A 288,358-nucleotide genomic window follows, 5' to 3' on the forward strand; every position below is an offset into this window, starting at 1 on the left:
CCTAAGGGAGTCACAAGGTTATGACCCCCCGTTTGAGAACCCCTGAATTAGCAGGTGGTCAGGGTTAGCTAAACACAGCAAGGGAAGGAACTGTAATAATTATTTAAGTACAAATGATGTCCTTGCTGCTGGACAACTTGCTTTGTTATAACGTTCCACAACTTTGTTAGAAGAGTCCATACATTTATTCTTTATAATAATATACAGAATAGAGCTACACTCAAACATTATTGGTCTTCTGTAAAAAAAAATTCAATTTTCACTTTTCATCCATAACAATCCCAAGGTGTAAGCACCTCTCAAATGCAAACAATCCTAGTGCGGGAGAACTGCAGTTGCAGATGATACACACCAAAGAGGGAAGAAACATTTTTGCCTAAGCCAAAAGAGAAAAGGCTTACTCTTTAAACTGGCAAGGGGATTTTAATGTTCATGTAGTGCAGACTCTACCTCAGTTTGCAAGATCTTGTCTGCAAAGTAGTGTAATTATTTTGCATTCACATCTGACATCATTATGCACAGGGTATGCTGACTGGATCACTAAGATTTCCTTGATTTGAAATCTATTACAATGTAAGTTTGGAGTAGTAAATGCAAAATGCACACAAAAATTATAGTGTTTGTGACAGTACCCCAATATGTGACTAGAAGGATCAGGAACAAGCTGTGGATGGTTGGAGAGAAAAGTCAGGGGAAGGGGGGGCAGCACTCAGGGCTAAAGAAGTCCTGAGCCAACACCAAAGCTGAGGTAGGAAAGAACTTGTGAGAGAGCACCATGGCCACCTGAGACAAACCAGAAGGTTAGGAGGAGAGTATCCTACTTACGCATGGTCGTTCTGTTAGTCTCAACTTTTAGTAAACCGTGTGACGGTTGTCTTAGGCTTTGTCTTCACTACCCGCCGATCCGGCGGGTAGCAATCGGTTTATCGGGGATCGGCTTACCGCGTCTAGTGAAGACGCGGTAAAATCGATCCCTGATCGCTCTGCCGTCGACTCCGGAAATCCACCTCGGCAGGAGGCGGCAGCGGAGTCGGCGGCAGCGCGGCAGCGGTCGACTTTCCCGCGTCCTCACCGCTAGGTAAGCCGACCTAAAATACGCAACTTCAGCTACGGTATTCACGTAGCTGAAGTTGCGTATCTTAGGTCGGACCCCCGCTGTAGTGTAGACCTAGCCTTTGACAAGAATTTGTTATTGTTAGCAGAGACGGGTAAGAGGTGAATATTAGCTGCTAGTGTGGAAATAGGTGTTAAAGGAATAACTATTTACACCTTACAGCTTTAAAGTGGAGTAATTTCTCTAGTCTTTATGCAGTCATTTCCTTCTATCTTTTTCAATACAGTGTACTTCCAATTATCTGAATAGCATGAGGAACACAGATTTGGTTCAGATAATCAGGAGGCCATTCAGCAGCAGGGTGGCCTCCTCCACAGCCAGGGGCTTGTCATCCTCTTCACAGTCCTGGCCAGGGGTCTCTGCTCTGCCCCACTCACTCGCTGCTGTGACAGCAAGGTTGCAGAGGGCTCCCTGTGCAGCCACAGGACAAGTGACACCCAATTCCCTGCAGGCGCAAGGAAGGCTGTGGTCCTAGCAGGGCAGAGTCCTTGCCGAGGTCTCTGCTCTGCCCTACCAGGACCACAGCCTTCCCACTGCACCTTGTGCCTGCAGGGATGGAGTGTCACCAGCACTGCGGCAGCACAGGGAGCCTTCTGCATCTCTGCTGTCTTAGCCCCATTCACTCCCATGACAGCGGTGCTGCAGAGGGCCCATTCAGCAGCAGGATGGTCTTCTCTGCAGCCGGGGGCTCATCCTCCTTGCAGTCCTGGCTAGTAGTGTCTGCTCTATTACCCAAACCTCCACATTATCTGAATCCCTTCCTTATCCTCCAGCATAAAATACATGCTGCAGAGGGCATATATCTCACGCTGGGGGACAAGGAAGGGATTTGGATAATCGGATTTTGGATAAATAGGAGTATACTGTATATAATCTACCTGAAAGACTAGAAGGTTGATTTTGCTTTTTGCTCACATGCTCATCTCTGGCTAAAGGTTCCACATCACTCCATCCTTCTAGCCTCATCAGTGCTGCTACAGGATTAGGAAGTACAGTGTGAACTACTCCTTCCCACAAAGGCAAATAAGCTGCCCCTGCTATCAGCGGTTAAGAAGTTTACTAATCCGTCCAAACTTGAGGACAAAACTATTCCCCCCCACATCAGGCAAAAATACAGATGCTGGGTATACAACCAATCACCTTTCACTCTAATTAGTGCAATAGTTGATCAAAGCAAACAGCACAGAACTGAGATTGGAGAAGTAGAGTCTGCAGACCAATGGTTGGTAACAGTTTCAACAAAGAGAATTTTTACAACTTAAACAACCTTGTAAACTGAACTTCAACAGCTGTCTGCAATGGCAGCACCAGAATTTAACTCAAACATTCTCTTCTCATTGCCCTAGGGCAAGAATATAGAGCATTAGAAATATTCACAAAGGGTTGTTAAATTATCTTAGTACTATGATATACATCCAATTTGCTCAATATTTTAGTCTGGATGATAAATATCAAGTTCATATAGACAAATTTCTTTAAAAGGTGTCATTCCAAATGCCTGTGTCTCCCCGTAGGTGTTCATGAGCCTTTGAGCCATTCAGAACACTTGGCTTTGCAGTCACCACGTTATGAATGATGTGTTCAGCACTTGTATTTTCAGCTGAAATATTTAATTGTAAAATATCAGTTATTTCTTAACTTTTCTTAATAAAAGCTGCAATTCACATGATTTTACTTAGTCACAATAAGTCATAGGATACTGTTGAGTTACAAAAACCATGAGGAGTCCGGTGGCACCTTAAAGACTAACAGATTTATTTGGTCATAAGCTTTCGTGGTTAAAAACCCACTTCTTCAGATGCATGGAGTGAAAATTACAGATACAGGCATAAATATATATTGGCACATGAAGAGAAGGGAGTTACCTTACAAGTGGGGAACCAATGTTGAAGGCCAGTTCAGTCAGAGTGGATGTGGTCCACTCCCAATAATTGATGAGGAGGTGTCAATACCAAGAAAGGGAAAATTGCTTTTGTAGTGAGCCAACCCCTCCCTTAACACCATCAATTTGGGCTTGAATAGGGACTGGGAGTGGCTGGCTCACTACAAAAGCAATTTTCCCTCTCTTGGTATTGACACCTCCTCATCAATTGGGAGTGGACCACATCCACCCTGACTGAATTGGCCTTCAATATTGGTTCTCCATTTGTAAAGTAACTCCCTTTTCTTCATGTGCCAATATACATTTATGCCTGTATCTGTAATTTTCACTCCATGCATCTGAAGAAGTGAATTTTTTAACCACGAAAGCTTATGCCCAAATAAATCTGTTAGTCTTCAAGGTGCCATCGGACTCCTTGTGTTTTTGTGGATACAGACTAACACAGCTACCCCTCTGATGTTAAGTTACAATAAGTCATCCAATGCAAACTGTGATTTTTGCTCTTTAATATACAATTCAAATTCTCCTCTATATGGCTACACAAGTTATCCAGTCAGTGAACAGAAATCCTGTGTAATTTATGTAACTAATAGTTTAAACTGGATATTAATTAGCAAAATCTATAATCTGCATACATTCCAACACAAAAAATTTTTCCCTGAAAAAAGTTACTCATTTCACATAATGAAAATGAAAGTTTCTCATACAGAAAAGAACTAAAAAATGCAAATATATCACTTGCTCAGTTCTAGTTATTAGGTTACAGCCTAATATTTCACTGAGATGCCAATCTCTGAACACACAGGCTACAAAGAGGTGCACCTTAGGAAGCTAAATGCCCAAGGGGCATCATGAGGGACTTAGGGAATTAACTAAAGGACTGGAATTTGACATGATAAGAGGGGAACAAGCACTGAGAAGAATGAGGCATCTTGGTTGCTGGGAGGCAGGGTGAGACTGGAACTTGCCTGGAATAAATCCAGACTGCTTCTTCACAGCCAGGACCCACCCCCCTGCTGTTGCTCTCTTCTTCACACCAGGAAGTAGCATGGGACAAGTGGTGCATATCTGCAGTGGAGGCCAGTGAAGGGGAGAAACTGACCAGCAAAAAGTGGAATGAGGTATGAAGCAGGAGACTTTACACACACCAAAGGAGAACAGTTCACATACTCATGGGAGCAGATTTTATCGTTGGTGTACGGTTGGGAGAAATGAGATGAAAATATTAGTCTCGAATGCTGTGAACATTAACACTTAGCATGGGGAGGAAGAATCAGAGACTGAAGCTCAAAGTATACCAAAATAGAAGTGGAAGCAGCCACAGTCCCATTGTAAAGGCTGACACCAATAAAAACCTACATATATTTTTAAACAAGGTCTCACAGTCAAGGGTCTGTTCAGTCAAAATCACATGCAGTATGCTTTACGGTAGTGCTTGACCCCCTCCGATAGAAGATTATTTGTTTATCCTGATCTTAACAATATTTTTAATTTAAAAAGAGAAAGCTGAGTATTCACATTCTAAATAGATAAGAATGAGAAAGTAGAACTACACAAAGAACTTACCTGAGTTTCTTTCATACACAATACCATGTTGAGTTAATAAATCTTGAAGCCTTCTTATTTCTTTAGAAAGTTTCTTGTACTCCTAGAATAAAAAATATTTATAAAATGGACAATATGTTTTGCCCAAATACATATGTCTACTGAAAAATTCAGTTTGCATCAAGTATAAAATGTCCAAGCATAGTTATAAGGGAAGCCACTGGGAAAAAAAAAAACATGTTTGGAATGTTGTTTACCAGATGACTGGAGGATATGACACTAATTTTTAAAAAAATTTCCAGAAGCAATCCTGGCAACTACAGGGCAGTAAGCCTAATTTCAGTATCATGCAAACTGGTTGAAACCATAGTTTAGAACAGAATTATCACACACATAGATGAACACGATTTGTTGGGGAAGAGTCAACATGGCTTTTGTAATGGGAAATCATTCCTCACCAATCTATGAGAATTTTTTGATGGGGTCAACAAACATGTGGACAAGGGTGATTCAGTGGATATAGTGTACTTTCACTTTCAGAAAGACTTGACAAGGTCCCTCACCAAAGGCTCTTAAGCAAAATAAGCAGTCACAGGATAAGAAGAAAGGTCCTCTCATTGATCAGTAATTGCTTAAAAGACAGGAAACAAAGAGTAGGAATAAATGTTGTTTTCAGAAAAGAGAGAGGTAAATAATGGTGTCCCCCCAGGGATCTGAACAGCACTGGTCCCAGTACAACATATTCATAAATGATTTGGACAAGAAGGTAAAACAGTTAGGTGGCAAAATTTGCAGACAATACAAAATTACTCAAGATAGTTAAGTCCAAAACTGACAGAAAGAGTTACAAAGGGATATCACAAAACTGGATAACTGAGCAACAAAAGGGCAAATGAAATTCCATGTTGATACATGCAAAGTAATGTACATTGGAAAACATAATATCAACTATACAAATAAAATGATGGTGTCTAAATTAGCTGTTACCACTCAAGAAAGAGATATTGGAGTCATTGTAGATAGTTCTCTGAAAATATTTGCTCAATGTGCAGAGGCATTCAAAAAAGCTAACAGACTGTTAGGAACCATTGGGAAAAGGATGGGTAATAGGACAGAAAATATCACAATGTCACTATATAAATCCATAGTATGCCCACAACCTGAATACTGCATGCAGTTTTGGTTCCCCCATCTCAAAAAAAGATATATTAAAATTGGAAAAGGTACAACAAAGAAGGGCAACAAAAAATATTAGGGGGGTATGGAATAGCTTTCATATGGGGAGAGATTAAAAAGACTGGGACTACGCAGCTTAGAAAAGAGATGATGAAGGGAAGATATGATATAGGTCTATAAAACCATGAATGGCGTGAAGAAAGTGAATACAGATTGTATTATTTACCCTTTCACAGAACACAAGAATCAGGGGTCACCCAATGAAATTCATAGGCAGCGGGTTTAAAACAAACAAAAGGAAGTACTACTACACACAACGCACAGTCACCCTGTGGAACTTGTTGCCAGGGGATGTTGTGAAGACAAAAAGTATAACTGGGTTAAAAAAAAATTAGACAAGTTCCTGAAGGATAGGTCCATTAACAGCTATTAGTCAAGATGGTCAGGAATGCAACCTCATGCTCTGGGTTGTCCCTAAGCCTTGGACTACTGGATGTTGGACTGGACGGCAGGGGATAGATCACTTGATAATTGCCCTGCTCTGTTCATTCTCTCTGAAGCATCTGGCATTGGACATTGGTTGAAGACAGGATACTAGGTTAGATGGACCATTGGCTGCACTGAGTCAGACCATTCTTATGGTGTAAGAGTTCCAAAGACAGGCTGTTTAACTTGTGCACAAGGTTCATCAAAGAGATGGACAAACAAAAGGAAGTATTTCTTCACACAACGCAGTCTGTGAAACTCTTTGCCAGAGGATGTTGTGAAGGCCAAGACTATAACAGGATTAAAAAAAGAACTAGATAAATTCATGGAGGATAGGTCCATCAATGGCTATTAGCCAGGATAGGCAGGGATGGTGTCCTTAGCCTGTTTGCCAGAAGCTGAGAATGGGCAACAGGGGATGGATCACTTGGTGACTACCAGTTCTGTTCATTCCCTCTGGGGCACCTGGCATTGGCCACTGTCGTAAGATAGGATACTGGTCTAGATGGACCTTTGGGCAGTTCTTATGGACAAAGTATCAGCAATACAAAAAGACAGCCTGTGTTTCTGATAGATATTACCCATAGCATCTGGTTCCAACTGTTCCTCTACTGAAGTCTGGGACTATGAATCAGGCACTTAGCCCAGGAACTCCTTCCCTATAAACACCTCAGGTCTGCCCTCTGACTAGATTTTTATAGCACTACAACTGTTAACTCTCTCCCAAACACTGTTCCAGGGTTAGTCTCTGTCTCAAAGTTGCTGCCTGACAACCCGGCAGCAAATGTTTTACTTCTGAAGACCTGTGGCTACTCCATAACTACAGAAGCTTTAATGAACAGCTAATTAAACTATAAGGCAGTGGTCACCAACCGGTCGATCGCGATCAACTGTTCGATCCTAGAGGATCTCCCAGTCGATCGCGATCTCCGGCGGCAGCGCAGTGTGGCTGCCTAAGGCTACCCCACCCCCACACCGCTCCTGGAAGTGGCCACTGCAGCCCCATGCGCGCTGCTCCTGCCTGCAAGCACCGCCCCCACAGCTCCCATTGGCCAGGAGAGCTGCAGGGGCAGTGCTTGCAGAGAGGGGCAGTGTGCGGAGCCACATGCTTCCTGCCCTCCCCACCCCAGGGGCTGCAGGGTCGCATTGGCCCCTTCCAGGAGCGGTGTGGGGGCAGGGTAAGCAGGGAGCCTGCCTTAGCCTCGCTGCACCCACCGCCAAGCCACCGAAGGTAAGTGCTGCCCAGCTGGAGGCCGCAACCAAACCCCCATCCCTGAGCCCCCTCCTGGAGCCAGCACACCATAACCCCTTCTGCACCCCAAGCCCCACCCTGAGCCCCCTCCCAGAGCCAGCACCCCAACCCCCTGCCCCAGGCTCATCCCAGAGCCCCCTCTCACACTGCAAACCCCTCGGCTCCAGCCCAGAGCCCGCACCCCCTCCCGAACCCCAACCCCCTGCCCCAGCCTGGTGAAAGTGAGTGAAGGTGGGGGAGAGCGAGCAATGGAGGGAGGGGGATTGAGTGAGCGGGGCAGGGCCTCAGGGAAGGGGCAGGGTAGATCCTGAGTTGCCCTTAGATTCAAAAAGTGATCTTGGGCATAAAAAGGTTGGAGACCACTGCTATAAGGAAAGGCTGGAATCCCATAATATTCATCACCAGCTAGATAAATTAAAATTGAAAATAAGGTTCAAATTTTTAATAGAACTGGACATGGGCAGAAGGTGGAGCCCCCCTTTGGGGAAGCTAGCCCCTGGCTCCACCCCTTCCGCCCATGCCCTCCCCACAGCCAGAGCCCCAAGACGCCCTGCCCCCCCTCCCCCCCCCCCGAGCGTCCCCACCATGGGAGACCTGGGCTGGTCAAAGCCCTGAGCGCTCCCTGCCTCGGCTAGAGGTGCTCCGGGTTGGCCGCAGCCCAGAGCGCCCCCCCCGCCTGGAGAAGCCTTGAGGAGCCCCAGGCTGGCTAAAGCCACGCTGTACCTCCCCTCCCCAGACCCAACCCACACAGAGGAAAAGCGTCTGTTAAGATGCTTTTGGTATGCCTCATGCAAATTCCAGGGTGGCGGAGGAGGCGGTATGTGCCTCCTCAGCCGTTCCGGAACCTGCATGGGGCATAATAAAACAAAACCCTTCACCGCCAAACCCTACAACAGGAGGTGGGAGGGGGTGTCTGGCTGCCACGGCAGCGCCGGGGGAGGCAGAGCCTCCCCTGGCCTATTATACCCACCGTCCATGAAACTGGACCAAACCAAGAAGATATGTGGTGAATTCTCCATTCCTTTAAATGACCACATATATCTTTCTAAGAGAGATGATTTAATTAAACCACAAGTTATTAGGCCTGATGCAGGAATTAATGGGTGAAATTCTATAGCCTTTGCTATGCACGAGGTCAGACTAGATGACCACAGTGGTCTCCTTCTTGCTTTGCAATCTATGACTACCCTTCCAGCCCAGTCAATGAATCTCAGCACATCAATGACAGGGTACAACCATAGCACATGAACTTTTAGGCTGAATGTATTCTCTCCAGACATATTATGCACTTCAATTTTAGTGCTCAGTGCTTGCCTTTAATTCATACTAACATGCCCTGTAAATTCTGCTGCAGCGCATATGCGTATATACATATATAGTTGTAGATACAGGCACACATACAGAGAATTTAAAGGATACATGATATGAACCACTGGGCCTTTTGTTTGTAAAATGGCCTGAATGTTTCAGCATAATAAGACTTAGTGTGTATATTATATGATTACCAAGTACCTATCCGCCACAAGGCTCTGGTCCACCTTCCACTTGCACTAACTCCCTTCTGCTTCTTAATCCCATTCTAACCCCAGTTTATGAAAGTATGTCTAAAATGCACATCACCTAGGTATCCAAACTACTTCCCATATACCACCCCCTAACATCTCCTGGAAAGGCATTCAGTAATGCCAGTTTGTTTCCAATTTTCAGTATTAAAATAAGTTTTGCCATTTCTATTTATTTTTAAATATACTGTTATTTAGGCAACAGAAGATAACCAAGGGAGTAGATTTTATCTGAATCCTAACAACAGATAGGCAGCTTGGCTGAGAACTCAGTGGCTCAATCACACAGAAGAAGGATGGTGATTAACTCCATGTTGGTAAAATTCCTTGGACAAGCATTGAGAATTACTTTCTATACCTTATTGCATTTCTCCACTGTTTCAAATTCCAGACTTTTTAACTTTTTATTTTTTTTCTCAATCTCCTTTTCTTCTGTTGCTCTTAAAAGTCCTGCTTCCTCAAAAATCTCCTTCAACAATTTTTTGTATCCCTGGAAAAACAAAGACATTACATAAAGCCATTCTATTTCTGTTTGTAATTTACATTGGCTATTTTACAAGGTTTTGTGATTACCAGTAAACTGTAGCTAGATGCAGTGCACTAACAGTTTTTGCCAATAGTAGGATAAAAGCATCTATCCTAAAAAAGAGCTGGAACTGCAGAAAACAGACCAGTACTACAGTAATTTGAAAGTGACAGTCCTTTAACAAGAACTCAGAATGGATCAGCAAACCTGTTCAGTTATTAGCTCATCATAAAGAGACTGCTCTGCTTCATCCCACTTCCTTCGTAGGACTTCAGTCAGCATTGGATAAACTGAAAAAAGGAAAGTAACGCTGTCATAAATACTAACAGCTACATTTTCCTTAATTAACTATTTGAATGTAACCCTAATGCTGCTATGTGTGTGTTTTAACAGCTTAATGCTTCAATTCAACATGCATCACTGAGACCGCAAACTGCTACATTCACTTGCCGGGACCTGTTCCTCAATCCTATTTAAATCAATAGGAATTTTCTCAATCACTTCAAATGGGAACAGGAGCAGGCCCTAGAGGTCTAATGCTCCCAGACAGCAGCAGTGACCAAAGGTCTCTTCTTCCAGCTCCAGCTGTCCAGAAGGCTGCACCCATCACTGCTGGATGAGATCCTGATTGCACCCTCCTCACTTATAGACTATTGAAACACATCCTATCTAAGAATGACCATTAAGGCCAAATGGAGGCATATTCCAAGGGCTAGCTGGAGTGCACAGCATACTGTGGCAGTATGAATCCAATTCAAGGTGCTGGACTTCAATTACAAAACCCCAAAAGGGCTGGGGCCTGACTATCTCTGTAACCCCCTCTTAGGGCTGAGCCTCACTCTTACTATCTTCAGGGAATATTTCATTAAATATCTCTTCATGCAGACATTTTTCCAAACTGATGAATGCATCCACTGACTTATTAACTGGAGACTGGGATGGAAGTGGTGAGAATTAGAGAACTACGCTATTGTACACAAATAAATTTACCAAGGTGTTGTTTGTAGATTATGTAGGCTGAATTTATCGCAATGCTCTTTGTATTCCTCCATTCCCTCTCCCACAAGCTCTCTGTATGCCCACCATCCCATCCCCTTCTTTTTCCAGGGATTCCTTGCAATTCACCCGAATCTCTTCCCTGCAAGGGTCTGTGTGTCCCCCTCCCCCCTCTCCTCCCATACCAGGTCCCTCATTCTCTCCCCATACCAGCAGCTCAGCATGCATCCTATTATCCTCTTTCCCCCAAACTCCATTCCTCATACCAGGGTCCTCCAATCAACTCCCCCCCCACACCAGGAGTTCTGTGTGCCCCCCATTCCAAATCCCCCATGCTAGGGGCTGTGTCTGATTCTCCAATTCTCAGGGGGTCCTTCATTCTGGCCCCCAAGCCAAGGGCTGTGTGCACACTTATTCCCCACCTTCCCTGGGTCCTTCCCCCAGCATGGGTTCTGTGCCCCCCAATCCTCTCTCCCCCATATCAGATCCCCCAATCTCCATCCCCCCACTAGAGATGGTGTGCTCCTTTCGTCCCTCCCTCCATATGAGGGTCCCCCGTTTTCCCCTAACATTCCAGCAGCTGTGTGCACTTCTCTCTGCTCCCCCCAGGCCCCTCCATTTCCCTTTCCCCCACCACCATTACTTTCTGTCCAGAAGAGAAGTCATTCAGCATATCAAAGTGTTACACTATTGGGAGGATAAGCTGACATGAGCATGGGTATTGTTGTGCTGGAATGTGTTCATGGAAATCATGAACTAGCTCTGTGATCTACAGATAATTGTAGAGGTGCTAGAGGCTGTGGCTAAAAAGCTGTCAGGGGCTCTTTTGTTCCCCAATCTCCCCCTTTTGGTTTTCTGCTCTTCCCCGAGATCAAATAGGGTTCTGACAGTTGATGCCTTGAACATTCCCTGAAATTCTGAAATTAACTGGAAGGAGTTTTCAAAAGTTATCCCATTACATACAGAGAAATGCTATTGAGTTGATCATAGGGACTTTGCAAGCTCAGATAAGAGTGCCCAATTATTATAGTGATGGTTACTTTAGAAATGCTTGTAATAAACAATGTTACATTTACTTCTTATTGATGTAATGATACAAACTAACAAACCAGAAATCTAAACTTAAAGGCTTGGGTAAAATGCCACCTGCCTCTCACACATGCACAGACCTTTTTATCCTACCTACCTAAAAGAGAATGAGGATGGCAAGCAAGAGGAGTCTCAAATGTTAGAGAGTAAACACAAGTACTCGGCTCAGACACATGAGCCAACTTATTGTTTTTTCCACAAATAAGAAGAACCTGAAGAGCAGAAAAAGAAGGATGAGAGGAAATAGGTTAAACACACAATACAGTCACTAGTTTCATGTTGAACAGAACCAACATACATCACTAACTTCCCATTTTACCATGAGCATAGATGCATTCCAGCAAGTACTGTAGTCAGCTCTCAGTGCTGCCATCATTTTACCCAGTGCAGAAGAAAGAGGTCACAGCCACTAGTTAAGTCTTTTTCAGATTAAGTTACCCATATATACTCGTTCATAAGTCGAATATTTTTGGTAAAAAAGTGATGCATCAAAGAGCGGGGGTCGGCTTATAAACAGGTCTACACCAAAATTTGATGATTTTAAACTCTATGGAATCATTGAATTGAAAATCTAACACATTGTCGATTTGTTTACCTGGAGCGTTCACAGGCATGGAGCCCTTCGGCTCCCTGTGGCTGCGGTTCACCGTTCCCATTGGCTGGGAACGGAACTGCTGACACTGGGAGCTGAGGGGCTCCATGTCTGTGAACGCTCCAGGTAAACAAAACGTCCAGGCCCGCTAGCGGCTTACCCTAATGGGCCAGGAGCCAAAGTTTGCCAACCCCTGAAATATAGGGTCGGCTTATGAAAGGGTCATACCGTTTTTGCTATTTTTACCGAACCATCTTGGGGGGTCGGCCTATAAACGAACGGGCTAATGAACGAGTATATACGGTATTTTAAAGCATGGAATAAACTTGTTCCTTTCCCAATGGGAAGTGATTCCTCCACCTAAGTCACCACAACTTCCAACAGACACACACTAAATTAGATGCCCTTCGGTGCATTTGCTACTGAGTGATACATGCTCCCACCTCTGAAGGACTACCAGCCTATGAACAGTGAAAAATTGCATCCAGGTCTCCTCAATAGCAGTACAAAGTAAAAAGCACTAAACACCAGGCTCTTATGTCCTTTAATTTTTCCAGAGAATATTGATTTACCCTGCATTGTAGATGCTCATTATGATCTTTACATTTTCAGCTTTAATGTTTCATGACCTTTTACAAGCAAAAGCCCAAGGAGGATTCAAATTCTTAATATTAGAAATCATGTAATACTACAAGGCCAAATATATCTTCAATGTGGCTACAGGAAGAAAGGATGCTCTTATGGCATGCATAATAGGCTCCCTTCTCCACCCCTTGGATCAACACAAACAGGCTGGATGCTTCCCAGTTTATAAGCACCATTTTTTTATTCCCCTTCACCAGTACAGCCTCATGAAGCAATATAAAGCTGAAACTTTCCCCTTAGCCCACTATCGAGGGAAGGACAGGGACAGATCTCCTCATCCTGAGATCCTGCCTCCCTTAGCCCCTACCAGCCACTCCCCTTGCACTTCCTTCTTGTCCTCTAACTTCCCAGCTGACAGGTTGGTTGCTCTCACTAGCTTGTCAGCCTCTTGCCTAATTAAACCACTGAGCACCCTCCCTCCAATTAAATCCACTCCAGGGGGGAATAGGTAGTACCTTAGTGACAGAGTACTTGGTCAGTTCTAGGCTCCCAGCACTCTGTCACAGTAAGACAGTGCACTGGAAGTCAGAAACCTTGGTTCTATTGCTGGCTCTCCAACAGGATTCTTCTGTCATCTTGGCCAAGTCACGTCACTACCCGCCTCACTTTCCCATTGATCAACCTATCTATCTTAGGATTTTACACAGCCTCTCATCACTGTAGTATCTAAGTGCTTCCACATAAAATCAATAGCAATAGCTATTGTCTTAAGCAACAGAGGGTCCTGTGGCACCTTTAAGACTAACAGAAGTATTGGGAGCATAAGCTTTCGTGGGTAAGAACCTCACTTCTTCAGATGCAAGACTTGCATCTGAAGAAGTGAGGTTCTTACCCACGAAAGCTTATGCTCCCAATACTTCTGTTAGTCTTAAAGGTGCCACAGGACCCTCTGTTGCTTTTTACAGATTCAGACTAACACGGCTACCCCTCTGATACTTGAGCTATTGTCTTGTGTCACAGAGGAATGTGAGACTTAATTTTGTAAAGCTCCTTAACCTCTGAAAAGGACCTAGAGAAGGGCAAACATTATTTTAATAAGGGGAGAAGAGAGGTCTCAGGCACGAGTTCCCAGATTTTTACATAGTATGGACCTCATATTTTCAGAGTCTTTTGGACATCTCCTTTCCATTCACAATCATGTAACATCCCTTTTCAGCAAAAGCAACTGCTCACATGTAACTGTCATGTATTTTAACTGTTTTTAATAGTTTTGTCTTTTTGACAAAAGCTAATTATACTGTCTTTATTTGCTCTTCATTTTACCTTCCACCCCTTCTGCCCACATCTGTTCTGCTCCTCTCTCACCTGCACATGCTTCTTGTGACCTGGCCCTCTACTTTTCCCATACAAGTTTCTCTGCCACTTGGTTTCCTCTCAAAGTACTGTTTAACTACCTAGTTCACTCTCCCTTGACATGTGTCATCCAGTAGTGGCTGGCAACTCCAGTCCCACAAGTAACTTCTATTTCTCTCCTCTTATGTAGCAGTGGCCCATAGCGGAAGTTACAGAGCATTTGTCCCTAGTGGTAATGGTAATACCAGAACATCCTATTTTGCATGAACAAAAAGAAAGAGTTAAAGTCTCCAGACTGGTGTGAGTGAAAACATCATCATCAGCCTTTTATCCTGGTTTTACCCTCCATTCCTAACTGTTGTCCCATATCTCATCTTGCATTTTTCTACTTCATGTCCTAAACCATGAACTCTTTGGGCAGGAAGAGATCTCAATTTGTAAAACCCCATCTAAGTTTTCAAGTCCTATGGTATATTAATGGCTTTAATAGTTTAAACTGGTACAAACATGCCAGCTGTATTAACGGCATCAGGATGATTAATTACTGTACCTTTGTCTCTCTGTTTTTGGTTTCACATGAATCCCCTTCTCTCATCCACATGCCAACAAATGTGTTGTTGTAAATTTCCCATTCATGCCAAATACTGGAAAAAGAGAACAGCTCAAAAGACATGTTTTTTAATTTTGGGGAGAAAAGTTAAAAACCTGGTAAGAAAAACAGAAATACTCTAACACTGTATTAAAATTCACTTTATCAATTTCAATTTTTTGAAGGTCCTTTAATATCTCCTTTTCTTACTGCCCAGATCTGCCCCATCACAGATCAATTACCTCATAACCACAGTGGAGTTCTTTAATTACTTATAGAGTCTCCATCACAGTAGTTTCTGAGCACTACGGTTATTCTGACGTGTCTCAAAACCATTTCCACACTTTCTTAACCAAATAAAACTGAAAAAGGGTTTTAATTTTGTCATCAATAATTTGTTTGAAAGAGGCGTTACCAAACTCCAATCTTCTCAATTGCTCAGAATACAGAGTAAGCCCAAACAACGTATGTCAGCAGATGCGTGAAACAAGAATACAAACTCAAAAACATGCTCACTCTTCAAAACTTGTCAGTGAAGAGAAGCATTTATTAACAATATATTTCTGAAAAGTGACCTATTCTAATTTAAAATGAAATATTCCCTGTTAGACCATAAAACTCATGATAGTCACAACTGTGGTCTCACAATCAACCCAGGTTGGGGGCCAGGATAGAATCCTGACTCAGAGGATAGCCTTAGGGATTGTCCACCCAAGGTTTTTTCACACTAACTTTTTTTTTTTTTTTTTTTTTAATTAAAATGCCCTGGGTCCATACAACACAATTCTTCTTTCAAATGAAGTGCCAATTATTGCAAATTAGACAATCCACTTTGAAAGTTCATTTCAGAATGAATTAGTGCAGAAAAAGGTTTTTGTGGATGCATCTGTATTTCGCACTGACTTGGCAGTCCTCCAGTTGCTCTCCCACACTGCATTGCATCACACCATATCAGGACCAAGCTGTTTGTTTACCTATGTTCACTCTACCGCTCTGGGAGGTCATTTAAGATAGATGTGACCTCCCCGTTTAAATGCTGGTGCATAGCCAGGATCACCCCCTTTGCAACTGCAAACTCCTGGAGCCCATACATCAGTATTATAACACTGTTATTATTGCAACCATGCCTTGTGCATCCGCATGAAACCATGCAGAGACCATGGACTTCCTTATCATCTGGGGAGAGAAGAAGAGCAGGCCTGCCTTTACAACAGCGACCGTAAGGTCAACAGAAAAGTCATTTCACCTCTGTTGTTCTGTTTCCCACCTGTAAAATGGGGATAATACTTACTGCTTCCCAGACGTGCCCTGACAAATAACATTTGTACAGCTCTTTGAAAATGTAAAAACATAGTAAAAAGAGGGCAACCCATAAACCTCAGCCTGCCACATTCACTCCCTTCCCTTAGATTACTGAAAAAGACATGGAAATAGAACCATAAAAAAGTTGTAGGGCTAACAAACCAACACTTTACTTCAATTTTTAATCACTTTGCTTTTCATAGCTTTCCTTTTGTGTGTATGTGTATGGTGTCTATTTAGACTAAGCTCTCTGAGGCAGGAACTTTATCATAGAAGATTAGGGTTAGAAGTGACCTCAGGAGGTCATCTAGTCCAACCCCCTGTTCAAAGCAGGACCAAACATATATGATATATTTATCTTAAAACATATACAATCTGTAAGGCGCCTATCAAACTACTGGAGGTCACAAATGCAGAAAAATAAAATATTAGTGTTACATGATAATGCAAGGTCTTGCCTTTTAGGATGTGGCACCCCATTCAGGGTGCACTGCGATCTCCAAGACACAGATTCTCTGTATCCTGGAGTTTGAAGGCATTTAGCAGAACAACTAGAGGGACTTAGATACTAAATTTTTGGAATTATCTAATTTGAGTAGCAAGAATAATCACACACTTTAAAAATACTCAGTAGCTTTCATTGTCAAATATGTAAAATCCTCATTTTTGTTTCTCAGTCCAAGAAATCCTTTAAAACATCAAGTTAGTCCATCCATTATCTTTCATGATGTATAAACATTTTAAAGTGAAACTGAAACAAGCCCAGATCTGTCTTCTTGGAACATCAGTTTTCATTTTTGCTTAACTGAAACAAAAGTCCTTGATTGTGGAAAGAACCAGGCTTTGCTAACCCCTGAAAAAAAATATCTCAAACATTTCTAAAGCACCTAGCCCCACAGAATCTAAGCAATAAAACAACAAATAAAGATAGCACTGACTACAGCATACGTAAAAAGAGGCTCCTTTCTGATGTGTGGGAAACATAGGCCTTTTTGAAAACACAGGTCTTGAACGTAGACCTGAATCATAGAAGATTAGGGTTGGCAGAGACCTCAGGAGGTCATCTAGTCCAACCCCCCTGTAGTCCAAGAATCTGATCCTGGACTAAAATGGTTCTTTAAAAATATTTCTGAAATGGATAAATACCCTTGTTCAGTAGTTCAGTGCAGTGTCTCTGCATCCTGAACACTTTCTCAGGTCAGGACCTTTCTCCAACAATTCTGTTACTCTCCCAGTTTCCAGACAAATCAAATAATTCAGTGGTTCTGGGTCTTCACAGCTTAAAGACCTATCACCGGCACAGGCTCCCTACTGCTGTCTAGAAATCCACTGCAGCTCAGCTAGCTTGTAGGATTCTCTCGGATGCTGACAAGAGTGACTACAAACCAGTCTCTGCCACTGTCTGGTCCTAAGGCCCATTATATTTCTGGGTGTAACCTCCTCGTCTCAGACTTTCTGACTAGCCTACTTGCAGGGAAGACCAGCTCTTCACTCACGTTCTACCCATCTGCACATAGGAAATATTTATAGAGGCAGACACCTTTAAATCAGTCTTTGTTTTTAAATTAAATGTATGCTAGCTCCTCTACCTGGATCTAGGCACTGACTCGACAGGCTGAATGGGCTTTTATTAAATATGTTTAAAATTATTTCTAGGCCCAGACCAAGAAGGAGTTTCATTTCAAGAGATCACACTTGAGAGCTATATGCAACTCAAAACTGAGATTTAAGGAGAAAGTGCCCATGAAAACTTGGCTAACGTAAATTGTGGCTGTATACTTATTTTGTGTTTCTTGCAGGAAATGCATGTCATGTGCAGTTGACAATGGCTTCCAGTCTGTTTTGGGGGTCAAACTGCATGTCTTTTTGTGTTATGTCACTGGAACTATAAATAGCCAAGCCATTCAACATCAGAATAGGTGGTTTAAATGGAAGACAGCTGGAGATATGGCATCTTCAGAGACTGGAATTTATTGCCCCACTGGTCCAACTTAGCCCAAATTTGTTGACCTTTAGGACACATTAAAAGTCCTATCAGCTTTCCCAGGTTTTCCAGGGGTTGTGAGATGGGGAACATTTTATTTTAGTGGAAAGGAAAATCTTTATAAAGATATAGAATACACTTAATTTTTGTGCTCTTAGAGTGTCCAATAAATAAATCTCATACTCAACTATAATGTCTCCATTTTGTAGTTATGTCAGTTCTGCCTTAAGACTTTTTATTTGGTGTTTTAAAAGACATGATCCCATATATGGGATAATTCCCATTCTTGGGCAATCTCAAGCAGTTGATGTAATGCTACACGTGATCCACAAATGGGAAAAGGATTGTTAGAAAGAATACTTACCTTTAGAGCCCTCTTTCACATTTTACTCTTGGCATATGTTAAAACCAACTAGGATTTCCAAATTCTGGATCCTCATGGCTTAGCTAACATGCAGTTTTTAAGTTTAAAGCAATAGCCACTAACATTGTATTTTCAACATTAGCTGTAAAGTAATGAGAACAGCAGGAACTAGATGACGCCTACAGTTGAAAGCTGCCAGATTGATCTATTTTACGTATTCTTAAATTAAGTCTCAAGAATAAAATGTTATAGTCAAATAAGAATTTATTAATTAATAAAATAAATGGCCAAGGAGCCTGATTTACTAAAAGTCCATGATTTGGCTATTAGAAGAGGTTTAACAAGATACATTTTGCAGCGCTTTCACACAAATTGTGCCCTCAGTTACACCCTTACAACCTCATCAGCTTCTACAGGATAGTGGCATTAGTGTAACTGAAAACAGTTTAGAGAACAGTGTTTGGATTTAATGCGAAGATTAGTTCATTTTCAAGGTAACGTAACTATAGCTAATTTAAAAAGTGCTGATTTCAAGAGCTCTACAAAGAGCGCAACTCAAAAACTAAAATAAAAAAAAAAAGAGTCTGGATTTTCTCACCCTAAAATCCCACTGTAGGCATTCCACCGAAAGGTCTGCTCATGCTGAGTGACATTATGGAAAGGACAGAACTCATATTTATACCTAAAGAAACAAAATATTTCAGATTTTAAAAAATAAAATGAAGGCCTATATCATTGCCAATTCTAAAAATACAGTCAGGCACCTAAACCAGTTACTCACGTAGATTCCACAAAACTGAAACACTTGCCAGCAAGCCTGAAGAGATGTGCAGGACCTGAAAATAAAATGAAATGGCTTGCAAAAGGGATAATGGGTTGGTTAAATTTAAACAGAGTTATCATGATAATAGAATTGTATGTGTACATGTTGCAGATTTAACATTCCACAGAGCGTAAGGCAATCAGCATCCAAGAAACCTAAACTAAGGTACTTATTTTGCCCTCATTACCATAGTATCTTTGTGCCTCAATCTTTAATGTATTTATCCTTCAAACATTCTGGTAGGGAGGTAGGGAAGCACTGTTATCCCCATTTTAGGGGCTGGGAATTGAGGCATAGAGAGACTCACACAGGAAAATTATTTTGACTAGGTTAGGTGCTATATAAGTGATAAATACTAACTGGTAGCATCTGAGATGCCAATAATTATCTGTGAAATTCAGAGAAGAAATTATTCTTCCATAAGGCTAAGAAACATTTTCATGATTGGATTAAAGAACATAGAGCATAGACTAATCATGTAGATATTATACTGTGGCAAGTGCTTCTACCAAAGTCTATCTTACTATTAAACAACTGCAATCAAAAATTACACACTCACACACAGATTCTTTTAGAGATTATAGTCACAAAAATGGTCATTTATAATAGACATTTTCACACACCTGAGGTTGGGGAAGGTGCCATCTTTGGAAGGAGCCTGTTTGTCTGAGGTAGGAATGGGTTGTTCAATCTTTTAAAAAAGAAAAAAAAGACTAATTTAAAATAATTTAGACTAATTTAAAATGATGTTTTCCATTTGCAGTGAGATTAAATTAGAATATTTTTATCTAGGTATTTAATATGTCCCCCAGCACCCTAGTATCTGAGCATCTAAAGGACTGTCAGATTGAAAACAACAGCCAAAACCATCAAACCTGGATCCTAAATCCATATTTATATACCTGAATAATAGTAGTCTGATTTTCAAAGGTCCTCAGGACCTACAGTTTTCATTGTCTTCAATGAGAGCCACATGAACCCCTGGTAGGGTCATGGTTACTTACTGTAACTGTGGTTCTTCTTCGAGTAGATGCAGCCATGCATTCCACTAAGGTGACTCACAAACAATATGCACCCCAGGAGGCCGGGCTCAGAGTCTACCTAAACAAGGTTTGCAGGACCACCCTATCAAAACTTGCATCTACTCTGGATGATAGGTAATGGCATAATGGTTCATAAATGTATAGACTGACAACCACATAGCAGCCCTGCAAATGTCCAATATTGAGATGTCACTGAGGAAGGCTATTGACATTGCTTGATCTCTCGTAGAATGAACTCGCACCCACTGAGGAGGTGTAGCCGAAGCTATTTCATATGCAGTCTTGATACAGCTTATTATCCATTTAGAGACCATCTGTGAAGAGACCAGTTGCCCCTTCATGTGATCTGTATATGATACAAGCAGATGAGGCAAGCATGACAGTTTAATCCTGTCCAGATAAAAGGCTAGACATCATCTAACATCTAACCTATGGAGATGCCGCTTCTCCAGAGTTTAATGTGCCTTAGGAAATAACACCGGTAACTATACTACCTGGTTCAAATTAAACTGAGAAACTTTACACAAAAATTTTGGGTGTGGTCATAAAGTCAATTTTTTCTTGTAGAACTGTATATAAAGGGGCTCTGACATCAGAGCCTGGAACTCACAGACTCTCCTTGTAGATTATCACTACCAGGACTGCAGTCTTCTGACACAAAAGTGGAAATGGACAAGATGCCAGGGGCTCAAATGGAGGTCCCATCAAAGTCACTAGGACCACGTTAAGGTCCCACAGAGAAACCGGCTCTCGGACCAGATGATGGAGATGAAGAAGCCTTTTTAAGAATCTTGCTACCATGGCATTGGAGAAGACTGATCTTCCCTGAATGGGGGGGATGAAATGCTGACATCACTACCAGATTCACTCTCAATGAGCTAAGCACAAGGCCTGATAACTGAAGGTGCAGAAGTACTCCAAGTTCTCCTGGACAGAAGCCAGCATCGGCTGAAGTCTGCAGGCCAATGACTGCACTAAAAATCACTTCCAGTTTGCCAAATATGCCATTCTAGGACCTGTTGAACAGCCACCAAAAACCACTCTTCCTCGTTCAGCCATGAACAAGTTAGGGAGAAAACTTGTTCACCTTAGCCTCTAAGGATAGAACAAGAAGCAATGGGCTTAAACTGCAGCAAGGGAGGTTTAGGTTGGACATTAGGAAAAAGTTCCTAATTGTCAGGGTGGTTAAACACTGGAATAAACTGCCTAGGGAGGTTGTGGAATCTCCATCTCTGGAGATATTTAAGAGTAGGTTAGATAAATGTCTATCAGGGATGGTCTAGACAGTATTTGGTCCTGCCATGAGGGCAGGGGACTGGACTCGATGACCTCTCAAGGTCCCTTCCAGTCCTAGAATCTATGAATCTATGAAGCAGCTGCGCTGTGAGATGTAAGGAGGTGAGAGCGGGAAGTAGGGTGTTACTGCAATCCCATGTAAGTAGGTCAGGATGGACAGATGAAGGGGTACAGGAGGCTGAACTGACAGTGCAAGAAGGTCAGAGAACAAGCACTGCCTCAGTCACACCGGGGCAATGAGAAGGAGTTTGGGGCAATGAGAATGAGTTTGGCCCAATCCTCCTTTTGCTTGAGGATGCCTGTGGGATGATCAGGATTGGGGGGGGAGAAGCGTACAGGAGACCTAACTGCCAGCTGAGATGAAAAGCATCGGACTGGGAGCCCAGACAGAGGCCCCCTTGAGAACTGAATAGACGACACTTTCTGTGTCCCTTGTAGCAAACAGGTCAATCATCAGAATGCCCAAGCTGCAAAGATGACCCAGAGGCCTTTGTCTTCAGGGACCACTGGTGACTATGGGAAAAATTCCTGCTGAGATGGTTTGCAAGATGATTCTGGACCCCGGGCAAGTGACCAGCTATGGGAGTGATACTCTCCTCGACACGGAATTACCACAACCCGATTGCTTCTTGGCAGAGCATCCTGGAGCATGCTCCCCCTTGCCTGTTCACAGAATACAACATGGTGGTATTGTTGGTAAGTATGTGAACCACTGAGCCTAATACAGTCCAGAAAAGCATGACATGCATTGTAGATGGCCCAAAGCTCCAACATATTGATATGCAATGAGGCCCCTGCTCCAACCACACATCCTGAACTTTCACTGACCCCAGATGTGCTCCCCAGACCATCAGGGAGGCACTCGTTGGTTATGGCCAGACAAAGGGAACACCCTGACAAACATTCTCCAGAAGTATCCACCATCGCAAGGAGTCCAGGACCAATGGTGGGGGATGGACCAATTTGTTCAAGAGGTGAAGAGTCAGACAGTAAACTGTCCAGAGCCATATTTGAAGGGGGTGAAGCCACAGCCTTGCAAACTATGCCACCTGCATGCAAGCGGACATGTGGCCCAAGAGCCTCAGGCATATCCAAACTGTCATGGAAGGCTGCAACTGCAGACTGAGGCAAAGGTAGCAAATTGCCTGAAAATGGTCAGTCAGCAGAGATGCTCTTAAACTCACAGTCTGCTAGGGCTTCAATAAACTCAATTTTATGAGGGGGAACCAAAGTTGACTTCCCAGTGCTTAGGATGAGATCCAAACAGTTGAGCAAGCGCAGTATAGTGTTGATGTGAGAAAGGACCGCCTCTCTGGACCTGCTTCTCAGTAATCAGTCATCCAAATACAGGAAGATGTGACCAAGACCATCCAATTGGTAAAAACCTGAGAGGCAGAAGAGAGGCCAAAAGGAAGTGTACTGAAAATGGCACTCCGCCATGATGAATCGAAGGAATTTTCTGTGGCTCAGCAAAATTAAAGGTATGTGTCCTGAAGGTCCAGAGCAGCAAACCAGTTGTTCTGAGACAATGTGGGGAGAATAGTCAATAGAGTAACCATTCAGAACACTGTGTATCTGATACATTTGGTGAGGCTGCAAAAGTCGAGAATGGAACTTATCCCTACCTTGGATTTGGGCACCAAAAAGTATCTGGCCCCGGTGTTCCATCAGAACCGCCTCCACTGCTCCCAAAGCCAGTAGAGAGCGAACCTGCTTGAGGAGCGGTATCTTGTGAAAGGGGTTCCTGAAGACGGACAGGGAAGCAGGGTGGGGGGAAGGGATGGAAAGGAATGGATGGCATAGCTGGATCCTAAGCAGTGTCAGATCAGGCTATCAGTGGTGATCGAGCCCCAAGCCTTGTGAAAGCAACCCAGCCTGTCCCCAGCAGGTGCTGCTTTAGCTGAAGATCCTTTACCACCTGAGTGGCATTTTGTGAACTATTTGGAAATTGAATCTCCTTGAAGTGGACTTTGCCTAAATATAGCGAGCATGCATGTGGGGATTGTTGTTGGGATCACTCCCCCTCAAAACAGATAATGTTTAATCCCTGGTGAGAGCATCGCCACAGAAATACTTAAATTAAAGCTAACTAACACTAAATCTAACTAGCACTATACTAAGAATACTAATTAACTATATACAATTTAAAAAGTCACTGCAAAATAGAGATTGTGAGGTTAGGAACCACACAGAGCTCTGACTCCAGCCACAGGCAGTATGAAGAAACTGAAGGGGGTCGAGGCAGTACTGCCTCAGATAGCCAGGGAAGGGGCTATGAGCACAAGACATGCTCACACCTAAGCAGAATACATGGTTGCATCTAAAAATCTTCAACCTGGACACCCAATCACACGGGGACAAATCACCAAGCAGAAGGACCAGAGCCATTTCTGTGTCAACAGACCTGAAAACAGACTGAAAGATAAAAGAAATCTAGGGACTCCAGATGATGCCAGTTACCTCACCATGACCTTTTCACCTTTCCCTAAACACAGCAAGTTGAAGACAAGGCAATACATTGGCAATGTCAGAACATGGTTTCTTACCTAAGGGCCAAACAGCCACTTCTTTGAGAGAACCTGGTCCACTGCATCCTGCCCTCCTTCAGGAAAGCTTTAGACATCTCAAGGAATGGACTCAATTTGTCTCATTACCCATTGGCACAGGGTCCATCTCACAGGTAATAGCCCCATCCTCGTTCCTAGAACGCTATGAATTACTTTCCAATCTAACCAGTGCTCAGCATTCTGGATTCAAATTTGGTTCTGATTAGATTTGGTTTAATTCTTAAAGCCAGCTGCCTGAGCAACAGCATCACCTACAGGTGTCATCTGAAATACCCCTGGTGACAGTCCCTAGATCTGAACTTGTGACCTGGAGGCAGGCAGTTCTTTGTGTGGCACTCACTTGATCACAGAGAGCAAGGCGGTGGTTAGTTCCTCACAGCAAAAAAAGAGTGTGATTTTACATCAAGATAATTACTTTAGTGTAAAATCCTTGTGGAGGCAAGGCACTGTAGTTTTAACCTTGATGTAGCTAGTCAAGATAAACCCCATATGAGAGAGCAGTTATTTCAACTTGCCACATCAAAGTAGAAACTACCTTTGCCTCATTTCCACTAGGATTTTACACTGAAAGAGCTCTTTTGATGTAAAAACACATTTTTCTTCTTTTTTTGCAGTGAAGACAAATGCCAAGTTTGCTCAGGGTGCAAACCACGGGCCAAGGAGGTTGACAGGAAGATGATGATTATCACTGCCCAACTGCATGTCTATGATATAAGTAAATGTGCCCAGCGGCCACAAAGGGCTAGCAAATTGCTGTCAGTAACAAGAGAAATTCTGCATGGGGAAGTACCAGGGCCACGCACCCAAAGGTGTTCGGCTCCTCCACGATTTTCATCTTACCAGCTGACGTAAAGAGACCTATAAGAAAGAGGGGAGAGGGCCTGGTCAGTGGGTGGGAGAGGAAGTTCACTGCGGTGGCGGAGCCAGCGGGGGAGGGGGCTTCCCTAGGGGCATGGTCAGTGAGTGGGTGTGGGGGAGAGGGGACTCGCGTGGGGTTCACGCGGGGGAGGAGGGAGATCGGGCAGCGGCAGGTGTGGGAGGAGGGCGGCAGTGGGGGGGCGCGGTCGGTGGTTAAGAAGGGGGCGCCTATGGCCCGGTTCCGCTCCCACTCCATAGAACCCAGTTCGTGGGGTCCATCCCACCCCCTTGGCGCTCACCGAACCCCGCGTTCAACAGCGCGAGCAACAGCGCCCAAGCCGCCATTGCTCCCGGAAGCGGAAACGCGCCTCTCGGGGAGCTGCAGCGCAGAGCTCCTTCCGGTCCGGTCGGTCACGTCAGGCGGCGGCCGAGGTGCGGGCGCCCGCCAGCCATGGGCAGGAAAAAGCCGTTTCGCCGCCCGGACGGACGCAGCCGGCGCGCGCCCAAGTCCCTGGAGACCTTCGCGGCAGACGCGCAGGCGGCGCTGGCAGGTGCCCGGACCCCGCGGTTTTCGCCCCAGGGGGCGAGGGGGCTGGTTGGCTTAGATGGAAACTTAACGAACCGCCCCCCTTGCCGCGCGGACCCGCCGCCCTCCACGCGCGCCCCTGTGATGGGGGAAAGGAGCCGCCGAGCCCCAGCGGGTAGAGGCTGCTGCCTAGCCCCGCCCCTTCCCCGAGGCCCCGCCCACTCCCTCCATCCCCTCCCGCCCTTGCTCCCCCTCCCCCATACCTGTTCATGAAGCTGGAGCAGGGGGTTGGGTGCAGGCTCTGGGCTGAGGCCGAGGGGTTTGGAGTATGGGAGGGGGCTCTAGGCTGAGCCTGGGGCAGGGGATTGGGGGGCAGGAGAGGATGCGGGGGACAGGCTCTGGGAGGGAGTTTAGGTGCTGGAGGTGGCTCAGGGCTGGGGCAGGGGGTTGGGATGCAGGAGGGGATGAGAGGTGTGGGCTCTGGTACCTCGGGCGGCTCCTGGTTCAGGGTGCAGTGGGGTTAAGGCAGGCTCCCTACCTGCCTTTGCTCCGCACCATTCGCGGAAGCAACCAGCAACTCCCTGCGGCCCCTGCCTGCAGCTCCCATTGGTCACAGTTCTCAGCTAGTGGGAGCCGCAGAGTCGGCGCTAGGAGCAGGGGCAGTATGTGGAGACCCCGTGGACCCCCCACGGTTGGCAAGGACCTGCTGACTGCTTCCATGAGTGGTACAGGGCCAGGACAGGCAGGGAGCTTGCCTTTGCTCTGCTGGACTTTTAGCAGCCTAAAATCTCCTGGTTTGGCTTTAGTAGCCTCTGGGAGATAGAGCCCGATTCCAGGAGACTCCTGGAAAAACAGGGAGGGTTGGCAACTCTAGCTGCTGCTGAGCCCCACCCACAGGGAAGCCACTGCCAAGCCCCGCTCCCTCTATAGCCTTTGGGCCTCCGAGGAGAAGGCTGAACTCTGCTCTGCGTGTTTGCAGCCTGCATTCAGCAGGATGGCGCTGGAGAGGGGGATTCTGCAGAGGTGAGATTCCCATGCCCTCTTGCCATGTGGGAGCTGGGACACTGTGATCCCAAGAAATGCACGGGGAGGAAATTGGCTCGCAAAGGCCTGCTCCGAAACCTGCGTCTCAATCAGAGATTCCCAGGGCTCATCCTCAGTCCTATGGCAACTCAGTATGTCTCTGCAGCTGACAAGTAGGTTCCGTGCGAATCACAGTCCTAGAGTGTTATTTCTTAGGTACAAATCCACTATCACATGTTTATTTACTTTTTGCTGTATTATGAGTTTCTAGAGAGAGAGTCCGGTGCTGGTGTATATTCTGTGCCGATGATAACAAATGTACTGTTAGCTGAGTTAAGGAAAACATTTCATTATTTGATTGTCAACTAAAATAGTGTTCACACATGGGGGTATCTTGTCTTCCCTGTTCTGTTAATATAGTTAAATTATGCATGGAAAGTAGGTTCCTTTTTCTTTAACAGGCCCAAGGATTATGCAGAGATGCTGATAGTGGGTGAGACATGAAGCTTTTGATATATTAAAAAACAAAACAAAAAAAACACAAAATATTTGATACAGTAAAGTGTGGCTAACATTCTGAGGTCCCACAACTAGTGTTTCCATATCTAAAGTGCCCAGTTCATGGTAGCTTTTTTTTTTTTAGCTGCTAATTCTGAAATCCAGGCTTCAAATTTCAGAAAGTCATAGAATCATAGGACTGGAAGGGACCTCGAGAGCTCATCTAGTCCAGGCCCCCGCATAAATTTCAAGACCAGAAGGGACCATTTTGATCATCCAATCTAACCTCCTGTATAACACAGGCCATAGAACTTCCCCAAAATAATTCCTAGAATAGAGCTTTTAGAACATCAAATCTTGATTTAAAAACTGTCAGTGAGGGAGAATCCACCACAATCCTTGGTAAACTGTTCCAATGGTTAATTACCCTCACTGTTAAAAATTTACGCCTTATTTCCAGTCTGACTTTGATTAGCTTCAGCTTTCATCTGCTGGATTGTTATACCTTTCTCAGCTAGACTGAAGAGTCCATTATTAAATATTTGTTCCCTGTGTAGGTACTTATAGTTGTAGGTGATCGTCACCCCTTAACCTTCTCTTTGTTAAACTAAATATATCAAGCTCCTTGAGTCTATTAATCATTCTTGTGGCTCCTGTCTCACTCTTCTCCAATTTATCAATATCCTTCTTGAATTATGGACATGAGAACTGCATACAGAATTTCAGCAACAGTTGCATCAGTGCCAAATAAAGAGGTGAATAAACATCTCTACTCCTACTTGAGATTCCCCTGTTTATGTATCTAAGGATTGCATTAGTCTTTTTGGCCACAGCATTGCAGTGTGAGCTCATGTTCAGCTGATTATCCTGGGAAGCAGTGACTCTGAAAAAGATTTAGGGTTGGTGGTGGATAGAGTACCCCATCCTGTAAGTATGGTTTACCGTATATACTCATTCATAAGCCGAATATTTTTGGTGGTAAAGTGACGCACCAAAGAGCGGGGGTCGGCTTATAAACGGGTCTACACCAAAATCTGATGATTTTAAACTCTATGGAATCATTGAATTAAATATGTAATACATTATTGTTTTGTTTACCTGGAGCGTCTGCAGGCATGGAGCCCCTCGGCTCCCTGTGGCCGCGGTTCGCCGTTCCCAGCCAATGGGAGCTGCGGGAAGTGGTGCGCCGCGAACAGCAAACCGCGGACACTGGGAGCTGAGGGGCTCCGTGCCTGTGAACGCTCCAGGTAAACAAAACGTCCAGGCCCGCTAGCGACTTACCCTAACTGGCCAGGAGCCAAAGTTTGCCTGAAATATAGGGTCGGCTTATGAAAGGGTCATACCGTTTTTGCTATTTTTACTTAACCATCTTGGGGGGTCAGCTTATAAATGAACAGGTTAATGAACAAGTATATATGGTACATTGTCTGTTTCTAGATGTTTACATTTACTCAGAAAAACACACTTTGCATGCACCTATTTTTCCATGCAATCCAGATTGCTCTTTATCAGTGACCTGCCCTCTTCATTATTTACAATTCCCCCAAATTTTGTATCATCTGTAAACTTCATCATTAATGATTTTGTGTTTTCTTTCAGGTCATTAATAAAAATGTTACATAGTGTAGCGCAAAAAATTGATCCCCAATGGACCCCCATAGAAATCCACCCACTCGATGACTATTCCCCATTTACAATTACCTTGAGACCTATTAGTTACCCAGTTTTAATCCATTTAATCTGTACCATGTTAATTTTGTACCTTTTTAGACTTTTAATCAATGTCATGCAGTACCAAGTTCATAGCATTCTGTAAAGCATTGTATAGTACAACACCATATTGCCTTTATCAACCAAACTTGTCAAACTAATTTTCATATCCTTTTGATGAGATTACAGGATCTATTTTTCATAAACCCATGTTGATTAGCATTAATTCTATTAACCTCTGAAATTTTAATGTAATCGAGTCCCATATCAGCTGCTCCATTATATTGCTTGGGATCTAAGTCCAATTGAAATCCTATTTACCCTTTTTAAATATTGGCACCATATTAACTCTTCCAGTCTTCTGAAACTTCCCCAGTGTTCTAAGATGGATTGAAAATCAATATGAGTGGTCCAGAGAGCTCCTTATTAGCTGAGTGCTGATTTTAAAATATCTAACTTTAATAGCTGCTGTTTCATATCTTCCTGAGATACTAGTGGAATGGAACGAGACTTGTCATATATTATGACTACATCTGTTTTTCCAAAATACGGAATATTTACTGAACACTTCTTCGTCTATGCATTAGTATTAATAATTCTGCCATTTTTATCTAGTAAGGGACTAGACATTGGTAAGACTTTTTTTGTTCCTAATACTTAAACGTATTGTCCTGAACTCAGCTGACCATAGATTTCTCCTCGTGTCCCTTTGCTTCACTGGTCAATTTTCTACAATTCCTACCTTCCGATTTATATTCACTGTCAACTTTCCCTTTCTTCCATTTGTTTTTTTATAGCTCCCTTCATTTTCACTCAAAACCAGGTTACTGATTAAAAAAATCACAACTTTTTTCTTTGATTGTGGCTTTTGGGGCATCTGGTAAGGTGTTCTTAAACAATTCTCAATTATCATTCAAATTTTTCTGATTAAATTCTTCTTCCCAACTGATTTGGCTCAATTGTTTTCAGCTTTGTGAAATTGGCCCTTTTAAAGCACAAGCTATATATATATATATATCTCACTGGTCTGGACTTCACTCTGCTTGCACATTGTGATTGTCATGATCACTTGTACCTAAGTTACCATTAATTTTTAGTTCTTTGATCAGTTTCTCTTTATCTGTGAAGGTGTGTTCCATGAATCAAGAAAGAAAATCAAATTCCTGCTAACTAGAGCACTTATTCTGGGGAGACTTGACACTGTAGAAGTGATGGTAGCTTGTGGAACTTGAAAAAGGTCCATTATTTCAGAATGAAAAGATGGTTTTGTGGTGAAGGCACAAGCACTAAGAAGAGCTGAACTCTGTTCCTAGCTTTGCCATATACTTGGAGTGTTTTGGCAAATCAGTTAACACATGTATAGAAAATTGCTTGTTTGCACTTTTGGGGAGCTAGTTCCTGTACACAGTACCAGCCTTAATCCAAAGAACTAAACATTTAAAATGAGATATTAGATGCGCAACTACAATAAAGTTTGTTTTTCAGACAGGTTGTAGCTCAGAATGGAGTTGCAGTCATAGATTGCTCGTGGGCCAAGTTGGAAGAAACGCCATTTAGTAAAATGAGGGGAAGCTATCTCCGACTGTTGCCTTTCTTGGTGGCAGCAAATCCTGTAAACTACGGCCGGCCATGCAAGCTGTCCTGCGTGGAAGCTTTAGCTGCTACTTTCTGTATTGTTGGTAAGGCTATAATGTGGAGCTGATGTGAAAAAAATTATTGTAGTTTTCTTTTAAGTGATTTTTGTTCAACATCTTGTTCAGTGGACAGATGTAGAGTATGTTTTGCTCAAGGTCTGTATCTGTCATATCTAAGGGTATGTCTACACTACCCGCTGGATCGGCGGGTAGCGATCGATCTATTGGGGATCGATTTATCGTGTGTAGTGTAGACGCGATAAATCGATCCCCGATCGCTCTCCCGTCGACTGCTGAACTCCAGCTCGGCGAGAGGCAGAAGCAAAGTCGACGGGGTAGTGGCGGCCGTCGATCCCGCGCCGCGAGGACGCGAAGTAAGTGATTCTAAGTCAATCTAAGATACGTCGACTTCAGCTACGCTATTCTCGTAGCTGAAGTTGCGTATCTTAGATCAATTTCCCCCCCTCCCAGTGTAGACCAGGCCGAAAAGATTTCTTGAGCATCCCACCCTGCAGTATTAAGCACTAAATAAATACAGCAAGTCCTGGAGTAGTCCATTATGGATTCTGCTCTTCACTTCTAGGTTTGACAGCTTTGTTTACCATTACTTGTATCCACACCTGTAATGCTTTGTCTTTGGTTACTTCACTTCCATTGTGCTCTGAATACAGTTACTCAGGCTCAGTCTTATCTTCTCCAGTAGGGCATTCTGCAGACCATCAGTGAGAATACCTTATCTTTAACTCTTGAAGGCTTCGCTCTTAGCTAGAGGAAGTAGAGTTGTTTCAAGGGATCATAAACAGAGCTGGTTTGAGAAAAGCTTCAGTGTTTCCTAATGAAGTTACAATAGAACCCCATTTATCCGAGCCTCCATTATCTGACTCTCCGTATTAACCAAACCAGGGCTGAAGGCCCAAGTGGCAGGGCTCAGGCTCCAGTTGAAGCCAGAGCTAAAACTCTTTGCCCATTCTCCAGATTATTCTAATTTTTGATTATCCGATTTGGTGCTGCTCCCAATTAGATTGGATAAATGGGGTTCCACTGTATTGAAAACCTTCATTGGTTGGTTCTGAAAAATTTAAACCAGCTCTTGTTGTGTTGGAATAGGGGTCTTGGCTGCAGCTGGGCCCCAACCCATTGTGGACCTTGAAGATTAAAACTAGGGCCTCAAATTGGCACTGAGTGTAGGCATGTGTGGCCCTCCCTTGCTATCAGTCTCTGAGGGGAGGAGATAGAGCTGGTGGTCATCACGTATTGTCAGCAGAGCCTGTGGTGTGTCTCAACCTCTCAAGGTGGTCAGGGAACCGTTGTCCATCGCCACTCCCTGAATCCTGTTAGAGAAGGAAGTTTGAAACCATCATAGACCTGCACTTTCCACTCTGAGGGCTTGGAAGTGGGTTAACAGTAGACTTTGGCTGATTATTGGCTGCTGCATAGAGATCTACCTTTTGTTTACACTGTACTGTACAACATCAGATTTTATATTTCCACATTCAGGAGACTGATTAACTAGAACACAGTGGATTTCTCCTGGATTCACTTGGGCGCCTCAAGTTAAGTCTCCTGTCTCCAGACCTAGATTCCAAAACATTCAAGGATGCTGACAAATGTCTCATGTATCACTGTTTTAGTGACAGATGCTATGCATTGAACTTATGCTGATTAGATATCAAGGCAGCTGTAAGTTGTTGTTGTTGTTTTTTTTGTTACGAGTCCCATGTTTGAAGAGAAGCTGGTCATATTAGTTTTCTATTTTAGGGTTCTCTGATCTAGCCACCATTCTTCTGAGAAAGTTCAAATGGGGAAAAGTGTTTCTTGAATTGAACAAAAATCTCTTGGAGAAATATGCGGCCTGCCATTGCCAGGAAGAGGTGCTGAAAGTTGAAAAGGAATTTTTAGCAAGTGCAAAAGAAAGAGAAACTGAAGATACAGGTAAAAGCCTCCCTTTGAGTGACCTTTCCATGTGGTTTCCTGACAATTCTGAATGCTCTGTTACTAAAGACGAAAAAAAATCTCAGTAGGCATTATATGGACATTAATTTACCCAACAGAGTGGCTGTCCTGATTGGTTTAGTTTTATAAAGGATGTTTTCAGGGAATTAAGGAAGAAAGAAGGTAAACAGCTCACTTGTTACATTTACAAGTGCTGAATTGGAAAGTTTGAACACTAATGAGGACTGATAAATATGAGAAGACCTAAAGAGGAGAAATATTGGCACAAATTAAAACTAAATTCATATTGCAAAATTTGAGTTGTATGGTGGCAGTGCATAAAGGTCCCAGCCAAGCCTGGGGCCCCAATTTTGTGGGCACTGTACAGACAGAATAGAAGATTGAAAGTCCCTGCCTGAAAAGCTATCTAAAAATCCAGACAGATGTAGTCAGACAAAAGTAACGTACTAAAAGTATAGTACAATTCCGTCCCAGTTTCCATGTCGCACAACTGGTGCCAGTTTTCCATGTTCTGGCTCCTTCAGTGCTTTTTCAGCCTCACCCCCACTCTTGGGAAAGCACTTCACTTCAATTCAGGAGGCACACAAAAAATATCCCAACACAAACTGCCCAAGTGTGTGTGAAGGCCATAGTTCTTATCCACCCAGAGCAGGGAGGGGAAGGGACAGTGGCTAAGTCTCATGCCCCTCCCTAGGCTAACTGTGTGCTGGCAGTTCACATGACCCAAGCCTGCAACCATGGTGTCCTGGCTTTGCCAGTAACTTCTCCCCACAAAGTGGGAGGTGCATCTCATCCACATTCTGAGGGGGAGGGCAGGCAGCCCCTGGTGTCTTGGATAAGGGGATGAAACTGAGTGAAAACTTAAGCTGAAAAACAAACATCTCCTTGTCACTGGAGTATATTAGTTTATGGAATAGAATAGTATCCTTAGGGAAGTGGAAACACAGTTACTTGAAACATTTAGAAAAAGAATCCTTAAACTTACCAGAATAGATCTTAAGGAACATACCTATTCTGGTCCTTCAGAAAGGCAGGAGGACTAGATGGCCTCTGTCATGGTTACAGGGCTAGCTGCACTTGTCTCCTTGCTGGTCCTTCTGAGTACAGCCTTGGGTGTCAGGCTTTGTGCCTTTACCACTTCTGAGATGGAATTCTGCAATTCTCCCACTCTTACACTGGGCCCTGGTCGACTCAGACTCTTAACCTTTTGGAAACTCACTGATTTCCAGATGGAGTTGTCACCTGGAATTAGCTCATTTCTGATGATGAGACTTAGGTGGATTTCTGGCCCAGTGTGAGGTGAGGCCAAGTTCAGACTCATTCACTCAATCTTCTTCCCTTCTGTCAGGAGCCCCTCTCCAATACTTTTATCAAGAGCTATTTATGATTTGTAGAGGCTGTGTGTGTATACTCACCTATAAAGCAACTGACATCTCTACTTACTACAAACAACCTTACAGCTCCCTGGGAAATGTATACTTTATTGCACTAACAACAAGGAGTCTGGTGGCACCTTAAAGACTAACAGATTTATTTGGGCATAAGCTTTCGTGGGTGAAAACCTCACTTCTTCAGATGCATAGAGTGAAAGTTACAGATGCAGGCATTATATACTGACACATGGAGAGAAGGGAGTTACTTCACAAGTGGAGAACCACTGTTGACAAGGCCAATTCAATCAGGGTGGATGTAGTCCACTCCCAATAATTTATTGCACTGTAAATGAGTCAGTTTTACTTTGAGATTTCAATTTTTCTCAAGCCAAAACTGACACATTCTACAGCTTGACTGAAGGCAATTTGTTGTGAGCTTTTCTTAAAATATCTGCTTTCACTTAGGTTATGGATACACCCATCAATGAGGTGGAGCTTAGGGCCAAAATTTTCAGAAGTGACTAGTGATTTTAAGTGCTTCAATTTTTTGGGCACTCAACAGGAGATGCCTTAAAGGGAAGGGGCCTGGTTTTCAAAGTGTCAAGATGAGCAGCGGTGCATCACTGGATTTCCTCATATAGAGCCAAATCTTGGCTAAGTCAGCAGAATCCCTTTCATTTTCCTCTCTGAATGAAGAATCTTAAACTTAACTCTTACCAGATGTAATTTTTTTTTCAGATCCATTTGATGTTGACTCTGGAAAAGAATTTTCAAATCCTAATAGACCAGCCAGCTCCATAGGGTAATTACTTTCAGTTCTCATTCTCCTTTCAGAAAGTTCTTTTGCTTTTTATACCTCTGAAAAAAACTTCTTATTTTCAGAATGGCACAATGTGATGAAGAATCTGGTGAAGAGGATGGCAGTGACAGTGATGATGACAGTACAGAAGATGACAGTACAGAAGATGACAGTGAAAAGCTTGCTGCACAAACAGCCAATAAACCAGTTATTTGGAAGGGAGTTAAAAAAAGACTAAAAGATTAAAGAGTTTATAAAAGTGAGTTTTGAAAATTTGTATAAAGAAACCATGAATATAATTGAAAGGAAAATTAAAAAATGTTGTCTAGACTTTTTCCATGAGCAGTGAAATGACTTGGGCTCCACTCCTGCAACTGGGTTTTTGTAGGGGACCACTGTGTCTACTCCATTGACTTCAGCAGGACAACAAGGAGGCACAGGAGTCTGCCTGCATGTTGCTCTCTAGTTGAAGCCTTTATGTCAAGGCTTATCTGCACATTAGTTCATGGCATGCTGGGGAATGAATCTACCCTGCAATAGTCTGCTGCATCCTAATTGTCCATGTGCATACTGCTGATGCACATTAACAATTAGTCTTTGAAAGGGGACTGAACTAAAGCTCATTAGTGAACTGCTAATGCGCATCAGCAGTGTGTACATCAACAGTTTTTACCCCCAGCAGGTCTGTTGTGCACACTGTGTAGAGTATAAGTCCAAAAGTGAATTGATAACATGGGGAGCTGGTTTCACTCTTTGGGGGTGATGGAGTAGAGGGGAGTAGTCCAAGTATCTGGTAATTAAGGACTTGGCCTAGACAGATTTTGGGAGACTTGGGACTGAAAAGGCTGTTGGGGTCACCTTGCAAGAAGTAACTAGTCTGCTGGAAGCCAGGTTGACACTACTCTAAAGTACTGACTGCATCAAAGACCTACTTTATGCCTTCAGACCACATCCTGCACTTTTCACTAGTAATGCTGCATGTACCGTCATCTCCACTGGGTCATAAAACATATATCCCCCAATCCTACAGTCTGTTCTCATTAAAGGGAAAGGATGCTGCCTTAAGCTCTGGCTGCTGTTTTCTCGGAGTTTCTAATGAAAGAAAAATTAGGACGTGCTTCACAAGAAACCCAAGGTCTGTGGAAACTGTCTGCTACAAAGGGATTGTACAGTAAGTAGACCCCCTAACAGTTTAAATTAACATACTGCTCCACTCAGTGTGATCATAACTGATTTTATTATAAGTAAAATACAAATATAAAAACATGCATGTTACACGTTATGGTGGACTGATATGTTTACATTAAACAAGTTTTTTTTAAAACAGTTTCACTGAAGTGACATACCTAATTAGCAAAAGTGTAAACTAGAGGAAATAAAATTCCATTCAAGAATCGGAGTAGAGGGGCCTGAAACCACAACTTTGGCTATCCAAACCACAACTGCTCTATACAAATTTATATTCAGCATTCTTGAATCTCTGCAATGATAATTATGCCTTAACCACGTCTGAGAGACTTTTCAATTGCTGAAAGCTCTCCTGATTTTCAGATGCCATATTGCATTAGTTAAAATACACTAAATACTTTCCTAATATCACTTTCTTGAAAGCATTTAATTTTAGGTGCCTTAGGGATCTTAGGCAATTATAGCTGGGAGGAGAGTTGGCTATTAAGATGTGGTCCACACTAAGGTTGAGAATCCCTGGCCTAAGCAAAATAAATCTACCTAAGCATAGGCCTCACTAGCTGGCTCTGCAGTGTGTTGAATATTCCATCTGAAAGTCTCACTGATGACTGTAGGAAATCAAACATCCATTGAATAAAATGCCAATCTGACATAATAGTTTTGTCTTAACTACTGAGATCATCTGTGTGGGTCACAATGTGTTGTACAAACCACCACAACTTCCTCTTCAGAAATGCAAACCAGGACATTCTCATTATGTAAAACAAACAGGATCTATATATAATAAACTATAAAAGTAGAACTATTAAGCACTGTAATAAAGGGAGAGGAAACTAAAATAAAACAGGAGTACTTGTGGCACCTTAGAGACTAACATTTATTTGAGCAAAAGCTTTCATGGGCTACAGCCCACTTCTTCAGATGCATAGAATGGAACATATAGTAAGGAGATATATATACATACAGAACATGAAAAGGTGGAAGTAGCCATATCAACTCTAAGAGGCTAATTAATTAAGATGAGCAATTATCAGCAAGAGAAAAAAAACTTTTGTAGTGATAGTCATTGTGAGGGATGTTGGTGTACAGGGAGATGACCTCTATCGGGGCAAGTGTAATGTTCAGAAGGAGGTTGTTAATGTTGCAGAGTTTCTGGAGGAAGCCAGTAGTGTCCCTTTGTGTGATGAGTAGTTTGAGTATGGTTTCTATGAATTCCAATATTCCTTCAGTAAAAGTGCCATGAACAGATATGATGGGTCTGCCTGGGTTCCCTTGTTTGCGTATCTTGGGAAGCATGTAGAAGGGCCCTGGGGTGGGTTTGTGGGGGATGAGGGTATAGAGATTCTCCTGAAGTTGTTTGGGGAAGGATTTGGTGATATTCTTAAATTCCTGGGTAAATTGTGAGTGGACTTGTATGTAGGCTCTAAAGTTTTACACTGTTTTGTTTTTGAGTGAAGTTATGTAACCAAAAAAAACTGCATTTGTAAGTTACTTTCACGATAAAGAGATTGCACTTCAGTACTTGTATGAGGTGAATTGAAAAATACAATTTCTTTTGTTTATCATTTTTACAGTGCATATATTTGTAATAAAAAATAATAAAGTGAGCACTGTGCACTTTGTATTCTGTGTTGTAATTGAAATCAATATTGAAAACTTAGAAAACATTCAAAAATATTTAATAAATTTCAATTGGTATTCTATTGTTATAAGTGCGATTAATCGTGATTAACTTTTTAAGCGTGATTAACTTTTTTGAGTTGAGTTCATCGAGTGAATTACTGCGATGGGCAGCCCTAATAAAAATGCATAAAGTAAGTAAGTTAATATACTAAAGAAATAACTCAAGTATCTGTTTTTGACCCTGTAAATTTGTAACTTTTTTGAAAGCTGTCCAAATAGTTTGGGAATACCTGCATGAAACAGCTACTAGACAGATTTAATTTGTATCAAACAAATCAAGTTCATTGTGAAGATTTCTGGGGCCAAGTTGTTTTCAAGATAGAAGTGCCTCAGATTGTGAATGTTTTAACAACTGCAGTGTGAGGGATAAGTCTCCATTCACCTAATATGACTGAATAGTCTCAATTTCCCTCTTGTTAAGTGTGCACAGATCTGACACCACAGGCTCAGGAGATACTTCACTTTGTTTGCTGATTTATGCTTTTATCAAAACTGTTTCAGCAGAGCCGAGTTTAATTTTTAAAAGGCAAGAACGAAATTTAATTCAGAAACAAATTAAAAACCAAACAAACCACTAGAAACAAATCCTTAAACTGCCTGTGAAAGATGTCAGCTTGACAGGCCTGGAATTGCTCACAACTGTCCCATGGCATGCCTAGGAAGCATCATCTTCTGCAAGTGGATAATCTCAATTGTCTGTTATGATGCAGGGGTGGGTTTTGTTTTGAAGTCAGTGCAGAGAAACAGTAGTAAACAATTAAAAGTTTCTAGCAAAGATGGAACCCAAGGCTGATCAGTTTAATTGAAGAGGTGCTAAGCACCTCAGGACCCATGAATGTGAACTAAGGCCTTACCTACACTGCAGAGTTTTGTCGCCAAAAGGCAGCTTTTGGCAACGAAAGAGTGGAGATGTACACGCTGCAATTCCACTTTTGGTAAAAAAAAAACCACTGCCGTTTCGGCGACAAAATAAAACCACCTTGACAAGAGACTAACCCTAACCCTAAGTGCAAAAGTTTTGTCAGCAAAGTGCCAATGCAGACACTGCACTTGATTGCATTGCTTTAATTGGCTTCCAGAAGGTGTCTCACAATGCCCATCCTGACTGCTCAGGTCAGCTGTTCCAACTCCACTGCCCTGCAGTCAGGTAAGCCACAGGCCGCTCCTTCCCCTTTAAAGTCCTGGCAATTTTTGAAATTCCACTTCCTGGTTGCTCGGCCTTGAGAGTTCACATCGCATCTTTCCAGGTGACAATGGCGGCTCCATGTGACAAAAGCTGTCCCGCTTGGAACAATGTGGATCTGCTCAGTATTTGGAGAGAGGAGGCTATGCAGTCCCAGCTGCGCTTCTGCCATAAGAATTTCAATACCTACAGGCAGATTTCTCAAAACCTGTGCAAAAAGGGCTATGACTGGGACACGTTGCAGTGCAGAGTAAAACTCAAGGCGCTGCAGCATGCGTACCAGAAGACAAGGGAGGCAAACCGTTGCTCTGGTGCTGCACCACAGACCTGCCATTTTTATATGGAGTTGGACGCTACTCTCAGTGGTGACCCCACTTCCACTGCCAAGAACCCCATGGATACTTCAGCAGGGCTGGAGCTGGCAGAAAATGGACCTAACCCAGAGGACGAAGTTATCAATCAAGAAGTAGAATTAGACAACCGTGTGGAGCCCACAGCAGGGTCGCAGTGTGGTGTCTCTAGTCAGGAGCTGTTCTACACTCCAGAGGTGTCTAGCCAGTCTCAGCAGTCACACTCCAACAAGCAGGAGAGGAGATCCCTGGTAAGTGGTTTTGCTTTGTGAAGTGCAGAGATGGGTTGAGGGCATAGAAATGTACAAGGTGGGCTGTGTTTCTGTGTGCTAGACATATCCCTGTACAGCTAAGCAGTATGGCGGAACAGGGGCTTGATGCACACCAAGATTTCACAGGAATCCTCCAGAGAGATCTCTAGGAAACTTTTCTGGAGGTACTTGGCAATCCTCTGCCGAAGCTTCCTTGGCAGATCTGTTTTGTTCCTTTGAAGAAAACTTTCCCGTACCATTCTGCAATCACCTGTGCAAGGACCAAAGCAGCACACAGGCGAGCAACATAGGGACTAGAGCGGAACCTGCAAGTATATAGTAGATGCACCCTTGCTCCTCTGCTTACTCTCAGGAGTGAGATATCTGGTACAATGACCCCCACCTATGGAAAAGTGTGTGAAATTTAAAATATTGTCCCCAGTGGACTGCACCACGACCCTTTCATATTGCTTTTCTCCCCATGTAAAATGCCCTCCGCCCCGGGATAAACTCACCATGCTTGGGGTGTTCGCTGGCATGTGTGCTTGTTAAGGGTCAGTGAAAAAGTGATTGGTGTGTTACTAGAGGTGTATTTTAATGTACTGTTTCAATGCTGTACATGTACTTAATCATGCTTCTGTGTATTGTTCCTTGTGCTTCTGCAAATGCAACCTTCAGAGGCATCCCCTACACACTGGTGGAGCGCCTCCGCTGGATAAGAAAGCCCCTAAGGCGGAGCAAGGAGGACATGTTCCAGGAGCTGCAATACTCAGATGCAGAAAAGAGGGAACGCAGGCAGTGGAGGGAAATCGAAAGGCAGAACAGAAAAGAAAATGAGGCCTTTATTAGGGACCCAACTGAGAGGATGATTAAAATTATGGAGCAGCAAACAAATGCTGAAGTCCCTCATAACGCTCCGGACTGAGCAGATTATGCATGCCCACCTTCCCCTTCAGAACTCTTTTCTATGCCTTCCCCAAACTCAACCTTGTGCATTCCTTTCTGCTTTCTGGGACTTCTTGCTTTCCCATTCACTCCACCCAACAGGCACCTTTTCAAATGATAGCTGGACTTATGCACAGCTCTAAAAGTCAGCCATCCCCTGCTACCTCCTCTCCCCTCAAGCATTTGTGTGGGTGTAGAGTATCGTTTTTTGTGCAATAAAAGCTAATTTTTTTGAATGATAAGCAATCTGTTTCCTGCAAATTGCAGATGGCAGCAACAAATAAACAGGTTAATCATTTGCTTACATGGAATCCTAGGCCACAAAAATCACAAGTACTTCCTTGCAAAACTCAGTTTCATTGAGTTGGGAATTGGCTGATGTGATTGCAGAGCCATTGGCCATTATCTTTGAAAACTCATGGTAATTGGGGGAGGTCCCAGACAATTGGAAAAAGGCAAATATAGTGCCCATCTTTAAAAAAGGGAAGGAGAACCTGAGGAACTACAGACCTGTCAGCCTCACCTCAGTCCCTGGAAAAATCATGGAGCAGGGCCTTAAGGAAACCATTTTGAAGCACCTGGAGGAGAGGAAGGTGATCAGGAATAGTCAACATGGATTCACCAAGGGCAAGTTATGCTTGACCAACCTGACTGCCTTGGGGGCTGAGGCACATGAGTTATGGGAAGAGGCTGAGGAAACTGGGCTTGTTTAGTCCGCAAAGGAGACGAGTGAGGGGGGGATTTGATAGCAGCCTTCAACTACCTGAAGAGGGGTTCCAAAGAGGATGGAGCTCGGCTGTTCTCAGTGGTAGCAGATGACAAACCAAGGAGCAATGGGCTCAAGTTGCTGTGGGGGAGGGTCTAGGTTGGATATTAGGAAACACTATTTCACTAGGAGGGTGGTGAAGCACTGGAATGGGGTACCTAGGGAGGTGGTGGAATCTCCATCTTTAGAGGTTTTTAAGGCCCGGCTTGACAAAGCCCTGACAGGGATGATTTAGTTGGTGTTGGTCCTGCTTTGAGCAGGGGGCTGGACTAGATGAGCTCCTGAGGTCTCTTCCAACCCTAATCTTCTATGAATCTAAGCATTGCAGTCCCGAGCATAATATACGTTACTGGTTCTCATCTTCCAAGTGTTTCCACAAAGCCTCGCTGATTCCAACTGCCCCCCTTTGTGCCCCGCTTATAGCCCTGGTATCTGGCTGTTCAAAAGCCGCAGCCAGGCATTCTGCACCTCAGGAGCACAGCCCTGAGCAAATTTTTCACCCTTCTCTTCACAAATATTGTGCAATGTACAACATGCAGCTATGACCATGGGAATATTATCCTCTCCAGCGTGCCTTTAATCTGCTAAATGCACATTTCACGGTCATTCTGCACCTACTCAGCCTATTGTTGAACAGCTCCTTATTGCTATCCAGGTTTCCCGTGTAAGGCTTCATGAGCTATGGCATTAAGGATACGCCAGGTCTCCCAGGATCACAATGGGGATTTCAACATTCCCTACTGTAATCTTCTGGTCTGGAAAGAAAGCCCCCGCTTGCAACTTTCTATTCAGGCCAGTGTTCCTGAAGATACATGCGTCATGCACCTTTCCGGACCACACCGCGTTGATGTCAGTGAAATGCCCATGGTGATCCACAAGCGCCTGCAACACCATGGAGCAGTACCCCTTCCTAGTGATGTACTCAGTTGCAAGATGGTCTGGTGCCAAAATTGAAATTTGCGTGCCATCTATAGCCCCTCCACAGTTAGGGAAACCCATTTCTGCAAAGCCGTCCACTATTTCACACACATTGCCAAGAGTCACAGTCCTTCGTAGCAGGATGCGATTAATGGCCCCGCACACTTGCGTTAACACTCCCAACAGTTGACTTCCTGACTCCAAACTTATTTGCGACCACCTGGTAGGAGGCTGGAGTCACCAGCTTCCACACTGTGATCGCCATGCGCTTCTCCACCGAGATGGCAGCTCTCATTTGGGTGCTCTAGCCCTGCAGGTAAGGATGAGCTCAACACACAATTCCAGGAAGGTGGCTTTCCTCATCCAAAAGTGCTGCAGCCACTGCTCATCATCCCAGACCTGCATAACAATGCAATCCCACCACTCAGTGCTAGTTTCCTGAGCTCAAAAGCGACGGTCCACCACATGCAGCTGTTCCATGAATGCCAAAAGTAATTTAATGTTGCTCTTATCCATGTCAGACAGCACATCACACAATTGTGAATCTCTGAGTTAAGAACTTCATTATTAACTACACTGCCATTCGCAATGTGCTACTGAGAGCTAGCAGTGCATTGAAGAGCAATGTGGGATCCATTCTTTCAGGCAGAAATGGCGGGCTGAGCAGAAAACAAGGGATGTTGAAAAATGCCATGAACTGAAGACGGAAGCACATGGAATGCTAGGATGCAAAGCAGTGCATCATGGGACATTGAGCCTGGACCCACGATGCGCTGTGATCTACTCCACCTTCCCACAAGACCTAGTGGCAGAAGGTGGAGAGCTGAACTGTGGGATAGCTTCCCATAGCGCATTGCTCTCAGTGTCGATGCTACTGCCCCAAGTGTGGATGTTCTCTTCTGACAGAGAAAGACAGCATGAAAATGCAATAATAATTTTCTTTTAGCACTTTTTGATAGCCAACAAAACTTTACACTGACAGTTTTTTTGGCAAGACATGGCCTAAGGTGTTGGTGACTAAGCTGTATCATATTGGCAGTGAATCTACCTTCTTGATGGAAGTTTTGAAAGAATATGCTTCTTTGAAATCATAAGTTTGCCTGGTCCTGCCATAAAGGAGAAAATGTTACCCAGAATGAAGAGGTGGAAAAAGCCACCTTTTGCAGGAGAGACCAATGTTACTAATACAGTATTCAGAGTAGCAGTCGTGTTAGTCTGTATCCGCAAAAAGAACAGGAGTACTTGTGGCACCTTAGAGACTAACAAATTTATTTGGAGCATAAGCTTTCATAGGCTACAGCCCACTTCATCGGATGCATAGAATGGAACATATAGTGAGGAGATATATATATATATATATATACACACACACATACAGAGAACATGAAAAAGGTGGGAGTTGCCCAACCAACTCTAAGAGGCTAATTAATTAAGATGAACTGTTGTCAGCAGGAGAAAAAAAAACTTTTGTAGTGATAATCAAGATAGCCCATTTAAGACAGTTTGACGAGAAGCTGTGAGGATACTTAACATGGGGGAAATAGATTCAATGTGTGTAATGGCTCAGCCATTCCCAGTCTCCATTTAAGCCTAAATTGATAGCCATCAGGAACAGTATCCCCGATAATGTCACTGCTAACCTGGTGGCTGAACTTTGCGACTTTTCCTCACCCACAACTATTTCACATTTGGGGACAATATATACCTTCAAGTCAGTGGCACTGCTATGGGTACCCGCATTGCCGCACAGTATGCCAACATTTTTATGGCTGACTTAGAACAACGCTTCCTTAGCTCTCGTCCCCTAATGCCCCTACTCTACTTGCGCTACATTGATGACATCTTCATCATCTGGACCCATGGAAAAGAAGCCCTTGAGGAATTCCACCATGATTTCAACAATTTCCATCCCACCATCAACCTCAGCCTAGACCAATCCACACAAACGGTCCATTTTCTTGACACTACTGTGCTAATAAGCGATGGTCACATAACCACCACCCTATACCGGAAACCTACTGACCGCTATACTTACCTACATGCCTCCAGCTTCCATCCAGGACACACCACACGATCCATTGTCTACAGCCAAGCTCTAAGATACAACCGCATTTGCTCCAATCCCTCAGACAGAGATAAACACCTACAAGATCTCTATCAAGCATTCTTAAAACTACAATACCCACCTGCTGAAGTGAAAAAACAGATTGACAGAGCCAGAAGAGTACCCAGAAGTCACCTACTACAAGACAGGCCCAACAAAGAAAATAACAGAACGCCACTAGCCGTTAACTTCAGCCCCCAACTAAAACCTCTCCAGCGCATCATCAAAGATCTACAACCTATCCTGAAAGATGATCCCTCACTCTCACAGATCTTGGGAGACAGACCTGTCCTCGCTTACAGACAGCCCCCCAACCTGAAGCAAATACTCACCAGCAACCACACACCACAGAACAAAAACACTAACCCAGGAACCTATCCTTGCAACAAAGCCTGATGCCAACTCTGTCCACATATCTATTCAAGTGACACCATCATAGGACCTAATCACATCAGCCACGCCATCAGGGGCTCATTCACCTGCACATCTACCAATGTGATATATGCCATCATGTGCCAGCAATGCTCCTCTGCCATGTACATTGGCCAAACCGGATAGTCTGTACGCAAAAGAATTAATGGACACAAATCTGACATCAGGAATTCTAACATTCAAAAACCAGTAGGAGAACACTTCAACCTCTCTGGCCATTCAGTAACAGATTTAAAGGTGGCAATTTTGCAACAGAAAAGCTTCAAAAACAGACTCCTACAAGAAACTGCTGAACTTGAATTGATATGCAAACTAGATACTATCAACTTAGGCTTAAATAGAGACTGGGAATGGCTGAGCCATTACACACATTGAATCTATTTCCCCCATGTTACGTATCCTCACAGCTTCTTGTCAAACTGTCTTAAATGGGCTATCTTGATTAAAACTACAAAAGTTTTTTTTCCCTCCTGCTGACAACAGTTCATCTTAATTAATTAGCCTCTTAGAGTTGGTTGGGCAACTCCTACCTTTTCATGGTGTGTGTGTGTGTGTGTGTGTGTGGGTGGGTGGGTGGGTGGGTGGGGGTGTGTCTCCTCACTATATGTTCCATTCTATGCATCCGATGAAGTGGGCTGTAGCCCACGAAAGCTTATGCTCAAATAAATTTGTTAGTATCTAAGGTGCCACAAGTACTCCTGTTCTTTTTACTAATACAGTAGTAGCAGCAGCATTTCACTAGGAAGGAGTACAGAATTTTAAGCCGGGACCCAGAAGAGTGCTCCAGGGTACTGTTCTGATGGAGATTACAGCTTTCAGAGAACAGTTAAAACTTAGGCCTTCAACACACAGTTAGAGAGCCAAACTTCCAAAGTGGTGGAATAAACCCTTTGTCATAGTTAAATTCCAGCTTGCTGAATTGCAATTCATCCTACATAATATTATTTTCAGTTTCAATTGAATGACACTTAATTTTCCTTTCTAAATTGCTGCATAATGAGTGTCAGACAGTTGTTGCCTAAGTTCAGGCATAGCTGAAACAATATCTGTATGTAAGTGTTTTGCTGTTGTATCGTACACATATACTTGATAAACTAAAATTCTGGGTTTATACCTACATAATAGAACTCCATTCAGTTTTATGAAAGGATTGCTGTCATCTCACAAGAAAGGCTCATTTATTACAGTTGGAGACAAATTATACAGGTAAGGGATATTGAAATCCTTATACAGAGCTAAAAACAAGCATTATTAATTTGAACTAAGATAAGCAGTCAGACTAGTTCTTGCATCTAGAACTTCTGCTTCATGTCCGACAACCCACTAGTTTTATTTTAAAAACGACAGCAAGGCAAACCTATCATTTTGATCCAATAACTTGTACAGGTAGAAAAGAGAATATGTAACTTGCTCCTGTAGAAAGCTTACTACAATTCGCTATTCTTCTGTGCAGCAGTTACAGGAAACCTAATTTGTGGAGACATACAAATACCATGTTTGCAAACATTAGAAATAACTCGAGTTGCATTTAACAGGCCCTTGCATGGCACATAATAAAGCTATACAAAGACCATTTCTGCTAAAATACTTAGTATTTTAAGATTTATCTACCATCATGACAGTTGGGATATATTTACTTACCATAAAACTGTCTATTTAATATCTGTGAAATTTCAGATTTGCTGAACTTGTCAGGATTCTTTTTGCACCAACTGCTTGTAATGGCTGAGGCAGAAGGTATGAAAATTGACACTCTCCCAATCGGAAGGGAGTCTTAATGCATCTCCTGGGAAAGATGGCTGTATATCACTCCTTTTCACCATATATCTACCCAACAGAGGACAAGAAGGATGCAAGAGTAAGGTACTGCATGTACAGGAGAAAATTCAACAGTATGTTATAGAACACCATTAGTCAATGGCATCCCCTCAGGCACCTATTTTCCCTAACAATTCCTTTCTACGGACTTCTCATAGGAAGAATCGTTTTTCATTTAAATTTAAACACTATATCAAATTCAGTGATCTTGTATGTATTATCTTGAATGTATTACAAGAGTCACATTTATTAATGTCAAGTATCAAGGTACAATAATTCTACCATTGCCCTTAAACTGCTACCATTGCACACAAAAATTAGTATATTGACATCTAAAAGATGCATCCATTTTCATATGGATGTTTAATCAGTACTCAACAAAATGCTAGATTTAGAGTAGTAATTGCAAAAAAGGCTTTCTGGGGAGCACCCTATAGGTATAAAATCCAGCTGAATTGTGTATCTGATTTCCTTTGTATTATAAACCCTTAAACACCCCAAAACTGAGGAATATGTTAACTATAGAATCATCCTGCTAAACAAGGCACTCTTGCCTCAGACATGATCACATAGTTTCTCATAAATTCAATACAAGATTTCAAGTATCAGTTAATTCAACTGAAAATTTAAAAGATTCAAAGTTAAATATTTTCCTAACATACATGTATTTTATTTCCTCAGTAAAGCAGCATGTGATGTGGAGGTTATTGTACACCTGGAGCATAAGTTTTTGGAAACACAAGAAACAGGTTAGTCATAGCTTTTTAAAATTTATTTATTTAACTCCCAGACTGTGTTTACATTTAACAGTTACCAGGAAAGGAAATGAATGTAGGTATTCCATTTTATATCCTAGGGAAAGGAACACTGTCAGGAAAACTCCTAATCTGTCTTATTAGTGACCACATTTAAACCACTAGTTCACTTAATAGTATGTTGGTTATTTTTTGCATTTCTTTCAGCAACGACAGTGAAATTAGACTTTTTTTTGCTTTATGCTTCTCATGCAGCAGGAGAATGCTGTTTTAGGAGTTTCCAGCACTGTAAGATGCGATAAAAACAAGCAAGGTTCCCTCCACCATGTTTTGCCATGAAAACATTTCCATTCGTTTTAGATTTTGTAGAGTAAAAAAAAAACCTCTGAAAGTCCTGCAGTAAAATTAGAGAACATATGGCTAATGATCTCTGATATATTATCATCTCATCCCCTAGCAGGGATTTTCCTCTAAATCAGCTCCCCCTCCCTTTTTGTGGTAATCTATCACTGGGTGAAATCCTGACCCCATTAAAGTTAATGGCAGTTTTGCCATTGACTTCAGTGGGTCAGGATTTCACACTGGTTTTGAAAAACTAGATTAGGGACTTCATTTTGTTGGAGGGAGTTTTTTGCTATCTGGAGGGAAGTTTCTTTCTAACTTGACATTTTCTCTTTTATCCATTGGTCCAAAGGTTGCTTTCCCAATTAGCTATCTTTAAAAAATATGGCAAGATTTAAAAAATATGGCATAGTAGCAGTGTGTGGGATCAAATGAGAGAGAAAGTGAGAAGAGGGGAGGGATGGCTCAGTGGTTTGAGCATTGGCCTGCTAAACCCAGGGTTGTGAGTTCAATCCTTGAGGGGGCCACTTAGGGATCTGGGGCAAAATCAGTACTTGGTCCTGCTAGTGAAGGCAGGGGGCTGGACTCAATGACCTTTCAAGGTCCCTTCCAGTTCTAGGAGATGGGATATCTCCATTAATTTATTTATTTTTTATATTTAGTTAGCCTCACAGATTCGAGGGAATATTTCCACACTTGGACGGCAACCACCATAATCAGATACAGCACTCAGCCTTACTTACTATACTTCTGTAAAAATGGAATCACAGGACAATTGATTATTGCTACAACAGAGAAGTTAGATTTCAAAGCAAGTCTAACTATAGCACTAATTTTATACCACAGACAGGTTGACGCTTTCTGCATTTCATCACCAGTGATACGGTTTTTTGTTTTTGAATCTAGAGAAATGCTGTTACATTTCAGAGTTGGGGGGGGGGGAGGGGAAGGGGGAGAAGGGTCATGCATATTTGAATTCCTCCCTTCATATGGGTTAACTGTGGCCTTTTGCATTTTACAGACAAGAACTTTGCCCTTTCCCTAAACATTACATACACTGGCTTTCATAAGGCACTAATTTTTTTTTTTTTTAAAAGCAAAATAATTTTAAATATTTAAATACTGCAGATCACATGCACTCCTCCTTAGATAAACAATGTAAGAAATGTTACAGTTCACCCTTCTTTGGGGTGTGGATGTCAGGCATCCTAGTATATGCCTGGGCTTCAAAAAGTTTTGATTTGTAAACCAGTCACTCTAAACTGGTTACCCTAAAATATCAGATCCCAAAGATGAAGATAATCAATTATGCTTCTTGGCACTGGCCTATTGATAAATTTGTAGTCTAGTCACAATATTGTCCAATCAGCACAACTATAATCAGCAGCTTTGGTAATGGCCAATGTGCTAGTCAGAGTTGACTTTCCTTAAAAGATCTGAGAAATTGATTTAGCTTAACCAAGTCTGAGTGACTATCATTCAGGAGTAAAGAGTTAGAGAAGGGTTACTTCTACAATGGGGGGTTCCGGGGGGAAGGCTAACAATGAAACAGGCGTACAATATTAGAAGCCTTTATAAAAAGGAAGGGTCATTGAATTTTGCTTTCTGAGACTATATTTAACTGGAAGGCTTTTCTCCTTTTAATCATTTCAATGAAGATAATGAAACAAAAACCTTTATATAAACAGTTTATTTACTCTAAACAGCAACACAGACAAAACGCCATATAAACACAAAAGGAAGTGATGCAGAATCAAGATGCTGGCTGACTTTGGATCTCTGAGGCTCTTAAGCAATAACAACCTAGTTTCTGAAAGATAGAAAAACAAATTAAGGGGAGGGAAGGGGGTGGAGGGTATGATTTTTTCATACAGCCAGCTAGAGTCTAAATATAGTTCTAAACATTTTAAAGCATGCCTGCATCAGATAGCAAAGTAACTAGAGATACTAGTGAATTTATAGAAGTATAAAAGTTTATAATTTTACAGCAGTTGAAATACTGACATCAATATTAAAATAAAAGCAAGTTTTACATAACAATCAAAAATACAAAAGACTGAAGGAAGAGACCCTGTATGAAAAAACTGGGGGCAATTCAGCGAATTCAGAACTGTATACAAGTGGCGAATATGGAAAATGGCACACATACAACCCCCTCCCCTAAGTGAATATTAATTGTACATAGCAACATTAGATTTTGCAAAAATTTTGTAAACAAGTTCTTGCCAAACCAATCCCTTCCTTTTTAAGATGCTGTATGACAGGTGTTTATGATGGTGCAAACTTCTTGGCTTGTGCTCGAACCCTCTTTTCATATTCCACTCTGTTTTGGCTGGATATAAAAAAAATAAAGGTCATTAGACGTTTCAGAAATTATGTCAAGCTGCACAATCAATACTATTTAAGTAGTTCTCATCCATATGAGACCCTCAAATTATTCCTTAAGGCAAGAGAGATTAGGCAGAGATGAAGCATCTTACGTACTCATGACAGTAGGAAAACCCATGACTGAACTGACCGACGGGTAAACAGAAAAAAAAAAAAAATCTTGGCTATACCAACAGCTCACTGTCTAAACACTGCTCATTTAATTAATGAGAGGGTCATTTGCACTGTAGGACCCATTTTGTTTGGAAAGAAGTGACTAGTCAAAACAGGTTGGTAGCCCGGGTAAGACAGAGCTCACTAACATCTGTCCAGTAGGATTTGCTGCAGGAAATAGGAAGAAGATTGTATCTTAGAAGTAAAAGCATTTTGGGGAAGGAGACAAGACATTTACAGAGTTACTCTGTTAGATTTGCCACAGAGTAGATGTCTGTGAAAATAATGAAATAATAGGAATGTCATGGTAAGTGCTCTTCATATACTAAAGTATTTAGACAGAAGGTGGGTAAGGTAGTATCATGTTACCTCATCTCAAAAAAGATATACTGGCACTAGAAAAGGTTCAGAAAAGGGCAACTAAAATGATTGGGGGTTTGGAACAGGTCCCATATGAGGAGAGATTAAAGAGGCTAGGACTCTTCAGCTTGGAAAAGAGGAGACTAAGGGGGGATATGATAGAGGTATATAAAATCATGAGTGATGTGGAGAAAGTGGATAAGGAAAAGTTATTTACTTATTCCCATAATCCAAGAACTAGGGGTCACCAAATGAAATTAATAGGCAGGTTTAAAACAAATACAAGGAAGTTCTTCTTCACGCAGCGCACAGTCAACTTGTGGAACGCCTTACTTGAGGAGGTTGTGAAGGCTAGGACTATAACAGCGTTTAAAAGAGAACTGGATAAATTCATGGTGGTTAAGTCAATTAATGGCTATTAGCCAGGATGGGTAAGGAATGGTGTCCCTAGCCTCTGTTTGTCAGAAGATGGAGATGGATGGCAGGAAAGAGATCACTTGATCACTGCCTGTTAGGTCCACTCCCTCTGGGGCACCTGGCATTGGCCACTGTCGGTAGACAGGATACTGGGCTAGATAGACCTTTGGTCTGACCCGGTATGGCCATTCTTATGTTATGTTCTTATGCTCTTGCTCCATGCTAAAAAAGCCACATTGACACTATCTGCCTCACATTCCTACATCTTTAAATTCTCTGAATGTACTGTTTACAACCATTGCCTCCAATTCCTCTCTGCCTGCTGGATCCTGGATCCATTCCAACCCTGCTTCTGTGGTCTCCACTATATTCATGCTGTTCTCAAAGTATCTAATGAGGTTTTCTTAACTAAATCCCAGGACCAATACTCCATCCTCATCCTTTCTTGGTCATTATAGTACCACTCCCATCCTCCCAATCACTCAGGTTCATAATCTGAATGTCATTTTTTGGCTCTGCCCTCTCTATGGGCCTTCATAGCCAGATTGTTTCCAAAATATGGCACTTTTTCCTTCATATAGTCTCCAAAACCTGGTCTTTTCTTTCCAGACTGCCAAAGCTCCCATTTACACTTATCTCATCTCTGGTCTTTACTACTGAGACTTTGATCCCATAAAGCCCATTCAAGACTCTGCTGCCAAAATAATTTTCCTTTAAGGTCTTGTCTCTTCCCCCACTGCCCCTTTTGAATCCTTCTTAGAACTCCACTTTTCACCAATTCATAGATTCTAAGGCCAGAAGGAACCATTGTGATCATCTAGACTGACCTCCTGTATACTACAGGCCACAGAACTTCCCCAAATCTTTTAGAAAAAAAACAAAACATCCAATCTTGATTTAAAAATGGTCACTGATGGAGAATCCACCAAGACACTTGATAAATTGTTCCAGTGGTTAATTACTCTCATTGTTAAAAATGTACACCTTATTCCTAGTCTGAATTTGTCTAGCTTCAATTCCAGCTATTGGATCATGTTGCATTATTCTCTGCTAGATTGAAGAGATTGTTATTAAATACTTGTTGAACCTTATAGGTATAGACTAATCAAGTCACCCCTTAACCTCCTCTGTTAAGCTAAATAGATCGAACTCCTTGAGTCTACCAGTAAGGCATGTTATCTAATCCTTGAATCATTTTTGTGGCTCTTCTCTGAACCCTCTCCAATTTATCAACATCCTTCCTGAATTGTGGGACCTCAGAACTGGACACTGTGCTCCAGCAGTTGCACCAGTGCCAAATACAGAGGTCAGATAACCTCTCTGTTCCTACTCGAGATTACTTTGTTTATGCATCCCAGGATCGTATTAAGCTCTTTTGGCCACATTGAGAGCTCATGTGCAGCTGATGAACTACCGTGACCCCGAAATCTTTTTCGGAGTCACTGCTTCTCAGGATATAGAATGGGGTACTCTAAGTATTGCCTAAATTCTTTGTTCCCAGATACATATGATTATATTTATCCATATTAGAACACATACTGTTTGCTTGTGCCCAATCTACCAAACAATCCAGATTGCTCTGAATCAGTGACCCATCCTCTTAGTTATCTACCATTCCCGCAATTATTGTGTTATCTGCGAACTATCAGTGATGATTTTATATCTTCTCCCAGGTCACTGATAAAGATGTTAACTAGTGCAGGACCTAGAACTGATCCCTCCGGGACCCCACTTTAAACACACCCCGCTCAATGATGATTCCCCATTTATAGTTACATTTTGGGACCTAACAGTTAGACAGTTTTTAATCCATTTAATGTGCACCATGTTAACTTTATATTATTCTAATTTTTTAATCAAAATGTTGTGCAGTATCAAATCAAACACCTTACAGAAGTTTAAGTATATTAGGACATCACTATTACCATTACCAACCAAACTGGTAATCTCATAAAAATAGATATATCAAGTTAGTTTTAGCTGTTACCTCTCAAGAGAGAGATCTTGGAGTCATTGTGGATAGTTCTCTGAAAACATCCACTCAATGTGCAGCAGCAGTCAAAAAAAGCAAACAGAATGCTGGGAATAATTAAGAAAGGGATAGATAACAGGACAGAAAATATCATGTTGCCTCTGTATAAATCCATGGTACACCCACATCTTGAATACTGTGTGTAGATGTGGTCGCCCCATCTCAAAAAAGATATATTGGAATTGGAAAAGGTTCAGAAAAGGGCAACAAAAACGATTAGGGGTATGGAACGGCTGCTGTATGAGGAGAGATTAATAAGACTGGGACTTTACAGTTTGGAAAAGAGACAGCTTAGAGGAGATATGATTGAGTTCTATAAGATCATGACTGGTGTAGAGAAAGTGTTATTTACTCCTCATAACACAAGAACTAGGGGTCCGCAAATGAAACATCCACCAGTCAATGTGCAGTGGCAGCCAAAAAAGCTAACAGAATGTAGGGAATCATTAAGAAAGGGATAGATAAGACAGAAAATATCATTGCTTCTATATAAATCCATGGTACGCCCACATCTTGAATACTGCATGCAGATGTGGTCACCCCATCTCAAAAAAGATATATTGGAATTGGAAAAGGGCAACAAAAATGATTAGGGGTATGGAACAGCTTCTTGGAAAAGAGATGACTGGGGGCGGGGGGGGGGGGAGAGATATGATAGAGGTTTATAAATCATGACTGATGTGGAGAAAGTAAATAAGGAAGTGTTATTTACTCCTCATAACACAAGAACTAGGGGTCACCAAATGAAATTAATAGGCAGCAGGTTTAAAACAAACAAAAGGAAGTATTTCTTCACACAATGCACAGTCAACCTGTGGAACTCCTTGCCAGAGGATGTTGAGAAGGCCAAGACTATAACAAGGTTCAAAAAAGAACTAGATAAATTAATGGAGGATAGGTCCACCAATGGCTATTAGCCAGGATGAGCAGGGATGGTGCCCCTAGCCTCTGTTTACCAGAAGCTGGGAATGGGCGACAGTAGATGGATCACTTGATGATTACCTGTTCTGTTCATTCCCTATGGGGCACCTGGCATTGGCCACTGTCGGAAGACAGGATACCGGGTTAGATGGACCTTTGGTCTGACCCAGTATAGCCGTTCTTACGTTGATCTATTTGCCACACTCGGGTTTATCTGCATTAATTACATTGCCCTCCTTTAGTTCTTTATTGAACGAGTTCCTGTATCAGCTGCTCCATCATCTTGCCCAGGATTGATGTCAGCCTGACAGCTCTATAGTTTCCCAAGTCAGCCCATTTACCCTTTTTAAAAATAGGCACATTAATTTTCTTCAATTTTTCTTGAACTTCCCCAAGACTTATTGAAAATGAAGATTAACAGTCCAGCAAACACCTCAGCCTTTTAAAACTATCTGATGCATGTTATCTGAACCTGCTGATTTAAAAATATCAAACTTTCTTCTGCTTATAACATCCCACAGAGATATTAGTGGAAAGGAAAGAGTTATCACCTTATGATGAGACTGCATCATGTTTTCCCACACCCCAAATACAGAACAGAAATATTTACTGAAAACTTTTATCTTTTCTGCATTATTGTGGTTAATTCTTCCATTTCCATCTAGTAATGGACCAATACCAAAACACACAAAAACAAACAAAAACAAAAAACCCACTTATTGTCCCTAACACTGCTGGCCAAAGATTTCTCCTTGTGTCTATTGACTTTCCCTATAAATGTTCTGCAATTCCCACTTCTGATTTACAGTCACTATTATCAACTTCCCCTTTATTCCATTGTTATATATTATTTTTTTCAGTTGCCTTCAATTCCCCTCTAAACCAGGTTGGTTTTTTTAAGCAGCACAGTCTTCTTCCTCAATTGTGGCTTTTTGGGCATCTAGGAAGGGGTTCTTAAACGATAACCAATTATCATTCACTTTTTTTGATTAAATTCTTCCTCGCAGCTGCTTCGGTTCATAATTGCTTTCAGCTTTGTAAAATTGGCCCTATTAAATCTCTAAGTAGATATATTACTGGTCTGGACTTTATTCTGCTTGCACATTATAAATGTGATCAAGCCACGAGCACTTGTACCAAACCTACCATTAACTTTTAATTCTGTGATCAGTTCTTTATCTGTTAGGACAAGGTTTAACATACAGCTCCTCTACATTGGCTGCAACACTTTTTGAGTTAGGAAACTCAACTATAATGTTTAGAAATTCCAAGGTTGTTTTTGTACTGGCAGCATGAGACCTCCAGCATGTCTCTCTCAAACTAAAGTCCTCCACGATCTCTCAGTTTTCCCCCCTACACATTAGATAGATAGATACATAAGGAGGCAGTTATTCTGTTCCCTAGTGTGATTTAGTGGTCTGTAGCAGGCATCAACTGGTACCCCATGTTGTGCTTTCTGTTAGAACATTGATCCATAAGCATTCAAGATAACTTTTTTTTGAGAGTCAGTGACTAACAGATTATGCCAATTTTTGGCATAGAGTGCACTCCCCTTCCCCTTTTGCCTATTTGATCCTTCCTAAATAGGTTATACCATTGATTTTAACAATTATGTGAATCGTCCCACCAGATTTCTGTAATACCACTCGTCAAATTTACGTTAATAAATGAGCAATTCCAATTCCTCTTGTTTGTTACCCAGGCTCTTAGCATTAGTGTATAGGCAACTAAAGAATTTCTTCCCCTCATGTCCTTTGGTTCCTTGATTCATTTTGTTCTCAACATCTCAATTTTCTGCCACTTAAGTGCTCGTGTCTTCCCTCTTTCCACCAAAAATAACAGGAGTACTTGTGGCACCTTAGAGACTAACAAATTTATTAGAGCATAAGCTTTCGTGGGCTACAACCCACTTCTTCGGATGCGTCTCCTTTTGCTATTAGTTTAACCCCCTCCTGACTATTCTTGCTAGCCTTTCCCCAAGGAGACTGGTCCCTCTTCTACTGAGGTGGAAGCCATCCAAGCTATACAGCCTCCTCTTCCCATAGAAGGTGGAACAATGTTCTGCAAAGACAGCCCTCCATCCTGCACCACTTACCTAGCCAGCAATTCACTTTCAGAATCTTCTGCCCTCTGTCTTTCTTTGCTTATGGGACAGGAAGGATCTCAGAGAAGATTGCTTGGACAATCAGAGATGTTCTTTCTTACCTTTAAGATTTCACAGCTTAGCCCTACACTACTTATCAGACTGATAATCTCATTGCATCCAATGCCATTTCATTCTGCCAAAGTTCCCAGCCTTCACCACCCATAAACCCACTTCTCACTAAGATCTCCATACTCTTTCCTATGCTGCCCCATATACACTGCACAAACTCCCCCAAAATAGCTGTAAACCCACTACTTTAAGACCAAAATGGCTACAGAACCTCCCAGTTCATTACAGTTAGGAATGTAATGAGGAATGATTGTGCATGTAGCTACTGTACAGGACTTGTTAACTCATCCTTCCTCTCCCTTGCTTCTACACATTAATTTCACCCAACTGTTAAGTCTTGTTAACCTAGGATTGTAAACTCTTTAGGGGCAAAGACTCTCTTTACATATCCGTACAGCACAATGGGACTTTGATTCCTCATTAGAGCCTCTATATGCTACTGTATTAAATTGCCTTATCACTGGACCTTCAGCCTTAACTTTAAAGTTAGTTGGTTGTTTTATTGAGGTTACAGCATAAAACTAAACATCTCTACATAAAGCAGACCCAGAAATTATTTTCTAGAAGCTAGTTTACCTGTCTTACCGTCAATCACTCAAATGGAGACCCAGAGTTTACAAACAGCTATAAGCCGGTCAATGTGTTTAAAAAACCCCAGAAAAACCCAACAACTAACCAGTAAATTGTGTAAGCCTCTGCTTGAGCTGGGTCTTGAATATTTGGTTCATTTAGAAGTTCTTGTATTCCTAACAAGATCTGTATAAGAAAACATGGAAAAAATAATTTATGTAAATATTACTATGAAACATATACAATTCAGAACTTCTATAAATAAAATGTAGAATTGTGCACAAGACATTCCAGAATCACACAAAAGATAGCTGACAAAGCAAGCAAAGGTGTACAGTTTTAACAGAAGAATGTTATGACCTGTTTAATTGTGATTGCTGGCCTCCAATCCTTATCCTCCTCTAAGATGGAGAGGCACACTGTGCCTGAAGGATACACATTTGGGTGGAATAACGGTGGTTCAAATTTACCTAAGGAAGAAAAGATTTCTTTATGTGCAAATCTAAGATTTTGGACCAAGTTTCATTAAATCAGAACATTTAAAAAGTCGACTTCTAGTAAAGCTGGCCATCTCCCATTGTCACAATCCCATTCAGAAAATCCATTAAGTTTTTCTGCAGTGCAGTTACCTTTAGTTCTCCCTCCTTTGTTGGGTCTACTTGTATCTCCACGTCAGATCTCAGTCACATTACTGATTAACCTGATCAATCCAGGCCAAAATATGTTCTGAATGAACAATATTACCTATTATCCATTCTAAGATAGGAGGATTTCATTAATGCTAAATGGCACTAAGTGCAGTGAAAATGTACAGGGGATCATTTATTACTTAAAAGAACTCTGTACAGAGCAGCTCACCCAAACCTTTACTGCTTCCTCCCAGAGCTCAGATCCCACCACTATGAAATACGATGGACTGAAAGTGTATCCTGGATAATATTTAACACACAACGCTCTTTATATGTTTAAACTGCTGTATGAACAGTCAGTGGATATTAGTATTAATGGGCACTGAAATTATGAGGAGCACAACAAACATCCTGCTTTGAAATACAGTTCCCAAAACAAGCACTGCCACAAGCAACAGCTCTTAAACCAGAGGACAGTTTCTCTTGCTATTTCACCAAGCTCTATTTAGAGTAGTTTTGTGATGGCCTGGGCCCAAAATGCAATACTACTTATATCAATACTCCACACTCCTTCATAAAATAATGAAGCAGATCAACTCAGATGACCACATCTATACATTTTTCACCACCTATTCCCCCCCCTTCATTGCAAGTGTTACATTAAAGAGACATTTATAATACCTTTAAAAAGTCTCCTTACCAAGAGTTTGTCTATTTTAAGTTTCCATCATTTTTTTCCCCGTGTTTCACTTTATCTTTATGTACAAGACCAATAACTGCATTCAGAACACAACAGTGAATTTTAAATTAAGCTTAAATTGCATTTAAATCAGGACATTTCTATTCCATTTAGGTTGTACAATCAATTTTGTCCCTAAAATTAAACTGTGTTTCTTTAATACCTCTGTTTCCTTTTTAAGGACTTAAATGCAAAGTGACAGATGACTGATTCTGTAGCAAGACAGTTTCAGAGATATTCCCTATCTTTAAAATGAGGAATTCCATTAATACTGGCAGAATCTTTCAAGCCAGCTGATATTTCTCCAAATGCCTGCTGTATGTTTTTACAAGTGAAAAGGTAGGCTCTCTGTTATGTCACCAGCATTAAATTGGAGATCAACTGAAGAAAGAGCCTAAACACATCAGGTAAATTTCCAAGGTCTTGAAGAAACAGGACAGAAACCTTTAGGTGGCATACTGTACTCTCTCAGGGAGCATCCCATTCAATTCATTATCCCAACTATACATATAAAATGATGGGGTCCAAATTAGCTGTTACCAGTCACAAAGGAGATCTTGGAGTCATCATGAATATTTCTCTGAAAACATCTGTTCACTGTGCAGCAGCAATCAAAAAAGCTAACAGAATGTAGGTAACCATTAGGAAAGGGATAGATAATAAGACAGAAAATATCATAATGCCTCTATACAAGTCCATAGTATGCCTAAACTTGGAATACTGCATACACTTCTGATCACCCATCTCAAAAAAAGATATTAGAATTGCAAAGAACAGAGAATGTCAACAAAAAACAATTAGGGGTATGGAACAACTTCCATATGAGGAGAGATTAAAAAGACTAGGACTGTTCATCTTAGGAAAGAGACGATTAAGGGGGGACAGGATAGAGGTTTATAAAAATCACGAATGGTATGGAAGAAGTGAATATGGACGTGTTATTTACCCTTTCACATAACACAAAAACCAGGGGTCACCCAATGAAATTAATAGGCACCAGGTTTAAAATAAACATAAGGATGTACTTCTTCATGCAACACCCAGTCAACCTGTGGAACTCATTGCCAGGGGACGTTGTGAAGGCCAAACGCATAACTGGATTCCACAAAGAATTGGACAAGTTCATGGAGGATAGGCCCATCAATGGCTATTAGTCAAGAGGGTCAGGATGCAATCTCAGGCTCTGGATGTCCCTACACCTCTGACTGCTAGAAGCTGGGATTGGGCCACTTGATAATTGCCCTGTTCTGTTAATTCCTCCTGAAGTACCTGGTACCAGCCACTATCGGAAGACAGGCTGTTGGGCTAGATGGACCACTGGTCTGACCCAGTATAGCCATTCTTATGTTCTAATTGGAAAAACTTAAATCTTGACATCAATGTGCGATGAGCATCATCTGAAGCAGGAATGTGTTAAGACATCAAAAAGCAGCAGCCTTGTTTTTAAAAAGCCCTATGTGGTAATTTAAATAATAGATTTGAAAAATAATTTGTTCAAGAAATCCAGTGGTTAGCTAGGGCAACAGAACTCCATAGATTAAAATTCATGGATTTTCTAAGACAGTTTTCCTACAAATTTCCCTAATAGATACTGGAACATTAAAATCAGTAGTAGCTATATAGCTATCATAAAGCAGAATGTATTGACTCAGCAGCCAAATACCACTATTACGAACACCAAAGATAATTATAAATACAAATGGTTTCTACAGCTTGCAGTAGGATAAAAAATTGCAAAGCAAGAATTGTTATTTATGTAATACTATGTGTCCTGTATGCATATCACATGCAAAAAAGCCAAATTTATGTTAATGTAATGTTATGATTATGTTAAAGTGAAAGCACTCCAAAAATTACTACTACAACAACGCTGCACCTCCTGTGTATCTTATAGTACATTGGAACATTTAAGGAAAAGGAACAGAAAAATACGAGGTGGACACAACTTAGCTAAGTTAAAAATTGATAGAACAATCCTAACTTTTGAAAATTTGATTTCCCATCTTTAATATTTAATTAAAAACTATATTTTTAAAAAACAGAATGAAGAAAAATCTGGAGCTAGGTAGCCTGAGAGCTCTTGCTGTTTGTCTATGCAGCTTATGGAGGTCTTTCGAAACAAGTACACCTCTACCCCGATACAACGCTGTCCTCGGGAGCCAAAAAATCTTACCGCATTATAGGTGAAAACGCGTTATATCGAACTTGCTTTGATCCGCCGGAGTGCGCAGCCTCGCCCCCCTGGAGCACTGCTTTACCGCGTTATATCCGAATTCGTGTTTTATCGGGTCGCGTTATATCGGGGTAGAGGTGTATGCACTTCACTCACTGCACACACATTCACACTGCTTCCACTTAGGTGCTATCCTCTTAACTTAAGGTACTTGTCTATCAAGAATGCACAATACACAATTTTCAATATAAAACTAAGCAGATGCAACAGTTGTCAGTGACGACTATGCCAAGTTTCAAAATTAAGCCATTTTTACTGGAACCATATTAGAAAAAAAGTGATCATTAATTAAAAAACCCAATCCCTTTCCCCCTAAAAAAAACCTCAAACCAAAAAAAACCCCCAAACAAAACAAAAAAAAACCCACAGATTTTTCTAATCTCCCTGAATTTCAGTAGCTGAACAGCTTTCTTAAACTTTCTAAAGAGGCAAGCCAGGGAAAATTTTATTTTAAAGATGTATATGTAAATGCACATGAAAATAAGGATTATAACCATTTTAGTTTTAATTATAATAGGCATTAAGCATCCAGGATAATTAATGAAGTGTTATAAGAGCTCCACCCTATCAGGTAGTTTTTCATATGGCGATACGCACTCAGATTCAACACCATTCTACTAGAAACTGGTATTCTGTCACTTTACTTACATTTTGGGGGTGAGGAGGGATAGTCATCCTTGAAAAGCATCCGTAGTTTAAATAAGCCTCCTTCCCATGGTGTCTGTCAGGAAATTTCAGCAAAGTTAGTTAGATTATGGTAACACCCAAAGTATGCCAAGCACTTTCACAATAGATGGGGAGTTTATAGTCTAAAGAGAACAGAGAGAGAAATTAAAGGTGCATGCCGGGGGGGGGAAAAACATTCAAGCACAAGTAGGGCTGTTACATGACTATCCGCTATATTATATATATTTATTTTAATATTTTGTATAGGATACTTGCCCCTCTGCCTACCTATTAGGTTTTTTAAAAAACTTTTTAATTTCCTTCTTTAAAATGTATTTTGTAGTTTTAAGACACTAAGTTAATTTCAATTAAATGTTTCCCGGATTTTGTTTAAGCTACTCTTCTTTAGAAGTCTCCCATTTCTCCCTCAGTGTTGTTACTGTACTATTATTAACATCCCAATCCTATTATCTTGACCTAGGTACTGCCTAACACTATTATTGATCACTGATAATTCTTCAGTTTCTAACTAAGAATACCCCACCCACCCATGATTTTAACGACGGTAGGAATATTGCAATCCAATCTTCACTGCATGCCCTTCCCTGAGGAAAAACAACAAAAGATGAAGCTGCTCTCGTGCTCAAGACCAGCATAGGCACACATCTGAGCAAACAGGTCTCTAAATACAGACAAGGAAAGTTCCATGAAGGTTGGTGCCGATTATATCAGTCACTGATGGAACAGTGAAGGTATCTTTACAGGCTGTCTCCTCATGGAGTCTCTCTCTAGGGTGTTGGAGTCTTTACAGGCAATCCCCCTATGAAGAAGTTGGTTGAGCTAACCGAGTCACATTGCAGTCGTAATAGGGTACTGGGCCACCGGTTTTCTATCTGCTGCCACTGCACCTGGGTCAGTGTGGCCTCTTGTCATTTAGGTAGGAAGTTACTTAGGTATATCCCTTAAGGATGATGAATTAGATACAGACTACAGTCATACCACTTCTCACTAAATTTCACAATGGGGGGATTACTAAAGGAGTACTCAGCTGCTGCAAAAAGTGGTGTCACTGCTTCAGTAGGGGTTGTCTCCCCACCATGCCAGTACTGTACCAATACCACTGTGTTGCATTAGGGAGCACCATGTAAGATTCAAGACAGTGGCCCTAAATACTTGGGTCACTTACGATCCCCCAGTAGCTTTGGCACCAATAAGGGAACTGCATCATCCTGGGTGAGTTGTAGTTTGGGTACATGTACTTTCAGGTAAGGTCAGAAACTGAAGAATACCCATCTCATTGTGCAGAGTTCTACCATTTGCTGAACAGCTGCACTATTCAATCATTATCTAGGTTTTTATAAAGATCACCCACCATGATATCTGAGCTTTGAAGTGAGAGATTTCTGTATCTATTTTATAAGAAATCCTAAAGTTTGTTTGTAGTTGGCTACTATGTACGTTACCATAAAGAAATGTAGCCAATACAGACCTCTAATCATTTGTCAGAAAGACATCTTTGTTACTCACAGTAATTTATTTAATTAATGAGTTCATATGGTGAGCTAAGATTGGGAATTTGTATTTTAAGAGTCAGCGAATTATATGAGATGTTTAAGAGTACAAGTCAGTTTTTAGCATTGCAGTAATATCTCACAGCTGCACCTGTGTACCTACTGGGTTCATGTGTATGAACAAGGCAAGTAGTGGTATACAGACACTGTCAAGAAGTTGAGAAGGCATTGACTGAAAAAGCCTAAAACTTGCTCTGCCACATAAGCATGATTTATGAACACTTCAGTTTGCCAATAAGTAAATTAAGGCATCTAGTATGAGCACATCTGAACTTCACAGGGGACATACTTTATTATTTAAATGAGGACATGCCTCTGACCACCAATAAGGTTCAAAACCTCATGATGCTATATGTCATACAAACACATAAGGCAATCCAATCCCTGTGCTCAAGAGCTTGCACTCAAATGACAAATATCTGACAGAGGGTGGAAGGAAACGGTACAAGAGCCACTACTTTGTTTCCATTGTGAAATCTGATCTAAAAAGAAGGAAAGAATATCAAGAAAGGAATTCTAGAACAAACAGTAAAAGCTAGGACAGCATTCTGATATTACTCAATCTAGTGAGGGCATAACTACGCTTGAAAAGGTGCCTTGGGCTTGTCCACACTTGAAATGCTACAGCAGCACAAGCCACTGTAGTGCTTCAGCGTAGACGTCCACTACGGCAACGGGAGGGGTTCTCCTTCTCAGCAGTTAATTCACCTCTCCGAGAGACAGTACCTAGGTCAAGAGAAAAATTCCTCCATAAACCTAGCACTGTCTACACTGAGGGTTAGGTCACCTTAACTACGTCGCTCAGGAGGTGTAGATTCTTCCCACACACTTGAGCCGCATAGCTGGGTCAACTTAACTTTTGAGTATAGACCAGACCGTTATCTATTGTTATAGGTGATTCTCTTATTTTGGATAACTGATTTATGTATTAAGTTGGCAAATCTCATTCACAGAGATTTTCCTTCTAGTTTGTATATTTTTATACAAGCACCAAGAACTAATTTGAGGTTTGCAAGTTTGGAAACCAGATGTTAATGTGATTGCAAAGTGATGTTGAGCAAGTTGTCCAAATACTCAGGTTACTCAGAGATATTTGTCATTAACTGCAGGGTGCTTCACGATTCCATACTAGATCTAAAGTTTAAATATATTTATTAATTACACCTCTACCCTGATATAACACGACCCGATATAAAACACGAATTCGGATATAACATGGTAAAGCAGTGCTCGCGGGGGGAGGGGGGGACGGCTGCACACTCCGGTGGATCAAAGCAAGTTTGATATAACGCGGTTTCACCTATGACGCAGTAAGATATTTTGGCTCCTGAGGACAGCATTATATCGGGGTAGAGGTGTACCTGAAAGAGGACAAGTAATGAGGTAGCAAAATTTGCAGGTGACAAATTTATTTTGGTTAGTTAGGATCAGAGAACTATGAAGAACTTCAGAGATACCTAAACAAGTAGGTGAATGGGCAACATAATGGCAAATGAAGTTCCATGTCAATAAATATGAAGTAATACACATTGGAGAGGAGAGACTAAATTACTCATACACCTTACAGGATTCTAAACTAATTATTAACTCAGGAAAGAGTCCTGTGCATCATTATAGATAATGAAGACCTCTGCACAATGTGCACCTATAGTCAAAAAAAGCAAAAAAGTGATACTAGGATGTGTAAGGAATGGGATGGAGAATAGTACACACAGATATTATAATGCCTTTATTATGGTGGCATGTCAGCACTATAGTTAAGGTTGTTTCCCAGCTTCTGTTTAAAGTTCAACCTAAATCCCTTAACAACAACATGCTAAGTCGCATTCCTCTGAAGTTTGGTGTGCTTCCCTGGGGGGGGGGGGGGGGGGGGGGGGGGGAAGTGACCCAAATTCGTGGTCATTTGAGGTAGGTGCTGCAGTGATATAAGACCTGGAAAAAAAACAGCCACTTTTTAAAAAGTTTCTATGTGCTTTTGTTTCGTCCAGAGCTACAGATCAAACTATTGATATACTGTAGGTCAAAATGGTCTCAACCAGTGAAGTTTTACCCAAAGTTGTGCATGGCACTCAGTGAACCTTTAGGGGACTCAAACCAGGAAAAGTAGTTAAGCAAACTAAGGGCTTGTCTACACTGGCACTTTACAGCGCTGCAACTTTCTCACTTAGGGGTGTGAAAAAACATCCCTTTGAGCGCTGCAAGTTTCAGCACTATAACATAGCAGTGTAGACAGTGCTAGAGCGCTGGGAGCTACTCCCCTCATGGAGGTGGGTTTTTTTGTTTTTTGTTTTTGTTTGTTTGTTTAACAGCGCTGGGAGAGCTCTTTCCCAGCACTGGTGCCGTGACTACACAGTCACATTAAAGTGCTGCTGTGGCAGCACTTTAACGTTGCTAGTGAAGACGTGCGCATTTTTATGTTGTGCATGCAGATACGGGGGGGGGGGGGGGGGAAGCTTGAAAGGTTTCCATTCCTACCATTTTATATGCTTTAAGTTTGACTCTTCTAGGTGCACTAAAATAGGAACAGTTACTCAGATTGCTTTGAAATTTGGTGTGCCTTATGGAGGTACAAGATAGTGATCCAAGTTTGGGGTCATTTGACCAAGGGGTTTCTTAGTTAACCCTCCAAAAAAGTTTCCTTCTGTTGCTTTGTACTGTTAAACTGACAGCTACTAATCACTAGATGAATTACAGACCTTACTGACATTGATGGCTATGGATTCACCCTTTAATTAATATAATTAAGGGTAAAATAAGCATAAGCCCCCATCTGAGAAAAACAAAAGTTTTGGACTGAGTAGCTGGAGGTTGCTACAATTTGAGTCTTGAGTGGCAATTTTGTTTTGGAGGGAATGTAATCAAAGAATTTTGTGAAGAAAAATTAAACATGTGAATGCTTCCTAGGAAGGATGAGTTATTAGGGAGCAGACAGTTGAGGTTTGGGCCTGCAGCAAGTGGAGAAGGGTGATGCGGAAGGGGATAAATGGGGATCGGTGGCAGGAAAGGGGAGAGGTGTTAGGGGCTCAGGAGAGTGGAAGTGTGGGGCACTGGGAAGTCTGCATGGGGGTGAGTGGCAAGGAAACTGGGGGGCAAACAAGGACAGGCAGCATCTGTCAGTTCCACATTCTCCCCTCTCATGTGTGCGCCCAGATCCAGGGAACTCTTGCAGCTCTAGTGAGGTCTGAGACCTCCTCCCGCCCCCCCACCACATGAGCTGGATTGTGGTGGGCCTTGTCCCTGCCCCCTCTCCCCCCACAGGGTGAGAGTCCCTTACTACCTGTCTCCTTGTGTGTGCCAGGATTTGGGGGGCCTGTGCCCATCTACAGGTGCTTCAACCCTACCCCATGTAAACTGGATTCTGGGGTGTCTGCCCTTTTGAGAGGGGCTCAGGCCCCCTCCCTGTTCCCTATGTGAGCCAGAATCTGGGGAAGTCCTGCTCCTTTGGATGAGGTGCGGAGAACAGGAATCCTTCATGCATTTCACAAGCTCTAAAGCACTCAGGAGGGGAATAGGAAGACCCACGGAGATGAATGGAACAGTTTGCAGGACTACACTTAAAATGCTGCACCAGTGCAGCTGCACCGCTTCAGTGAAGACACTACTACATGAGAGAGCTTCTCCCAACAGCACAGTTAATCCACCTCTGCAAGAGGTGGTAGCTATGCCAACGGGAGAAGTCCTCCCATTGACACAGTGCTGGCTACTCAGTATAGTGGATTTCACACCCCTGAGCAATATAGTTATACCAATGTACATTTGTAGAGTACAGCTGGCCTCAGCTATTATTTCAGGTTGTATTCATCTATATGGGGTGTTCCCATTCAGCTGGCAACATCACACTGAAATGAATGTTTCACACCTTTCAGAGCCTCCTGCACTGGAGACGATGTGTAGAGGAACCCTTTCTGTCCATCATCCCTGTATCCTTCTTGTTTAGAGGATCATGCTTTTAAATGCTCTAAAATGCACATGCTTTAATGGATTTTTCTGAAATGTTTTGTGCCTCGTGGGAGTGCTGTGCAGGGTGAATGACCCAAATTTGGGGTCATTTAAACCAGGGGTTCCAGAGACACAAGCCCTAAAAAGAAAAGAAAAAGCCAGCTGTTTTTTCTAAATGTTTCTAGATTTTTTTTTTTTGGCACAGATCTAGAGATCAGACTATTGCTGTGATGTGGATCAAAATAGTCTCAGTCAATTTTTACCCAAGGTACTGCATGGCACCCACTAAGTCTTTGGGGGACCCAAACTGTGAATAGTATTTAAGAAAAAAACATTCATTGCTTGCGTAGATATGCATTCTGGAAGGATTATGTTATGCGTGCGCTAATAAAGAAAAAAAAAAATGAGGATTTCCATGCATCCACCTTATGCTTGCCTGGGTTGTTCGAGGGACTGTGCTAACACCGTTGCCCATGGTCAATACCCTACCACTGAGGTTTCTAGTCCCACCTTTGTACATCTGTGCAATGAGTTATTAAATCTTTGTTGCTTGCTACAAGCTGTGTTACAATATAACACATTTTTATTTTATTGGGAGGTTTACAATGAACACAGCAGAATAGTGAGCAGCCAGTCAAACAGTTATATCAAGTGGGGAGGAGCCAGAGACAAAGGACTTTGGGGGGGGGAGGGAGAGGCAAGCCTTGGATTGGTTGTTTGAGAAAAAAAGTCTATTTTACTAGCCACTGGGGGGGACAGATGGCGGGGAGGTAGGGGGTGGAAGTGGCAGAAGAGCAAAGAGTGCACCATGACATGGGGATTGCTGACTATAGGTTGATTTGGGGGGAGGGATAGCTCAGTGGTTTGAGCATTGGCCTGCTAAACCCAGGGTTGTGAGTTCAATCCTTGAGGGGGCCATTTAGGGATCTGGGACAAAAATCTGTCTGGGGATTGGTCCTGCTTTGAGCAGGAGGTTGGACTAGATGACCTCCTGAGGTCCCTTCCAACCCTGGTATTCTTTAAAAAAAAAAAAAAAAAAAAATTATAAACAAATTTGCGTGGAGAGAGGTGGCCTACGATGGCATCATGTTTTGCCCACTCTGCAGCCTCTAACCATTGATTTTAGAGGTTGTGCTCTACCCAACATTGTTGTGATTCACTGGGGCCTTATTCCTGTCATACATCTCATAGAATGTACCAGAGCAGATTTAGACAACATCCGAGATTTGTGTCCAGGAGCTGTGATAGTTTACTCGGATTTGGCTGAGCATCTGAATAATTGTTACAGTGACAATATAAAAGCTACTGATAAGCATTGGAAAAAACATTAAATCAGGAAATTTGAGAGTTCATGGCTGATCAGAAAACGTATGCTGTCTGGCATAGAAACACTGCAAACTCTGACACCTCACTGTTTCTCAAGATGGGACATATCGATTGGACAGGGATCAGAGGATCTCTCTCTCAGACATAAGATTGTCAGCAGTTCGGAACAGCCACCCTATCTGTGGTTTCTCTCGCTGGCCCTGCCACAAACTCCACCCTCCAACCATTCTGAAACACTCCACTGTAACATAGTTGTCCTTCACGCCACAAACTACACAGGAATCAAGTTATAGGTGGGGAGGAAATAATAGCAACAGAAACATCTGTTTATCAGGTAACAAGGACTCCAGGGAGATGCATTCCCTGCTTATGGGCTGGGGGACCACAGTGAATGGGTCAGGGGTATGGATAGGGAGGTGTGTGTGTGTTGCAGTGGGAGGGAGAGGGCAGCTGGCTGGCTCAGTGTTATGTAAACTGCAGGACATGATATGTACAACTACTTAAATGACTTAACTCCTACCAACATATCTTTTCCTGTTAAAAAAACTAGGAAAGTCAATGGCAAAAAATGATATTATCGCAGAGTAACAGTAGTTTAGTGGTAAGTCATTCCCTTGCAGAAAGCGGAGTTGAGCAAAGGTTGCCCATGCAACCTTAACTCTGCTCTCTTTCAGCACTGGCTCGTTAGACCCTCGTTAACATACATACCTATATTCTGCCAAGCCCACAGTTGCTGAAATATACAAGCTCGTCACCTCTTTTCACAAACCAGTCACTTTCATCCACAGGGTTATCTTTTAACTATGTTAGATGAAAACGGGAGGGGAAGGGGAAGGTTGCCCATGCCACCTTTCTTTTACCCTCTTTGAACAATGCCTTAATGTGTGCATACTCAACACTGGCCATTGACACTAAGATTCCAGATCTGGTTATGTACACACACACACACACACACACACACACACCTGGGCAACTCCCTAGAAAGAATACCACTCAGGTACAATTTAAGAACCATTTCACAGCCTTTTACAACTTACTCTCAGGAAACCATCTCAACCTACACTTTCGTTTAACCATCACTAAAGCATTATAATCCTCTCATATTCCACCTCCATACTGACAATATCCTTTGTAATAAAGGCTTTATGCCCTGCTCCTGAGATACGTGACAATTCCACATAGAAATGATGCATGTTGCATCCTGAAGGTACCTATGCACTCTTCCCTTTCCTCGCACACAAGAGGGTGGAAAACAGATCGCAACTATGTCACAAACCTCAAAGTAATCCACAGTTCTCACAACCATACCTCTACCAAGCAGAGCCAATTACTGCCTCCATCTTTCAGTACAACTACACCTGACACTGACCACAGGGTATGCAAGCAGATAATAAATGCTTAACTACTCTCATATGCCGCTTGCTACTGACAATACCCTTGTAATAAACCCCATGCCTTGCTAATTATATAATGTATACAATTTTCACTAAAATTATGCAAACTGGATCCTAAAAGGTACACATGCAGCTCTTCCCTTTGCTCACACACATCTGAGGGTGCAAAACATCGATCTCACACACCTGAAAGTAACCCACACAAGTCCTCAGAACACAAACACACCTTTATCAAGTGGCCCTACTAGTGTTAGCATACATACCACCTAATACCCTGGCTACACCTGAAGCCTATCCAATGTCCTATAGGCTACCAGCCCCAAAGGAATAGAGGCAAGCTGGGGTGGGCAAGCGCTCCCCCTCCTTTTTTGTCCTTTAACAGTGTTAGATGGAATCCTGTGGGTGAGAGTGAATGGGTTGTAAACGGATGCAAAGAATTGTAAAAGGAGATGAAGCAACTGTAGGGTTGGCAGAGTAAACTATTTTTGTTAACGGGCATAATGGGACATTGCTAAAGGGAACAGAGTTAAGGTTCCATAGGCTACCTTAACAGTGCATTTCCTGGTTTTCACAAGTTTTGAATTTGCTCAACTCAGTGTTCTGCAAGGGGGTAGCATACCACCAAGCAAACTTAACTCTATATTAGCATAGTTTTTGGCCATTGAATATAAATCAATGGTGCAGTCTCACCTGGAATACTTTGTAAAGTACTAATCACTCCATTTCAAAAACGATACTGTAGAATTAAAGAAGGTTCAGAGAAGAGTGATGAGAATAATCAAGGACAAGAAAAAACTATGAAGAGAGACTGAAAAGATTGAGATTATTTACCTTAAAAAGGAGATGAATAAGAGGGATATAATAAAAACATCAAATTAAAAAACAAAAACAAAAAAAGAGAAGGCAAATAGCAAGCTTCTGCTCTCCCTCTCTCATTACACAAGTACATGGGGACACAATGAAATTAAAAAGGTGAAAAATTCAGAACTGTTAAAGGGAAACACTTTTTCATACAACATGTAAAACTGGAAGTCATGCTAGAGGATGTCACTGAGGCCAAGATTTTAGCAAGATTCAAAAAGGGTTTGGACATTTATATAGGTAAGAGGTTATAATTAATTATATAGGTCAGGGGTAGGCAACCTTTCAGAAGTGGTGTGCCGCGTCTTCACTTATTCACTTTAATTTAAGGTTTCGCGTGCCGGTAATACATTTTAACGTTTAGAAGGTCTCTCTCTATAAGTCTATATATAATATAACTAAACTACTGTTGTATGTAAAGTAAACAAGGTTTTCAAAATGTTTAAAAAGCTTCATTTAAAATTAAATTAAAATGCTGATCTTAAGCCGCCGACCTGCTCAGCCCACTGCCAGCCTGGGGTTCTGTTCACCTAGGCCGGCAGCGGGCTGAGCGGGGCCGGCGGCCGGCACCCCAGACCGGCGGCGGGCCGGGCCGGCGGCCGGCACCCCAGACCGGCGGCGGGCCGGGCCGGCCGCCGGCACCCCAGACCGGCGGCGGGCCGGGCCGGCCGCCGGCACCCCAGACCGGCGGCGGGCCGGGCCGGCCGCCGGCACCCCAGACCGGCGGCGGGCCGGGCCGGCCGCCGGCACCCCAGACCGGCGGCGGGCCGGGCGGCTCAGCCCACTGCCAGTCTGGGGTTCCGTCCGCTGGCTCCTGCCAGCCAGGGTCCCGGCTGCCGGCCCCGCTCAGCCCGCTGCCCGTCTGGGGTTCTGGCTGCCGGCCCCTTGCCAGCTGGGGTTCCAGCTGCCGGCCCCGCTCAGCCCGCTGCCAACCTGGTGCTCAGGGTGGGGATGTGGGGGGTGCAGGAGTCAGGGCAGAGGGCTGGGGGCATGTGAGGGGTGCAGGAGTCAGGGCATGGGGTGTGGAGGGGCTGGGTATGTGTGGAGGGTGCAGGAATCAGGGATGGGGTTGTGGGGGGATGCAGGGGGCTGGGGTGCAAGGGTCAGGGCAGAGGGCTGGGGGGGTAGGCTGGGATCAGGGGGGTGTTCCCAGCCCCCTGCCCAGCTCACGGCAGGGGGCTGGAGGGATACGCCCCACTCCTACCCCCCCTTCCCCCTGCCTCTTCTCCGCCTCCTTACCGGTCTGAGCAGCAAGGGCACTGGGGCTACTCTTCTCCCCTCCCTCACAAGGGCCATCGGCGGCAGGGAGGGAGAGGAGGCGGGGCTCCACGCAGCACACTGGGTGATGAGGCAGGGGGAGGGGGAAGCTTGGCTGCGGCGGAGCCTGCTGTACAGCAGCAGCCGGCAGGAGCAAGCTTGCTTCTGCCCCCTGCCCCCGCCAGAGAGAGCGGTAGGTGGGGGGGTGGAGAAGAGCGGGCTGGGTCAGGCAGGATTTTTAATGGCAGGCAGCAGTGTGCCATTAAAAATTGGCTCACATGCCATCTTTGGCACGCATGCAATAGGTTGCCGACCCCTGATATAGGTTATACTTAATGACAATATTTTGAAAGGGGTGTTAATCCTCATGCTTCAGGTCTTAAGGCAATCTAAGGCTACGTCTTCACTACAGGGGGGGGTCGATTTAAGATACGCAAATTCAGCTACGCGAATAGCGTAGCTGAATTCGACGTATCGCAGCCGACTTACCCCGCTGTAAGGACGGTGGCAAAATCGACCTCCGCAGCTTCCCGTCGACGGCGCTTACTCCCACCTCCGCTGGTGGAGTAAGAGCGTCGATTCGGGGATCGATTGTCGCGTCCCGACGAGACGCGATAATTCGATCCCCGAGAGGTCGATTTCTACCCGCGGATTCAGGCGGGTAGTGTAGACCTAGCCTAAGTATTAAAGGCTATGTTGAGACAATGCGGGAGGAAGAGGGGAAGATTATCCCATATATGATTACTGTAGAGTATTTACACCTTCCTCTGAAGCATCCGGTACTGGCCACTGTCACAGACAGGACACTGAACTAGATGGATGTTGGGTCTGATCCAATACGGCAGTTCCTATGTTCCTATTCCACGTGGCTTCCAAAGTAGCTCTGGAATTTGATTAAAACTGGACACTTATGTTAAAGTGTATTTCATAAATTACACTAAAAGTTGTTCATGGTTTATATCTGTTAAAAGTTTATGTTAACATCTATCTCCCATGCTGAAAATTGAATTGACAGTAAGTCTTACCCCTTTCTTTCCTGGAATAGCACATTCCCAATTCATGAGATTCATCGTGCCATCTGGATTTTTTGTAGGTACTGCTACAAATCCCTGAATTAAAACAGAAACCCAAAGTAAGACTTCTGAAAGTACATTTAACGCTGATGTAGCATCAAAACATATATTTGTACAATGCAGTCGCTCTCTACCTACACCAACTTGCTTGACATTCCTTTATCCATCAGAGGATGAGTTTTCAGCAGCTTGTTTATAGTTCCATTTCACATTAAAAAAGGTCACCAGAACACCACAAGTTCAGTGTGAAGTTGCAGAAGTTAACCACTTGAGAGTATTGCTGTACTTACAAATGGATGGTCTTTTCTCCAAGCTTTCCTCTCCTGTGCAAGTCTGCTGAGGGCTATCCCAGACATGTTCAAAATCCCTCTAAAACATAAACAGTTGCCAGTTAGAGCAAATTGAACCCCTCAAGTTAGTCATGCAGTGATGAATACACTTCAACCTCCTCACATTTGCTTTTTTAACATTTATTAGATTGACTGGCAAACTATCCCTTTTTAAGGCTCTACACAGCATGTAAGTTCTGTTAGAAATAGCAGAGCATCTAAGACAGGGGTTCTCAGGACAAATTTTTTGGTGGCTGCTCTCACACTTTTTCCCTAAAATGCTTAATTAGCTTTAGGAAAAACAAATAAATATGCACATATATATGTCCAAATCATTGTAATTTTTTTATTGCTAGCTAGTAAGTCTGTTGTGAAAAGTGATATTAACAAACATACAAGTATTTCTTTTCACAGCAGACTTACTCAGCCCTCTCAAGTCTCAGGACAAATTAAGCCCTGGATGGGGGGTGGCAGGGGCGAGGAGCAATGGGGGTGAGTGGAGGGGAGGCAGTAGGGAGCTGGAGCCTGAAGTCCTGTGGCCAGAGCTACCCCGCCACTCCAGGGCTGAAGCCCAACCACCCCAGGGAATGTGGGGAACTCACCGGTTGCCTGGTTCGCCAGCATTGTGCCCCAGGTGTCTCCAAGGGTGGGGGCAGGGCCAACCCCTGCTGGCGCCCCAGCAATCAACACCAAAACGGTGCATCCAGGAGCAAGGGGGAGGGGAGGCACTTGCTACTTTGCCCCACCCCCACAATAACAGCCCAGGAGGCTTGTGGCTGCAAGAAAAGCCCACGGTGGCCACATTTGAGAAATGCTGATCTAAGATCAGCTTCTCTACACAGGGATGTTTACTGGCATTACAGGCATAATCTCTACCAGTATAGGTTATGCCACTAAATTTCCCCATATCAACAAGCCTTAAGGTCCTAGACTTGGACTAAGTTCTTGAATACTAGCTCCATCTTGTGTTTCACAGTTGCATTACATTGGCAAAGGGAATTCAGTAGTAGTTTAACAACAGATATACCACACTGCCAGTAGTAAGATAAAGGTTCAGGAACAATAGGGGTTTAAATTTTGAGAGCGTGCAAATATTCTGTCTCCCTAATGAGACCAATGTGGCATTCACCTGCAGAGGAGAACATCTATGCTGCTGATCGTGCATACCAAGCTTCCCTACCAGCAATCCAGAAAGCAGCAGCAGTAGAAAGTAGCCTAGTTAGTCTGTAAGCCGCTGTCTGGCTGGGACACAAACTATTCTGCGCAGGAGCAACTAAGATGTTAATCCTATCAAGATCATATCAGTTTCACTCTGATACTGCAATAGTAATCACCAAGTAATAGTGGGCAGAAACAGGAGTACAGGTGTGAGCCTGTAGAGAAAGAGGCTGGCAGATACACAAGATAGTTGGCCCATGGTGTCATGTCAATCCACTGGACTTGAGGACCACACTTAATCCTGTCTTTCTGGAAGCAGCACAGGCTACTAGAAGCAGGGCAATGCTGTGAAATCAGGGTCACAAATGTAAAGTGTACCCAAAAAATTCAGATCTCAAGCCCAGAGAAAAGGAAAGAAAAGCAGAAATCTATTATTGCATGAGGGAGGAGTGACACACATTAAGAGAATGGAGAGAGAAGAAAGCTTCACACAAAATCCAAGAAGGGAAATATTAAATAATACTTAGTCCTGCCATGAGTGCAGGGGACTGAAGTAGATGACCTCTTGAGGTCCCTTCCAGTCCTACAATTCTATGAAACTAAAGCAGTGATAAGCACGAGGAGAGGGTGGTTTACACAATTAAATTGGTATCCAAAAGCCCAGGAGTTTATTAAATGGGCAGTAAGAAGCAGCTCATAGAGTCTCCTCACAAAAAGTTTTAATTCCCCCAGCTTCATGAACAGTTGTGGGTACTCAGCAGCTCAGAAAGTCAAGCCAACATGTTTATGTATTTACACAAATGAAATTAAACCTGCATGACAGCCAGAGGGCTCCCAACAGTTCCTCTTTCAGTGCACAGTAATAGAAGACTAATGAGATGGTAATTGCCATCTATCTAAATACATGAAGTAATCTATAAAGGGTTTATAACTACTTTCCTCCTGTTACATTAACAGTCTGGGTATTAATTTAATCAATGTGAACAATTCAAATTCTAGAGTCTAAGTTTATTATTGCAAAGCATTTTAATTCCAGTTTATAGAAATCCTCCTTTTAAACTTCACACTGGTTCATACTACTTTGCCATACCATCTGTAAATTCTAAATTTGTCACCATCAAAATTTTAATATTTTCCCTTTGAGCAACACAAAGAAGGTCCAAAGAGATCTGACACCTACTTCATACAAGTCATGGATAACAGCATCAAATTAGATTTTGAGGAAGCGCACACTCACACATTAACGCATTCAATGATATTTCACAACATACTTTCCATCCAGTCCTACTTCTGGGTTTCAGAATTAGTTTTGCTTGAATGGATATAGTCTAGAAATGCCATAAATACAACCTGAAAGCTAACAATTAAATTCATGTTTAAACAAAGCTTAATTTCATTAGAGAAGGTTAGATCTGGATAGGGTGAATACATAAAGTAATAATACTGCTTCCAGAATTCTGCAGTTGGTCTAATATTCCCTAAAATTAGAAACTAATCACTCATACACAGATTGAGTTAAATGAATATAGTAGAGATATGTATTTGGATCTTTGCTATGCCAGAACGTTTGTGGGGCTAGTTAAATAGTGTGCCCAAAAAATACTGTATGTGCCTCTAATCATTTGTTCTGCTGATGGAGGCAAAAGCAGAATTCATGGAAAGGATGCTGTCAGAATAGGATACAAGTCACTTTATGAGACCAATACTTTGTTTCAAAACATTCTCTATCATGTTACAAAAGGAATAATTTATTCAGTGTCATTAATAGATGAGCACTGATCAGCCCCAGAGCAAGAATCAGGAAATATGTGCAGTAGAAACCTGCCATCATAATATATTCAGTAGTTCATTAAAGAGAATGATGGTGAAAGTTTTGTATCAGCTGCAGAGTTTGCAGAGGACACAAAATCACTCAAGATAGTTAAGTCCTAGGTAGACTGGGAAGAATTACAAAGGGATCTCACAAAACTGGGTGACTGGGCAACAAAATGGCAGAAGAAATTCAATGCTGACAAGTGCAAAGCAATGCACATTGGAAAACGTAATCCCAACATTACATAAAAAATGAGGGGGGTCTAAATTAGCTGTTACCACTCAAGAAAGACATTGTAATCATCATGGATAGTTTTCTGAAAACACCTGGTCACTGTCCAGCAGCAGTCAAAAAAGCTAACAGAATATTAGGAACCATTACGAAAGAGAGAGATAAGACGACAGAATATATAATGCCACTACATAAATCCATGATACGGCCACACCTCGAGTATTGCATGCAATTCTGCTTGCCCCGTCTGAAAAAAAATAATATTAGAATTGGAAAAAGTACAGAGAAGGGCAACAAAAATTATTAGAAGTATGGAACAACTTCCATATGAGGACAGATTAAAAAGACTGGGACTGTTCATTTTAGAAAAGAGATGACTGAGGGGGGATATGATAGAGGTCTAGAAAATCATGAATGGTGTGAAGAAAATGAATAAGGAAGTTTTATTTACCCATTCACATGACACACAAGCTAGGGGTTACCTAACGAAATTAACTTAAAACAAACATAAGGAACTACTTCTTCACACATCTCCCAGTGTAACTCATTACCAGGGGATGTTGTGAAGGTCAAAAATATAAATGGGTTGAAAAAAAAATTAAGACAAGTTCATGGAGGATATATCCATCAATGGCTATTAGCCGCAAGGGTCAGAGGCGCAACCCTATGCTCTGGGAGTCCCTAAAACTCTGACTGCTAGAAGCTGGGATTGGACAACAGGAGATGGATCACTCGATAAACTGCCCTGTTCTGTTCTCTCCCCCTGAAGCATCTGACATTGGCCACTGTCAGAAGACAGGATATTGGGCTAGATTGGTAGTTCTCAAACTTTTGAATTGGTGATCCCTTTCACCATTTCACCATTATTTAACACCATTATAAATGCTGGATGCAAAGAGGGGCTTGGGGTGGAGGCTGACAGCTTGTGACGACCCCCCCCCCCATGTAATAACCTCACGACCCCGAGGGGTCCCGACCCCCAGTTTGAGAACTGCTGGGCTAGATGGTCCATACGTCTGACCCCGTGTGCCATTTTTAAGCTCTTAAATTTTAATTGTGCAGTCAGCCTCTCTTTCTCTGCAACCACTGAGGAACTTGTAGACTCATTACCAGACTGATACAGTAAGTAGCTGCTGATCTACATTAATACCATCACTACACAAATTGAGAAAGCTAATTGTGTTTACAACCTAATCGAGTATCCTTAGTTATCAGATGCAGAAAAGAGGTAACTGATCTACCTTTAGGAAACGTTAAGGGCCAAATTTTGCTCTCAGTTACACAAATGCAGATCCGTGAAGTTAACAGATTAGGGCCTGGTCTACACTAAAAAATTAGATCAGTTTAACTACATCAATCAGGGTTATGAAAAAATCCCACACCCCTGAGTGGCACACTTAAACCGATCAAAACCGATCTAAGTCCCCATGTAGATAGCATTAGGGCTTGTTTACACTTACATTTTATAGCGGTCCAACTTGCTGGCTCAGGGGGGTGAAAAATCACCCGTCTGAGCGCTTTAAAGCACTAGTGTGGCCCGGCTCCGAGCGCTGGGAGCTAATCCCCTCGTGGAGGTGGATTACCAGGAGCACTGGGAGAGCTCTCTCCCAGTGCTCACGCGTGACCATACTCGTACTTCAAAGCGCTGCCATGGGAGCGTTCCCGCGACAGCACTTCGAAGTTTCCAGTGTAGCCATGCCCTTAGGTCGATGGAAGAACTGTTCTGTTGACCTAGCTACTGCCTCTCAGGGAGGTGGATTACCTATGCTGGTAGGAGAAACCTTCCTGTCAGCATAGGTAGCATCTACACTGAAGCACTACAGCACTGCAGCTGTGCCCCTGTAGCGTTTTAAGTGTAGACTAGCCCTAAGTTGCATATGTATATCTGAGGAAAGATTCTGGCTTTTCAGACTGCTGTAGCCTACAGAGTACCTACAAGCTATTGCCAAAGTTATCAACAAAATTACATACAGGACCTTGAGCTTAAGGTAAAGTCTCATGTGTCTTTCTGTAGACTACCTGCCTATTCCAGAAGCAATGCACTGTGCAATGGGCTAGCAAGTGTACAGTGTAAGAAGAAACTATAGAAAGTTCTCTTCAGATTTCATTGGAACAGACATTTGACTCATCAGTTTAGCATATCAATCAAGATAAATTCAGACTGCTTTCAGAAGGTTTCTACACATTATTGTCTATATTATTGTCTAAGAGTTTATAACTCAAGATTAATTCAAACTAAGTCTTGCGAAGGGCTCTAAAATCCTTCACATGAAAAAAGTCAAATATATTTGCATAAGTATATCTACCTATCCTCCAGACTCCATGTGAGAAATGGAAATAACTCGGACCTCTCTCATAGGAGCGTGGGGAATTAAATTAATATTTGTGAAGCTCTAAATGCTAAGTATAATTACACAGAAATCAGTTTCCTTTCACATTACTATAATTTCAGATCAGTGTTGCATGGAAAAGATAAATCACAGCCCTTAAGTAGTATAGGATTCTCACCAAGCTATTTCAGTAGTTTAGTCTAGTAGCCATGCGGTAACATTTTCAAAAGCACCTAAGTGACTTAGAAGCTTAAGTCCCATTTTCAAATAGGACATAGGCACTTAGGAGTAAAAGTTCCACTGAAAGTCAATAGGATTTAGGCTCTTAAGTCACTTGTAAAAAATGCAATATGTGCTTTTGAAAATTTTACTAATGGACACAAATAGACTGAATGAGGCTAATTATTAGTTGACCTAATTATTTTACAAGAAAGCACAAAGTCCCTCATGCTGTGAATTTACTTTTAAGCTCTAGAATCCATTTCAATCCGTCCATATCACTTGGGCTAGAGAATAATCAGAGTTTGAAGACCTGAACATGGTTTTCATTGCATGTAGCAAGTTTTCTACCTTAAAATCCACTAAAAATTAGCTCAAGAAACATTACATATTTCATTCTCAAGAGAAAAATACTACAGATGGATCTACAAATACTATGATGCTATTACACACACCTAGATAGAAAACTGACCTCCTTTTACAGGTTAATGTATATGGTTTACAGATTTTTCAAAGTGATTAGTTGGAAATATGCAGAAAAAAAAAATTGAGAAGATTCTGCAGAAAAAAATTAAACTCAAGACAAAAATCTGCCAAATGTGACTTTAGACAAGTTAGTATTGCCTCTCCATCTTTAACCAGAAAAATAGTAAAGTACAACAATATTTGTTGCACAAAATCAAAGAATTGTTGTCTAGTGGTTAAGGCGCAACAATGGAGTCTTTAGATCTGAGTTTTATTCCCAGGTGTCCCACAACATGGATGACCTTGGGCAAATTACTTACTTAAAGGGACTCAATTGTTTGGCACACAATTTAAATTGATGGGGGAAAGCTTTTGTAAAATGTATGCCCAAGAGAATGATTCCATGTTGCCTCTTTAAATTCCAATAGCAAATTTTAAACATTCCTCTACAGTGTTCACAGCTCAAATATCCTAACCACCAATTCCTGGGATGTGAAAATGGCTAAATGTTTTGATACTTAATTGATTTTCATTGTTTACTTTATGTATTTCTTTCCACTTCGACAAGCACTTGTAAACACAGAAAGTAAAATTGGAGATTTTAACTCATTTCAGTAATTTAAACTATCAATAATATAGGTTAAAAATTTATAATGCAATTAAAGTTGGCCATTTCATTTCAATCTCTGCCTTTGTTTACTCTTCTGAAAAACTGGGATATGAAAGAATGTAAAATTAACTAAAAAACACACTGAAATCCACAGACAGAAAGCACCACAGATGTATAAGGGAATTGTCGCATCTAATTTTTAACCCTTTTGTTCCAGATTCACAGGCAAACCAAGAATTGTATTGAAGATCTCATTTTCCTTATTCTCCGGCAGCCTCCCTTTTGGAGCTTAGCAACTTCCCCATGAAATACTCTAGGTATTTAGAGTGCAAACATTAATAAAAAAAAAAAAAAGCAGATGAGTAAGGAAACTTGCAATTTTCTTCCTCAGGTTATTTAGAAATCTAGGAAATCATATGCTTGTTTGAGGTAGGCCTTTGGTAGCTACTATACTTTCTGGTGACTAACCACTACATGGAATACCCCAGGTTTCAATGACCCTAAAGATCAAAAACAAATCTAAAGCCTGCCATCTCTTTTACACCCACTGACTGCAATTATGGCAGAGCTAGAGGACTGTACAAGAAGAGCCACTTACTAATGCAGATCCTCTAGATTATGACTGTACAGTAGGAGAGCAAGGCGGGCGACTGTCTAACCTCCAGTTAATTTGCCTTTGTAGTGTCCCTTCAATGAAAGGGCCTACTAGCATTTATTGCTCAGATTGCATCACTGTTGGAGTTAAAGACAGAGGATTAACGGATTGACCATTTTGAAATCCACTTTAGCACCAGGAAGAGCCCCTCCAGCATCTCCTAATCCCACCTCCTCAAAAATAAATCACTCCTTTCTCCTCTGCTTCAACTGCCTTCCCTAGTAATCTGTTCCTTGTGTTTTCTTTCAGAGTAGCAGTTTTACCTGAAATGCCTGATTTTTTCCACTTATAGCTACTAGCTTTTGAAACCATTAGCAGCATAAGAAGTTTCTAGTAATTCCATCTCACATTTCTTAACATCTGGAGTCTTCTCTTTTCCCATGAGAAGCAAGTCCTGTTAAGTTTGATTTTTTTTTTCTAAACTTGGTGAGTTTACTAGTGGTGAATGGAACTGAGCTAGCAGCCATGAAGACTGAAGAGGCTTGCAAAGACCACTTGAAAACACAAGAAAGGTCAGCCTCCACTTCTCATTCAGTTCTTTGCCTCAGAGCATCAACTACGGTAATGATTTTTTGTTATGCTGGTATTTGCCCACTAGAAACTGAACAGAGATGCCCAAACTCATTTCACAAAAGACATCAAAAAGCAACAGGTGAGATCTGTCTGTTAATAACTGCTTTGGCTGAATCCAAACCCTACATTCAAAAGATGAATTGCTCAATATATCCCATTACTGATCTCCCTGGCTACCCAGCTTGTCTGGTCCAAAGACTCTGTTGCCCTGTGATGCAATGTTTCCAAAGCAGTATCTTTCCTGTGATACAGCGATTAGATCTGCATACAGTATTCCAAATGAGGGCTCACAGGTGCCTGGAATAGTTACAGGATCACCCTTTTGTTTTACATCCTGGTTACCTTTTAACAATCTTTATTTAGCCCACAGCAGAACAGTAGTATGAAAGTGTCTAACACAGCTAGTCTTACACATCTACACCTCTTGTCTGAGAAGCTACATATTAGCACACAAGGAAAATACATGTATGAATAATTTGTCCAAAGAGTGAAAAGCTTCTACTTCTGTGAAGAGTAGAGAGAGCCTAAGCGGGGGAGCCAATCAGGATAATGCTGGACTGCTAACACGATGGGAGCTGAAAAAGTGGGTGTCTGGCTTTGCCGACATACAGAAGCCACGAGGTTAGCCACAGTGGAACAGCAAAAGGCAACTCAATGATTAGCCCTAGTACCTTCTTTTGCTCCATAATTTGACTAGGTCTGTAAAACATAGTTTTCAAGGCAGTGCTCAGAAACGCCTGCCAGCGCTGCGGTACCTGCACTCAATAAGTGGTGCTGGTGTCTCCATAGGCCCTCATACTTTATGCTTCACAGCAGGGAGGGAACCAGCGTAAGTCCCTAAGTGGGGCTGAGAGGCGCCGTCTCGCTGTCAGAAATCACTGGGGAAAGAGGCTACCCTACAGCCCCGCGAGAGCGAATACCCCCGGGGAGAGCCGCTGTACAGGCCACAGGCACTTGCGGCCGAGAGCTCCTCGGGGCAGGGACTCGGCCCGTCCCAGCCCGGTTAACTGCCCAGACTCTCCCACTCCGGGCTCCGATAGTCAGAGCCCGGGCTCCGGGCCCCGCAGGTGGGGAAAGGCGGGCTCCCCAAGGCCCGCCGAGCGCAAGTGACGCCGGGGCGGGAGGGGACAGAGGCCCGTCCCCACCCAACGCTTGCAGGCCAAGGCCCGGCCCGCACCGGGCGCAGGTGGAATGGGGTCCGGCCGGGGTACGTGGGTACTCGGGGCCTGCAGCAGCTCCCCCCTCACACGGCGGGTGGGGAAGCGGCCGGGCCCAGAGGAGGCGGCTCAGGGAGCAGGAGAAACGGGAGCCCGAGCACCCCCAAGACCCACTTCCCTGCCCCAGGCTCCGTCACCATTGCAACCTCTGGCCCCGCCGCCCTCAGGCCCTCGCCCGGCTAGGCCTCACCGTGAGCGGCCGCAGCACCCGCGCGTGTCCCGGATTGAGGCGGCGGCGAATGACCCGGATGTTCCCGACTCGGCTCCCCCCCTTTGTCTCTGGTCCGGACTTTCCCTCCCTCCTTGCTCGGTGCGGAGCGCAGCGGCGTGGTATGTCCCTAAGTCCGACCCGTCCGTCCCGCTGCGCCGGCGCTATATGACCCTCAATCCGACCCGTCCGGCACGCTATACGCATCTTCCTGACACAGGGCCTTGAGGTGGCCAATACAGAGCCAGAGTGGAGGCCATTCGGGAAGTTCCCTGTGGCAGTCTCCCTACGTCACTCCAGTCGCTTTGTGCTTCACCTTCCCCCCCGAACCTGAGCGGATTTTTCCTTTAGGCACTGAGTTAGTCACCTATGCCTTTCAAAAGAAAAGGCTGGGGGCTCGATGGGCCAGACTGGAAAGTGCGGGACCATGACCCGCCCACAGGGACTCGCAAGACCCCACTCAGTCAGGACCCCTTGGCTCCCACGAGTGCCGTGTGCAGAGGAGTGGGGGGGGGAGCGCCCTCCTCGGAATCACGTGACGTCACAGTAGCCGTTTGCCCGGCCCAGCGCCGGGCGCGTGGTCCCCAGGGGGGTCTGTCGGCTGCGAGCCTGGGGTCCTTCCCAGAGCGTCTGCCGCCGGGGCGAGCCCGCGGGCCTCGGTCGCCGCGAGTTCCACACGTGGGACTGCACGCGGCTGCACGGAACGCGTGTCCGTTTGACCGCCATCACCCCGCCCCCACATCCGATCTGTCTCAGCCTCGTCCTCGCCATCACCCCCCATCTCTGTCACAGCCTCGTCCTCACCATCACCCCCCATCGGTGTGTGTGACAGCCTCGTTCTCGCCATCAGCCCCCATCTCTGTGTCACCGTCACCCCCCATCAGTGTGGGTCTCAGCCTCGTCCTCACCATCACCCCCCATCTCTGTGTGTCTCAGCCTCGTCCTCACCATCACCCCCCATCTCTGTGTCAGCATCACCCCCCATCAGTGTGTGTTACAGCATCGTTCTCGCCATCAGCCCCCATCTCTGTGTCACCGTCACCCCCCATCAGTGTGTGTCTCAGCCTCGTCCTCGCCATCACCCCCCATCAGTGTGTGTCTCAGCCTTGTCCTCGCCATCACCCCTCATCTCTGTGTCACCGTCACCCCCCATCAGTGTGTGTCTCAGCCTCGTCCTCGCCATCACCCCCATCTCTGTGTCACCGTCACCCCCCACATGCGATCTGTCTCAGCCTCGTCCTCGCCATCACCCCCCATCTCTGTGTCACCGTCACCCCCTATCCGATCTGTCACAGCCTCATCCTCGCCATCACCCCCCATCTCTGTGTCACCGTCACTCGCCATCCGATCTGTCACAGCCTCGTCCTCGTCATCACCCCCCATCAGTGTGTGTCACAGCCTCGTCCTCACCATCACCCCCATCAGTGTGTGTCACAGCCTCATCCTCGCCATCACCCCCCATCTCTGTGTGTCACCATCAACCCCCATTTGTGTGTCACTGCCTCACCCTCGCCATCACCCCCCCATCTCTGTGTCACCGTCACCCCCATCAGTGTGTGTCACCGGCTTGTTTTCACCATCACCCCCCATCAGTGTGTGTCACAGCCTTGTCCTCGCTATCACCCTCCATCTCTGTGTCACCGCCTTGTCCTCGCCATCACCCCCCCATCTTTGTGTCACCATCACCCCCCATCAGTGTGTGTCACTGCCTCAGCCTCGCCATCACCCCCCATCTCTGTGTCACCGTCACCCCCCAGTGTGTGTCACCATCACCCCCATCTGTATGTCACCGCCATCACCCCCCATCAGTGTGTGTCACAGCCTTGTCCTCGCTATCACCCTCCATCTCTGTGTCACCGTCACCCCCCATCTCTGTGTCACTGCCTTGTCCTCGCCATCACCCCCCATCTTTGTGTCACCGTCACCCCCCATCAGTGTGTGTCACTGCCTCACCCTCGCCATCACCCCCCATCTCTGTGTCACCGTCACCCCCCATCAGTGTGTGTCACTGCCTCGTCTTCACCATCACCCACCATCTGTGTGTCACCGTCACCCCCATCAGTGTGTGTCACCGCCTCGTCCTCGCCATCATACCCCATCTCTGTGTGTCACCGCCTCGTCCTCGCCATCACCCCCATCTCTGAGTCACCGTCACGCTCATCAGTGTGTCACTGCCTCGTCCTCGCCATCACCCCCCCATCTCTATGTCACCGTCACCCCCATCAGTGTGTCACCGCCTCGTCCTCACCATCACCCCCATCAGTGTGTGTCACAGCCTCGTCCCCCATCTCTGTGTCACCGTCACCCCCATCAGTGTGTGTCACTGCCTCGTCCTCGCCATCACCCCCCCATCTCTGTGTCACCGTCATCCCCCATCAGTGTGTGTCACAGCCTCGTCCTCGCCATCACCCTCCATCTCTGCATCACTGTCACCCCCCATCAGTGTGTGTCACTGCCTCGTCCTCACCATCACCCCCCATCAGTGTGTCACAGCCTCATCTTCGCCATAACCCCCCATCTCTGTGTCACCGTCACCCCCATCAGTGTGTCACTGCCTCACCCTCGCCATCACCCCCCATCAGTGTGTGTCACTGCCTCACCCTCGCCATCACCGCCCATCTGTGTGTCACCATCACCCCCATCTCTGTGTCACCGCCTCGTCCTCGCCATCACACCCCATTGATCTGTCACTGCCTCGTCCTCACCATCATACCCCATAACTGTATCACCGTCACCCCCCATCTGTGTGTCACCATCACCCCCCATCAGTGTGTGTCACTGCCTCACCCTCGCCATCACCCCCCCATCTCTGTGTCACCGCCTCGTCCTCGCCATCATACCCCATCTCTGTGTGTCACCCCCTCGTCCTCGCCATCATACCCCATCTCTATGTCACCGTCACCCCATCAGTGTGTGTCACTGCCTCGTCCTCGCCATCACCCCCCATCTGTGTCACCGTCACCCCCCATCAGTGTGTCACCGCCTCATCCTCACCATCACCCCCCATCTCTGTGTGTCACAGCTTCGTCCTCACCATCACCCCCCATCAGTGTGTGTCACAGCCTCGTCCCCCATCTCTGTCACCGCCTCGTCCTCGCCATCACCCCCCATCTCTGTGTCACCGTCACCCCCCATCAGTGTGTGTCACTGCCTCGTCCTCACCATCGCCCACCATCTGTGTGTCACCGCCTCGTTCTCGCCATCATATCCCATCTCTGTGTCACCGTCATCCCCATCAGTGTGTGTCACCGACTCGTCCTCGCCATCATACCCCATCGATCTGTCACTGCCTCGTCCTCACCATCATACCCCATCACTGTATCACCGTCACCCCCCATCTGTGTGTCACCATCACCCCCCATCAGTGTGTCACTTCCCCCCCCTCGCCATCACCCCCCCATCTCTGTGTCACCGTCACCCCATCAGTGTGTGTCACCGCCTCGTCCTCGCCATCATACCCCATCTCTGTGTGTCACCCCCTCGTCCTCGCCATCATACCCCATCTCTATGTCACCGTCACCCCATCAGTGTGTGTCACTGCCTCGTCCTCGCCATCACCCCCCATCTGTGTCACCGTCACCCCCCATCAGTGTGTCACCGCCTCATCCTCACCATCACCCCCCATCTCTGTGTGTCACAGCTTCGTCCTCACCATCACCCCCCATCAGTGTGTCACAGCCTCGTCCCCCATCTCTGTCACCGTCACCCCATCTGTGTGTCACCGCCTCGTCCTCGCCATCACCCCCCCATCTCTGTCACCGTCACCCCCCATCAGTGTGTGTCACTGCGTCCTCACCATCACCCCATCTCTGTGTCACCATCACCCCCCATCAGTGTGTCACTGCCTCGTCCTCACCATCACCCCCCATCTCTGTGTCGTCACCCCCCATCAGTGTGTGTCACTGCCTTGTCCTCACCATCACCCCCCATCTCCGTGTCACCGCCTCATCTTCGCCATCACCCCAATCAGTGTGTCACTGCCTCACCCTTGCCATCACCCTCCGTGTCACCATCACCCCCATCTGTGTGTCACCGCCTCGTCCTCGCCATCACCCCCCCATCAGTGTGTGTCACTGCCTCACCCTCGCCATCACCCCCCCATCTCTGTGTCACCGCCTCGTCCTCGCCATCATACCCCATCGATCTGTATCACCGCCTCGTCCTCACCATCATACCCCATCAATTTAGGCTTGAATAGGGATTGGGAATGGCTGAGCCATTATAAACATTGAATCTATCTCCCCTTGTAAGTATTCTCACACTTCTTATCAAACTGTCTGTACTGGGCTATCTTGATTATCACTTCAAAAAATTGTTTCTCTTACTTAATTGGCCTCTCAGAGTTGGTAAGACAACTCCCACCTTTTCATGCTCTCTGTATGTGTATATATATCTCCTCAATATATGTTCCATTCTATGCATCCAAAGAAGTGGGCTGTAGCCCACGAAAGCTTATGCGCAAATAAATTTTTTAGTCTCTAAGGTGCCACAAGTACTCCTGTTCTTTTTTTTAGAATATATACTAACTACTTATGCTAAACTATCTGTTTGCTCTTGTACCACTCCTAGTATCTTTCCCAGACTAGCTATGTAGCTTGAAAGCTTCTCTCTCTCACCAACAGAAGTTGGTCCCCACCTTCTCTCTGTAATAGGGAGATGGTCAGCCAGGCAGGTAGGGGCTGTCTGCCCAAATAGAGCAAATTATCTCCAAGCACTTAGCATTGTACAACCCAGGAAAAGACAAGTGATGAGCCATTAAAGTTAATGGGAAACCATTGAAACAACCTGAAACTGAAAAGAAAAACCCGTCTTGTAAAATTAAGAAAGGAGGGAATTTTCCCCACCATGAATCACCAGTCTGAAAGACTCCCCCCCTCCCAGCCACTCCCCACCATATCCCTGTTACAAGGAAAGGGGTTTAAGTGAATGTTGTCCAGAACTGCGGGACAGTCTCAAAGGCAAGGTGGCTGTCTATGAACACTGGAGACCCCCCACAAGGCTAGGGGGCATGCTGGGAAACTGAAGCAATAGTTAACTTGCATTCAATAATGGATTTTTATCTAACGTATGTGTAAAACCTGAGGTTGTATCTTTTGTGTTTGCTTTCCTTACCAGTTCATCTTTGAATCTGTGTTTTTTCTAGTAAATAAACCTTTTATTTTTACCCCAATCAGGTTTCCATTGTTCAAACTGTATGGAGCGTGTGCGCCAAAGTGAACTGATAACCGGAGAGCAGGTTTCATTTCTCTGAAAGGTGACAAGTCAGAGGGGAAATGGCAGAGTGTCTGGTAATAAAGAGCTCAGGGTAGATGGAATTGGGGTGACTTGGGCCCAGAGTAAGGAGCAACTAGGCTGGAGGAAGCCAGGGTGAGACCTTTATGCTCGTAGGCTGGCTACTGATGGCAAGGCTCTGAACCATAGCAACATAGCATTAAGGCACCCAAAGTTATAGGGCAGGCGGTGTGAGAACCCCTTATTAGTCTCACTGATCCCTAAAATGTCATAGGAAGTGAGAGACCCTGGGTCCAGTCTCCTTGCTCCAGTTCCTCTATCATTATTTATCTAGAATGGAACAGCTTCAACAGGAGAAATTGAGGGAGCCCACATCAGATTATTCCATAGCTCAGTGGTTAGAGCACTCTCCGGAGAGATGGGAGACCCCTGTTCAAATCCTCTCTACTCTCCCCTGTCCCCCGGAAGAGGGAAGAATTGAATCTGGGTCTCTAACATCCCGGGAAAGTGCTCTAACTACTTGCTAAAAGTTATAAGGGTGGCAGTGACAGCAGCAACACTTCCTCCTCTGAGCAAGGAAGAGTCTAATAATTCCCACAAGAAACTACTTAGGTGCAAAAAGAACAGGAGTACTTGTGGCACCTTAAAGACTAACAAATTTATTAGAGCATAAGCTTTCGTGGGCTACAGCCCACTTCTTCGGATGCATACCACGAAAGCTTATGCTCTAATAAATGTTAGTCTCTAAGGTGCCACAAGTACTCCTGTTCTTTTTGCGGATACAGACTAACATGGCTGCTACTCTGAAACCTGTCATTATACTTAGGTGCTTAAGCTGCCTGACATCAGATGTCTGGTTCCTATTTGAGGATTGCTAAACAGAGGTAGGCCCCTCCCTGCAACCTGGATTTAGGCACCTATCTCCAGGGATAGGGCTCTGCACACACCCCTCTTGTCAGTCTCTCCCATTGGCTATTTTAGGTGGTTCCTAAAATAGGCTGGCTTCAGTGGATTACAGTCTAAGGTGCTTATCTCTCCCCATTCATTGTATAGGAGCATAGGGCACCTACCTAAGCTTTGTGGATTGCAGGGTTGTTCCTGGGATTTTCTAAGCACCTAAAAGTTAGGCAGTGACACACTTGGTGCAACAGCTCCGTCCCTTTTTGGACCTTGGACTGTGTTTCACCCTCCCTCCCACCCCGCGTCTTGGTATACGGTAGAGCGCTTTCCAACAGTACATACATTACAGGAGGAGGTTATACCCACTATAGTAGTTAGCAGCAAAAGTTTTTTTAATCTGACAGTGAATAAAACATGAGTGTCTTATGTCCCCAATGACTACTAAAAGGGTATTGGTAGCCTTTAGTGACCAAGAATTTTCAAGGCGGTGTAGAAAGCGTAGAAAACTGGGTCAGTAGTATTAAACTCTGGGGTTACCAGCTATGATACACTCAAAAATGTCAGCAGTCACAGGGGTTTGGGAAAAAGATTTCAAACATCAGACAATATCTTAAAAGGGAAAAACAGGTTTATTTCATGCATTTTACAATAAACTAGTGTTACGAAAAGGAGGTTAAAAATACCCATACACGTTTTAGTTGTATATTTGTTCTAAAAATGATGGGTAAATGCATCTACCTTAAAACAAGTTGGGAAGCCCTACTAGAGGTTTATCCAGGGAACTTTCTGGATTCATCTCCATGTCAATTTCTATGCTAATCATCTTGGCTCATGCAAAAGCATTAAAGCCATGTCAGAATTCAAACTTTGCTGCAATAAGAACACTTCAGAGATAATGAACTGGCACAAAAGGAAACTGTTATTGCTAATCCACTATCCAGGAAATAAAACATTGCAAGTATGTCCTCCTGGGCCCTAACACAAACAGCTGATGCACAACTTACTGTCAGACCACCAATAAAACTGGTGAATTGGGTAAAGGAGACCTGGACAGCCCATTGGAAATGAAGATTTTCAAACCCAGGTTCAAATCGGGCTCAAGTCAGCAGTGGCTGAAAGTAGTTGCCCTCTGATATCTGTTCAGTGATTTAAAGAAAATGGTTCTGTGGTCTTGATTCAGTTCCTAGTAGTCAGGTTGGCACTATTTGGCCTATAGTGCATAGGCACTTGCTCTTTCCTGGCAAACACACATGGGCCAAGTGTACTTTAGGTTAAGTGCGCATAAGCTTTAGGGGGGGGAAAATCCGCAAATGGAGCATGAGCCAGGCACACAAATACATCAGCCACTAGATTCCAGAAAGCCAACCCTTGGAGATGAGACCATTGGTAAGGTGGGTCAAAATTTAAGCTCAGCCTTCAGTCCTTTAACTTCTGTGGGGGAGCACTGTCTCTACAAGTGTTACGGTAAAAGCGCGAAATCACCCAGAAGTAATAAGGTAGCTTTCCACACTATAATGTAGATTTCTCCCTCTCCATGGCAGTCAATGTAACTATTACTAATATCTGCAACAGCCTTACTAACTGAGTTTTACAAGAATGTATTCCTTGTTAGACTTGGCTAAAGTAAAGGGAAGCTAATTTGCAATGGAATAACCAATGACTATTTCCTGAGGAAGGAGAACCTTCCCAAAGTCTCTTTATTCCCAGTTCTATTAACAGAAGCTGTTAGGTTTCAATATTTACACAAGAAAGTGACAGCCGATTGTGCTATCTTCTGCACTTGCAGTCCTACCAAGATGGAGGCTGGAGTATAACAAAAATCAAAGAGCTGCTATTTGTGATTGGCTCGTAATGTTACTAATATGGATGTTCAGAGTTTGTAAGATGTTAGAAAAATGCAATAGCTGGTCTTTAAAAATATTTATGCACATTTAACTGGAACTTCAAATTAGCCCTCGGAGGTGTATTAGCCCTTAGCATGTCTGAATTCAAAGCGTTGACAATTCCTTCTGTCTGTGATAGTTACGTTAGGCAAACTGAACAATAAAGTGTGGAAGATTTAGCCCTTTAAAGTGTCTATTTGGCAATAAGCCTTTAAAGACAGTTGCCTTTTGCAGTCTCTGAGGTGCCACAAGGACTCCTCGTTTTTTTTTTTTTTGTAAGATACTACCAGTTACCTTCCAAGGGAGTTTGGAGAGTCTCCTGAACATTTAAGTGAATACTGATGGGATTCTCTGTTCCTGAGTCGCCTATTTTACATACACTGATCTAACTGGGATCCTGAGATGGTCCCTAAAGCAGGAAACAGATGCAATATAAAATGTACAAAAACAAACAGGGCGCAACTTCAGGACTTACATATTTCAAAATTGTTTTCTGTTAGCAATGGGACGTTTTGAGCTGCTGGCCATCAGCAGTTCTAGTCCCAGGCTTCTGAGCCAACAGGGATGCTGCTGAAGAAAAGAAACCCTCTTTCCTAAGACCTCAGATGCAAGGGCTGACTGAAGAACAGCAGTAATTTGAAAGAGCTGCATTCACATCTCCTGGGAAGGGGAAGGTTTATGATATGGAGGAAGTAAATCAAGTAGGTGCAAATGAAATTCAAAGAGATTCTCCACCCCACCCTCCTTGAATGCCACCCAAACTGCTGGCTCTTTTGTTAGGTTTCTACTCGGAGGAAAAGGCCCATCTCTTAGGCCTTGTCTACTGTCACTTTACAGAGCTGCAACTTTCTCGCTCAGGGGTGTGAAAAAACACACCCCTGAGCGCTGCAAGTTTCAACACTGTAAAGTGGCAGTGTAGACAGTGCACCAGTGCTGGGAGTTACTCCCCTCGTGGGGGTGACTTTTTTACAGCACTGGGAGAGCTCTGTCCCAGCGCTGGTGCCGCACATACACAGCCACGTTAAAGTGCTGCTGCGTGAAGACCCTTCCTAACGTTCTCTCCCCCCCTCCTCAGGAAGCTGTTCCCCCAAACACCAGACTGACTGGATTAAAGTGCACCAGCCAGGTTCTGGACTATTTACTTCAGACAGAACATGCTGTTGCTGTCCTTGCACCTCAGACTCATTGCAGGCTGGAATATAGCAGAGGTTCCCAACGAACCTGAGAGCATTCATTAGCTGGAGTAGATTCCTACAGTGCTTCCCTGCACAAACAGCACCTGCTTCCCCCCCCAAACAAGAAGCTCTGCAGTTTGAAGTGCAGCTCTCTTCTCAAAACTGGCTATGTGAAAACACCGCTATATTACCCAACAGACCTGCTCTTTAGGAGTGATCAGAGTTAGACCTGTCAACTTTAGTGTCAAAATAAATTTGTACTGTTTTTTTACTTTTAGCCGTGCAAAACCAACACAGCTACAGAAGGGGCTGGATTATATCTGACATTCATCAAGGGGCTTGTTTAGTAATTTTAAATGTTGCACCTGTGCAAACCCATTGCTTGGAAAGGTACAGCATCAGTGTCATTCAGGGAAGAATTTGAAAACAATGGAGTGGCACAGATGCAACTGCAACTTAAGTCATCCACCAGAACCTTTAATTGGTGCTGAAATGAAAGATGGAAAGAGACCCACTGGCTCTCAGAGCTCAGGGTGAATTTGCAGGAGGAGCAGACAAAGGGCTTCTTCTTACTTGTAAGTGGAATATATTTGATAGAGACTCACCAAGGATTGAGAAAAATCCCATAGGGGCTCCCAGGTTTAACAGAGGAGCAGCAATTTAGTCTTTAAGTACAATCAATTTCAATTGGTTAAAATGGTTCATGGGACTACAATTAAACTCGGATTGAAATATTGTTTGAAAAACAGCCAAAAGTGTTTGATTTACAATTAATTATTTCCCCTGAAGCCAGAAATTGGTCATTACAAAATCCAATACCAATAGTTTCACTTTTTTCCTGATTTAAGTCTACAGGGGTTTCTGTGGTAATACTTAAGTTTTACAAATTTGAACTTACTGTGTTTTTAAAAGGTTTGTAAAACTTCTGGGTCTCATTTAAAACGGTTTAAAGAATCCCAATGAAAATCAGTCTAATTCTCTACTTAAGTAATCCCTTGGGTCTGTGTATGTAGCTCCAAATGATTGATACACTTAGATGGAGAATGTTTGTACACCTGTTAGGTCAGGAAATTGGGCCTTCCATAAAACAGTAATAACTGACTCAAGAAAGAAATTGTCCCTTGTATGAAAAGCCACTTTAATTGTTTGTCTGCCTTGATCTAGTGTACCCTCATTCTCTTCTGCTATAACCTACCCATGCTCATGATTTAAAAATCTAGGGCTGTAATACTGTTTTCATCTATTGATAAAGTAGCTTACAAATTCAAAGAGTCTGACCTGACCGTCCTGTCTACCTCTTGCTAGTGTAGCTAACCTTATTCTAAGTTACCAGATTTCAATACAAAAAGAAACCAAATTTTAGTAGAGGGAAACTCCTGGGGCTTTAGGAAAAGAATTTGATAGTACAGTAGAACCTCAGAGTTACACACTGACCAGTCAACCACACTCCTCATTTGGAACCGGAAGCATGCAATCAGGCATCAGCAGAGACAAAAAACAGCAAAACAAGACAGTACAGTACTGTGTTAAATGTAAACTATTATAAAGGGAAGGTTTTAAAAAAAGATTTGATAGGTAAAGGAACTGTCTCTGTGCTTGTTTCATTTAAATTAAGATGGATAAAAGTAGCATTTTTCATCTGCATAATAAAGTTTCAAAGCTGTATTAAGTCAATGTTCAGTTGTAAACTTTTGAAAGAACCACCATTATGTTTTATTCAGAGTTATGAACATTTCAGAGTTATGAACAACCTCCATTTCCAATGTTTTCTTAACTCTGAGGTTCTAATGTACATGCACCTAAGTGAATGTCTCAGATGTTAAAGAAATATGAAATTAATAAGGGTAACAGCAAGAACAGAAGATTAGTTGACAAGGTCTCTTACAGCAGCTTGCAAAAGTATTTACCAGATATTTGCCTAATAATTTATTATTATTTTTTTTGCTGAAGTGAGAGACAATAGCTCTGTGAGGTATCAGACAGAGAAAGTGCAAAATGTTAATGATTCAAACTCTTCCCCAAAATCATTTTTGCTACTACAAGGGACAATGTAAACCAGGGTGCAGATAATCCCACCAAAAAAAATAAAAAGCAAATGTATTATACCATAAAGTATTCCAGTGAAAACGCCACTCTCTAAAAGTGGCCCCTTTTCTTATATATCCTCCAAGTTGTTTCAATTTTCTCAGTTTCTTACTCATGTTTTGCTTCTGCAATCCTTAAGGATCTCAGGTAGTTTATGAAAATCAAATCTTCTGCCTTCTTTTGTTTAACAACAGAAGACAACACACAAAAATGCAGATTTTGGAATGATATCAATATACATTTTTAATTATTAAAAGGCATTAAAAGCCATTTAATCCAATGCTGAATTTACTCTGTAGAGCACAGCAGGAAAATAGGAAGCTTTAAAGGCCACAATTCCATGAGCCATGGAACCTAAAGAACATGGGTCGTGTCAAGGTGCTTAAACCCAGTGACTTTCCAGCAGAGGAAATGCCTTTGAAGACAAATAACCGCCAGGCTTATCTTTAGATACACAAGATTATCTGTTACTATTTAGGGGAAATTTAGGCATTAACTTCAGGCTGATAAAATATGGATGCCTACACACACACAAAAAAAGTATAAAAGTATAAACATTTCCCCCTACAGAATAATTACATTTTAGTAAATTCAGTTAGGTCTTAACATCTTAAAAAAAGAAACATATTAATGTGGTATTGTGGAGGGGTCAGCAGCTTCCTGTGCAGACCGCATCCAAGTGGCAAAATGCTTTACAAACTCTTTCAAGCATTAGATGCACAACAAAACATTTAGCCCACTGCATAACCTGCTTTGTAGAAATGATTTTACAAATTGTTTACGCCAAACTTATCAATGTACAATAAGTCTTAAAAAATATAGTAGACCCAAGATGCTTGAGAAACTGGTTTTCACGTGGAGGATTACACATTTTACTCGTAGAGGATATGGTATATGTAAAAATTCTGAAGTTATTTAATGAAACAGTTTAAAATGCTTTTAGAATTCAAGACCATCTTGGACAATCCGGTTTAAACTCCCATCCACTGCTCCACCTAGAGCTACGCAAGCCAATGAAGCTGCAAGAATCGAGAGTTTTAAACAATCAATTTAGTTGAATCTGTTTCAAAAAGTCATGCTACTGGTTTTGTTTAAAACACAATGCACTAAAAAGCTCCAGTCTTGTGTGTTAACATTTACCACAGGCCTGTCCTAACGCAGCTGTGTGAAAATGTTTTCAGGCAGCATTCTTAGAAACATCATAAAGAACTGCATAGTTGAAACAATGTAGAGAGATGGACTGTAAACATTCTGAAAATTCAAAGCAATTAATTCAGATTTTTAATTGGGTGAGCTTGTGTTTGCTCTTAGGGTAACTTTAAACCCATTCACCGAGATTAGAATCTAACACTATCCAGCCATATAACTACACAAACTCCAGCTCTTAAAAATACCCAACAAAATCCAAGAGGAGCTTGACACTTGTAGGCATTTCTAAAATGTACAACATTTGGTTAGCAACAAACATTTCAAAAGAGACAAGATATTCAGTTGTGACAATAATTTAAGAAATTTTGATTTTCCTTTCAAACATTTGGCTAAGACTGGAGCTTAACTTTTGCAGGACGAAGTTATTTTGACAGCAGAAACATCAGAGATGATTCAGACAAAAGACATTTCCTCCAAGTTTAGTATTCCCTTTGACTATTAAAATAAGCCATCAACCCAGTCAGTATTTTACACCTATTCTTTATGGGAATCTTTTGTCTGGGGTGTAACTTTTTACAAGGTAGTTTCACTTGATCTCCTACACCATTCTTACCTAATAGAAAATGTGTCACTGAGCCATAAGGAATGTGCAGTATAAGATAGTAAACCGGGGCTGTCATTGATTCCAAAACCAACTATGTAGGCCCAAATATTTGCATTTATGGGCTGTAATATATATGTAGCACCAAATACAGTGTCCTTTAACTGTTTGCAATTATTAATACCAAAATAATTTCAAACTGATCAACATTGGATCATCCAGCACCAGATGTAAGTGCTACATGTCTCAGAGGAAAATATGAGTGCATGATTGTTTCTATGTGACCAATATAATTCAGCCCATGAGAGAGTACAACCATGCACTAGAACCAAGATTAACACATCTCTCACATCATCTATTCTCATTCAATAATCTTGCGATGTTTTCAGCCAGCAAATTCAGTCTATACCAGCTTATAGGCAAAAATGGTTCAATCCAGATCAATAGAAAATTATCTAAAGCAGATTTCTTCCTCTCACAGCCAAGCCTCTTCAATGTGATAATTCACTGCATCTTGGAATAAAAGAAATATTCTTCAGTGTTCAATATGGTCTTCACATCCTGGAACCTCGCTCTTGCAAAATCTGAAAGAGACAGTTAAAAATTACACACATGAAAATTTTCCAATATCAGACCTAAAGCCTGGGGGGCAGAGAGTAAAAGAAATCACTGTATTTCAATCAGGTGATAAAGCCCGAAGGGCTGGCTTAAGGACTTTCCTGAAGCTGATGCCTTAATATAGAAAAACAGAGAATAGGCTATACATCACTTATTAAATTTCATTAACACACCTGTACAAAAGATCACCATTAGTGTATTTGAGTCACACTAATAAGAGGAAAGATAGACTATTTAATATTGTAAGGGGGCTGTAAAAGTAGAGATCAATCAGACAAATGAGCGCAACTGGTCATCGATAAAGTTCACAGCACACAGACCAAACACAGAGTTCCTAAAAGTCACAAGAAGGTAAAGGAGGAGCTGCAAGGATAGTAGGTGTATGGGCTAAGCCAGTTTCTCTGATCCTAGCAGCAAGGCTGCCTAGTTTGTGCATTACCAGGGGAAATGGAGAATTGCCTTTTTCAGACTTGGGATTTTTTAAATTGTACTTGCTTTAGTAACATCTCCTGTGCTCTCCCTTGTTTTATGTATGACCTGTGTCACTTAGAGTAGCAACGAAACGTGCATAAGTAGCACAAAACGCGCCAAGGAAACCTTGGCAGGGACACGATTATAGTGTGAAAAAACAAGCAGTGTTTGAAGGTCAGGAGTATAAAAGCTTGCATGGGCTAGATCAACTCCTATACAGAGTAGGCTGATGCATTAACCCTACAGTATCTGCCCTGACCTCTTAAAGCAGTCCTCAGTATTAGTTATATGGTAAATACAAACAGCCAGATTCTTGACCCCATGAGACTATTTGTTAGGCTACTAATACGTGAAAGCTATTAGCCTGATGTATTAAGTTAATGTTTTAGATATATCTTCATGTTTGAGCAATAGTATTTAATAGATTTTCATGCAATATATTGGCTTGCACAATTTCTCTTGCATCTGTGAAGAGCCACAGTCGATATGCAAATCTTTCTTTTGGTGGGATGGGACACTTTGTGGAGTTCACTTTTCCAGGTACTCTCCTGCCCAATACTGTTATGCTTTGTGAAGCAGAAGACAGACAATTAAGAGATACGGTGTTTTTTGAAGCATATTGGTTAAATTTTATAAGGAAGTGAGTTCAATTTAGTGGATAGAGAGATGTTAAGAATCACACTTTCACAGGATTCATGTGGCCCATCCCATTGCAGTTGAGCGACCCTATGTTTGTAAGAGCAGACTACAATGAATTGGAGACCTCCTCCGCCCTTAAGACACCATTCTATAACCAGCCTATAATCCAGATAAAGTGGCCCAAACTTGTGCACCTAAATTAATATCAACTCCCTACCATTTTGTAGCACACATCTCAAGACAGAAATCCTGTTTGAAAGATTCTACTCTCCTGCAGTGAAAAGTGAGAAGAGCCTCTCCTGGTGTGGGGAGAGGGGATGTACTCATTTTGCCAAGAAAAGCCCATTTGCTACAATATGCACAGCAGAAATCACATTCTGAAAATTGGTACTTTAAAATATTTTCTGAAGAGAATTGAGTTTAAGTATTTGCCTCTGAAGTATCCAGGGTCTCTTCTTGGCATCTGCTCACCACTTTTCCTCTGCTCCCTCTGGTGGTTTTGGCTTTCCTGTCGCCACCCTCTTCACCTCAACCCCATAGTATGGGCCCTAAATTCTTGTATGATGGTATCCAAGCACCTTAGATTAGCGTCTCGGGTTACTAGCCTCAGTTTTTTCATGTAATAGGTGATTAGTAATGATGAGATCAGTTATGATGGTGATTAGCACCACAGGGAAGCCTACAAATAAACTAAGGAGGAAGTCTTGATAGTAGTCAGACAAACTAAGCAAAGCTTTAAATATGCCAGTGACAAGTACAGAGCACTGTTTGCTAGTCAGTGAAATTGGCAACACCTGACGCTTTACTCTTTTGGCCTGTGGCTGCCTTCATGGGGCTGAAAAGGCTTTCTGATCCAATCACGAGGAGAAGGTATATGACAGGCCAGGCACATTCCCCGGCAGAGGCAGCCACTGGTGTCATGCAGAAGTTCCTTCTCTAGTACTTGCAGTGGAATAGAATGTTTAAACCATGAACATCTTACACTGATACTCAGTAGTACCTTCCCTCCTAAAGAATTTCACAGGCCTTTACAATACACATACAAACACCTGTCCCTCTATACTTGCAGGGTAGAACATGGCAGCTGCTTAATAGGGCACAGAAGCTCCGTATTAATGAATATACCAAAAAACTTGACGTTTAAACTTACAGATGAATTTCATATTGCAAATAACTAACTTTTCTAGTTCAAAACCAGCCAACAATGGATAAGCCTTTCACATCAATTACAGCCAATTAGGATATAGTCTTTCCTGATGTATATAATGCTTTGGGATCTTCAAGGATTACAATTAGTGAGACCCCTCAGTTGTATGATTTCTCCTAAAAAAGGTAACTTCAGAGGCAGAGTGCTCTCTAGGACTACAGTGGAGATCTTGGTTAAGTAACGATTTAGGGTCTGTCTACGCTGCAATTAAAAACCCATATCTGGCTTGTGCCAGCTGACTCAGGCTAAGGGGCTGTTTAATTGTGATGTAGCCGTTCGGGCTATAGCCCAGGCTCTAGGACTCTGCGAGGAGCCCAAATGTCTACATCGCAATTAAACAGCCCCTTAGCCCAAGCCCACACCAGCCACAGGTATCTAAATACAGTGTAGACATACCCTTGGAGGGAAAAGTGCCATCTATTGACTCACCAACAGTACTTCCTGCAGCACCTGGATTTTACTTTCTGGTTGGAGGGTTCCTATTCACACTGTATACTGTTCCTGCTTAGGTTTGAGAGCAGATGAGATCACAGCTAGTATTACTATGAAGTTCCTTTGAAAGGTTTTCTAGATGGAGTATGAAAAGTTTCAAAGTATGTATTAAAAGCAAATGCTACATATTTCAGCGTTAAGAAAATTTACCACCTGTGCTTCTAGTTAATTAAAAGCATTCTATAAGAAACTGCATGGCAAACACAAGTGTATTCAGTGAGTAAAAGTCAGGCCTTGAAAATTTACTTGACAACTGCTAGTAAAGGGATTTACCATGGTGAAAAATACATGTGCTAGTATGCCTGCTTGCAACTTAAAGTTAGAGGAACAGTTAAGTACTGTAACTGCAATATTATCAATCAACATTTATTATATATATTGCCAACAGCACCCATGTATGGTATTTTCCAAAACACAGAAGAGGGCACTCCCTACTCTGAGCAGAATACAATCAAGTTAACTATCAAACTTTAAAAGCATGCATCTTACTACTAGGGCTGGTCAACTGGCAGGAAAAAGACATTGGCTATGTTATTCAATACATTCCACCATATGATAGTCACCAAGCAGAATGTGACCACCATGACTGAATACCACAAAGAAAACGATCAGTTGAATAAGTTATTTGATGAACCCCAGTGGGTTAGAAGTGGTGCTGAACTGATTAACTAATTGAGTTTAACATCACACATTTAGTTAAACCTGTGTATGCAGACACTCATATCAGATTCAACATGGCTCATCTCGGTTTAGCTTGCACCTGTAGAGTCCTAGAGTTCAGGCAAGAAGGGAGCACCGGATGATCTAGTCCAGGGGTCGGCAACGTTCGGCACGCGGCTCGCCAGGGTAAGCACCCTGGTGGGCCGGGCCAGTTTTATTTACCTGCTGCGGCGGCAAGTTCGGCCGATCGCGGCCCCCACTGGCCGCGGTTCGCCGTCCCGGGCCAATGGGGGCGGCGAGAAGCGGCGCGGGCGAGCGATGTGCTGGCCGCGGCTTCTCGCCGCCCCCATTGGCCCGGGACGGCGAACCGCGGCCAGTGGGGGCCGCGATCGGCCGAACCTGCCGTGTCAGCAGGTAAATAAAACTGGCCCGGGCCGCCAGGGTGCTTACCCTGGCGAGCCGCGTGCCAAACGTTGCCGACCCCTGATCTAGTCAGACCACTGACAGCACCGAGCTCCTGCACACTAAACCCAAACCCAGATGTACGTATTACATCCCACAGGAAACTAAGCTATTATGATGTGCCACGGGGAGATAATAGGAGTGAGTGAATTGCATGTCACTTGTAACTTTAGCACAACATTTAATTCTGTGTAAAGCAGATCACAATCAACAGCACACGCATACCCCCCCACCCTTTTCTTGCTTTTGGTTAGGCATTTTCCTACATGGCTTCACTTCACTTTCTCTTTCCTGTAACAGATCATGGTGATGTTTCTCAAGCCATCTTCAAAGTGTTTCCTCTATACCTTCTCTCATTCTCCATCTCCTAACCTCTCTTTCTCTTCACTATGAGCTCTACCTCCTGCCCTGTACATTTGGGTTTCTTTTCTTCCATATACCCCACAAATGTGTGTCTCTCTCACATTTTATGTGCACACACTGTACTTCTCTTTCCTAGCTTATCCCATCAATCTCCCACTCTTTCCCTATGTCATTCATTTGCCCTACCATCCCCTCACAAAAAAGGTATGGAAATTTTACAAGGTGACCATTACCCAGATAATTAATTCCACAGACCTATATGAGATAAGGGGCAGAGGGTATAGGGGGAACTGTCCAGGGCAACAACCTGGTGAGAAAGCAACTGTTTCTCCCAGCCAATCTGTTTGGCTAGAGGAAAGTGTTGGGATAAGGGTGCTGCCCCTGGACTCTGCTCAGTGGCTTTATTTTCATACTAGCCTCCTGCTAGTAGCTGCCGACACATTTGAATGCCTCTTGGTTCTTATTTTCATTGCTGCCCACAGGATTCTGAACAGGAGTAAGAACTGACAGATGCTGGTCAGTATTCACTGTGCCACTTAGGGAAACTCTGAGCTGCCTGTTTGTAGAGTCCCTGAGTTTATACTCATGTGATATATGGAAGTTTCATACTGACCATAAGGACAAATCATTTAATTAAAAAAAATGAAAAGCTTAGATTTTGCACAAGTAGGCAACCTTCCCCATGCACGCTTTTCAAACATTTTATTACCGCAAGATACATTTATCTTTTCCAACCCATATGCAAGCAGTACTGAAGTTATTTGTAAAAAGGCTGCCTTTCCAAAGGTACAGGTAAGAAAGGATTTGGAGTATGATCCTGTAAGATGCTGAATACCATCAGATTCCAGTGACTTCACCTGGGCTTTTCAGTATTGGAGTCCTGATGAGCAGCAAGTAATAGATATAAGCAACAGCAGACTTAAAATAGAAACGATTGTCAACAAAAACATTAATTATTCTCCATGCACTGCTTCAAGCATTGTAAGGTCACTCCTTGGTAATTCATCATCATAATTTGAATTTCAATAGCACTGTCCATTTAGGTTCCTCAAAGCACTTTACACTCAGTTAATTAGGACTTGGCCTCTCCCCAGTGAGGTTTTTTCCATTTTAGACCTGTGGAAACTGGAGCACAGAAGTTAAGTGACTTGTCTATATTCATACAGAGGGACTGAGGCAAAGTGGAGAAAAGAATGCAGACCTGCAGACTCCCTATATTGTGCTTTAATAGGACCATCCTTGGATAACATACTTCAGATGGACAAGCCTCTTAATATGTTGCCAAATCAGACATTTACTGAAGATTTTTATTAGCTGCCATTATTCACAAAATATAAGACAAGAGAAAAAATAGGACATGTAACAAAAACATAGAACCATTTCGGTCTAAAAATGTTTTCCCCTAGAATCTGTATAAAGCATTTCCCCTCTCTCAGAATAGCTTTAAAAGGACTGATAATGCCAGTGTTACTTATGTAAAAAGGCACAAGAGCCAGTACAGGTCTTGTCATGTCATCACCATCTGTGCAACAGATCATACTGTCTATTACCATTTCTACCACTGTGATTTTCACCTGACACTAGGAATAAAGGCAACTATGACTATAGAACAAATACACCACTAGGACTAGCCAGAGGATGGTACTGGTGAGGGGTAGGTGGTAGATGGGGCAGAGGAAAGCGTGTGGGTGAAGTCCTAGGGCAGCTAATGCTCACCATGACATTTACACTTAATCTGAGTCATTCATATCGTAATCCGTCTCTTCATCCTCGCTCTGAATGGCATGCAGCAAGTGTAAAGAAAGGGAGGGAAAAGAAAAGATTGCAAGTGAGTCAGAGCCAATGCAAAGTACAATCCACTTACACTTGAGGTACGTGAGGCTATTTTACTTTAACCCAATTCTTCATAAGGCAATAAGATACCAGACAATTTAAAAGCAGGATAATTATAAATAGCAGGAAAATTAGTTTTCCCCACTGCCCCAGGTATCAGCAGATTACTGCTAATGGTTCCATTCAGTTCAGCATTCATTTGACACAATGAAAGGGAACACTATGTAATGAGACAGCTGATGCTACATATGGTACCTGAAACTTGTGAACTCTGCAACTGGCTCCATGTGTCTGTGGACTCTTAACACTTGGAAGCTTAGCTTTAGAGGCAGACATCAGGAGGAACATCATCCCCTCCTAATCGAGCACCTCAAGAAAGTGGGCAGGGAAACCAAGTGGATTTGGGAATGGAGAGCTCAGAGAAACACAAGCTGCCCCACAAGTGCTCTGCTTAACAAACAATGCCATTGAAACAGTTTAAGTAATTGGCTCAAAGGGGTTAGTTTACTCCTCCCAGCTACATTAGAAAGTTACATGTCCATTCCAGCTATCAATAATAAGACTCAGAGAAAGGCAATGGCTGAGTGGCATTGCTTCCTCAAACCCCACAAGAGATCCAACTTTTGGGCAAGCTGGTAGATATACTGTTTAGGTTGTGCCTATGCAGTGGTGATATAGCTATGTTCATCCCAGGATACTAGAGAGACAAGATGGGTGAAGTAATATCTTTAATGGACCTACTTCTGTTGGTGAGAGAGACAAGCTTTCGAGTTTACACAGAGCTCTTCTTCAGGTTGTGACTGTTATTGTTCTACTGAACTTGGCCCATTTTAAGTTTTACTTAAAACAGAAGTTGAAGAGTTTAGTAAACTACAATTAGAATCTGCAGAAGCCAGAATGAAAATGAGCTTGAACAGAAATCCAAATCAGCAGCGAAATGGCAAAAAATGAATAAACTGTTCAGAAAGGAATCTAAATACTTTACATAACACTCATGCTCACAGTCCTTGGAAGCCTGACTAAGGTAAGGCTATTTTCCTTACTAATTCCCCATGATGTAGTCCAAGTCCTGGGTTATGTACATTCAGTGTAGGGCTTATTTTGGGAGGGTTCCTGTATGGATTTTGCAAACACAAGGGTGAGAGGTTAGTTGCATTTGAGGGGTGTTCTGAAAACAGATGGCCTTTCAGAATGCTCAGAGTTGTTTCTTCCAAAGTAGGAAATAATTAAAAAGAAGGGTACATGCTAAGTTCTCTTCATGGGAAATACCTCATAGTGTAAGATTCAAGAGTCAGTGTATATACTTATCACTGTGTAATGCTATCTCATAGAGGAGCACATTTTAAGTTATTTTACAGCTGTAATTCACATGGCAGCAAAATCTTCACTTACCAGACTTCACTGCCATTGCTTGAAGTTCACCAGTGTATTGCTCAGTATTACTAGCATGTCACTTTTGGAGAAAGTCAATAATGTAGAATACCTGTCACTGGGGAAGCTTTTAGTACCTTTGGAAAAACTACTTTCAAGTTTTAGTTGCTATTTTGTTTCTTGTTCTATCTTATTTAGGCAAATTGTGTCCTCCATGAAGAGAATACCAGATAAAAAAAACACCAGAAAAAGAAAGAAAAACTGGAAGAGCCAGATCAGCTGGGGCTGCTCCCAACATGTTTTTTTCTGGTTTGTAAACCCACCACTATTAATAAAGATTCTGGTAATCTGGTGGATAATGCAGAATTAAATACAATGGCCCTTTCATATCTGTACTGATAGTTTTCTTTAGATGTCATGACACAAGGGTTCTTGTGCTTTCCCCTTCACAGCAGCGTCGATCAGAGCCACCTAAACATTTGTCAATATGTAATTCTGGGTGACCTTCATTATCGTTTCAATGGAATAACAAGTTGTTGAAGGTTAAATCAGACACAGTTTAGCAGATTATGAATTTGAGGCTAAACTGGCTTGAAAAATCCATCTGTCAAGAGGACAGACCCCAAGAAACAGTTCTGACTCAACATTCTAGTACCTTCCAACCCAAAGAGATTTAAAAAAACAGAACAAAACAAAAAACCCCACAACCCTCCCACCCCCAAATACTCTGTTAACAGTACGTATATTAAAAGGAAACTTCAAAAAGCTCCCCTCTTGCACCTGTCCACAGTCCCTACCCCACTACTCACATCCTGTTCCCTGACATGCCCTTTAGTTTAGAACACCCTGTCCAACAGTTGCACCAACAGGAAAGTTTATGTAGTTATGATTCCAATAAATTCTCTCTCCAAACTTCTTCCTGCATTTTGATGTGAGCTCAAGTCTGGTAAAGACAACTCTCCCACCCCAACCCCCACTGGCCAATGCATAGTGAAACAAAAGTCTGCTAATTTCTGGGGGTTTTTTTCACTCACTTTCCTTTCAAAATGACTTTATTTGGTATCAGAGAGAGAGCTTCCAACTGTGTATTTTCAGCCAAGCAACAGGACTATGCTTACTCTTGGTTTTTAACTAACTCTTACTGTTCTAATCTCATGCTATTTCCCACTGTGCTCATTCTTTCGAGTACACGACTCCCTTCTGTGCATCAAGATTCCGGATGAGCATTTGAGACACAGCAGCGTTCTTCAGAGGTCCTCTACCAAGCCTGTGAATTTCACTGCAGAGAGTATAAATGCTGGCATCTCTTAAATGTCTGAATGGCCAAGAGCTGCACTGTACTTGTTCTGGACTAGTCCCTCCTCTTTAGACCCCAACACTGTTTGGTTTGGTATTCTACACATTTTCTATTAGCCTAGCATCCAGTCAAACTCTGGGTCCTTCTGAAGCATGTTGTTGCAGAAGAGTCACTGAAGTCCCTTATAAAGATATGCATTATGGTCAGTACTTCCAGTTTTTGCTTTATTATTTTTATCTTGGTGGTGCACATATCCCAGCCCTGAAGAGCTTACAAACTAAGACAACAAGCAAATGATGAACAGTGAGGGATAAGGATGCAATTAAAATACTCACACACATTGCTTAAAATACCACACACTTGTTGCTTAAATACCACACCGACATATAACTTATCAGCTTTTCCGTTTCTTTCAGGCAGCATGAGGTCAGTGGGCTTACACATGGGTTCAGGGAGTGATCCATATGTAGGATTTTACAGTTTTACATGTTCACTTTTTATTTTTGGCGATATTAACTTCTTATAGGGTTTAAAATAAGTTTATCTGAATTACGATAAAATACATTTCAGCAGAAATTAGCCATTTCACTAGCAATGAAACAAAAAAAGTTTTAAAATACTCAAAAGCTTTATGAAATAAATCTCATTACTTGTACCTTACATACCCACTGTGGGTATCCACACACAAAAATGCTGCTTTCCAAACTGCTGCTGTGCACAACCAAGAAATGAGCTGTGGACAGCATGAAAAGCAGTAGTAACCAGAAGCAGACAGTAGTTTACAATAAACAATGTGAGCAGGATACTATCTGCCATTGGAAGTTCCAGATCAGTCTTCGGGGGCTTTTTTCAGTGTTTATTTTTTAAAGCTGACTCTTGAAAAGTTGTGCTAAGTTTTACTTTGGCTGTTTTCAATTTAAACCAATAAAAATGAGAAATGAGTGGCAAACTTTTTTGTATAAAGATGACTAGTTTTACTACTAACCAATTATTAGTGTTTCCATCTCCCCATCAACCATGTTGTAAAATGTACAGTGCACATTGAGGGGAGGAACAGTGCAATTCATTTTCCATTTGGTCAGGGCCAACTATGAGTCAGTCATGTCACACACTGTCTTCCATAGTTATTTTCCCTGAAAGTCAACAGATCACACAAGCAAGATCTAATGGAACCCTGAAAGCTGCAAGCTAGCACAACACATTACAAGTAAAGGACTTCATCTAATGGGAAGACTTTTATAGCTTATTGCATATGACAATACTTTTCAGACAGAATATGTCATATTCACATTCCTGGTTGCGAAACTTCTGTATCCTGACTCAGATAAGCACAGAAAACATCCATCATCTGTACTGGTGGCAGAATCAAAGTCTATCTACTGTCTGATAACCCAAATATGCATATTCTCAAAAGGAGGCACTCACTAAGAAGTCAGATAAGAGCATGGGAGTCATGGAGAATACTAAGTAGCACATTTAAAGTTCTTGTTTTGTAATGTGTGAGAGTCATACTGACAATTAGAGTTACTTTAACTGGTACAGTTTATATTCTCATGCACAATGAAAAGGGAACCATTACCGACCTTAAGGAGAGATGGCAAGCAGATTACACACTATGCTCAACCTTCTTTTGAATAATAGCTGAGTCTAATTGCTTTGACTGACATCTTTCATTTCCTCCCTCCCATGCCCAGCATCTTACCTTTGCTTTTTCGCTGGGCTCGCTGGTTGTGCCGTAGGGGGTATTATGCAGCTCCTTTGAGACAACACACAGAAATTCAGCCTGATCTTCATTTCCATAGTTATAGGAAGAACCAATACTGACCAACTGAAAGAGGAGAGAAAGGCTTAGGGGTATTTCTGCACAAAACAATTGCTATCAGTTTCCTCAACTTTGGCTTTAACACTCCATAAGGTGTTGGCTGTATTTTGAGCATGAGCTCCCACATTAATGCAAACAGATGCCAACTTCAGATGTCAGGGTTAATGTAGCTGTTCCATTTAAAGGTCTATGAGTCTACTAGTGTAAGGGTGGTATTGCTAATAGTACCCTGAGTGCTTAGGCAAAATCTTACAGGGGCAATCAATGGGGGAAGCCGCCTGCTCCCATTGCATTTCAGACACCTGAACACTCCCCCCTTTCCTCCGAAAGTTATTTAAAAAAAAAATCTGTGTGTGGCGTGATAGTGCGGGTGGGGTTTAGACAAGCAAGGAACTGCATGCAGAGAGCACTCTGCCCTGAAGAGAGACCTGCTATTTTACTCACAGAATGACCCTATGCTTCTATTCGGAATTTACAGAGATATTTAGAGCAGGAGGCAAAAGTTAGCATTTGACTGAAAAAACAAGACAAACAGAATGGTGGGACTCGAGGACCAACTTTCAAAATTCAAATGTATTGTTACAGGGAAGTTGGTTAAGGTAGCATTACAAGTGAAAGTTATATGCTTGAAATGAAATGTTGCTTATTTATAAACTGCTAGAAGCCTTAAAACTGAACAAGGACAATTTATCTCAAAGTGCAGTCTGCTCTGATGGTGATAGTTGCATAGTGCAGAAGAAAATATCTAAGGTCAAAGGATTTACTCATCAAGCCTTAACCAGCTGCTGAATCAAACCAGATGCAGGAATTTTTTTTGCAAAGTACATTTCTAAATTACAGATAAAATGACACGTGTGGTACTGTTATGCAGCTACTGCTGACAAAAGACCAGCAAAACTGTCTGGTGCACAGACCCTCTATATCAGGGTGGGCAAACTTTTTGGCCCGAGGGCCACATCTGGGTATGGAAATTGTATGGCAGGCCATGAATACTCATGAAATTGGGGGTTAGAGTGTGGGAGGGGATGAGGGCTCCAGCTGGGGGTGTGGGCTCTGGGGTGGGGCCAGAAATGAGGAGTTCAGGGTGTGGGAGGGGACTCCGGGCTGGGGCAGGGGGTTGGGGTGCGGGCTCTGGCTGGGCATGCGGGCTCTGGGGTGGGGCTAGGGATGAGGGTGAAGGAGGGTGTTCCAGGCTGGGACCAAGGGGTTTGGAGGGCAGGAGGGGGGGGGGATCAAGGCTGGGGCAGGGGGTTGGGGCAGGTGAGGGGGTCAGGGGTGCAGGCTCTGGGCAGCGCTCACCTCAAGCAGCTCCCAGAAACAACGGCATGTCCCCCCTCCAGCTCCTACGTGGAGGCATGGCCAGGCGGCTCTGCGCACTGCCCCATCCACAGGTGCCACCCCTGCAGCTCCCATTGGCCGCAGTCCCCAGCCAATGGGAGCTGTGGGGGCCGCACTTGGGGCGGGGGCAGTGTGCAAAGCCCCCTGGCTGTCCCTATGCATAGGAGCCAGAGGGGGGAACATGCTGCTGCTTCCGGGAGCCATGCGGAGCCATGGCACGTGTGGAGCGGGGCAAACCCCCGACACCGCTCCCCAGCTGGAGCACCAGAGCAGGGCAAGCCCCGGACCCTGCTCCCTGTCAGGAGCTTGAGGGCCAGATTAAAATGTCTGAAAGGTCGGATGTGGCTCCCGGGACGTAGTTTGCCCATCCCTGCTCTAGATCCACCCTATGCAGTCATAAATTTCACCAAATCCATCAGCCAAACTGCCACAGACATGTACTAACAGCCTTCTGTCCCCAGTTTGCAGTATCTCTATTTTCAATCCCAATATGCCAAATTTAGCTATAAAGTACCATTGATTAATGTCCATTTAATTATTAAAGTGCTCCTGGTATATGTCCAGGAGCAAAGGTTCAGTTTTCCTGCTGTTCAGAGCAGCATCATTTGAAACAGCCAAAAAAATTATTGTTCTAAAAACAGTTTATTTCCATTAGCTCAGGGGAGCCACAGAGATATTAAAGGACCTGATGGATGCTCCTGCACCCAGTCTGAGATACGTAACAATGGAATCTTGGGCTAGAACATGGTCAGGGCATCAGGAATTAGGCTGTTTACCCATACAGGCAGAGGGAGGAGATAACTGAGCTGAAAGCAGCCCCAACACAGTATTAATGGTAAAAAACAAAGCTTCCTTGTACCCATGTGGAGTGGCAGAACAGAAATATCCAGGAGCTAGGATACTATAGTAAAGGGGCTGTGTAAGTACCTAGACAGACAAACATAACCAGGGCTTGCAAAATCTTTTACCTGGGACACTGTTTCAAAAGGTCAACTACATTTAAACAGCAAAGATACAGGATATGAGATTCACCACTGCCTCAAAATTAACCCTTTTATAACTAAAATAAACAGGAGTACTTGTGGCAACTCTAAGAGGCCAATTAAGTACGAGAAAAAACAAGCTTTTTCTCTTACTTAATTGGCCTCTCAGAGTTGGTAAGACAACTCCCACCGTTTCATGCTCTCTGTATGTGTATATATATCTCCTCAATATATGTTCCATTCTATGCATCCAAAGAAGTGGGCTGTAGCCCACAAAAGCTTATGCTCAAATAAATTTGTTAGTCTCTAAGGTGCCACAAGTACTCCTATTCTTTTTGCAGATACAGACTAACACGGCTGCTACTCTGAAACCTTTTATAACTGTCACTTGCCAGAAGTGCTTGTCAGTAACCATCCCGCCACCACACGCTCCTGGTGCTTTTATACATCTCAACTATGCATATGTAGTCAGAGAATATCCAGTAGACCAGAGCATGAATAAAATTAAATCTGCTAAAAATAAGGTGATACCTTTTCCACCAAAGTATTTCTAATGAAGTTACAGAAAACAAGTAATTTAAACATTCCTGGAGAATTTAATGGTGTTATTTATCTCAACATGTCCAGGCATACCAGCTTTCCCCAATGAATACTCTGCTACTTATATCAAGAATGTCTAAGTGACTGACAGGGAATCACACAGTAAAACATAAGGCACCTTGATTTTTCAGCCATATAGAATGAACTAAAAAAGTCTGCCGTACCCTGCCTTGGAAAGAGGCTGCCAAGATTAAGAGATTAAATTACACAGCCCACTCGCAAGACAATTGAACATTAAGAAGAAAGAAAGAATTCCATACACATTAGTGACCAGTTAACTCTGTTTCCAGTCAAAAGAAGACACTGCACAAATCTTTGGAATGTAAAGCAAGTTTTTGGCCCAAACCTCAAAACTGAGCAATAAGAACAGTTAAACTGATGCAAAATGATTACTGTACAACACACATAGAATAACCAGTTTCTCAAACCAGAAAGAATATTTAAAAAACCCTTTATTTTAAAATAACTTAAACAACTTTACTTTGAAAGCACAAAAGCATTAAGTGGCTTGATACACGTTAAAACAAGATTAGAGATATCCCAACTTCCCAAAGGATTTAAAAAATAAAGTCCTATAGACAGCCAATTGTCTTCTTGCAAAATGACTTCTTATTCTGGGGAGTGTGAAGGGCCAGATGTCAGATCAGCTAGGTTTACAACTGCAGCAACTATTCTGCCTGTAAAGTGAGAAATACCTCATTGCTCACTGAGGGTCAGCAAAAATAAATGTATTCTCTGAAAATAGACGTGCCAGTTATCAGAAGTGCCTCAACCACCAGGCCCCCTGGTTTAATACAGAATGGATCTGGTGACAGTGAACTCTCTAGGAGGGCTTTTAACTCAGTTTTGCTTCCCCTCATGCTTTGAAACAGCCCAAATTTGCTGACCTTCTGGGCATGCTTTTAGTGAGAAGGTGTGCTGATGGTTGGTCAGGGGGATATTAACCAGCAGGATAGTAGTTTTTATTTTGTTGATTGTGGTAAGTCTGGATGGGCTAATCATCATATTACTGATTAGTTTGTATATTTATAGAGCCTCAAGGTACATGCTGTTTGTAATGTTTATTAAACATGGATTCTTTGAAGCTGGCCTGTGTTACACCCTTGTAAAGTGCTTATACAAGCAAAGCTGTGCATATGTATGCTGCTGAGAATGTATTGTTTGTATAGCACCAAGAGTGTGCTAAAAGCTTAACTCCAGAGTGTTTACCACAAGGAGTTGTTTGGTCTTGGGAACTCATTGATTTTAAAGCCCTGTCCTTCTCAAAAGGAATTTCACTTCTGCTTGTGCCTTTTCTGGTGTAGACTTATGCACTGTGCTGCTTATGGACATGAACTTGTGTTAATGAGAGGTTTCCATCCATTGTTAGAATAGCTCACTCCTAAACCACTGCCCTCACAAGAGACCTTTTGATTAGATACTAGGTAGGTACACAAGCATCCTCAACTGAGAGCAAGAACCTCTGACTCCTATTTAAAGTTTCAAAGCAGGACTCAGATTGTATATGTGCATGCATGCAGTAGGGAAAGATGCTTCCCCCCACCAACCCTTTAATCTCTGTCAGTACTTACCATTTTAAAGTCATACTCTTTTATTGCGTGGAATAGCTGCATTCACTGCCCATATATACAACCTTTAACCCGGGGTGGGCAAACTTTTTGGCCCGAGGGCCACATCTGTGTATGGAAATTGTATGGCAGGCCACGAATGCTCACGAAATTGGGGTTGGGGTGAGGGCTCTGACTGGGGGTGTGGACGGGGATGAGGGGTTTGCGGTGCAGGAGGGGGCTCTGGGCTTGGACTGAGGGGTTCGGAGGGGGATCAGGGCAGGGGGTTGGCGCACAAGAGGTGGTCAGGGATGCTGGCTTTGGGCGGCGCTTACCTCAAGCAGCTCCCGAAAGCAGAGGTACGTCCCCCCCCTCCAGCTCCTACGTGGAGGCATGGCCAGGCCGCTCCCATTGGTCATGGTTCCCGGCCAATGGGAGCTGCAGGGGCAGCACTTGGAGAGAGGGCAGCGTGTGGAGCCCCCTGGCTGTCCCTACACACAGGAGACAGAAGGGGGACATGCTGCTGCTTCTGGGAGCTGCACAGAGCAGGGCAAGCCCCTGACCCTGCTCCCCGGCTGGAGGGCCAGAGCAGGGCAAGCCCCAGACCCCACTCCCTGGTGGGAGCTCGAGGGCTGGATTAAAACGTCTGATGGGCCACACGCGGCCTGTAGTTTGCCCACCCCTGCTTTAACCATAGGTTGCTCCCCAAACTGTCAAGGTAGCTCATGAATTGTTGTATACACCAAGATTATTTTACAGGAGAAAGTTTTCCAAGGTTTTGTCTATCAACATTTAAACAGTAAAAGTTAGGGCAGATTCAATATGCCCATGCACTGTGGCACAATTGTGATTCTGGGAAATCAGTTAAGGGGAGAGACTGATTAATGGATTTTAAGGGCAGAAAAGACTAAAATGATCATCTAGTCTGACACCTGCATTACACAGGACATATAATATTTACCAAATGGTTCCTGCATTAAGCCCATAATTTTTTGTCTGAGCTACAGAATATCCTTTAGAAAGACATCCAATCTTGATTTAAAGACTTCAAGTGACGGAGAATCCCCAGCATCCCTTGGAAAGTTGTTCAATGACAATTGTTAACATGACAACATTTGGGATTAACAAAAATGGATTTCTGGCAGTGCAAGACAAGACTTTGACACTAAAATCTTCTACGGAAAGAAGCATGAAAACAGAAAACTCATAGCTGTTGCTATCTCACAAGTGTTTGTATTGGGACTATTTAAAAAAAACAACAACATAAGAATGGCTATACTGGGTTAGAGGAATGGTCCATCTAGCTCAGTATCCTGTCTTCTGACAATGGTCAATGCCAGGTGCTTCAGAGGGAATGAACAGAACAGGTAATCAAGTGATCATCCTGTCACCCATTTCCACCTTCTGTCAAACAGAGGCTAGGGACAATTCAGAGCATGGTTTTGCATCCCTGCCCATCCTGGCTAATAGTCACTGATGGACCTATCCTCCATGAATTTATCTAGTTCTTTTTTGAACCGTCATGGTCTTGGCCTTCACAACATCCTCTGGAAAAAGAGTTCCACAGGATGATTGTGTTTGTGTGAAGAACTACTTCCTTTTGTTTGTTTTAAACCTGCTATTAATTTCATTTGGTGACCCCTAGTTCTTGTGTTATGAGAAGGAGTAAATAACACTTCTTTACTTTCTCCACACCAGACATGATTTCATAGACCTCTACAGTATCATATCACCCCATTCACTGTCTTTTTTCTAATCTGAAAAGTCCAAGTCTTACTAATTTTCATATGGAAACTGTTCCATACCGCTAATAATTTGTTGCCCTTTTCTGTACCTTTTCCAATTCCAATACAACTTTTTTGAGATGGGGCAACACAGTATTCAAGATGTGGACGTACCATGGATTTATATAGAGGCAATATGATATTTTCTGTCTTATCCTTTCCTAATGAATCCCAACATTCAGTTAGGTTTTTTGACTGTCGCTGCACATTGAGTGGATGTTTTCAGAGACCTGTCCACAATGACTTCAAATTTTGCCTCCTCATTGTTTACACCTTTTTCCAGATAATTTATGAATATGTTGAACAGCACTGGTCCCAATACAGACCCCTGGGAGAGACTACTATTTACCTCTCTCCATTCTGAAAACTGACCATTTATTCCTACCTTTTGTTTCCTATCTTTTAACCAGCTACTGATTCATGAGAGGACCTTCCCTCTTATCCCATGACAGCTTACTTTGCTTAAGAGCCTTTGGTGAGGGACCTTGTCAAAGACTTTCTGAAAATCTAAGTATGAATTCTAGTAGATTGGTGAGGCATGATTTCCCTTTATGAAAACCATGTTGATGCTTCCACAATAAAGCATGTTCATCTGTGTGTCTGATAATTCTGTTCTTTACTATAGTTTCAACCAATTTGCCTGGTACTGAAGTTAGGCTTACTGGCCTGTAATTGACGGGATCGCCTCTAGAGTCTTTTTTAAAAATTGGTGTCACATTAGCTATCCTCCAGTCATCTGGTACAGAAGTTGATTTAAATAATAGCTTACATACCACAGTTAATAGTTCTGCAAATTTCACATTTGAGTTCCTTCAGAACTCTTGGGTGAATACCATCCTATCCACAGTGTTTAATTTATCAATTTATTCCAAAACCTCCTCTAACAACACCTCAATCTGGGACAGTTCCTCAGATTTGTCACCTAAAAAGAGTGGCTTAGGTTTGGGAATCTCCTTCACATCCTTAGCCGTGAAGACCAATGCAAAGCATTAATTTAGTTTCTCCACAATGTCCTTATCGTCCTTGAATGCTCCTTTAGCATCTTGATCGTCTAGTGGCCCCACTGGTTGCTTAGCAGGCTTCCTGCTTCTGATGTGCTTAATTTTTTTGCTGTTACTTTTTGAGTCTTTGGCTAACTGTTCTTCAAATGCTTTTTTGGCCTTTCTAATTATATTTTTACACTTCACTGGCCAGAGTTTATGCTTCTTTCTGTTTTCCTCAATAGGATTTAACTTCCACTTTGTAAGGATGCCTTTTTGCCTCTATCTGCTTCTTACTTTGCTGTTCAGCCATGGTGGCGCTTTTTTGGTCCTATTACTATGTTTTTTAATTTGGGGTATACATTTAAATTGAGCCTCTATTATGGAGTCTTTAAAAATTTTCCATGCAGCTTGCAGAGATTTCACTTTTGACATGGTACCTTTTAATTTCTGTTTAACTAATGCCCTCATTTTTCTGTAGATTCCCTTTATGAAATTAAATGTTATCATGGAGGGCTGCTTTGGTGTTTTTCCCTTCACAGGGATGTTAAATTTTATTACATTATGGTTACTATTACCAAGTGATTCAGCTATATGCACTTCTTGGACCAGATCCTGTGTGCCACTTAGGACTAAATGAAGAATTGCCTTTCCTCTTGTGGGTTCCAGGACTAGCTGTTCTAAGAAGTAGTCATTTAAGGCGTCAAGAAACTTTATCTCTGCATCCCGTCCTGAGGTAACACGTACCCAGACAATATGGGAATAGTTGAAATCCCCCATTATTATTGAGTTTTTTATTTTACAGCCTCTCCAAAGGTACATTAGAAGGCCCTTTCCCACCTCGCGTGCATCCACTGAGAATTCTCAACGTATCTCCCTTCATTGTTCAAGCACCAGAGGAGCTGCAGCAATCGCAAGAACAGTGAAAGCATCAGTATAGAGCAGGTAGGAAACTGCGGCATAGACAAAACAGTCAAATATCTATGCCCTCCACCTGGTTCACTAATGAGAAATGGCTTTCCCAGTTTTCGATCTCTCCTCCTAATCCCTGCCTTTCTGCATTTCTCCCCGCTGGAAATATAAGGGAGAGAAAAGTGGCATAGGAATGAAAAACAACCCCCCAAAAATTCCAGGAAAAAAGTTAACAATTTTTATTAATTCAAAAAATTTCACTGAAAATACATAGCATTTTCCACCTAGCTCTACAGTGCACTTTCTACACTAATATAATAATTGCTGGAGTGCCCCCGATACTGGGCTACATTAGCACTACACTGAACCAGTGCAGCTATGTTTTCCAGCACCGATAAGATGCACTTGTGCAGATCACAAATCACTGCACAATTTGGAGTGTTTGCTTAAGAGAGACCCTGGAGTGGAAAAGTACAGGTCAAGATTGAGGTGCATCAGCAGTAATATGTGGAGAGCCCAAAACAGTAACAGTGGGAACCAGGTACAAGGTCAGAATTGAGATGTGATGGCAGAACATATCAAGCCGGAGCAGAAAAGTAATATTACAGCACTGCTAAAACCACTACTAGAATGCTGTGCCCAGTTCTGGTATCTACACTTAAAAAGGATGTTGAAAAATTGGAGGAGTTCAGAAAAAAGCTATAAGAACGATTTAAAGTCTGGAAAAAATTTGTTCCAATGACAAAGGAGTTCAATCTATTTAGCTTTTAAACAGAGATGACTTGATCAGGCTTCATTAAGCACCTGCTTGGAGAGAAGAGATCTAATAGAAGATGACAAACACAAGATCCACAATGGCTAGAAGCTGAAGTTAGCTAAGGTCAAAATGGAAATAATTCGCAAATGTTTAAACAGAGATGATTATTATTTACATTGCAGTAGTGTGTGGGAACCCCAGGAATCATTAAAAAGGGGATAGAGAATAAGATAGAGAATATATTATTGCCCTTATATAAATCGATGGTACGCCCACATCTCGAACACTGCGTACAGATGTGGTCTCCTCATCTCAAAAAAGATATACTGGCACTAGAAAAGGTTCAGAAAAGGGCAACTAAAATGATTAGGGGTTTGGAACGGGTCCCATATGAGGAGAGATTAAAGAGGCTAGGACTCTTCAGCTTGGAAAAGAGGAGACTAAGGGGGGATACGATAGAGGTATATAAAATCATGAGTGATGTGGAGAAAGTGGATAAGGAAAAGTTATTTACTTACTCCCATAATCCAAGACTAGGGGCCGCCAAATGAAATTAATGGGCAGCAGGTTTAAAACAAATACAAGGAAGTTCTTCTTCACGCAGCGCACAGTCAACTTGTGGAACTCCTTGCCGGAGGAGGTTGTGAAGGCTAGGACTATAACAGCGTTTAAAAGAGAACTGGATAAATTCATGGCGGTGAAGTCCATTAATGGCTATTAGCCAGGATGGGTAAGGAATGGTGTCCCTAGCCTCTGTTTGTCAGAGGATGGAGATGGATGGCAGGAGAGAGATCACTTGATCATTGCCTGTTAGGTCCACTCCCTCTGGGGCACCTGGCATTGGCCACTGTCGGCAGACAAGATACTGGGCTAGATGGACTTTTGGTCTGACCCGGTACGGCCGTTCTTATGTTCAGTCACAGAGCAGGGCTTCAGTGGCCTGGGCACTGTACAAACAAATCACAGACAGTCCATGCCTCAAGGAGCTTAACACTGAAGTATACAACAAAGGCCAACAAACAAACAGATGGGGGGGAGAACAAGCTAACAATGCAACAAAACTGTTCATCATGGAAAGCAGTAATCATAGCATACCAGATGCTTAATCATTGTCAATTTTCTTGTAGGCATCACTGTAGAGGAGAGTTAAAAAGAGAATTTAAGGATAACAATGAGATGAACATTCTCAAAGATATGGGGAGCTTTTCCCATTCCTGAAGGAGACAGGGAAAAAGTACAAAGGTGCTTGTCTGAAAATTTTAACAAATGTCTGATGAAGACCAGTACTGTTGACGGAGGAAAGGTGGAGATAGATGTCCAATAATACATAAAAGATAATAGGCAGGACCTTAAAAGCAAAGATGAATAGTTTGTTTTTGATTAACCACTGGTCGGGATGTGGGAAATTTCTCATCCCTGTGCCTTTAAATCAAGGTTGGATGTGCCTCAAAGATAAGCTGTAGCTCAACAGCAAGTTGTTAGACTTGATGCAGGAATCCTCATCAGTGGGGGAAATTTTATGGTCTGTATTATTAGGAGGTCAGACTAGATGATTATATTGCGCTTCTCTGGCCTTAAAATCTATGAATATGAATGTATGAAATTGTGTAATGGGATACCCCTAGACAGCGTTATCAGTCCTTCACTTTCATGAGCCGTATTATTTTCAAGATAAACAAATCCCCTTCCCATCTGAATGCCTAATTCAGAAGTCCAAATGGATTTTAAGAGCTAGTCTACACAGTTTTTGTACTGCTACATAATTTTAGAAACTGACATAGTAAATTTACAGCTATAACTGTATTGATAGATGTACCTTTACACTGGTATAACTAGGTCTGTCCACATTAGGGGGTTGTATTGCTTTAATTATATTGGTTTCTACACAGCTATTGTTGTAGTGTACAAAAACCATGTCCAGACAAGCCCTTAGGAAAGTAAAAGAACCAAACTGATTAGGATCTTGACCTCTGATTAACAGTGGGATAGTAAGCACATTAGTTTGAGGTTTCTGATGATGATAACATTTAAACTGTCAGAAGTCAATGTAAAGATGAACAGGAAGTTCACACCTCTCCATAAGATTATGGATGTTACCCCTTCCCTTGTTCTCTTACTATCTTGTTACTTCATTATTATATCATGTTAAATACTGATGTGTAAGTTTTTTGGAGCCATCTAGCATACCTTTGGCCTTCATTACAAATAATAAATCATGGATCCTCTCAGAGTTGTTTCAGATAGTCTGCAGACTCAGGCAGACACAACGCATTAGTTTACATTCATTTCAAATTCTGAGGGTTATCTTTGCAAACCTAAGGCCTAGATAGCTTTTTTTTTTTTTTTAAGAATAAAAAATTTAAAAATAACCTGAAATTGTGTGGCAATTTATGCAGCCATGTAATCTGATATACAGGGTTCTGGTCATAGCAAATGAAGCAGTTTGTCATTTTTAGGTAAAAATGAGTTACAATGTAGCATGATTAGCAATGAATGGTTGTGTACTAGGGTAAAGAACCAAATCCTTCTCAACTGCTTGCTTGTGAGGAAATATTGTAAAATGAAGCTACGTTCTGGAAGATGTGTTTTGCATAGAGGAAAGCAGAGAGAATTTAGAAGAGTGAAATTATTGATTATTATTCTGTATTATCTCCATCTAGAATATATATATATATACACACACACACACACACACACATACATATATTGTATATTTAATCATCAACATAAAAACAAGATGTTTCCAGCTCCTGGCACTGAATGCTTATCCACTCACTTGAAAAATAAGCAATATTTTTTCTGGTTTGTACATCAACCACCAATATGAGGTTCTGGAGTCAAAACTCAGGTGGTTATTTCGTGGATGATAAATTCAAGTTGGAAGACTAAGAACAAATCAACAGTATAAAAGCGTCCCTGAGAACACTTTAATGAAACGGTGTTCTGCTAGAGTTCATGGTGTTCAAAATTTACATGATTATTTGACCTAAATATATTTATTTGCAATTACAGGAGAGGGGCTGTTAACTTGGAGGAAGAGAAGAAAATAAAAGTGATATCTGTTCCTAAAATGTTTGCTAAGAAAATTCCCTGAATCAAAAGTCTGGACAGTTAAGTAGTGTTTACAGCTTTTTACAAGATGAACATTTATAATGTGTAATGAAGTGTCATGAGTATAGAATAAAAGCTAGTCACGACAACTACACACAGAACTACCAAGTGCTGCACACCCAGGAAGAAAGCAGAATGATCTGAAAGCAGCAGAAATGCAAGGTGGCCATGCATATTGGTGTGAGGGTGAAAGGAATGGTATGACACACCTCACTGCAGCATTTCTGGAAGTGTCTCTCCTCCCCTTTCACTTCCCGTGACACTATCAGCAGAAACTCTGACTGCTGGGCCCGGCCACAGCCATACGGGGAACCTATACTGACAAGCTGCAACAATCAATCAGAGCAAAAAAAACAAAAAAACCCACACCTTTGTAATGCTGGAGTATAACACTATCATCTGAACTGTACAAACAACAGAGGCTCCTGTGTATTCACTTGCTACTCAAACACAGTGTAATTATTTGTATTGTGCAAATATGAAAGCAACAGTTTTTTTAGTCCCCAGAATAGAATCCTAAGTAATATATTTAAAATTCTTGCAGGTGGTTACAAAGCCAGTTATGATTTGAAGGGAAATGCCAATTTCTTATCAAAGTCTGAATGCAATAAGTCAGTAAACACTTACTGGATGTGGGGATAGAAAAGTTATGGGAGAAATTCTTCTTATTACAAGGGAACAGCATTGGTAATCCAATATATATTCCCGAGGAAATATATAAAATATTTATACTCTTTTTCCTTTTAACTTATAAGGATATGAGTCAATTTTAAAAAGGTTAATTTTACAAAGCACCAAGAAGGAACTCTCTTACACAGTGGGGCCAAGCTTGCTTCCATGAAGTCACTCAAAAATACTAGGCCCATAAATAGCAAGAATTTAAAAATGCTGAAGTTCAGGATGTTTTCAGTTAAATTTTGTAGTTTCTCGTTGGATGAATTGTCTTCATAATGTTCTGCAACACCCAATCCATGCGAAAGCATATGCATGCCAGTGCACTTGACAAGGATTATGGCAGTGGTTTTCAAACTTTTGTACTGGTGACCCCTTTCACACAGCAAGCCTCTGAGTGCGACCTCCCTTATAAATTAATAACACTTTTTTATATATTTAACACCATTATAAATGCTGGATACAAAGCGGGGTTTGGGGTGGAGCCTGACAGCTCGCGACCCCCCCATGTAATAACCTCGCAATCCCCTGAGGGGTCCCAACCCCCAGTTTGAGAACCCCTGGATTATGGCTTTAGATTAAATTTAAAGAGCTAGATACAAGCTACTGTGGGATAAGCAGGTGACTATTCAAATTACATACTCATTTAAGATAATACCAATGAGAGGTGCTGGTCCAAAGCTCTGACAGAGGATGTAATTTACTTTACAGTTCATATTATGTGAATAATTTTGAGGGAAACAGTTAAATACTGACTTTGTATAGTCAATCTACTTAAGAAGGCACTATTGGACCAGATTTCAGACTGTATTTATTGCTAATTTGTATGATGGACACAGCTTAAACAGAAAGAGTATGGACAATGCAAAATTATTTATAAAGTTTCTCATTTTGCATTGGATGATAAATATTTGGTTTCTGTGTTCTTCCAGAGGTGGAAATTAAGTCATTCTTGCTAAATCATTCTCTCCACTTGTATGTTTAAAGAAACAGGAAGGTAATTCAGCAATACAAAACCACATTACTTCTGTGCTAGGGAAAGGGTTGGAAGTTAATATGTGTACTACTGATCCTTCAGTAGTACAAGTCACAAGAAAAACTCAACATTCAGAGAGATCTTTTAACCCCCAACAGACTGGGACAAATTCACATCTTGCCTAATGGATAAAAGTTTCAGCATGGAGAATGAATCTCCATCAAAAGACAGGTCACAAAGAAATGCACCAATAGACACTTCCAAGTACTTTGCTCTACTGGAAAACAATTCCTAGAGGTAGTTTGTGGAATGTGAACTAATGTAGAAATGTGGTTTGCTAACACTGCTTTCGCTCAATAGTAGTTGAGCATCTTTAGATTCACCAGTCCCTGTAACTGGCCCAGAAGTCTGACCATTCTCTCTCCCCCTTTGATTATCACCATTAGGATGGTATTTTAAGATACCTTTTCAAGCATGTTAAGTGAAGAGGAAATATCTTTGACCCATTGATCAACTATCGATCAGGTGCAGAGCTAGATGGGATCCCAACCCACAGGAAGAGTATGACCCTGGAGAAGTAGATAACTGTGCATGGTTCTTACTGTACACCACAGGGCATATTGCATATTGGGCTGGGTACCATCTCAGAGGAGAGAGAGATTGCACTGAAGGGTCAAAGGGATTTCTCAGAAAAAGGTCACACCATCACCACTGTATTCCCTCTTGGAGATAAAAAGCTCAAAGGGAGACTTAGAGAATGTTAGAATCACACTGCAACTGGAGGGTTTCTGCTAACAGCAGATCTGCAATGCAATCAACAGAGAATCCTGCCAAGGGCCAACTATGTGCTGGTGGGAAACTTGGGTAACTGGATGACAGATTGCACACCTGTTGTGTCAATCAACCTTAAACCATACATCCAAAACATCGTGGAGAAGAGAAAAAATGAATTAAAAAGCAGGGAATTTAAAACCAATGGCATTTCCCAAAGAATGCCTAATTCAGAAGGAAATATTAATTCTTTGACAATGTAACTGCAAAATGCACCAGTGTTCAAGCATGCTAGTCCCAAAGAATGGAGAGGTAAAGTGGAAGCTGTAATATCCTCTTCTCCTTCAAAGAGAAAAGACTCTTTCTGCAAGAAACCAGAAACCAACTTCCTACAAAGAAGAATGTCCAGGGAACTTTGGAGCAAGTGAAATCTAGCAGGTATATCTTCAGTATCTGGGCTGCAGAGAGGATCCTTATCACTTGAACTGGAGAACTGAATCATGAGAAGTCATCTGTGCAAGTTTACCTAGATTTTTTTCATCATGGCCACCAAACTGGGTGATCCGAACACCTTGCAAAAAGAGTGAACACAAAATGTCCTCATCTTCCTACTGCTTTTAGGGCTCATTTTGTTTTTTAAATATGACTGTTATTGAGGGAAGGTTGAGTTAAAGTAGGTTTTACATTCACTTAAATGGCACTAAGATTTGTAGTCATCTGGATCTCTTCCAGAAGTGAATTCCCAGAGCTGTAGACCAGTCACCAAGAAAGCTGTTTCTTAAGCACACAAATCTCACTCTGGGGTTGAGTTACATTGCTCCACTACTGGTAGATGTAGTGACCAGTTATGGTCCTGCAGGGTGAGGCGTTTCCTCAGAGAAAGGTCACACTGCAACCTTTAAAATGTGTTACTGACTCTAAAGTGCACTACAGAAAGTTATTTGTAGGCCGTGCAAATTAAGCTTATTTGTCCTAAGCAGAACAAGAACAGAAAACATTCATGGAGTTCACCTCCATTCTTTTGCACCACTGTTTTGATTTATTAGGTGCTAACAGTGTGCTTAGTACAAACATAGAAGCAGTTCAGATTTCAAAGCAAGGAACAGACTCATACCTTATCTGGTATTTTGATGTCCAGAACTGTTCCTACAATGTACAGTACTAATAATTTTTAGCAGATTAACTAGGTAGATTGTTTTAATGCTTATGAAAAGTGCCATATGAGAGCTCTGGTTTCCAAAGCTATCATTTTTATCCTTAGACGTTAACACGGCCAAGGCAGTTGCATTAAAAGGTTCCCCCATATTGTTCCCTCAAGTGTGTCTCAGCCCTGTTCTGGAAGGGCCATCTGTAGGGCACAAGAAACATCTAATCCCTTTCACCAGAAGATTTGTACCATGCTCATCACTAGTATAAACTCATAAGAGCTGTGTGATGCAGACATCTACATATACAAGAATTGGATTGAGATGACTGAAGAACTAGAACATTAATTTTCAGTTACAAATTGGCATGCAGATTTCAATATGAATTCCATTCCCAATCTCTTGAGCAATTCACTCCTCAATAATCATTAAATTTATTTAAGGCATGTATATAGAAAACAGTTTCTAATACATAAAACTTTAAAATTTCTCATCATGAATGTGACTCAGCAGTTTATATCAAGACAAATCAATGAAGTCCTCTGTTTATCTTGTTACCTGTTCAAATTTCCAGCCATCTGACATGGTGGAGACCATTTGGGTGAGCTCCTCCTCCTGACACTGCAGCACCCTGTACACGTGTTTGACTGGCACCTTAAGGAAGAAACATCAGACACTTAATACAGCATGGAGTATTCAACAGTGTGTACTATTGCTGGGATTTCCTCATTCCTTTAAAAAGATATTAAGCAACAAAGACATTCTGAACACCAGAGGATCAGTGGGGGCTCTAGCTAAGTCACTGGGTTTGGTACTTTTGGCATCTAATGAAGCATTTGCAATGTTCTTCCTCTCAGTTCTTAACTGGGACCAGAGTCTCCAGCCAATAGCATTCCAGTTACACGGCCCAACATAACGTACATAAAGGAACACTTTTTGGAAGTGATGCATTTTCTTTTGCTTGTTCAGATTTTGTCCATTCATTACCCTTTCAGAATAATCTTATTAAGACTTGAAACATTTCTCAAACATTTCAGGCACTAAAACTCCTGAAACTACAAAAATCAGTGGTATCCTAGAGAACGATACCCCTTTGAAAGTAACTACTTCTGGGGGAATACTGCGCCACTGTGCAATGCAGAATTTTGCAGAAATTAATGTTGTGTGTACAGAATTTCCTCCCCCGAGAAATGGGCTGCAGAGATGTTGGCTGCCAGTAGGGGCTGCTGGACCTGGCAGAGCCCAGCTCACAAGTACAGTAACTCCTCACTTAAAGTCGCCCTGCTTAATGTTGTTTCGTTGCTGATCAACTAGGGAACATACTCATTTAAAGTTGTGCTATGCTCCACTCTTACGTTGTTTGGCTGTCTGCTTCCTCCACAGCTGGCAGCCTCCCTACACCCCCCTCCCCCCAGTGCCTCCCGTCTGCTGGCAGACCCCCTGGATCAGCGCCTTCCCCCTCCTCCCCCTGCCTCCTGCCCGCGGCAATCAGTTGGCTTGCGGCGTTTTGGAGGCAGGAGGGAGGGGGGAGGAGGAGGAGCAAGGACTCGGCGCGCAGGCTCATCCTCCCTCCCCTGCCTCCTGAATGCCACAAGCCAGCTGATTGCCCCGGGCAGGAGGCGGGGGAGGGGGAGAGCCTGTGCCAAGTCCTCACTCCTCCCCCCTCCCTCCCAAATGCCGCAAGCCAGCTGATTGCCCCAGGCAGGAGGCAGGGGGCAGGAGCGAGGACTCGGCGCGCATCCCCCCTCCCTCCCCTGCCTTCCGAACGCAGCAATCAGCTGGCTTGCGGCGTTTAGAAGGGAGGGCAGGAAGGGGGGAGGAGCCAGGACGCAGCATGTGAAGTAAAGGGGGAGGAGCCGCGCTCCCAGCGCTGTAAGCTAATCCCCTCGTGGAGGTGGAGTACCTGCAGCGCTGGGAGAGCTCTCTACCGGTGCTGGCGTGCGACCACACTCGCACTTCAAAGTGCTGCCGTGGGAGCGCGGCAGCGCTTTGAAGTTTCGAGTGTAGCCATGGCCTTAGTCAGCAGAGCTGAAGCCACTATGCAGACAGCCACAGTCCCAAATCTTGTTAGGGAAATGGTGAGTGAAAAAAGCACCCACTCAACATCAGCAGGGGTGTGAATGACTGACATTAACAAGAACCAGTCTCACCTCTTATGTCAGAATTAGGAAGGTGCGTTAGGAAAGCGCCTCACCTGTGAGATTTTGCTGTCTCTCTCTCTTATTTTGTCCTTTACCAATTTTATTAGTGATGTGATGTTGTAGAATTCAGCTTCTTCCAGTACACCTGGTATGAGAAGAAACAATTATGCTTGAAAAGATAGTGTAACTAAAGACTGCAGGCCAAGGATTCCTAGCCAGTTTCTGGGAGGATCTCCTTCACTGCATGGGAAACAGTTTGCCTCATGAGCAGCTGCTTGAACAAGATGAATGGGTCTGACTTCCTTCACTCACCTGTAATTCAAGGTTTAATTCATTCTGAAGAACTGTCCTAGAACCAAACCCAGAAAAACTTTACAAGGCCATTTCAGGGAACTTATTCTAGGCTCAAAGAGCAAACATAATTAATGAAGTGTTTTTAAAGCGACACACACACTTTTAGAAATGTCCCAATAAAAAAAGTTGAGTTTCTAATAGAGTATCCCTTAAACACAGAAACACAATAAATGTCATTCCAGATCAGACCAGGGTTCATCTAAATCCAGTCTGTGAACAGTCCCAGTTGCTTCAGAGAAAGGTCCAAAAAATTCTGCAGAAGGCAGCTATGCAATAACCAGGCCACAGGGAAAGCTTCTTCCTAACTGCCATTAGTTAGAGATTGTCTTATGCCCCAAAGTTGCTCACAGAGGCCTTTTTTCTTGGCTGCTAACACCACACTGCAGTCTCATGTACAGAGCGCTGACCATTCTCACTTTCAGCATTCTCTGCTTTCTGCCTCATATTGAGCATGTGTGTTTCACAATATTTTCCCAAGTTTAAATTTGGTTATTTCCTACTCATGTTCCTAACCTCTCTAGTTTCCTTTTGTATCATCTCTCAGTCCTCCCATCTCCTCTCAATTTAGTTTCAATAACATAAGATTCAATCAATGCATGCACAAATGGTTAACCTGGATGATACCAGAAAATTCACAGGGAAGCGTAGAATTGCCCCTGTTGGTGAAGGACTTAATTTCTGGCAAGTGCAAATACTATCATCAGGTAATTAAAAGTAATGGGATGAAAAGTAGAATAGCTTTCAAAGGAGGTGATGGGAATCCCATTGCTTAGGATACTTAACACTAGACTGGGACAAATTCCTAGAAGGGAGACAGAACAATTCTGCAGTGGCCCCCTCTTGGGGATAGACAGATGATATACATTTTCTAACTTCTGTGACTATTTCTGACCAGTCCAAGACCATACAGTTCTGGTGTGCAAGACTTGGGAAAATTGACTGGAGCCTCTGTATTGATGGTACATTAGTGGCTGGGAGATCATTCATGTAACACAGTTGGGAGTGCCCCTGCCTGTGGCTGTCTGTTAATTGCAGTGCCAGTCAGAGTTGTATGGTTTGACACAGCATCACAGTGAGAGTGTGATACCCCAAGTTGGGAGGACAGAGGGCACAGCAGTGCCACAGTCCAGGTTGCACCCCATCACATGGATATGAATCGGGGCCCATGAAGGAGTGGATTCAGAAAGAGTGTCCCCTAACTGGTGTAGTCCGCATCTCAGAAGATCCCAGCCCTCACTGTTTTTTTCTTGCTTTACATCTTCAACACCTCATTTCACAGCTATCCTTAAGAATACTGGAAGGGTCTTTCTTCCAAGACCATCAGTACAGTAGGAAAGAGGTAGGGCTGTCACTGTTAAATGATACAAGGCACCTAACTACCAGGACTGAATGTGCGCCTCCTAACAGTGTTTCCAGTTCACGGTGCGAGGTCAAGAATCAAACTCAGGTCTGTGGACAGCTCTAACCAACCTTAAGCTACTCAGTTTTGTCTGAGGCAGGGTACAATGCTGTAGAGATTTGTCTGCAGTGTAACTCAAAGGATGAAAATGGAAATTGATTTAATAAAACCTTCCTTCTACAGGCAAGCCCACTTCTCTTTCGTGGTTTTCACAGCAATTACAATATTGAGAAAGAGGAAAGTAAACAAGGGATTAGGTTTAAGTCCTACCTTCCTCAGCTAGGTCCTTGTTAATAACGAGTTTTCCATGTCGGAGATAGTTCAGTACTGGCCCAAAGTAGGTCGGGTCTCTGTCTATTAAATAGGCACCTGTTTCATCCTGTTTAAAAACAAAAAAAAAAGCAGCCAAGAAAACTCAGTGGATTAAATGCCCAATAGACTGGTGTGCTCAGTTATATCTACAGTTAAGATCTACAGTTAACCAGTTAAGTTACATTAGAGCAGGGGTTCTCACAAGAAATGTTTTGGTGGCCTCAGAGTGTAGCCACCAACTAGTGCTGGTGGCTGCTGTGACAATTTTCCCTAAAATACTCAGTTACTTAAGGAAAAACAAATAAATATGCACATACATATGTCCATATCATTGTAATTTATTTATGTTGGGTTTTTTCCACAGACTCAGTAATAAAAATAATGTAGTTTTCTCTGTTCTTCACTGGACCTAAACAGAATTGAAACAAAGTGTTTTGCATGTTCTTGTCCCTTTTTGTTGTTGTTTCTTTCTTTTGCTTTTTTTTGATTGCTTATTTGTTTAAGCCTTGATAGTTAGTAAGTCTGTTTCTGTGAAAAGTGATATTTTGTTAATATCACTTTTCACAGCAGCAGACTTGCTAGCTAGCAGGGAGGCAGTGAAAAGTGATATTAACAAACATACAAATATCACTTTTCAGAACAGACTTACTCAGCCCTGGCAAGCTGGGGGACAAATTAAGCCCTGGATGGGAAGGTGGGTATGGAGGCAGCTGGGGGTCAGGAGTGATGGCGGGAGGTGAGTCTGGAGACCGAGCCCTGCAGCTGCGCAGCCAGGGACTGAGGCCGGAGGACGCAGTGGGGCCAGGGGCGATGCGTGTGTGTGGGCGGAGGGAGGGAGCCGGTAGTCACTGGGGCTGTATCACGTGGCCCCACAGCTAGAGTCTGAAACCCTGCGGCTGGGGGCCAGAGCCCAATGCAGCACGGCGGAGCCCGGGGCCAGAGGAGGCAGCAGGTGGGGTGGTGGTGAGCCTGGGGTCAGGGCTTAAAGCCTGCTGCCATACAGCTCGCACCAGCTGCCCGCCACCGCAGGGCTGAAGCCCAAGCCCCACCGCCTGCCTGCTCCTCCAGTGTTTGTGGCTCCAGAGGGGGACAGGGCCCAACCCCTGCTGGCAGCCCTGGGGGAGGGGCCACTGCTTTGCCCCCTGCCTCACCACCCAGAAGACTGTGGCCACACAAAAAGCCCCTGATGGCCACATTTGAGAAACGCTGCATTAGGGACTTGTCACGGTCAAGACAGTCCCTTTAATCTCACTGGTTCCTCCTCCACTGAGAGACAAAAAGAATTAAAATCAGAGTTAAAAGTTCACACTGACAAACATAAGATCACTGTAGGTATAAAACACTCAAACTTTTCAAAGTTAAAATAAAATATCAGTTGAGGTTAAAAAGCAATGCTTGAAAGCCAGAATGTTGCTCTAGTAGCTCAAAGAAACAGAACAACAAAGGCTAGAAATGGTACCAACACCGACATGAACTCATTTCCTTTGTTCAAACTTAACCACAGAGAGAACCCTACTAGTAGTACTCCTGGGGGAATTCTGCGCCACTGCGCAAGCGCAGAATTCATGTCTCCTGTAGACCCCCCCCAATACATTATGCTGGAGGTGCTGCAATTACAGCTTCCGCCCACTAGGAGCAGCCAATTATAGAGAGGAAGAGGGTAGAGGTCAGGTGAGGAGGCACAGGATAAAAGGACGGACAAAACAGGGCACACGCGGTTGCTGGGGGGAGGTCACATAGACTGAGGTTCAGGACTAGTGAGGGGGGGACAGACTTGGGTAGGGGCAAAGGAGCTGACAGCTTTGAGCCAGGGGCTGAACGTGAGGAAGATGCAGGGACAAAAGGGGACAGGGACAGATGTGCCTGACTGAATGGGAGAATTTTTAATTTTTTGGTAGAGAATTCCCCCCGGAGTAGTGTGGGAATGAAAAACAAACCCCTCCCCCCAGGCCTTCAACTGCATATATAATTTACAATAGAGCAGTTTAATCTTTTGTTGTAGGATGATATACCTAAAACCCCTCCTTCCAGCCTTTTTCAGGTACATGGGGTAGACTGAGGAAAGGTTGCTTGTGAACTACATTCAGGGAGCAATCTGAAAGATGTGGCCTATGATCCATGTAGTCCCATGAGGATCAGGTCACCAGCCTATAATTAATGTTTGGATTAAATGTTTACAGTATGGCCTGTAGTGTTCTGTGGGATAGCGAACAAAGCTTGAGAATTTCACTTGCAGAGACATTAGGAAACATTGACTATAACAGGGTTCAAAAAAGAACTAGATAAGTTCATGGAGGATCGGTCCATCAATGGCTATTAGCCAGGATGGGCAGTGATGGTGTCCCTAGCCTCTGTTTGCCAGAAGCTGGGAATGGGTGGCAGAAGATGCATCACTTGATGATTCCCTGTTCTGTTCATTCCCTCTGGGGCACCTGGCATTGGCCACTGTCGGAAGACAGGATACTGGGCTAGATGGACCTTTGATCTGGCCCAGTATAGCCGTTCTTATGTTCTTATTCTCAGTCAGAGGACTACGGAGGCCTGAATCAATACTTCCAGAATTTAAGTTTCCATTTTAAAAGATAGCATCCCAAATATGAATCCATGTGATCAATGTGGTGTTGCTTTCCCAAGTCAGCAGACAGCTCCAATGCTTTAAGCAGCATGGTGCGGTTAACAAAACCGGTATGCATTTAGATAAAACTTATCCATATTAATAAAATCCAAGAGAAACATCTGATGAATGAGTAACAGCAAGCTATAAACATGCCCAATAAAAATTAAATTGGCTAAAATAGGACATGATCATGGTATGTGTTATAGATGGTGTATAGACGGTAGAGCAGGTAAGTATTCACTCTCACTCAATACAAGGGGGGGCACGAAACCATCAGGGAGAAAGTTTTAAAATGATAAGAGGGAGCACTTTAAAAAAACAACAACCTACACAATGCACAGTCTTTGGAATTCATTGCCACAATACATCATCGAGACCAAGAGCTTAGTGATTAGACATACATACAGATAATAAGCACACCAACAATTATATAGAATTAAAAACCTCATGAGTTTGGAGGGCTTCAGTTTTGTGGAACATTGGTTCATCGTCTATGGGGAGAGGGGGCTGTATAGCTTCGATGGCCTCCACCTCAGTAGAAGAGGGACAAATCTCCTTGGGGACAGTTTGGCAAGAATAGTCAGGAGAGGAGTTAAACTAATAGCAAAAGTGAAGGGATTAAAATAACATGTAAAGTTCATTTTAATTCAACTAGTACAATACAGCAAAATTTACTGTTTGTAGGCCTTTCTATGTACGTCAACCGTGATTTTTATAGCATCTATAATCCCTCAGGTTTCGGATCTACAAAGTTTGTTCCAACTGCTGTCATCCTCACTCAGGATGGATCAAAAAATTTATGATTTTTTTTTTAAATTGTTGAATTTAATTTGAATACAGATTTGTTAAAAGCAAACCTATTTAAAATTAGATTGTCGATATCAAATTTATTTTAAGGCCTAACTCTATTAGGCTATTAAGTCTATTTATTTTAAGTCTATTAAAATCATTTAAATTAAATTAAAAACATTAAGAGGTGTAGCTATAAAAACGAAGAATCTGAATAAATTTAAGTTAAACTATGTAAGTGCTTAAATAAATGTGTATAAATATACTGTATCCTCCTGGTTTGCAAAAAGAAGCACCAAATTCAGCGTAAAGGCTGTATTTATTTCAAATCAGCTTGTTTTAATGGTTATGAGGCTCAACTTTTCTTTAGGAAAAATAACTAAAAGGTACAAACGCAGAACATGTTTAAAATCAGTGATTTAACAAAGGTTTTCTGCTTGCTCATTTAAATAATGATTAAAATTGATGATAGTCACTCTTCATAAACTAAAAAGCCAGAAGGGATAATTGTGATAGTCTAGTCTGTCCTCCAGTGTAACACAGGCCAGAAGTCTTCCCGGAGTTATTCCTGCCTGAATTAGAGCATATCTTTTAGGAAAATATACAGTGTTGATTTAAAAACTGTCAGTGATGGATAATCCACCATAACCCTTGATAAATTATTCCAATGGTTAATTACCCTCACTGTCAAAAATGTATGCCTCATTTCCAGTCCGAATTTGCCTAGCTTCAGCTTTCAGCCATTGGATTGTGTTCATTTCTAAATATTTGTTCCTCATGTAGATATTTTTAGACTATGATCAAGTCATCTCTTAATCTTCCCTATTTCTCCCTGTGAGTTAATACACTGCCCAGCACAATGGGGTTCTGATCCTGACTGTACTGTACTAGTGCCAAAAGATATCAATTATTAATTATAATAAAAAGCTTAATGCAACAAAGTTGTAGAGTAAAATGAAAGTCAGGAAATGCAAGAGTTAAAGATAACAGCTATAGTCATAAGGTTACTTTGCATGTGAAGATTTTCTATTAAGGGGGCTAAATGAGTGGCCTGGTTACCCAGCAGTTCCTTTCGAAGTCAATGACCTCCCTGGGAATTGCTAGCACTCAGTATTTTTGAAGTTGTACAACAGCTACCCTATATAACTGGGATCTTATCGCTCCTCAGGAAAGGAACTGTGTCCTCATGTGTGTTTGTATGGCACCTAGCACACTGGTGCTCCACAGTGGTTACCACATTACAAATAGCCACTCCCCCAAACAGCAAATGGAGTGAAAGTGGATCTTGGTTTATCCTTAGACCTAAGGATTGGATTAGGGAGAGGACTGACAACATTTGCATTTTCCCTATTCTCTCAAGTGAGCTGCACTTGATAAATGCCCTGGGCACCGTATGTGGTAGAAAAGCCAATTAGTAGAACTTTGTGCTGCTGCTGATCCTCTGATAGAGAAGCAAAGATTCTTCCTGCAGGCTGGCCTGATGGATATATGAGAGTAAAAACTGAAGTTTAGAGATACAAACCAACCCCATGGCTTTAAAAATGCAGTTACTGGGGCTAAGGTCCTCAAGCTGAACATGAACTCATGGATAAATATGCTGAGTGCTCTCAAGTCAAGAAAGGGGGTAAAAACCCTTGTCATCTCTGGGATAAAAAATAAATGGGAATCAAATCCCAACATATTAAGCAACAAAGAGTTGCCAACAGAACTCCACTGGCCATCACCTACAGTCCTCAAATAAAACCTCTCCAACACATCATCAGTGATCTACAACCCATCCTGGACAACGACCCCTCGCTTTCACAGGCCTTGGGAGGCAGGCCAGTCCTCGCCCACAGACAACCCGCCAACCTTAAGCATATTCTCACCAACAACCATACACCACACCATAGTAACTCTAACTCAGGAACCAATCCATGCAACAAACCTCGATGCCAACTCTGCCCACATATTTACACCAGCGACACCATCACAGGCCCTAACCAGATCAGCCACAACATCACCAGTTCATTCACCTGCACATCCACCAAAGTAATATATGCCATCATGTGCCAGCAATGCCCCGCTGCTATGTACATCGGCCAAACTGGACAATCCCTACATAAAAGGATTAATGGACACAAGTCAGATATTAGGAATTGCAATATACAAAAACCTGTAGGAGAACACTTCAACCTCCCTGGACACACAATAGCAGATTTAAAGGTAGCCATCCTGCAGCAAAAAAACTTCAGGACCAGATTTCAAAGAGAAACTGCTGAACTTCAGTTCATTTGCAAATTTGACACCATCAGCTCAGGATTAAACAAAGACTGTGAATGGCTAGCCAACTACAAAAGCAGTTTCTCCTCCCTTGGTTTTCACACCTCAACTGCTAGAAGAGGGCCTCATCCTCCCTGATTGAACTGACCTCGTTATCTCCAGACTGATTCTGGCCTGCATATTTATACTTGCCTCTGGAAATTTCCACCACATGCATCTGACGAAGTGGGTATTCACCCACGAAAGCTTATGCTCCAATACGTCTGTTAGTCTATAAGGTGCCACAGGGCTCTTTGTTGCTTTTTACAGATCCAGACTAACATGGCTACCCCTCTGATACTTGATCCCAACATATTGAGACCCCTATTCTATTGAACCAAAATGTAAAAGGTGTTTTCATCCTTTTGCTGTTGCTGTGAGATGGACAGGGAAGTTGATAGTTTGGGGGTATGGAGTGGTACCGTACTGGAGGAATTATCAACTCCACGTCACCTCAAAGACAAACAGTGGTCTCCAAATACGGAAGTGGGAGTTGAGAAAAACATATCCACAATAATTGGTTCAGGGATCAAGTGCACCTTTAAATATTCTGTTTGGAAAAGGAAGAGGGCCATGAGGTCATAGATGATGATCTGTGCTTCTGCCTACAGGATCTGGATGTCTGCCCACTGAAATAAGAAGGCTGAGACAACTTCTGGTATTTGAATGGTGCTTTTCTTTTGAAGGGCTGTCAATAAAGGGCCTGGGATCTCAACCTTGACTTGGAATTCTTTAATTTCTCCCGTGTCTCATCTGTGCAGACACTAAAGAAATCTAGGCCACTTCAAATGGGTTATCTTGCACCTTTTATGGACAAACCAGAACACTTTAGACAGCCAGCTCATCTGTTGGTCTGTAGTCACTACTGTCCCCAAGTGGCTGTGTGCCTGAGGCATCACAAGCAGATTTTAATGAATGCCTCTGCTTTTTATAAATCAAGTCTTCCACCCACTTCCTTAAGCTCCTCAGGACGATGGTTCAATAAAAGGGGATCTTGTCAGAATATTACAGTACAACCTCGATATGATGGACACCAGTCTTACAAACAACCAGTTATACAGATTTTCTCCATCAGGGGTTGGGGAAAATCACATAACAAAAGTGAAGATGAAGAAAAAAATTGACCTTTATTTCTCATCCAATATCTTCAATGCACTGGAAATAAATTTGCAGTAGTCTGAAAAAGAACAAAGCGACGCAGGACACCATACTGCAACTTATGCATTTAACCTCCTGTAATTTTGAAATGTTCAATTTCATGAACTCCTGTGTCTCCAATTGGTTAGTAAAATAGGGGTTCACTAGTGTCATATAGAGCCAGCAGAGGTGACAGAGGAATCTGACATCTGGTGCAGAGGATCCATCTTGCCAGGGTGGTTTTTCACTCTGATCCATCTATTACTTGGGGTCATTTTATGCAATTTTCCAACCTCCAATTTTTCATTTGTTTCAGAAAAGAAAAGCAAGCCCTTCAGGAGAGACTTAGTGTAATCCATCTGCCTTCCAACAAGCTGTCACGATTGAGACTAGTGCTACTTGTAAATCCTTGTCCAATGTCCACAAAGCCTTCATGACTGCAGCCAATCTGACCAGTAAATTCAGTTCCAAGATGCCAACTAATCTACAAGTCTTTTCTTGACAGCTGGAAGCATCAAACCGAGTGCATTCACAACTCTGGTGAGCAAGTCTGGGAAGGATTTAGCCTTTCCAGGGTGACACCAATGATATGTGTTACCACACCCTCTAGGGAAGAAGAGTTGTTTGGATTGTAGCCTATAGCCTCTTCCACAGGAACATGCTCTTAATTACCTGAGAATTTGGAATCAACTTTTAAGGGGCAGAAGTGCTTTGGTAGGCTTAGAAGCTGATCTCACTGGGGTTAGTACAATATGGTGGGGAAAGACTAAGAACTTGCCTCTGAGGCCTGGACTACACTATGACTTTAATTCGGATTTAGCAGCGTTAAATCGAATTAACCCTGCACCCGTCCACACAACGAAGCCATTTATTTTGAAATAAAGGGCTCTTAAAATCGATTTCTGTACTCCACCCCGACGAGCGGAGTAGCGCCAAAATCGATATTGTCATTTCGAATTAGGGTTAGTGTGGCCGCAATTCGATGGTATTGGCCTGGGAGCTATCCCACAGTGCACCATTGTGACCGCTCTGGACAGCAATCTGAACTCGGATGCACTGGCCAGGTAGACAGGAAAAGCCCCGCAAACATTTGAATTTTATTTCCTGTTTGCCCAGCGTGGAGAGCACAGGTGACCACAGATAGCTCATCAGCACAGGTAACCATGCAGGCCGATAATCGAAAAAGAGCACCAGCATGGACCGTACGGGAGGTACTGGATCTGATCGCTATATGGGGAGAGGATTCAGTGCTAGCAGAACTTCGTTCGAAAAGACGAAATGCCAAAACTTTTGAAAAAATCTCCAAGGGCATGATGGAGAGAGGCCACAATAGGGACTCAGATCAGTGCCACGTGAAAGTCAAGGAGCTCAGACAAGCCTATTAAAAAACAAAGGAGGCAAACGGTCGCTCCGGGTCAGAGCCGCGGACATGCCGCTTCTACGCCGAGCTGCATGCAGTTCTAGGGGGGGCCGCCACCACTACCCCACTTCTGACCGTGGATTCCGAGGCGGGGATAATCTCATCAGCTACACCTGAGGATTCTGCGGACGGGGAAGAGGAGGAGGAGGACGAGCTTGCGGAGAGCACCCAGCACTCCGTTCTCCCCAACAGCCAGGATCTTTTTCTCAGCCTGACTGAAGTACCCTCCCAACCCTCCCAAGCCAGTATCCAAGACCATGACCCCATGGAAGGGACCTCAGGTGAGTTTACCTTTTAAAATATAAAACTTGTTTTAAAAGCAAGTGTTTTTTAATGATTACTTTGCCCTGAGGACTTGGGATGCATTCACGGCCAGTACAGCTACTGGAAAAGTCTGTTAACGTGTCTGGGGATGGAGCGGAAATCCTCCAGGGACATCTCCATGAAGCTCTCCTGGAGGTACTCCAAAAGCCTTGCCACAAGGTTTCTGGGCAGTGCAGCCTTATTCCGTCCTCCATGGTAGGACACTTGACCACGCCATGCTTGCAGCAAGTAATCTGGTATCATTGCATGACAAAGCCTGGCAGCGTATGGTCCCGGTGTTTGCTGGCATTCAAGCAACATCCGTTCTTTATCTCGCTGTGTAATCCTCAGGAGAGTGATATCGCTCACGGTAACCTGGTTGAAATACGGGAATTTAATTAAGGGGACAGAGGTGGCCGTTCCTACTGGGCTGTTTGCCTGTGGCTGAAATCTTTCCCTGCAGTTAGCCAAGCGCGCGTGCGCGCGGGGGGGGGGGGGGGGGGGGGCGCGAATTGGCCCAGAGCTTTTCGCGTTTGGCTAGCAGGGTTCTTCCCTGATACCAGCCACGCGGTGGGGGAGGGGGGATAAAGCGATCATCCAGAGAATTGGATGGGGCGGGGGGGGTTAGTTTGTTTTCTGCTGCTGAAGGTTAACAGGAAAACCGCAGCACTCAACGGGCTTTGCTTGGTATGTGGGAAAGGAGGGCGCAGAAGCCGAAAGACAATGGCTTACCATGGCTGCGTGCAAGCCGAATTCTGTTGCCCGGACCTGCGTCTGTGATTTCTAGCAGCAAAGCCACAGGCACTCAATATTAAGAGGCAAAATGCGACCTTGCACAGAAATCACATGTGCTATGTAATGTGACTAGTGTTGGTCACCGTGAAAGAGTATAAGCATTGTTCTGCAAAATGTATCTTTTTAAAAAATTCTCTCCTTTTTTCCCTCCCTCCAGCAGCTGCAAATTTTTCAAGCCTCCCTCCTCCGTCCCGAAGGCTATCTCAGATAAGGCGTCGGAAAAAGAAGACGCGAGACGAGATGTTCGCAGAAATCATGGAATCCACCCGCAGTGAAAGAGCTCATCTGAATGAGTGGAAGGACATGGTTTCAAAGTATAGGAAAGAAGCCAGTGAACGTGAGGACAGGAGGGACCAACGTGAGGACAGGAGGGACGCTCGAGATGAGAGGTGGCGGCAGGAAGATCAGAGGAGGCAGGATGCAACGCTGGGGCTGCTGTGTGAGCAAACAGACATGCTCCGGCGTCTGGTGGAGCTTCAGGAACGGCAGCAGGATAACTTCCTGTATAACTCCCCTCCCCCTCACCATGTTCCATAGCCTCCTCACCCAGACGTGTAAGAACGCGGGGGGGGGGGGGGGGGGAGAGGCTCCATACACCCTCCCATTCCACCCCAGTGGACAGCCCAAGCAAAAGGCTGTCATTTTTTTTAACCTTTTTTTAGTGGCCTTTTCCTTCCTGCCGATCCTCCTCCCAAACCCCACCCGGGTTCTCTCCCTCTTTTTATAATCAATTAATAAAGAATAAATGATTTTTAAACAATAGTGACTTTATTTCCTTTGAAAGCAAGCTGGGGGAAGGGGGAGGGTGGGTTCCTTACAGAGAATGAGTCAATAAAGGGGGCGGGTTTTCATGAAGGAGAAACCAACAGAAATTTCACACTGTAGCCTGGCCAGTCATGAAACTGGTTTTCAAAGCTTCTCTGATGCACAGCGCTTCCTGGTGTGCTCTTCCAATTGCCCTGGTGTCTGGCTGCGCGTAATCAGCAGCCAGGCGATTTGCCTCAGCCTCCCACCCTGCCATAAAGGTCTCCCCCTTACTTTCACAGAGATTGTGGAGCACACAGCAAGCAGAAATAACAATGGGGATATTGGTTTGGCTGAGGTCTGAGCGAGTCAGTAACCATCGCCAGCGACCTTTTAAACGGCCAAATGCACATTCTACCACCATTCTGCACTTGCTCAGCCTGTAGTTGAACAGCTCCTGACTCCTGTCCAGGCTGCCTGTGTATGGCTTCATGAGCCATGGCATTAAGGGGTAGGCTGGGTCCCCAAGAATAACTATTGGCATTTCAACATCCCCAACGGTTATTTTCTGGTCCGGGAAGTAAGTCTCTTGCTGCAGTCGTTTAAACAGATTAGTGTTCCTGAAGATGCGGGCGTCATGAACCCTTCCCGGCCAGCCTACGTTGATGTTGGTGAAACGTCCCTTGTGATCCACAAGTGCTTGCAGCACCATTGAAAAGTACCCCTTGCGGTTTATGTACTGGGTACCCTGGTGCTCCGGTGCCAAGATAGGGATATGGGTTCCATCTATCGCCCCACCACAGTTAGGGAATCCCATTGCAGCAAAGCCATCCACTATGACCTGCACATTTCCCAGAGTCACTACCTTTCGTAGCAGCACCTCAGTGATTGCTTTGGCTACTTGCATCACAGCAGCCCCCACAGTAGATTTGCCCACTCCAAATTGATTCCCGACTGACCGGTAGCTGTCTGGCGTTGCAAGCTTCCACAGGGCTATCGCCACTCGCTTCTCAACTGTGAGGGCTGCTCTCATCTTGGTATTCTGGCGCTTCAGGGCAGGGGACAGCAAAGTCACAAAGTTCCAAGAAAGTGCCCTTACGCATGCGAAAGTTTCGCAGCCACTGGGAATCGTCCCACACCTGCAACACTATGCGGTCCCACCAGTCTGTGCTTGTTTCCTGGGCCCAGAATCGGTGTTCCACGGATAGAACCTGCCCCATTAACAACATGATCTCCAAAGCCCGCGGTTTGAGAGAATTCTGTGTCCATGTCCATGTCCTCATCACGCTTGTCGCTGCGCTGCCGTTGCTGCCTCCTCCTCGCCTCGTTTTTCTGATCCTGGCTCAGCATAAACTGCATGAGAACGCGCGAGGTGTTTACAATGTTCATGACTGCTGTCTTGAGCTGAGCGGGCGCCATGCTTGCCGTGGTATGCAGTCTGCAGTGTTCACCCAGGAAAAAAGGCGCGAAATGGTTGTCTGCCGTTGTTTTCATGGAGGGAGGGGTGAGGCTGTACCCAGAACCACCTGCGACAATGTTTTTTGCCCCATCAGGCACTGGGATCTCAACCCAGAATTCCAATGGGCGGGGGAGACTGCGGGAACTATGGGATAGCTATGGGATAGCTACCCACAGTGCAACGCTCCAGAAATCGACGCTAGCCCCGGTACATGGACGCACACCGCCGAATTAATGTGCTTAGTGTGGCCGCATACATTCGACTTTATACAATCTGTTTCCAAAATTCGAATTATATAAATTCGGATTAATCCCGTAGTGTAGACATACCCTTAGATTGCAGACTCCAGGGCTGTGTTGCCCAGGAAGGTTAGTTAGCTATAGACAGGCGCTGAAAGGACAAAGTAGATATCAATGGTTCCCATTAAGAATGCAAAGAAGGTGGAGCTTTAAACCCTGACAAAAAGGGTTATACCAAAGTAATCTGTGTTGAAGGGGAACAAAGGAAGGCATAGTTTTAGGAGTAGTAGGCTCAGAAGGGCCCTCAGGTCACAACTCTGTAGCATTTAGATGGGAATTCTTTGCTCCAAAGGGATCCTCAGCATGGGGGGGTGGGGTGGGGGGGATCGGATCATATTGGTCTTGGGTTCAGCTGACCAGGAGATGGATCCGGACACGGAGAGAGCAAAATAGAGTCCTCCTTGTCTGGAAAGGATAAGGACTGTTTACGCAGCGGTAGACCAAAAACACAACTAAATTTAATAAAATGGTAATAATGGCTGTCTTTAACTACTTGCATATCAATTGGTTAAATATCAGCCCATGTAACCAACTCTTCACTGCATAAAAACGTATTTATGTAAAATACTAACTTTAACTATCACTGTATAAAAAACTATTTGCTCTCAAAATCACTCCATTGCTAGTACAGAAAAGAAATTTCTGACCAGTTAGAAGCAGATAAATCAGAAGATGTGCTGCCTGTTGTGAAGGTACATGGGCCCATCCTCCTGACACACACTCAAACTGTTCCAAAGTAAGATGAAATCCACCCCCACCCACACAATCACAGATTCCAAGGTAAGAAGGGATCACTGTGATTATCTAGTCTGACCTCCTGTATGACACAAGCCATAGAATTTCCCCAAAATAATTCCTAGAGAAGAACTTTTACAAAATACCCAATCTTGATTTAAAAATTGCCAGTGATGGAGAATCCACTGTGACCCTTGGTAAACTGTTTCAGTAATTACTATCACCATTAAAAATTTACCTTATTTCCCATCTGAATTTGTCTAGTTTCAAGTTCCAGCTACTGGATTATCCTATACCTTTGTCTGCTAGATTGAAAAGCCCATTACTAAATATTTGTTCCCCATGTAAATACTTATAGATTTGTAGAGACTTATAGTCATTTCCCATAGATTTCTGGGCTGCGGTGCTATCTACAAGCATATCCTAAGAGCAGGATCTTCTCAAAGCTGGATTTTCACAACTACTGTAATTTCTCCCATATTTCCTGTCCTTTACTAAAAATGTTCATCCCTTATATATGTACAAAATACTCAAAATCTTTCTGATCTTTAGAAATAAATGTCATATTTGAGTGTACAATGTAATGCTAAGTACAAGATAACTAGTTGTCTATTTTACATCCATTTTACAAACTGCCCAGTCACTGTCAAATTGAAAAAGGCCTCTCAGACCTACATTCTCATCTTCAATTTCAGCCTGACTTCAACCTTCTTTAACTAGTGAGTTACTCCTGAGAGAATTCTGTGCCAAAACAATAAAAATTCTGCAACAAAAAAAAAATCTGTGCACAATATTTTCAAATTCTGCAAAATTCTGCCTATTTTATTTGTCAAAACAACACAATATAATCACACCAGTTTCAATTATTTTTGGTAATTTATTTCAAAATACCTGTCAGTAAGTATGTCTGTATTGTTACAGACAAGAAAAAAGATTCAGGAAATGTTTTTTGACAAATAGATTCCTTACTAGGCATATAAATACAGAATTCTAAGTAATAATTCATTTAAAGTAAAATACAGAACTGTATTTCCCACACCCCTCCGAAGTAATGCAAAGGCTTGGGGGAGTCAGGGGTAACGGAGGAGCTGAGGGAGAGGGAAGTAATTGCTGGGAAGGAGCCTGGGTGTGAACTTGGAGGGTGTTGGTATGGATGGGAAAAGTGTGGAACAGATTTTTTTTAGGGGGGAGAGGGTGTGTGTGTGGGGGATTGTTAGGGAGCTTCCTCCATGCAGACCCTGGCCGACCCCTAGCCTTTCCCATTCAGTCAAGCACCCCCTCTCCCGTCCCCATGTGGCCCTGGGCCTCCCTCCCCCCGTGGCCATGTGCCTCCACTCCCATTCAGCCTCTGCCCCAGTCTGTCCTCCCCCACTAGCCCTTATGAGCCCCATCTGAGCTCCCAGCAGCACCACAGTCAGTCTGTCTCCCGACCTGGCCTAACAGTCGCCGTGAAGAAGGCAGGTTCTTTCTCTTCCCTAGCTGGCCAGGAGCAGCTGCTGCTGCTGCTCTGTTCTAGCGCCATAGTGCCCCCTGGTGGGCAAAAGGCAGGACTGAAGCAACTTTCCGGCAGAAGCTTTTTTTCTACGCAAAAAAAATATGCACTGCTAATTAATTATGCATGCACAGAGTGGTGCAGAACTCCCCCAGGAGTGGTGAGTGGAACCAAAGTACACAGCAATGAGATAACACATGTGTGTTATTAGAGATTAACACACCGAGATCTGATAGCCTGTGCTCTTACATAATAGTTTGATTAGCAGCACCCTATCATCTTGTCATGAACTACACACAAATTACTAATTTGCAACATTTCAGGCAAAGAAATGGTTTAAACATCACAATAACAGATTCAAAAGCATACTCTCCACTCTATCAAAGTCTTTAATGAAAATACTGAACAGTGTGGACCCAAGAGAGACATATATCCCCGAGTTTGACAGCAAGCCATTGATATCTACTCTTTGGAAATAGGTGCATAACCGGTTCAAAGGCTATCTTATAATACACCTCTACCCCAATATAACGCTGTCCTCGGGAGCCAAAAAATCTTACCGCGTTATAGGTGAAACCGCGTTATATCGAACCTGCTTTGATCCGCCGGAGTGCGCAGCCCCCCCGGAGCACTGCTTTACTGCATTATATCCGAATACGTGTTATATCGTGTTGCGTTATATCAGGGTAGAGGTGTATTTCCATCTAAATTTCATTTCCCTAGTTTGTTTATGAAACTGTCATATGGGACAGGGTCAAATGCTTACTAAAGACTGTATATATCCCATTTACTGCTTCCTCTCTAGCAGGGCCAGCTCTAGGTTTTTTGCTGCCCCAAGCAAAAAAAAATTTTGGCTGCCCCCGCCCCACACACACACTGCACCCTCCTGCCGCCCCAGCCCTGGGTCACTGGTAACTCGCTCCCAGGGCGGGTCATTCAGCAGGAATTTTGGATGTGCACAGAACACAGACAGGATTGGTTCCCATATGGTTACAGAACTGCAGTAAAGTGGAACAATTTTCAGCTTGTGTGATTGAAGGCTATCTGGATGCATATTATAAGACTGTCCTACATAAATGAGGAAAAGTTGAGGTGCCTTTATTATTATTTTGTTCCATTCTTTGTTTCTAAGGGGAATTTCACAATGCAATATCACTGTCTTCCTTTTAAACAAATAAAACTAAAACTTAAATAATAATAATAAAAAAAAAGCAATGGCTGTTGAAAATAGCAATTCCAGTTCTAATAACCATTGGGAAGCATTTCTTGCTCAATTTATTCTACTTTTTCTACAGCAAGTTACAGTGGATCAGTATATTTGATTTGGGAGAAATGAAGTAACAGCTGCCCAAATTGAGCTTGAGCACTCCTGAATTTTGAGGGTGTTCAAATCTGGAAGGCAGGTGCTGGATTCCCTTCCTGAATATTGCTAAATCTGGAAAAGAAAAGTCAATTTCTGCTTCCATGGCTCAGAAGTGTAAATCCTCCTACGTGCCTGGTACTGTATCTAAAGCTGCCCAGTCTAGTAGAGCCTCCCCTCCCTTACTTTTCATTTTAAATTCTAGTGGGATCCACGTACCTCCCTTGCTAGGCTTCAGATAGAGAGGTGCACTGTCCATTTAGTCCACCCAATTCTTTCTTTGGGGGAGAGCCCAGAGCTGGGGCGGCAGGAGGTGCGGGGAGGGGGAAGAGCCCAGGTTGGGGCGGCAGGAGGTGCAGGTGGGGGCCAGAGCTGGGGCAGCAGGGAGTGCGGGTTCGGGGGGGGGGGGGAAGAGCCCAGGGCTGGGGTGGCAGGAGGTGTGTGTGTGGGGGGAAAAAGCCCAGGGCTGGGGTGGCAGGAGGTGCAGGTGGGGGCCAGAGCTGGGGCGGCAGGAGATGTGTGTGTGGGGGGAAAGAGCCCAGGGCTGGGGTGGCAGGAGGTGCAGGTGGGGGCCAGAGCTGGGGCGGCAGGGAGTGCGGGTGCAGGGGGGGGGAGAAGAGCCCAGGGCTGGGGTGGCAGGAGATGCGGGTGGGGGGAGAGCCCAGGGCTGGGGCAGCAGGGGGTGCGGGTGGGGGCCAGAGCTGGGGGCCAGAGCTGGGTACCAGGGGGTGTGGGTGGGGGGAGAGCCCACAGCTGGGAGCTAACCAAGGAACTACAGCTCCCAGGGCCCCCTGTTGGTTCTCAGCTCCCATGCTGGATTCTTGCGCCCCTGCAAATTTACCGCCCCAAGCACCTGCTTGCTTTGCTGGTGCCTAGAGCCGGCCCCGATCTCTAGCCACGAGTCAGTTAACTTATCAAAGAAGAAAATAAGTTTGGTTTGACATGATTTGTTCTTGATAAATCCATGTTGGCTACTACTCATCTCCTTATTATCCTTTAGGTTAGAATAAACTGATTGTTTAATAAATTGTTCCAGTATCTTTCTGGGTATCAAACTTAAGCTGACGTGTCTATAATTGCCCAGCTTTCGTTTTTTCCCTTTTTGAAGATAGCTACTATGTTTGCCCTTCTCCAGCCCTCTGGTACCTCAACCTTCCTCCATTAGCTCCCAAAGACAATTGCTAAAAGTTCAGAGATTGCGTTGGCTAGTTTCTTAAGTACTTTAAGGTGAATTTCATCCAGCTCTGTCAATTTACATACATTTAACTTATCTAAATATTCTTTAAACTTGTTCTTTCCCTATTTTGATCTGAGATCCTTCCCACATTATGAATATTAACTGTGTTAAGCATCTGGTCACAATCAACATTTTCAGTGAAGACTGAAGCCTCAAAAAAAAGCCCTCCCTATTAAGTAAACGGATCTATGCTTTCCTTTTTCTAATATATTTATAGAACCTCTTCTTATTGCCCTTTTCCCCCCTTACTCATTCAGTGCCTTAGCCTTTTGGATTTTGTCTCTAATATGCTTTTTTTTCTTTTGTATTCAATGTACTCTTTTGTACAGCAACGGCATAGCTCAGTTTCAGAACTCACAAATTGTAAACTATGGGATCAAGACAATGCAAAATTAACAGGACAGGATTTAAATAAAACATCTATGCACCATGGCAAATAAAAGCTTACTCAATAAATAAAAGTGACCCAGAAATTCAAATAGATACAGATCTTGTGCTCCTTTTAAGAGATTCACATCAATAGAAATGGTCATGGGTGTGGTACAAGAACCTAAACCAATTAACTATATGGGTAGTCTGTAGAAATTGGCCTGTTCCAACCCCCACAATCAACTATTGAACAGCTTCATAACAGTATATTCATATTACATAATCTTAAAGGATTCCTCTGATAATGGTACTGCAAACACCCCTGAATGATCTGTTAGCATAAATAAGACTACCAAAGAAAAGGAAAAAAGAAAATAAATGCATATCTGTTCCCAAGAAATGAAACCTCATACTTTCTGCTAAACTATATGAGATTCTCTTCAATCTAAAGGGGGGCATATGGAACCATTCTCTCACCTGACTGGATCGTAAGTGTCTGTCTCGCCCTGGACCCAGGATGGGGTGGTAGTGGTAAAAAGAAGAAACCTGACTCTTACCAAGCCATCACAGGGCGGGCCGGGTTCCCCCCAGAACAAGCAGGTCCCAGCCCCACAATCCCCCCTGTGGCTAGTCTAGGGAGGGGCCCGGCCTAGCCTACCCGAATGCGGTTGGACGCGGAGCTTATGTGGCGAGAAGACAGGGACCCCCACGGCCCGCGCGGGTTGGCCCAGATCACGGGGGTCCCTCTGTCGGTCTCACCTTGTCCGAGTCCAGGTCGGGGTCGGCTTGGCAGAGGCGGAAGAGGAAGGACTTGGGGTCCCTGCAGAGCGTCTGCCGGGTGGTGAGGAAGCAGGTGCCCCCCACGTTCAGCCGGACCCATTTACCTGGGACCCCACCCGGGGAGGGCCCAGAGCTACAGCGGCGGCAGGGCCCGCCTGTCCCCACTAGGCCAAGGACGCCCATGGAAGGAACCGGGAACTCGCAGTGATTCTCCGCCGCCATCCTCGCTGCAGCGCCGGAAGGGTCCAATGCGGATAACGGTCCCCCGACCCCCTCCGCGCGCACCTTCCTACCGGAAGTATCCGTTCGTAATACCGACTCCCCACTCCCTTCCAGCCGGAAGTGGTCAGGCAGATACCAATCCTCATGGCAGGTAGTTCCCAGCCCATAACTCCGTAGCTGGAAGTGCGTGTCCTGGAGACGCACCGTTCCCACGCCCCTCTCCCAGAGAGCATCGACCCCGGCCGGCCAACGCACGCGGCTGCCACCTGGCCTCCAGCTCACACACTCCCCTCCCCCCGGCTCCTCGAGACAGGAAGTGTCCGCTCGGATTTCTGTTCCCTTCGCAGGAGTTCCCCCATCCCTTACACTAACGTGACATCCGCCGGAAGTACCCGCGGACAGCGCTCATCCTTCGCCCGGCCCGGCCCCTCAGCCGGCTGCTGCGGGGGCCGTGCCAGGCCTCGCTCGGCGGACAGGAGCCGGAGGCTGCACCTACCCCCAGTTCCTAGCGGACAGGAGCCGCCCGCCGCAGCGGCTCACGGACAGGCGCGCGGCGCAGAAAAAGAGGCGGGAGCCCAGGGCCTAGGACCCTACATGCTTTTATTACAAGACTATCGAGCATAAGTGAAAATTCATCATCCAGTCACTAGCTACATCTACAGCACAGAGAGCTGTCGGGCGGAGAACAAACAGTCATTAAATTATGAGATATGATTTAAATCATCGACCAATAGAAAATTTATATAATAAAGCCAGAGAAAGGTGTAAAATAGTTTACAATAATTATTCACATTCAAGGCTGTACATCAATACATACAACACCATGGCCCCGAACATGAATTCAATCCAAATAATTCATATATTAGAATTTAAATAACACAGACTGAACTAGAGGCCAATGCGAGCCAGCAAATAACTTTATAAGAATAAAAATACAAAAATGTTTATCCTAATATCACTGCATTATTTGCTTCTGTTTTTGTTTGCTTCTTAGTTTTTGCTTTTCCTGTACATCACAGTTACAGCTACAAACCAGGTAGAGAATATTACACACATTATAACTGACTGCCACCAATCTGAAAGACAGCTAACATCTATCAAAATTGATTATAGTTCCTAGTTTGTTTGGTTTTTTTGTTAGACAGATACAGCAGTTGTGAGTTCTGCCGCAATTTAGGAGACTGCCATATCCAATCAAATTCAGTACATAAGCATTTCAAACAGCAACTATCCCCATTCACTGTCCCTCAAACAGACTGGACTTACATGCTTCAAACAGTTTAAGAAATAGTTTTCCATTTCTAAATTGTTCACTGTTTATAGCTGTGTTTCTTCCAAGACAGTGCAAACACATTATAGGGAAATGCAGTTTACCAGTTTGATTATAAATTTCCCATTTTAGCTGAAAATACACTGCTCTGGGTCAAAGAGAAATACTTACCTGCAAGCTGACTGAAGGAAGTATCTATGGATAGACATTTTCTGGGCCATGAGGTATTGCAGAAGTGATTCATAATTTAATTAATAAAATATTGGCCTAAAGACAAAATGGTTGAAGTATTCACCAAATGCTTCAAGTAGTATAAATACCACACCCATGTGTACACATCAGTTCTTTTTAAAATACTAGCCCGAGGAAGAGAGTTATGTGTAGCATCCCCAAAGCCCAGCTTTAGCAAATCATATACCTCCTTTCCCCAGCTAAGACATTATTAATGAATGTCTTAGTCTGAGTAGTTTCCTGTGGGAATAACAAAGAATCTCATCACAGATGGAAAGAATTACAGCTATGTGGTCCAGTTGGAATACTCAGCTCCCAGTCAGGATTTGGGGTGAAAGCTTAACTTCATTATTTAAGCTACTGCCTTCTTTATGGACACAAATGTTTTTGAGCCAACAGGACCTATATCTCCAAAATATGTATATGGCCCTTCACAAAAAGACTCCTTGGTCCAGCATGAAGAGTCAAAATTTGGAAGTGGGTGAGTATAATATTGCCCATCCAGCCACAGTTCTTCATAGCATTTGCATCATGTAATATCCCCCCACTTCACCCATACATACAAACACAGCTGCACACACACACACTTTCAGTGTTTGTCTTTTAGGTTGCAGGAGACATACATACATCTATTGTCTATATTATTTTAAAATTGGGGATTTTTATCACTGATAATTAAACTTGGATTTCTAAAGTCAACAAAAATGAATAGGAGAAATATTTCTCTTCAGTTTGTGCGGGCTAAGTCCACAGGATCCTTTGAAAGTGCCCAATACAGAAGGCGTCAGTGTCCAACATTACCATCCCTCATATATCACATCACAAAAGCTGAAGCATGGATATAATACTTTTACCCACCCCTCAGGAAGTTTTTGGGAGCTGTATCTAGCAGAATTGCTACACAGTTCAACAGCATTATGGGACAATAGCAATGCTGCATAGTTCTCAACATGCTTTAGAGACTCCAACTTTGTTAGTACAGCACCTCTTAAGACTGTTGTGGTACACTGCTCATGATAGATACAATAGATCATCTAAAGCAGAAAAACAATGCTTATGTGAGCTATAACTTAACTGTCCTTAAAATAAACCCTGCTCAGAAGAGGGCTTACGGCATTGCTTTATCACCATTTGCCTCAAACTCTCAGCCTAGCCAAGAAATCTTGAACATGCCCTGATATTTTTAAAGCTATACAGCAGACAAGACTGGGTCAATGTCCCACGGGAAAAAGGAAGGTGGGTTAAGTATCCTTTCTAGCACCAATCCCACTGCCTTTTCTTCAACCAGATTCCATTCAATGGAAAGCAGGCCCATCACCAGAGTTGAGTACCCTTCTGGGAGTCTGACCTCAAACGAAATGTCTCCTAATCTGAATCACAGCCACACTGACTCACAATCTTTCTGGAAAACTTGGTAATTGTAGCTGGGAAAGGAGAGTGAATGAATCAGTAGGCTCTACACTCCTTGCCCCAAATATCTTCAAGAACAATGAGGCTGCTAGTGGCCAGCTACACTCTCCCCTCTGGAGATCATATGATTACAGTATGGAGACTTCTAAATGGCCTGCTCTCAGCCCTAGAGCAGGCCGTTTAGCATTTCTCTATGCACTCTTCTCCATGCATTCTCATGAATGGCTGAGTGTGCTCCTACACAAGGCATTCAACTATTTTGTCCACGAGGACATCCCTACACTGAGATATACCTATCCAATGCAGGAACCACTCCACCATAGTACATAGCACTTCCTGATATGTCCGTAAGCAGCATGCACGTGGACTTTACCCATTCCACATGAGAGCCTTTGCCTTATCCTCCCATAGTATAAATCTTCCACTAGCATACCCCTAGTCACAGGAAAGTGACTGGGGGAAGCCTCTCCCAGAATAGTTTTGGTCCCCTCCTCCAAGTGCAATAGCAAGGAGCAGCCTTTTCTAGCCTATTCTCCTCTTCACTGGAGGGGAAACATGGGGATGAAGTAGTTTCACTTGACTTGTTCTCCTCCAATAAAGCAGAGATTAAGGACGGCAAGCCTCTGGCTCAGCTTTTGCCCCCTTCCACTGCAAAAAGAGTCCATTCCTCAGTGAAGGTTTGTGAATTACATTTTGGACTGAGTCCAAATAATCTGAGAAAAAAGTAGAATGAAAACAACATTTTTTGGAAAGCGATTTTGTTATTTGTGAGGTTTTGCCTACTATAGAAGGTAGTACTCAATATTGTAACTTGTTCTAGATAGAGAATAATAGCTAAAACTACTCAACTTTTTTCATGGGCCATAACCCTACCTGCCGAGCATGGCTTAATAACGAGGAACATGAATATGCAGAGGAGACGGAGCTTAGTGCAGGAGTCCGCCTGGAGAAGTTTCTAACTGCAATACTGTAATTTTTAAAAGAGCAAAGTACCCCACAATGCAAACACCCAACTTTGCAGGCTCTCACATTTACTATCTACACAGCAATGACTGCAATCATTCTTGCTTTCTTTCACAAGAGACCTTCTTTGGGTGAAAGTAGTGTGTGCGCAGGATCAGATGTTATAGGGACAGTTTTTAAAAAAAAAGCAGTGGGCAGAAAGAGGAAAAGATATTTCTGAATGACAAGAGAGGGGTTGCTAAACTATTTGATGTTACAGAAAATGTGTTTAGAGAAAGAATAGGATCATGCTTTCAGACTAGCATCTGATTTTAACAGGAGGAATATCCTCTACTTTTCCCTTTATGCCAGGAGCCTGTGAGGCACTGTACCCCCTCATCCTCCCCCCAGAAATATGACCATGCATGTTAGTGAATTTGTTGTAGAGTATTGGTGTGGATTCTTTACTACAGGATCTAACTGCACACTGGTACTTCTTCAAAAACAATTAGGAGGAAAGTAGCAACTTAATCAGACTCTCCCTTTAAGGATCTGAAAATACTGACATATTGAACTGTTACATAACAGGCCTCTTTAGGTGCATATGGAAAATTTAGCATTGCTTGGTTACTTCTAGGACATTCAGACTAACCACAAAAATGGAATCCACCAATGGGCTTGACACAACGGCAGGGTGATCTTCCTTTGAGAGGGACTGGGGGTGGGGGGGAGAGAAGTACTTTGTACAAAAACAATTGAAGTGGCAAAGGAGCAAAAATGAGAGATTTCTGAAAATGGATGAGTGAATAGATGTGGTATTTATACTGCTTTAGACATGAGGGAGGAATGTCTTTGTCCAGTCATGGGCATGCTCTTTCCAGGGGATCTGGTTACCCAGAAGCACAGATATATGGAAAACACTATTAGAGAAGTTACTTTTAACATGTACAAAGCAAAGTCTTTGCTGTGTCACAGGAAATGTTTGACCACAACAATTTAATTTGAAAAAGGATGAAGCAGACCGATATGAAACAAACATTTATAGATATGACTAGAGTACCATACATTTTCTCCTTTGATTCAACATTTTCATTTGAACTTCCAACTATTCAGATTAGTGTATAAGCTTATTGTATTTAAATCGTTTAAAATATTTTCAGAATTGCTAAAAGGTCTGCAAGTTGTTTGGCCAATGACCAGGACAAGAATATTTGTACATCTCATTATACAAAGAGACAAATCAAGTCATCAATTGTACATCAAAGTTTTCACTCTTCCTTCTCTACCCAAGTAAATAGGTTGGCCCCACTAAAATGCACAATACATGCATACCCTGGAAAGAAAGCTACTTGCCCTCATCTCCTGAAAAGCTGAAGAGTCTAATTACTACCTCAATAGTAACATTTTATACTAACTGGTTAATTTAATTTAGTTAGTATTAATTAAAAGCATGCTGGTAAGTTTATTGTTCCTTGATTAAACTTGTAAATGCATCAAATTAAAATTCCTTGTTTAAAACTTTATGAACTTCAAAAGCCAAAATTTCAATTTTAGAAATTTCAGTGCCACGTTCAGCATTTTACTTTCTTACAACCTGTATCATCGGTGTCTGACTGCCAGACACATACATCTGATTTACTCACATAATTATAATAAGTACCACGGAAATCCTGCAACCAGAACTATATTAGGAGTTATGCAAGGATGCAACTGACCTGACTGCAAATGCCAGATACCAGTTAGAAAAGAAAAAAAAGAAAAAAAGGGGGGGGGGAAGGGGAGAAGGAAAGTAGAGAGGAGGTGCTGGTTACACCTCAGCAGAAGCATTTAAAAGCTCCCTGATGAAATACAGTTTAATGATCATCTGAAAGTCACAGAAATAATCCCAGCCCCATAAAGTGTAGGACCGGTACATGATCTGGGGTGTATGCGTGTAGATCGGTTTTAACTGATCTTAAATGAAGCTGGTAATGCAAAGTCTATCCATTAGTTTGCAGCAGAAATAGAGCTGAAGTGCACAAAAGCAAGATCCTCACTTCAACGATATGCATGTGGAAGCCTTAACAGAAGCACAAAGAGCAAGCAAAGCGACCCTGAATTCCATTTGTGTTTGTCGTTTTTAAAAAAAACGAAATATTTCAGACATATGCTTCCCCTTGAGATGGATAATAGATGGGTTGGGAAGATTCCTCTGATCGGCTGCACATGGAGTTCTAGCAGCAAGTAGGGAGACTGGGACATTTTGGATGAGCTTTACTATTTAGCAGCATTCTGATGGTATCTGTGCCGCCAAACTTCATGTATCTTTTTGCACCATTTATGAGCATTCCCACTTGGGTCCATCAGGTAATATGTCCTGTTAGGCTACAAGTAAATAATAGTTTAATGACTATTTCAAAAACAAATAAAACAAGAAACAGAAAAAACCACAAATATTCTACAGGTAGCAAGAAAACTAATTCAGAATTAAATGATTATAAATCTGTTCAGGAACATATTAATTAATATCAGTTGTAGTAATACATCAATGTACATTATTTCTGGATAACTGTACAGTTGGTAAATGACATTTTTCCATTTAAGATATGTAGACTGATTAACTGATACAGTAAGTCATTGGCACAATTTTAGTCAGTTGCAATATGCAAGAACGCTTTGACTATTTTGAAGAGACCAATATGAAAATAAAACTCTTGAAGCATTTCTTTCTATAACAACACACAATCCATTTAAAGTTTATATTTCTTTGTTAAAAAAAATTTCAATCCTCTTTTTTCATAAAAACACACTAATACCAGCAACCTAGCATTCATGAATAACACTAAAAATCTTTGTAGTACACAGGCAATGAAAACATTTCTATCAACAAAAAGTTCCAATTTCATTTCCAATAATTTATTAAAGAAAATTGATTAAAATTTTATTAAGACTTTTGGGAAAAACCCTAAAGATAGTCACTTACTGTATGAACAAAAAAGGTCTTAAAATTCTTGGCTTCTGGTCGCAGCTCTAGTGACCATGGAATTTCTCCTTTCAGAACTTTGTTGACAGGATCCACATAATAGAGATGGGGCCCTTCAGTGAGCAATAATTGGCGCCGACGAGCAAACAATCCCTGACAAGGAGAATAGTAGCAGCAACACCAAGTGTATCAAGGCAAAGGAAGAAATGAATATTACTATTAGATCTATTCTCTCAGAGCTCTGGTGTGTGTGTTTTTCTCACTTCCCCCTGCCCAACAACCCTCTTAAAGCATGTGCTTAAGTCATAGTGATGTCAGTGGGCTTTAGCACTTGCTTACATGCTTTCCTGAATCACAGCCTTAATAAAGAGCAGGGAACAACTGCCTTCAGTATTTATTTATCTTATCAGGAATCTGTCAAATCCTTGTACGTGTACTGGCAGGCAGCACAATCACTATATAATGTATGCATTCTAGTATTTGTACTCACTGATAAAACTAATATTTTTATTATAGATGGATAAAGTAATATGGGATTCTTATTCTCTCAGGGCATCGTTATAGAAACAGAGTTAATATAGGTTGGCTAATTTCAGAGTTGGGCTTCTAGTAAGTTTCTGAATTTATTACAGTTTCAAAATGTTAGAACATAAGAATGGCCATACAGGGTCAGACTAATGATCCATCTAGCCAAATATTCTGTCTCTGACAGTGGTCAGTGCCAGTTGCTTCAGGCAGTTGGAAGTTTAGGGATACATGGAACATGGGGCTGCACCCCTGACCATCTTGGCTAATAGCTGTTGATGGACCTATCCTCCACAAATTTATCTAATTCTCTTTTGAACCAATTTATACTTTTGGCTTCACAGCCTCCCCTAACAACGAGTTACACAAGTTGACTGTGTGTTATGTGAAGTACTTCCTATGTTTCTTTTAAACCTGCTGCCTATTAATTTCATCAGGTGACCCCTAGTTCTTGTGTTATGTGATCACCCTAGCCCACGTGCATGCTGACTCTCTTTCTCTCTCTCTCTCTCAAAGAATTCTAACAGATTGGTGAGGCATGATTTCCCTTTACAAAAGCCACGTTGACTCTTCCCCAACATATCGTGTTCATGTGTGTGAGATAATTCTGTTTTTTAACTATAGTTTCAATTAATTTGCCTGATACTGAAGTTAGGCATACCAGCCTGTAATTGCCAGGGTCGCCTTTGGAGCCTTTTATAAAAAAAATCCAGCGTTACATTACTTACCCTTGTTTGTGTGTGTGTGTGTGTGTGTGTGTGTGTGTGTGTGTGTGTGTGTGTGTGTTTGTTTTGTTTTGTTTTTTTTTTAAAAAATACTACACACACCCTTTTTAAACTAATATATTTGGAAGGTAATACCGACAAGACACTTGTATGTGCATGCAACATTAGCAGTCTCAGTCCCACAAAGAAACTAAGTCCTATACAAGTTAATAAAAATAAGTTAAAAAATGACTAGACTAAAACAACATCACTAACTTTACATAAAAAGTTTGCCCCTTCCTCACCTGTTCCCCTTCTTGTCCACTCTCCACTTTGTCTTTGCCTACATCAAATGTAACTTGCATTGTAAGTAATTTGGGCAGGGATTGAGTTTGCCTGTGAAGCTCACATAGCACTGTATAAACAATTTCTGCTTCTTGACTATATTCTTGTATGCATCTCAGTGCATTTCTGCTGAAGTGTCAATATAACCAGCATTTTAAATAGTTAACCTCATGACACTGTACCCTGTATTCGTCACAGTGATATTATTAGGATATGATTATGGCATAAAATACATCATAATTATGCAAGATAAGTCATGTGAGGGGTCATTGGAAAGGTTATGATTTACTGAATATGATTATCATATTTGTATGCATGTACCATTTTTGTATCTGAAGTTAGGAATATTGACAATGTATGTATGTGTTTACACCTGTGGAACACCCACTAGACAAGATGCTTTCATTCTGAAAAGCTGTGTGGGGAAGGGCCATTACAGAAAACAATAGGCCTTAGAAAAAGCTTATCTCCCACCTGGGGGCCTTCCTGAGGACGCTGCAGACAGCCTCCGAGTCATGGCTGCTGTGACACTACAGGGACATGTGACCAGGTCACTTGGTGCTGGACTCCATCTTGGGATATCAGTATTTTTCCACTGACTGGCGTGGGACCCAAGCATTGAAACAAAGGGTTCCCGCCATATGCAAAACTATATAAGGCAGGGGAATAACATCATCTTGGTTCTTCATTGACTCCCCACCCAAAGAGACTCCTGGAAACACCCGAGGAACTGAGGAAAGTGCTTGACCCAGGCTAAAGGGATTTTTAGCTTGTGAATGGAACACCTGGGGATTCCAAGCTGCAAGCAAGTGTAGCTTGCCCCTTAATCTGCAGCCTGCTTGTATCATCACTTAGGGTGAGAATTTGCTATTCATATCCGATCTGTGTAGTATATTAAGCTTAGTTTGCATGTTTTGTTTATTTGCTAGGTAATCTGCTTTGATCTGTTTGCTATCTCTTATAATCACTTAAAATTTATCTTTTGTAGTTAAATAAACTTGTTTTTGCTTTGTCTAAAATCAGTGTGAGAGTCATAACTTGGGGGAGAAAGCTGTTGTGAATTTCTCTCCACATTTAGGGAGGGGGTGAATTTCATGAGCTTACGCTGTATTTTGAGTTTACACTCGGAGGGAGGGTGGGGGTGTGTGGAGGAGATGAGTAGCTAGGAAGTTCCCTAGCTGGAGCCTTCCCATGAAGGGCTGATCACAGCATCTGCATGTAACTGCAGCTGGGTGTGTCCCTACCTGTATGTGTGCTGGTGAAAGTGCAGACTGGTCACAGCAGTACAGTGTAAAGGGAATCCAGGCTGGTGGGTCAGGGGGGCTCAGTGGTACCTCAGTTCCAGGTGGCACCCCGGGGGGAACCCATCAGAAACCTCATCTATCAAAGTTCCAAGAGGACTTTAAAAATAAAACTGCTGGTTATATAGACAATGTCGCAGAGCAACATACTTTTCAGATATTTTTGCTCCCTGCACAGCAGTGAGCAGTCACAACAATGGACTTCTGAAGAGAAAATGCAGAGTGACATGTAAGTAGATAATGACTGGGGTGAAGACACTGCATTTGTAGGCAGCAGACCATGACAACTAACGGGCCAGTTAAGTGACAACAGCCTTATATTTAAAATATCTAAATTGATTTTAATGCCACCTCTGCCACCCTCTACAGAGTAGCCCTAAGTCAGATGTAGGATAGAGGGAAGGAAAGTGGAGTCGCTCTTAGAATGAGAGATTGTTTCATTCTACCTCAGAAGGATTAAAAACTACATTGAGGACAATAATGGCCTGTATTCTAGTTTCAGACATTAGCAGCCCAACAACACACACAGCAAACATCAATATCAAGAACAACTGAAGACTGAGTGTCATGCTGGACTAATCAGATTGATAAAGGAGGAGAGAAGACACCTCCATTCACAGTTGATTACAAATTGGAAGCACCATCAGCTAATCTGACTGCAGCTTTTGTCCAACCAAGAGTGTACCATAACATTTTTTTTAAAAAAAGGAAGGATATTAAATTTGTGAAAAGCTGTTTGCTAGGAAATGTTATGACATCTTTTATAAAAGGAACAATAGATTTGGGACAGAGCTAACAAACCTATACAAATCAGGGAACTCCAAAGACCGGTTCCTTAGCAATACATCTCTCAGAGGTGCAACTGCAAGAACAATGACATTTTACACCATGACAGACAGGATAATGAGACTTACCTTTCTTTTATCTACTGGACCCATTTTTAGTATTAAGTTGTTTTCTACAAACTGGTGCCTAACAAGAAAAAAAAAAAAAAAAAAAAAAAAGAATTATTGTCATTACAGAAGCACCCCTGCCCCTCCTCCCCACAATGTAACCACAACTACCCTAGTTATTGTTTTCTTTTTCTTTCAAATCTATCTGGGATATTTCTAAAGATCCACTGCCTTGGAATCTTTAAAAAGTTCCAATCTCTCTCTATAGGTCTCCCCTCTCTGTTCATGAGCCATGCATATAACTTTAAATACACCTCTACCCCGATATAACGTGACCCGATATAACACGAATTCGGCTATAATGCGGTAAAGCAGCGCTCCGGGGGGCGGGGGGGGGGGAAGAGAAACTGCGCACTCCAGCGGATCAAAGCAAGTTCGATACAACTTGGTTTCACCTATAATGCAGTAAGATTTTTTGGCTCCCGAGGACAGCGTTATATCGGGGTAGAGGTGTATTAGATGAATTTCAACCCTACCCCAAAATGATTTGCTAGATATCAGTAGGTTATAATTTATTTTCAACTTAATTCCTACTGTGACAAGACTGATGGATTGCACCCGTTATTGACTGTATAATCTGAAGACAATGGGGCTGTGGAGATGTGACTGAGCTTAATTTAGCTTGAAGAGCTTCTATTATTGGTGCCCATATATGAGAAGCAAAGAATCATGCTGTTTTCAGACCTCAGATTGATTTTACAAGAGTAGCAGATAAAAAAAGCCTCTCTTTATTGGTTAGCTGAGTTCATTTGATATGGAGTCAGAGAGAAAACACAACCCAGTATATGACACTGACACTGACACACACACCATTTTTCAGATTATCACTGCACATTATTCTTAAAGTGGTACTAGCAAAAATCTTTAGTCAAGAAAAGCATAATTACTAATGAAATCATTAACTAAATCAGCTACTAGGATTCTGATAAAGATGAATATGAACCAAGGCAAGAATGGATGGTTTACTGTTTTGTAGATTCCTTATTACAGCACAAAAATCACAGATCAACCACTTTAAACACCTTACCATGGATTTCCACCAGCCTGTTTTGCCAGTAGTAGTCTCTTCTCATCTTCAGAAAACTGCAAGTCCAACTCAAAGGAGTTATTGTCAAGATCGTGAATGTACTGTTCTATGTTCCCTGATGTTTGTGGGTGACTTGTCTCTGGGGCAGATAGTGAAGGGGAGGATGCCGAACCAGAAACTTGCATGCAACCAAATTGACTCAGGAGATTGTCGTACTAAAGAAGGAAAAATTATTAAAACAAATTTTAGTCACTTGTTTTTTTAATAAAAAGTGATATTCAACATTTTTATAGAAAACACTGAAAAGCTGTTTTTAACTCTAAAGTTTGACTGCTGATTTGCTACAATGATTCACTCTAAAAACTATAACCAAGAAATTACTTGGTTTGTAACAGCAAATACATCACTGTCACAAAGTTGGGTTAGAGATACCAGTATGTTAAGCAAAAGCTATAAAACAAATCAGGTAATTTATTACTTGTGTACATACATGACAGAAAGCCAGTCATGTTTCGACGACATTCAAAATGGAATTAAAAACAACTCAATAGGCTAAGTATTTGGAAGCAGTGGATCTTTAATTTTAGGAATGTCACTAGAATCGGAATCATACATTGTCTTTCCCACCTCTAGCTTTTATGGCTGTGTTCTGTTTGTCACAATCTAATACAAATAATATTATTTAACTCTTGTATAGATTTTCATCCATAGATCTCAAAGTACTTTACAAAGGAGAATAAATATGAGGTCATCCACTTCCATTTTGATTTGTCTCCAGGAATGATGCTTCCATAATCTCTAAGACTATTCCATATCCAAACACATCTTATTAGGAATTTTCATTTGCCAGTTTCATCTCACTACTCCTAGTTATTTGGTCTTATTATTTGTTAAGCAGTGTGCACCATAAGAGAGGAGCTAAGAGTACCCCATAAGAGGTATAACAACAGGTATGCTCTCTTGCATACCCTGGAACTCTGGGAGGTATAAAGGGGTAGAATCCACAACACTACTTAGGTACCTACACACAGATCTAGGTACCTAAATCCCATTTTTAGGTGCCTAGATCCCCCACTGTGATCCACAAAACTCCTACTGAATTCTGTAGGTGCCTAAACTCACTTGGCACCTAAGTTTGTGTCTCTAGGCATACACACTGCTGCCTCACTCTAGGCGTTGGACACCCATCTCCCACCTGAGCCCTAGGGGAAGACAGGCATTCAGATGCCTAACTTGCCCAATTTGATAGCCACACCTAGAGGGTGCCTGCTGGATCAGGCCCCCTTAAAAAAAAAATTGAGGAGGTGGTTGGCTGCTGCCACCACGGCCCACCTTGTAACTTTTAGCCCAATGGTTACAGCACTTGCCTGGGATGTGGGAGACCCAGGTTCAATTTGGCTCTCTGCTAGAGCAGGAAAAGATTTGAACAGGGTCTCCCCTATCTCCAGAGAGTGCTTTAACCACTGAACTATGGGATATTCTGATGTGGGGGCTCTCTCAGTTTCTCTTGTTGAAGCTTTGCCCTTGAGGATAAAGAAAGAATTATTGGAGCAGGGAGACTTGAACCAGGGTCTCCTGACCCCTGAATGAGTGCTCTGACCACTGAACTACAGAGCCCTTCCTACACACACACTCCCTCTCCCTCACCCCCCCAAACACTTTTTCTTTATCCACTGTGGACCATCTTAAACAGGAGAGATTGAGGTACTCTAACCAATGGGCTAAACGTTATAAGGTAAGCAGTTGCGCCAGCACCTGCAAAACAGCTGGTGGCAGTGGTTGCATGGAATGAGGCAGGTGCCTAAGTCATTCCCACAAGAACCTACATAGATACCTAAGCCAGGAGTCAGATTCCTGTTCATAGATCTCTAGCAAATCTAGGTGTCTTCCTGCAGTCTGGATGCAAGTGCCTGTTTCTGAGAAAGGGAAGTGGCTTAGAACAACAGCCTCTCCCACTGGATAGACCAGGCAAGGAGCTGCCTAGTGTGCTGGTTTTTGTTGATTGCATTTTAAGGTGCCTATCTCTCCCCATTCATTGGACTATAAGGTGGATAGAAAGCTGGCTAGATCGTCGGGCTCAACGGGTAGTGATCAATGGCTCCATGTCTAGTTGGCAGCCGGTATCAAGCGGAGTGCCTTAAGGGTCAGTCCTGGGGCCGGTTTTGTTCAATATCTTCATTAACTATCTGGAGGATGGCGTGGACTGCACTCTCAGCAAGTTTGCAGATGACACTAAACTGGGAGGAGTGGTAGATACGCTGGAGGGTATGGATAGGATACAGAGGAACCTAGACAAATTAGAGGATTGGGCCAAAAGAAATCTGATGAGGTTCAACAAGGACAAGTGCAGAGTCCTGCACTTAGGACAGAAGAATCCCATGCACTGTTACAGACTAGGGACCGAATGGCTAGGCAGCAGTTCTGCAGAAAAGGACCTAGGGGTTACAGTGGACGAGAAGCTGGATATGAGTCAACAGTGTGCCCTTGTTGCCAAGAAGGCTAACAGCATTTTGGGCTGTATAAGTAGGGGTACTGCCAGCAGATCGAGGAAAGTGATCGTTCCCCTTTATTCGACATTGGTGAGGCCTCATCTGGAGTACTGTGTCCAGTTTTGGGCCCCACACTACAAGAAGGATGTGGAAAAATTGGAAAGAGTCTAGTGGAGGGCAACAAAAATGATTAGGGGACTGGAACACATGACTTATGAGGAGAGGCTGAGGAAACTGGGATTGTTTCATCTGCAGAAGAGAAGAATGATGGGGGATTTGATAGCTGCTTTCAACTACATGAAGGGGGGTTCCAAAGAGGATGGATCTAGACTGTTCTCAGTGGTACCAGATGACAGAACAAGGAGTAATGGTCTCAAGTTGCAGTGGGGAAGGTTTAGGTTGGATATTAGGAAAAACTTTCACTAGGAGGGTGGTGAAGCACTGGAATGGGTTCCCTAGGGAGGTGGTGGAATCTCCTTCCTTAGAGGTTTTTAAGGTCAGGCTTGACAAAGCCCTGGCTGGGATGATTTATTTGGGGATTGGTCCTGCTTTGAGCAGGGGGTTGGACTAGATGACCTCCTGAGGTCTCTTCCAACCCTGATATTCTATGAGTCTATAGGGAAGTTAGGCACCTAACTCTACTGTGTGGATCAGAGTGTTGTTTCTGTGATTTTCTAAGAGCCCAATTGTTAGGCACCATGATGCTCATCATAGTAATACCGAATCCCTTTGTGGATTTCACCCACTGTCTTTTGATGCTCCTGCTGTGCAGTGTCCACACCACTCCTCATACAGCAGAGGGTTTAACAGCCATATCTGAGCTTGTAATTTCAATCCAATCTGCTTTCAGTAAACATCTCACACCCTGTCTACTAGTAAAAGGTCAAAAGTTCCACAAGTGGGGAGCACAATGAGAAAGCTTTGGAAGGAATTCCAATGACACAATGGAACAATCAATAACTTCTGTTTGGAGATTCAGAAGGAACAAGGAAACTATGACATCAACATTTTAGAAATAAAGGACCCACCCATTCAATGCCATAAACTTCTCAAGAGAGACAAGGTGGGTGAGGTAATATCTTTTATTGGACAAACTTCTGTTGATGAGAGAGAAAAGCTTAGCTTTCAAGCTACAGAGAGCTCCTCTTCAGGTCTGGGCTCTGTGTGCTTTTGAGCTACATCTCTCTCACCAAAAGAAGTTGGCCCAATAAAAGATACTACCTCACTCACCTTGTCTCTAATATCCTGGGACCGACAGGGCTACAGCAATACTGCATAAAACCTCTCAAGTAAGATTGATGTGCTTTTACTGATTGCTACTAACTCCTGCACACATTTCTGAGGACTCAACTGAATGCATTTGAACTGCTGTTTATAAGCAAATGCCACCAATATATGGAAATTGCATTAGTTCCTCAACTCCTAATGATTGCAGTCAAGGTTTGCACTTGTTTATCAGAAATAGGTGAGTGCATGTGAAGATTGGAGGTTACACTAATTAGAGAAACTATTAATCCTCGGAGTAGAAGGGTTAATCTTACTAACCTTTCTCCTGGTCTTAGAATAGTTTCTCAAGTAAACAGGTACCATTCTTAAAATTTTTTTTCCTGGTGAACGCTGAACACACACCTTAATTGGTAGTGAATCTTTTTAATGCTGATTTCTTGTGATCTCTTGCAAAAGGTGGTCTCTCTCCAGTGTGTTATAAACTTCAGTCTACCCTTGTGGGGAGACGAAGAGTACTGTAGCCCATAGGGCTAACTTGCTTGCTTACTTAAATATCTTTTCTTATGGGTCTGTTTGTTTTATTAGTATAGATGTATAGATTTGTACTAGAGTATTTTTGGCATCTCTGGGCTGTTGTCTCTCTTTGTCTAGAGATTACCTATATCACTTTGACACAGCATCTTCTAGTCCCTGTACAATCAGTCTCCAAAGGCACTTCCTCTTCTCTAAGGTGGACTCTGACGGAGGAGAGGGTGTCCCCGTTCCCCCCGCTCCTCACTAGTCATCTCCTGTAAGAACATGCTTGACAACCTACTGCTCTGCCACTCTGGGACCTCTCTTTTCTGTCTGCAGACTGCTTATAGCTGCTTTCCTGATAACTTCCTCTTCTGACTCTCCCTACGGCTCCTAAGTCTCAGTCTCTGACTTGCTCCTGAAGATACCATGTCAGCCTAAGCTAATTCTCTCCCCCTACTTCTAGTAATTGCCCCTGCAGGTGGGTCTATCTCCTTCGGTTCAACCATACCAATGGGGATGGGAACAGAAGCTCGGTCTCCTCTCTAACAATCTTTGTCACTATCTGCAGCTCTTTATTTTCTCTCTCTCTCTCTCTCTCTCTCAAGGAGTTCGCAGCAGTGGGCATTTCTGTAGCCCTCCTATACTTCAGCATTGTTGCTGTGTGCCAATTTGCAATCTCTCTTTCTAACACATTGCAAATCCAACAACTGACCATGGTCTGATGTATAGCTGTCCAGCATTCTTAGGCTGGCAGCCACTCACTCCTGCCAACAGCGAGTTTTCTCGCCTGCCCCCTCTGCATGAGATTGACTCCACTCTAACTTTTTCTCAAACTCCTGTCCCTTTTGGAAAAGTACTACTCGTTCCTCCGAAGCTACATGTAGCTGAGTTTTTAAACTCCTGGATAATATTTCTTCACACAACGCACAGTCAACCTGTGGAACTCTTTGCCAGAGGATGTTGTGAAGGCCAAGACTATAACAGGGCTCAAAAAAGAACTAAATTCATGGAGGATAGGTCCATCAATGGCTATTAGCTAAGATGGGCAGGGATGGTGTCCCTAGCCTCTGTCTGCCAGAAACTGGGAAATGGGTGACAGGGGATGGATCACTCAATGATTATTTGTTCTGTTCATTTCCTCTGGGGCACCCGGCATTGGCCACTGTTGGAAGACAAGATACTGGGCTAGACAGACCTTTGGTCTGACCCACTATGGCCGTTCTTATTATCTATGTTTGGGAATCCCCAGTGGCTGAATATGTGCTGTAGGGCTCTTGTGTCTAACTCCCACTTGTGGTCTTGTGAGAATCTCCTGCACAATGAGTCTGCTGTGGTGTTCTGGTGTCCAGGTAGGTATGTGGCTGAGATGACACTGTTGTGTTGGATACACCAGTTCCACAATTTTAGTGCTTCTGAGCATAGGCATTGTGACCTCACCCCCCCTTGTCTGAGGGGTGAAACATGCAGGCAATGTTGTCCGTCATTACTCTTATGGTCCTTTGTCTGATCAATGGTAGAAAGTGTTGGCACACATTGCAGACTGCACGTAGTTCTAGGAGGTTGATATGCAATGTGGATTCTGATGGGGACCATCTGCTCTGCATCGTGTGGGTCTGTAGATGTGCTCCCCAACCAATTAGGAGGCATCGGTTGGTAGTATCAAGGATGGTGTGGGTTGGAGAAAGGGGACCCCCCCCCCAATCCAGACATTTTGGGGCTGTGTACACCAGTCTAATGAGTACTTGATCTTGATTGGTATCGATAGGAGTTTGTGTAGACTGTGTCTCTGGGGTATATACGCTGTCCGTAGCATGCCTGGAGACAGTGCATGTGTAATCTGGCGTGTTTTACCACAAACATGGCTGCTGCCATATGGCCAACCAGTTGTAAGCACATTCTGGCAGAGATCTGTGGGCTGGTTCTCACAGTGAGATGAGACTATGGATGAAAATCAGTGAGCTGGGAGGAAGGCTCTGGCTTGTTTAGCATCCAGCCAGGCCCCAATAAATTCCAGATGCTATACTGGCGTCAATACTGATTTTTGTATGTTTATCTGGAGGTAGAGGTTCAAGAACAGGTCCATAATTTTTCTTATGGCTTCAACAGTGTCAATTCTGGTCAGAGCTTTGAGGAGGCAGTCATCCACGTATGGGAATATTACAATTCCTTGTGTGCACAGATGCACCGCCACCACCTCAAGGACTTTGGAAAATACTCTGGGCACCGTAAAAAGGCCAAAGGGTAGTACCTTGCATTGGTAATGGTAGGACCCCAGGACAAAATCTGAGGAATCACCTGGGGGAAGTGTTTATGGTGATATGGAAGCACACATCTTGGAGGTAGAGGGCCAAGAAACCATCCTGTTCCAGTACTAGGATAATTGTTCATAGTGTGATCATCCTGAAGTGTTGTAGTTTGACGAACTTGTTGAGGTTCCTCAACTCTGGGATCTCTCTCCACTTGCTAGATTTCTTTTGGATCAGAAAATAGTGGGAATAAAAACCTTTCCCTATAGGCTGGAAAGGGACCAGTTCTACAGATCCCAGTCACAAAAGGTGGTTTGTTTCTTCTCATAGAAGGTGTTTGTAAGAAGAGGGATGGGGCAAGGTGGATGGGAGAGGGAGGGAATGGAACAGAGTACTTTTTGTTGAAGATTTTTAAGACTCACTTGTCTGAGGTGATTTGTTGCCATGATGGGTAGGAAGGGACCAAGCGGTTGCCAAACTGATGGGCTATTAAAGATGGTTGAAGCAACTGGACCAGAGGAAGGCACCTCAGGACTTCAACCAAAGCTTCAAAATTGTTGTTTTGAGGTGGATGTGTGAGGTGTAGCTCCTTGTGCTGGTGTCTGCCTCCGCTTAGGACGCCTCTGTTGCCAGCATTGCGTGTCATAACTGCCGCTGAGGGGTGAAATGTGGAGTTCAAGACCTTGGGGTAGGCTAGTATCTACCCGGTCTTCTCTTTGGCACTGGCTTATATATGCCGAGTGAATGGAGTGTTGCTCTGGAGTCCTTTAGAGAATGTAGGGATTCGTCCATGAGCTCAGCGAAGAGTTTAGATCCTTCAAAGGGTAGATCCTTGACAGTGGTCTGTGCCTCTCTGGAGAGCCCGAATAGGTGAAGCCATGGTGCTCATCTCATCACAACCAATGTTGCAATAGAACTGGCAGCTGTGTCTGCAGAGTCCAGAGAGGCTTGCAGTGCATACAGGCCAGAAGTTGTCCTTCCGTCACCAGTGCCTGGAACTGCTCCTTTTTGTCGTCTGGGAGGTGTTGACAGAATGCCTGGAATTTGGAATAGTTTGTGATTATATTTGGCTAGAAGTGCCTCATAGTTAGTGATACTGAACTAGAGTATAGCTGAAGAATATGCTTTATAACCAAAGAGGTCTAACCTCTTCCAGTCCCTGTTGCAGGAGGTTGGTCTAGAGTGGGTGTTGTCACCCCTTCTTTTGTACCGCATTGACAACAAGGGAGTTTGGAGTAGGGTGGGGGGGAAAATTCCATGTCCTTAGTGGGGACACAGTATTTCTTGTCCACTCACTTGCAGGTGGATATTGACACTGGGGTCTGCCAGATCACTTTGGCAGGGTACACCGGGGCCTCATTGATCGGGAGTGCTATCTTTGAGAGCAACAGCACAAGTTGCTCGATAACTTCTCTTCAGATCCCTCTGAAGAGAATCTGCAATCCTGTGGAACAGTTCTTGGAACTGTTTAAAATCATTCACCTATGCTGGAGGTGGTGGCATGATGGCCTCATTGGGGGACAATGAGGAGAAGTGGATTGGTGGTGTAACCTCTTCCTCTGTTTCTTCCTTCTGCACCTCTAGCACTTCTGATTCAGAGTCAGGCGGTCTAGAGACTGATGAAGATGAAGAGTGTATTTGTCTCGGTCTCTGCTCTGTTGACGGTTAGGGAAAGTGCGACATATATGCAGCCCATAGGTTCCAATAGGGCCAATGTGAGGGAATTGGCATATGGGATTTCATCCATAGAGGTTCATACCAGAAACTTAGTTCGCTGCTAGTCTCCAGGTATTGAGGATGAGAAGATGATTCTCTGTGTGGATGCCCTTGATATGATGGTGAAGTGAGCAATGCAATGGAGTATTGCTCCTTTTCCTCCTCGCTAGAGAAGAGTGCTGCAGTCCTCAGTGGTGAAGGGGAGTAGTGTTTTGTCTCCAGGGAAGAGGCATGAGCTGCAGAAAGCTTGTTATGGAGAAGAGGCGACTCGGGTGTGAGAGATGAACAGCTCTCGTGGGTATCAAAACTCCTGTGGTAGTTGCAGGAGCATCCTCAGCATCAGTGTCTGTGTAGAAACTGGGGCATTGTCGGTGCCAAGTGCATTATCTCAAGTGGCCAGTAGATGGTGCTGAGGGTCGCATTTGTGCAGATGACTTGATTTGTGCTGAGGGCTTGCTCGGTGCCAAAGACTTGGCTGGTACCAAGGGCTTGGTCCATGCCAAAGCACTCAGAATTGTTTTAGTTGAGGTGGTCAGCACTGATTTCAAAATTCTTGCACTGTCCTTGGTTCCGAGTGACAGTGTTTCTGTTTGTGGTCCTGCCTATTTAGGGTCCTTGGACCTCTCCTTAGCACTGATACTGGAGATGCGCAGAGGGATGCGGGAGCTAAGTCTCGCCCCTGAAGATGTTGTGGCTACTGACCTCGCAGGGGATGCCTTTCTCTGAGGTAGCTCCTTAGAGGGTGAACTAGTGGCCCATTTCTTTTCTTCTGGGCAAAAAAGAGTAGATTTTCTCTTGGTGGTATGCGGCGAATGAGGGTTGGCTGATGATCGTGCTGATGGCGATCGCCACGTAGGAGAGGCATCGGGGCCAGGGTTTGAGGTTGACCAGAGAGAGCTCTCCATTAGTAAAAGTTTTAGCCTCTGGAGTTAGCCTTCAATTTGAAGCAGTGGGTACACTTTTGTGAGACGTGTCCCCCACAAAACAGCGTATGCACCGTGAGTGACTATCGCTCACGGGGATGGCCTCATGACAGAAGAGGCACCTCTGGAACCTGGAGGATCTGGGCATAACCCTGATAAGGGAGAACTTCCCAATTGGGAAGGGTGTAGAAAAGGAAACCTATGATAAGCTAAAGAGTAACAGGGAGGGAAGAGCAAAGAAATTTTTTTTTCCAGGAGAAAGAAAAAGTAAAGAAAATGGCTAATATCTACAAAGTTATAATGGAAACACTACTATTACTAAAGGCTATGGTTGTATGAAGGTCTCTGCTCAGGATTCTATCCCAGACGAAAGGCGGTTGAGAAGGAACTGAGGGTAGTTGGACCGCACAGTACTATATAGACGCCATTCACGGTACGAGACAGAGAGGACTGTATGTGCAGCCCAACAAGCAGTGATACTGAAAATCTTCAATCCCAGGCACAGGAGCGCTACCGCACTTACAGCGTCCATAGGGATGCTACTCAAAGAAGAGCTCAAGAGCTAAATGAGACCCTGTAAAGGTTCTATCAGTTTGAGTTTTCTACCTTGCTTCTGAGGAGAGAATATTGCTTCAACCAGTGGTCACCAGATTGCTTCTCAATGCCAAAGCTGCATCCTCCCCTGTGTCCAGAACTGCACTGTGAAATATGTACCTTTTTTCTGCAAAATGCTGAAAGCATGAGTGAGAAAAGTAAGTAGCAGCGGTTCTTTATGCATGCCAGTAACACTGATATCCAGTCAGGTGATGCTTATGAGGATAGCGCTCTTCTATCACAGTACTGTAGCTCTTGTTAGCAGCATTGTCTCTGCTATCTTTTCTTGGACTGTGAAAAGTTGTTCTTTTTATGAAATTTATCAGAGACATGGAGCCTTCAGGCAGAGGCGTAGCGAACGCCCTCCGTACCCTCCGACCGGAGGGGGCCCCACAAGGAAGGGGGCCCCTAAAAGTGGCAAAATAAATACCGCATTCCAGTTTCTGCATTGTAAGGGGCCCCGCCCGGACATATGTTCGGAGGGGGCCACCGTTCGGAGGGGGCCACATTCTTTGTTGCTACGGCCCTGCCTTCAGGAACCTGAAAAGAGTTGTTAAGACTGGTTCTATGTTAGAGATTACTATTGCGCTGTCTGATCCTAATGAAGACTCAGAAATATTGAGATATTGCTTCTCCTAAAGGAGAGATAAGGGAAGTAATAAAGGCTTCTGCTGGATGAACGTTTCCTCTTCAGGCAAATATTTTGGCAATAGCTGCACTGCACACCTAAATGTGAAAGACCTTTGGTATTTAAGACATGGGATGACAGTAAACAGGAGAAGACTGGCAAACACAGCATTCAGACTTCCAAAAAGTTAAACTGGCGTCTATGTTTCCAGGAAAAGCCTACATCTTTCAGACAATCTGTATTAAGTGACACAAAAACATTAGTTAGCTTTTAAAAGAAAATAGAGTCACATTTTATACTAAGGTTCCATTTATAAGCAGTTTTATAGAATAAATAAATGATCAATCAATTGTCAGAGGCTCCAACAAATCAAGAGGTTGCTTATAGCTGTGATTTATATCTATTAACACCTTGAAGAGCTGTGCTTATAACCATCTCTAACACATACTACATAGATCTACCAGTTTAACTCGAGCTGCTTGAAAAATGGGTGGTGTCACTCCCATACAGAATTTTGCTGAAAATGAAAGAATTGTTTTCATCTACATTTTAGATGGAAAATTTATTTCTGCTGAAAAACTGGAAACAAAATATTTCAATTTGGAAATGCTGCCATGGTGTCTAATGGGAGCATTCTCCTCTCTAGGCTGGGGCTCCCTGGTTGTTCAGCATTCCCATGATGCATTATGGTTCCCCTCCCGAAGAGCAGTGGCAGTGCACAATGGGAGATGTAGTCCAGCCAGCCCAGGGAGGAGAATGGGAAGATGATGTATCATGGCAACATTTCCAAATAAAAGCACTTCAGTTTTTAGCTGAATTTTTTTTTGGGGGGGGAGGGGGGAGGGGGGGGAGGGGAGTAAACAGAAAGCAGACACTTTTCACACAAAAATCTGTTTGGTGAAACCCCCAATTTTTCCTCAAAAAACAACTGCAATATACATTTTGAGACCAGCAATACCAATATTTTCTATTAATCATCTCAAGATAAAGTGTGACCACAACAGTTTTAATAAAAATATTATCTTGGCAAGAATTAATCTGCTCTATGTAAAGGTCTCAAGTTGCAATATAGCACAACTGACACTTACATTTCCATAACAATCCTCATCATCTTCAGACATAGCGGGTAAATATGCTGTGAGCTTTGGGGGTGTCTGATGATGCAGATTCTCCCATGTAATGGATTCAAAGAATGGATGAGCCTTAAGAGGTCCATACCCTCCCATTTCTTCACAGCCTAATCTCTTTGTAGCATCCAGAACCTGGATAAGTTAAAATTAAGTTTGTACTTCTTTAAAATAATGGCAAGCAGTTTCAAAACAAATTTTAACTTTATAACAGCACAATGGCAATCCCTTCTGGGTTTTAACCTGCACATTAACATGCAGAATCCTGTGACTATTAGTCTGTCCAGCTTTAACAAATATGCACTGACTAAAAAGGTAAATATTTTCTGCAGATTCATTTCACTCTTGCTCCTAATCCTCATTGATAAGACAGCACTTTTTTAATCCTCACACTATAAACATCTTACCATAATTCTATAGTAGGTATACTTACAATGGTGTGCGATATGGATTATGTTCTTTGAAATGCAATGCAAATTAACTTGAATTTTATCAATAATGAAGCTATTTCTGTCTAATAGCTATAGAGAGATGTTTTCAGACAAATAATTTATCTCTTGGCAAGTTGTATGATGCATTAAGAGTATAAAGAGTCTGTAAATTTGTGCTGTAAGTCTGAAGTGTTGTTTTGTGTGATTATCTAGAATAATTTGTTTCAACTTGACTAATAGACGTGTTCCCCATACACATCTTCGTCACAATTCAGATGAAAGTAAATTTATAATGCTGTTTAATAACCGATGCTTACTTACAAGATGACAATTTTCTCCCTATATGGGCAAGAACTTTAAAGGTTTCTTGTTAGTTTAAAGAGGGTTTGAGAGTTTATAGTAGTTTGGATACAAATGTAGGAAAACTTCATACATTCAGCACATTATGCAGTTCCTATGTAATTTATTCATCTGGCAACAATATAACGAATATTTACCAAAAGTTTTTCCACAAGGTCTTTTGCCTTGGGGAAGAATTTTTCTGGGAAGTCATATTCCAACTTAATTATCTTCTGAAATATAAGATATTCATTGCTGCAAGAAAACAAATATAATATTTAGTCATCAGATGTTACCTAGGATACTTTTATCCTGGCATTACACAAGCCAAACAAATAGTATATAGAATTTTTTAAAAAAATCAATCCATTATTTTTCAAATGTTAAGGCCCAGATTCCGGCCAGCCCCTGTGAGGATGCTCACAGACGACCAGAGGGAGAGCACAAGAAGCTTTCTCACCTTTACAGCCCTGAACAAGGGATAGACAAAATTCATAAAGGGAGAATAATTCCCTACTTTTTGTACCCATTTGGGTACTAGATGCCTGAATGGGGGGCAGGAATGCTGAAGTGAGCACAACTGACTCAGTATAGAGATGGGAGTGTGCTATATCCTCTTCATGGATGTGGTAGCCACCATGGTGATGTGAACTGCATGGGAGCCCCTGGAGAATTTTGACTAGCCCCTGGGGACTCCTGGTTGCAGCAAGAGCACAATCTAGCCCTAAATTATTAAAGTAGTAGATATATTGAACAATGGTTGAAAACTGCCATTTAGTGAAAACTGAAATAAAAAACAAAACTATAATTTACATGTAAGATATAATCTGAAGTCTCTTACCCAGCTCTAAATGGTGGCAATCCGGCTACAAGCTGGTATATTATACATCCAAGAGCCCAGAGGTCAGAACTTTAAAGAAAGGGGGAAAAGAGAGAAAAAACAACAACAACATACTAATTACTGTCCTCATACAGTAAGCCTGTATAATTTAAGTTAGACGGCGTTTCTTATTCTCAACTTCTACCAGTCAGGATATCAGTAACACATACAGCCAATGGAAGTGTCTTGAATTCAGCACGATCCACACACTCTTCTTACTACATTATTTGGCAAGAAAAGACAGCTAGCAAAGCTGGCTATAAAGAAAAGTTGTATCTATACTCTGACAAAGTAATATAGTTATGACAAAGGAAAACAGTAACCACTTCAAAGTACAGACGCTCACTGGGTTATGCAACACCCAACTTACGCAAATTCGCACTTACGGAAAAAGTTCCATAAGCCAGAAATAGGATTTTCGAGTTGCGGACATTTTTGCGTAACGTACGTGTCAGGGTTCCCTCCCCACTCTGAACTCTGGGGTACCGATGTGGGGACCCGCATGAAAGACCCCCTATGCTTATTTCTACTAGCTTAGGTTAAAAGCTCCCCCAAGGCACAAATTCTTCCTTGTCCTTGGATGGTATCGCTGCCATCACCAAGTGAGTTAGACAAAGATTCAGGATAAGGACCACTTGGAGTTCCTGTTTCCCCAAAATATCCCCCCAAGCCCCTTCACCTCCTTTCCTGGGGAGGCTTGAGAATACTATACCAACCAAATAGGTAAACAAGGTGAGCACAGACCAGACCCTTGGGTTTTTAGGACACTAAAAACCAATCAGGTTCTTAAAAGCAGAACTTTATTATAAAGAAAAAAAAAGTAAAAGAAGCACCTCTGTAAAATCAGGATGGAAGGTAATTTTACAGGGTAATAAGATTTAAAACACAGAGGATTCCCCTGTAAGCAAAACTTCAAAGTTATAAAACACAGGAATAAACCTCTCTCTTAGCATAGGGAAAATTCACAAGCTAAAACAAAAGATAAGCTAACGCATTTCCTTGCTATTACTTACAATTTTTGTAATCTTGGATGCTTATTTCAGGTAGGGTTTTAGGAGATGGTTTTTCCTGCCCTGGTCTCTGTCCCGGAGAGAACAATGAAACACACACAAAAAACCTCCCCCCACAGATTTGAAAGGATCTTCTTCCCTTATTGGTCCTTTTGGTCAGGTGCCAACCAGGTAATTTGAGCTTCTTAACCCCTTACAGGTAAAGGACGGATTTTATGCTACCCTTAGCTGTATGTTTATGACAGTACGGGTATACGTTTCCGACTTGCGTAACGCGAATTTTGTGTAAGGCTTTCCGGAACGGAACGACTGCATAAGTCGGGGGGGGGGGGCCGTCTGTACATAACCCAAGTATACATCTGAGCTTGCTTGTTCCTAAAACACTGCCAGCCAGCATACCTGACAGATCAACCAAAGGAACAGGAAAACAACTACTGTTGCAATCTAAGGCACTGATTTGGATACAGCTGTGTATGCTCCTCAAGAACTACTTCCCTCTTCCCCAGGTCTTTAGACAAAACTCCTACAATCACAAAACAAATCTTTCATTGAAGACTTTCATTTATGTCCAAAAGGCTAATGAGACTAAACAGCATTTGAGGCACTTTTTAGGAGAATCACTGTGTAGCAAGATCTTTTTGATATGCTGGCTTGAAAAGCTGCTTATTAATCACCTTACCGCAACATATATTGCACCTACTTTGGTGAAAGACTTAGCATTAACTTTTCTTTTTCAGGATAGGGCTCTCTCTCTAAAGAACCTACCAACTCAGAAAATACAAGCTCCTTGTAAAGACAGAGTGGATAATGTCACTTCTAAAAGGAGATGGCTAACCGGCTAAAAAGTCCTTCACTAGCCAAACTCTCTAAAGCAGTGAATACAAAAGGTATAATATTTAGCTACATTATTTTAAAGCTGTGATATATACCTATTTCTAATCACTAATTTTCTGTTGTGGTGAGGGAATAGCCAGATACTACAGCCTGAAACTGACTATGCAGGGAGGACAGAGACCAAGCTGCATGGGATTCCTATGTGAAAAAGATCTCAGTTTCATCCTTGAGAGACACAAAGCTAACTCCTGGACTACAGAAGAGCTCATGTGGAGCTCAGTGAAAACACACGTGGATTCAAGGACCAGACCAGTGGACTAAATAACTTCATTGCAAGGGGGTCATGACTCTCCTCCCAACTACCTATAGAAAATGTAACACATTCTGTTGAATTTACAACAGAAGTTGCTCATGTTGGAGCTGACTTATGTTCAAAATGGACTGAGAAAGGGTGGTGGGTATTTGGATGCAAGACCATGTCTAAAACTTTTTGGTTTATTACTGTATTTCCAGGACGTATATCCTTTTCACCATCAACTTTTCTTATGACAAATCCTCAGTCCTGTAGTAAGTCACTGTCTGTAGAACCCAGAACTCATGAGCAATCCAGTAAGCCAGTGCTCACACATGGAGCAACATTTGCCAATAAGGAAATGTATTTCGATTTAAAATAACCAAGAGATGCTAAAGCAACATTTTTTAAAAGTATAAGACATTTTAAATACTATTTTTTCCTCTTTGAAAATATTTAAGCTAAGTCCATAAAATTCTTTACAAACACAGAGACTACTTACCTTTTACAAGCAGATTTTTCTGTCAATAATTCCGGAGAAACGTATTGCGCTGTCCCTACAAATGAGTTTGCCCGTGCTGGGAGAAAAGGGAAAGAGATAAGTAAACCCTTAATTAGATAAACCAAAATTTTATCTATTGAACAGTACATAACACTATAGAACCCACTAAAATTCTGTGTCTACGGTAAGTACTTTTTTTTGGATAGGCAATTACAAAATTTCCCCCCTCCACTTTTATTCTTGGTAGAGGACAGGCAAATAGGCATTTTGACTCGGCTAGTACATTTTAACAGTTTTGCCAGACCGCTACAGGATATTACAGTTCAAATATGTTGGAGTTATCGCATCTCTTAAAAAGGAGCTCATTCAGCTTGTGTTGTTACTTTGTGTTTCCTGCCTCTTCCCAGTGCCTGGCACTTCATAAGCCACACTCCTGGTGCCCAGTATAGTATAAACCACACCTGCTGGGCTCCTCTGATGTTGCAAGCTTGTGCGGCAACTAATCCATTGCTTCACTTGTAGCACATGCATCACTCACCAGAAAACAAACCCGCTGGATGAACGGCAACACTGTCTGGCATCACTGGAGGGCATATACTGTGGTGGCATCAGGCCACCAAGATTTGTATTGAGGAAGAGAAAGTGCTACTGGGAGCAAGGAACCCCATTCCATTTACATTTAGCAACTCTGACAGTAATTGGAGAATCTTGGCCCTGAACACACAAGACTTGGGAATTACTCCTTTCTGCCCCTCCTCTCTCAGAGGAGTCCTAAACAAGCCATGAGCATACATTTAAATAGTTACTCAAAATTCTTCCTCAGGGCAGTGCCTTGTTATGGTTAGTACTATATTCTGTGCTCCTTTACCTAAATGAAGGCTGTATATTGCATGAAAAGACACATGATGGCTTTATGTTCACCTCATGCTATTCTTATTTTTCAGTCTATTGAAGAGCAAGGAAAATCAGCAAGTTGTTACAATGCACAGCAGTTTCAAGGCAACCTTTAAGATGGTTATTTATTAAAAACTTTTATCCAAGCCTTTTTGTTGATAAATTGTATAGTCAATTTCCTGACCACATTTTAGTTCATTATGAAATATATTCAAGAGACCAAATAACTAATGTCAGTCCGTTTTTTTGCTATGACACAATAAAAATATAATACAGTAAAAAAGTTCTATATGATACCAGTCTCCAGGAAGCAGTCTTATTCAGTGTTGTTACATTCACTTTAAATAGAAGGTGTGTTCCCAAAGTTACGCCCCTAACGCCATCTTTGTATACCCTACTTATTTACAAGTACAAGGTATTATGTACAGCATCACAAACTACATTTAACCAATCAGCTTTCTACCTTGTTTTTCTGGTAGTATGGTGTACCTCTCATCTTTCTGTTCTAAACACCTGCATCTGAAACACCAAGAGTGTGAAGGCACTTCCTAGGTTTGTACTAGCATACAACAAGTCTATATCTTATCCTCTTCCTTTGGGACATTCCAGTACTGGTCTGTGAGAGTAACTCTCTACCTGCTATGGTAAAAACAAAAAATCATAGCAAAGTTGTCAGCATCAGGACAAACAAGATATGAGGTACACCATACTACCAGAAAAACAAGGCAGAAAGCGGATTGGTTAAATGTAGTTTGTGACGATATACACGATACAGATAGGGTATAAAAAGTATAGAGTTATATAGGTATCTATATATACATATGCGTGGGTATACACACACACGCGCGCTAGCCACCATATATTGGTCAACATTTCCTTGTCTGAAATGTTTAAAAAACACACTACAATACATCACACAGATCCTGCCATTGCATGGAAGATTGTTTCTAAAAAAACTATTACAAATTAAATCCCCAAATGGTGGACATTTCCCAGTATGTTATCTGAGTATCACAGTAGTCATCAGCAAAAGCCAGCATAATGCTAATTATATAGTTTTAAAAGATACCAAAACAAGACTTCAGGAAGTTTAATACCCTGTGTTTTCAGTAATAATCTACCATCATTAATTGCACCAAAATACCTGCCTCTCTCTCACATTTTAATTTAAGTCACTGCCATGGGAGACGAATCCTAGCACATATAATCAGAAAAAACAAGAGGTTTTTCTGGATAGTCAGAAGGATACACTGTTTTCTGAAGAAAAGAAAAACACAGAAGAAATAATTAAGCTCCCTTTCCTACATTTTAAACTGGAGAGAAAATTGGCTTTATTCAAAACAAACTACCAGTTCTAAATTCACATTGTATGAGCTGATCCACCTAAGCAGAAGTTTAGAGTCAGAATTGTTTTATGACAACCAATAAAACTATATCTAGACTATAGTATAATCACATGCAGTGTTCAAAGTTGATGACAGTTTAACTTAAATTCAAGAGATTTACATTTCAGGGAACTACTTTTTGTTGAGAAGTTCACTGGGATACAGGATCAGAGATATGAACAATTGCATACCTTGTCTACTATCTGCAGATAATACTTTTGCTGTTCCAAAGTCTGTTATTTGAATGTGCATCTCTTCATTTAGCAAAATGTTCTCTGGCTTAAGGTCCCTGAAAAAGGTGGAGTCTCAAATTTAAAATTAAACACGTGAAAACCAGATATCACATTTCAATTCTGAAGCTAACAATAGCCTTAAAAATGAATTCTGCAGGTCATAGCACTGTATATACAAACCTTTGTACATATCATTAATCCATCAAGAAACCACAGGAAATCTGTAAATACTATTGTGGTAATTTTTATTTGACCTGGGGGAAATCAACATTCAGAGTGGGGACGGCAGATTTCATAAAGCCCACTAATTTTTCCAATCCTTCTAAAAGTTAAAAGGAGTTAATCACAAAATGGAGGGCAGCATGCATCTCACTTGTTCAACAAAATCCACCAAAAAGAGTAGGACAATTGTAAACCTTACATTTAAAGAACATATGACAGACTGATAGTGTAAATGTCATGTCCGTATTACCACATTTAACTATAATACAAAACATCACTAAGTCTGAAATATCAAGGGCCCAAGAATGATCATCCCACAAAACTGCATGAATGGGACAGATGAAAACTATACTAAGGCCATAATTGTGCAAAGACTTATGCACATGCTTAACTTTACACATTGACATGGTCTTGTTTTTTATCACAACTGGAGGCCTGCAGAAGTCAACCAACCAACCAACACCTAGCTGCAGCAGGATGCTGTAGTGAAACTAACTAAGTGGTTCTACTTAACAGTGAATATGAAAAATAGCATTGTAGAGTTTCACATTTCTTGTGTCATTGTTGTATCAAAATTTCCCCAGTTTACAAGTGTGCTTTTGTTTTTTTGTTTTTGTTTATTAAAAAAAAAAAACAACCACCACCTTTCTTCCAAGTGCTAGCCCTGAAAACTCAGACAGATCTGAAAGTCAAGCTGGGGTCTTTCTGGCTTGTGCTTCATCAGTAAAAACTTTGCAAGTCCAATGCTGCTTTCAGTAACCCTTGTGCGACACGATTTCCCTCAGATCATGCCAGTTATGTCTGTGCAACAAAATGATTTTTAATGGCAGATTTCAACCAAGAGCAGAATTTGAAGTCTCTTGATTTGCTCAGGTGGCAATGCAGCTGGATAATTCTGTTAACGATGCGTAAACCAGAAGGTCCTCCAGTTCCTTCTCCCACAGCCATTTCAACTCTGCAGAGCTGACAGCAATGAAAACTGATTGAATACACACAGGAAACAGAGCTGCTGAAAAGTAAGGTTACTTATGTTACAGTAAATCAAGTTCTTTGAGATGTCTTTGTCCATACAGATCCCACTGTTGGTGTGTGCCTCTCCATGCATGCAAGTCCAGAATCTTTTAGCCAGCAGTGGCCACTGCCCTGCACACCCTAATGCCTGTCTTTTCCCCACTCACAAGAGCAAAAAGGGTGGAGTAGCCCCAACTACCACTCAGTTCCTTCATTAATATTGATATCTAGGAGGATGACTGTTAGTGGGGAAGGATGGCGGTTCATGGGATCCATATGGACAAAAGCATCTTGAAGAAGTTACTCACCTTATGCAATAACGATGGTCTTCAAGATGTGTCCCCCTATGGATGCTCCACCATAGGTGTGTGTGCGTCCCTGCACTGCTGATCGGAGAACTTCAGTAGCAGTGTCCATTAGTCCCGAACATGCACTGTCTCTCCTTGTGCTGTGCCACGAGGCTTGTCAGCATGCGCGGGCTAACCCCCGTTAGTTCCTTCTCTACCGCAGAGTTATAGACAAGAATTCCAAAGTAGAGGAGAGGACGGTGAGTTGTGGAGCACCTATAGGGGCATGCATCTCGAAGAACCAACGTTACTGCATGTAAGAGGGCTCCCTTTGCTCCTGCCTCTGCTCTGTTCCAAAAACCACTCAGATCTTCTGGCTCAGCAATCACCAGTGCAGTTTATTTACAGGGTGCAATTCCCACCACCTTCTCAACACATACAGCTTAGGGGTTTCAGTCTGAAGGACTTTCCAGCCTCTGCAGCCAGGAGAGAAGAGCTACCACTCTCCTTCCACTCTCTGGCTTCCCCCTTTCTGTCTGCCCCTTGGCTTCCTTCCTCTGAGGCTTTTATGGAGCCCTGGGCTAATTAGGTTGGCAGCCGTTTCCCCTTTGTCAATCAGGTTCAGGTTTCTCTAGCCAGCTCCAATTTACCTCCCTTAATTGGAGCTCCAATTTACCTGCCCAGCACCCTGTCACACTGCACAAGGTGAGTAACTTCCTCTTCTGCGTCGAGTAGTGTCTCTATGGGTGCTCTACTGTTAGTGACTCCCAAGCAGCATCCCTCCTGAAGGGCTGGGACTTTGAAGCAGGTCAATTACAGAGGACAGTATGGTGGAGCTGAAGATGGCACTGGAGGTGGAATCCCCAGTAACTGCATAGCGTTCTGCGAAGAAGTGTGGACTGATGCCCATGTTGCCACTCTACAGATCTCAGAGATAGAGACATTCTTGAAGAAGGTGATGAAAGAAGAGATTGACTTGCTGGAGTGTGTATGAATAGTCTGGAGGGGTCATGCTGCGAACTTGGTAACACTGTCTGATGCAATTTGAGACTCACTTGGAGAGCCTTTGGGCTGATATTGCGGAGACCGCAGATCTTTCTGCAATGGAGAGGAAAAGCCTAAGGGACTTCCTGAAGGCCTATGTCCTATCCAAGTAGAAGGCCAGGGTTCTCCTGACATCTAGAGCATGTAATATAGCCTCCCTCTTGTCTTGGTGAGGCTTGAGGTAGAAGATTGGAAGGTGAATTAATTGATCCATGTGAAACAGAGAGGTTACCTTTGGGATGAATTTTGGATGTGGCCTGAGTGTAACCATGTCCAGAAAAAACACTGTGCAGGGGGGGTTGAGCCATCAGAGCTGCTCTCTGTCCTATTCTCTTGGCTGAGGTAATCACCATCAGGAAGGCCACTTTCACTGACAGGTGCATCAACAAACAGATGGCCATAGGTTCAAAGGGAGGCCTAGTCAGTTCTTTCAGCACCAGGTTTAGATCCCACGTAGGGATAGGAAGTCAAAGTTGTGGGAAGAGGTTTACTATACCTCTGAGGAACCTTTTAGTAGTTAGGTCTGACAGCACTGAGTAGCCCTCTACAGGTTGGTGGAAAGCTGTTATAGCCACTAGGTGACCCCTAAGAGAGCTTAGAGATCGTCCCGACCATTTTAGGGTCAAAGCATAGTCTAGGATATACGGAAGAGCTGTGAATGTTGGGGAGATTTATTAGGACATGCACTAAATCTGAAACCTGGACCATTTCTGCAGGTAAGTATGTCATGTCGAGGACTTCCTATTGTGTAATAGTACCTCTTGTACCTCCCTTGAACAGGAGCTTTCTAGGTGTTGGAACCAAGCAGAAGACATGCCTTGATGCAGAGAATCCCCAAGTTTGGATGTTGGGTACATCCTCCATTCTGCGAGAGGAGGTGCGGGATGGCCAGAAGAGGAATCAGCGGGCACGTCACAAGCTGTGCCAGGTAAGGGTACCAGGTCTGTCTCGGCAAAGTAGGAGTAATCAAAATGACAAGCTCTGTCCCTTTTTAATTTTCAACAGGACCTTCAACGGTAGGTGAAATGGAGAAAAGGCACAGAGAAAGTCCTTGTTCCAGGGGAGGAGGAGAGCATCGCCCAGGGAGTGCTGTCCCATCCCCGTTCTGGAGCAGTAGCATGGACATTTCTTGTTCAGGCGAGTGGCGAAAAGGTCTGTGGATGGTGTCCCCCAGCATCTGAATAGGTTATGAAGCACTGTCAGATGTATCTCCCACTCATGGTTGTGTGGGAATTTGCAACTGAGATGGTCTGCTATTGAGTTTTGTTCACCTGGGAGGTAAGCCACAGACAGTGTAATGCTTGAGGAGATTGACGTGAAGGGATATCTCTGCCAGTGACCACTTGCCTTGTGTCATGAGGCTGTTTAGATGTGCACCCCACCCTATGAGTGAATGATTCATCAGTGGTGAGGAGCAATGACAGTGATATTTGCCAGAAGGGGACCCCTTTGCAAATGTTGGCTGAGTCCTTCCACCAGTATAAGGAGTTTTTGATCCTGGTGGATGGTGACAGGGATTTGTTCAGCCTGTCCTTGTTTGGTCTGTAAACCAAGCTGAACCACATTTGGAGGCATCCGCGAAGCATGGCATGTGGTATTACCACCATGCATGCTGCAATATGCCTCAAGAGTTGGAGACCGAGCCTGGCTGGTATTCGTGGGCTGTTTTGAATGGTGTCTCAGAGTGACTAAGGATAGGAACCTGTGGTAAGGTAAGAGGGCTTTGGCCTGTAACGAATCAAGGTCGGCCCCTATGAATTTCAGATGTTGCAGTGGAGTGACGGTTGACTTTTAGGTGTTGATCTGTAGACCCAGTTCTGTAAACAAGTGTATTGTAGCTTCAGTGACTTGGTGAGCCTCTTGGAGAGATTGGCAATTGTCTAGTTAAGGGTAGATCATTATCCCTTGAGCACGTAAACAAGCAACCACTGAGAGAACATTTACAATACTTTTGGGGCTGATTATAGCCCAAAGGTTAGCACTCTATATTGGTAAGGTTGTGTCCCAGAGTCAATCTGAGAAATCATCTGAGAGCCAGTAGGATTGAGATATTAAAATAGGTGTCCTGGTGGTCAAGGGCCAAAAAATAGTCGCCCTGTTCCAACGTTGGAATGACTGTTGATAAAGTGACCATCTTGAATTTGAGAGCCTTGAAAAACTTGAGAGCCCAGAGATCTAGTATGGGTTTCCAACCTCCCTTCCTTTTGGGTATTAGGAAATAACAAGAGTAGAACTCTTTGCCTCGTAGATGTCAAGGTACTGGTTCTATGGCTCCTAACTGGAGAAGGCAATCTATGTCTAGTCGTAGTAAACTCTCATGAGAAGGGGCCCTGAAGAGGGATGTGGAAGGTGTTGTGGAGGGTGTAGGGAGGTAAAATGAATGGAAGTACCCAGTTCGAACGATCTGTAGGACCCATTGATCGGTTATGCATTCCCAGGCACTGTGGAATGTTGCCAAATCGATGCCCAAATGGTTGTGGAATGATGGTCAGCTGTGTCAATCGGGGGAGAGAGTGGTCTAAAGGCACTTGAAGTGCTTATCTGCGACAGGGATTGCCTCTTTGCAAGAGAGGCATTTCTTCCCCTACAGGGTATGCTGGGCTCACCAGGCTTCAAGGAGTCCCCAAAGAGGAAAAAAGCAGGAAAGAAACTGAAGGTTTTTTTTTTTTTTTTTAAAGCGTAAAAGAAAAGGAGAAAACAGCTAGAACTACAACTACGAACTATGAGGCTAATTAACTATAGAACTGCAGATTAAAATTATGGTCCTAACGGACTGCAAATAGCTTGATCTCTAGCCAGGGGCAGTAGAGAAGGAACTGAGGGGGGTTAGCCTGCTCGTGCTGACTAGCCTCGTGGCGCAGCACGAGGAGAGACAGTGCATGTGTGGGCCTAACGGACACGGATACCCAAGTTCTCCAATTAGCAGCACAGGGACGCAAGCACGCCTACAGTGGAGCACCCACAGGGACACTACTTGAAGAACTCCAGTTACTGTAAGTAACCTCTTTCTTTTTTCAGCATTTGTCCACATGGATCCCACTGTAGGTGACTGACTAGCAGTTACCTCTCAAGGACGTAGGTAATACAGGTCTGTCGCATCTTACGCGCATTTAACATGCGCGATTTCAGCTTTACGCGGTAGGCAAAAACAAAAAACAAAACAAAAAAACAAAAAACAAAAAAGAGAAAAACAATTTTAATACTGTACTTGTAGTGTGGGCAATTCCGCCCGCCATTCAACTCAATGTAATTTTGACTATACGTGGTTTTCGCTTTACGCGCTAACCGCGGAACGGAACCCCCGCGTAAGAAGAGACTCGCCTGTATAAGTCCTACCTAAATAATGGCTGCAAGACAGCTCTGCAAAATTGAGCATTTGACTTAAAAGCTGACACAATAGAAAAGTGTTTAGTAAATGTATGAGCTGAACACCATGTAGCTGCCCTACAAATTTCCGATACAAACTCCCCATAGATGCTACTGAGGAGCCTGAGCCCTGGTAGAAAGTGCCCTAATTGAATGCAGAAGAGGAAACTTATTTATAGTACAAGAAATCTTAACACAATCGGAAATCCATTTTGCTAGTCTCTGCAGAAATTGCCTGTCCTTTAGATTTACTGCCAAAGGCTATGAAAAGTCTGAAGGCCTTTAGGACGTCTCACATTCAGGGGCATCATGAGGCTTAGGGAAAAAAAAATACAGGTAAATATATAAAATCAGTTAAAATGATAGTCCGAAACCACTTTCAGCAGAAATGTGTGACCTGGCCCGAGTGTAGCTTTCTCCTTATGGAATAGTGTGTAAGGGGGTCCAGCCATTGAAGTCTGCAACACACTCACTATGAGCTGAAGTGACAGCCACTAAAAATGAAGTTTTTATGGAAAGAGGATACAAAGAATAGATTTATGAAGGCTCAAAAGGAAGATCCATTGGATGACCTCAAAACTACATACAAATCCCAAACCAGAAAGGGGTCGCTAACTGGTGGAAAATGTCAGACCCTTTAAAAATCTGGAAATGGATGACAAAAAAAAAAAAAGCTTATATAACCCTTTATCTGAGGTGAAATGCAGATATAGTTGTAAACGTACTTTGACAGAATTGACTGACAGTCCAGAGTGCTTCAAAGAAAACCGATAGCCCAGAATAAATGGGACAGAAGAGTCTCGTGGCTGGATAAGTCTCTAGTCAGACCATATTGAAAAAGTCTCCATTTAGTTAAGCATATGAGCCTAGTAGAGGCTCTTCTACTATGACAAGACCTCTTGAACAGCTGATGAACAATTCTTCTCAAGCAAGGTTAACCAGTGAGTGTCTATGCTGACAAGTGTAAAGCCTCGGGGTTTGGGTAGAAGACTGGACTGCAGTCTAGAACTGATGTCAGGAATGATCAGGAGCTGAGGAGTCAGCTGGAATGAAAGATGAACAACATCTGAAACCAAAACTGACAAGCCCAAGTAGGGGCTATTAGCATTTTTGAGCTTTGTCCAGACATTTTCCTGAGCACTATGGGGATTAACTGGACAGGTGGAAAAGTGTGCAACAGTTATTGATCCCACTGCTAGAGATCCTGGACTCATTCCTCTCCAGGAGCAAAATATAGGTAATTTCTTGGTGAACCTATTTGCTATAAATATCAAAAACAGAACCCCCACCGCCCCAGTCCTGAAACAGGAAGACAAAACTGAGACTTTTAGCTCCCATTTGTTGGAGATGGAGCCTTTCCAGATGAGGAAATCAGCTAAATCATTTTGAATGCCTGAAAAACGAAGAGTTGGCTGTGATGACAAATGCACCATTCTCATAAGAGGATTGCTTCCTGATAGACAGGATGATCTTGCACCCCACGGGCCTGTTTATACAATACATCACCATCATATTGTCCATCAGGATTTGGATGGTGGAGTTCTGAAGCATGGGCAGGAATATTTTGCAAACGAGATGACTGGGCCATCTACTCTAATGCATTTATATGTAAACGCAACTCCTCTTGGGACCACCAATCCCTGCTTAGATGCATCTCTTACAATAGTCTTTTGCGGGAAGGGTTGATGGAATGGGGACTCTGACAGACCTGAAGGGGGTCTTTATCCAGAGACTCCAGAATTTTCAAGGTCACATCTAGGTCACATGCATTGGCAGTTCCAGCGTGTGTCTGACTGATAAACGGATGAACCTATAGAGACATCAATCTAAAAAGGGAAGCCAACCTTTTTCTTCAAGAAAAATGGAAGTAGAACCCCTTGGCACAGGCACCATCTCGATCACACATCAGTGAAGATGACTACCTATTTCAACCAGCAGTAGTTTGTTGTGACAAGGGTCCCTGAAAAGGGAATTGGCATAGACCAAAATTAGACAAAGTACTCATGTTGAATCATGTCTAAAACTGACTAGTCAATTGCAATGTTCCCTCTAATTTTTTCCATTCATGTGTGGAATGAATTTTGTTATGTGCACAAATTATCGAGGTAATGTGCGGATGTGCGTCACCAGTAGAAACAAAAAACCTAGATATAATACACATTTTTTAAAAGTTACCAAAGGGATAATTACTTCAGCCAGGACAGGTTAGGCATTTTAGAACTCACTACTCAAAGAATTAAATTTAAGCATAAGAGAAATAAAAATTATGAAATGCACAGACAAATCAAAAAATTCAAACAGCATGTTGGAAGAATAAAATTACAGAGAATATATGTGCATTGCAGGAAATATCAAGAAGTAACACCACCACCACAAGTATGTGTTGGGAGGTGAGTGTGAAAGAGTATGTGTGTGAGACAGACACACACACACGCAGTGTGAGAGGCAGACACGTGTTGCCTTTAAGTACGTTCACAGCCTGGCAAGACTCCCAACAGGACAGCATCTGCCCTGGGGAATCCTTCAGGTAATCAATATTGCTAACTCTCATGCTAAATGGTACTTTTCCTTAAAGCCCCAGTGTGTATACACGGGCACAGAAGTATGTATAACAGCATGCCCTTGAGTTCTGGGAGAAGTGGAGTGGCTTCCTCCCATGCTGACTAGTCAGGGGACTAAAAGTATCTGTACGCCCAAAGTGTGGAGTACTGGCTAACAGCTCTGACATGGAGCTGTGCACCGATAGAGAAGTCAGGCCATTGCCCCAGTCCTGGGCAACATGGATCCAGGATGGAAGAACACATCTCCCAGACCACATTCCTCACTGAAACCCCCACTCCCTTCCCCCCCCTTATTCTACAGAGGACCCAGCCCTCTCTCTCCCCACCACAGGCAGCTCCTCTGTGGAAGTTACTGTTACTTTAGTGTTTACACATCAATTTACAGTGTTATGACTCTAATTAAAACAATCCCTGAGTTTCTGTCTTTTTCCATTGTGAATATAAAGCGCAGTATTTCAGATGATGGCAAAATGCAGCCCAAATGGTGGAGACTCACTAAAATCCTGAGCGCTACTGTTTCTTTTCAGCCCTATGATTTGCTGCTGTATGTTGCCCTTTTAAGTAGATCGGCACTCAAAGCAGACACAGCAGCAGCCGCCACCAGCAGGCTCCCTCAGTCCCACTCCTAAGCCCTGTCACTCCCCCCTCTCCTGGCTCGGCAGAGATGGGGGGAGAGGGACACCCTGACATCAGCACCCTCCTTCCCCCCCACACTGCAAAGCAAGTGGGAGGCTCCCAGGAGCAGCTCCAAGACAGAGGGCATGAGCAGCACGACAGTGGGCAGAGGCACACTTGAAGTGCGCAGCACTTGATAGCTTGTTGGGCGGCTGCCTGGCCATGCAGCTTAGAGGGAACTTAGGGTAGGGCCTCTCTCTTTCAGATAACAAGGCTCTTACAAGCATTCAAAAGGTCTCTGATAACAGTGAGGGCACCTCGGGCCTTTGTCTAGAAAAAAAAATAGTGGCTCAGACTCTGCTTCCTCTTCTGGAAAGGGCACAGAGCTCTACAGAATGGAGGGCCTCTCGAGTCCTTCAGGTATGAAGTGCCTCATCTGTCCTTAAACTGAAAAGGTCAAGACCTTCAAAAGGTAAGTCCCTGATCACAGTTTGGACTTCTTTTGGGAATCCAGCCAACTGTAACAGTGATCTGTGGATAGCTTCAGCGGTATTAACTATAGCCCTAGCTGCAGGATCAGAATAATCTAATGATGCTTGAAGAGCTGTCTTTGGCACGAAGTGCACCCTTCTATGGCCACATTACTTAGCTCTTTCTTAATATCATGCAGGAGTTTTTTGTTCAGCTGCATAACCCTGTTCTTCTGGCGAAAATTGTACTTGGCCACCAGAGCTTGATAATTGCTTATCTGCATCTGAGGGCTAGCTGAAGAATATACTTTCCTAACAAGCAGGTCCATTTTCTTGGGTTCTTTCTTCCTGGGAGTCAACTTAGGGGGGGCCACATTGTTTGGACATTTGTGGGTACTTGTAACCATAAGAGACAGTGGGATTAGATGTGCAAAGAAATATTCAAACTTTTTGGGAAGTACTTGACATTTATGATCTGTTTTCTTAGATGTTGCCACAACTGAGGCAGGGGGTTGCCAGAGTTCTTAAGCAGCAGCATTACCTTATTGAATGGCATGGCCAAGTGGCCCTGAGATTGAGAATCCTTTTGAACCATCTCAAGAGGAATTTCTAAAAAGCCTTGGCCTTCCTCTTAAGCAAGTCTTGAAAAGCACTGAAATCTATCGTAGCAGACGATGACAGAACAACTGCTTCATCCAGAGATTAAGAGGATACTGCAAGCAGAAAGGGCTGAAAGTTATATTCCTCCAAAGGCTCCCCTTCAAACGAGGACCCTGTTCAACCTCTTGCATGATAGGCTGATCTGCAGAATGTACAGTCTTGGATGGTTCCTTATGAAGGGGTTGATTCTTTCACCTTAACTTAGAAGAGTCAGGACCTGGAAATTGCTGTGGGTTCAATCCTTGCCAGTAAGGTCACAACTATGTCCCATAATGATAAGGCCTGGAATATCAAAGTAGTGGAAACAATGAAGTTTGAGTCCTGTCAGAAGCTGGGACCTCTGAAGAGAAAGTTTCCTCCTCACCTCCCTTTCCAGGATTATATTTGGAGAATGAGGATAAAACAGAGAAGTACTCCTCTCGTGACAGTAGGAGGAGTCAGAATAGTAGAACTTCTCCATAGAATCCCTGTATCTCCTAAGAGACAGCCATTGGTACCAGTGATGAAGGTCAAAGGGGATCTTCATGTCTAGTACCTTTAGTTTCTGTACTGGAACCATCTTCGAACCCATAGAAAGCAGAGAAAAGTCCATTAGAGGAGACTCCAGTTCTGGAGTGATCATTAAGTCCACTGGAGCTATAAAAAGGTCACTGAAAAATAATAGGGACTGGTACCAATGTAATCAGCACCAAGCTTGCTGGTACTGAAGTGGCTGACACAGCTGGAAGCACAGTTCCGAGGAATCAGTGATAGATGGTTCTGCAGCCAATAGTACCAATGAGATGGTAGGGACAGTAGAAGATCGCTAGTGTGATTGTGAGGTAGAGAAACAAACCCTTGAAGGGTCTGGTGGTATACTGTGCCAGTTTGATTTGAAGGAAATCAACTTGGAAGCCTCAGTGTAATATAATTTGGATTTTTTTTTCTTTGTTGGTACTGGAGACTTTGACCAACACAAGGTATCTCTGCCTTCAGCAGGTGGGATTTTTTTGACTGACCTGAGAAGGAAAAAGGATAAGCCCAGAATGTTTCAGAGCAGCATGAGGTCTTTGGAGGCTTGTCTTCACTGAAGACTTAACTTGAGCTCAACCATGAGTTTTTCCCATAGCACTCTTCAAGTGCACACAGCCATACACTTCTATCAGTGCTACACAGCATAATAGCCACCATTCCCTGAGCTACAGAGCAGACAAAGAGGTAGGTTTTAATGTGTATTGTTATCTTGATGTAACTGCAATGCAGTTGAGCAGCCACAACAGTTGGGACACAATGGTCCTCCAATCCCTTCCCATAAACCCCCAACTGGAAGTAGACTATCAATCTGCCTCTGCTCAGCATCCATCTTGCAGTTCGCCTGCTGGCAATTTCTCCAGCTTCGCACATCTCTGTTTCATACAACACAACAATGCCCATTAACAAGCCCTTGTACCAGTGTATAACCATCAGAGTGGGCAGACAAGTTGTCTTACAACATCTGTGAATGCAAACAGAGGCACAGTAAATTGTGGTGCTATAAATCTTAGGATAAGTACTCAGACAGCTTTATAGCTTGGCGCAGCCAGATACAGTACCAGTATGGATGCAGGTGAGGACAACATTGTAATGTGGTCATGCTATTCTGGGTTAGGCTATCACCAGTTAACTTACCCAGTAATTGCTTCACTGCATGCTAAGCATGGGGGTAAGGCATAGCCTTGGATGCAGAAGACCAGTTAACACCTAGAGTGGTTTCCCTGGTAGCCAGGGAACTGATAGACAATGGCTTTAATGGAATAGCATTCTCTAGAGAGGGAGCTTCAGAGTCTGATATGTTCCTTCTAGATTTCTCTGTGAAGAAAACTTTCAGACAGGCATCATAAGCTCTTTGAGTATGCTTTGAAAATGACATGCAAAGTGCATATGTGTCAGTTATGTGAGACTCCCTCAAGCAGAATAAACATTTTGCATGAGCATTGCTTGCAGGCATGGGTGAGTCACAAGCTAGGCAGATTTTAAAACCCGGGGACCAAGACTCAGCCATGTGTGAATCATGGTATCAAGGGAAAAACAAAAAAGTTATTTTTGTGTGTGTTTTGTGGGGGGGAGGGGTTCTTTTGGCCAATGGGCTCTAACAACTTGAACTTTTAGAACTACTAAGAATAATCCTAACTACCTATAAAACTACTAATATCTGTGATGTAGCGGGGAAGCAGAAGGACTCTATGTTGCTCCAACTCACTGCCTTGGCAGGGAGAAGGAAACCGAGTGGTACTTGGGGCTGTTCTGCCCTTTATACACTCAGGGTGGGGCACAGACTTCTATTGTCACTGCTGGGTTAAAAGATTCCAGACTCTCACTCAAGGGGTGCGGACACCTAGAGTGGAACCCATGTGAACAAAAGCTCAAAGAACAGAAGGTGCCATTTCTACAGTGTTACTTTTCAAAGTAGAACAACTTTAAGATGTCTGGTTATCTGCTGTCATATTTCTTAAGGTTCAAGAAAACCCCAAGAGAGTTCTAAGCATTTTAATAGAATATGGTTTCCTAAATAAAATCAACTGTACAATGATTGTGACATCAGCAGAAATTTGATCTCACCACCCAGTACTGAGCTGCCCATAACTACCTTCATAACATTCTAAACTTAAGACATCTACAAGCAATTCTCCTACAATGCCAGATTTCTAATAAAGCCCTACTAAAAGAAATACATAAATAAAAGGTAAATTTATACACATTTTAAAAACTCTTGTGATTACATAAAAGACAAAGAAAACAATACAGGAAACAGTGCCCCTCTTCCCTATAAGTAATTAAGATATTAAATAGCATTGTTTTTTGACCTTTGTGGAATCTCCCATACATTACTGGCAGGGAAACTGAACTCCTGAACTCTTTTATAGTGTTTATTCTATCCTAGTGTTTCATGGACACCTTCTCCCTGTCAGAATACATGGACCAATTTCCTCCCCCTTCCCATTCACAACTGTTTCTATGCAAAAATATTAGAAAATGTATTTTTAGTATTTTTTTTGGTTTTTTTTTTAAACATAATTGGAAACAAGAAGAGCCGGCATCACATGATCAGACATCTCTCCAGAGACCCTGAGCAAGTGTTCCAGGAACCACCATTTAGGAACCTTTGGAATAGATGACCAACTTTAGATTCTATGGTACAATCTCCACTCCCAACCGCCCCTGCCCATTTGGCTATTGTGTCAAATAGGGGTACAATCTATTTATAGTTAGCAAACCAATTTTGTACACATGACAGAATATTCACATCCAAACAACAAGATTGTAATTCTTCTCTTGGGGTTCTTTAGAGACCCAATTAAAAGCTTTTAGAAAGGTTCAACATTTTCCTATAACAAGCAAAATTAGTTTTAAAAAGGGACTCAAGATAAATATTAACTGCACCCTTAGCTGTGTTGTCATCACCATTTTAGATTATCTAAACTAGACTTTAAGGGTAAGGCTACACAGCAAAGAAAAAACAACGGCTGGCCTATGCCAGCTGACTCGGGCTGCAAGGCTGCCTCATTGCAGTGTAGACTTCTGGGCTCAAGGTGGAGCCCGGGCACTAGAACCCTGTGGGGGTGTCTCGCTCTGTGTCTGTCTCTCTCTGTCTGTGTCCCCCAAGCTCGGGCTCCAGCTCGAGCCTAGAAGTCTACACAGCAATGAAACAGCCCCACAGCCCGAACCCTGCAAACTTGAGTTGGCTGGCACAGGCCAGTCGTGGATGTCCAGTTGCTGTGTAGACATACCCTACATTGTCTTTTCACCATTTCTGCTCTTTGTCCAAGCTGAGTAGAAATGCAAAAGGTAAAACCTGGACTAAGTCAGTTTTACTTTTGTTTATATAGTCTCCTACACACTGTAATTCACAAGTAGAGCCCTGCTCAGGACTGTTTCTTAAATCCCGCTCCCGCCCTGCAATATCCACTCCCACATTGTTTCTTGCATTTGTATCCCACTCCCACCCACACAAACCTTCGATCCCACAAGACAGAGATTCCCCCCATGTGTTTTCTTTCTCTCTCTCTCTCATATATTATATAAAAAATATGGAATTCAGACAATTTTTACCACTAAAGGAATAAAACTAATCTTGCTTAAACCATGTAAAAAAATACTTTAACTCCTGTTATGGAAATCAAACCTCTTTCGATCCCTTGCTTAAATTTAAGTATTATAACCTTTATTTAAAAAAAATAAAAACTTGCTTTACATTGCTGAAATTCTATTTATGACAAACTGACAACAAATTTAGTGTTTTCCCGCAAATTACCACAATATGTTTTTTTTGCCCACCCAATCCTCCCTGCAATAAAGTACATTTTACCCACTCCTGCTATTATGGCAGCAGGTCCTGCAGGACCCACAGAATCTCAGTCCCGCTACAGGGCTCTATTCACAAGCACTAGTTTGATTTTGATTCATAATACAGCAGGGGAATACTTATACTCACAAAAAAAACAAAAAAACATTTATATTGTTTTTGTAAAAAAAAAAAAAAACAGTTTAAATATGACTAAATATGTATCACAAGTGAGCCTTTAAAAAAAAAAAAAAAAAAACGAACTACTCTTTTATTACATACCATTGCAAATGTGTTGGTCCCAATTAAGTACCTTACCTGTGAATTATTCCCTTTCCATGCAAGTACTCTAATGCTGATACAATTTCAGCAGTATAAAACCTGGTACAGGTCTCATCAAATGAGCCAATTTTGCGAATGTATTTTAGAAGCTCTCCATTTTTGGCATAGCTAAGTCCAAAATCTGAATATAAAGTTAAGGATCACCATTAGGACATTTTAAAACATCAAACTCAAACTTATTTTGAGGACTAAAATAAAAATAAGGTTGAATGAGAACTATGGAAGGAATAGAAAGCCTAATTCCAAAACTGTCTTAGTCCTAATCCAAGCCAACATTTTTTGACATTGCTCTCCATTTTTATAGCACACAATTATGGTACTTTAGATGCTTAAATCCTCTGTTTTGAGACATGGTTAATGACATGTCTAAATCATTTAAATAATTGATTAAAACTTTACCTACAGCTATTAGCTCCTGCAAAAATAGAGACCCAGTTATGGCCAGGCTGAAAATTTGCCCTAAGGGTCATACCATCTGACTGCCATTTGGAGAGTTATACAAAATGCACTGGTTTCAGTCCAGTTTGTAGTGAGCAGGTGTCCACATTACAAAAAGAGACTACTACATCCTGCCTACTGTTGGTAGCCTCAGTAAGTATATCATGAAGGATAAAATGAGCCCTGGAAGGAGACTAGATCGATCCTTTCACCCCTAGAAAGCACCACTACAGAGCAGAAAGCTCAGAGGGAAGTTTGCCATAGCCTGGTATTGTAACTATTCTATGAATAAAAAGGGGACCTCAGACTCCAGCCCTCTGAAGAGAGAATACTTACCAACATAAAATTAACTTGAAATAAACAAACCTTTAAGAATGGTTGGAGAGAGATGCCATGGGGAATAAAGACTACACGTTCCTGTTGGGACACAGAGGATCTCCTCTTCACACTGTAACCAGTGACCAGTCAGGTCTCTTGCACAGTATTTCTAAGAACTGCTACTAAAAGGCCCAAGCAGAACCTCTTCAATGCTTTAGCCCCATTATTCAGATTACTCTACAAGACATTTTAGATGAGAGAAGCTTAACAACTCTGATGATTTAATGGACACAAATTACTGAATATAAGAAAGGAACATGGCCAAGCCTTTTTTTAAAGTTCAGTTTTTGTTTTACCGCCTGTATCAAAAGTAAAATATTGTAAGAAAACAAATTTTAAATAAATCAACTTAAACACAATCTTTTCTCCTACTAATTTTGACACTGCTAATACGGTTAATACTGAGTTTTCCCTGTTCATCTCTTATAAAGTACAGATATATTCAGTTTAATTTTTTAATTTGTATTCTAGTATTAATGATGTTAGTAGAGTTCAGGATAGAGTTGCCAGGTGCCCGGTTTTCGACAGGAAAGTCAGGTTGAAAAGGAGAATGGGCAGTGTCTAGTCAGATGTACTGACCGGACACCAAAAGTCCAGTTAACGTGGGGGAGGAGTGTCATCAACTCACGCCTGCCCCTGCACAACTAGGGCTGCCTCCTACCTGCAGGCAGGCTTCACATCCGATTGCAACAGCTCCTGTCCCAGTCCTGGACCTGGTCAGGGGAGTGAGGTGGAGATGATCCAGCCAGGAGAGGGAGATTGCAGGGCCTTGGGAGAAGAGGCAGAGTAGGGGATGGGACGGGACCTTGGGGGGAGGGGGAGAAGAGGTAGAGCAGGGAGTGGGGCCTCAGAGTCCGGTTTTCAGCCAATAGGAAGTTGGCAACCCTAGGTTTGTTATTTCTGTTCTGCCTCTTGGTAGTTTTGCAGCAGAACACAATATGGTAGCTCCTATATAAAAAAAAGTGACTACAAAAATAGTTTCTTGGAAACACACTACTGGCTTAAAAATATTTTAAAATATATAGTTTCTGCCATGTGGTGGTAATTTAAAGGGACATGAAATTTTGGGTGTAGGCTATATTACTATGTCTATTTAAACTGGCATGTATAAATAGTGTTACATAAACTTGAGACCTCCTGTTTGAAAATACTTGACATATTTGTGGTTTAATATCTACTCAAGAATTCAAGTAGCTATTTCAATAATGATTAGATGCTAAAGAGTTTATCACACCAAAGAAAGTGCTGCTCAGTTTCTTTCCATGTTTTTCTTATTCCAGTAAAGATCTATAGGTTTTAATGAAATAATTCACTTGCTACTTTCAAACACTTCGTAATAAATATTTAATTCAAAAAGGATACACAGCTTTTCATCATCCTGAAATGTGAAGTAGAGTTTCACAAAGAAAGGGTGATCCAGACGGGACATTACATCTCTCTCTCTGGTCACATAGGGGACCTTATTTTCTTTTATGATATGACGTTTTTCTAGAATTTTAACTTGAAGACGAAGAAGAACAATGAAAATGCAGAGGACTTGAGCCCAAACAAGGCATGTTGTAAACTAAGTAGTTTTGCAAACTGATTGGTTAGATAACACTGACACTCTAAAAAATGCCAAAATGTCCCTGATTAATAGTTGCTCCCACTCTTCCATCATTAGAGGGGAAGGAGATAACAGAATAATTTAAAGTGAATATAGTTAAAGATACCTATTTCAATGTTATGCCTAAAACATTTAACTTGAAGGAATCATTACTTACTGGCATATTCTCTGGAAGTTGCCAATTCTCGGGCCAAGACAACCTGGTTTAGGGGGAAAAAACCCACAATGTAACTGGTTCATTAAAAAGATATACAAGGATGCCAGCTTGGTCTTCATTCCCAGTCACAGTCTGAATTTTGTATTAACCTCAATCCCTATGCCAATAGATGTTTAATGAACCCCTTGCCATAGACATTCCACATCATCAAATCAATTAAGCATGTTCTTGAGTCCCATTGAAGTCAATGTATTTAAAGTTCAGTACACGCTTAAGTCTTTTGCTGAACGAGGGCCTCTAACACTACCGGGTAATCAATAAACTAGATTTTATTCTCCTCTTCAGGAAATCATAAGGGTTACAACATAATATGCCACACTAAATCATTGAGGATCTTTCTACAAGAAGACATGCATCTCTGCTGTGTGTTTCAGGCAAATTTAGCAAAAATATTTCCTGAAGTTATTTTTATTTTTATATGCTCTAAAATAAATAAATAAATAAATAAAAAGACTGCTATTGTATGTTTCCATGTCCTGCATAGTGTCCTTGAGCACTTTAATCAATTTATCCAGAAGATTAAGAGTTAGAAGCAGCAGAAAGGCTTTCAATGTAGCCTACAATTTGACAAAATAAAACAGTTCACTGATGAAAAAGGGTGGAAGAGTTCCAAACAGCAGTGGTGAAGGGGGTGAGGGGGTTGGGCGGAGAAGAGGCTTTCAAGACAATGGTTTCAAATTTTTGAAAAGAAAAAAGTTTCAGAAGGAATGTGTTAGTGGAATGCAAGTGAATTTACAGTCTGTATGGAATAAGAAGTTTCCTAATAGGGGAGTTTTGATCAGATACACACACAAAACACAACAGCTGAATGCACAGTGTCTCCTTGTCTGAATACAAGCAAGAATGTTTCTGCTACATCAGATTATCTAGAATGTTCCAGTAACTAGTTTTCATATTAGGCTTCTAACAATGCATTAGGAAGAATATAATCTATACTTAGTTCTCACATAATCTACACCAAATTATTTTCTATCGTCATACCATGCTTGTTTATATGTCAATTTTTTTTAAATTAGAGTAGAATACTCCAACATCTTAATTTACTTCAAAAACATGCTATTAAGTATTATACTTTAAGGCTAACGGTTTTACACCCCCTGAATAGGTTTATGTAAACAGAGTTACACTGCTCCAGAAGTGGGCATTTTGTTGGAAGTTTACTTCTCAATAAAAACTGTAGGAGGATTGTTCACTTTTCTATTTTCTGAGTGTAAGAGGTCTGAAGTTGACAGAAGCAGATGAGAAGTCAGATTAGAAACAGTCAAGGTTTAAAAATTATGCATTTATAAAAAAAATTTCAAATATATAACAAAACAATCTTTAAAACATGTAGCCCTCAGGCTACAATATTTATTATCAGATGTGGTCAGAAAGAGGGGTGTTTTGTTTCTTTTTTTTGCAAAATTTCTTCCCCTTTAACTGAAATCCTTACAGTGGCATCATGTTTTGAGGTGCATTAAGTTCTTACAATGGCATAAACCTCTAACTCAGTTCAAATCCTTCAGACCAGATTAAAGTAAATCTTAAATATTTAAAAGAGCATGAGAAACTCCACCACCTTATGGCACCATAAGCGCTTAAGCCACTAAAAACACACATTGGGACATAATGTCTTCTGAAAACTTAAAATTCAAGTATTTAAGGCAGAAGGGTGCTTTTTACGTGAACTGAAGAGTGGATGCACAAAGTGGATCAGCATGCATAAACACCATATCTTGAAGTGTAAACTTAATGACCTTTTCTACTGCACACTGAAAACTGGCCCTCGTTAACACTCAACAATTATTCAACCATTGTTTTTTTCCAAACTTGGTTGAGGATAAATTTCTCAATGACTATTTATATGCCAAATTTGAAGTTTCAAAGCTCACCCAAGGAGTTTCTGTAGGAACTAAAGGGAAGTAACTTTATAAAAACCAAAAATGGACAAAGTGTTGCTTCAGTCTCACAAGAAATTATGAGCATGTGAACATCTATTGGTCTGCACTTGTGGCCTGACCAGAGTGTCGAAGGCAGTGATGGGTGCAGTATAAGAATGTAAGTAGATAGGCTGTCAAACTATTTCCATTGTAACAGCCAGTACTAGGCTTCTGCAATAATTGAGTTACTGAGCAGTATGCTTAAATACTGTCAGAAGTGATCTTTATTCAAATATAAAAGGAAAGAAAAAAAAAAAATCAAAGAACAAAATGTTACTCATCATTAATGCATAAAGAGAGTCCTGATCTAGGAATTCATACAGTAACTCCTCACTTAACGTTGTCCCGGTTAACATTGTTACGTTGCTGATCTATTAGGGAACAAGCTCGTTTAAAGATGTGCAATGCTCCCTTATAATGTCATTTGGCAGCTGCCTGCTTTGTCCACTGCTTGCAGGATTCTCTGGAAGAGCAGCCCTTACTTGTGGGGGATTAGAATCGGGGGGCAAGCAGCCCCCCCCCCCATATTAGCTCCCCTAAATTCCCTGTAAGGTATGTGCTTGGCAGCTGCCCAGCAGCAGTTCAGCTGTCCCTCCCCCCACTGCCGTGCTGCTCCTGCTCCTGCCTTGCCCTCTGCCTTGGAGCTGCTCCCAGGAGCTTCCTGGGGGAGAGGGAGAGAGAGGTGCTGATATCAGGATGTCCCCCTGCTCCTTCTCCCCCCCGGGCTCTGTACCCCCTCTCCACAAAGCGGAGGAGAGGGACAGAAAGGAGGGAGCTGGCTAGAAGTTGTTGCTTCCTGTCTGATCTCCTTAAAAGGACAACGTACTTGAAGTGGTGTCAGCATACTTAAAGGGGCAATGCATGTCTCTCTCTCTCTCTCTCTCATGCCTGCACCCCCCAGCACTTTGGAAAGTCAGCACCTGTGCAGCCGTGCATGTGCTGTCAGGAGGAGGGAGTGGTGCACTCCAGCTGGATAGCGTGGGCTCATCATCATGTTCAGTTTTTGCAGGGAAGTGTTTGCAACTACTGCCCTGCATCTATTGTGTTTTCTCCCTCCTGCCTCAGTCCATGCTGCCTTGTAGAGTGTGACAACAGCGTATTAATCCTTGAGGGCTCAGCCGAGTGCTAGTTCATCATTTAGCAGCAAGGCATTCCCTGGGAAATATTCCATCCTCTTACTCCACCACCTCAAACAAACTTCACAATCATTCATTGCTGTGTACAATATTAAACTGTTTGTTTAAAACTTATGCTGTATATGTATATAATGTCTTTTGTCTGGCACCAAAAAAAAAAAAATCCCTGGAACCTAACCCCCTCTATTTACATTAATTCTTATGGGGAAATTGGATTAGCTTAACATCGTTTCGCATAAAGTCGCATTTTTCAGGAACAGAACTACAACGTGAAGTGAAGAGTTATTGTACTAGATGTTTGACACAAAATATCTTCATTAAAAAAGTCAATTGTGAACCACTGCTTAATACAATTACTATCGACAAGGGAGAAGAGAAAACAAGCCACTAGGAAAAGAACAAGTTAAAGAATATTTAGCTAAGTTAGATGTATTCAAGTTGGCAGGATCTGACAAAATTCACTCTTGGGTACTAAAAGGAACTAGCTGAAAATCTCAGAACCATTAGTGATTATCTTTGAGAACACATGCGGTTCCAGAAGACTGAAGAAGGGCAAACATAGTACTTATCTTTAAATAGGGGATGAGAACCAGAGAATTATAGACCAGTCAGCCAAACTATTAAACATTTGGAAAGATACTGGAACAAATTATTAATCAGTTTGTAAGCACCAAGAGCATAATAGGGAGATAAGTAGTAGCCAACAATGATCTGTCAAGAACAAATCATGCCAGACCAACCTAATTTCCTCTGATAGGGTTACTGGTCTACTGCATGGGGAGGAAGCAGTAGACGTGATGTACCTTGATTTTAGTAGGGATTTTGCCACAGTTCCATATGATAGTCTGAAAAGCAAACCAGGGAAAAGTGGTCAAAATTGCTGTAACATGGGTGCAAAATTGGTCAAAAAAGTGTACTCAGGGTAGTTATCAATGGTTCACTGTCTAACTGGGAGGACATATCTAGTGGGACACCGCAGGGGCCTGTCCTGGGTCCAGTACTATTAAACATTTTTACTTATGACTTGGATAACGAAGAGGAGAGTAAGTTTATAAAATTTGTGACTGACACCAAGCAGGAAGGGGTCATAATAAGGACTTTAAAGAACCGGATTAGAATTCAAAATGATCTTGACAAACTGGAGAATTGGTCTGAAATCAACAAGATGAAACTCAGTAAAGACAAGTACAAAGTATTACACTTTAGAAGGAAAAAGTAAATGTATAAATACAAAATGGGGAATAACTGACTAACCAGTAGTACTGCAGAAGAGGATCTGAGGGTATATAGCAGAACACAAATGGAACATAAGCCAATAATGTGAATCAGTTGTGAAAAAGGCTAATATTCTGGGGTGTATTAACATGAGTTTTATATGTAAGACATGGGAAGTAACACTCATTCTGCATGGGAACGGTGAGGCCTCGGCTAGAGGAATCTGTCCAGTTTTGGATGCCACGTTTTAAGAAAGATGTGGACAAACTGGAGAGCATGCCAAGGAGAGCAACAAAAATGGTAAGAGATTTACAAAACCTGACCTTTGTGGAAAGGTTAAAACACAAACAAACAAACAAACAAAAAAAACCACTGTATGTTTGAATCTTGAGAAAAGAAGAGTTGTGAGGGACCTGATAGCAGTCTTCAAATAGGTTAAGGGTTGTTATAAAGAGAACAGTGATCAACTGTTCTCCATGTCCATGATGGTAGGACAAGAAATAAATAATCAGTGTCATCTGCAGCAAGGGACAATTAGAAAGTATTTCCCAATATCTAAACTAACTATAAGGATTGTTAAGTAGTGGAATATGTTACCAGAGTTGGTGGTAGAATCTCACTCATCATGTTTTTAAGAAGAGGTTAGACAAACACCTGTTGGGGATGGTCTAAGAATAGTTGGTCCTGCCTCAGTGTGGGGGGTGGACTAGATGACCTCTTGAGGTCCCTTCCACCCCTTTCTTTCTATGACTCTATGGTTATGTTTTTGTTGAACCAATATAGCAAGGAGCTGAAAAATAGCTGTATTACTCACTGTTGAGAAAGATCCTTCACCCAGAATTTTCCCAAATTTGAAATTCTCACGTCGTTTTTTTCGAGGCTGTGGAGGCTGTTGTCCTGAATGTTGCTGTAGGGAGTTTGAACTAGACCTTGATTCAGCTGCAGTTCCCTCCATGTTAGACCCCTTTCTGCTGCCACAGGTGGTAATGACAGATGGAGTGCTGGAATCTGTCTGGTTCCTCACCATTGATGGGGATGGGCAGGAACATATAACCACACTCGACTGGATTGGAACAGCATCATACTGAAAAGAGAGGGTTCAACATATTCATTTAGCTAAATGTATAATCGGAGGGGCTAAGCAGCATAAATGCATGACAATGTACAAAGTGTAAGTATGCCATATAGCAGAGTCCTTTCCCTGAAGAACTATAGTATAAACTTACAAGAAGGTACAATACACTGCTGTACACAACAAAAACAGATCTGCAATGCTTCACAGAACTGGTGGGTCTTCAGGAGTGTAAATATTTATCGAGAGACTATTTGAAGTGTAGAGGGCTGCACGGAAGGAAGCAGGAGCCAGGAATGAGCAAAGGACACAGTCAAAACAAACTAGTGTAGAGCATAGGAAGTGGGAGTGGTGTGTAGGAGACTGAGAATAAGTATAGGCTGGGACAGAGCTACTGGAAGTGTGGCCCAATGAATTGGTACTTTAATACAAAGATGTATATAAAAGGAATGAAGATGCAGATATTCTATCCGCACTCACTCATTTTATACAAATCATACTTTAAGGGAAGATTATTCTTCACCTCCCATCCCAATACACAGACGCAGAGCTAAGTGTGAATGGGCTGATTAAGAGAATTTAAGATCTGCCAGTGACACCAAGGCAGAGTTTGTATTTGCAAGCAAATTTCCTTCAGTTTTTCTCTTTTCCTCCCCTCCTACTTTTTCCTTTTTAAAACTCGTTTCTGATTTTGCCCAAAGTGCCAAAAACAATCTATGCAATCCTGCCCAAACAACCTTAACTAAGCCGTCAGACTCTTCAAATTTCCCACATAGTTAAGGATTCACTGAAATCTTGTGAAGACTTAAAAAATAAAAATGTAAAGGATGAATTGTCTTTTAGACCCAACTCATCATTCTTTGTGGCTGAAAGTTTGTCCTTTAGCAGAAACTAACTCTGCCCTGTAGTGATATCATGACACACTGATCTGAAAGTCTTGGAGAGTCTATATTTTTCAATTCATTTCAGAAATTAAATTTGAAAGCAAGGTTGACACATCCAGGTATTTACTTAACAAGCAACTATAAAGATGAAAAAAATCCACTGTCTTTTTATTCCAAAGAACCAACAAAACTGGACTAAAATATAACAGAATTTAAATATAACTTGGTGGCTTTTAGTTATACACTTTGTTGCATTCTTCACACAGAAGTTATGATACCAATACTTCGATAAGTAGTTTCCAACCACCACCTAGTAGTTATTGAGCTGGTATACAGGCTTTACCAGTAACTAAACCCAAAAAGCCCTGGTTACCAAGACATGAATGTTAACCTCCCATGTAAACACGTAATCTTATTGTCTTCCTCCTGTGCCTTACGACTTCTTCATTCCTTCTCTGTGCTTAAGTCCTTTGGTCCTACTCTGTAATTAGGGCCAGACCCTGCAAACACTTATGTAATTTTACTCAACTGAGCAGCTGCACTGAAGTCAATGGAACTTTAAAAAAAATAAAAACTAAATTAAAAAAAAAAAGTACCTTTTCAAGCAGTTATACTTGCGCTCTTGCATGTGTGTTTGTGTCTTTTTGCCAGAGGACAGCACTACACACACACACACACACACACACACACACACACACACACTACCACTCTGGGTGAGGGAAGTATCGGTGAAAGTTTCCCTTCAGACTTCCAAAAAGGCAACTGACAGCTCAAGCATAAAACAATAACCCTTTAAACTCATCATTGGAATCATCCAATTTTTCCTGAAATAATTAGTATGCCTACTACTCACCATTCAAAACAGTTTCATTCATTTCTTACAAGAGTTCACACATCTCCTAGCTTTGCTCTGGCCAACAGACTCAAACCATCAAGTTTAGTTTTATAATAACCTTTACTTAGTTTAAATGCTCTATTTCTTTTATATGCAATGGTGTTGTAGCCATGTTGGTCCCAGGATATTAGAGAAACATCTTGACCTGAAGAAGAGCTCTGTGTAAGCTTGTCTCTTTCACCAATAGAAGTTAGTCCAATAAAAGATACTACTTTACCCACCTTGTCTCCAATATTTATATATGTCACTTTAAATTGTCTAAGAGATGAGAGAGATTGATGACTAGAGTCCCATTTAATGCTTGCCAAATGACATTTTGGTTTATTAATTATCAGCATTTTTATTTTATCAACACACCTCTTTATCCCTCTTGCATGACACTCTCCACCACCAAACACTGGAATTCATACCTTACAGGGTTAAATTATATGAGGAAGGGGCTAGATCTCATCTTTACTGCAATTGTCTTCTCAAAGGAAAAAAATGCTAGTAATTTCTGCAAATTCCAAAAACTAACCAAGCAGTAGAGACACTAAAAGTCACATAGCCGTGATATTATACACCCATGGTTTTCTTCTGTCCAGGACGGTAAGGCACGTTTTATTTTGTTTTGAGTCTTTCTACTTCAAAGTTCCAATCAGACTTCTACAACTTACCTCAGCCTGGACCGGTCAGAGTGGGCAGGGAGAACTGGCATGTCAGAGCAGGCTCTGCATTAAACTCTAAGCCTTAGATGTTCACAAGGAAGACATCAACCAGCTTTATTTTTAAATTGTCCCTGAACTTGTTAGAGAAGTTCAGGCCAAATTTCAAATGTTTCGTTACTATACAACTCTGTACAATAGAAGAGCAAAACTGGTCCTCTGCTACTACAGGATTACAGTCTAAGATCACAAGCTAAAACAGAATTATACCGTGTGCATCAGAAAACGGGGGTGGGGAGGGTGGGCTGGCTGGCTCTGCAGAATCCTTTACAGCAGAACTAAGGGAAATCTGCCTATGTTGGTTGGAAGGCTGGCCCATGTACACAAAGCAGCATAGAATACAACCTGAAGTGAATGGAAGACACAAAGGGAACAGTAAGACGGGGAAATGGAGAGAGAGATTAAGACAGTTGCCTGAGAACTGAGCAAACTTCAGCCATTTTTGCTGAGATGTAGTGTTTTTTTTACACACTTTCTCTGTCACACACATAAGAGTCCCAGAGCTGCTGGTTTTCAAAAGACAGATACCGCTTTCAGTACGTGTGTCCTTTACAGTTATTTGCTAAATGTAGAAACTATCTAAGATACTGAATACATACTACAGTGGGACATGAGGTCACTCGGATGTGAAAAAATGGAATTATATTATTAATTATATGGAAACATCAATCATGGTTCCACTTATAATTTTTAGTTTTGCTTTGCACTTAAAGCAGAGATTCAACCTCTTATGGGAATACAATGCATCTTCCCCAAATTTAACACATTTTGAGCCTACAATGTATTTTGAGAATTATTTACAAGTAAATCCATTGGATTAGAAGTTAATTAAAAACAGGGTCCTTTAAAAAAATTAATATCCATCAGTCTTTTCTTTATCATAAATGACCTTAACAACTGCCCACCACAAACTTTTTATACTGGTAATATTCATTGAACTCTTGTGAATGGCTTTATTACACTCTAATTTCTTCAAATATAGCCTAAATTATCAATCCTTGAATCTGACCTGTTACGATTATATAGGTTGCAAACAGGGTCAGGTCAATAGCTCAGGTAACTTTACCTTTTTTAATATTGGCAGTTAATGGGATGACCTGTGTAATTATAGTCCTGTCAGCCTAACTTCGATCCCAGGCAAGATAATGGAGTGGTCGATGCGGGACTCAAAGAATTAAAAGGAGGGTAATATAATTAATGACAATCAACATGGGACTATAGCAAATAGATCCTGCCAAACAAATTTGATTTTTTTTTTTAAATGAGATCACAAGCTTGGTTGATAAAGGTAATAGTGTTGATGTAATATACTTAGATTTCTGTAAGGCATTTGACTTGGTACCGCATGACATTTTGATTAAAAAACTAGAAAGATACAAAACTAACATGGCACACATTAAATGGATTAAAAACTGGCCAACTGATAGGTCTCAAAATGTAATTGTAAGTGGGGAATTGTCATCAAATAGGTATATTTCTATTGGGGTCCTGCAGGGATCTGTTCTTGGCCCTACACAATTTAACAGTTTTATCAATGACCTGCAATAAAAGATAAAATCATCACCAATAAAGTTTGTAGATGACACAAAGATTGGGGGAGTGCTAAAAAGAGGACAGGTCATTGACAAAGAATGATCTGGACCGCTTGGTAAGATGGGCACAAGCAAATAATATGCATTTTAATATGGCTAAATATAAATATAAACATCTAGGAACAAAGAACACAGAGTATACTTACAGAATGGGGGACTCTATCTCAAAAAGATTTGGGGATTGTGGTGGATAATCAGCTGTACATGAGCTTGCAGTGTGATGCGGTGGCCAAAAGGACTAATGTGATCCCTGGATGTATAGAGAGGAAAGTCTCAAATCGGAGTAGAGAGGTTATTTTACCTCTGTATTTGACACTGGTGTAACCGCTAGTGGTACACTATGTCCAGTTCTGGGGTTCATACTTCAAGAAGTAAGTTGATAAATTGCAGAGAGTTCAGAGAACAGCCACAAGAAGGATTAGAGGATTAGAAATTCATGCCTTATAGTGATAAACTAAATAGATTGAGCTCTTTGAATCTAACAAACTGAAGGTTAAGGGGTGACTTGATCACAGATTATAAATACCTACACAGGGAACAAATATTTGATAATGGGCTCTTCAATCAAGCAGACAACGGTATAACACAATCCAATGGTTGGAAGCTGATGCTAGACAAACTGGAAGTTATGCATAAATTTTAAAAAATGAGGGTAATTAACCATTGGAACTATTTACCAAGAGTAATGGTGGATTCTCCATCACTGGCAATTTTAAAATCAAGACTGGATTTTTTTCTAAAAGATCTGTTCTAGGAATTATTTTAGGGAAGTACTATAGTCTGTGTTATATGGGAGCTCAGACTAGATGATCACAAATGGTCCCTTCTAGCCTCGCAATTTATGAGTGTGGGGGGCCACTGACAGAGGAAACAACCAATTACAAACATTTTTCATAGCTAATTAGTATGGAAAAAAAATCTACTGATTGCAATGAATCAGTGGTTTGAGGAAAATGAAAGAGACAGTGCTTGAAAGACTCCCCAACGCATTGCTGCCTTTGCTCCACTGAGTACCTAGGCACCACTGCTTGGGAAAGAGACAGGAGCATAAGGGGAACCCTTGAAGTAAAGACACATGAGCATGGGGGGCTGAGCTCTCTCCTGCCCCTCTTTTCACATCATGCTAGTCCCTCAACAATCCTCTGAACCAGTAAATCAATCCCAAATTAGAGGCCAGACCCATCAGTACACTTCAACTGCTTTTTTCTGGGTCTCTCTCTCTCACACACACACACACACACACACACACACACACACACATTCTACAGATGCAGTAGTAGGTCTATAAACCATTTCAAGGTCTCCTCTGTGACATGGAGGATATCATTCAATCACCTTTGTGCCACTGTGTTATGATATGTTCAATGGCTTGGATGTCTTCACTGCAGTCGCATGTAGGGGAGTCTTTGATTTTCCACTTGTCCGTCAAGTAGCCGCATCTTCTATGGTGTGTTCAGATGCAGCTCAGTGTGGTCCACAATCTGCGTGGCACACTGAAAACAGGAGAGCGGCTTGTTGGGTCAGTATAGTGTGCTTGTTTTAAATTGTAGAGGAGGTCCAGACACTTGGCCATTTCCTGGCCGGATTCAAAGACATGAGGTGTTCACGTGTGGTCCATAAGGGTTTTTGCAATTTCAGGTGTTGCTGGGGTATGTTATCCATAACCTGCTGGATGGGAAGTTTTGGGTAGACTTTGGTGTGTTTAAGTTCTCGTGCTGTGGCTATATCTGAACAGATAGCTGGGGGTTCGATGTTTGCTAATACAGAAAGTCATGGTAGATATGTTGATTTTAAAGTTCCTTGATTATTTGCATGCATGGATTCAGCTGCCTAGCCACAAGTGGGGTATGGCAGCTTCTTGTTTACACCAACACACAGTACACTCTGCAACTAAGTACACCAGGGCCAAGGCTGATGTTCGTCGCACCGGGGCAGTTGTTCCTGATAACTTCTGAATAACGTTGATGCGAGTCTTCGTTTTAGAGGCTACTTCTTTGAGGCAACCACGAAAGCTCAGTGTGCAGTCAAGAATGTCATTCTTGAGACTGAGATGTTGGCTTTGGGTCATAAACACAGTTTCACCACAAAACTCGACAGTGTTTTGTGTGATTCTATTGTCAAAGGTGGAAAGTAGAGACCACCGATTTGCTCAGATCTGGTCTCAGCTGCCACTTTTGGAAGTACTCCTCCATGATCTTAAGGTCAGATACAAGGTCACTTCAAGTTCTTTAAAGCTACGGGCCTGAACTGCAAGTACCAAATCATCAGCATATGCCAACTTCTGCGCTATTGTTTCAATCATATTGCTTGTGTATACATTGAAGAGTGTTAGAGCAAGGACAGAGCCTTGCAGTAGCCCATTATTCAAAGCACACGGGTTGCTAGTTTGACCTTCGAGGTATATGAACATCCTTTGGCCGCTAAGCATGGTGTTCAGCAGCCTGAGAATTGGCACACACACAGAGGATCACTTTGGCTAAGATCAGTGGCAGACCAGACTGCCATATGCTGCTGACAGACTGATGAAAGCAGCACTACTGGTCTTGAGTTTTCATTGGAATCCAGCCTCCATGTTTGTAGTGAGGGCCAGGACCTGGCTGCAACAACTTCTGTGCAGTTGAAAGCCAGCTTGATCTTTGGGTAGATTAGCATCCACAGTGGGACTGATTTGATTCAGAATCATATGCTTCATCACTTTGTAGATGGTGCTCAAGAGGGAGATTGGCCTATAACTAAGAAGGGTGATCTGCAGGTTTTCCTGGCTTTAGGAGTGCAATGACATTGGTGTCTCTCCACATGCAGGAGATTTCACTGGTCTCTGCGATGCTAGTAAAAAGCTGCATCATCCATTTCTAGGCCAGTGGGCCCAAGTTATATAGGAACTCGGGATAGATACCATCTTTTCCCGCTGCTTTTCCCAATTTCATGACTGCAATAGCTGCATCAATCTCCTTACTTGTGAATGGTCCAGACCATTGGGACAATGGAGCTCATGTGATCATCACCTGACGGAATGGATGCTGGACTTGTTTGTGATACTGTTTGTCCCCTGGCTGTTTTGATGTCCACAAAAATTTAGCAGTGATGGCACTTCCCTTCACTTGTGGCTTAGTGACATGTGTGGGATTTGCAGCCCTTAGGTCGTTCAGTTTCAGCAGGTTCCAGGCGGAACTGCTAAAGCGTGTGAAGTTTAGACCTTCTACACATTCAAGCCACCATTTCTGCCTTGTTGCATCCAATGACACCAGGAGGGCTTCTCCAATTTCTGGGTCTCTATGCTCCTCATAATTGTGAAGGCACTCTTGGGTCTTTGCAGTCCAGCAAGGAGTGTATGATGGCCTGTGTCCCCAGGGATGTTCTTTGTGGCAGAGATTAATAGCGCAATAAAACAGTCAAATGTCTTTGGCAGTGGGGGTATGCAGGAGATTATATTGTCCACAGTCATAGTGAAAGTGGCCCAGTCTGCTTTTTTTGAAGTTCCAGCGCGGTGCTGGTTTTGAGCAGAGAACTGGGAATTGAATGGCAATATGGATCAGTACTCCTCTGTACTGGCTGAAAAGTGAAACCAGACAATCACTATGCTCTCAAATGAACTCACACAGGAAAATGACAAGACAAAAAAACCCACCACCACCTGTGGGTGAACACTTTTCACAAAGCGATCACTCTATATCTGACCTCTTAGTCCTCATCCTCAAAGGAAACCCGCACAACATTTTCAAAAGACAAGCCTGGGAGCTTAAATTCATAACTTTGCTAAACACTAAAAATCATGGACTGAAGAGAGACACTGGATTTATGGCTTATTACAACAATCTTTAACCTACTAACACTCACCCTCAACTATCTCCCCCCTCCCGCCCCCCTTTCCTCCCTGTGACTGGAGGGGTGTTAATGGGCCACTTCACCTTGAATGGTCCCTTGAAATGTGTGTTAGCTATTCATGCTAAACAATCTGTTCCAACTTGTACTCAGAGTGTCACAGTTAAATACATTTCCCAGATCTGAAGAAGAGCTCTGTGTAATTTGAGCATTGAACATTTTAGTCACTTGCAATGCTGCAGCCTGACACAGAGTAAGTGAACTGCTTTGGCACTTACACCATTGTCTTCTGAGATGGACAGTTGCCACCATAATTACCTATGATAGATACACGCTTATGAACATAAAGTGTTTTATCCAGTTATTGCTTGGTGTCACTACAGGACAGAATTAAGGATTTTTGGTTGCCTTAACTGCATTTACACACATTAACACGTGTGGATTTCTGTTAAGTGTAAGTTCCTTTTAACTCTGAATTTCTGTGAATTTGTAATGCTTCGTTTTGGAATAATTTCACTATGTTTTTTATCCTTTAGCAACTGATACATACTCTCAATCTTAACAGGTTTTTTGGTGTACATGTCTAGGAATATAACTGGAACCCATTTTGCAACTTTATAACTACAGGAGGGATGTGTTTTGCTAACAGAAATCCCTCTGTCAAAACATCTATCTACTCTTCCAGAAGCTGAGACAAGTTCTAAGTTTCTCTATCAGATCAGAACTTGCTATTTAAACATCTACTCCTCTTCATGATCTACAGCTTGGATGCCACAGTGCTCAAACCTAACAGAGTAGTGATTACTCCCAAAACTCTTCTTCGGCTATCCCTCGATGTGAGGATGTCGTCTCCCAAGGGGGTTCATTGGCTGAGGAGCCCAATTCGTGCCCTGCAGATTTTCCCACAGAAGTGACAGGTGTAATCTTGGAGGAGACTAAGCCCTGGTCTACACTACAAGTTTAGGTCGAATTTAGCAGCATTAGATCGATTTAACTCTGCACCCGTCCACATGATGAAGCCATTTTTGTTGACTTAAAGGGCTCTTAAAATCTATTTCTATACTCCTCCCTGACGAGGGGATTAGCACTGAAATCGACCCTGCTGGGTTGAATTTGGGGTAGTGTGGATGCAATTCGACAGTATTGGCCTCCGGGAGCTATTCCAGAGTGCTCCATTGTGACCGCTCTGGACAGCACTCTCAACTCAGATGCACTGGCCAGGTAGACAGGAAAAGCCCTGCAAACTTTTGAATTTCATTTCCTGTTTGGCCAGCGTGGCAAGCTGATCAGCACAGGTGACCATGGAGTCCCAGAATCGCAAAAGAACTCCAGCATGGACCGAACAGGAGGTACTGCATCTGATCGCTGTATGGGGAGATTAATCCGTGCTATCCGAACTCCATTCCAAAAGACGAAATGCCGGAATATTTGAAAAAAATCTCCAAGGGCATGAAGGACAGAGGTTATAACAGGGACCCGCAGCAGTGCCGCGTGAAACTTAAGCTCAGGCAAGCCTACCAAAGAACCAGAGAGGCAAATGGCTGCTCTGGGTCAGAGCCCCAGACATGCCGCTTCTACGATGAGCTGCATGCCATTCTAGGGGGTGTCCCTACAACTACCCCACCCTTGTGCTTCCCTTCTCCCCCACCCCTCCCGGGCTACCTTGGCAGTTATCAGTATTCGTCAGTTATGACGAATTAATAAAGAATGCATGAATTTGAAACAACTACTTTATTGCCTCTGCAAGCCGAGATCAAAGGGGGGAGGGGAGGGCGGTTGGCTTACAGGGAAATAGAGTGAACCAAGGGGGCGGGTTTTCATCAAGGAGAAACAAACAGAACTTTCACACCGTAGCCTGGCCAATCATGAAACTGGTTTTCAAAGCTTCTCTGATGAACTGCGCGCCCTGCTGTGCTCTTCTAACTGCTCTGGTGTCTGGCTGCGCGTAATCAGTGGCCAGGCGATTTGCCTGAACCTCCCATCCCGCCATAATCGTCTCCCCCTTACTCTCACAGATATTGTGGAGCACACAGTAAGTAGTAATAACGATGGGAATATTGGTTTCGCTGAGGTCTAACTGAGTCAGTAAACTGCACCAGCGAGCTTTTAAACGTCCAAAGGCACATTCTACCACCATTCTGCACTTGCTCAGCATATAGTTGAACTGCTCCTTACTACTTTCCAGGCTTCATGAGCCATGGGAGCAAGGGGTAGGTTGGGGTAGGTGCGACCGCGCAGTGCTGCCGACTGGGAGAGCAGCCTGAGGCAGAAGACTCCAGCTGGCATGATATTCCAGGCAACACTGAATCTCCATTAGATGAAACTTTTTTTGTCCAGGCACCCCTGACCATCCTCACCGAGGCCGGCCAGGAGCACCCATGTCTGCCCAGGCACCCCCGACCAACCTAACCGAGGTTGGCCAGGAGCACCCACGGGACGACGACGGTTAGCAGTCATATTGCACCATCTGCAAAGTAAGGCAAGGGGGGAAAGCCTCATCAACATACCTCTCTGCCTCCCTTAGCTCCTCCAGTTCCGCCACCCTGGCCTCCAAAGTCCATACGTGGTCTCTGAGGGCCAGGAGCTCCTTGCACCAAATGCACACATACGCCACCCGCTCACAGGGCAGGTAATCATACATGCTGCACTCAGCACAATAAACTGGATAGCCCCCACTCTGCAGCTGGGCTTCTGCCTGCATTGTCTCCTAGTTAATGAAAGGGTTGTTTAAGCAAGAAGTTTTGAATGTAGTTTGATTTATAGGTTTTAAGGGGAATAAAGGGACCCCCGCTCCCTTCCCACTCCCCTTCCAAACTCCCTTGTGAAACTCCGTTAGCAGCCCGTTTGTCCTCCCAGTTTGCTGGATTGATGCCTCCCTTTTAAAGGCGTACTTTGAAGCACTTCCACTGCCTTCCGAGAACCCTTCTTCCCTAACTTAATGGATAGAAGAGTACCTGCTTTGGGAGGCAAGCGTCAGGCATACATACACAGTGGCCAGCCCAGCAGAGTTTGTGTTTTATGACCTGTGCTTCTATACTGTTGATGCTGGCTGCAGAGAGAACGCTGATGTTAGTGTGTCGGTCTTCCCAGCTGATCCCGAGAATCCTCCTGAGGCAGCTCTGTTGGAACCACTACAGTCATTTGAGATGTCGTCTATAGATTATCCAGGTGTCACATTCATAGAGAATGGTGGGGATGACAACTGCCTTGTAAACCAAGATCTTGGTGCCTGTTTGCAGATCCCTATCATTGAAGACTTATTTGAGTAGTCTTCCACAGGATGTGCTGGCACAGCGGATCCTGTATTCAGTTTCTGTGTCTATGCTGGCTGTTTGGGAGAGGTGGCTGCAAAGGTATGGAAAATGGTCCACATTTTCCAGGAGTTCTCCACTGATGGTGATTTGTGGAGTATGAAAAGCAGTTTGTGCAGGTGAGGGCTGGTATAGTATCTTAGTTTTCCCAATGTTGAGAGAGAGACCCAGGCTGTGATAGGCATCTGCAAAAAGATTTAGGGTACTTTGGAGGTCAGCCTCCATACGTGCCAGAATGACACAGTCATCTGCATACTGAAGGTCAGTGATGCCAATTATTGTGATCTTCTATTTTGTTTGGCGATGTCGGAGATTGAGGATTTGACCATCCATACGATACTCAATCCCGATTCCTTCAGGAAGGTGGTCACGGATGAGAATCAGGATCACGGCAACGTAAACCGAGAAGAGTGTTGGAGCAATAACATAGCCCTGTTTGACTCCCAAAACAGTATTAAGAGGCAAACAATTTAGTTTACATTTATTAACAGGTGCCATCCATTACATACATCTCAGAAACATTCTCATCCACTCATCCCAGTACAATGGCAATCACAAACACTAAACATTCCCAAAGAGGGCTGCCAATCTATTTTTAAAGTCTAAAGAGAAAATTACTGCATTGTCACGGACACCCAACACGGTTATTTTCCCCACAGGCTGATGACCCGACACCTCTATCCAGGCAAGTCCTCCATTTTATACCTTCTGCTATTACAAACAGCACCTATTGGTGGACCTCCAAGTGCTTTATAAACATTAATCTTCAAAAAAACTGTCCTCAATTAAGGAGATAAATTCTGCACCACAGTTTCCCTAAGTGATTTTCCCAAGCACACAAAGTGCCAAATTCTACTCTCTTATACTGATGTAGTCTGAAGTAACTCTGCTGAACTGCACTGCTCTTTTTACTCTGATCTAAATCTAGAGTAATTTTGTTGAAGACAGCAAAGAGAGCTGGGAACAGAACCAAGAATCCCAACTCCAAGTATTCTGTCCTAACCAAAGGAGCAGAATGCTTACTGCCCACTGAAGGAGTACAACTGTGCAAGCAGGAGACAATGTGAAAGCTCAGGAGAGGTTTGTAGTATGAACTGAATGAAATATTCAATTATCAAATTTGTTGATGGCAGCACAGAAGCATATGAGACAGTCAACCTAGTGATGGATGAGAAAAAGGGATTGTATTAGACATGAGAGTTATACTTATCAGCTATTTACTGCATATGCTCAGCTGCCAGCTTCCAAATTACAAAAAACATTAATAATGTAGAGTGTGTTTCCCACGTTTAAATCCTGTTTCAGTAGAGCGGAACAAATAGTCATATGAAGCCAATATGCTTCTCTATTTTCTGCACATGAACTATGCCATACAGGTAATTCGTGTTAATTAGTATGGTATTTCTTAGCTGTAAAGAGCGTAAAGTTACATTCCTACAATAATTAGATGGCAAACCAAGAGGTTATACAAAGCTCAGATCAAGTAAAATTTCTAAGACAACCCATCTAACGCCAAGGTGTTCAGAATACTGTACCTTCTCCAAACATGGCTGGAGAGAATTGCCAGAGTCAGAGGAATTACAGCAGTTTTTATTTACCATCTGAATAGGAATAGGAATCAATACAGTTAATGTAGCTTCAAATCCAAAATTTGAGAGAAAGAGAGGACTGGATTATCAAGATGATATGAAAACCGGTGGGATTATGAAGGGTTGCCTAGCATCTAAAAGGTTTTCAGTTCTGACACAGTAACACACTTTTTGACAGACAGTAGTTCTTCAAGTGAGACTGATGTGAAAACCACTTTCTCAAGCACCTTCAGGGCACGGCAAAGAAACACCCTGCCTAAAAACTGTTTGTACCTTTTTCTTCATAAAAACACTGTGTTTAAGGGACCCTCCACTTACCTGCAGGATTTTAAAATGTTTAAAACGTGAAAGCTACTCAAAAAAATTTCCTTCAAACCTGGCTGAGTGTGTAGATCACCAAAATCTAAGAAAACTATTGGACATTTGTGGAATGTATATTGCATAAAACGTTACTTTCCAGCTTGACTGGTGGTCTTCTTTTTCCTTTATGTCGCTTTTCCTGGTGAGTCATGACCGCAGCATGGCGAGTAGGGAGGACCAGACCTCCTTTTCTGCTACAACAGGTTCCAGCTCCTCCTGGGGGATTCCCCCCCGTGTTCCCAGGCCAGCCCGGAGATATAATCCCTTCAGTGTGTCATGGGTCGGCCTCGGAGTCTCCGCCCAGTGGGACATGACCAGTATAAGTTCTAATGGAAGCCTCCTGGGGGCATCCTTATCAGGTGTCTGAACCACCTCAACCAGCTCCTCTTGATCCGGAGGAGTAGCGGCTCTACTCCGAGGCCCTCCCATATAGCCAAGCTCCTCACCCTATCTTGAATAGTAAGCCCAGCCACTCTGCAGAGAAACCTCATTTGTGCCACTTGTACCCACAATCTCGTCCTTTCGGTCATTACTCAAAGTTCATGATCATAGGAGAGGATGGGACGTAAAGTTACCTGTAAACAGAGAGCTTCACCAGAGAACTCAGGTCTTGCTTCACCACCATGGATCGGTACAGCACCCGCATCACTGTTGCGCCAATCTGTCAGTTGATCTCATGTTCCCACTTGCCATCACTCGTGAACAAAATCCCTAGATACTTGAACTTGTCCACTAAGGGCAGCTGCTCCCCCATCACCTGGAGAGAGCAGTCCATTTTCTTCCGAGCAAAGACCACGACCTCTGATTTGGAAGTGCTGATTCTCGTCCCAGCCACTTCACACACTGCAGTGAAACGTTAGAGTGCATGTTGGAAATCACAGTCTGAAGAAGCAAGAAGGACATCATCATCTGCAAACAGCAGAGATTCCCCATACTGGATGCACTCCACAGCTCAGCTGTGCCTTGATATCCAGTCCATGAAAATCATGAACAGGAGTGGGGACAAGATACACCCTTGGTGGAGTCCAATGCGCACCTTGAACAAACTCGGTTTAATACCAAGAATACAAACAACTCTCACTCTGAGAATAGAGGGACCGGATAGGACACAAAAGTGGCACCGGCACCTCATACTCCCACAGCACTTCCCACAAGACATCTCGGGGAACGTGGTCATAGGCCTTCTCCAGGTCTACAAAACAAAAATAGACTGGATTAGCAAACTCCCACAACCCCTCAAGTATCTATGAGAGAGCAAATGGTCCATTGTTCAACTGCCAGGATGGAATCCGCATTGTCCCTCCTGAATCTGAGGTTCAACTAATAGGCGTAACCTCCTCTCCAGCACCTTGGCATAGGCTTTGCTGGGGAGGCTGAGGAGTGTGATCCCCCTATAGTTGGAACACATCCACCGGTCTCCTTTCTTAAAAGATTGGGACCACCACCCTGGTTTGCCAGTCCAGAGGTACTGCACCCGCCTTCCATGCAACATTGAAGATGCGCGTTAACCACCACACCCCAACATTGTCCAGTGCTTTCAACATCTCCAGGCAAATCTTGTCCACCCCTCCATTTAACACCCTATTGACCTCAGCAGCAGAAACAGATCCGGTCTCATGAAGGTTTCCGGTGCTGCCTCCTGGAAGCGGGGCGTGTCCATCAGGTTGAGGAGTTCCTCAAAGTGTTCCTTCCACCTCTCGGCAATCTCCTCAGTCGAGGTCAGCGTTTCACCACCCTTACTGAGTACAGCCCGGGCAACATCCCGCTGACCCTCCTAAGGCAACAAATGGTTTACCAGAACACATTTGAGGCTGTCTGATAGTCATTCTCCATGGTCTCTCCAAACTTCTCCCAAGCTTGGGCTTTAACTTCAACAACCGCCACAACCACAGCTCTCTTAGCCAGCAGGTACCTCTGAGCTGTATCAGGCGTCCAGTTCACGAGCATTGCTCAGAAGGCCTCCTTCACTGCCTTGACAGCTTCCCTCACCACTGGAGTCCACCAGCAGATACTAGGGTTGCCACCATGACAGGGACCAACTGCCTTCAGGCCACAGCTTTTTGTGGCTGCCTCAATGATTGAGGCCCTGAACATGGTCCACTCAGATTCAATGTCCAAGATCTCACCCAGAATGCAGGAGAAGTTCTTCCAGAGGTGAGAATTGAAGTCTTTACGCACAGGGTCCTCCACCTGATGTTCCCAGAAGACTCGCACTGATCATTTGGGCCTCCTGTCTATCCAGCTGGCGTCCCATGCATCGGATCCAACTCACCACGAATCAGGTTACCAGCTCTACCTCTCCACCTGACTTTCCAGAGCATATGGCCTTGGGTCTGACGAGACAACTATGAAGTCCATCATTGATCTTCAGCCCAAGGTGCTCTGGTACCAAGTAGATTTATGAGCAACCTTGTGTTTGAACATGGTATTAGTTATGCACAATCCATGACTAGCACAGACCAGGGAGGCCATTCCTCCCAATCAATCCCCTCCAGGTATCTCCATCATTCCCCACATGAGCGTTGAAGTCCTCCAGTAGAAACTACAAGGTCAGTTGGTGGCACTCTATTGAGCACCAATCCCACTGTCTCCAGAACAGCAGTATCCTATAGATGCTCATTTAAATTAAATTTTACAATAGACACTCACTTACCTGTGCCTGGCGATAATGCTTTGCTGTAATTCCTCTGACTCTGGGAATTCTCTCCAGCCATGTTTGGAGAAGGTACAGTATTCTGAACACCTTGGTGCTAGACAGGTGATCTTAGAAATTTTATTTGATCTGAGTTTTGTACAACCTCTTGGTTTGCAATCTAATTATTGTAGGAATGTAACTTTATGCTGCAACAACAGCTAAATCACAGAATCATGAAAGTATAGGGATGAAATGGACCTCAAGAGGTCACGTAGACCAACCCTGACAGATGTCCGTCTAACATGTTCTTAGAAACCTCCAATGACAGGGATAACTATGGGAGAACATTTTCCCTTGTAGCTAACCTAAATCTCCCTTGCTGCAAATTAAGCCAAATAATTCTTGTCCCAGACTTGGTGGGTGTGGAGAACAATTGATGACTGACATCCTGTCACCATCCTCTTTATAACAACCTTTTGCATATTTGAAGACTATGTTGTGTACCGCCCCTCACCCATGACTTCTTTTCTCTAGACTAAACATGCCCAATTCTTTCAACCTTTCCTCACAGGTCATGTTTTCTAACCCTCTTATTTTTGTTGCTCTCCTCTGGACTCTCTCCAGTTTGTCCAAATCTTTAAGTGTGGTGTCCAAAGCTGGACACCACTCCAGCTGAGGCCTAACCAGTGAGTGGAGCAATTACTGCCCATGTCTTACACAGGACATGCCCGTTAATACATCCCAAAATGACATTTGCCTTTTTCACACAACAGTGTCATTCTTTTGACTCAGTTTCAATTTGGGATCCACTATAACCCCTAGGGCTTTTATTGTAGTAACGCTGCCTAGCCAGTTATTTTGTATTTGTGCAGTTGATTTTTTCTTAAGATAGTATTTTGCACGTATCTTTATTGATTTTCATCGTACTGATTTCAGACCAATTGTCCAATTTATCAAGATCATTTTGAATTCTAATCTTGTCCTCCAAAGTGCTTGCAATCCTTCCCAGCTTGAAGTCATCTGCAAATTTTGCAAGCACACTCTACACTCCATTTTCCAAGTCATTAACAAAAATATTGACTAGTATTGGACAAAGGAAAAACCCCTTTGGAACACCGCCTGATATGTCCTTCCCAGTTTGACAGCAAACTGTTGATAACTACTTTTGAAGTATGTTTTTTCAACCAGTTGTGCTCTCATTTCATCTAGACCATATTTCTCTAGTTTGTTTATGAAAGTATCATGCAGGACAGTATCAAAAGCCTTACTAAAGTTAAGATCAATGAAGTCTATTGCTTTCCCCACCCACTAAGCCAGTTACCCTATCAATGAAGGAAATTAGATGTTTCACAATCGCATGGCTAACAAAAAAACAACAGTGTGCACACGTTTAGAAGTAATGTGCTCCACCACTATTGCCAATATGTTTTAGCACCATACCCGTGGGATCTGCCCCAATAAGTGCACAAGTATTACCATATGCTAGGTAATAAAAGTCAGGCTCAAAAGTGATTTGTGAGTCCCCCACATCTAAGTACTTACATGCCCCTGCACCATCATCACAGGATCTGATCTCCACAGAACATCACAGGGCCAGCAAATCAAATAATTGGGACAACAAAAAACAAAAAAGAACAAAACACCCCACTTCAATTACCCATCCCCAAACATCTTATTTACAATCCCCATGTCCTTAAAAATATGTAGCCTGAACTTCTAAGGCTATGTCTACACTAGAGTTCTTACAGCTGCACCGGTGTAAGATGTCACATGTAGCCACTAAAAATGGGAGAGAGCTCTTCTGTCAACATAATTAATCCACCTTCAACGATCGGCGGTTGCAGTTCTCCCACCAACATAGCACTGTGCACACTAGTGCTTATGACGGGTGTAACTTATGTCACTTAGGGGGTGAATATTCACCTGAGGCTATGTCTACACTAGCACTTTTGTCGGTCAGGGGTGTGGGAAAAAGAAACAACACATCCCTGACTGACAAAAGTTTCATCGACAAAAGACCAGTGTGGGTAGCGCTATGTCAGAGGGAGACACTCTCCCATCAACAGCTACCACCGCTCGTTGGGGGTGGTTTAATTATGCTGGCAGGAGAGCTCTCTCCTGTTGGCATAGAGTGCCTACACAGGAGACCTTACAGTGACACAGCTGCAGTGGTACAGTTGTACCAATGTAAGATCCACAGTGTAGACATAGCCTAAGACAGAGTGATTGTTTAATTAAAAAGAAACAAAAAGCTGGGAAATTGGTTTAAGGACCATTAATGTAGTCACACTCTTCACAAACAGTAATTTTACCCAGTTTAACTCTAAAGATCCCTTCTTTACGCTGCAGATCGCCAAATCAACCCTGAATTTTCCCCAAAACTTGAAACCCTTTAGCCTGCCAATGCTTGAGCACTCATTCCAGAGATAGCAGCTCTTAACTTGTCAAATGAATCATTAGCCTGACTGATACATGCCCTCAATGATATCTACAACAGCACAGACTCAGACATGTAACCAGAAGGAATTCAACTCAAGAATGCAGTCTTTTCAGGACTCTACTTTAAGAATCGCCGAATACCTGTGGATCAAAATGTTAAAGTGGTATCTCCTATGAATTAACCTGAACTTTAAGCTTACTTCAAACTACTAGAGCCTTAGAGAAATCAGTCCATCTTGTGAATGAATAGTGTTGTATACTTTAAACAAACAGTAGCCTTGTACAGCTGTGCACTAAACATAAATTGAAGCTTGTAAGTCACAGATTATTTTCTAAACTACAATGAAACATACAAGGAAAAATTAAATGAAGTGTAAAAACGGTAATGAAAATATACACATGGGACAAATTTCTACATTTGCTGGCTATGGAGTGACTATTTTATCCTTTTAAGATATTCATGGAATCCCCCACTTTTCAGTGGTTTTTTTTTTTCAAAAGGTATTTTGGGGGGTGGAGGGGGGGGGAAGAACGGGACAGGTGTCACAAAAAGATGAGAACAGCAGGACCGGAGTTGTACACTCCCATCCATGTTTGACAGGTTTTGTTTTTTAATCCAGGCCCTGCCTTGTAGTCTCTTCCCACCAGAAGGAAGGTTTCAATATTTAAATTCCAAATATGGTCACAAAGAGATATCCTAATGCCAAAACAAAGTAATAGCCAAATATAGCACTCAAAGGAACAGAGACAAGAAAAGCCTACTGAAGCCTGACTTTTGTAATCTAGATAGGAAAAATAATCAGAAAAACTGCTAGATCATTTTAGCTACTTTGATATCCAGTTCCCAAAAATCGTAACTGTGAGCACAGACTATTCTCAAGCTGGCTTTCCTGTCAGTGACATACTGCCATTAGTTTGTCATATGTTTGCTGTAGATGCTTGTGGCTGTGCAACCAAGCAGAGAATGCAGTGCAGGCAATATGAAAGTATTGCCGAACCTTTCTGAAATTAAAACCTGGCTGCACTGCATTGGGAAATTATCATTTTTCTATAAACAAACATCGCTCTGGGTTTAAACATTGTTTAAACTCAGTGGGTAGAGTTCCCCAAAGACAGTTAGCAAAACAGTGCATAACTTACTGTGAAGCAAAAGTCAGGCACAGTACACACACCTCACAAATTTGATATCACAATCTTTCCCTTTGAAGCTTAAAAATTGATTTTGCATTCTTACAGAAGCGGAGATTTTCCATTTCACAGGTTTCACTGAAAATGCCCCATTTCTACAGGGTTCAAAACAATCTTCTGGATTTAAGTAGGAAGGCTCCTTGGAAGGGAATCCAACCTGCACTCAGCCACATGTTTTGGTGTAAAAGGTTCCATTCCAAAACATAGATTTTAAAACAACAATTCACCAATTTGGTATTCTACAAAGTACAGGAATTCTCCCCTCACCTCCACCCCCTGCCCAGTTAAACAAGTTCACTTTTTGAGATAAACATTCAAACACAAAATATAACTACAGCTAGGAGACATTCTTTGTCTGTTCACTAAAGCAGTAGCATTATGGAAAGGAATGATAAACACAGATGTTTTCTAGACTACAGAGACTATACCATGTCTGTTTTTCAGGAGGTGCAGGCTGTGCATCACCCATATCCGAGGGCTTGAAGAAAGCTCTACTCATTCATGGCAATAGGTGGCATTTGTGTGAGGCCCATCAACTTCTGCAGAATACAACCTGTCTTTACTAAGTAGGTGTCTATTCATTATAGTTGTAAGCCACCTTCCAAATGTGAACCAAGAACTATAAAAAGCAAGGAAAGTTACTTAACTGTACAGTAACTAGATTTCTTCAAGATGTATTGTCTACATGCATATTTAATTTAGGGGGTGCATGCACCCCAGATGAGTCTTTTGGACCCCCGTGTCCCCCAGAGTGTGCCAACCACCACTTAGTTTCCTCCCCACCACAAAGTTTTGGTAGGACGCTGAGGTAGAGGGGGATGGAAGGCAGGTTGTGGAATGTGCATATGGACAACACATCTCAGGCATGTCTACACTAGAGAGCTTACAGCAGCACAGCTGTACTGATGCCACTCTATTCCGACAGGAGAGAGCTCTCCCATCGACACAATTAATCCACACCCAACGAGTAGCAGTAGCTACATCAGCGGGACATAGCACTGTGCACATTACCACTTATAACGGCGTAACTTATGTCGCTCAGGGGAGTGGTAGTGTAAACATGGCCTCAGAGAGGCCAGTTACTGTACAGTTAAGTAACTTTCCTCTCTTTTGAGAGACCGTCCATCTGTATATTCCATGTATGGTGACTTCCAAGCAGTGTAATGGAGGTGGGAGCTTGGAGACATTTTCAACATATCCTTCCCTGAATGCAGCATCTGATCTGGAAGCTTCATGGAAACCAAAATGCTTTGTATATGTGTGAATAGATCTCCAGGGGGCTACTTTACATATGTCTACTATGGAAACATTTCTCAGTGCTGCTGAGGCTCCCTGAGCTCTCATGGAATGAGCTCTGAGAGAAACTGGAGGTCCACTTTGGCCACTTCATAACAGGCTTTCGCACAATTCGATGTCTGTCTAGATAGTCTCTGAACTTCAACTTGCACATGAATGTGTTGAGCCTTCTTATGCACAAGGAGGTCTGCCATCCTTTATCTTCCCTCCTCCCTTCAAGTAGTATTTTCTGTAGAACCCTTTCCATTGGTATTGAGGAACTATCCTATCTCTTCAAGTGAATGAAATGACAACACTTCTTGGTGTTATAGGTTATTGTGAGATTGGTCCCTGACAAGGAAGAGGGAAGTAGGGTGGAGAGTATGGAACTGGACAGAATATTCCATCATAATAGGGTCCAAAACTGAGGACCAAGAGTAGCTCCAGAATCCTTCAATGTAAAAAGAGCATAATTTGTCTTAGAACTAAATAACACTGACCTTTTAAATGGCAAGTCCTGTACAATGGATTGAGCCTCTTGAGGAAGTCAGAGCCCTAAAGTTGAGAGAGCTTCTCATCACCCCATTGCAACCACTGATCTTGAACTTGATCTAAACTCCAAACTAGCCAATGAATACGATTTACAGCCAAATATATCCAATCATTTAGGCTCATGTTCCTTTGGTGTGGTCTTATTTTGCTGACAACTTTTCATTAGCTGCCATCACTACTAACAAAGGTGGTACAGGACGCATATACAAGAATTTAGCCTCCCTTGAGGGAACCTGGTATTTCTTGTCCACCTTCTGGGAGATAGAAGCTGCTGGGCCTGGGGTCTGCCAAATAACTTATGCTTGGATCTATAATAGCCTTGTTAACAAAACGCTATTTTGCCAGATCTGAGAGATTGTAAGATGTCAACCAGCCTGAGGGTAGGTTCCTGGATCTCTTCCAAGAAAATCTGTTAAGAGTCCAAGACTCTTAAGCAGGTCCTGATACTCCTTAAAGTTATCTAGTTGTAATAGACAGAACAATAGCCTCAAAGGATGACAAGGAAATAAATCCACAGTGAGGTGGCATTTTCTTGGGTAAGTCACCAGGTGCAGACTGGGTAATTGATGCTGTAGAGTGAGAGCCCGTATGGGGCCAAGGCCTGTCAGGAGCACTTCTGTCCAAAAGAGGCTTCTGAACCCCAATAAAACCATGTTGGCATAGTTGGGTAAGAGCCTAGTAGCCCTGGGGTAAGGAACCATGGTCTGCCCAAAGCACTAGTCTGCATAAAATCTGCCCCTGGAAGAGTCTCTGGATTCTTTGTCTAAGGCAGATAATACCAGAAGAAACATCCTTAAGGAATAAATGCATGAGTGCCCCACACTATCATCAGCAGTCATCAAAAACAATGCTATGTCAATTGGTGGGGCAGTGAATTGCTGAAGGCAGGGGGGGGGGGAGGGGGGAGGAAGGTATTCAGTAACAGGTGAGAGATAGGCCCAGTACTACTAGAGTCAGTGGTAGAGAGTGATTCTGGCTCCTGTGAGACTCTCAGATCTGTTAATACCATATATGTCATTGGTACTGTACAGTGCTGAGAGGTCAACAGTGGAGCCAGGGTGCAGGCAGCTAGAGTCAACAGTACTGATATAACCAGTGCCAAAGCACTCCATGTCAGAGGCTTGACAACACTTTAGTTATTCTAAATCTCCTTTTTAAAATTTGGTCTTGTTCAGAGTATCACATACTGATCACCACTATTACTGAATCGTTTTCCTATGTTTAAAAGGTAGGTCTTTTGAACTACTGCCCAATAGGAGAAATGGTTTGTTCATCAATACAATATACTATATGTTTGGAAGCTAATAAAGTTCAAAATAATGGAACTATTTGGGAGGCAAGGGAAGTTAGGGGGCAACATGTCAAATGTATACAACAGTGTCATTCTCATAAATCACTATTAACAGGCTTCCTTCAATTTTTCTTTTAAATCCAGTATGGAACGTGTGTTTACATGGTTCTGTTTCATCTTCCATGCACTAACCCTTAACAATTGCTGAACAGAAATAATACCTCAAATAGGAAAAGCACCACAGCTTATCTGGATGCAAATTAAAGACTCACTAGGTGTTGTCCTGTTATTCCTTTTACACCCATAGGTTATATGAACGGTTAATACCATAGCTGCTGGAATCTGACAATTCAAATAAAAGGGGAACTGGAAGAGAAAGGCCAATTCCTAGGAGAGCAAAACTAGCTAATTATGCATCGCTTTATTGGATTCTTGTCTACACTAGAGCATTCTGGCCATGCCAATACATCTGAAACCCTCAGTCACATCTGGTATGCAACACATGTTCATACACAAGTGCTAGCATTAATGCAGCCTTGTTCAAAGCAAGTCCAACTACTGTGGATGTGTCTGCATTAGCCTTTCCCTGTGCCAAATTTCCCACCAAATTTCACTGGTGAAGCTCTACAAGTGGTAACGATAGCAGGAGCAATATTGTAGGCAGGCCTTTTGGGACTGCCAGTGTTTTTACTATTGTTGTCTAACCTGGCTCATATAAGGTCTAAATGACATTGTAACAAGTGTTGGTGGCCAATGGCAACTTATCTGAACTAGAATTCAGACCTATGCTACCACCAAAGCTGTACCAGCAATTGCAAAAGTGAGAAATTTTAGAAAAAAAGACTAATGTGGACAAGTGTACAGTCATCCCCCAGCTTACAGGGCCAATGGAGACAGCAAACTATAGCCTAGCAGTTGCAATGGTGGGCAGCAGGGAGGGAAAGGGTGCCTACCATTTGTTAACAGCGTTCACAATCTGTTGCTATTACTGAGTCCCGATCTGTGTTAAACAATCATATAGCAACAATGAACATGAAGCTTTTTCCAACTCCGTCCCCATCGGACCAGGAGGAGTCTCCTTCAAAGGTGGCCTTTGCTATCATTATCAATGTCCATCATCTTAGGATTAGACTATTGCAGTAAAGTGTCCCATGGGGCTATACCAAAATGATGCAACAGCCAACATGAAATTCAATAACTATATTCCAGGATGGGAATGTAATGCCAATCAACAAGTTTTATGAGAAACAGGTCCTGTCAAATGAACTGGACATCATTTTTTGGTATTACAAATCTGGTTATTAAAGGTCTACATTTTGTCAATGCAGTTACATCTACAAGGCATTTGACTTACTACTGCACGACATTCTAATTAGAGTTAACATCAATCAATATAGCAATGACTAAATAGATAAGATGGCTAAAATCTCAAAGGGAAATCAAACGGAGATGTTAATAGCAGACTCCCACAGGGATTCATTCTCAACCAAAAGCTATAAAAGTTTTATCAGTGACTGGCAGAAAGTATCATTGTTGATAAAGATCGGTGAAATGGCTAATAACGATATGGGTAGATCACTTATATAGAGCAATCTGGATTGGTTGGTAAACTGGTGCAAATTCATGGTTTAATACAGCCAAAAGTAAAGTCCTATATCTAGGAACAGAGAATGTATGTCAATTACAAAAAATGTAGGGACTGTATCCTGCAAACCCATGTCTCTAAAAAGAATTTAGGGGTCATGGTGGAAACATGGCTGACTAAGTGGATTAGTGAGATCCCTGAATGTATGACCAGAGGATCCTCAAGTAGGAGTAGGTAAGTTTACTGCCACTCTATATAGCACTGTGGACATCACTCCTGGAATACTGGCGCTGACTTCCAAAAGGAGGTAAACTACAGAAGGTTTAGAGCAAAACCACAAGAAAGATATGAGAACTTGAAAACATATCTTACAAACAGGCATGAGATCAATCTATTGTGTTTATCAAATAGACGGTTATATACCACAATCTATGTACCTTCTCAAGAATATATTTGATAGTACAGGGCTCCAATATAACAAAGGCACAACAGGATTATGCTTTAGTGAAACCACAAATCACTGTTCTTACCCACGAAAGCTTATGCTCCCAATACTTCTGTTAGTCTTAAAGGTGCCACAGGAACCTCTGTTGCTTTTTACAGATTCAGACTAACACGGCTACCCCTCTGATGTTTGATACAGGATTTACTGATGTAATTTTATGGCCTGTGTTATGCAGGAGGTCAGAATAAAAAATGATTTGTCCTTTTTGGACACAGAATATATGAATTTGTTAAATGAACCCAGAAACATCTGTATTGGCTGCCTTTTCATTTCCAGGTGGAGTTTAAGGTGCTGTTTTGGACCTATTAAATCCTAAACGTTTTGGGATTTGCCTACTTGAGACTGCCCTTCTCCCTCTGCCATGTTTTCATCACAACACCAGCAGACGTACTTGAGCTGAAGTGTTCTCAATACAAAAAAAGAAGTTGCTGGTAGATCTTTCTCCAAAAGGGGTACTCAAACTTTGGAGATTTCCTCCTCTGCTTTGTCCAAATTAATCTGTTGACTGTCAGGGCACAATGTAGGGCCCCATCTATTTACCCGGGCACTTGGGAAGGGAGAAGTCTGATAAGGCCTACCATTTCAGGATGAGGAGGGGTATTTATTTTCGTTGGTTAGTTATTTTCTGTTTTTTATTACATAACTGAGTTTAATGCATGATAAAGGCACTTAGAGTGAGATAAAATATACCAAAATAATCCTATACTGAAAAAACAAAAACAAAAACCACATAGTCCTCCCAGTACAATCCCACAATGCTCCTGCATGCTATTTCAGTGGCAGCTGTGACAGATCAGATCATTGGTTCTGTCGTGTTAAGACACTAACCTACCAGATTATAGGCTTAGCAATAGCTAAAGTAATATTCAACTGAAATCAAATGCTCCAAAGCCCCCAAACTCCTGGGGAGGGTAGGCCTGAGAGGTACTTTTGCTGTTCTCCATTCTATCTGGTCACTTCCATCCTCCACACACTAATCCCTACACCCAATGGATGCAAATGAAGTGAAAAAATAAAACTTTATTATCATTATTTATAAGTTAAACATTCTAACTTTCATCCCACAGGTATTCACTTGCAAAATACAAAAGGTGAGAGATCTAAGGTTACAGACAAACACAGACAACTCCTTCCCAAAGCACACGGACTTCACTGGGAGTTGCCACAAAAATCCAAAAGCTTCCTCAGAATCATCTTCTACACTACTTATATCTGAAAGAGAACACAGAAAGGGATCAATTTAATAGTGGCACAGCAAGGCTACCCTCTTGGTCCCCATGACCACAATGCAAATACACATACCTCCACAAGGCGATTCAATACCTACCCATCACCACACCCTGCGCTGTGGAGCAATATAGCCCTTGGGGACCCCAATATGTTCCAGAAGAAGAAAGGACTTGTTAAGCCACTCACCAGGACTCAAGTTGGATGTCCTGCCCACGTATATGGACCCAGACCACTCCCATCTGACAGTGGGGAAATCCAAGAAAAGAAAACTTACTTTAAATACAAAACAGAAAAGAGAAACTTATGGCAATAGTAACTAAAAATAATTAAATCAAGCCATGCTCCTTACCTTCTGGAGCAGAGCCACTCAATGGTGGTGGTGCTTGTTATCAGTCCAGGCATCCAGGTCTAGAGTCTGACAGTGATTGGCAGGGACTCTAGTGACTCCCATGACAAGCCCTGCTAGTGCAGATGCCATCACTGCAGAATTAACTCTGGCTCAGCTGTGGGTTGTCCCCTTAACACATTCCATGTTCACACATTCACATGACTATCAGTGCCACATGGTGAGACAGGCAGCACACCATGAGCTATAAAGCCAAGGGTGGCCAACCTTGGCCTGAGAGAACCAGAATTTACCAATTGTACATTGCCAAAGAGCCACAGTAATACATCAGCAGCCCCCCATCAGCTCACCCACCCACCCACCGGCAGCCCCGCAGATCAGTGCCTCCCCCTCCCTCCCTGCACCTCCAGATCAGCCATTTTGTGGCATGCAGGAGGCTCTGGGTGGGAGGGGGGAGGAGCGAGGGCATGGAAGGCTCAGGGGAGGGGGCGGGAAGGGGTGGAGTGGGGCAGGGCCTGTGACAGAGCCAGGGGTTGAGCAGTGAGCACCCCCCCAGCACATTGGAAAGTTGGCACCTGTAGCTCCAGTCCTGGTGTCGGTGCCTATATAAGGAGCCGCATATTAACTTCTGAACAGCCGCATGTGGCTCTGGAGCCAAAGGTTGGCCACCCCTGTAGAAGGCAAACCCTGTGATAGCTATTAACGTGTACTGTTATCCTGAGGTAACAGCAGTGAAAACGTGCAGCCATGAACAATCACAACAGTTGAGATGCAATGGTCCTCCAATCCTTTCCCATAAGCCTCCTTGGCACCAATTCTTGTGTACTATCTGACCATCTACCTGTACTGCTTGTCATAGCCAGATAAAGAACCAGTGAGGATACAGGGAGTGACAGCACAGTACAGCATGTGTGGTCATTCTCAACGTATATTGTTTCCTCGGATCCGGCTTACCAGGTGATCCCGATTACTCTGTATCTGTGATGTGTCCTCTTCATTATTTACCACTCCCTCAATCTTTGGGTAATTTGCAAACTTTATCAGTGATGATTCTGTGTTTTCTTCCAGGTCATTGATAAAAACTGCTAAATAAATAGTGTAGGGCCAAAAACCTCTCTCTGTGGGACCCCACTAGCAACATACCCACCCAATAATAATTCCCCATTTACAATTACATTTTGAGACAGCATGCCATGTTAATGTTGTATCATTCTAGTTTATTTAATCAAAGTGTCATGCAGTACCAAGACAAATGCCTTACAGAAGGCAAAGTATATTGCATCAACACTACTGAATAGCATTTGAACATCGTTGAGCACCTTGAATAGCCAAGAACAGATGCCTGAAGGAGCCCACTAAAAACACCCCCTTTCGATGATAATTCTCCATGTACAAGGTCTTAGAGATCTATCAGTTAACCAGTTTTTTATTAATTTAATATGGGTTACACTGATATGTTGACACTAGCACTCTCATTAGGGAGTAGACTAAAACAATTCTGTCAGTCAAACTGCTACCTAAACAAGGCCCATTTCTCTATTATTATTCTACTCCATCCAATGTCATTAACAACTGCAGAACTGGAAGTCCTGAGATTATGAGTAAACCTAAACATCTCAGAAATATCACAAAACCCATGAGTGATTAGGCTAAACTGCAGCAATGCTTTATTTAGGTTTGAACGGTTACCTAAATAATCATCCATTCCAGGCCCTGGGCACTCTTGACACTCAAAATATTCAATTATACATTTGAATGGATACAACACACACTGGTAGCTGCAAAATTTTAAAACAATGTAAGCCTCTAAATTCCAGTCTCACAGACCCCTCACAGTCTCCCCATCTCTTAAAGCAGGGGTGAGTGGAAATGCCCTAAAGTTCAGCAAACTCTGGTTATTTCAGACGATTGGTGAACAAATTCCAAAGGCAAAAGGTCCTAATGAAGGACACCTTGTCAGCATTTATAGCTTTAGGAGAGGAAATAATATCTGAACAACTGATATATTGAGTAGTGCATTTTGACAAACTAGGATTTTTCTTAAAAGGGAAGGTAGACTTATACAGTAGCCATCTGTCTTTATGTATAGTAAAGGGCTCAAAAATTGATGGATAAAACATCTCGCAGGGATCCAGCTAGAAGGCAACATGAAGACATTCTTTCAAAGCAGAGTTTTTTTTTCAGATGTGAATTTGGTCTAATCGAGCAGTCAGCCAATCTTTATCTTATTACAAGGAGTCAAGTTTAAAAATGAAGGCACTACTTGATTTTCTGCCTTCAGGAATTTCTGACAAATTACATTGCTCTACAGCCAAAATGCTTCTGAAATAAATGTAGTCAAACTTTACTAATTCTGTGTCACTGAGAACGAAAATGATGCTTAAAATTGTTGATCGGCTCTAGTTTTCAAGATATGCTATTGGGTCAGTATATACGACCCTTGACTTGGGAGTGGCAGAGGATAAGTGAGTTATAAAAGGAAGGGATCTCAATTTAAACCAGAAATGACTAAAATACATCTTTGACTGGATCTATGAATAAATCTATGACTGGGTTTGGACAGTACTTGCTTTTTAGGCAAAACAATGAATGATGCAATCTGAAGCTGGTATTGCGTCATACATGATATGAATTGCATCATGTTATTCCTAGAAGTCATAGATGATGCAATCATAACGAAGCTTACATCACTCTGCTGAACAAATTGCCCTATATCAGCTCTAGAAATCATACAGTGTCATGCTCTCTTATTTGTCAGTGTTTGATTTTGCAAAGGGACACATTTCTGTTTAGCCAAAGTGAGCAGAGATGCCTCGTACTTGTGTGAGCAGTGCAGATAACTTCTGCTATGTTTGTGGTGAAGTGACTTTTGCATCACAAAAGCGCAGTATAACCACTATGGTTAAGAAAGCCTATCACCTTTACTTTGGCTGCAAAATTGGAGATCAGGACAAGAGGTGGGCCCCACACATATGCTGCAACACTTGTGCAACAAATCTTCGCCAGTGGTTGAACAGGAAAAGGAAATCTATGCCTTTTGCAGTGCCAATGATTTGGAGAGAGCCAACAGATCATACCAGCAATTGTTACTTCTGCATGGTGCCTCCAGTTGGGAAAGGTGTGTCAAAGAAGAAAAAGTGGACTGTGCATTATCCAAACATTCCATCAGCTATACGCCCAGTACCCCACGGAGAAGGACTGCCGGTTCCTGATGCACCAGAATCACTCTCACTTGAGTCAGACGAGGAAGAGGAAGAGGATGAAACTTCTGGTCCTGAACCATCAATGTCACAGGACCCACATTTTCTCCCATCCTCCTCCTCTGAACCACACCTCATAACACAAGGTGAACTGAATGACCTTGTCAGGGATTTGGAACTACCCAAGAGTAAGGCAGAGCTGTTGGGCTCCAGACTACAGCAGTGGAATCTCCTGGCAGGTGATGTTAGGGTTTCCATGTTCCGTGACTGTCAAAAGGATCTTGTCCCATTCTTCTTCATGGAAGGTGATCTTGTAGCCTGCAACAACATCGATGGGGTGATGGCAGCCCTCAACATCGTTCACGATCCAGATGAGTGGAGACTGTTCATTGATTCATCGAAGACGAGTCTTAAAGCTGTTTTACTGCATAATGGCAATGTTTTGCCATCAATTCCAGTTGGTCATGCAGTCCATATGAAGGAAACCTATGACAACATGAAACAACTTTTGAGGTGCATAAACTATGACCAACATCAGTGGCAGCTTTGTGGCGATTTGAAGGTTGTTGCTCTCTTGCTTGGTCTGCAGACCGGATACACAAAGTACTGCTGTTTTCTCTGCGAATGGGATAGTCGTGCAAGAGATTCCCACTACATCAAGAAAGATTGGCCACTCCGACAGTCATTGGAGCCTGGGAGGAAAAGTGTTCAGCATCCACCACTTGTTGAATCAAGGAAGATTTTGTTACCACCCTTACACATCAAGCTGGGTCTGATGAAGAACTTTGTCAAGGCCATTGACAAAACACAAGCAGCTTTCAAGTACCTCCGTGGAAAATTTCCAAGGTTAAGTGAAGCTAAGATAAAGGAAGGTGTCTTTGTTGGCCCTCAGATTCGTGAACTTCTTCGAGATGATGCATTTGACCATGCACTGCGTGGCAAGGAAAAGACGGCATGGAAAGCCTTCCAGTTAGTGGCAATAAATTTTCTTGGAAACAACAAGGCAGACAACTACAGGTTGTTGGTGGAAAACCTCCTCAAGGCATACAAAAGCCTTGGTTGCAACATGTCACTAAAGATACATTTTTTGCACTCTCATCTAGATTTTTTTCCACCGAACTGCGGAGCAGTGAGCGATGAGCACGGCGAGCGATTTCACCAGGACATTGCAACAATGGAGAAACGCTATCAGGGCAAATGGAACCCATCAATGCTTGCAGACTATTGCTGGACAGTGACAAGAGATGCTCCATTTAATGAATACAAGAGACAAGCCAAGAAGCGCCAAGTAGACACTGAATAGGACTAAACTATGTACATAATAGTTTTTTGCCTTTTGTTTCATAATAAATTTTATTTATATAACCCTTTTGCTGATTTTTAAAGTGTTACATAAACAGGACAGGTGAAATATCATGTAAAGCAACCATAAACACATGAAAAGACCTAGGTTTACAATTTATGATTAAAACTCTACTATCTACACAATATACATAGACATAAAATGTAAAAACTTAAATATCTTAGAAACAGTAGCCAGTTGTTTTAATTGTCATATTTGAATTCAGCACATCAAAATACATAATAAATAGCACATTTTATATCTGAAGCAGACGACTTCTCAAAAATTGTAGACCAGTGTTATTAATATAGAAAGATGACAATATAAAATTGACAAGCATTTCACAGAACAAAGCATTTTGGCTTACCAAACTCTATTAGCCTACACAATTAACTATTTGCCCTTAACTTCATCATTCTATTTCATAAGCAACATACAAGAAATGTTAATGAATTAACTGAACCTAGTTTTCAGACATAAGTTTAATGAAGGTTCAAGTTCAGTTATTTAATAGTTCCTCAAGCTGTAGTAAATACATTCAAAATCCATTCTGATATGCTTGAGATATGAACTCTGTACCAAGCATATAAAACAGTATGCAAGTGGCCTCTGGTTACAGAAAATGATATGAATGTTTGTATTTATGTAAGATAGAGTTGTGTTTGAGTGGTCTTGTCAAGTCCCACATCAGCCGATGGTACACCAATGTTTTTTTTAATTCCATATGGCAGTGATTTAAGAACTCAAGAACTTACTTCCCAACACAATGGAAGCTAACAGAAGTGTGAACAGAGCTGGTTATAACATTAATTTAGGTGAACATTTAGATTAATTTTATCTCTACCTGCAGAGATATCTGTTTCAACAAAGTTTTCATTGGGAAAGTTTTTGAAATCCAAGGGTGTCTGGTCACTTTTGATGGGAGAGAAAAAAACTTGAGCTTTTTGATCTAAAAACTGCTATTTCAACACAATTCCACTTCATGAACCTATCTCAAAAGGTTTTGGTTTTGTTCCAAGGTATTAGGAAAACAACATTTTGAAACCTTGGAAGTTGTCATAAAATGAAATGGTCATCCTTCAGCCAATCTGTAAACAAGCTACAGAGATCCTCCAAGGACCTTAATTAAATAAAATTCAAAATTTTATTTGTACAGAACGCCACAATAGGCAACTGGTAAAAATGGATTCTCACAGGCACCAGCCCAGCAAAGCACTGCAGATTATGCTTAACTTTAGTTTCAGTGAAATTGATGGGACTGCTCACATGTCTACTTACATGCTCCAAAGTTAAGCACACACAGAAGTGTTTGTGGGGTTGGGGCCCTGTGATATGTTAAAGAGCAGCTATGGATTCAGGCAGCCCCACCCTGCTGCGCCTGCCATACCAATCTTGGAGGAGGAGCCTTCAAATGGGAGAAGCTCAGCTCAGAAGGCGCAGGCTAGGGAGGCAGACAGGCCTCTTATCCTTCGCTCCCAGAAAGGAACAAAGCAGTCACCCAAGCCCCGTGAGGGGGAAGGTGGGCCAACACAGGAAGGAGCCCAAAGAAGAAGCAAGAGGTCTGACCAGAGACACCTTATCCACGTCTTCCACAGGTCTCTGAGCTGGAATCAAGGGTAGAGGGAGAGACTGGGTTCCCCTACAACCTCACCACGGAAGACTAGTGGGAAGACCCAAGATACAAGGGTCCACAAGGACTATTTTGGCCTTGGACCAGGGCTGTCAGCCTGCGTGATGTCCTGGGACTAGTGGGTGAAAACCCTGATTCACTCCAAAAGGGGTGAGACCAAAGCTGACCCAGCTGTAGGGACAAGTCACAAGGCGACAGGGATCACCAGTGGACCCGGTCACAGGACTACAAAGAAAAAACCCTGCAATGCTACACTTAGCCACAAGGCAGCACACCAGGTGGTAAATCACTTTGCCACAAGCCCACACAATCCCTATCAAAATATAGGGATAAAATAAGCATAATTTAGAGTGACCAGAGCATGTTCCACTAAGGCTATGGCTACACTAGAGAGCTTAAAATGGTGCAGTTGTATTGACACAGCTGCGCCGCTCTAAGCTGACGGGAGAGAGTTCTCCTGTCAATTTAATTAATCCACCTACAATGAGTGGAGATAGCGCTGTCCACACCAGCACTTAGGTTGGTGTAACTTATGGCTTGTTCACACCCCCGAGTGACGCAAGTTATATCAACATAAGTGGTATTCTTAGACTATGTCTACGTTAAGTTTCTAATGCACTGACGCTATTGCACTTTAATCCTGAAGATTAGAAATATCAATGAAAATAGGAAATCTGAAGCAGACACTTCCAACAGACACCGCTATTATTAAATTAACTGGGAACTTTGTAGGAAGATGGGGGAAAGCAAAGGTATTAAAAAGCACTTAAATTAAATCCATTCACCATCACAGAAATTTGAACATCACTGTTTTACTTACAAATCTGGATCTTCATTTTATTTTAGTTTTTCTATCTCTAAATCTTTCAGCATCCATATAGCTCATGGAATAGGTTTTGTATAGTATGCCCAATACTAGATTAAAAACTATGTTAATATGAAGTTAAGGCTGAATATACTTATCAGTAATATTGGATAAAATGCATCACAAGGTATAATAATTATTCCAAAAACAAGCATTATAACAGGAAATTCAGAGTTAAAGTTAAGTTTTCAGTGATGCCAGGCAATATCCATATAATTAGGATTACTGCATAGTAGCACTTGTGGTGCCAGATTAGAAGAAACTGATTTTTAAAGACTGATGTTTTGTTCCTACCAAAATTAACTTAGTTCTTTATCAAGAGAGTACAACATTTAAGTCATGAAACCCAAACCATACAGTACAACTGCATATTTCTGAACTGAACCACGTTACAGATAGCTATGCTATTTTCCAAAAAACAAGGAGGACTCCTTGTTGTTTTTGTGGATACAGACTAACATGGCTACCCCACTGATACTTAGTATGCTATTTTCTGTTAATTTCTAAGATTCCAGCTTCAAGTTAAGGTAAAGATTTACGCTAATGAGGGAACTTGTAGGAACATGTATACCAACTACTTACCCTCTAACCTCTTCCATTACTAAGCAAAGAACTTCAGTTTCCAGAACCTTCAGGGGCCAGAGCCAATGTTTAAAGGGCCTGTTTTATTATTTAAATAACCATCAAACTGATCTGAAGCAGGAAGCCACAGGAATCTCCAAACACCTGTATTCAGCCTCTAACCCAATTATCTAGATATGTAAATAAGTCACTAACATTTCTTTCACTCTGGTTCATCTAGATCTTTTATAAACTGATCCAATCCAACGCAGACCAGAAAAGAACCAAAATAACTGTGACAGATCTAAACTATTGCTGTCACATTATACCAAATTTAATAAAATCTTTTGAAAAGAATGTGATAAGCAAGTTAATCCTTGCAATTCCGTAACCATAAAGAATATATGAAAACACTGTTAAATAAGTATATTAGGCTTTTAACCATGCTGAAAGTCTCAGCCTTGCTTCAGCACTGAGTCCCCCACCAAAGCCATTTATTGCTTACAGCATCCATTGGTCAGTAAGACAAATGGGCTTTAGCACAAGCTTCAACATTTCTCTATATTATGCCCTTAGCCATTTTATCCAGTTCTTTTGCACATATCCAGTTACTGGGTCTCAACTTTTTCAGGTATGCTTACTTGCCTAAAAGATATCTAGAGGAGAATGTGAAGGTAAACAAAATTGGTTGTGCTGTTTTTGCTTTTTATGTTTAAGATAGCAAAAAGTTTCCCACCTCAAAAAGTGTTTCCTGTTTTTAAACTTTCAAAATATCAGAAATACCAAAACTTAACTTCCCTAGTTCTACTCTAGTACTTTTTGGAGGACACCTGTGAATAAGCTCCTTAACAGAGGGCTTTTCTTCTAAGTGTTTGTGTTAAACAGTCTGTATATAAAAACCAATCACTTCACATTTAAAATCAGGTGTCACTTGCATGTTTTTTCTGACGTCATAAACCTATGAGTTCTAGAGTCATTCAGAGAGTCCTTCCAAGAAAGTTCTGAGTTAAGGTGAAAAAAATAGAAATTTAAAACCTTTGATTACCTTAAGTGGGTTTAATAAAGAGGGTGCTACATTTACTTAAGCATTTAGACAGAGCTAACATCTTCCAAGTTGTACAAGCTGCAATCTCTCCCCTAATACCTAAGGACTCCATTTTTGTTACTTCCTTTGGATACTTTATCAATGTCTCGTATACAGAGTTGAGGGAGGAACAAGCACAGTGATCCAGTCACAGTTACAAAAACTATGTGAAAATGTGTTATTTCTTGTAAGACATGGGAAGTAATATCCATATCCACTCAAGAATAGTGTTTGCTTAAAAAACAACCACCCACCATGCTGCGCATGCACATTTAGTTTGAAAGCTACACCACACCCAACTGTCTGTATATCACTACTCTCTGACCAGTTATTTCTAACACATATGGGTATGTACCTAGCCATATTAAACTACTTATTTGACCTTGTAAGCATAGAATGTCGAAAACAGTGTTCATGATTTTACTCCATCTTTCAACCCTACCCTGGTTTGGGATCAGTTTTCTCTAAATCTTTTACCAATCAAGAAGTTGACAGCCTAGGTGTCAGTGATACAGACAAAGCTGTCTACTGATAAATGAAGTGCAAGGGGTTTTAAAACAGATACTATGAACTCAAAAACAAAACAAAAAAACCTCACATTTTTCTGAAAAGTTTTATATGTACCTTACAAGAGCTTAGTCTACACTAGTATAACCATACTGGCAATTTTTTTCTAATAAACACTTCTAATGTAGATGCAGATTATATAGCAGGGGCAGCCAAATTTACAGATCCTCTGAGCCACATATGATAATCTTCAGAAGCTGAGAGCCGGGAACACCTTCCAGAGCTCAGGGCTTCTACCCTGCGGCTGGGTGATAGGGCTCGGGACTTTAGCCTCGTGGTAGGCACCTGCCGGTGCTTGAGGCTTCAGCAAGAGCAGGACTGAAGTCCCAAACCCCAGCAAGTGCCTCCTGCAGGGCTGAAGCTACTAGCCCCACCAGCCCTCCACAGGGCCGAAGTCCCTAGCCACCGCCCTCTCTCCCCATCTGGTAGGAGGAGACTAGTGATGGGGGGTTCTGCGAGCCACATTTTAACTGTAAAGTGTGGCTTGTGAGCCACATGCAGCTGTTTGGCCACCCCGGTTATACAGACATAAAAGTACTTTTGCTGGTATAGCTTATACCCAAATAAAATAAACTATGCCGGCAAAAGCACTTTTATGTTAACACGAAATTAACCCAAATCAGTTTTTTCCAGTTTGTTTACATATATAATAAAAGATTCCAGGATTATCATTTTGCGTGTCACTCAGAAGCCAGTTACATCTGTAAAGTCGATGTGAAGCGATAGAAACAGCTACAAGCATGGTTGAGGGCTCACTGTTCAGAATATCACCACGTTGAATCATCAATGGGATTATTGGTCTGATTGAGAATTTAAAAATTGGCTGACATTCTGACTTTACTAATTACACCTGTGTGGTATATAGCCACGCATGTATCCCATGTCACCAGTACTAGACCACTGATCACCACCCTTACTCTACAGCTAATCCGCATGGACCAATATCATGGGTTGTTTGAGGAATACTGAACAGATGGTGGGTTACTTGGCCCAACGGCCACACCCACCATCTGCACAAATCTCCCAGCATAACCTTGTCAAAACACAAATCAACACAACTATTCACACAACAACTGGAGCACTACTCTGAAGCCTAGAATGTCTGAGTCAGTGCAAAGTGATGGAAACAGTTACAAGCATGGTTGAGAGCTGTTTGATCAGAATATTACCAGGATCAGCCACCAATGGGGTTTGCAGCCTGTTACGGTCCCATATATTTTTTTTTTTTTATAAACATGGTTTTACAAATCACACTTGTGCAACAGAACAGGCTTTCAGCTACTAATTACTGATTATTAATAGAGATCCCGTTTATTTGTCAGTAACCGCAGTTAAGGTTGTATTGAGATTGGTATTTAAAGCAGGACTAAAATATCTTTCACATTTTAATAATTGAATTCATTCTCCAACATCAGCACTAAGTCTTCAGAGGACAATTTTATTTTATTTTATTTTTAGGAGGTGGGGAAGGGGTTGTTTCCCAAACAAATTATTTCTTTTGTAGGGGAAATGCTTTAAAATAGACCTCTAAAAAAGTTATCCTGTTTTCCTCACATTTCTTTAGGTTTCTATAGCTAAACAACCACCCTTTCCACAAATGCCACATTTCTCTCACACAAACTTTGATAACATCTCACATGCAGGGCACTTTTGAACTTAAAATTAAACTGTTATTTTCCCTTATTTGGCATAATCTGAAAGTTACACGAAGGTTAGCCTGCAGAAATTTACAGATTCATTCATGACATTAGTCTTCTCTTAATGCCAATTTGATTCCCTAAGAAACAATTATAAAATAAATAAATAATTAAAAAGACATCTTTGTGGGAGGTAGAAATGTCATTTTCAGTGAAGACAGGGGAATTAGCATGGATTGGGAACAGGGATGTAAGTGAAAGTGTGGCTTCAGCTGAGAGGGGCCCAAGGAGGAGCTACACTGACAAACCATCTGTGTTCCAGAGAGGAGTTGTGCTGGGGGACCACTCTGGAGTGGAAGGGAAATGTAGAGGTGAGAAGATACCATGTGGGGACAGCATGGAGAAAAGTAAAGCTTGAGTTACTCTCCCTTCCACTTCACCCTTCCCCAAAAACCCTTCCTGGCTGAATCCCCACTTCCTCTCTCATCCCCCATCACCTCCTACTGGGCTGATTAAGTTTATAAAAGTCACTGTGTATAAAATCTAAAAGCTGAATGTAACACACAGAAGCAGGGAGACAGGAGCAGAGGATATGTTGTGAAATGGGGCTGGGCCATCACCCCTACCCTGAGGGTTCTAAGGGTGTTTTTTTCACATCTCTGAGCAACAAAAGTTGATAGTTATTAAATCTTAAAAACTGCACTATAATAAACTTTGTTTGCTACATATCCCATGCATGCAAACTATAAGCAACACTTCAGTCAGCTACTTCCCTTCTATCAATCAGTGCTCACAATCAGAATGCAAGTCAACAGCTATATCCAAAAGGCTTATTTTAGTACAATCACCTGTGAGGACCCTCTCCTTCACTACCACTGGCTATTATTTGAAGGGGGGGGGGGGGGAAAGAGGGGAGAAAGCAGGTTACACAGTAACAGGTGGTCGCTTCCAGGACAAAAGAGTTCTAATATCCTTTCAGTGGAAGATTCCATTAAAAACAACCTCAACCCCCCAAGCGTAATGAAACTAGAAGTCTACTTTCAACAGCATGATTCAATCTTTGCTCTCCAAAACACAAGCCCAAAGAAGCAGTTGTTTTCCTTTCACCGTCAGAATTATAATCATGGAGACAAGCTCAGTTTGGGGGCATATGTTGTACACTAGAGGACCCAGATGATTCATAGAAGATGGGCTTTTCATCTTCCCTGGATGAAAGTGGAAATTTTAGTTTCCTAACCTAGTGACCATCTTAATCAGGTTCACTCTGTACAATGAAAAAAAAAGGAAAAAAACAACAACACTTTAGTGTACAAAAACTGTGCAGTAATTAAGGCAATTACAAGTATTTTATACCACTATTTATCAACCAGGGGTATGCAGAGGTCTTCCGGGGGTAGGTATATTTCCATATATTATATATCTCATAGAACTGGAAGGGACCCCTGAAAGGTCATAGAGTCCAGCCCCCTGCATTCACTAGCAGGACCAAGTACTGATTTTGCCCCAGATCCCTAAGTGGCCCCCTCAAGGATTGAACTCACAACCCTGCGTTTAGCAGGCCAATGCTCAAACCACTGAGCTTTCCCTCCCCCCATCAACTTGTCTAGTTATCTGCCTAGTTTTACAACAGGGTACATAAAAAGCCCTAGCAAAGTCAGTACAAAATAAAATTTCATACAGACAATGGACTATTTATACTGCTCTATATACTATACGCTGAAATGCAAATACAATATTTATATTCCAATTGACTGATTTTATAATTATATGGTAAAAATGAGAAAGTCAGCATTTTTCAGTAATAGTGTTCTGTGACATGTTTGTATTTTTATGTCTGATTTTGTAAGCAAGTAGTTTTTAAGTGAGATGAAACTTGGGGGTACACCAGACAAATCAGACTCCTGAAAAGGGTACAGTAGTCTGGAAAGGTTGAGAGCCACTGTTTCATACCATGCACTGCCCGACTGGGAGATTCCCGCAGATCCAATCGCACCCAGACCCCCCCCCACACACCACTCCTGACCAACGGAGTTCCCACAGAGCCCAATGCACTCAATTCCTCTCTGCAGAGCCCATCGCGCCCAGAGCCCTCCACCCCTATCCTGGGGTTTGCGCAGAGCCCATCACATCCAGAGCTCCCCTTGCCCTGGCCCCGACTGTGAAAGGAGGGTCACACATAGAGCCCATCACACCCAGACCTCCCCCCACAGCTAGTCTATGAGTCTAGTCCTGACCGGGGGGGGGGGGGGGGGGAGTGTCGTCCCGCACAGCCCCACCGCGTCCCTCAGAGCCCCTCGCACTGTCCGCGTAGGGGCTGTTGTGAGGGGCGAACTGCACCGAGACTGCGGAAGAACTTCGAAGCGCCTTGCTGGGGCGCATCACGACGCGCGGAAGGGCCCCCGCACCTCGCGGCCTGGGGCCGGCCAGCCCCGCGGGCCCTGGCGTTGCGGCCTAGTCCCTCCTCCCAGAGGGCACCCGCGGGCCGCAGCAGCGGCCGAGCCCTGCGCAGGGGGACCGGCACGCCCCGTACTCACGAGGTGGCTGCTGGTGCTGGCCATGGGCCCGCCCGGCCTCCCCTCGAGTCGCCCTTTAAGAGCCCAGCTCACGGCGGCGGAGCCCGAGCCAATGGGGCACCCGCATCCTCCGCCCGTGACGTCACCCACAACAGTGCCCCCTCCTCTGGCAAGGGCGGGACTTCCGCGCTTCCACACTCCCATTGGCTCAGTCATCTGCTACTCACGGGCAGGCCCAGGTGTAGTGTCAGACTCTACTTTTTGCCGATTCCGCTCCTTGCAGCGAATAAACGGGAGCGCACGCTCTGCGCATGCTCAGTTAAAACGGCGACGCCACTGCCCTCGTCTGGCCTCAGGATCCGCTCCGCTCCTGCCCTGAGCAGCGCTGGGCTACAGCCGCCTCTCCCACCCACTTCCGGGTTGGCTCCGAGCCAGTAAAGGATCATGGGAAGCAGCCCGGCGTAGTCGCACACCTATTGGCTCTTCAGCCCAGACTCCCACCGCGCGGCTACCCATGATGCACCTGTCCTATTTCCTCAGCCCAGCCTGCTGATCGCCACCCGCCGTTCACCTGTCCCGCAGGGACCAGCTCCACCCACAATGCACCTGGTCTCCACCGTACAACGTCCCCGCGGCGCACCTTCCCCCACGCACAGCCTGTGTGCCCAGCATGCACCGGGGCTGCGCCAACCCTTGGTCTGGGGGCTCCTCGGGGCTGGACCCAGCATGCGCCGGCCAGGTGCTTTCCGGGGCTGCGCTGGGAGTTGGGCCCAGCATGCACCGGGGGTTTCTGGAGGCTGCGCCCAGCATGCACTGGGACTGTGCCAGTCCTCATGCGCCAGGGGCCACTTGGAGCTGGGCCCAGCATGCACCGGGCCTACACCAGGGGTTCGTGTAGGCTGTGCTAGCCCTCACGTGCTGGGGGCACCCCAGAGGCTTTGCCCTGCATGCTCATAGGGCTGCGCCAACCCTCGCACGCCAGGGGCTCCTCAGGGCTGCACCCAGTGCACACGGGTTGTGCCCTCGCACGCCAGGGGCTCCTCAGGGCTGCACCCAGCACACACGGGTTGTGCCCTCGCACGCCAGGGGCTCCTCAGGGCTGCACCCAGCACACACGGGTTGTGCCAAGCCTTCCTTGCCAGGGCCACCTCGGAGGCTGTGCCCAACATGCTTCAGGCTGTGCTACCCCTCGCACGCCACTGGCACCTCAGGGGCTGTGCCCACCAAGAGGCCCACTGGTTTTCTGAGCCTTGCCTCGTATGTTACAGACTCTTTGCATCTCTAACGAGGAAGAGGACTACAAAGGCAACTGATATGGCTGCTTTGTAACTCCCACAGAGCTGAGGAATCCCCAGGTACAGAACTGATGCACAGTCTCTTCACTACCTTCTTTGCAGCCCCTGCAATGGTCAGGGGAAAGATGGCATTGCTAAAACGGCTGTATACACTTGTTATTTCCAGCTGCTTCTTGGAACCATCAATACCCAGAACTAAACTAGAGCTGCCAAACAAGCCTTCAGCCAGCTCCACAATCAGCTGCAAAGATGGAATCAAGCTATCTTTACCCACCCCCATCCTTCAGTCCACTATTGAGTGCTGTCATTGAATGAGCACTTTAATATTAATAATGCAAAATTAGAGGGGATTCAGAGCAGGGCCATGAGAATGATCAAATGCCTGGAAAATCTTTCCTATGAAGAGAGACTGAAAAGATTGAGAGTGTTTTACAAACGAGATGAATAAGTAGGGACCTGATAAAAGTATATAAAATAATTAATGGTAAGGAGAAGGTATATTGGGAACTTCTGTTTTCCCTGTCTCATAAACATAAGATCAAGGTGACAGTCAATGAAATTAAAAAGTGGCAAATTCAAAACCAATAAATGGAAATACTTTCCCCCTCAGGATGCAATTACACTTATAGAAATCATTGCTACATGATATTGTTGATGTCAAATACTTAGCAAGATTCAAAAAGGATTTGGACATTTATATGAACAACAAGAATATCCAGTCATAACAGTTGCTAACATAACTTTTTGAAGAAATATTAAACTTCATGCTTCAAGTTTTAGAGATCATTTTAAGTACTAGGAATTAGGAGGGTTTTTTGCACCTTCCTATGAAGCATCTGTCTAGTCTGGCCACGGTCTGAGAGAGACAGGATACTGAGGTAGATGGAGCATGGTCTGATTCAGTATAGGTTTCAGAGTGGTAGCCGTGTTAGTCTGTATCAGCAAAAAGAACAAGGAGTACTTGTGGCACCTTAGAGACTAACAAATTTATTTGGGCATAAGCTTTCGTGGGCTAAAACCAAGTATTCCTGATTCAGTATAGTAATTCCTGTGTGTCTATTTTCACTGTCTAAATCTGGTCAGGTTTCTGGACACATGTAGACACCCTGAGTATATTGAGAGGTTTAACACTGGAATTACCATCGTTTCTCCCATAATACAAATTTGATACCTATCCTCTTGTGGCCCTGAGATCGCCACCCCTCCTTGCTGACGGCTAGATACCGTGCATTGGTGGGAATTCAGTTCCCAGATATTGCAATCAGCTATGGTTGCATTAGAGCAGGGGTTCTCAAACTGGGGATCGGAACCCCTGAGGGGGTCGCAAGGTTATTACATGGGGGGCCGCAAGCTGTCAGCCTCCACCCCAAACCCCGCTTTGCCTCCAGCATTTATAATAGTGTTAAATATATTATAAAGTGCTTTTAATTTATACGGGGAGGGGGGTGTCGCACTCAGAGGCTTGCTATGTGAAAGGGGCCACCAGTACAAAAGTTTGAGAACCATTGCATTAGAGCATAACTTAATTTCTTTACTCATGTTTGTTTTACAACTTTCAAGTGTGATTCTACTCAGCAGAAAATATTTTACTGTGAACATTTGAAAGGATGGCCCAGATTCTACAGTTCAATTTTTATGTACACACTTTTCCAACTATCAGGCCTGCACTCAATCTGAGATTTGTAAATCAGCCCGATAATGAAACCACCAAATTCTGCCCTCACCCACACCTATTTCTAGAGCCCTGCGCAGATACAAAATTTATACCTGTGGATATAAAGCGGATATCCAAGGAGCTGCAGGGCTTCACCAAGCACTGCAATGGCGAAAGTAGCAGCATGTTGGGCTGCTGTTCACAGGAGCTCCCCACCAAGGAGTCCCTTCCATGCAACAGTCTGCATTTCCTGTTCGGGAGCATGCAAGCCGCTTACATGCACTAGCGCAACCAGGAACAGCTGCCAGTGAGCCTGGTGCCCACCCTAGTGGGCGAAGCTGGGAGCAGCACAGCCACGCCAGAGAAGCTGGCCGCATGGGGTGCTGGGAGTAGTGGCCTAACATACTGCTGCTTTCACCGCTACGGTTCCCGGTAGAGACCTGCAGCTCCATGGATATCCACTTCATATTCACGGATATAAATTTTGTATCTGTGCAGGGGTCTACCTATTTCTTTCCGTATCCTTAAAGTGAGACTGACTTGGATTTAAGATCAGAAGAATGGCCATGCTGAGTCAGATCAATGGTCCATCTAGACCAGTATGTGGTCTTCCGACAGTGGCCAAAGCCAGATGTTTCACATGGAATGAACAGAACAGGGCAATTTTCAAATGATCTACCCCCCCATCATCCAGTCCCAGTTTCTGGCAGTCAGAGGTTTAGGGACACCCAGAGCATTGGGTCACATCACTCACCATCTTGGCTAATAACCTTTGATGGACCTAGCCTCCATGAACTTACCTAATTATTTTTTTAACCTTCTTTATACTTTTGGCCTTCACAACATTCCCTGGAAACAAGTTCCACGGGCTGACTGTGCATTGTGTGAAGATTTCCTCATGCTGATTTTATGCTTGCTGTCTATTAATTTCATTGAGTGGGGCATAGTTTTTGTGTTATGGGAAGGAGTAAATAGCACTTCCCTATTCATTTTTGCCTCATCATTCACGATTTTATAGACTTTACCTTTTTCCAGATCATTTATGAATATGTTGAACAGCCCTGGTCCCAGTACAGATACTTGGGGGACACTTCTATTTACCTCTTTCCAACATGAAAATTTACCATTTAATCCTGCCCTTTGTTTCCTATGTTTTCATCAGTTACTGATCCATGAGAGGACCCTTCCCTCTTATACCATGACTACCTACTTTGCTTAAGAGCCTTTGGTGAAGGACCTTGTCAAAAGCTTTCTAAGAGTCCATATACACTATATGGACTGGATCACCCTTGTCCACATGCATGTTGACCCCCTTCAAAGAATTCTAATAGGTTGGCAAGGCATGATTTCCCTTTACAAAAGTCTTGTTGACTCTTCGCCAACATATCTTCTTCATCTCTGTGTCTGGTAATTCTGTTCCTTAGTCTAGTTTCAACTTATTTGCCTGGTACTGAAGTTAGGCTTACCACTAGTAATCAGCAGGATGATCTCTGGAGCCTTTTTAAAAAATTGGTGTTATATTAGCTATCCTCCAGTCATCTGTTGCCTACGCTGATTCAAGCAATAGGTTACATACCATAGTTAGTAGTTCTGTAATTTCATATTTGAGTTCCTTCGGAACCATAGGCGCCGACTCCATGGGTGCTCTGGGGCTCAAGCATCCACAGAAAAAAAAATAGTGGGTGCTCAGCACCCAGGAGTCAGAGCTTGAGTGTGGAATGTGATAAGTTCTGTGCTGCTAACAACTTCTGCCCTTGGGACAGGGAGTTTGTTTATAAAACAGAGGAAGGGTGATTAAGATAAAAGTCTTGTAATTAAATTAAGGAGCCTTAGGTGATCCTGAAAGCATTCCCAGGTATCATAGAATCATAGAATATCAGGGTTGGAAGGGACCTCAGGAGGTCATCTAGTCCAACCCCCTGCTCAAAGCAGGACCAATTCCCAACTAAATCATCCCAGCCAGGGCTTTGTCAAGCCGAGCCTTAAAAACCTCTAAGGAAGGAGATTCCACCACCTCCCTAGGTAACGCATTCCAGTGCTTCACCACCCTCCTAGTGAAATAGTGTTTCCTAATATCCAACCTAGACCTCCCCCACTGCAACTTGAGACCATTGCTCCTTGTTCTGTCATCTGCCACCACTGAGAACAGCCGAGCTCCATCCTCTTTGGAACCCCCCCTCAGGTAGTTGAAAGCAGCTATCAAATCCCCCCTCATTCTTCTCTTCTGGAGACTAAACAATCCCAGTTCCCTCAGCCTCTCCTCATAAGTCATGTGCTTCAGACCCCTAATCATTTTTGTTGCCCTCCGCTGGACTCTTTCCAATTTTTCCACATCCTTCTTGTAGTGTGGGGCCCAAAACTGGACACAGTACTCCAGATGAGGCCTCACCAATGTCGAATAAAGGGGAACGATCACTTTCCTCGATCTGCTGGCAATACCCCTACTTATACAGCCCAAAATGCCGTTAGCCTTCTTGGCAACAAGAGCACACTGTTGACTCATATCCAGCTTCTCGTCCACTGTGACCCCTAGGTCCTTTTCTGCAGAACTGCTACCTAGCCATTCGGTCCCTAGTCTGTAGCTGTGCATGGGATTCTTCCGTCCTAAGTGCAGGACTCTGCACTTGTCCTTGTTGAACCTCATCAGGTTTTTTTTGGCCCAATCCTCTAATTTGTCTAGGTCCCTCTGTATCCGATCCCTACCCTCTAGTGTATCTACCATGCCTCCCAGTTTAGTGTCATCTGCAAACTTGCTGAGAGTGCAGTCCACACCATCCTCCAGATCATTAATAAAGACATTAAACAAAACTGGCCCCAGGACCGACCCCGGGGCACTCCGCTCGAAACCGGCTGTCAACTAGACATGGAGCCATTGATCACTACCCGTTGAGCCCGACGACGTAGCCAGCTTTCTATCCACCTTACAGTCCATTCATCCAGCCCATACTTCTTTAACTTGGCGGCAAGAATACTGTGGGAGACCGTATCAAAAAGTCAAGGAATAACACATCCACTGCTTTCCCCTCATCCACAGAGCCAGTTATCTCCTCATAGAAGGCAATTAGGTTAGTCAGGCATGACTTCCCCTTGGTGAATCCATGCTGACTGTTCCTGATCACTTTCCTCTCCTCTAAGTGTTTCATAATTGATTCCTTGAGGACCTACTCCAGTTAAAAGATAGGAAACAAAGGGTAGGAATAAATGGTCCATTTTCAGAATGGAGAGAAGTAAATAGAGGTGTCCCCGAGGGACTTGTACTGGTCTTGGATCAGTGCTGTTCAACATATTCATAAATGATCTGCCAAAAGGGGTAAACAGTGAGGTGGCAAAGTTTGCAGATGATACAAATGATTCAAGATTAAGTCCAAAACATCCCTTTGTAACACTTTGCAGTCTCCCACAAAACTGGGTGACTTGGCAACAAAATGGCAAATGAAATTCGATGTTAAATGCAAAGTAATGCACATGGCAAAATATAGTCTCAACAATACATACAAAATGATGGTGCCTAAATTAGCTGTTACCCATCAAGAAAAATATCTTGGAGTCATTTGCAGTACTCTGGAAGCACTGTTTCCAGAGTACTGCAAATTCATAAGAACCCTTCTCACTGTGCCTGTATCATTCTGAACTGTGGAATGCACATTCTCCTCCTTCAGAGGACTTAAAAATTATCTCTAGTCATCAATGGGACAGATGCAACTGAATAATTTAGCTGTCCTTTATGTGCATCAAAATAATACCAGGGAATCTAGATGTAAATAAGATTGCTGGCAGTTTCATCCAGAAAGCTACAGTGAGACAATGTCTTTAAACTGAGACATTAGTGAAGACAGTTTGTAGGTGATTGCAATGATCTTAATATACGGTAATTCATGATAATGTAATTCATAACAATTGAATTATTAAAATAGTAAAGTATCAGAGGGGTAGCCGTGTTAGTCTGGATCTGTAAAAAGCAACAGAGAGTCCTGTCCTCCGACGAAGTGGGCATTCACCCACGAAAGCTTATGCTCCAATACATCTGTTAATCTTAAAGGTGCCACAGGACTCTCTGTTGCTTTTTAAAATAGTAAAGATACCAATGGTAGACACATTCAATAACTAGAATATGAAAGAAGTGTATGAATATACTGAAAATAGCCTTCCCCGCCACACACGCATCTCTTCAAAAGCACCCACTGGCAAAAACATTTTGAAAACCATATTAATAAAATGGTCTCTCTGCTGCTCTTCTTGATTTGTTTTCTTTAAATATCAGGCTTGCGACCCCTAGGCACCTTCATAGAATAAAAAAGGAGCTGAAGTGATCTACACGAGAATTAAAAAAGGAAGCCAATTCCTGTCCTGACAATATTATAATCAACAAAAGATGTGTGAACCCAGTTCACAAAGACAGCAGCCCTGCAAATAACCTATGAATTTATGGTTAACAATAACCTGAGAAAGACTATTTTTGCACTTGTAAAGCAAACTAGACAGGATCAAAACAAAAATTTCCCAGGCATGCCCTTCCCCTTTTCACTCTCTCTGGTCATGTTCACAGAGAGATCCCATCAGGATAATCGATGCAGCATTCAAAACATATTGCTACGGTCCAAACACCAGAGTCCTGAGCATTAACCTGGGCTTAAATTTATCCAACCCTCTGATGAGAAGTATAATATTTCTATTAATGCTTGCAAAAAAGGGCATCTTACTTCTCTGCAGTGTTGGGACTATTCATATCATACAAACTTAGGTTGTTCTTATTTATACCTGGAGTAGCTTTCCCTGGAACAAATAATGTATTAACTGATGGAGGATAAGACAAAAATATTGCCTTTTATTTCCATACTAGTTTATGGATATTTTAGAACTGTATATCCCGGACCCTAATGAGTGAATGACTTCTCTCTTTAAAGATTAATTCCACCCTATTTTTTTCAGTGTGTACCAGTAGTAGATGACAAACATTTAGATACCAAGATGATAGATTAGATAGAACACAAACAATATTTTTTAACAAGAGCCTGTGTAATCTTAATGGTCTCTTCTGCACTTTAAATCTATGAAAATGGGGCTCTTCCAGCAGAGGGCAATAATGTGCCGTCAAGAAATGGAACCATCTTTTGAATGTGAATTATAGTAAGAGATAGTGGAATTGTGCAATGCAGTCTGTTTACTCAGAGCTATGCTAAATCTATGCTTCCTCTCAAGCCTCCAGGACTAATAGCTAGAAAAAAATACTACAATAGGGAGTGCAGAGGCAAAAATCAAGTGTCTGGCTATTATAGCCTGTAATAGGGGCCCTCACCCCTGGAGTACCTCTTGGCAGCCCAATGTAGCATCGCCATTGTAGCTGTGCCTTAGTTTCCATGAATACGGGTTTAATAAATCCACTGAGGCCTGTATATTGAACAGCACCCCTTCTGGGCATTAGATTATTCAGCCCAAAGGCAGAACATCACAGAAATAGGCCTCCCTACAATGTCTCTCTCTAGCTGGAGGGAGGAGGGCCTGAGTCAACCTTAGTCCATCAACACCAGTTATATCAAAAGTCCTTTACCTGTGAGGCCTTCATGACCCAGAACCCTCTTGGGGAGTCAGGGGCCTCTTGGCACTAGCTGGGGAATGGTCTCTCCTCTTGGGTCAAGGTCCCCCACAGAGGCCAAACCAAAAGGACTGTTCCTCAGGACAGCATGATTCCTTTGACCTAAGCCATCTGTTCTCACCTGGCAAAGTCTTTCATGGGAGCCAGGTTTCTCTGAGACTTAGCATTCATAGTCCCTTCTTTTTAGAAGTCCTCCCACACAGGATCATTCTTCCTGAGTTTCCTTTGCTGGTGAGCCCCCTTCACCAGCAATCCTCTGAGAAGCCATTTCTGTAAGCCCTTTCTCTTTCTGCACTCTGGGGACTGTTCCTTTCCCTAGGAGCTTGTGTTCTCCTAGCCAGGCCCTACTGCAAGTTGCTGCCTTTTTTCCTTGCCCAGGTGCTCCCCTGCCTAATTAACTGCCTCCCGGTAACACAGTGAGTTAAGTAGCCCCAGGTGAACCTGAGTTGTCTTGTTCCCCCTTGTGGAGCCTGTCACAGGTAGGCTGGGCTCAGACCCCTTCAGAGGGCTAGGTACCCTCTGACATAGCCAAAGAAAATGAAGTTTTATTACACTGATTTAAAATTCAAACAACTATGCTATGATAATGGGAAAGCCTTGGTTGTGACATGAACAGGTGGGAGTTGTCTTACCAACTCTGAGAGGCCAATTAAGTAAGAGAAAAAAAACTTTTGAAGTGATAATCAAGATAGCCCAGTACAGACAGTTTATCACTTCAAAAGTTTTTTTTCTCTTACTTAATTGGCCTCTCAGAGTTAGTAAGACAACTCCCACCTGTTCATGCTCTCTGTATGTGTGTATATATATCTCCTCAATATATGTTCCATTCTATATGCATCCGAAGAAGTGGGCTGTAGCCCACGAAAGCTTATGCTCTAATAAATTTGTTAGTCTCTAAGGTGCCACAAGTACTCCTGTTCTTTTTGCGGATACAGACTAACACGGCTGCTACTCTGAAACCTGTGGAAATGAAGAGGCCCAAGTACTTCATGAAGCTACCTGCACTTGTGAGTTCTGAGTTTAGTATTCTCCATTAAGAACTGTACTCCACATCACACCAAGGCACGGCCAGGATCACTTTTCTGTGGGAGCCTTGCATGTGCAGGTTTATTCAGTTCGAAAGGAGCATACAATGCATTTAACCAAAATTATATATTTGAACCAGGAAAAAGGAAATTGTAGGCGATTTACTTTTTTTAAATGTCTAAAAGTCTTATTTTAACAGGATCTGATGTACTCAGACTCGATGGTCACAATGGTCCCTTTTGGCCTTGGAATCTATGAACCTATAGCCTCAACTTGAGCCCAAAGAGATTTCTCACAAATAATTAATCGCATGTTTTATAGTAAGCCCAGTGCATGCTGGGACAGGCTTTGGAAGTTTCCTCAGGACCTGTGAATACCTAGGGAGGGCAAAGATGATCAGTTTAATTTTTAGTATTGCCAGAGAAGAAGATTATAATACCTATCCTGGACCCGTTCTTCATTGGTAATAAAGATGAGGTATACGTCTACCCCGATATAACGCTGTCCTCGAGAGCCAAAAAATCTTACCGCGTTATAGGTGAAACACCTCTATCCCTATATAACGCGACCCGATATAACACAAATTTGGATATAACGCGGTAAAGCAATGCTCCGGGGGGGCGGGCTGTGCACTCTGGTGGATCAAAGCAAGTTCGATATAACGTGGTTTCACCTATAACACGGTAAGATTTTTTGGCTCCCGAGGACAGCATTATATCGGGGTAGAGGTGTATTTAGGGGCTTGGAAAAACTCTCATCTAGAGAAATTCAAAGAATTTAGATTTTTAACTTAAAAAGGAGGTAAATAAGACACACCATTAAAGTATACAAATTCTTCTTCTTCTCATGTCCTTGTCACAAACTAGATGTTTTTCCAGAACCATGCACAAGCGATGGCTCTTTCCATCGCTGCAGTGAGGTCCTCCTTCATACAGGTCTCCCCAAAGAGTATACAAATGATATACATTAATGAATGGTGTAGGTAAAGTTGATTGGAAACTTCTCCCTTCCTTTCTCATAACTCAGGAATAAACAGACATTCAATTCTTTTGAAGTTGTTAAATTCAACATTTATAAAAGGAAGAGCTTTGTGTAGTTAGATTGTGGCACTTGTTGCCACAGGATGTTGTTGTGGCCAAGAACTTAGCAAAATTAAAAGAAGGATTTGATATTTATATGGATAACAATAATATCCAGTTATGATAGATAATGCTTGTCACAGTTCAGGGAAACTGCACCTGTGTTCCCACTCTGTGGTCAAGCAAGGGCACCCACTCCAAGCGCTTCATTTTAACAGAGAGGGTAATTAAACATTGGAACAATTTACCAATGAATGTGGTAGATTCGCTGTCACTTGAACCCTTTAAACTAAGACTGGATATCTTTTTAAAAAATATGCTATTGCTCAACCACATAATATGGCATGATGCAGGACTCATTGGATAACATTCTCCAGTCTGTGCTATGCAGGAGGTCAGACTAGATGATCATAATGGTCCCTTCTGGCCTTACAAATCTATGAATCTATGGCCCACCGCTCTGTGTGTCAATTCTTATGTTCTTGTGCCAACCCCAAGTATTAAACATTCATGAGTCTACCCTCCCCACCCCCCCCACCCCAAAAAAAACCCCATGAGTTTTTTAAAAAGTAACACATTCTGGGTCTTTGCCTTGGTGGGGTGTTTTTTTGTTGTTGATGGGTTTTTTTTGAGATTTTCACATAGTCACATGATTGGGTCTGGAGCTTTAGGAAAAACACCAAACTCATGAGATTCAGGAATAAAGCAACACTGCGACTAGGGCTGCTAACAGGGAGTTTTGCAAGGGCGTTCTCCAGGTGAAGGAGGAGCAAATACAGCACCCTTGGGGTAAGTGGGTGTCTGTAGTGTGTGTTTGTGTTTGGGGGTTATTTGCTGTGTGCTGAGCTTGTGTTTGTCTGACTGTTTGTTTGGTTGTTTGAAGGACCGTGTGCTATGGCTGGCAGTTGGAAGCTGTGAGCTTCAAAGTAAGGTTTGAAAGCTAGAAGCCTCTGTTAATTGGCTGAGCCTTAGTCAGTGGGTGGGGCTATCAAGAAGGCCAGGGCTTTATAAAGCAGTGAGCAAGCGACCAGGGCTGCTAACCGGGAGTTTCGCAAGGGAGTTTGGAAGGGGGCAAGGTTCACTTGCCGTTCTTTAAAACCTGTAAACTAAACTACATTCAAAACTTCTTGATTTAAACAAAACCCTTTCATTAACTTAGGTAGCTGTAGGAGAGAATGCAGGCAGAAGCCCAGCAGCAGAGTGGGGGCTATCCAGTTTATTGCGCTGAGTGCAGCATGTATGATTACCTGCCCTGTGGGCGGGTGGCATATGTGTGCATTCGGTGCAAGGAGCTCCTAGCACTCAGTGACTGCGTACGGGCTTTGGAGGCCAGGGTGGTGGAACTGGAGGAGCTAAGGGAGGCAGAGAGTTATGTTGATGATGCTTTCCGGGACACTGTAGAATTGTCCCACCTCCGGTCAGACAGCCCCTGCGCTGTTGAGGAGGATGAAAGGCCCAGGGAAGCAGAGCAGTCAACGGGAGCAGAGGGAAACCTTCCCATAGTTGGGACCCTCCTTCCAGATGGTGCTGGGGTTACCTCTCACACTGAGGTTACCTTTCTGGGGGAGGGAACTCCAGTCACTAGGAAAAGGCAGGTGTTAATAATGGGAGTTTTGATCATTAGAAACATAAATAGCTGGGTTTGTGATGACCGGGAGAACTGTATCGTGACTTGCCTGCCTGGTGCGAAGTTTGCAGATCTCTTGAGGCATCTAGATAGACTCATGTGTAGTGCTGGGGAGGAGCCGGTGGTCGTTGTACATGTAGGTACCAATGACATAGGGAAGGGTAGGAGAGATGTCCTGGAGGCCAAATTTAGGCTGATAGGGAAGAGACTGAAATCCAGGACCTCTATGGTGGCATTCTCAGAAATGCTCCCAGTTCCACGCGCAGGGCCAGGTAGGCAGGCAGAGCTTCAGAGTCTCAATGCGTGGCTGAGATGATGGTGTAAAGAGGAGGGGTTTACATTCATTACGAACTGGGGAAACTTTTGGGATAGGGGGAGCCTATACAGGAGAGATGGGTTCCACCTAAACCAAAGTGGAACCAGACTGCTGGCACTAAACATTAAAAAGGTTGCAGAGCAGTTTTTAAACTAGGAGATGGGGGAAAGCCGACTGTGCAGAGGAGCACGTGGATCGGACAGAGACTTCTCTTAGGGGAGAGTCTAATGATAGAGAATCTCCAGGTTCTAGTCAGGAGCAGAGGATGGAGGAGGATAATGTAAGAGCCAGATCAGACGAGAAACATTCACATAAAAAAGAATCGGACATATCAGAAAAGGGCAGACAAATAAACAGTGACAAGTTTTTAAAGTGCTTGTACTCAAATGCTAGAAGTCTAAATAATAAGATGGGTGAACTAGAGTGCCTTGTGATAAAGGAGGTTATTGATATAATAGGCATCACAGAAACCTGGTGGACTGAGGACAATCAATGGGACACAATCATTCCGGGGTACAAAATATATCGGAAGGACAGAACAGGTCGTGCGGGAGGGGGAATGGCACTATATGTGAAAGAAAATGTAGAATCAAATGAAGTAAAAATCTTAAGTGAATCCACATGTTCCATAGAATCTCTATTGATAGAAATTTCATGCTCTAATAAGAATATAACATTAGGGATCTATTATTGACCACCTGACCAGGACAGTGATAGGGACAATGAAATGCTAAGGGAAATTAGAGAGGCTATCAAAATTAAGAACTCAATAATAGTGGGGGATTTCAATTATCCCCATAATGACTGGGAACATGTCACCTCAGGATGAAATGCAGAGACAAAATTTCTTGATACTTTAAATGACTGCTTCTTGGAGCAGCTTGTACGGGAACCCACAAGGGGAGAGGCAACTCTCGATTTAGTCCTGAGTGGAGCGCAGGAGCTGGTCTAAGAGGTAACTATAACAGGACCTCTTGGAAATAGTGACCATAATATAATAACATTTAACATCCCTGTGGTGGGAAGAACATCTCAACAGCCCAACACTGTGGCATTTAATTTCAGAAAGGGGAACTATGCAAAAATGAAGGGGTTAGTTAAACAGAAATTAAAAGGTACAGTGACTAAAGTGAAATCCCTGCAAGCTGCATGGACGCTTTTCAAAGACACTATAATAGAGGCCCAACTTCAATGTATACCCCAAATTAAAAAACACAGTAAAAGAACTAAAAAAGAGCCACTGTGGCTTAACAGCCATGTAAAAGAAGCAGTGAGAGATAAAAAGGCATATTTTAAAAAGTGGAAGTCAGATCCTAGTGAGGTAAATAGAAAGGAGCATAAACACTGCCAAATTAAGTGTAAAAATGTAATAAGAAAAGCCAAAGAGGGGTTTGAAGAATGGCCAGCCAAAAACTCCAAAGGTAATAACAAAATGTTTTTTAAGCACATCAGAAGCAGGAAGCCTGCTAAACAACCAGTGGGGCCCCTTGATGATCGAGATACAAAAGGAGCGCTTAAAGACGATAAAGTCATTGCGGAGAAACTAAATGGATTCTTTGCTTCAGTCTTCATGGCTGAGGATGTTAGGGAGATTCCCAAACCTGAGACGGCTTTTGTAGGTGACAAATCTGAGGAATTGTCACAGACTGAAGTGTCACTAGAGGAGATTTTGGAATTAATTGATAAACTTAACAGGAACAAGTCACCGGGACCAGATGGCATTCACCCAAGAGTTCTGAAAAAAATCAAATGTGAAGTTGCGGAACTATTAACTATGGTTTGTAACCTGTCCTTTAAATCGGCTTCTGTAACCAATGACTGGAAGATATCTAATGTAACACCAATATTTAAAAAGGGCTCTAGAGGTGATCCCATCAATTACAGACCAGTAAGTCTAACGTCAGTACCGGGCAAATTAGTTGAAACAATAGTTAAGAATAAAATTGTCAGACACATAGAAGAACATAAATTGTTGGGCAAAAGTCAACATGGTTTCTGTAAAGGGAAATTGTGTCTTACTAATCTATCAGAGTTCTTTGAAGGGGTCAACAAACATGTGGACAAGGGGGATCCAGTGGACATAGTGTACTTAGATTTCCAGAAAGCCTTTGACAAGGTCCCTCACCAAAGGCTCTTACGTAAATTAAGTTGTCATGGGATAAAAGGGAAGGTCCTTTCGTGGATTGAGAACTGGTTAAAAGACAGGGAACAAAGGGTAGGAATAAATGTTAAATTCCCAGAATGAAGAGGGGTAACTAGTGGTGTTCCCCAAGGGTCAGTCCTAGGACCAATCCTACTCAACTTATTCATAAATGTTCTGGAGAAAGGGGTAAAAAGTGAGGTGGCAAAGTTTGCAGATGATACTAAACTGCTCAAGATAGTTAAGACCAAAGCAGACTGTGAAGAACTTCAAAAAGATCTCACAAAACTAAGTGATTGGGCAATAAAATGGCAAATGAAATTTAATGTGGATAAATGTAAAGTAATGCACATTGGAAAAAAATAACCCCAACTATACATACAATATGATGGGGGGCTAATTTAGCTACAACGAATCAGGAAAAAGATCTTGGCGTCATCGTGGATAGTTCTCTGAAGATGTCCACGCAGTGTGCAGCGGCAGTCAAAAAAGCAAACAGGATGTTAGGAATCATTAAAAAGGGGATAGAGAATAAGACAGAGAGTATCTTATTGCCCTTATATAAATCGATGGTACGCCCACATCTTGAATATTGCGTACAGATGTGGACTCCTCATCTCAAAAAAGATAGACTGGCATTAGAAAAGGTTCAGAGAAGGGCAACTAAAATGATTAGGGGTTTGGAACGGGTCCCATATGAGGAGAGATTAAAGAGGCTAGGACTTTTCAGCTTGGAAAAGAGGAGACTAAGGGGGGATATGATAGACATCTATAAAATCATGAGTGATGTGGAGAAAGTAGATAAGGAGAAGTTATTTACTTGTTCCCATAATACAAGAACTAGGGGCCACCAAATGAAATTAATGGGCAGCAGGTTTAAAACAAATAAAAGGAAGTTCTTCTTCACACAGTGCACAGTCAATCTGTGGAAGTCCTTGCCTGAGGAGGTTGTGAAGGCTAGGACTATAACAGCGTTTAAAAGAGAACTGGATAAATTCATGGCGGTTAAGTCCATTAATGGCTATTAGCCAGGATGGGTAAGGAATGGTGTCCCTAGCCTCTGTTTGTCAGAGGGTGGAGATGGATGGCAGGAGAGAGATCACTGTTAGGTTCACTCCCTCTGGGGCATCTGGCATTGGCCACTGTTGGTAGACAGAATACTGGGCTAGATGGACCTTTGGTCTGACCCAGTACGGCCATTCTTATGTTCTTATGAGTTCTATGGGGGTAAGTTAGGGGAATCTCAGATGCAGGGCCGGCTTTAGGCACTGCAGGGCCCGATTCGAAAGAGCTGCCGCCAAAGACAGCGGCGGGACTTCGGCGGCAGCTCAATTGGCTGCCGGTGCCTTCGGCGGCACGTCGGCGGAGGGTCCTCCTTCCGTGGCAGCGATCGAGCTGCCGCCGAAGTCCCGCCGCTGTCTTCAGTGGCAGCTCGATTGGCTGCTGGTGCCTTCGGCGGCACGTCGGCAGAGGGTCCTTAGGGACGTTGCAGGGCCCTCTTAGTGATGCGGGGCCCGATTCAGGGTAATCGGGTGAATCGCCCTAAAGCCGTCCCTACTCAGATCCCTGGCTTCTGTGTCCATTCTGCATCAGATGGCCACTTTATCTGCAGAAGACATTAGCCATGACTGAGACTGAGAGAGAATTTCTGGGCATCCCCACTGCCCCACACATTCCCCTTGCTCTCTGTCTCCCCTTCTTGTCCCTCTAGAGGTCTGTCCCTTCTTGTCCAAGTTCTCTATTTCCCGATCTCCAGGGTGGCTTCTGTATTTCATGGGTAGAGTGGCAGATTTTGTAACCAACATAGCAGATATGGCCACAGGAGCATTTGCTCTGAGGCGAGTATAAGTAACTGGGGAGGCAGCTCAAGAAGCTAGGCCTTATGGGTGTAAGGAAAGAAGAAGGTCTGCAATGCAGCAGCTAAGTGGCAGGGAAGAGAGCTGGGCCTGCACATTTCCTCTTTCAGAGTGTGGTAGGTAGTTCCAGAAAGCCAGTGGGAGGAGGTGGTGACAGAGCAGCTGCTACACTCCCTCACCCCATGTGAACTCTGGTATGTGTCGATAGTCAGCCTGTCTCTCCCTACTTTATCTTTTCATAATTCATTGGGGCGCACTGAAGCAGTATAAAGGCATTAAAACTGTGCGCCACAGCCCCTAGAGTCCTAGTGGGGAGTCCAGGGCAAGGTTTTAAAGTGCCCTAGTCCCCAGGAATTGTCTGTGTATGCCCCACCCTTGGGTTCGTCATGAGGAATCTGCCATGGGAATTATCCCTGTGTGATCAGCTCCCCTGAGCACCCTGAGGCGGAATCTAGGGGGAACTGCTAAAGCAGGAGACCCTAGAATTATCTTTCTGCAGCTTTGAGACTGGGGGCCTTGGGAATTTTCCCAGTTAACACCATTATCCTGTGTATGACCACCAACAAGAAAACAATACAAAATGCTGGGGGCTGGTGTTGCAGCTTTAACCCTGGCTGCCCTATTGTTAAGAAAGTCTGTATTCACCCTTTTTGCTAGCGGGAGGAGATCGTTTGTTAACTGCTGCTAGTATGGGAATCTGCATATCATCAGATATGGTTTGCACTTTCAGAATTAATAGCTGAGATCTCTGTATTTGATTTGTGCTTATCTCTTCAGAAATGCTGTAGAAACTCTGGCAGGAACAGATCTTTAGATTAGATTTAATTACTGAAGATTAGATTGGCTATTTTTAACCACTGGTGATTTTACTGCTTGGAACGGGGTAGTGGGGTCGAGTGGGAGGGGAGTGAGCAATGTGGAGGCCTAGAACTAGAACAGCATAGGGTACGGCAGGTCAAGTCTGAGGTACATTGCAAAAGCTGCAGAGTTGAGCAAAGTTGGAATACTGAGTGGTGGACTTCTGCAGGCCAGGATTATTTAGTTGCCTGGGCAGAATTGTAGAGACCTTGGAACATGAGTGGCAGGGGAGATGGGGGTTGGAACTGAGGCTCACTGGCAGAGTTGCATAGGAGGAGCTTGTCCAGCGCTTACCCACTTGTCTGACTGTTACCAGCATTCTCTGTCTTTAACTTTTACGCTCATCAGTTTCACCCAAAATTAAACCTTTTCTGTTTCCAGAATGACTGTCCTCCTGTGCCCTCAGCCACCAGCTAATAGCAACAACAGAGAAAACAAAATAGTCATTATTGCAGGCTGGGCTTCTGCTGCTTTGAGGTGGAGTTTGCCAAGCAATGGCTCATGTGCTCTGCAGCTCCAGCTCTGTGTTCTAGTCATGCACCCACCCTTGACACTTAAAACAAATTGTGCTTTGAGTTAATAGATAATAGATAGTAGCCATGTTGTAAAGAGAATCCAACCTCTAACTCAAAGGATTTAGTCTGGGCTGAACCCCTCTGTCCCAATGTAAGGAACAGGTTTTTATTTCTTTTAAAATTAGTTTGCATTTGTGTCACATTACTTACATTGCAGACAAATGTGCAGAGACTAATCTTCTGATCACCCTCCCCTGAAATGAATAAACGGATGACTAAACAGCACATTATTTGGTAGAGATACCAAGGCAGCTTTTCTTGCTGCTGCACAGTACTGTAGAGTGCTATTTCACAATAGCACCTGTTAAAAGTCATCTTGATCCTGTTGCCAAAGAGCTTTAACTGAAGTGACATTGTTAATAGAGATTTGGGGGATTACACTGGGCTGAAATGAGGGACAATACATGGGAAATGTTGGTAAAATCTGCTGGGATTTTTCTTCAGGTCTGTGGAGTGTGTGTGCGCACACGTGTGTGTGTGTGTGTCCATGCCCATGTCTGAGCGAGAATATTTTCCATTTTGTTTCCCAGAACCTCAGCGTTTGATGCTGGATATCACTGCAAATCACAAGAAGAATTATTCACGCATATTTTAAAAAATAGACCTTCTGTGCTGATAGTCCCACTGGTTGCCCTGGCATTTCAGCACTTTGTAGCAGACAACACTGTAAATGCCACTTTCAGGCTAATTTGTAAAAGAACCACACCAGTTTTCCATTCTGGGTTCAGCCTCTTGTTTCCCCTCAGATCCCTGAGCCAGGCCCTTGTGCAAACACATTAGTGGCCTGTCCTTGTTCCTGGCATTTTTCTTTTTCTGAGGAACTGTTGTGTGTGTGTGTGTGTGTGTGTGCGCCTTTACTCTGGATTCCATTATGCTCATCCCATTCTGTGTCACTGCTGACAGCATCACCAACCTGTCTGCCACTCAGTCCTGTAAACTGGGGGTCATCTTCAACACCTCCTTTGCTCCAAAGAGGCAGATGATGTAGAAATTCTGCTGCTGTCTGCTCCATAACTGTAGCAGGGCAGTCTGCCCCTTCAAGGGCCTGAGAAGCCCAGCAGGTATGTGTTGGAAACCAGCTAATACAGCTAAGCAGTAGCTAATGAGTGGCTCTGATTCTCAGCTGGAGAATATAAGGAAGGATTCAGCTGTATAAGCGGGGAGGCAGGAGAGACAAACAAACACTTTTCTGAGCAGTGGCAGTAGTGAAAGGCTGCAACAGGGCAGGTAGGTCCTGTGGTCCCCCTGAGGCTAAGGAAGGGCTGTGACCCTTGAGCCACTGTGGGTAGAGCACCCTGCAGTACCAGTCCAGGTTACAACTATCGTTTTTTGTTACTTGTCTATATTTCTTGCCTTTGTGTGGTAGAGGAATAAAAGAGCCTGTGCTGAAGGCTAAACCAGAGTTGGGTTTGGCTGACTGTTTTGTTACCAAGCCAGTCGACAGCCCCACCAAATTACAGACACCAGCGAGCAAAGTCTACCACTGCCTAGAAAAAGCATGGCTCCTGAAGCCATGTTGAAATGGATGGGAGAACAACAGCAGCTACAATAGCAGCGAGAGAACCACCACAACAGCAGCAACAGCAGATTCTGACCCAGCAGCAGCTCTAGTTCCAACAACAGTTCCAACAAAAGTAGCAGGAGGAATGGCAGCAGTTTATGCTTCATCTATTAACCTCAGAGAATCAGAGCCCTCGGGTAGGTGGGGGTGCTGCAGTTAACTATGCGTGATAGAGGAGTCTTCTCCAAAATGGGGCCAGAAGATGCTCTTGAGGCCTTCCTAGAGACTTTAGAGCAAGTGGCTGGGGTATACCGGTGGCTCCGGGTCGAAGGGTGCGATCTTAGTGGCCCCTATCTGCCAGGAGAGGCCCAGGCTAAGTATCGTGCCCTAGGAGTAGAGGGGGCAAAGGACTATGGGACACTCAAAACCACGTACTAGACCACCTGGGACTTAGTAAAGAGGGCTGTTGCCAGTTATTCCAATGTGAACCATTCACTCTAGAGTCCTGGCCAAGGACTGTAGCCCCCATGACTTTGAGATTTTTGTTCTCACTGGCTGAAACCAGAGGCTTGTTCTCCACTGGAAATTGTGCAATTTGTGACATCAGAATGTTAGCCAAATGGGCTCGTTTCCCCCTGGAGCTGCCCAATTACCCCAAGGAGGCACGGGAGTCTAGAAGACGGCTTCAAGTTCTTTATTGATCAGTCAGCTGAGTGGGTGTCTCCCTCGACTATTGCCAGAGGGAGGAACACACTTGCAAGCACAGAGCAAGCCTTTTTTATACACAGAAACAAACAACTTAGCGTGCATACATTCTGCTAACCTAAGGAATTTTAAGTTCCTTTCTAGGGGTAAATAGGATACATCTGTTGGACTTCCTTGATTGATTATCTTGTGCAATGTATAGGAAAGCAGCTACTTGTGGGAAAACAGGATACATCTGGGATAATAGGCAAATAGTTGACCTTTGCTCTAACAGGATTTTCCCCCCTTAAAAGCATTTTGAGAGCTTTACGGCCCCCAATCCTCAGCTTTTACCGGCTGGTATAGTGCCATTATTTGTTGGTATACAATTTGATTAGTCATTTGTCGGATCAATGCAACTATGCAGGGAGCAAAGCAAGCTAGAATTAATAGGGTTATAATAAAGAGTACAACGAGGAGAAAACCTTTTCGAAGCCATTCTAGTTGCGGTAGCCAGGATGTAAACCAGTCCATATTTCACCCTCCCCAGGTTTGAACTGGGACATGGGCTAACTTTCTTATTTCCTTCGTTAGCTGTTTTACCGCTTTTCCATTATTGTTGATTTGTAAACAGCAATTAGACTTATTTAATTTTGCACAAACCCCTCCTTCCTCCGCCAGTAAATAATTGAGGACTATATGATGCTGATAGATCGCATTCCTCATTTGGGTTGATTGATCAGCCAAAAGGTCGAGAGCCGCGGCTGTTTGGTTAGTTAAGATCTCCAATACAGCCTGTAACCTAATTATTTGATTTAGGTTATAAATAGGTTTTCTGGCCCCGGATATTAACTCATTAGGATTCCAAGTGGACGGTCCATAATGTTGTATAATCCTCTCAGGGGGCCACTCCTGAGCTCCCCATGTTTGGGAGCTTCCGGCGGCCAAGGTGGAGTTCACAAACCGCCTTTCCCTAATTAAATCGTCATACACCTTAATTTCCAATTTATTTCCCTGCACCTGGGGTAATAGAAAGAGCAAGGGTTTAATATAGCCGATGTAACATATTCCTGACCAATTTGGAGGCAGTCTTTGGTAGGCATAGGACCCACAGATCCAATAATGGCCTTTCAGGGCCCAAGTTCCACTAGCAAAGGAACCATCCCAGGTCTCAGAGTCCTCTGGTTGTTCAAAATATAAATAAGTACCTGGCCCTAAAGGTCCCCCCACAAGCCCATCACTGTAACCGTACGAGTTGCAATAATTACATTTTCACGCCCCAGCTTTTGCCTTTCAGACACAGTTGCAGCCCCATTTTGGCTGATTGGTGCTAGACCAGAACTGTTTAAAACCTTTGACCCGGGTCCCATTATGATGCTGCTATGCCCACTGATACCACCGCACCACATGGTCCTTACTAGTGGTATTGTTTTGCTGGCAACTTAAGATAGGGCATCAAAGAACCTATCCTGTCCTACTGCCTTGCAACCTTTGCCGTTAGGTTGTTGGTAGGAACATTTTACCCAACTATTATTGGTAAGTTTTACATGGGTGTGGTTCCATCGCCCTTGATATTTAGAACAGTCATACGGGCGACAGTAGAGATCCCAGCAATCAAATCCTCGGGATAGAGTCCACTCACGCCTACTTTCTCCCACATACACTTCCTCCTGTCTTGTTTGATTAAGGCAAAGAATACCCATTCCAGCAGAATAGAGTCGCCAGGGACTACCATCCTCAGTCCAAACTTCTGTTTCATTGTGGACTATACTTAAATTACTGAGCCACCATTTAGGTTGCACTGGTTGGGCTACCCAAGGCCATTCATTTAATTCCCCTGGGCCTTCACACACCCAACAGTTACTGAGATTAAAAGAGTTTGCTATTGTTTTCCCCAGTTGTAAAAACCTATTTTCCCAACCATAATAGTGATGGAAGTACATAAACAGAAATATTAACAATAACTTCATTATCTTTTCCTAAACAATCCCTTCAGTCCGTTCAGTTGTTGGTATTCCCAGGTGGAGTCTTCACCTGTGCCACCCCGGGCATCCGGAGCCGGGACGGGCAGAGGGCTGGTGTCCTCTTTCGCTGGTTCAATCTCCAGGTTTAGGGCTCAGAAACCGCTTTACCCACGTATGGTGTGTCCATTTGTCACTCCCAAGAATTTTAATTGCAGCTTGGCTAATGAGCGAAACAGTATATGGGCCTTCCCACCGTGGTGTGAGGGGGTCACGTTTCCACTTCTTGACAAGGACCTGATCACCGATCTGGAACGGGTGCACGGGCTGATCCAAGGGAAGGGCCTGAAAAGGCACCGCGTCGATGTAGCTGTAACAAGACAGATTGCAGCCCAGAGACCTGTTTCCATAAGGAGTCCTTCCCCATTTCCCAGTTTACATCCTCCCGGAACCCCGGGATAAGGATTCGGGGAGGGAACCCGAAGACCAGTTCAAAGGGTGAAAGCTTAAGACCCTTACGCGGGGCCCTCCGAATGCGGGTAAGGGCGAGCGGCAGCGCATCAAGCCACTTTAAACTAGACTCTGTGCATAGTTTAGTGAGGGTATTCTTGAGAGTTCTATTCATTCTTTCTACCTGACCCGAGCTTTGCGGCCTCCAGGGTGTATGCAACTTCCATTGTATACCGAGTGCCTGGGACACCTGTTGGACCACTTGTGAGGTAAAGTGGCTTCCCTGATCAGACTCAATCGTTTTGGGGAGATGGAATCGGGGAAGTATTTTATGCAACAGGGTCTTAGTAACAGCCCGGGCCTGATAGTGCCGCGTGGGGTAACACTCTACCCATCCGGTAAGCTGGTCCACAAATACGAGTAAGTATTTATAGCCCCTGCAAGGGGGCATTTCTGCAAAGTCAACTTGCCACTTTTGGAAAGGGAATGTGGCCCAGGGCCAGCCTCCCATTGGGGCGGGAGGGCCACACCCCTTTTGGTTGGTTCGTTGACAAACAGGGCAATTACTAACAATTCTCTGGGCTTTTATGTGCCTGCCCAGCCCCTTAAGGGATCGGGTGGCCAAATCAACCATTGCCCCCGACCCCATATGTTCTTCTTTATGCATGTGCCGAAGAATTTCCTGAAGCACTGGCCGGGGGACAAAAATCTCCCCCCCCCCCCCCCCCGGTAATTTCCACCATCCCGAGGGAACCTGCCGGGCCCCCGCAGCCTGCGCGTGACATACCTCCTCAGCTGTGTATTGGGGAGGGGGGTTTTTAGCTTCTGTATCTTGAACCAAGAGGAGCCATGAGGCCCCTTCCCGTGCGGCCTCCTTTGCGGCCTGATCAGCCAATTGGTTATATCTACGCTGTTCGGCATCCGGGGCCCTTCCATGGGCACGCACATGTATTACGGCAACCCGGAGGGGAAGCATCAAAGCCTTAAGAAGTGTTTTGATGAGACTCCCATGTGCAATTCTTTGGCCTGACGCTGTGATAAATCCCCTTTCTCTCCACAGGGTCCCGTGAGCATGTACCACCATATAGGCATAGCGACTATCAGTATACAGGTTAATAGTTTTCCCAGTCCCCAACCAGAGAGCCTCAATAAGAGCCACTAGCTCTGCCACTTGGGTGGACAAATTAGGGCTAAGTTTAAACTTGTGTACTCCTTTGTCCTTAATTACTACTGCTGCTCCGGTATACCGCTTGCCATCTATTACATAGCTGGACCCGTCAACGTACCCTTCAATTTCAGGGTCGGGCCAAGGCAAGTCCGAGAGATCAGGGCGGGGTTTGGTTTCCTGTTGCAAGACTTCAATACAGTCATGAGTGGGGCCGGTCTCATGGGAAACCCGAGGGTCGGACAATAGGGTAGCTGGGTTGAGGGAGCTAACTGTCCTAAAGGTTAGGTTAGGGGCTAGCAAGAGCCCTACTTCATATTTGGTATGTCGGCTGGGATTTAGATGCTTTTCCCCAGCGCCCGTCCCCAGTATTTGAGGCATCCCGTGGGGAACCACAACCTCAGTGTCCCCTCCCAGGGTCAATTTTTCAGCCTCCTGTACAAGGAGAGCGGTTGCTGCAATGGCCCGTAAACAGGCAGGCCACCCCTTGGCGACAGGGTCCAACACCTTTGAGTAGTAGTATCCAATGGGTCGCCAGGTTGGTCCCGACCTTTGGCACAGAACTCCAGCAGCCACCCCTCCCCTCTCATGAACGTATAGAGTGAATGGCCTCCGAGGGTCGGGGAGGGCTAGAGCAGGAGGCTGAACCAAGGCTTCTTTTAGCTCTCGAAATGCTTTTTCCATCTCTCTGGTCCACGTCCAATGGAGCAGACCTTCTTTAGTTAAGGATTCATATAATGGTTTGGCTCTTTCCCCGTAGTCAGGGATCCAGAGCCGACAAAAGCCAGTCAATCCCAGAAAAGCCCTTAATTCTCGGGGGCTCCGGGGTTGAGGGCTATTAAGTATAACCTGGATTTTTTTCTTTACCCAGACTACGACTTCCCTGGCACAAATGATACCCAAGAAAAGTGACCTGCTGCCTAACCAGTTGTGCTTTTTCCTTTGAGACCTTATACCCCTGTGCCCCAAGGTAATTAAGGAGCTTTATAGTCTGCTCTTTACAGGCTGCCTCTGTTTCAGTACTTAAGAGCAAATCATCGCAATACTGGACTATGTTACATGAGGGGTGTCTAGCCAGGAATGGGGCGAGATCCCTTCTTAACTGGCTGCCAAAAATCTCGGGTGCACAGGTAAGTCCTTGTGGGACAACGGTCCAAAGGTATTGAGCTTTGTAGTGGGTATCTGGGTCCTCCCACTCGAAGGCAAACAGTCTCTGAGACTCCAAATCAAGGGGGATGGAAAAGAAGGCATCTTTTAAATCTATTACAGAGAACCAACTGTGGCTTTTGGGAACTTGGCCCAGAATAGTATGGGGATTCGGGACAACTGGATAGGGGGCTTCTATTAACTTGTTAATTTGTCTTAGGTCCTGGACCAACCGATACTGCCCATTAGGCTTAGGCACCCCCATTATTGGAGTGTTATAAGGGGACGTGCCTTCCCTGAGCCACCCGCGCTGCAGAAACTTTTGAATCAGAGGTTTTAACCCGATTCTAGTGGTCAGCTTAAGAGAGTATTGTCGAATTCGGACCGGGCTGCTTCCTTCCTTAAGGGAAATATGCACTGGTGAAGCATTCCGGGCCCGAGCGACGCCTCCCTCCTCCGCCCAAACCTCAAGGTTAACCCCTGACAGTTGGCTCCCTTCATTCCTCCCCTGGCACTCCGGGGAGTGATTTCTAGTGCTTATCAGGGCCATCTGGTAGTTGGAGGATTGCTGTTTAGGAAGTCTAACTTCCATAGTCCCTTTGTTGAACGAGATTTCTGCCTGCAGTTTAGTAAGAATATCTCGTCCGAGCAGCGCGATGGGGCAGGAGGGGCTGCAAACAAACTGGTGGGAAATTTGACGGTCCCCTATTTTTACTAGGAGAGGCAGAGTTTTTTTCAAAGCTGTAGTTTGTCCCTCAATCCCCTGGACTATGGCACGTCCCCGAGCTCTACCTCGGGGAGCCTTATTAAGGGGGAGCAAACTAAGAGTGGCCCCAATATCAATAAGGGCTTCAATTGGGCGGCCCTCCACTTTAATTTTTACCGTGGGATCCAGGCTGGCAGCTTGTGCTGTCAGGAGGGGCCGCTGGGTCCCCCGGCTCCCCTATGGGGAAGACTCCTCCCCTGAACATCCTGTACTGTTGTAGAGGATGGGAAGGGACGGGGTTTTATCTTTACGTCCCTTTCCCATGGCCTGTTGCCGGGGGCATTTATTCTTCCAGTGCCCCCCTTCCCTACAGATAGCGCACTGATTTCGACCCAGGCGGGGGGCCCGCCCCTTCCCTGGTGGCTCTGGCCATCTCTTAACTTTGTCCCCCCTTTCTTCATATTCTTCCCTTAGGGCCATGGCTAAAACGCGGGCCCCTTTCTTTCGAGAACGGGGGATTCTGTTGTTTCCAATTATATAGATCACTAGTGGTAAAGGGAACATATACCATAGTGAGATTGCCCTCAGGGGCTACAGTTTTCCGCAGTGGACACAAATAATTCTGTTGCAGGGGCCCTTGGAGTACCGGGCCACCCTTGCTCGATGAGCTAATAAGGGTAAACCGAATATCCCCAGGGTTATAGTCAGATGACACGTTCCACTGCTCCTCGGAGCTCTGACCTATTACAGGGCCAGTCTTGCTCCTGGTGCAATTAGACACCGAGGAGCTCAGAGAAGTTGGAGGGGACTCCCGTTTGGAAGAGCCCTGGTGGCTTAGCTCACCCCTTTCAGTTGAGGCATTATCCTCAGAGGAGGGGGTGGGGATTTCAATTGAGGGTACCGGAGCCGGGAGGCCGGGATACAAAGGGGGAGGGGGCATAGGATCAGGGGCAGAGGGAATCACAGCCTGCGGACAAGATTTCTTAACAGGGGGACAGGGTTTCCTAACAGGGGCACGGGCCATTAAGGTCTTAATAGTTTGTGATCTACATTTCTGCAACCATGGGGGAGGATTGGCCACGAGGTCCTGCCAAATATCTATATAGGGATATTGGTCCCAATGCCCATCCTGGGTCACAATGCTATGTACTGCTTGTACAATCCCTGGTTTGAGCGTCCCTCCCTCGGGCCATTCCACCCCGAATGTCGTCCATTCAAGAGTACAGAATTTTACAAGATTGTCTTTACATAATACAATTCCATAATCAGCCTGGCGTCTAAACACCTTCCAGTTATCCAGCATACATCCCAGGGGTGTCCCGGAGAAGGTGCTTTGTCCGGACCCCCTTATGCTTTACCCAGAGTTTTTCGAGACAGAGGTATCAAGAGGGGGAAGGGGTAGGGATCAGATATCCGCTGGGTCACGAGGTTCGGCTGACCCCCCTTGCAATCAAGATATCCTGGTCACCGGGTTTCCCCTCGCAGGAGTCTTGGGGCGGCTGAAGTCAGCTTAAGCCTCAGACCTGTCAGCGGCACTCATTCATCTTTCACACAAATCCCTTAATCAGTTACAATCTCGGTTTCCAACACACCATTAAGAGGAGAAACAAGATTACCCCTCCTATAAACAAGAGTAATCCCTGAGGTTGCTCCAAGTCCCAATGCTTGTTAAGAACGGCCCATGGACTTGTGGAGTTAGTTACGTTACTTATTGGCCGTTATTTGCTTACCCTTTAACCAAAAACACAACAACAAGACATTTACAAAGCTACAATGTTGTTAATATACCTTCCTGTATACAGGCTGCCTAGGGGATTTCCACCATCCAACCCACACCTCGGGGGCGTTATTCCTCAAACCCAGGAGGTAAATGCACTTACCGCCCGAAGTGGCCGCGTCCGGCAGTCAGACTTCCCCTCCTTCTGAAGCCGTCTTGCTTCCGTGTCCTTCAGAGCTCTCTTCAGAGAGGACGCAGCCGCCCCGGCCGATTGTGACGATCCGAGGCCCGAGCAAACCAACAGCTCGAGGTGGCCACTCCTCGGAATCGCCCTCGGCCATCGGTCAGTGCCCTCTACAGGGAGAGAAGTCCCGGCGGAGTCGCCATTGTTAGCCAAATGGGCTCGTTTCCCCCTGGAGCTGCCCAATTACCCCAAGGAGGCACGGGAGTCTAGAAGACGGCTTCAAGTTCTTTATTGATCAGTCAGCTGAGTGGGTGTCTCCCTCGACTATTGCCAGAGGGAGGAACACACTTGCAAGCACAGAGCAAGCCTTTTTTATACACAGAAACAAACAACTTAGCGTGCATACATTCTGCTAACCTAAGGAATTTTAAGTTCCTTTCTAGGGGTAATAGGATACATCTGTTGGACTTCCTTGATTGATTATCTTGTGCAATGTATGGGAAAGCAGCTACTTGCGGGAAAACAGGATACATCTGGGATAATAGGCAAATAGTTGACCTTTGCTCTAACAAGAACAATTTTACCAAATTCTCCCAGTGAGGTCCAAGGAGTGGGTCTGCTGCCACCAAGTGTCTCACCTGGAGGAGGCAGTACACCTCATAGTGAATTTTCTGGAGGCTGAAATAGCGTGTGAGCCTCCGGGCAAACTGGGGAACTCGAATGTCCATGGCTCAGCTCCAATAGGGAAGGGGGCCCAAGCTCCAAGAGACCCCTTAGGAAGGGCTGCATTGGGCCATAGGGTGCACCCACGGTACTCCCTGGGATTGGAACCTGGACCTGGCTGTGGGCCAGCTGACGGAGTCCCAGCTGAGAAGAAAGGGAGGTCCCTAATTGGTTTTATTTGTGGGCAGGAAGGCAAATGGTACAAAGATTGCCCCAATATACAATGCAACTCTGCCCACGACTGTTGCTTAGAAACCTTGGGCTGAAGGCCTACGTAGTCCCGGTTACAATGGCGGGGACTGTGGTGCTGGACCTGATTGACTCAGGTTCAAGGTAGACATTCATACAAGAGCAATCGATAGCTCCCAAGCTCTAAAAGGGGCCAAATGGATATATGTAGTATGTATTCATGGGGACAATCTGCCCTACCCTCTGGCTAAAGTCAGATTAACAGTGGGGGTGTTGAGAAGGGGAAATGTCAATTACAGGCCTGACACCTGCTTACCCAGTTGTATTGAGCCAGGACTGGGGACTTGTAACCAGCCTTCTGAGGGTGGCCAGGAAGGCGAGGTTGGCACTCAATTTAGAGACCCAAGGAAAAGTTAGGCCGAAAGAAGTTTTCCCCTCTTCCAACTCTGAGCTAGTTGGTCCCAAAGCAAAGTCATGCCAGGAACAGTGTCGGGTCTGAAGGGAGGCACTCAAGGCCCAAAGGGTCTGTGAAAAGAGACTGGGAAAGGTACACAGAGTGCAGTGTAGTTTGGAGCCTCCTGAAGAATGGCCATATGAACAGCCTCCCCCTTGGGGCAACCCACTGGTCTTACACAGGGTCCGAACTTCATCCCAAGACAGAGGGAGGACCAGTTTTCAGGCCACTGTCTGGCTGGTTGGCTGGAGGAAATGAAGTGCTGGTTAATCCTGCCCAGAACACTCACTACTCCCATTCAGAGTGAAAAGGGATTTCTGGGTGCGAGTGGTCCAGGATAAACAAACCAGAGCCTGCCAAACCCAACTCTTGGACCCCAAGTTATATCAAAACCAGGTGTTAAAATTTACCCATGATGTGCCATGGTCTGTCACTTGGGAGTGGAGCAAATCCAAGAGAGGATAATGGCCCACAGTTTATCCTGACATCAAAGATTATTGTGAATCCTGTCTAGAATGCCGACTGATGGGCCCCCAGCTGGACCACAGGACCTCCTTAGGCCATCTTCCTTTGGTGAGCACCCCTTTTGATAGGATTGGGGAAGACCTCGTAGGGCCCCTGGAACCAAGCTCAAGCAGGTATCTATTTATTTTGACGATTGAAGATTATGCCACTCAGTACCCGAAGCCGTAGCCCTGCACTCAGCAACATTACAGACAATAACCAAATTAATGGAAGTATTCGTTAGAGTGGGCTTTCCATGGGTTATCCTGATGGATCAGGGCACAGCCTTCACATCCCAGTTAATACGAGAGGTTTGGGCTGTCCTGAAAACTCTCTTGGTAAAAATCTCTTGGCTAATGCCCACAAATAGATGATCTAGTGGAGTGGTTTCACCGCACACTAAGGCAGCTGTTGTGAAAATTCGTAACTAGGGAAGCCTGGAATTGGGACAAAATGCTACTGTATTTGTTGTTTGCAATCTGGGAGGTTCCACAATCCTCCACAGGCTTTTCACCCTATGAATTGCTGGATGACCAACAACCCCGGGGGATATTGGATCTTTTACAGGATTCTTGGCAGGAACAAGGCATCACTAGCCAGAAAGTGATCCAGTATGGTCTCAAGGTGAATAAGAGAGAGAGAGACTGGATTTGGTAGGGGGCTTTGTCAGGGAGAACCTGTGAGTAGCAGAGCACACCCAGGAAGAACAGTAGAATAGAAGTGTCCAGTAGAACCCTATCCCATTAGGGGATAGGGGTCTCCTGCTGCTCCCTGCTGCAGATAGCAAACTGCTGGCAAAGTGGCAAGGGCCTTTTGAGATGTTCACAGGAGTCAGAGAGGTGGCCCATGAGGTTTGATTGGTGGGCAAGTGACCGGGGTTAGGGTTAGATCCCCTTAGCATCTGAGTCCAAGGAGTTAACTGCATGTGCCATGCTCTCGGGTCTGTACCACTTCCGGACCCTTCCATTTAGGCTCCATGACACTCCTGTGACATTTCAGACGCTTCTGCCCCACTAAGCATATGCTGCTGCGTGCCTTGATGATGGAGCGGTCTACCCCACCTCTAAGGTGTCCAAGTGATACTCCAGTCCCTTAGGGCTGTGAGGCTCATGACCAACTGCTGACTTAGCTGCACAGAGATGAAGTACCTGGGCTATATACTGAGGAAGGGGAGGATCAAACCATTGATAAATAAGGAAAGGCCCTGGTCGAATGCCACTGCCCATCACAAAGCAGCAAATAAAATCTTTCTTCGAGTTGGCTGGGTATTACTGTTGCTTCATACACCTCTTTTTCCATGATTATGGTCTAGCAACCAGACCTATGGCACAACCAAGCACCCCAAAAGGTGTGAGAGCATGTACTGGACTAGATGATCTCTCGAGGTCCCTTCCAGTCCGACGATAGTATGATTCTCCACCCCATTATCTAAGTCATTAATTAAAATAGTGAATAGTACCAGACTCAGGACTGACCCCTGTGGAATCCCAATAGATACACCCTATATATACACCTCCTAGTTTCTCTTGTGCCTAATGAGTTTAAAGAACCCCTTCTTATTGCCTTTTATGTTCCTTGCTAGGTGTAACTCATTTGTGCCTTTGCCTTTCTGATTTTGTTCCCATGTGCGTGTGCTGTTCTTTTGTCCTCCTCCTTAGCAATTTGTTCGTGTTTTCACTTTTGTGGGATTTCCTTCTGATTTTCAGTTCATTAAAGTGCTCCTGATGGAGCCATATTGGCCTCTTACTATTCCTATTCTTCCTTCACATTGGGTAGTTAGCTATTGTGCCTTTAATATTGTCTCCTTGAGAAGCTGCCAGTACCCCTGAACTCTTTTATCCCTTAGCTTTTCTTCCCATGGGACCTTATCTACCAGTTCTGAGTTTGGAGAAATGATAAAAACAGAGCATGAGGACTGCATCAAATTCCCACCCTCTCCTTGGACGATGAACAGCTGTGAGCTGTAAAAGGCACTCCTGGGCCCCCTTGTGCTATTTAAAATTAAGATTAAAAAAATCTAACTGACAGCAGGAGGCCCATGGGCCATACTAATCTCCTAATCTGAGACAGGTTTTAGAAAGGCCCCCTGATTAGAGCATTAAAATACAGGCGCCAGTTGGCACCATCGGTGGCTGTCTCAGAAAAGGCACCAAGGAGTAAATGGGCTATGGAGTCTGGACTCCAGGGCTGCTTTTTCCTGCAAAACCAAGGTCTCCCAAAGCAGAATCCTTGTTTAGCAGCAGTGCCTGGATAATGGGATTACCTAAGAAAAGCCTGAGCCCCATTGTTTGGGGTGTGATTTCACCCTCCCCAGATGGTGAATCAGCCCAGCAGCTCATAGTGTGTTTTGAAATAAATCTTTTCAAGTCATAAGCTAGATTTAATGTAAGCTAGAAAGTTACCAGGCTCGTAAACAGCAATACACAGTATTTAAAGACATTAAAGTATGGGACCCGACCCAGGCATGCCTGTGAACTCAGGTGCAGTTTAAAATGAACAGAAAATGCAGCATCTCACTAGTGTCTATCACTGGAAGAGCATTGTTTTTCATCAAGCATCGTATGTGTTCTAAGAGTGACACTATATTTGAAATGTGTGTAAGCCTGGCGCAGGGTTTGCGGTTAGTGTCTGACTTCACCCTGATCGCAGCACAGCAGGAGCTCTGTCTGGGGTACAGAATATGAAGTCACTGGGGGGTTGATTAGTAAGAGCTGCAGTTAGGGAGGTGCTTTGGGGGCAGGGCAGCGCTGCCCTGCCCCAGGGGATATCTGGGAACCACTGGACCTCAGGGAGGCACAAAGGGAGGGTGTGCCTTCTGCTACATCCCTCCAGAGGGTGCAGGAGGAGTTCTGCTACTAGTCAGCTCCATGGCTGGTGTGGGGGAAAGGCATGGTCCAGCCTCTCTTGGGGAGCCTAGCGTATTGCTAGGTTGGCACAGACCTGGCTCACCTGGTCACAGAAACCATGATTGTGCTCAGCTCCTGCACCGAGGGGGGCAGCAAGGGAAGGGGGCTGCTTGTGCCTGCCCTCTTTGGGCCCACTGTGCAGGCACTGGACATAACTTGCTTTTAAGAAAGGATCGCCAGATCTGGCCCAAAGTTAACAGAGCCTGTAACTGCACAAGGGGTTCAGATGGGCCAGCTGGTGGATGTGGCAGACCTGGTGACTTGGACATGCAGCAGCTTTCAGTGAGAGTCTGTCATTCCCATCATTCTAATGCTTGACCTGACTGTCCGTCTCGGTGAGCTGTAGCAGTTCAGCAGGAATTGGGCCACCTGTGGAGTCACTGCCACACAAGGTGCAATAGTCATTACTACAGAAGGACAAACTTTCCAGCTCCAGAGACTCCTGTGGCATAAAGGAGTCACCCTGACCATCCCGTAAATATGGGGGATGGTTCCCACTCACATCTGGGCTGCCAAGGTTGGTTTTGCTTGTTTCAGAGAAGTCCAGGGCACCTGCATCATCAGCGTGGTTTTGTAGGAACAATGATGGCAGCCTCGCTTCCACCTCTTCCGCACTCACATACCTGCTCCAGAGGTACTGCTGGTCGGGCCTGGAGGCAGGGCCACAAAGGTCCTCCTGAGGAATCATTTCGGTCTTTGCCAGTGACTTGAAGGAGAGCTGGGAAATGATATCATGAGCACTTAGACCAGGAACTCCATCCCCAGTCACTTTGCTTGGGTTGTTAGCCTCATCTCTTCTGAGCTGGCCACATGTCTCATTAGGTCCAATCCAGTCCTGAAGCAAGGAATGGTAAATACTATTTAGTGGGGAGAAGCAGAATTTGCAAAGGAATTCTTGAACTATTGCTTTCCATAGGCTTTGGCAGTGCAGACCAGGGGCTGGATTCAGTTCTACATCAGTGCAACTCCACTGAGTGAACCTCAAGTAATGGAGTGGAGAATAAGGCCCCTGCTTTCTCTGATGGAAGTTTTGATGACCTTCAAGCTTTCACTCCTGAGCCATACCCTGAGCAGCCTCTGCTATCTTGGCTCCCTGGGGCACAGGGAGCATTGCCAGTTGGCATGTAGCAAGGGAAGCAGGGAGGGGATAAGGAAAAAGGCAACTGCACTACTGAGGCAGGCAATTCTCCCAGGCTTTGACTTTGCACTTGCCAGGCGCTGGACCCTATTGTAACTTTCGGCAGTCAGAGTAAGTGCTAATTTACCCAGAAGACCTCAAAGTAGGGGGACAAGGGACTTGACATCCTGTGGGGTGGCAACAAGGCTCAGCCAAAACCAGCCAGCCCCCAGCACAGGCAGAGATGGAGAGAGAATGGAGGAAGGAGACAAGGCTGATGCTGGCCCAGGGGAACTGATTTCAGGTAAAAGGAAAAGGATCCTGTACTTCTGAGCATAAAGGGGCAATGACCCTCCCTGCTGACGCCCCCTCAGTGCATGGGGTAGGAGCAGCTGGATTTAACAGGACAGTGTGGGTGGGCTGTCCCTGGATAGTCTGGTCTGACTGATTCTCCTGCAGTTCTTTGGCTAGGCAAGGAAGAGCCTGATAGCAGCAGTTGTGGGTGTGATCTGGAAGGTCCAGTGGGGATTGGGCAAGGGCCGATGGTGGTGGTATAAAGGAAGGGAGGCAGTGACAGGAAGATGCTCAGGATGGGAGGGCTTTGTTCCTAGGAGGAGAGGAGGTTGGTGATGGAGCAGGAGGAATATGGAGGCAGGTGTTTGAGTGGAGAATGAGGAACTTCCAGGCAGACTAAAGCCCAGTGCTGGAACGGGCCTGGTGAAGCCAGTTAGTGGAAGCAGTGATGAGAACCCACAAACCACCTTCCCACATTGAGGAGAAGGATCATGAAGAAGAAAGAGAATTTGCTGTTACCTTAAAATTCCCATTGTGCAAGGTGTAGAGAGGCTGGAAGAAAGCAGCTGGTGTGGGAACGTTCAGGCAGAAGATGTTCTTTGCCCTGTGGAGAAAGAATGACACTGCTATCAAATCTAGATAAATGTTCCACCTTCTATCTCAACCCTGCAGCACACTGCGAAAGATTAAACCAAAACACTTAACTTTCTTCTGGAAAGACTCCCGGAAAGGCCCATTTCATATAGCTCCTGCCATCTGTCTGTGCATGGCTACACAGCTATGTGGGTGCATTTAATATCAACAGTGCAGACTATCTGGAGACAACTGTAGTCCAGATGGATAAAATGTATGTTTGCAAGTCCTCAGTGCAGACTCCTTCAAGGTTTCTGAGTCTTAATATATGTTGCAGTTTAACAGTATTAGAGAATTGTCTGAACTGCTCCTCTTTGTATGAATTCAGCCGGCAGGGCATTTTACAGCAATTGTTTGATCTAAATCACCCCAGAACCTTTCCAGGAATGAAGCATCTTACAGAAGTACTAGTCTTATTAAATGTAGAGTGCATAACCCTGCACTATTCCTTTCGCCATCTGAAAAGCCTTTTTTTAAAGGACTGGGGTGTAGGAGGTCTTCCTAGCGGTCACAGCTGGGCTGAGGTCTGCCCACCCAGGATGGGAGTCATCAGGCCGGAGTTGGAGGAATCGCAAGGCCAGGCCCCGTAAAAAAGAGTCAGGACCAGAGTCAGGCAGGGGTCAAAGTTCGGAGGCAGTACCGGATTAGAATCAAGAGGCAGGAATCGGGGTCAGAGTCAGACTGGACTCAGAGACCAGAAGACGAGGCAAAGTCTGGCATTACAGCAAGCCAAAGTCTGTGTGGCTGCCCAGACAAGTTCCTGGGGGAAACCCTGGGGTTAAGTAGGGGCACTTGGCCAATCAGAGGGCAGCAGAGTACTGTCTCTCTAGGTCTCGTGGTGATACTTCCTGTGGCACCTACTCTCCACAGGGCTCCCTTGCTGTGCCTCTACAGGGCCTCCTGGTGGCACTGTGGGAATAGCAGCTGCCCCAGGTTCTTTAGACTTAGGTTCTAGTCCAGAGGTGGGCAAACTACGGCCTGTGGGCCACATCCGGCCCGCGGGACCGTCCTGTCCAGCCCCTGAGCTCCTGGCCCAGGAGGCTAGCCCCCGGCCCTTCCCCCGCTGTCCTCCCTCCCCTGCAGCCTCAGTTCTCTCCGCCGCCGGTGCAATGCTCTGGGCAGCGGGGCTGTGAGCTCCTGGGGCAGCGCAGCTGCAGAGCCCGGCCTGACCCGGTCTCTGTGCTGCGTAGCGGCAGCGTGGCCCGGCTCCAGCTGGGCGGTGCGGCTTTAGCGCCGCCAGCCACCGGTGATCCAGGTGGTGCAGTAAGGGAGCAGGGGGGGGATGGATAGAGGGCAGGGGAGTTCAGGGTGGTGGTCAGGGGGCGGGGGTGTGGATAGGGGTTGGGGGGGAACAGGGGGTTGAATGGGGGCAGGGCGGGGTCCCGGGGGGGGCAGTCAGGAAGGAGGGGGGTTGGATGGGGCAGCAGGGGGCAGTCAGGGGACAGGAAGAAGGGGTGGTTGGATGGGGCAGGGGTCCCGGGGGGGCCATCAGGAATAAGAGGAGGGGTTAGATGGGGCGGCTGGGATCCGGGGGCAGTCAGGGAGACAGGGAACGGGGGGGTTGGATGGGGCAGGGGGGGGTAGATAGGAGGTGGGGGCTGGGCCACAACCTCCTCCCCTAACCAGCCCTCCATACAATTTACAAAACCCGATGCGGCTCTCAGGCCAAAAAGTTTGCCCGCCCCTGTTCTAGTGCCTGGGTCCTTACACCTTTCCCCATTGCTACTAACCCAGGCCAGATTCTACCCCACATTCATGCAACTTTGGAAATTGCCCAGGTAGATCCCCTGTCCCTGCATAGAGGTGCAGTCCATCTCAGAGCTCCCATGTGTTGGGGCATGACAGCTGCAGGTTTGAGCCATTTTTTCCCCTTTTACCCCCTGGTCCTTTGCTCTGCTCAGAACTTAAGAAACACAGAAACTTGGTCAGCTAGCTTAGTCACACTGGCACTTCACACACTGTTAGTGTAGTTCCCATTGGCAGGAGTCCAGCCAGGGAAGATCTAAATGTTGATGGCAGATTGATCATCAATAGCCAATGCTCCATACCAGTCACCCTTATTTTATGTCTAGGCAAATTGGCACAAAGTTTTAAAAAATTCTTTTAACCGTAAGATACCCTGTGTCGTCTCAGCTGTGCTCCTTGATTGAGTGTAGGATCCCTGCAGTGCACCCTGTGCCTTCTACTCTGAGTATTGGTTCACTAACTATTGCAAGCACATGGAGATAGCATGTTCGAGAATGTTTGCAGAGCACATTCCACTGAGGCTATGACATTCAAAGATCTGACTCTGGTGCAGAGCCAAGAAGCAGCCCCGATGTGTGGACACATGATATACACACTCATTAAACTTTAAAACTAGAAACTACATTAAACTAGAAAAGGCAGCCATGGCTTGTGCAAAGGACTATAATGTACCTTGAGGAAAGCTTGAAGTTCAAAATTATGTAGAGTATGACACCAAGACATAGAGGAATGAATAAAATCTGTATCATGCTTCTGTGAAAGAACTTTTTGGGCACCTGTAAAAAAACTACAAAAAGAATTATTCCATTAACAAAATCAATTCACAAATGACCATATAAAGAGTGGAATTCTATCCAGATTCTTAAACAAACGAGCAATGCAAATGAACCAAGCAGAAGCTATTAAAACCTTGAAAGAAAGTGACTTGACTATAAAAGGCTGGAAGACATGGTTCTTGATCCATGAACCTGCTGCTGACAGCCCCTCCATTTCCCAGCGTGTCTCTTTCTCTCTCTGTTTTATAAAGTGAAACAAAATGGGACAAAACAACGTTTTTTGCACCTGGGGGGGCTGCTCTTTGAAATTCAGTTGTCTGGCTCCACTCACTCCACTGACTTTTATAACCATCCTCTACTTGGGAAGTTTTGCAGCGAACTCTCGCAGTATAAGTGATGCCTGCTTCAAACTCCATGGCCTCGATTTCTACCTTTGTCATTGCATTGAACAGCTGTTTGTGATGTGCCTGCTGAAAATTATTAAGAAATAACTCTTATTAGCAACACATAATAAAGGGCTGGTACTCTGAACAATTTGACAGCTCCCCAATCCTGACTCTGCATTCTTAGGTGCTAATCCAAGGGTGGGCAAACTATGAGCTGGGGGGCCGCATCCAGCCCTTCAGACATTTTAATCTGGCCCTCGAGCTCCCGCTGGGGAGCGGGGTCAGAGGCTTGCCCCGCTTCGTGTGTGCCGTGGCTCCTGGAAGCAGCGGCATGTCCCCACTCCAGCTCCTACGCATAGGAGCAGCCAGGGGGCTCCGCATGCTGCCCCACCCCAAGCACCACCGCCATAGCTCCCATTGGCTGGGAACTGCAGCCAATGGGAACTGCAGGGGTGGTGCCTGCAGACAGGGCAACACGCAGAGCCACCTGGCTGCGCCTCTGTGTAGGAGCCGGAGACAGTGGCGTAGCCAGGTTCTAAGTGCAGGGGGAGCAAACATAAAAAAGGCGCCCCCCCTTGGCTCCTCCTCCGGCCGCTCCGCACCCCCCCTTGGCTCCTCCGGCCGCGCCACGTTCCCCCCCCCCTTGGCTCCTCGGCCACGCTGCGGCCATGCTGCGCCCCCCCTCGGAGGGGCTCGGTCCGGAGGGAGGGGGCCGGGCAAGGTGCGGCCCGGCCGAGGAACTTTTTAGGGTGCGGTCGGGGGAGGGGGGGGGGAGAAGAGGCAAGAAAGTTTCACCTGCCCCCGGGCGGGACTCACCAGCTGCCGAGCGACCTCGGAGGAAGCCATGACACCGCGCCGGGTGGCCGCCGCGGGAGGGGGAGGGGAGAGGCGCGCGGGAAGCTCCAGGCGGCAGCAGCGCCTCCTCCCGTTCCTCACTTTCTTCTCCCGCGCTCCAAGCTGGGCGCCCCGCTGCAGCCCCTCCACGCCACGAAGTCGCCGGCGCTCTGCCTAGTGCCGGAATGTCTTGAGCTGCCGCCACAGCAGCTTCCCCCCTCCCGCCGCCGAGCCGCGCCGAGCCGCGCAGGGACCCAGAGCTCCGGCAGCCGCTTTTGAAAAATGTGCTGAGGGGAAGCGGCTGCTTCCCCTGCACCCCACTAGCTACGCTACTGGCCGGAGAGGGGACATGCTGCTGCTTCCGAGAGCTGCTTGAGGTAAGCGCCACCCAGAGCCTGCACACCTGACACCCTCCTGTGCCCCAATCCCCTGCCCTGATCCCCCTCCCATCCTCTGAACCCCTCGGTCCCAGCCCAGAGCATCCTCCTGAACCCCAAACCCCTCATCCCTAGCCACATCCCAGAACCCACATCTCCAACCGGAGCCCTCACCCCCCCCTGCACCCCAATCCCCTGCCCCAGCCCAGAGCCCCCTCCCGCACCCTGAACTCCTCATTTCTGGCCCCACCCCAGAGCCTGCACCCCCACTGGAGCCCTCACCCTCTCCTGCATCCCAGCCTCCAATTTTGTCAGCATTCATGGCCTGCCATACAATTTCAATACCCAGATGTGACCCTCGGGCCAAAAAGTTTGCCCACCCTTGTGCTAATCTGAGGTTAGTGAATACTCCCCATCTGAGCTCTGCATTCAGAAGCCCTCTTATATGCATCCAGGATCATGAGGTCACATGATCCTGGATGCAGGATTCAGGTGGGGAGGACTCACAAACCTCAAATATCAATGCCTTGGAAGGGATGCATCGACTTCAACCAGGGGTGCCAAAGAGGCCAGCCAGTCCCAAACCAAGATGCTGGGGAGACCTGGATCCCAGGTGACAGAGATGCCAAAGCCAAATGTGACACACATGGGAATTTTCTGCAATATCCTTGAAGAAAACCTTATTGAATTAAGTTTAAGTATCTTTGGAGTCCATTGAATTAATCGCAAAGTTTATGTATTATTGTGGGCTGGGATTGTATATAACCTTTCCGGAGGGAGATGTCATGTGAACTGTGGGAAGTGTTATGAACTTCAGAAAACTTTACTAAACCTGCCAGACAAGAATGGACTTTGGGGACAGACAGTGTCAAGTGATTTGCCTTGGGAATCTCTAGGGGGAGTTGTATGCAAATTTCTCGCCTCTGGCTGCACCCTAAGAAGGGACCATTGTTTGCTGATCACCTGTTCCTGAAGTTTCAGGATCAATGGCCCAAGCTGTATAAATGAAGGACAGACCCATTCATGGGGAGGCTAGTTCTACACTAAAGCTCTTGTGACCTTGTAACCACAGAAAAACACCTTGGTGGGGCTGGAAGGACAGGCTCTTATCAGAGCCTTTGTTGAGTTGGGGGCGGGGCGGTGATCTCTGGTAAGCATTTTAGCATGCATATAGGGTCTTTGATTGTTTTATTATGTTTTCTCTGTAATGCTTTTACCTGAAGAATAAATGTGCTTGCTTCGTAAGGGCTGTGGGCAATTACAGCTGTTCATAGCCTCTGGAGAAAAAGCAAAGTGCAGATGCTGGCTTGTTTAGGCAGAGTGGCTTACTGGGAGTATCACAGTGCTAGCAGGGAACAATGCAGACTCATTGGGAAACCCCTGGTCAGTAGGGAGAGAGACACAGGTCTCTGCCCAAGAGAGGCGATGGCTAAGGAGCTGGCAGCCTACACTGGGTGCCCTTGGTGGACCACGGAGGGGGAACACAGGTGCAGTTGCTCTGAATTGTGGCAGCAGGCATCTGTGCATGGCTCATCCAGGCTGAGAGCAGGTAAAGTTACCTCCCAGGATGTGTTGTGTTCCTTATACTCCAATTCATACTGAAGAATGGGCTCTAGAGGCCCTGGCACACTCCACCGGAGCTGGCACTTACTGGCACTGATGTTGCTCTGCAGGTTGAAGGGGGGATCACACTTAACTGGAAACAGAGAGAGGAACTGTTACAAACGCTTGGCTTTGAGAGACCTGCAGAACACAGAGCACAGCCCTAGGCTGCTCACAGCTGGGGGACATAAATATGGTTCTATGGATCCTGTGATCCTGGGGTCAGCAGGAGACCAAATAAGCCCCCAGTGCAAGTTAAAGCAGCCACAGGGCTTCTGTAACGTAACACCAGCTGTAACGGTCCCCAAGGGACTGATATGCCAGCGAGGGATCACAGAGCAGGTTATGCTCTAGCCCTCCCTACCATGAAGACACACGGACATGCTCTGTGCTGGGGACAGAGACCAGAGGGGCTGCTGCAAAACGGGCTTCCTTCCCACTGGGAAAATCCTCATTATCCCCTTTAGGGAGCTTTCAGACCCCTCCGTGACACTGTGCATTGTGAAGTGGTCTTAGTGGGGCTGAGAATCAGGCCCATTGTTCACATTTCCCGAGGCTCCACAGTCCTTCCTCTAGCTCAGCAAACGGTGCTGCTGTTGGCAGGGGGAGCCCCCAGGGCTCAAACTGCAGTGATGGCTTGATGGATGTTGCCCAAGGCAGATAGCAAAGCAAGGGAGGATGGTGGGAGAATGACCCCTAAGGATGGGCTGGGGTGTGTGTGGAAGAATGAGAGACCCAGAGAGAGTCCTGAGGGGATGATGGGCTGCCCCCATATATAACAAGTACAGGCCATGCTGCCCAAGGTGGGGGCTCTGCATCCCCATCAGTCTCACTTGCTGCCACTGAAGTCTCACTCTTCAATGGACTTCACAGGCCAAACACTCTCATTCCAAAGGGACCAGCTGGCCCCCGTCCCATAGCTGCCATGGGTGGTACTCACTGTTCAGACTGGGTTCATAGTCCTGGAAAGCAACGTATGTGCGATTCCTCCCAAAGAAACCACCTTGTAGCAAGATGCTGTAACTGTCGTGCTGCGTGAACCTCTCCATCATGTTAATTGTGCAGTGATGCTGGCTGTGCAGCTTGTCTCTGGCAGTCAGTGTGCAGGTGTAATTCTCATCCGAGCTAGAATAACCAAGCGGCTGAAAGTTTGTCTTATGCTGGAGCGTAATGGGTTTAGTTACTTTAAGAGTTCAGCCTTAGTTATTTGTGGGAGTGCCAGTCACCACACGGGGGAATCACTTTGCACTGGGCCCATAGAACTGGGATCTTCCCAGTGTGTAAATGCAAAGGAATGCAGTCCTGGGCTCCAGCAAGTGCCTTACGTGTCTGGCCTGAAAAGGGACGGCAGGTGAACGCCAAGCCAGCAAGTGAGGAGGTGGAGGACCACTAGGATTTGGCTGTTGGGGAGAGTTCAGGGCCAAGGAATCCAGAGAGCCCTGCCTGCCCTGTTACTCTGCTTGCCCTCCTGCCTGGCCCAGGGCCCCAGTGTGCCAGACAGGGAGTATGCATTGAGCTTACTTTGTGAAATGCACGTGAAAGGGTCCATCCCCCACTCTCCCATCTGTCTCCCACGTACAGTCTACTCGGTAGAGGTAGTTATTCAGGCAGATCAGGTTCCCAGGAAATTCTGCTGAGGAAGGAGATCCGAGATTTTCAGAAATTAAATCCATTTGTTATTTAATGCCAACTTTGGGCTCCAAACCCCTGATACATCAGCGATGCTGTGCACTAGCCTTGCCACTTATTACTGGGACAGATCTATCCTCCCCCGCACCACACTGTTTAGCTGGCCCTTTATTGTATGAAATGAGGCTATAAACTCTCGGGGGCAGGGTGCATGTGTGCAGTTTATTTGCTCTCTTAGCTGCCCAGCATATCGTTGGGGATGGGAAATAATAATAACTACCTGATCCTTGGGCCCCATATTGCCCTCTGACTTGTCCAGTTCCTGGTGTGGGGAGTGGGGAAGGTGGGGGGAGGGAGGGAGAGAGAGAGAGAGAGAGTGTGTGTGTGTGTGTGTGAGAGAGAGAGAGAGAGAGAGAGAAACAGCATGAATGCCCCCAATCTCCTCTCCCCCTTACCTCTTCCTTCCCCTCTTCTGGAGAACACAATGGCAATAAAGCAGAGTTGGAGGCACACTCCCCAGATGTCCTTTCCCATTGTAAATGTGTCTGAAATACAAAGTATGTCAGGAGTAGAAAGAGCTTTGGGGGTCTCTATGGCAACATGCAGAGTGTATCAATCACCTTTCCATGCTGGAGCTGGGACTGGTCCAACCCGGCCCCTGCAGGGCCTGGCATAGCCCCGGAACTGCTCTCCTCCCTGCAGCTAACATCCTGTAGCCAAAGGAATTGAGGGCACAGGCTGCACTGCAGGGATTGCATGGCCTACAACATCTTCTCCAGCTCTAATTTCTATGATACGTTTCATTCCTTCCTCCCCCCATCCTTCCTGGTCCTCCCTCCATGTACAGTGATACCTGTAAAGAACCACGCGCATTGTAGGCACTGGTCTGTCTTTAATGGTGGCTCTTCTTCTCTTGAGTGCCTAACAGCTGTTCTCCCTCTTCTCATTTCTGCCTGTAACCGCCACAGGCTCTGTTGCTGCGAACGTACTCACCTGAACCCACCTTTGGCATCTTTAATGCCTCTTTCCTACTTGTCCCTTCTCTTAGCCATCTGAACCCCCTATTCATCTCATTGGCCTGAGTTAATGTTTGCAGGGCCTTGTCCTTCAGCTCAGTTGGTATTGGCCTGATCTGTGGTTACAGGTCTGAAGTCAGCAGTTAGTGGTGTCCTGTGAGATACCTCCAGCTCTCACAGGGTGGGCGTCACCCTGGTTTTGGAAACAAGCCCACTGTCTAGTGTAGCCCATGTGCTGCTCTAGGGGGTAGAGAACCAGTCTGAAGACCAGAAGGTGTGCAGTAACCAGAGTGTTGGGGGAAAGGAGCACAAGGTGCAAACTCAGCCAAACCCAATTAATTAAAAAATTCAAATAGCTATTAAAGGACCTGTCATCAAGCAAGCAGCTGAAGAGAGCTCAGCACCTGCCAGTGTACCTAATAATCTCGCTTTCCTACACCTTTGCCTGCCTGAAGCTTCCCTTATCTTTAATGAAACACTGAAAATAAAACAACAGGCAGGTGCTAAGAAGCAGATCAGGCTTCATCCCCTGGGCAGGGAGGGGATGTCTCGCTACCACCCTATATATTGCTGCAGATTTTATTCTGATCTGGGGCTGAGAAGAGGAAATTCACAATTAACTGACATCAGCCGAGGGCGGTTAAGTAGGATTAAGTATCTCTTCCTTATCATTCTAATCAGGGCGCTGACTGTCTGTGATAAATGCTGTAAGATTGACTAAATATGAAATACAGAAAGCTGCATGAATGCACGCACACTCTGGCATGTACATGTGCATACCTGAGCGCACACACCAACTAGCAAACACAGATCAGAATAATTAAAAGACACCTATTTCTAGGTTCCTGTCAGAAAACTTCTCAAGTCAGTTCTATAATGTATTATCTGTATCAGATATCACAGGGTAAGTGGGGCTCACTTAAAAACCATGAGTTTTACTATAGCTAAATGCAAGGTCACACATCTAGGAATCAAGAATGTAGGTCACACATAGGGTGGTGGGGCCTCTGTTTTGGAAGGCAGAGATTCAGAAATGGACTTGTGGGAATGGCAAGTAACCAACTGACCATGAGCTCACAGTGCAATGCTGTAGCTAAGATGACTAAGGTAAACCTTGGATGTATAATGTGAGGAATATTGAGCAGAAGTGGGGGGGTGTTATAACCACTGCATATGGCATTAGTGGAATACTGTGTCCAGTTCTGGTGTCCACATTTCAAAAAGATTGTTAAAACATTGGAAAAGGTTCAGAAAAAGCTACAAGAATATATGAGTACAAGAACGTACAAGAATGCAGTGAGAGACTAACGAAGCTCAATCTATTTAGCTCATCCCAGAGAAGGCTGTGACCCAGGGATCGCTTGGTGCCAACTGGCAGTGGGGTGCGTAGGGTTGAGGGGGCGGGTCTGATATCTAAATACTAGTTCACCAAAGAGTGTCATGCAAGGTCTCTACTGAAAGCCTGGTCCGCATCATCATTGTGAGATGTATGTATGGATAGTATGGAAAGAGTTATGTACATACACTGCACGTTAGGTTCTTCAGGTCTGTGACTGAAGGCTGGTCACCAAAAGGTGTTCAACAAGATTATTTCAGGCAAAAGCTGTTTATCTGTCTGGCTACATGTAAACTGAGTATTGTACAGGTCACACTGGCCACCCAGTTACAGTCTGAGCTGATTGCTAACAAGGGATTGTGAAATTTTCCAGGGAGGGAATTTATAGGAAGAAATAAACCAGCAGGAGGACATCCTTTTTGCGAGTGAAGACAATGGATCTTTGGACCTATAGCTGGGGGAGGGGTTAGTGCAGGGTACACCCAGTTACACTTCACCAAACAGATAAACTGCTGGGTGGCTTGTCTCATCAACAGAAGATCACAGCTAGTTGGGTCGTTTGATGCTGAGAAAGAAACTTGGGGCAAGGTAACCTTTATGAGACAGCGGAATGTCTTGTTAGTTAAGTTTAAGCGCTAGAAAGCGTGTTATGATTTTATGTGTCATCATTTGTTTCCCTCAATTCTATTTGCTTCTTCTCAATCTTTGTTCTTTGTTAAATAAATGTCTTGTTTTCTCTCTAACCCCAGCTAAATGCTGTGCAGTGAGTGGAGCGGTGCGCCTGCAGTGTAACTGGTAAGTTGGTGTGTGCTATTCCTTGGGAGTAGCGGATCTGTGAATTCTGGGTGTCCAGTGGCAAAGATGCTCGGCATGGTCAGGGGCTGGTGTGTGCCTATTACTCACCTGCCCAGAGAGCTGGGCCTGCGGAGGCCTGGCCATGCTGGTGCTTCCAGAGGCTGGTGGAGTTGGGGAGCACATGAGGTGCAGATTTTTTACAGTGAGGGGAATTAGCCACTGGAACAGCTCACGTAGGGCTGTGGGAGATTCTCCAGCACTCTAAGTTTGTCAGTCAAGACTGGATGAGGGACTTGGGGGAGGGTCTGCGTTCTGTGCTATGCAGGCGGTCCGACTAGGATGACCAGATGTCCTGATATTTGGGGCTCTGTCTTGTATAGGACTCAATTACGCACCCCACGCTCTGTCCCGATAGGTCACCCTAGATCAGACTAGATTATCACCAGGTCTGGCCTTTAGACCTGCAGTATCCACCCCCACAAACTTAAAGCCCAAAATGCCTTCCAAGCTCCACTGCTTACCTGGGTGGCCTCTTGGCTTCTCAGCTATTGCCCAGGACTCCCTGTTTGAGAGGAAGGCGAATCGCTGCTTTCTCCTTACTGCCTGAGAGAACATTTGGCTACAGACATATGGCCATCATAATGGAGGTCAGTGGATTAGTACCTGCTTATCCCAGTGGTGAATTTGGCCCATCCTGGGGTAGCTTTCTACTTCCCTGGTATGTTAGGCCCAGAGTCTGAAAGTCTTTTCAATCCCCCAAATGTTCCTGCGAGAGCTGCTGTCTTCATGCCTGACTGGATCCGGCCAGTCTGTCTGTTACGAAGTGGTCCAGCCTGAAGGGGATTGGTGTGTGGTGAGCTGTGTGCTCCCAGGTTCTCTGCGGGGTAACCCTGTAGGTCTTACTACACCACCAAGTAGTGCTGACCTCTCTGTTCATTGTGAGCGCAGCACTGGGGCCTTGCTGCTGGTCTCTGCAGCGGTCTCTGGGGCAGACTGGCACCCGAAACGCAAACTGACGCCCAGCAGAGCTTTTCCTACCTCACTCGTATTCTGTTTTTGTGGGGGCTGCTCGGTCCCAGCAGGAGAACTTGCCAAGCTACCATAACAGGTTATTTTGGTGATGTTTTCAGCCTGACTGCAGGCGAGACGTCCTCGCCATCCCAGGGGAAGGCTCCTGGTCTGATAAACTTCCCCGCCCATTCTGCAGAACCAGACAGCATGGGAGTTACCCACACCCCTCCACTCCAGCTAGCTCCTCTGGGAATCTCAGAGGGAGCCATCAAGAGGGGCCCTGGTGAGGAAGTGTGAAGGCAACATGACCCCCTGCAACTGTCCAGCAACCTCAGTCAGCAAGGACAGGGGCATCTAAAAATCACAGGCTAAGCTTCCAGCATTCCCGTCACTGCCTGCCACCAGGGACGTGCTCTTAGTGGCACTGGCAGTTTGACCCAGAGCAGCAGGAAAACAAGAGGCAAGCAGCAGCCAATCAGAAACCAAGGACAGCCACTCAAAATGCATCAACACAGCAACTGGGCAGCGAGCAGTGGGCAGAAGCATAAACGCCACTGTGACATCCAGCTCTGTGCAAGAGCCCTGAGCGATAAGGGCAGAGCCTGGCTGGGGGACAGGGCAGCTGGGACACATGGCCACTGCGTGACAAGGCAGCTCAGCTGATTTTCAGTATGGCAAAGGCCACTTCTGCAATGGCACCAAACTCCAGGTGACTGGCAAGAAACCCCCATGGGAGTTGCCTGTTGTCAGGGGCGAGGGGAGAAATCACACCCTAAGGGGGACAACGCTGTGGTGATGAGAGCCGCAGGCTTCCTGCCAGGCACTGGACATTGCTAAAGAGCAGAAGGATGATGGTACTTTGCAATGTTTGGGTGAGGATCTTAGAAGTGCTAACGGCCCCTTTGCTGCACACAGAGATATTCTGTGCAGAGTCTAGGAACTCACAGACTGGTAATATCAAATATCTGTTTAGGGGAGAGTACTGGGAGCCAGGACTCCTGGGTTCTAGTCCCAGCTAGGGCACTGAGGGTATGTCTGCACAGCCTGTGGAATGCGCCTCCCAGCCTAGGTCGACAGATTCAGGTTAGGAGGGCTCACGCTAGCGCTCTAAAAGGAGCAGTGTAGACGGCGCTTTGAAGTTGTGGCTTGGGCTGGAGCTTGGGCTCTGTAGCCTAGAGAGTGGGGCCGAGATGCTGGAAGTAGGCATATTGGGGGGGCTGCCGCACCCCCGAGCTTGAAGTGGGTTCCATTATATCCAGGGTTACCAATGGCTCTCAGCCTTCCCACTGTACTTATTGGTCCAGCACCTCTGGAGCTGGGTGGGCTTCAAGGCCCGAGCTCCTGCCCCAGCCACACTTCAAAGCACGGTCTATGCAGCTGTTTTTAGAGCACTAGTGCGAGCCGCAGTAGCCTCAGTCTGCCAGCCTGCTGGGAGGCTTCTTCCGCGGGCTGTGTGGCCATGCTCAGTGTTATTTCTCCCCATTATAGTTCACACACATGGGCCATTGTGTTCCTCTCTAACTTGGGGGAGTCGCATCTGCAAAGCGAGGCCACTGGAGCCGCTGCGCTATTCTCAGGGCGATGCTCTGTACTCGTGCCATGAGTGGAATCCAGTGAGAGCAGGCGGTGGGGACTCACCAGTTCATTGAACGCTCTGATTCCTTTAACACCCAGCTGTAAATGGGTCACTCCTCCCTGTGCAGAACCTTCTGTTCCTCTCTAAGCTTCTTCAAGATGCACCAGCAACAGGCATTTCAGTGCTGAACAGCAGCGGAAGGGAGAGGAACATTGATCCGTAGGCATAGCAGAGCTGGCACTCAGCTATAATCAAGGGCTGGGGCCAACTCACTCTTGGCATTTCCCTCATTCAGGAAAATACATGTCACAATCAGTTGACAAGCAGAAGTATATAAATAATACACACACACACATAAAGAGTGAGAATGTGCAGAGGGGGAGGATAAAGGGAAAAGTAATAGAGATTTCTCATTTCCACAGAATAACAAACCCTCCAAAGTGATCAGTCTGTTCCTCCCATTATCCTCAGAGGGATATTTTCCCAGAACTTGATGCATGTGACAGCTGCCTGCAGTAAATCTGCCAGCCCTAAACCCTGGAGGCTGTGAAAAGCCTTTTTTCACTGGTGAAAAGCATAGTGCAATAGTAACACATAGCAATTACACACCATGTTCTGCAGATGGGTATCTATACAGAATCCAGCACACTGATAGCTGTAGCTAGTCATTCATTAATCCGCCTTAATTTTCCTCAGCTGGTTTCCCCTAGAAACGTGCTGTTAGGGGTGAGGTCTCCTTCCAGCATAGCCCCCTCCTTGGGTGTAGCACAAGCATAAACCCTTCCTCACTGGGCAGTTTGCACTCTCTATTGGCAACAATGTGCTGCAAACTACAGCGTTGTGCTCTGGGAACTAGTGGAACAAAATTGCAGAGATGATCTGGATCATTACAGGTTTATAGTACAAGAAACACTATAAAGCTGCACACCTAGTATTATTTATTATTGGTTAACATCTTAGTTCAGTAATTTCTCCTAGCACTATCCAGCAAAATACAAAGCACAGCAATAGCTTGTCTCCTTACCAGCACAAATTAAACTTCAATTTTCATGCCTCCTCTGTTTCTTGATAGTTTAGAGTGTGTGGTTTGTTCATCAAGCAGCAGCAGTTCTGGTACAATAAAGCAGAGTTCACCGTGCCTTGTTTTAAAGCTAGTCTCAATAACCAATGACAAGTTTCTTTGAGATTATCAGACTGATATGAAGTAGCCACATTTGCAATTACTCATTAGTGATGGAGCAGTTGCTGAATTTACATTAAGGGGTCAACTTTACTGAGACTGAACTATTTGCTGAATGACTTAAAATACCTTCTTAGAGTTTTTAAAAAAAATGAGCACAAGAGTTTTTTATAAGTGACCTAAAAACACTTCCTAGCCCTGCCTGAGTGTGAGCGGCGAGGCTGCTGTCATCCTCATGCCCCAGGCTCAGCTACATTTGCATGCCTGTGCTCTGTAAGGTACCAAGCAAAGTCTGGGCACTGCATAAAGAATAAGTATCCAGCCCAACATTGAGCTCTGGCTTATTCAGGGATTCCCTTGTCTGAGACCTAGAAAAGCAGTCAAGAACTTGACCATGGCCTGGTAGGAGTAGCTTTACTGTTAGCTTGCTACCTGCACGGTCATTTACACAGTGGTATCTGAGATGCATCACAACAGTCAGAGGAGAGCCAGAGAGAGAGATTAAAGCCAGCGAAGCAAGGCTTGGCATGACAATAATCTGTTTGGGTGGCGTTAACTTCAGAAGGGCGAGGCAGGCAGGGAGTGTGTGTGTGTGAAGTTGGGAATATTAGAGATGGGAGCCCTGCATGTAGCAGTGGGCGCCTCAGTGTTGCTCTGTGGGTACACCCTACATGTAGCTGTAGGGTGGGATTTCCCAACATGCTCAGCACTGGCCTAGCTCTGCTCCCATTGATGTCACTTGTAAAACTCTCATTGCTGCTAATGGGGGAGTGAGGCCACCATCACGTGCCTTGGGAAATGCCACCCTCGTGCTCATTGTGTAGGTTTGCTTCCTAAACATGAATCCTCCAAACCAGACAATGAAAAACCAGAGCGCCTCTGAAATGGGAGCTATTTCTTAAAGGTCACCCTGAGATAAATGTAGCTGGCTGAACTCAGAGTAGGAGGCCCCAGAGAGCTTCGTAAACTAGTTACTGTGAAACCGGACATATTTTGTTTCCTTTGCTGGCGAGGGGATTTGGGACCCTACATTCAGGGCCTTTCCCCATCACTGTGGCTTGTGAATCACTCTGGAGGTGTTGTAAGGCCAAGAGCTCTGATGACTAAGCCAACGTGCACTGCCCATGCAGCTGAAAAGGAAGCACCAGAACTCAAGAGCTCTGCAACCAGCTCGTAAAAGCCTGACCCTTCCTCCCCAGATTCATTTGATATTCATGTTAGAAAACATGGGGCCATTCTCCAAATGGGAATTTAGCTGTGGAGCAGTTTAGCCTCTGCTGTGACCACAGGCTGTCTTGGTCTTGCTGTGCTGCTGCTCTGCCTTCACTAGGGCATACCCAGGGAGTTAGCATAGTCCCACGCCATGGTTGATGCATTGTGTGTCCTCTACAAGGGAATGTCACTGCTTTTTAGGGTGACCAGATAATAAGAAAAAAATATCGGGACACAAGGGGGGGCAGGGCGCCGCCGAAGCAAAAAAAAAAAAAAGCCCGAGCGCCGCCGAAGCCAAATATCGGGACAAATGGCGTCTCGACCATACATCCGTCGGGACGCGGGACAAACAGCTGAATATTGGGACAGTCCCGATTTTATCGGGACGTCTGGTCACCCTACTGCTTTTTAGCCACATGCACCCCAAATCGGGGGGGGAGGGATAGCTCAGTGGTTTGAGCATTGGCCTGCTAAACCCAGGGTAGTGAGTTCAATCCTTGAGGGGGCCACTTGGGGATCTGGGGCAAAATCAGTACTTGGTCCTGCTAGTGAAGGCAGGAGGCTGGACTCGATGACCTTTCAAGGTCCCTTCAGTTCTAGGAGATGGGATATCTCCATTAATTATTATTATTATTATAAAGCACTTCACAGACTATACTAAACCAACTGTGCAAACCGGAGCTCAGTGCAATCCCCGGCTAGAGTGGAACATGGCAGCTCCTTCCCAGAGCACACCAGGTCAGGCAGAAGACTCCGTTTTCCAATTGAAACAGCAGCAGGAGAGCAGGAAGGCCGGATGCAATTTGGCCAAGAGACTGGGACCACACCCCTATTTTTGTGTTCCATAATGATGGGAAGCCAGCACTCCCTAGCACCACACCGGAGCATTGCGGGGACAACTAACCCAGAACGGAAGGCAGCCCGATTGACTCCCCGATGTGGAGCATGCACGCAGCATACCTTAGCACTGTGCTGAGGCACTGGGGTCAGGCCTGATTCAGAGGGACGTGTGCCCCTTCCTCAGTCCCTAATGCTACAACACCCTGGGTTTTCCCTGGATGGCTCCCATCAAAGTACAAACCCAGCTTGATCCTGCTTTGTTCATGAGATCAGCCAAGCTCTCAGCATGAGGTGGTAGGTACAGTAGAGCTCCTGGCCACAATGCCACACTTGAGACCCATTAGGCCCCTCCTAACTGGCAGTCAGCAGTTCTACCAAATGAGCTGGAAGGGAGTCTCTCCCCAGCCAAGCAGCTAGGAGCCATGCTGAGCTGGTCCCAGCTGGGAGTGCCCCTCCTCCGGCCGTGCTGAACTGGTCTCTGCTGGGAGTCCCTCCTCCGGCCGTGCTGAACTGGTCTCTGCTGGGAGTGCCCCTCCTCCGGCCGTGCTGAACTGGTCTCTGCTGGGAGTGCCCCTCCTCCGGCCGTGCTGAACTGGTCTCTGCTGGGAGTCCCCTCCCGCCAGTAGCACGGTCGCCAACTCTCACGATACTGTCATTAGCTTTGCGGTAGCCGATGTTTCGCTCAAAGCCCAGCTCTTTGAGTCATGTGATTACAGGAGAATTTTCAGCTTTCATTCAAAAGCAATCAAAGGTAAGTTTCTAGCCCTCATGGCTGTGGAGGAAAACGTGACCCAAGTGCAGCCTGGGGGCTCTGCAACCAGATGGTAAATAAGAACCTGGAATTTATTGTTTGTAAAAATCTCATGCTTGTTTGGGGCCCAGCTTGTGACTTTTGACACTTAGGGTTGGTGATGCTGTGGCAGAGTGGGCCCGTAGTGGGAAGCCCCTCTTTGCAGATCTTAAAGGTCTTATCTCTGCATGGACTTCCCTCCCTGTGGCCTGTGCGTGGTCAGGGTCAGAACGGTCTAATATCTCAGAGCTAACTAGGCACTGAAAGTGACTGAGTTTGTTCACATGAGTCTGGCTGAGCAGCAAGAGATGGAGCAAGCATATGTGCTCCTCTGCTGCCCCCGTGAGGGCAAGTGGGTTAGCACACCCCACAGCACCTCGAGGAGGCTGCAACATGTCCCCACAGAAGGAGGCAGACTAGGAGGGGAGCAGAGCTGCAGTGGGGAGGGAGTTGGGGCCAGAGGAGGAAGTGGAGGCTGCACACGGAGATATAGAGGGATGAGGGCAGAGGAGCTGTGCCAAGAGGGGGCTGCATCCAGCAGAGGGGCTGAGGCTGGAGAGGATGGGGCTCTGCAGGGAGGTATGGGGCTACATCCAGGGGCATAAGGCAGACAT

At 43.8% G+C, this 288,358-nt stretch overlaps 5 protein-coding genes across 13 annotated transcripts; 1 reads left to right on the forward strand and 4 right to left on the reverse strand.

Moving 5' to 3' along the window:
• Positions 1–1,785: 1,785 nt before the first annotated feature.
• Positions 1,786–25,348, reverse strand: GNPTG (N-acetylglucosamine-1-phosphate transferase subunit gamma). Of its 4 annotated transcripts, XM_065411963.1 has the most exons (12): positions 25,284–25,348; positions 24,967–24,984; positions 24,106–24,260; positions 19,844–19,911; positions 19,179–19,233; positions 18,996–19,079; positions 14,709–14,802; positions 11,726–11,840; positions 9,751–9,833; positions 9,376–9,507; positions 4,563–4,644; positions 1,786–2,714 (listed from the first exon to the last, which is right to left on the reverse strand). In XM_065411963.1, exons 3-12 carry the CDS (start codon positions 24,180–24,182, stop codon positions 2,590–2,592), a joined length of 915 nt encoding a protein of 304 aa, XP_065268035.1. In that variant the 5' UTR covers positions 24,183–24,260; positions 24,967–24,984; positions 25,284–25,348; the 3' UTR covers positions 1,786–2,589. The 4 variants fall into 4 exon arrangements, with proteins under 4 accessions (XP_065268035.1, XP_065268036.1, XP_065268037.1 ...); XM_065411964.1 differs by lacking the exon at positions 25,284–25,348 and having other exon boundaries at positions 24,930–24,982; XM_065411965.1 differs by lacking the exon at positions 24,106–24,260 and having other exon boundaries at positions 1,788–2,714.
• A 40-nt stretch (positions 25,349–25,388) lies between these two features.
• TSR3 (TSR3 ribosome maturation factor) lies at positions 25,389–34,829 on the forward strand. The gene is made up of 6 exons (XM_065411966.1): positions 25,389–25,535; positions 26,490–26,706; positions 30,227–30,420; positions 32,134–32,307; positions 34,440–34,503; positions 34,584–34,829. Exons 1-6 carry the CDS (start codon positions 25,436–25,438, stop codon positions 34,744–34,746), a joined length of 912 nt encoding a protein of 303 aa, XP_065268038.1. The 5' UTR covers positions 25,389–25,435; the 3' UTR covers positions 34,747–34,829.
• A 14,080-nt stretch (positions 34,830–48,909) lies between these two features.
• On the reverse strand, positions 48,910–81,851 carry UBE2I (ubiquitin conjugating enzyme E2 I). Its single transcript, XM_065411728.1, has 7 exons — positions 81,770–81,851; positions 72,270–72,348; positions 71,932–72,015; positions 60,541–60,613; positions 56,652–56,761; positions 56,398–56,477; positions 48,910–49,567 (listed from the first exon to the last, which is right to left on the reverse strand). Exons 2-7 carry the CDS (start codon positions 72,333–72,335, stop codon positions 49,504–49,506), a joined length of 477 nt encoding a protein of 158 aa, XP_065267800.1. The 5' UTR covers positions 72,336–72,348; positions 81,770–81,851; the 3' UTR covers positions 48,910–49,503.
• Positions 81,852–92,997: 11,146 nt separating this feature from the next.
• On the reverse strand, positions 92,998–236,432 carry PDPK1 (3-phosphoinositide dependent protein kinase 1). Of its 6 annotated transcripts, XM_065412559.1 has the most exons (17): positions 236,307–236,432; positions 196,426–196,695; positions 191,282–191,324; positions 190,881–191,018; positions 188,679–188,823; positions 173,783–173,880; positions 171,313–171,388; positions 168,636–168,704; positions 167,953–168,049; positions 166,986–167,159; positions 155,559–155,773; positions 154,493–154,550; positions 125,788–125,896; positions 123,818–123,909; positions 122,182–122,277; positions 105,928–106,053; positions 92,998–95,396 (listed from the first exon to the last, which is right to left on the reverse strand). In XM_065412559.1, the coding sequence occupies exons 1-17, from the start codon at positions 236,328–236,330 to the stop codon at positions 95,367–95,369; spliced, it is 1,860 nt and encodes a 619-aa protein (XP_065268631.1). In that variant the 5' UTR covers positions 236,331–236,432; the 3' UTR covers positions 92,998–95,366. The 6 variants fall into 6 exon arrangements, with proteins under 6 accessions (XP_065268631.1, XP_065268630.1, XP_065268626.1 ...); XM_065412554.1 differs by lacking the exons at positions 92,998–95,396; positions 105,928–106,053; positions 122,182–122,277; positions 123,818–123,909; positions 125,788–125,896 and adding exons at positions 144,609–150,105; positions 150,704–150,856; positions 195,200–195,241; XM_065412555.1 differs by lacking the exons at positions 92,998–95,396; positions 105,928–106,053; positions 122,182–122,277; positions 123,818–123,909; positions 125,788–125,896 and adding exons at positions 144,609–150,105; positions 150,704–150,856.
• Positions 236,433–268,901: 32,469 nt separating this feature from the next.
• On the reverse strand, positions 268,902–278,522 carry LOC135884254 (interleukin-9 receptor-like). The gene is made up of 8 exons (XM_065411525.1): positions 278,444–278,522; positions 277,881–277,989; positions 277,300–277,484; positions 276,317–276,453; positions 273,447–273,630; positions 273,057–273,171; positions 270,525–270,609; positions 268,902–269,429 (listed from the first exon to the last, which is right to left on the reverse strand). Exons 1-8 carry the CDS (start codon positions 278,520–278,522, stop codon positions 268,902–268,904), a joined length of 1,422 nt encoding a protein of 473 aa, XP_065267597.1.
• Between the last annotated feature and the right edge of the window lie 9,836 nt (positions 278,523–288,358).

Source organism: Emys orbicularis, chromosome 10 (genome assembly GCF_028017835.1).
Source record: "Emys orbicularis isolate rEmyOrb1 chromosome 10, rEmyOrb1.hap1, whole genome shotgun sequence".
Lineage (NCBI taxonomy): Eukaryota > Metazoa > Chordata > Testudines > Emydidae > Emys > Emys orbicularis.

Bases quoted from the DNA above. Each gene is read 5' to 3' on its own strand.
- PDPK1 (XM_065412559.1), bottom strand. From the start codon at position 236,330: ATGGCCAGCACCAGCAGCCACCTC. The intron at 173,881-188,678 runs GTAAGGTACTTA...CACCTTTTTCAG, and splicing joins GGAAAGGGAATAATTCACAG to GGACCTTAAGCCAGAGAACA. The intron at 123,910-125,787 runs GTAGGACTTAAA...TTCTCATACCAG, and splicing joins CAAGGACCTAGCTGAGGAAG to GTGTACTGGAAGAAGCTGAA.
- GNPTG (XM_065411962.1), bottom strand. From the start codon at position 25,329: ATGGCGGCTTGGGCGCTGTTGCTCGCGCTGTTGAACGCGGGGTTCG. The intron at 19,080-19,178 runs GTGAGTAACTGG...TTGTTTCTTTAG, and splicing joins TTCAGTTTTGTGGAATCTAC to GTATAAATATGAGTTCTGTC. The intron at 9,508-9,750 runs GTTTGCTGATCC...TTGTTTTTCCAG, and splicing joins ATGAGCTAATAACTGAACAG to GGATACAAAAAATTGTTGAA.
- TSR3 (XM_065411966.1), top strand. From the start codon at position 25,436: ATGGGCAGGAAAAAGCCGTTTCGCCGCCCGGACGGACGCAGCCGGCGC. The intron at 32,308-34,439 runs GTAAAAGCCTCC...TTTTTTTTTCAG, and splicing joins AAGAGAAACTGAAGATACAG to ATCCATTTGATGTTGACTCT. The intron at 34,504-34,583 runs GTAATTACTTTC...TCTTATTTTCAG, and splicing joins AGACCAGCCAGCTCCATAGG to AATGGCACAATGTGATGAAG.
- LOC135884254 (XM_065411525.1), bottom strand. From the start codon at position 278,522: ATGGGAAAGGACATCTGGGGAGTGTGCCTCCAACTCTGCTTTATTGCC. The intron at 276,454-277,299 runs GTGAGTACCACC...CTCTGTTTCCAG, and splicing joins CTATGAACCCAGTCTGAACA to TTAAGTGTGATCCCCCCTTC. The intron at 269,430-270,524 runs GTAACAGCAAAT...TCCTTGCTTCAG, and splicing joins TGCACAATGGGAATTTTAAG to GACTGGATTGGACCTAATGA.
- UBE2I (XM_065411728.1), bottom strand. From the start codon at position 72,335: ATGTCTGGGATAGCCCTCAGCAGACTTGCACAGGAGAGGAAAGCTTGG. The intron at 60,614-71,931 runs GTAAGACTTACT...ATTTCCTGACAG, and splicing joins CTATTCCAGGAAAGAAAGGG to ACACCATGGGAAGGAGGCTT. The intron at 56,478-56,651 runs GTCATAACATTC...TTTCTTATACAG, and splicing joins CAGCAATCACAATTAAACAG to ATCTTGTTAGGAATACAAGA.